Source organism: Aristolochia californica, unplaced genomic scaffold (genome assembly GCF_029961685.1).
Source record: "Aristolochia californica isolate CCGP_79_NKW_82.1479 unplaced genomic scaffold, dmAriCali1.0.hap1 SCAF_12, whole genome shotgun sequence".
Classification (NCBI taxonomy): Eukaryota; Viridiplantae; Streptophyta; class Magnoliopsida; order Piperales; family Aristolochiaceae; genus Aristolochia; species Aristolochia californica.
In genome coordinates this window covers 7,902,819-8,191,176 of record NW_027181793.1, presented here as the reverse complement: position 1 = coordinate 8,191,176, position 288,358 = coordinate 7,902,819, and the positions used below count along the sequence as shown (strand labels likewise).

At 32.5% G+C, this 288,358-nt stretch overlaps 1 protein-coding gene across 1 annotated transcript; it reads right to left on the bottom strand.

The window, feature by feature from the left end:
* Positions 1-192,130: 192,130 nt before the first annotated feature.
* LOC137946379 (small ribosomal subunit protein bS1m-like) lies at positions 192,131-192,975 on the bottom strand. Its single transcript, XM_068792645.1, has one exon. It carries the CDS (start codon positions 192,956-192,958, stop codon positions 192,350-192,352), a length of 609 nt encoding a protein of 202 aa, XP_068648746.1. The 5' UTR covers positions 192,959-192,975; the 3' UTR covers positions 192,131-192,349.
* Between the last annotated feature and the right edge of the window lie 95,383 nt (positions 192,976-288,358).

The window sequence follows — 288,358 nt, the reverse complement described above, 5'->3', positions numbered from 1 at the left end:
CACAAAAGCTTTGTTTTCCAAGTTTTCGAAATTCCACTAGTTCAACCCTAATTGCATGGAATTTTACAAGAAAGAGATTTCTTCTACACGTGTTTTAAAAATGGATATGCATGCTTGAACCATGTTAAAGATGCAAAAGACCTATGGATCCAAAGCTTTTAAAGAGAATAACATACACTCATTAAATTCTCTAGTGAACGTGCGGTGAGATATTTACCCGAGTCAAACAAGCCATTATTTCGCCCGTTTGCAAAAAGCTGATCTAACAATCATTGATGATTGTAAAGTGATTTTTCATTCGTAACGGGCTATATTATTGTAAGAAATGACTTACGGATTGGGAGTCAACACTCAATTAAAAATCCCCCGCCTCCCCCTTTTCCCGACGATTGCAAAACCTGAGATATAAAGACTTAAAAGAGTTTACAATCCTTAAAAATCACAGACACTCTTTGGAATTATATCTCTCTACATTTGTGCATTGTGCATCTCCATTTTAGATGTACTCTTTTTTCTTAAATCAAAACTTTGAGTTTTCGTTCTCCCTTCATGCCTTAAACAAAAAAAGGTAAATAGATCACAACAAAATGAAAATTTTAGAGTTTAAGTATGGAAAAAAATAAAAAAAATAAAAAATGTAAGTAATAAAAATTTATTCACACACCACAAATGAACACAAAATTTAGTTATCCAAGATTGGGAAATTCCATTAGTTCAACCCTAATTGCATGGAATTTTACAAGATAGAGATTTGTTCTACACGTGTTTTAAAAATGGATATGCATGCTTGAAACTTGTTAAAGATGCAAATGACCTATGGATCCAAAGCTTTTAAAGAGAATAAAAAACGCTCATTAAATTCTCAATGAACGTGCAGTGGGATATTTACCAGAATCAAACTAGCCATTATTTTGCCCGTTTACAAAAAGCTTACCTAACAATCATAGATGACTGTAAAGTGATTTATCATCCGTAACGATCTATATTTTTGTAAGAAATGACTTACATATTGGGCGTCAACACTCTGTTAAAACCACCCTGCCTCCCCCTTTTCCGGATAATTGCAAAACCTGAGATATAAAAACTAAAAAGAGCTAAGATTGCCTAAAAATTACAGAGACTCTTTGGAATTATCTCTCTCTACATTTGTGCACTGTGCGTCTCTATTTTAAATGCACACTTTTTTCTTAAATCAAAGCTTTGAGTTTTCTCCCTCCCTTCATCCCGTAAACAAAAAAAGGCAAATAGATCACAACAAAATGAAAGTTTTTGAGTTTATGTATGGAAAAAATTTAAAACAATAACAAATGTAAGTAAAGAAAATTTATTCACACACCAAAAATTAACACAAAACTTTTGTTATCCAAGTTTGGGAAATTCCACTAGTTCAACCCTAATAGCTTGGAATTTTACAAGAAAGAGATATCTTCTACACGTGTTTTAAAAATGGATATGCAAGCTTGGAACATGTTAAAGATGCAAATGACCAATCGATCCAAAGCTTTTAAAGAGAATAACATACCCTCATTAAATTCTCTAGTGAACGTGCGGTGGGATATTTACCCGAGTCAAACAAGCCATTATTTTGCCCGTTTACAAAAAGCTGACCTAACAATCATAGATGATTGTAAAGTGATTTTTCATTCGTAACGGGCTATATTATTGTAACAAATGACTTACGGATTGGGAGTCAACACACAATTAAAAATCCCCCGCCTCCCCCTTTTCCCGACAAATGCAAAACCTGAGATATAAAAATTGAAAAGAGCTTACAATCCTTAAAAATCACAGACACTCTTTTGAATTATATCTCTCTACATTTGTGCATTGTGCATCTCCATTTTAGATGTACACTTTTTTCTTAAATCAAAACTTTGAGTTTTTGTTTTCCCTTCAAGCCGTAAACAAAAAAAAGGTAAATAGATCACAACAAAATGAAAATTTTAGAGTTGATGTTTGGAAAAAAATTAAAACAAAAACAAATGTAAGTAATGAAAATTTATTCACACACCACAAATGAACACAAAATTTAGTTATCATAGATTGGGAAATTCCACTAGCTCAACCCTAATTGCATGAAATTTAACAAGAAAGAAATTTCTTCTACACGTGTTCTAAAAATGGATATGCATGCTTGAAACATGTTACAGATGCAAATGACCTATGGATCCAAAGCTTTTAAAGAGAAAAACAAACGCTCATTAAATTCTCAATGAACGTGCGGTGGGATATTTACCAGAATCAAACAAGCCATTATTTTGCCCGTTTACAAAAAGCTTACCTAAGAATCATAGATGATTGGAAAGTGATTTATCATCCGTCACAGGCTATATTTTTGTAAGAAATGAATTACGGATTGGGAGTCAACACTCAGTTAAAAACACCCCGCCTCCCCCTTTTTCCGACGATTTTAAAACCTGAGATATAAACACTGAAAAGTCCTTACAATCTATAAAATTCACAGACACTCGTTGGAATTATATCTCCCTGCATTTATGCATTGTGCATCTCCATTTCAGATGTACACTTTTTTCTTAAATCAAAACTTTGAGCTTTCATTCTCCCTTCATGTCGTAAACAAAAAAAGGTAAATAGATCACAACAAAATGTAAATTTTAGAGTTTATGTATGGAAAAAAATTAAAACAATAACAAATGTAATTAATGAAAATTTATTTACACACCACAAATGAACACAAAATTTAGTTATCCAAGATTGGGAAATTCCACTAGTTCAACCCTAATAGCTTGGAATTTTACAAAATAGAGAATTCTTCTACACGTGCTTTAAAAATGGATATGCATGCTTGAAACATGTTAAAGATGCAAATGACCTATGGATCCAAAGCTTTTAAAGAGAAAAACAAATGCTCATTAAATTCTCAATGAACGTGTGGTGGGATATTTACCAGAATCAAACAAGCCATTATTTTGCCCGTTTACAAAAAGCTTACCTAACAATCATAGATGACTGTAAAGTGATTTATCATCCGTCACGGGCTATATTTTTGTAAGAAATGACTTACGGATTGGGAGTCAACACTCAATTAAAAATCCCCCGCCTCCCCCTTTTCCAGACGATTGCAAAACCTGAGATATAAAAACTGAAAAGAGCTTACAATCCTTAAAAATCACAGACACTCTTTGGAATTATATCTCTCTACATTTGTGCATTGTGCATCTCCATTTTAGATGTACGCTTTTTTCTTAAATCAAAACTTTGAGTTTTGGTTCTCCCTTCATGCCATAAACAAAAAATGGCAAATAGATCACAACAAAATGAAAATTTTAGAGTTTATGTATGGAAAAAAATTAAAACAATAACAAATGTAAGTAATGAAAATTTACTCATGCACCACAAATGAACACAAAATTTAGTTATCCAAGATTGGGAAATTCCACTATTTCAACCCTAATAGCTTGGAATTTTACAAGAATCAGATTTCTTCTACACGTGTTTTAAAAATGGATATGCATGCTTCAAACATGTTAAAGATGCAAATGACCTATGGATCCAAAGCTTTTAATGAGAATTACAAACACTCATTAAATTCTGAAGTGAACGTGCGGCGGGATATTTTCCCGAGTCAAACAAGCCATTATTTTGCCCGTTTGCAAAAAGTGGACCTAACAATCATAGATGATTGTAAAGTGATTTTTCATTCGTAACGGCCTATAATATTGTAAGAAATGACTTACGGATTGGGGGTCAACACTCAATTAAAAATCCCCCGCCTCCCCCTTTTCCTGACGATTGCCAAACCTGAGAACTAAAAACTGAAAAGTGCTCACAATCCTTAAAAATCACAGACACTCTTTGGAATTATATCTCTCTACATTTGTGCATTGTGCATCTCCATTTTAGATGTACACTTTTTTATTAAATCAAAACTTTGAGATTTCGTTCTCCTTTCATGCCGTAAACAAAAAAAGGTAAATAGATCACAACAATATGTAAATTTTAGAGTTTATGTATGGAAAAAAATTAAAACAATAAAAATTGTAATTAATGAAAATTTATTCACACACCACAAATGAACACAAAATTTAGTTATCCAAGATTGGGAAATTCCACTAGTTCAACCCTAATAGCTTGGAATTTTACAAGATAGAGAATTCTTCAACACGTGTTTTAAAAATGGATATGCATGCTTGAAACATGTTAAAGATGCAAATGACCTATGGATCCAAAGCTTTTAATGAGAATAACAAACACTCATTAAATTTTGAAGTGAACGTGCGGCGGGATATTTACCCGAGGCAAACAACACAATATTTTGCCCGTTTGCAAAAAGCAGACCTAACAATCATAGATGATTGTAATGTGATTTATCATGTGTAACGGTCTATATTTTTGTAAGAAATGACATATGGATTGGGAGTCAACAGTCAGTTAAAAATACCCATCCTCCCCGTTTTCCCGTCGATTGCAAAACCATAGATATAAAAACTAAAAAGTTCTTACAATCCCTAAAAATTACAAACACTCTTATGAATTATCTCTCCCTACATTTGTGCATTTTGCATCTCCATTTTAGATGTACACTTTTTTCTTAAATCAAAACTTTGAGTTTTCGTTCTCCCTTTATCCCATAAACCAAAAAAGGCAAATAGATCACAACAAAATGAAAATTTTAGAGTTTATTTGTGAAAAAAATTAAAACAATAACAAATGTAACTATAGAAAATTTATTCACACACCACAAATGAACACAAAAGCTTTGTTTTCCAAGTTTTCGAAATTCCACTAGTTCAACCCTAATTGCATGGAATTTTACAAGAAAGAGATTTCTTCTACACGTGTTTTAAAAATGGATATGCATGCTTGAAACATGTTAAAGATGCAAATGACCTATGGATCCAAAGCTTTTAAAGAGAATAACATACACTCATTAAATTCTCTAGTGAACGTGCGGTGGGATATTCACCCGAGTCAAACAAGCCATTATTTCGCCCGTTTGCAAAAAGCTGACCTAACAATCATTGATGATTGTTAAGTGATTTTTCATTCGTAACGGGCTATATTATTGTAAGAAATGACTTATGGATTGGGAGTCAACACTCAATTATAAATCCCCCGCCTCCCCCTTTTCCCGACGATTGCAAAACCTGAGATATAAAGACTTAAAAGAGCTTACAATCCTTAAAAATCACAGACACTCTTTGGAATTATATCTCTGTACATTTGTGCATTCTGCATCTCCATTTTAGATGTACTCTTTTTTCTTAAATCAAAACATTGAGTTTTCGTTCTCCCTTCATGCCGTAAACAAAAAAAGGTAAATAGATCACCACAAAATGAAAATTTTAGAGTTTAAGTATGGAAAATATATATATATATATATATATATATATATAAGTAATAAAAATTTATTCACACACCACAAATGAACACAAAATTTAGTTATCCAAGATTGGGAAATTCCACTAGTTCAACCCTAATTGCATGGAATTTTACAAGATAGAGATTTGTTCTACACGTGTTTTAAAAAGGGATATGCATGCTTGAAACTTGTTAAAGATGCAAATGACCTATGGATCCAAAGCTTTTAAAGAGAATAACAAACGCTCATTAAATTCTCAATGAACGTGCAGTGGGATTTTTACCAGAATCCAACTAGCCATTATTTTGCCCATTTGCAAAAAGCTTACCTAGCAATCATAGATGACTGTAAAGTGATTTATCATCCGTAACGATCTATATTTTTGTAAGAAATGACTTACATATTGGGCGTCAACACTCTGTTAAAACCACCCCGCCTCCCCCTTTTCCGGACAATTGCAAAACCTGAGATATAAAAACTAAAAAAAGCTAAGATTGCCTTAAAATTACAGCGACTCTTTGGAATTATCTCTCTCTACATTTGTGCACTATGAGTCTCCATTTTAAATGTACACTTTTTTCTTAAATAAAAGCTTTGAGTTTTCTCTCTCCCTTCCTCCCGTAAACAAAAAAAGGCAAATAGATCACAACAAAATGAAAGTTTTTGAGTTTATGTATGGAAGAAATTTAAAACAATAACAAATGTAAGTAAAGAAAATTTATTCACACACCAAAAATTAACACAAAACTTTTGTTATCCAAGTTTGGGAAATTCCACTAGTTCAACCCTAATAGCTTGGAATTTTACAAGAAAGAGATATCTTCTACACGTGTTTTAAAAATGGATATGAAAGCTTGGAACATGTTAAAGATGCAAATGACCGATCGATCCAAAGCTTTTAAAGAGAATAACATACCCTCATTAAATTCTCTAGTGAACTTGCCGTGGGATATTTACCCGAGTCAAACAAGCCATTATTTTGCCCGTTAGTAAAAAGCTGACCTAACAATCATAGATGATTGTAAAGTAATTTTTCATTCGTAACGGGCTATATTATTGTAACAAATGACTTACGGATTGGGAGTCAACACACAATTAAAAATCCCCCGCCTCCCCCTTTTCCCGACGAATGGAAAACCTGAGATATAAAAATTGAAAAGAGCATACAATCCTTAAAAATCGCAGACACTCTTTTGAATTATATCTCTCTACATTTGTGCATTGTGCATCTCCATTTTAGATGTACACTTTTTTATTAAATCAAAACTTTGAGTTTTTGTTTTCCCTTCATGCCGTAAACAAAAAAAGGTAAATAGATCACAACAAAATGAAAATTTTAGAGTTGATGTTTGGAAAAAAATTAAAACAATAATAAATGTAAGTAATGAAAATTTATTCACACACCACAAATGAACACAAAATTTAGTTATCAAAGATTGGGAAATTCCACTTGTTCAACCCTAATTGCATGAAATTTTACAAGAAAGAGATTTCTTCTACACGTGTTTTAAAAATGGATATGCATGCTTGAAACATGTTAAAGATGCAAATGACCTATGGATCCAAAGCTTTTAAAGAGAATAACAAACGCTCATTAAATTCTCAATGAACGTGCGGTGGGATATTTACCAGAATCAGACAATCCATTATTTTGCCCGTTTACAAAAAGCTGACCTAACAATCAAAGACGATTGTAAAGTGATTATTCATTCATAACGGGCTATATTATTGTAGGAAATGTCTTACGGATTGGGAATCTACACTCAATTATAAATCCCCCGCCTCACCTTTTTCCCGACGATTGCAAAACCTGAGAACTAAAAATAGAAAAAAGCTCACAATCCTTAAAAATCACAGACATTCTTTGGAATTATATCTCTCTACATTTGTGCATTGTGCATCTCCATTTTAGATGTACTCTTTTTTCTTAAATCAATACTTTGAGTTTTCGTTCTCCCTTCATCTCGTAAACCAAAAAAGCCAAATAGATCACAACAAAATGAAAATTTTAGAGTTTATGTGTGATTTGTTTTTAAAATAACAAATATAAGTATAGAAAATTTATTGACACACCACAAATGAACACAAAAGTTTTGTTTTCCAAGATTGGGAAATTCCACTAGTTCAACCCTAATTGCATGGAATTTTACAAGAAAGAGAGTTCTTCTACACGTGTTTTAAAAATGGATATGCATGCTTGAAACATGTTAAAGATGCAAATGACCTATGGATCCAAAGCTTTTAAAGAGAATAACATACACTCATTAAATTCTCTAGTGAACGTGCGGTGGGGTATTTACCCGAGTCAAACAAGCTATTATTTTGCCCTTTTGCAAAAAGCTGACCTAACAATCATTGATGATTGTAAAGTGATTTTTCATTTGTAACGGGCCATATTATTGTAAGAAATGACTTACGGATTGGGAGTCAACACTCAATTAAAAATCCCCCGTCTGGCCCGTTTCCCGACGATTGCAAAACCTGAGATATAAAAACTGAAAAGAGCTTACAATCCTTACAAATCACGGACACTCTTTGGAATTATATCTCTCTACATTTTTGCATTGTGCATCTCCATTTTAGATGTAAACTTTTTTCATAAATCAAAACGTTGAGTTTTCGTTCTCCCTTCATGCCGTAAACAAAAAAAGGTAAATAAATCACTACAAAATGAAAATTTTAGAGTTTATGTATGGAAAAAAATTAAAACAATAAAAAATGTAAGTAATGAAAATTTATTCACACACCACAAATGAACACAAAATTTAGTTATCAAAGATTGGGAAATTCTACTAGTTCAACCCTAATAGCTAGGAATTTTACAAGAAAGAGATTTCTTCTACACGTGTTTTAAAAATGGATATGCAAGCTTGAAACATGTTAAAGATGCAAATGACCTATGGATCCAAAGCTTTTATTGATAATTACAAACACTCATTAAATTCTAAAGTGAACGTTCGGCGAGATATTTACCAGAGTCAAACAAGCCATTATTTTACCCGTTTGCAAAAAGCTGACCTAACAATCATAGATGATTGTAAAGTGATTTTTCATTCGTAACGGGCTATATTATTGTAAGAAATGATTTACGGATTCGGAGTCAACACTTAATTAAAAATCCCCCGCCTCCCCCTTTTCCCGACGATTGCAAAACCTCAGAACTAAAAACTGAAAAGAGCTCACAATCTTTAAAAATCATAGACACTCTTTTAAAATTATATCTCTCTACATTTGTGCATTGTGCATCTCCATTTTAGATGTACACTTTTTTATTAAATCAAAACTTTGAGTTTTTTTTCTCTCTTCATGCCGTAAACAAAAAAAGGCATATAGATCACAACAAAATGAAAATTTTAGAGTTTATGTATGAAAAAAAATTAAAACAATAACAAATGTAATTAATGAAAATTTACTCACACACCACAAATGAACACAAAATTTAGTTATCCAAATTTGAAACATGTTAAAGATGCAAATGACCTATGGATCCAAAGCTTTTAAAGAGAATAACATACACTCATTAAATTCTCTAGTGAACGTGCGGTGGGGTATTTACCCAAGTCAAACAAGCTATTATTTTGCCCGTTTGCAAAAAGCTGACCTAACAATCATTGATGATTGTAAAGTGATTTTTCATTCGTAACGGGCCATATTATTGTAAGAAATGACTTACGGATTGGGAGTCAACACTCAATTAAAAAACCCCCGTCTGCCCCGTTTCCCGACGATTGCAAAACCTGAGATATAAAAACTGAAAAGAGCTTACAATCCTTACAAATCACGGACACTCTTTGGAATTATATCTCTCTACATTTGTGCACTGTGCATCTCCATTTTAGATGTACTCTTTTTTCTTATATCAATACTTTGAGTTTTCGTTCTCCCTTCATCCCGTAAACCAAAAAAGCCAAATAGATCACAACAAAATGAAAATTTTAGAGTTTATGTGTGAATTTTTTTTTTAAAAATAACAAATATAAGTATAGAAAATTTATTGACACACCACAAATGAACACAAAAGTTTTGTTTTCCAAGATTGGGAAATTCCACAAGTTCAGTCCTAATTGCATGGAATTTTACAAGAAAGAGAGTTCTTCTACATGTGTTTTAAAAATGGATATGCATGCTTGAAACATGTTAAAGATGCAAATGACCTATGGATCCAAAGCTTTTAAAGAGAAAAACAAACGCTCATTAAATTCTCAATGAACATGCGGTGGGATATTTACCAGAATCAAACAAGCCATTATTTTGCCCGTTTACAAAAAGCTTACCTAACAATCATAGATGATTGTAAAGTGATTTATCATCCGGCACGGGCTATATTTTTGTAAGAAATGACTTACGGATTAGGAGTCAACACTAAGTTAAAAACATCCCGCCTCCCCCTTTTCCCGACGATTGCAAAACCTGAGATATAAAAACTGAAAAGATCTTACAATCTATAAAATTCACAGACACTCTTTGGAATTATATCTCTTTACATTTATGCATTGTGCATCCCCATTTCAGATGTACACTTTTTTCTTAAATCAAAACTTTGAGTTTTCGTTCTCCCTTCATGTCGTAAACAAAAAAGGTAAATAGATCACAACAAAATGTAAATTTTAGAGTTTATGTATGAAAAAAAAATTCAAACAATAACAAATATAATTAATGAAAATTTATTGACACACCACAAATGAACACAAAAGTTTTGTTTTCCAAGTTTGGGAAAATCCACTAATTCAACCCTAATTGCATAGAATTTTACAAGAAAGAGATTTCTTCTACACGTGTTTTAAAAATGGATATGCATGCTTGAAACATGTTATAGATGCAAATGACCTATGGATCCAAAGCTTTTAAAGAGAATAACATACACTCATTAAATTCTCTAGTGAACGTGCGGTGGGGTATTTACCCGAGTCAAACAAGCTATTATTTTGCCCTTTTGCAAAAAGCTGACCTAACAATCATTGATGATTGTAAAGTGATTTTTCATTTGTAACGGGCCATATTATTGTAAGAAATGACTTACGGATTAGGAGTCAACACTCAATTAAAAATCCCCCGTCTGGCCCGTTTCCCGACGATTGCAAAACCTGAGATATAAAAACTGAAAAGAGCTTACAATCCTTACAAATCACGGACACTCTTTGGAATTATATCTCTCTACATTTTTGCATTGTGCATCTCCATTTTAGATGTAAACTTTTTTCATAAATCAAAACGTTGAGTTTTCGTTCTGCCTTCATGCCGTAAACAAAAAAAGGTAAATAAATCACTACAAAATGAAAATTTTAGAGTTTATGTATGGAAAAAAATTAAAACAATAAAAAATGTAAGTAATGAAAATTTATTCACACACCACAAATGAACACAAAATTTAGTTATCAAAGATTGGGAAATTCCACTAGTTCAACCCTAATAGCTTGGAATTTTACAAGAAAGAGATTTCTTCTACACGTGTTTTAAAAATGGATATGCAAGCTTGAAACATGTTAAAGATGCAAATGACCTATGGATCAAAAGCTTTTATTGATAATTACAAACACTCATTAAATTCTAAAGTGAACGTTCGGCGAGATATTTACCAGAGTCAAACAAGCCATTATTTTACCCGTTTGCAAAAAGCTGACCTAACAATCATAGATGATTGTAAAGTGATTTTTCATTCGTAACGGGCTATATTATTGTAAGAAATGATTTACGGATTCGGAGTCAACACTTAATTAAAAATCCCCCGCCTCCCCCTTTTCCCGACGATTGCAAAACCTCAGAACTAAAAACTGAAAAGAGCTCACAATCTTTAAAAATCATAGACACTCTTTTAAAATTATATCTCTCTACATTTGTGCATTGTGCATCTCCATTTTAGATGTACACTTTTTTATTAAATCAAAACTTTGAGTTTTTGTTCTCTCTTCATGCCGTAAACAAAAAAAGGCATATAGATCACAACAAAATGAAAATTTTAGAGTTTATGTATGGAAAAAAATTAAAACAATAACAAATGTAAGTAATAAAAATTTACTCACACACCACAAATGAACACAAAATTTAGTTATCCAAATTTGAAAAATTCCACTAGTTCAACCCTAATTGCATGGAATTTTACAAGAAAGAGATTTCTTCTACACGTGTTTTAAAAATGGATATGCATGCTTGAAACATGTTAAAGATGCAAATGACCTTTGGATCGAAATCTTTTAAAGAGAATAACAAACGCTCATTAAATTCTCAATGAACGTGCAGTGGGATATTTACCAGAATCAAACTAGCCATTATTTTGCGCCTTTACAAAAAGCTTACCTAACAATCATAGATTATTGTAAAGTGATTTATCATCCGTAATGGGCTATATTTTTGTAAGAAAAGACTTACTGATTGGCAGTCAACACTCAGTTAAAAACACCCCGCCTCCCCCTTTTCCCGATGATTGCAAAACCTGAGATATAAAAACTAAAAAGACCTAAGATTGACTAAAAATTATAGACACACTTTGGAATTATCTCTCTCAACATTTGTGCACTGTGCGTCTCCATTTTAAATGCACATTTTTTTCTTAAATCAAAACTTTGAGTTTTCTCTCTCCCTTCATCTCGAAAACAAAAAAAGGCAAATAGATCACAACAAAATGAAAAATTTTGAGTTTATGTATGGAAAAAATTTAAAACAATAACAAATGTATGTAAAGAAAATTTATTCACACACCAAAAATTAACACAAAACTTTTGTTATCCAAGTTAGGGAAATTCCACTAGTTCAACCCTAATAGCTTGGAATTTTACAAGAAAGAGATATCTTCTACACGAGTTTGAAAAATGGATATGCAATCTTGAAACATGTTAAAGATGCAAATGACCTCTGGATCCAAAGCTTTTAATGAGAATAACAAACGCTCAGAAAATTCTGAAGTGAACGTCTGGCGGGATATTTACCCGACTCAAACAAGCCATTATTTTGCCCGTTTGCAAAAAGGTGACCAAACTATCATAGATGATTGTAATGCAATTTTTTATTCGTAATGAGCTATGTTGTTGTAAGAAATTACTTATGGATTGGGAGTCAACACTCAATTAAAAATCCCCGGCCTCCCCCTTTTCCCGACAATTGCAAAACCTGAGAACTAAAAACTTAAAAGTGCTTACAATCCTTAAAAATCACAGACACTCTTTGGAATTATATCTCTCTACATTTGTGCATTGTGCATCTCCATTTTAGATGTACACTTTTTTCTTAAATCAGAACTTTTAGTTTTCGCTCTCCCTTAATCCCGTAAACAAAAAAGGACAATAGATCACAACAAAATGAAAAATTTTAGAGTTTATTTGTGAAAAAAATTAATACAATAACCAATGTAAGTATATGAAATTTATTCACACAACACAAATGAACACAAAAGTTTTGTTTTCCAAATTTGGGAAATTTCACTAGTTCAACCCTAATTGCACGGAATTTTACAAGAAACAGATTTCTTCTACACTTGTTTTAAAAATGGATATGCATGCTTGAAACATGTTAAAGTTGCAAATGACCTATGGATCTAAAGCTTTTAATGAGAATAACAAACGGTCATTACATTTTTAAGTGAACGTGCGGTGGGATATTTACCTGAGTCAAACAAGCCATTATTTTCCCTTTCGCAAAAAGCTGACCTAACAATCATAGATGAATTGTAAACTGAGTTTTCATTCGTAACGGGCTATATTATTGTAAGAAATGACTTACGGATTGGGAGTCAACACTCAATTAAAAATCCCCCGCCTGCCCCGTTTCCCGACGATTGCCAAACCTGATATATAAAAACTGAAAAGAGGTTACAATCCTTAAAAATCACATACACTCTTTGGAATTATATCTCTCTACATTTGTGGATTGTGCATCTCCATTTTAGATGTACACTTTTTTCTTTAATCGAAACTTTGAGTTTTCGTTCTCCCTTCATGCAGTGAACAAAACAAGGCAAATAGATCACAACAAAATGAAAATTTAAGAGTTTATGTATGGAAAAAAATTAAAACAATAACAAATATAAGTAATGAAAATTTATTCACACACCACAAATGAACACAAAATTTAGTTATCCAAGATTGGGAAATTCCACTTGTTCAACCCTAATAGCATGGAATTTTACAAGAAAGAGATTTCTTCTACACGTGTTTTAAAAATGGATATGCATGCTTGAAACATGTTATAGATGCAAATGACCTATGGATCCAAAGCTTTTAAAGAGAATAACATACACTCATTAAATTCTCTAGTGAACGTGCGGTGGGGTATTTACCCGAGTCAAACAAGCTATTATTTTGCCCTTTTGCAAAAAGCTGACCTAACAATCATTGATGATTGTAAAGTGATTTTTCATTTGTAACGGGCCATATTATTGTAAGAAATGACTTACGGATTGGGAGTCAACACTCAATTAAAAATCCCCCGTCTGGCCCGTTTCCCGACGATTGCAAAACCTGAGATATAAAAACTGAAAAGAGCTTACAATCCTTACAAATCACGGACACTCTTTGGAATTATATCTCTCTACATTTTTGCATTGTGCATCTCCATTTTAGATGTAAACTTTTTTCATAAATCAAAACGTTGAGTTTTCGTTCTCCCTTCATGCCGTAAACAAAAAAAGGTAAATAAATCACTACAAAATGAAAATTTTAGAGTTTATGTATGGAAAAAAATTAAAACAATAAAAAATGTAAGTAATGAAAATTTATTCACACACCACAAATGAACACAAAATTTAGTTATCAAAGATTGGGAAATTCCACTAGTTCAACCCTAATAGCTTGGAATTTTACAAGAAAGAGATTTCTTCTACACGTGTTTTAAAAATGGATATGCAAGCTTGAAACATGTTAAAGATGCAAATGACCTATGGATCAAAAGCTTTTATTGATAATTACAAACACTCATTAAATTCTAAAGTGAACGTTCGGCGAGATATTTACCAGAGTCAAACAAGCCATTATTTTACCCGTTTGCAAAAAGCTGACCTAACAATCATAGATGATTGTAAAGTGATTTTTCATTCGTAACGGGCTATATTATTGTAAGAAATGATTTACGGATTCGGAGTCAACACTTAATTAAAAATCCCCCGCCTCCCCCTTTTCCCGACGATTGCAAAACCTCAGAACTAAAAACTGAAAAGAGCTCACAATCTTTAAAAATCATAGACACTCTTTTAAAATTATATCTCTCTACATTTGTGCATTGTGCATCTCCATTTTAGATGTACACTTTTTTATTAAATCAAAACTTTGAGTTTTTGTTCTCTCTTCATGCCGTAAACAAAAAAAGGCATATAGATCACAACAAAATGAAAATTTTAGAGTTTATGTATGGAAAAAAATTAAAACAATAACAAATGTAAGTAATAAAAATTTACTCACACACCACAAATGAACACAAAATTTAGTTATCCAAATTTGAAAAATTCCACTAGTTCAACCCTAATTGCATGGAATTTTACAAGAAAGAGATTTCTTCTACACGTGTTTTAAAAATGGATATGCATGCTTGAAACATGTTAAAGATGCAAATGACCTTTGGATCGAAATCTTTTAAAGAGAATAACAAACGCTCATTAAATTCTCAATGAACGTGCAGTGGGATATTTACCAGAATCAAACTAGCCATTATTTTGCGCCTTTACAAAAAGCTTACCTAACAATCATAGATTATTGTAAAGTGATTTATCATCCGTAATGGGCTATATTTTTGTAAGAAAAGACTTACTGATTGGCAGTCAACACTCAGTTAAAAACACCCCGCCTCCCCCTTTTCCCGATGATTGCAAAACCTGAGATATAAAAACTAAAAAGACCTAAGATTGACTAAAAATTATAGACACACTTTGGAATTATCTCTCTCAACATTTGTGCACTGTGCGTCTCCATTTTAAATGCACATTTTTTTCTTAAATCAAAACTTTGAGTTTTCTCTCTCCCTTCATCTCGAAAACAAAAAAAGGCAAATAGATCACAACAAAATGAAAAATTTTGAGTTTATGTATGGAAAAAATTTAAAACAATAACAAATGTATGTAAAGAAAATTTATTCACACACCAAAAATTAACACAAAACTTTTGTTATCCAAGTTAGGGAAATTCCACTAGTTCAACCCTAATAGCTTGGAATTTTACAAGAAAGAGATATCTTCTACACGAGTTTGAAAAATGGATATGCAATCTTGAAACATGTTAAAGATGCAAATGACCTCTGGATCCAAAGCTTTTAATGAGAATAACAAACGCTCAGAAAATTCTGAAGTGAACGTCTGGCGGGATATTTACCCGACTCAAACAAGCCATTATTTTGCCCGTTTGCAAAAAGGTGACCAAACTATCATAGATGATTGTAATGCAATTTTTTATTCGTAATGAGCTATGTTGTTGTAAGAAATTACTTATGGATTGGGAGTCAACACTCAATTAAAAATCCCCGGCCTCCCCCTTTTCCCGACAATTGCAAAACCTGAGAACTAAAAACTTAAAAGTGCTTACAATCCTTAAAAATCACAGACACTCTTTGGAATTATATCTCTCTACATTTGTGCATTGTGCATCTCCATTTTAGATGTACACTTTTTTCTTAAATCAGAACTTTTAGTTTTCGCTCTCCCTTAATCCCGTAAACAAAAAAGGACAATAGATCACAACAAAATGAAAAATTTTAGAGTTTATTTGTGAAAAAAATTAATACAATAACCAATGTAAGTATATGAAATTTATTCACACAACACAAATGAACACAAAAGTTTTGTTTTCCAAATTTGGGAAATTTCACTAGTTCAACCCTAATTGCACGGAATTTTACAAGAAACAGATTTCTTCTACACTTGTTTTAAAAATGGATATGCATGCTTGAAACATGTTAAAGTTGCAAATGACCTATGGATCTAAAGCTTTTAATGAGAATAACAAACGGTCATTACATTTTTAAGTGAACGTGCGGTGGGATATTTACCTGAGTCAAACAAGCCATTATTTTCCCTTTCGCAAAAAGCTGACCTAACAATCATAGATGAATTGTAAACTGAGTTTTCATTCGTAACGGGCTATATTATTGTAAGAAATGACTTACGGATTGGGAGTCAACACTCAATTAAAAATCCCCCGCCTGCCCCGTTTCCCGACGATTGCCAAACCTGATATATAAAAACTGAAAAGAGGTTACAATCCTTAAAAATCACATACACTCTTTGGAATTATATCTCTCTACATTTGTGGATTGTGCATCTCCATTTTAGATGTACACTTTTTTCTTTAATCGAAACTTTGAGTTTTCGTTCTCCCTTCATGCAGTGAACAAAACAAGGCAAATAGATCACAACAAAATGAAAATTTAAGAGTTTATGTATGGAAAAAAATTAAAACAATAACAAATATAAGTAATGAAAATTTATTCACACACCACAAATGAACACAAAATTTAGTTATCCAAGATTGGGAAATTCCACTTGTTCAACCCTAATAGCATGGAATTTTACAAGAAAGAGATTTCTTCTACACGTGTTTTAAAAATGGATATGCATGCTTGAAACATGTTATAGATGCAAATGACCTATGGATCCAAAGCTTTTAAAGAGAATAACATACACTCATTAAATTCTCTAGTGAACGTGCGGTGGGGTATTTACCCGAGTCAAACAAGCTATTATTTTGCCCTTTTGCAAAAAGCTGACCTAACAATCATTGATGATTGTAAAGTGATTTTTCATTTGTAACGGGCCATATTATTGTAAGAAATGACTTACGGATTGGGAGTCAACACTCAATTAAAAATCCCCCGTCTGGCCCGTTTCCCGACGATTGCAAAACCTGAGATATAAAAACTGAAAAGAGCTTACAATCCTTACAAATCACGGACACTCTTTGGAATTATATCTCTCTACATTTTTGCATTGTGCATCTCCATTTTAGATGTAAACTTTTTTCATAAATCAAAACGTTGAGTTTTCGTTCTCCCTTCATGCCGTAAACAAAAAAAGGTAAATAAATCACTACAAAATGAAAATTTTAGAGTTTATGTATGGAAAAAAATTAAAACAATAAAAAATGTAAGTAATGAAAATTTATTCACACACCACAAATGAACACAAAATTTAGTTATCAAAGATTGGGAAATTCCACTAGTTCAACCCTAATAGCTTGGAATTTTACAAGAAAGAGATTTCTTCTACACGTGTTTTAAAAATGGATATGCAAGCTTGAAACATGTTAAAGATGCAAATGACCTATGGATCAAAAGCTTTTATTGATAATTACAAACACTCATTAAATTCTAAAGTGAACGTTCGGCGAGATATTTACCAGAGTCAAACAAGCCATTATTTTACCCGTTTGCAAAAAGCTGACCTAACAATCATAGATGATTGTAAAGTGATTTTTCATTCGTAACGGGCTATATTATTGTAAGAAATGATTTACGGATTCGGAGTCAACACTTAATTAAAAATCCCCCGCCTCCCCCTTTTCCCGACGATTGCAAAACCTCAGAACTAAAAACTGAAAAGAGCTCACAATCTTTAAAAATCATAGACACTCTTTTAAAATTATATCTCTCTACATTTGTGCATTGTGCATCTCCATTTTAGATGTACACTTTTTTATTAAATCAAAACTTTGAGTTTTTGTTCTCTCTTCATGCCGTAAACAAAAAAAGGCATATAGATCACAACAAAATGAAAATTTTAGAGTTTATGTATGGAAAAAAATTAAAACAATAACAAATGTAAGTAATAAAAATTTACTCACACACCACAAATGAACACAAAATTTAGTTATCCAAATTTGAAAAATTCCACTAGTTCAACCCTAATTGCATGGAATTTTACAAGAAAGAGATTTCTTCTACACGTGTTTTAAAAATGGATATGCATGCTTGAAACATGTTAAAGATGCAAATGACCTTTGGATCGAAATCTTTTAAAGAGAATAACAAACGCTCATTAAATTCTCAATGAACGTGCAGTGGGATATTTACCAGAATCAAACTAGCCATTATTTTGCGCCTTTACAAAAAGCTTACCTAACAATCATAGATTATTTTAAAGTGATTTATCATCCGTAATGGGCTATATTTTTGTAAGAAAAGACTTACTGATTGGCAGTCAACACTCAGTTAAAAACACCCCGCCTCCCCCTTTTCCCGATGATTGCAAAACCTGAGATATAAAAACTAAAAAGACCTAAGATTGACTAAAAATTATAGACACACTTTGGAATTATCTCTCTCAACATTTGTGCACTGTGCGTCTCCATTTTAAATGCACATTTTTTTCTTAAATCAAAACTTTGAGTTTTCTCTCTCCCTTCATCTCGAAAACAAAAAAAGGCAAATAGATCACAACAAAATGAAAAATTTTGAGTTTATGTATGGAAAAAATTTAAAACAATAACAAATGTATGTAAAGAAAATTTATTCACACACCAAAAATTAACACAAAACTTTTGTTATCCAAGTTAGGGAAATTCCACTAGTTCAACCCTAATAGCTTGGAATTTTACAAGAAAGAGATATCTTCTACACGAGTTTGAAAAATGGATATGCAATCTTGAAACATGTTAAAGATGCAAATGACCTCTGGATCCAAAGCTTTTAATGAGAATAACAAACGCTCAGAAAATTCTGAAGTGAACGTCTGGCGGGATATTTACCCGACTCAAACAAGCCATTATTTTGCCCGTTTGCAAAAAGGTGACCAAACTATCATAGATGATTGTAATGCAATTTTTTATTCGTAATGAGCTATGTTGTTGTAAGAAATTACTTATGGATTGGGAGTCAACACTCAATTAAAAATCCCCGGCCTCCCCCTTTTCCCGACAATTGCAAAACCTGAGAACTAAAAACTTAAAAGTGCTTACAATCCTTAAAAATCACAGACACTCTTTGGAATTATATCTCTCTACATTTGTGCATTGTGCATCTCCATTTTAGATGTACACTTTTTTCTTAAATCAGAACTTTTAGTTTTCGCTCTCCCTTAATCCCGTAAACAAAAAAGGACAATAGATCACAACAAAATGAAAAATTTTAGAGTTTATTTGTGAAAAAAATTAATACAATAACCAATGTAAGTATATGAAATTTATTCACACAACACAAATGAACACAAAAGTTTTGTTTTCCAAATTTGGGAAATTTCACTAGTTCAACCCTAATTGCACGGAATTTTACAAGAAACAGATTTCTTCTACACTTGTTTTAAAAATGGATATGCATGCTTGAAACATGTTAAAGTTGCAAATGACCTATGGATCTAAAGCTTTTAATGAGAATAACAAACGGTCATTACATTTTTAAGTGAACGTGCGGTGGGATATTTACCTGAGTCAAACAAGCCATTATTTTCCCTTTCGCAAAAAGCTGACCTAACAATCATAGATGAATTGTAAACTGAGTTTTCATTCGTAACGGGCTATATTATTGTAAGAAATGACTTACGGATTGGGAGTCAACACTCAATTAAAAATCCCCCGCCTGCCCCGTTTCCCGACGATTGCCAAACCTGATATATAAAAACTGAAAAGAGGTTACAATCCTTAAAAATCACATACACTCTTTGGAATTATATCTCTCTACATTTGTGGATTGTGCATCTCCATTTTAGATGTACACTTTTTTCTTTAATCGAAACTTTGAGTTTTCGTTCTCCCTTCATGCAGTGAACAAAACAAGGCAAATAGATCACAACAAAATGAAAATTTAAGAGTTTATGTATGGAAAAAAATTAAAACAATAACAAATATAAGTAATGAAAATTTATTCACACACCACAAATGAACACAAAATTTAGTTATCCAAGATTGGGAAATTCCACTTGTTCAACCCTAATAGCATGGAATTTTACAAGAAAGAGATTTCTTCTACACGTGTTTTAAAAATGGATATGCATGCTTGAAACATGTTATAGATGCAAATGACCTATGGATCCAAAGCTTTTAAAGAGAATAACATACACTCATTAAATTCTCTAGTGAACGTGCGGTGGGGTATTTACCCGAGTCAAACAAGCTATTATTTTGCCCTTTTGCAAAAAGCTGACCTAACAATCATTGATGATTGTAAAGTGATTTTTCATTTGTAACGGGCCATATTATTGTAAGAAATGACTTACGGATTGGGAGTCAACACTCAATTAAAAATCCCCCGTCTGGCCCGTTTCCCGACGATTGCAAAACCTGAGATATAAAAACTGAAAAGAGCTTACAATCCTTACAAATCACGGACACTCTTTGGAATTATATCTCTCTACATTTTTGCATTGTGCATCTCCATTTTAGATGTAAACTTTTTTCATAAATCAAAACGTTGAGTTTTCGTTCTCCCTTCATGCCGTAAACAAAAAAAGGTAAATAAATCACTACAAAATGAAAATTTTAGAGTTTATGTATGGAAAAAAATTAAAACAATAAAAAATGTAAGTAATGAAAATTTATTCACACACCACAAATGAACACAAAATTTAGTTATCAAAGATTGGGAAATTCTACTAGTTCAACCCTAATAGCTTGGAATTTTACAAGAAAGAGATTTCTTCTACACGTGTTTTAAAAATGGATATGCAAGCTTGAAACATGTTAAAGATGCAAATGACCTATGGATCCAAAGCTTTTATTGATAATTACAAACACTCATTAAATTCTAAAGTGAACGTTCGGCGAGATATTTACCAGAGTCAAACAAGCCATTATTTTACCCGTTTGCAAAAAGCTGACCTAACAATCATAGATGATTGTAAAGTGATTTTTCATTCGTAACGGGCTATATTATTGTAAGAAATGATTTACGGATTCGGAGTCAACACTTAATTAAAAATCCCCCGCCTCCCCCTTTTCCCGACGATTGCAAAACCTCAGAACTAAAAACTGAAAAGAGCTCACAATCTTTAAAAATCATAGACACTCTTTTAAAATTATATCTCTCTACATTTGTGCATTGTGCATCTCCATTTTAGATGTACACTTTTTTATTAAATCAAAACTTTGAGTTTTTGTTCTCTCTTCATGCCGTAAACATAAAAAGGCATATAGATCACAACAAAATGAAAATTTTAGAGTTTATGTATGAAAAAAAATTAAAACAATAACAAATGTAATTAATGAAAATTTACTCACACACCACAAATGAACACAAAATTTAGTTATCCAAATTTGAAACATGTTAAAGATGCAAATGACCTATGGATCCAAAGCTTTTAAAGAGAATAACATACACTCATTAAATTCTCTAGTGAACGTGCGGTGGGGTATTTACCCAAGTCAAACAAGCTATTATTTTGCCCGTTTGCAAAAAGCTGACCTAACAATCATTGATGATTGTAAAGTGATTTTTCATTCGTAACGGGCCATATTATTGTAAGAAATGACTTACGGATTGGGAGTCAACACTCAATTAAAAAACCCCCGTCTGCCCCGTTTCCCGACGATTGCAAAACCTGAGATATAAAAACTGAAAAGAGCTTACAATCCTTACAAATCACGGACACTCTTTGGAATTATATCTCTCTACATTTGTGCACTGTGCATCTCCATTTTAGATGTACTCTTTTTTCTTATATCAATACTTTGAGTTTTCGTTCTCCCTTCATCCCGTAAACCAAAAAAGCCAAATAGATCACAACAAAATGAAAATTTTAGAGTTTATGTGTGAATTTTTTTTTTTAAAATAACAAATATAAGTATAGAAAATTTATTGACACACCACAAATGAACACAAAAGTTTTGTTTTCCAAGATTGGGAAATTCCACTAGTTCAGTCCTAATTGCATGGAATTTTACAAGAAAGAGAGTTCTTCTACATGTGTTTTAAAAATGGATATGCATGCTTGAAACATGTTAAAGATGCAAATGACCTATGGATCCAAAGCTTTTAAAGAGAAAAACAAACGCTCATTAAATTCTCAATGAACATGCGGTGGGATATTTACCAGAATCAAACAAGCCATTATTTTGCCCGTTTACAAAAAGCTTACCTAACAATCATAGATGATTGTAAAGTGATTTATCATCCGTCACGGGCTATATTTTTGTAAGAAATGACTTACGGATTAGGAGTCAACACTAAGTTAAAAACACCCCGCCTCCCCCTTTTCCCGACGATTGCAAAACCTGAGATATAAAAACTGAAAAGACCTTACAATCTATAAAATTCACAGACACTCTTTGGAATTATATCTCTTTACATTTATGCATTGTGCATCCCCATTTCAGATGTACACTTTTTTCTTAAATCAAAACTTTGAGTTTTCGTTCTCCCTTCATGTCGTAAACAAAAAAAGGTAAATAGATCACAACAAAATGTAAATTTTAGAGTTTATGTATGAAAAAAAAATTAAAACAATAACAAATATAATTAATGAAAATTTATTGACACACCACAAATGAACACAAAAGTTTTGTTTTCCAAGTTTGGGAAAATCCACTAATTCAACCCTAATTGCATAGAATTTTACAAGAAAGAGATTTCTTCTACACGTGTTTTAAAAATGGATATGCATGCTTGAAACATGTTATAGATGCAAATGACCTATGGATCCAAAGCTTTTAAAGAGAATAACATATACTCATTAAATTCTCTAGTGAACGTGCGGTGGGGTATTTACCCAAGTCAAACAAGCTATTATTTTGCCCGTTTGCAAAAAGCTGACCTAACAATCATTGATGATTGTAAAGTGATTTTTCATTCGTAACGGGCCATATTATTGTAAGAAATGACTTACGGATTGGGAGTCAACACTCAATTAAAAAACCCCCGTCTGCCCCGTTTCCCGACGATTGCAAAACCTGAGATATAAAAACTGAAAAGAGCTTACAATCCTTACAAATCACGGACACTCTTTGGAATTATATCTCTCTACATTTGTGCACTGTGCATCTCCATTTTAGATGTACTCTTTTTTCTTATATCAATACTTTGAGTTTTCGTTCTCCCTTCATCCCGTAAACCAAAAAAGCCAAATAGATCACAACAAAATGAAAATTTTAGAGTTTATGTGTGAATTTTTTTTTTAAAAATAACAAATATAAGTATAGAAAATTTATTGACACACCACAAATGAACACAAAAGTTTTGTTTTCCAAGATTGGGAAATTCCACTAGTTCAGTCCTAATTGCTTGGAATTTTACAAGAAAGAGATTTCTTCTACACGTGTTTTAAAAATGTATATGCATGCTTGAAACATGTAAAAGAAGCAAATGACCTATGGATCCAAATCTTTTAATGAGAATTACAAACGCTCATTAAATTCTGAAGTAAACGTGCGGCGGGATACTTACTCGAGTCAAACTAGCCACTATTTAGCCCGTTTGCAAAAAGCTGATCTCACAATCATAGATGATTGTAAAGTGATTTTTCATTCGTAACGGGCTATATTATTGTAAGAAATGACTTACGGATTGGGAGTCAACACTCAATTTAAAATCCCCCACCTCCCCCTTTTCCCGACGATTGCAAAACCTGAGAACTAAAAACTTAAAAGAGCTCACAATCCTTAAAAATCACAGACACTCTTTGGAATTATAACTCTCTACATTTGTGCGTTGTGCATCTGCATTTTAGATGTAAACTTTTTTATTAAGTCAAAACTTTGAGTTTTCGTTCTCCCTTCATGCCGTCAACAAAAAAAGGTAAATAGATCACAACAAAATGAAAACTTTAGAGTTTATGTGTGGAAAAAAATTTAAACATTAAAAAATGTAAGTAATGAAAATTTATTCACACACCACAAATGAACACAAAATTTAGTTATCCAAGATTGGGAAATTCCACTAGTTCAACCCAAATAGCTTGGAATTTTACAAGAAAGAGATTTCTTCTACACGTGTTTTAAAAATGGAAATGCATGCTTGAAACATGTTAAAGATGAAAATATCCTATGGATCCAAAGCTTTTAAAGAGAATAAAAAACGCTCATTAAATTCTCAATGAACGTGCAGTGGGATATTTACCATAATCAAACTAGCCATTATTTTGCCCGTTTACAAAAAGCTTACCTAACAATCATAGATGACTGTAAAGTGATTTATCATCCGTAATGATCTATATTTTTGTAAGAAATGACTTACTGATTGGCAGTCAACACTCAGTTAAAAGCACCCCGCCTCCCCCTTTTCCCGACAATTGCAAAACCTGAGATATAAAAACTAAAAAGAGCTAAGATTGTCTACAAATTACAAACACTCTTTGGAATTATCTCTCTCTATATTTGTGCTTTGTGTGTCTCCATTTTAAATGTACACTTTTTTCTTAAATCAAAACTTTGAGTTTTCTCTCTCCCTTCATCCCGTAAACAAAAAAAGGCAAATAGATCACAGCAAAATGAAAATTTTTGAGTTACTGTATGGAAAAAATTTAAAACAATAACAAATGTAATTAAAGCAAATTTATTCACACACCAAATATTAACACAAAACTTTTGTTATCCAAGTTTGGGAAATTCCACTAGCTCAACCCTAATAGCTTGGAATTTTACAAGAAAGAGATATCTTCTACACGTGTTTCAAAAATGGATATGCAAGCTTGAAACATGTTAAAGATGCAAATGACCAATGGATCCAAAGCTTTTAAAGAGAATAACATACCCTCATTAAATTCTTTAGTGAACGTGCGGTGGGATATTTACCCGAGTCAAACAATCCATTAATTTGCCCGTTTGCAAAAAAGCCGACCTAACAATCATAGATGATTGTAAAGTGATTTTTCATTTGTAACGGGCTATATTATTGTAAGAAATGACTTACGGATTGGGAGTCAACACTCAATTAAAAATCCCCCGCCTCCCCCTCTTCCCGACGATTGCAAAACCTGAGATATAAAAACTAAAAAGAGCTTAAATTCCCTAAAAATTATAGACACTCTTTGGAATTATTTTTCTCAACATTTGTGCACTGTGCGTCTCCATTTTAAATGTACACTTTTTTCTTAAATCAAAACTTTGAGTTTTCTCTCTCCCTTCATGCCGTAAACAAAAAAAGGCAAATAGATCACAGCAAAATTAAAATTTTTGAGTTTATGTATGGAAAAAATTTAAAACAACAACAAATGTAAGTAAATCAAATTTATTCACACACCAAAATTTAACACAAAACTTTTGTTATCCAAATTTGGGAAATTCCACTAGTTCAACCCTAATGGCTTGGAATTTTACAAGAAAGAGATTTCTTCTACACGTCTTTTAAAAATGGATGTGCAAGCTTGAACCATGTTAAAGATGCAAATGACCGATGCATCCAAAGCTTTGAAAGAGAATAACATACGCTCATTAAATTTCGAAGTGAACGTGCGGCGGGATATTTACCCGAGTCAAACATGCTATTATTTTTCCCGTTTGCAAAAAGCAATCCTAACAATCATAGATGATTGTAATATGATTTGTCATGAGTAACGGGCTATATTTTTGTAAGAAATGACATACGGATTGGGAGTCAACACTCAGTTAAAAACACCCCGCCACCCCATTTTCCCGACGATTGCAAAACCTGAGATATAAAAACTAAAAAGACCTTACAATCTATAAAATTCACAGACACTCTTTGGAATTATATCCCTCTACATTTATGCATTGTGCATCTCCATTTCAGATGTACACTTTTTTCTTAAATCAAAACTTTGAGTTTTCGTTCTCCCTTCATGTCGTAAACAAAAAAAGGTAAATAGATCACAACAAAAAGTAAATTTTAGAGTTTATGTATGAAAAAAAATTAAAACAATAACAAATGTAATTAATGAAAATTTATCCAAGATTGGGAAATTCCACTAGTTCAACCCTAATAGCTTGGAATTTCACAAAATAGAGAATTCTTCTACACATGTTTTAAAAATGGTTATGCATGCTTGAAACATGTTAAAGATGCAAATGACCTATGGATCCAAAGCTTTTAAAGAGAAAAACAAACGCTCATTAAATTCTCAATGAACGTGTGGTGGGATATTTACCAGAATCAAACAAGCCATTATTTTGCCCGTTTACAAAAAGCTTACCTAACAATCATGGGTGATTGTAAAGTGATTTATGATCCGTCACGGGCTATATTTTTGAAAGAAATGACTTATGGTTTGGGATTCAACACTCAATTAAAAATCCCCCCCCTCCCCCTTTTCCCGACGATTGCAAAACCAGAGATATAAAAACTGAAAAGAGCTTACAATCCTTAAAAATCACAGACACTCTTTGGAATTATATCTCTCTACATTTGTGCATTGTGCATCTCCATTTTAGATGTACACTTTTTTCTTAAATCAAAACTTTGAGTTTTCGTTCTCCCTTCATGCCATAAACAAAAAATGGCAAATACATCACAACAAAATGAAAATTTTAGAGTCTATGTATGGAAAAAAATTAAAACAATAACAAATGTAAGTAAAGAAAATTTACTCACGTACCGCAAATGAACAGAAAATTTAGTTATCCAAGATTGGGAAATTCCACTATTTCAACCCTAATAGCTTGGAATTTTACAAGAATGAGATTTCTTCTACACGTGTTTTAAAAATGGATATGCATGCTTGAAACATGTTAAAGATGCAAATGACCTATGGATCCAAAACTTTTAAAGAGAAAAACAAACGCTCATTAAATTCTCAGTGAACGTGCAGTGGGATATTTACCAGAATCAAACAAGCCATTATTTTGCCCGTTTACAAAAAGCTTACCAAACAATCATGGATGATTGTAAAGTGATTTATCATCCGTCACGGGCTATATTTTTGTAAGAAATGACTTACGGATTGGGAGTCAACACTCAGTTAAAAACACCCCGCCTCCCCCTTTGCCCGACGATTGCAAAACCTGAGATATAAAAACTGAAAAGACCTTACAATCTATAAAATTCACAGACACTCTTTGGAATTATATCTCTGTACATTTATGCATTGTGCATCTCCATTTCAGATGTACACTTTTTTCTTAAATCAAAACTTTGAGTTTTCGTTCTCCCTTCATGTCGAAAACAAAAAAAGGTAAATAGATCACAACAAAATGTAAATTTTAGGGTTTATGTATGAAAAAAAATTAAAACAATAACAAATGTAATTAATGAAAATTTATTGACACACCACAAATGAACACAAAAGTTTTGTTTTCCAAGTTTGGGAAATTCCACTAGTTCAACCCTAATTGCATAGAATTTTACAAGAAAGAAATTTCTTCTACACATGTTTTAAAAATGGATATGCATGCTTGAAACATGTTAAAGATGTAAATGACCTATGGATCCAAAGTTTTTAAAGAGAATAACATACACTCATTAAATTCTCTAGTGAACGTGCGGTGGGGTATTTACCCGAGTCAAACAAGCTATTATTTTGCCCGTTTGCAAAAAGCTGACCTAACAATCATTGATGATTGTAAAGTGATTTTTCATTCGTAACGGGCCATATTATTGTAAGAAATGACTTACGGATTGGGAGTCAACACTCAATTAAAAATCCCCCGTCTGCCCCGTTTCCCGACGATTGCAAAACCTGAGATATAAAAACTGAAAAGAGCTTACAATCCTTACAAATCACGGACACTCTTTGGAATTATATCTCTCTACATTTGTGCATTGTGCATCTCCATTTTAGATGTAAACTTTTTTCATAAATCAAAACGTTGAGTTTTCGTTCTCCCTTCATGCCGTAAACAAAAAAAGTTAAATAAATTACAACAAATTGAAAATTTTAGAGTTTATGTATGGCAAAAAATTAAAACAATAAAAAATGTAAGTAATGAAAATTTATTCACACACCACAAATGAACACAAAATTTAGTTATCAAAGATTGGGAAATTCTACTAGCTCAACCCTAATAGCTTGGAATTTTACAAGAAAGACATTTCTTCTACACGTGTTTTAAAAATGGATATGCAAGCTTGAAACATGTTAAAGATGCAAATGACCTATGGATCCAAATCTTTTAATGAGAATTACAAACACTCATTAAATTCTAAAGTGAACGTTCGGCGAGATATTTACCAGAGTCAAACAAGCCATTATTTTACCCGTTTGCAAAAAGCTGACCTAACAATCATAGATGATTGTAAAGTGATTTTTCATTCGTAACGGGCTATATTATTGTAAGAAATGACTTACAGATTCGGAGTCAACACTTAATTAAAAATCCCCCGCCTCCCCCTTTTCCCGACGATTGCAAAACCTCAGAACTAAAAACTAAAAAGAGCTCACAATCTTTAAAAATCATAGACACTCTTTTAAAATTATATCTCTCTACATTTGTGCATTGTGCATCTCCATTTTAGATGTACACTTTTTTCTTAAATCAAAACTTTTGAGTTTTTGTTCTCTCTTCATGCCGTAAACAAAAAAAGGCATATAGATCACAACAAAATGAAAATTTTAGAGTTTATGTATGGAAAAAAATTAAAACAATAACAAATGTAAGTAATGAAAATTTACTCACACACCACAAATGAACACAAAATTTAGTTATCCAAATTTGGAAAATTCCACTAGTTCAACCCTAATTGCATGGAATTTTACAAGAAAGAGATTTCTTCTACACGTGTTTTAAAAATGGATATGCATGCTTGAAACATGTTAAAGATGCTAATGACCTTTGGATCGAAATCTTTTAAAGAGAATAACAAACGCTCATTAAATTCTCAATGAACGTGCAGTGGGATATTTACCAGAATCAAACTAGCCATTATTTTGCGCCTTTACAAAAAGCTTACCTAACAATCATGGATGATTGTAAAGTGATTTATCATCCAAAATGGGCTATATTTTTGTAAGAAATGACTTACTGATTGGGAGTCAACACTCAGTTAAAAACACCCCGCCTCCCCCTTTTCCTGACGATTGCAAAACCTTAGATATAAAAACTAAAAAGAGCTAAGATTGACTAAAAATTATAGACACACTTTGGAATTATCTCTCTCAACATTTGTGCACTGTGCGTCTCCATTTTAAATGCACATTTTTTTCTTAAATAAAAACTTTGAGTTTTCTCTCTCCCTTCATCCCGAAAACAAAAAAAGGCAAATAGATCACAACAAAATGAAAACTTTTGAGTTTATGTATGAAAAAAATTGAACACAATAACAAATGTCGGTAAAGAAAATTTATTCACACACCAAAAATTAACACAAAACTTTTGTTGCCCAAGTTAGGGAAATTCCACTAGTTCAACCCAAATAGCTTGGAATTTTACAAGAAAGAGATATCTTCTACACGTGTTTTAAAAATGGATATGCAATCTTGAAACATGTTAAAGATGCAAATGACCTATGGATTAAAAGCTTTTAAAGAGAATGACATACGCTCATTAAATTCTCCTGTGAATGTGCGGTGGGATATTTACCCGAGTCAAACAAGCCATTATTTTGCCCGTTTGCCAAAAGCCGACCTAACAATCATAGATGGTTGTAAAGTGATTTTTCATTAGTAACGGGCTATATTACTGTAAGAAATGACTTACGGATTGGGAGTCAACACTCAATTAAAAATCCCCTGCCTGCCCCGTTTCCCGACGATTGCAAAACCTGAGATATAAAAACTGAAAAGAGCTTACAATCCTTAAAAATCCCATACACTCTTTGGAATTATATCTCTCTACATTTGTGCATTGTGCATCTCCATTTTAGATGTACACTTTTTTCTTAAATCGAAACTTTGAGTTTTCGTTCTCCCTTCATGCCGTGAACAAAACAAGGCAAATAGATCACAACAAAATGAAAATTTAAGAGTTTATGTTTGGAAAAAAATTAAAACAATAACAATTGTAAGTAATGAAAATTTATTCACACACCACAAATGAACAAAAAATTTAGTTATCCAAGATTGGGAAATTCCACTTGTTCAACCCTAATAGGTTGGAATTTTACAAGAAAGAGATTTCTTCTACACGTGTTTTAAAAATGGATATGCATGCTTGAAACATGTAAAAGAAGCAAATGACCTATGGATCTAAAGCTTTGAATGAGAATTACAAACGCTCATTAAATTCTGAAGTAAACGTGCGGCGGGATATTTACGCGAGTCAAACTAGCCACTATTTAGCCCGTTTGCAAAAAGCTGACCTCAGAATCATAGATGATTGTAAAGTGATTTTTCATTCGTAACGGGCTATATTATTGTAAGAAATGACTTACGGATTTGGATTCAACACTCAATTAAAAATCCCACACCTCCCCCTTTTCCCGACGATTGCAAAACCTGAGAACTAAAAACTTAAAAGAGCTCACAATGCTTAAAAATCACAGACACTCTTTGGAATTATAACTCTCTACATTTGTGCGTTGTACATCTCCATTTTAGATGTACACTTTTTTATTATGTCAAAACTTTGAGTTTTCGTTCTCCCTTCATGCCGTCAACAAAAAAAGGTAAATAGATCACAACAAAATGAAAATTTTAGAGTTTATGTGTGGAAAAAAATTTAAACATTAAAAAATGTAAGTAATGAAAATTTATTCACACACCACAAATGAACACAAAATTTAGTTATCCAAGATTGGGAAATTCCACTAGTTCAACCCAAATAGCTTGGAATTATACAAGAAAGAGATTTCTTCTACACGTGTTTTAAAAATGGATATGCATGCTTGAAACATGTTAAAGATGAAAATGACCTATGGATCCAAAGCTTTTAAAGAGAATAAAAAACGCTCATTAAATTCTCAATGAACGTGCAGTGGGATATTTACCAGAATCAAACTAGCCATTATTTTGCCCGTTTACAAAAAGCTTACCTAACAATCATAGATGACTGTAAAGTGATTTATCATCCGTAACGATCTATATTTTTGTAAGAAATGACTTACTGATTGGGAGTCAACACTCAGTTAAAAGCACCCCGCCTCCCCCTTTTCCCGACAATTGCAAAACCTGAGATATAAAAACTAAAAAGACCTAAGATTGCCTAAAAATTACAGACACTTTTTGGAATTATCTCTCTCTACATTTGTGCTCTGTGCGTCTCCATTTTAAATGTACACTTTTTTCTTAAATCAAAACTTTGAGTTTTCTCTCTCCCTTCATCCCGTCAACAAAAAAAGGCAAATAGATCACAACAAAATGAAAATTTTTTTAGTTTATGTATGGAAAAAATTTAAAACAATAACAAATGTAAGTAAAGAAAATTTATTGACACACCAAAAATTAACACAAAACTTTTGTTATCCAAGTTTGGGAAATTCCACTAGCTCAACCCTAATAGCTTGGAATTTTACAAGAAAGAGATATCTTCTACACGTGTTTTAAAAATGGATATGCAAGCTTGAAACATGTTAAAGATGCAAATGACCAATGGATCCAAAGCTTTTAAAGAGAATAACATACCCTCATTAAATTCTCTAGTGCACGTGCGGTGGGATATTTACCCGAGTCAAACAATCCATTAATTTGCCTGTTTGCAAAAAGCTGACCTAACAATCATAGATGATTTTAAAGTGATTTTTCATTCGTAACGGGCTATATTATTGAAAGAAATGACTTACGGATTGGGAGTCAACACTCAATTAAAAATCCCCCGCCTCCCCCTTTTCCCGACGATTACAAAACCTGAGATATAAAAACTAAAAAGAGCTTAAATTCCCTAAAAATTACAGACACTCTTTGGAATTATCTCTCTCTACATTTGTGCACTGTGCGTCTCCATTTTAAATGTACACTTTTTTCTTAAATCAAAACTTTGAGTTTTCTCTCTTCCTTCATGCCGTAAACAAAAAAAGGCAAATAGATCACAGCAAAATGAAAATTTTTGAGTTTATGTATGGAAAAAATTTAAAACAACAACAAATGTAAGTAAATCAAATTTATTCACACACCAAAAATTAACACAAAACTTTTGTTATCCAAGTTTGGGAAATTCCACTAGTTCAACCCTTATAGCTTGGAATTTTACAAGAAAGAGATTTCTTCTACACGTCTTTTAAAAATGGATGTGCAAGCTTGAACCATGTTAAAGATGCAAATGACCTATGCATCCAAAGCTTTTAAAGAGAATAACATACGCTCATTAAATTCTGAAGTGAACGTGCGGCGGGATATTTACCCGAGTCAAACATGCCATTATTTTGCCCGTTTGCAAAAAGTTGTCCTAACAATCATAGATGATTGTAATATGATTTGTCATGAGTAACGGGATATATTTTTGTCAGAAATGACATACGGATTGGGAGTCAACACTGAGTTAAAAACACCCCGCCTCCTCCTTTTCCCGACGATTGCAAAACCAGAGATATAAACACTAAAAAGAGCTTAAATTCCCTAAAAGTTACTGACACTCTTTGGAATTATCCCTCTCAACATTTGTGCACTGTGCGTCTCCATTTTAAATGTACACTTTTTTCTTTAATCAAAACTTTGAGTTTTCTCTCTCCCTTCATCCCGTAAACAAAAAAAGGCAAATAGATCACAGCAAAATGAAAATTTTTGAGTCAATGTATGGAAAAAATTTAAAAAAATAACAAATGCAAGTAAAGAAAATTTATTCACACACCAAAAATTAACACAAAACTATTGCTATCCAAGTTTGGGAAATTCCACTAGTTCAACCCTAATAACTTGGAATTTTACAAGAAAGAGATTTCTTCTACACGTGTTTTAAAAATGGATATGCAAGCTTGAAACATGTTAAAGATGCAAATGACCTATGGATCCAAAGCTTTTAAAGAGAATAACATACGCTCATTAAATTCTCTAGGGAACATGCGATGGGATATTTACCCGAGTTAATCAAGCCATTATTTTGCCCGTTTGCAAAAAGCTGACCTAACAATCATAGATGAGTGTAAAGTGATTTTTCATTCGTAATAGGCTATATTATTGTAAGAAATGACTTACGGATTGGGAGTCAACACTCAATTAAAAATCCCCCGCCTCCCCCTTTTCTCGACGATTGCAAAACCTGAGATATAATAACTGAAAAGAGCTTACAATCCTTAAAAATCACAGACACTCTTTGGAATTATATCTCTCTACATTTGTGCATCTCCATTTTAGATGTACACTTTTTTCTTAAATCAAAACTTTGAGTTTTCGTTCTCCCTTTATACCGTAAACAAAAAAAGGCAAATAGATCACAACAAAATGAAAATTTTAGAGTTTATGTATGGAAAAAAATTAAAACAATAACAAATGTAAGTACTGAAAATTTACTCACGCACCACAAATGAACACAAAATTTAGTCATCCAAGATTGGGAAATTCCACTAGTTCAACCCTAATAGCTTGGAATTTTACAAGAATGAGATTTCTTCTTCACGTGTTTTATAAATGGATATGCATGCTTGAAACATGTTAAAGATGCAAATGACCTATGGATCCAAAGCTTTTAATGAGAATTACAAACGCTCATTAAATTCTGAAGTGAACGTGCGGCGGGATATTTACCCGAGTCAAACAAGCCATTATTTTGCCTATTTGCAAAAAGCGGACCTAACAATCATAGATGATTGTAAAGTGATTTTTCATTCGTAAAGGGCTAGAATATTGTAAGAAATGACTTACGGATTGGGGGTCAACACTCAATTAAAAATCCCCCGCCTCCCCCTTTTCACAACAATTGCAAAACCAGAGAACTAAAAATTGAAAAGAGCTCACAATCCTTAAAAATCACAGACACTCTTTGGAATTATATCTCTCTACATTTGTGTATTGTGCATCTCCATTTTAGATGTACACTTTTTTATTAAATAAAAACTTTGAGATTTCGTTCTCCCTTCATGCCGTAAACAAAAAAAGGTAAATAGATCACAACAATATGTAAATTTTAGAGTTTATGTATGGAAAAAAAATTAAAACAATAAAAAATGTAATTAATGAAAATTTATTCACACACCACAAATGAACACAAAATTTAGTTATCCAAGATTGGGAAATTCCACAAGTTCAACCCAAATAGCTTGGAATTTTGCAAGATAGAGAATTCTTCTACACGTGATTTAAAAATGGATATGCATGCTTGAAACATGTTAAGGATGCAAATGACCTATTGATCCAAAGCTTTTAATGAGAATAACATACACTCATTAAATTCTAAAGTGAACGTGCGGCGGGATATTTACCCTAGTCAAACAAGCCAATATTTTTCCCTTTTGCAAAAAGCTGACCTAACAATCATAGATGATTGTAATGTGATTTATCATGAGTAATGGGCTATATTTTTGTAAGAAATGACATACGGATTGGGAGTCAACAGTCAGTTAAAAATACCCCGCCTCCCTGTTTTCCCGATGATTGCAAAACCTGAGATATAAAAACTAAAAAGATCTTACAATCCCTAAAAATTACAAACACTCTTTGGAATTATCTCTCCCTAGATTTGTGCATTGTGCATCTCCATTTTAGATGTACACTTTTTTCTTAAATCAAAACTTTGAGTTTTCGTTCTCCCTTCATCCCGTAAACCAAAAAAGGCAAATAGATCACAACAAAATGAAAATTTTAGGGTTTATGTGTGAAAAAAAATTAAAACAATAACAAATGTATGTATAGAAAATTTATTCACACACCACAAATGAACACAAAATTTTTGTTTTCCAAGTTTGGGAAATTCCACTAGTTCAACCCTAATTGCATAGAATTTACAAGAAAGAGATTTCTTCTACACGTGTTTTAAAAATGGAGATGCATGCTTGAAATATGTTAAAGATGCAAATGACCTATGGATCCAAAGCTTTTAAAGAGAATGACATACGCTCATTAAATTCTCTAGTGAACGTGCGGTGGGATATTTACCCGAGTCAAACGAGCCATCATTTCGCCCGTTTGCAAAAAGCTGACCTAACAATCATTGATGATTGTAAAGTGATTTTTCATTCGTAATGGGCTATACTATTCTAAGAAATGACTTACTGATTGGGAGTCTTAATTAAAAATCCCCCGCTTCCCCCTTTTCCCAACGATTGAAAAACCTGAGATATAAAAACTGAAAAGAGCTTACAATCCTTAAAAATCACAGACACTCTTTGGAATTATATCTCTCTACAATTGTGCATTGTGCATATCCATTTTAGATGTACACTTTTTTCTTAAATCAAAACTTTGAGTTTTCGTTCTCCCTTCATGCCGTAAACAAAAAAAGGTAAATACATCACAACAAAATGAAAGTTTTAGTTTATGTATGGAAAAAAATTAATACAATAAAAAATGTAAGTAATGAAAATTTATTCACAAGCCACAAATGAACACAAAATTTAGTTATCCAAGATTGGGAAATACCACTAGTTCAACCCTAATTGCATGGAATTTTACAAGATAGAGATTTGTTCTACACGTGTTTTAAAAATGGATATGCATGCTTGAAACATGTTAAAGATGCAAATGACCTATGGATCCAAAGCTTTTAAAGAGAATAAAAAACACTCATTAAATTCTCAATGAACGTGCAGTGGGATATTTACTAGAATCAAACTAGCCATTACTTTCACGTTTCCGAAAAGCTTACGTAACAATCATAGATGACTGTAAAGTGATTTATCATCCGTAACGATCTATATTTTTGTAAGAAATGACGTACTGATTTGGAGTCAACACTCAGTTAAAAGCACCCCGCCTCCCCCTTTTCCCGACAATTGCAAAACCTGAGATATAAAAGCTAAAAAGACCTAAGATTGCCTAAAAATTACAGACACTCTTTGGAATTATCTCTCTCTACATTTGTGCTCTGTGCGTCTCCATTTTAAATGTACACTTTTTTCTTAAATCAAAACTTTGAGTTTTCTCTCTTCCTTCATGCCGTAAACAAAAAAAGGCAAATAGATCACAGCAAAATGAAAATTTTTGAGTTTATGTATGGAAAAAATTTAAAACAACAACAAATGTAAGTAAATCAAATTTATTCACACACCAAAAATTAACACAAAACTTTTGTTATCCAAGTTTGGGAAATTCCACTAGTTCAACCCTTATAGCTTGGAATTTTACAAGAAAGAGATTTCTTCTACACGTCTTTTAAAAATGGATGTGCAAGCTTGAACCATGTTAAAGATGCAAATGACCTATGCATCCAAAGCTTTTAAAGAGAATAACATACGCTCATTAAATTCTGAAGTGAACGTGCGGCGGGATATTTACCCGAGTCGAATAAGCCATTTATTTTGCCCGTTTGCAAAAAGTTGACCTAACAATCATAGATGATTGTAAAGTGATTTTTCGTTCGTAGCGGGCAATATTATTGTAATAAATGACTTACGGATTGGGAGTCAACACTCAATTAAAAATTCCCCGCCTCCCCCTTTTCCCGACGATTGTAAAACTTGAGAACTAAAAACTTAAAAGAGCTCACAATCCTTAAAAATCACAGACACTCTTTGGAATTATATCTCTCTACATTTGAGCGTTGTGCATCTCCATTTTAGATGTACACTTTTCTATTAAATCAAAACTTTGAGTTTTCGTTCTCCCTTCATGCCGTAAACAAAAAAAGGTAAATAGATCACAACAAAATGTAAATTTTAGAGTCTATGTATGGAAAAAAATTAAAACAATAACAAATATAAGTAATGAAAATTTATTCACACACCACAAATGAACACAAAATTTAGTTATCCAAGATATGGAAATTCCACTAGTTCAACCGTAATTGCATGGAATTTAACAAGAAAGAGATTTCTTCTACACGTGTTTTAAAATTGGATATACATGCTTGAAACATGTTAAAGATGCAAATGACCTATGGATCCAAAGCTTTTAAAGAGAATAACAAATGCTCATTAAATTCTCATTGAACGTGCGGTGTGATATTAACCAGAATCAAACTAGCCATTATTTTGCCTGTTTACAAAAAAGCTTACCTTACAATCATAGTTGATTGTAAAGTGCTTTATCATCCGTAACGGGCTATATTTTTGTAAGAAATGACTTACGGATTGGGAGTCAACACTCAGTTAAAAACACCCCGCCTCCCCCTTTTTCCGACAATTGTAAAACCTCAGATATAAAAACTAAAAAGAGCTTAAATTCCCTAAAAATTAAAGATACTCTTTGGAATTATCTCTATCTATATTTGTGCACTGTGCGTCTCCATTTTAAATGTACACTTTTTTCTTAAATCAAAACTTTGAGTTTTCTCTTTCCCTTCATCCCGTAAACAAAAAAGGCAAATATATCACAGCAAAATGAAACTTTTTGAGTTTATGTATGGAAAAAATTTAAAACAAAAACAAATGTAAGTAAAGAAAATTTATTCACACACCAAAAATTAACACAAAACTTTTGTTATCCAAGTTTGGGAAATTCTACTAGTTCAACCCTAATAGCTTGGAATTTTACAAGAAAGAGATTTCTTCTACACGTGTTTTAAAAATGGATATGCAAGCTTGAAACATGTTAAAGATGCAAATGACCTACGGATCCAAAGCTTTTAAAGAGAATAACATACGCCCATTAAATTTTTTAGTGAACGTGTGGTGGGGTATTTACCCGAGTCAAAAAAAGCTATTATTTTGCCCGTTTGCAAAAAGCAGACCTAACAATCTTAGATGATTGTAAAGTGATTTTTCATTCGTAACAGGATATATTGTTCTAAGAAACGACTTACGAATTGGGAGTCAACACTCAATTAAAAATCCCCCTCCTCCCACTTCTCCCGACGATTGCAAAACCTGAGAACTAAAAACTGAAAAGAGCTCACAATCCTTAAAAATCACAGACACTCTTTGGAAGTATATCTCTCTACATTTGTGCATTGTGCATCTCCATTTTAGATGTACACTTTTTTCTTAAATCAAAACTTTGAGTTTTTGTTCTCCCTTCATTCCGCAAACAAAAAAGGTAAATAAATCACAACTAAATGAAAATTTTAAAGTTTATGTATGGAAAAAAATTAAAAGAATAACAAATGTAAGTAATGAAAATTTATTCACACACCACAAATGAACTCAAAATTTAGCTATCTAAGATTGGGAAATTCCACTAGTTCAACCCTAATAGCCGTGAATTTTACAAGAAACAGATTTCTTCTAAATGGATATGCATGCTTGAAACATGTTAAAGATGCAAACGACCTATGGGTCAAAAGCTTTTAATGAGAATTACAAACGCTCATTAAATTCTGAAGTGAACGTGCGGCGGGATATTTACCTGAGTCAAACAAGCCATTATTTTGCCCGTTTGCAAAAAGCTGACCTAACAATCAGATATGATTGTAAAGTGATTTTTCATTCGTAACGGGCAATATTATTGTAAGAAATGACTTATGGATTGGGAGTCAACACTCAATTAAAAATCCCCCTCCTCCCCCTTCTCCCGACGATTGCAAAACCTGAGAACTAAAAACTGAAAAGAGCTCACAATCCTTAAAAATCACAGACACTCTTTTGAATTATATCTCTCTACATTTGTGCATTGTGCATCTCCATTTTAGATGTACACTTTTTTATTAAATCAAAACTTTGAGTTTTCGTTCTCCCTTCATGCCGTAAACAAAAAAAGGAAAATAGACCACAACAAAATGTAAATTTTAGAGTTTATGTATGGAAAAAAATTAAAACAATAACAAATGTAAGTAATGAAAATTTATTCACACACCACAAATGAACACAAAATTAAGTTATCCAAGATTGGGGAATTCCACTAGTTCAACCCTAATAGCTTGGAATTTTACAAGAAAGAGAATTCTTCTACACGTGTTTTAAAAATGGAAATGCATGCTAGAAACATGTTAAAGATGCAAATGACCTATGGATCCACTACTTTTAATGAGAATAACAAACACTCATTAAATTCTGAAGTGAACGTGCGGCCGGATATTTACCCGAGTCAAACAAAAAGAGAATAACAAACGCTTTTTAAATTTTCAATGAACGTGCAGTGGGATATTTACCAGAATCAATCAAGCCATTATTTTGCCCGTTTACAAAAAGCTTACCTAACAATCATAGATGATTGTAAAGTGATTTATCATCCGTAATGGGCAATATTTTTGCAAAAAATGATTTACTGATTGGGAGTCAACGCTCAGTTAAAAACACCCCGCCTCCCCCTTTTCCCGACGATTGCAAAACCAGAGATATAAAAAGTAAAAAGAGCCTAAATTCCCTAAAAATTACAGACACTCTTTGGAATTATCACTCTCTACGTTTGTGCACTGTGCGTCTCCATTTTAAATGTACACTTTTTTCTTAAATCAAAACTTTGAGTTTTCTCTCTCCTTTCATCCCAAAAACAAAAAAAAGGTAAATAGATCACAACAAAATGAAAATTTTTGAGTTTATGTATAGAAAAAATCTAAAACAATAACAAATTTAAGTAAAGAAAATTTATTCATACACCAAAAATTAACACAAAACTTTTGTTTTCCAAGTTTAGGAAATTCCACTAGTTCAACCCTAATAGCTTGGAATTTTACAAGAAAGAGAATTCTTCTACACGTGTTTTAAGAATGGATATGCAAGCTTGAAACATGTTAAAGATGCAAATGACCTATGGATCCAACACTTTTAAAGAGAATAACATACGCTCATTAAATTCTCTAGGGAACGTGCGGTGTGATATTTACCCGAGTCAAACAAGCCATTATTTTGCCCGTTTGAAAAAAGCTGACCTAACAATCATAGATGAGTGTAAAGTGATTTTTCATTCGTAACGGGCTATATTATTGTTAGAAATGACTTACGGATTGGGAATCAACACTCAATTAAAAATCCCCCGCCTCCCCCTTTTCCCGACGATTGCAAAACCTGAGATATAAAAACTAAAAAGAGCTTAAAATCCCTAAAAATTACCGACACTCTTTGGAATTATCTCTCTCTACATTTGTGCACTGTGCATCTCCATTTTTAATGTACTCTTTTTTCTAAAATCAAAACTTTGAGTTTTCTCTCTCCCTTCATCCCGTAAACAAAAAAAGGCAAATAGATCACAGCAAAATGAAATTTTTTAAGTTTATGTAAGGAAAATTTTTTAAACAATAACAAATGTAAGTAAAGAAAATTTATTCACACACCAAAAATTAGCACAAAAGTTTTGTTATCCAAGTTTGGGAAATTCCACTAGTTCAACCCTATTTGCTTGGAATTTTACAAGAAAGAGATTTCTTCTACACGTGTTTTAAAAATGGTTATGCAAGCTTGAAACATGTTAAAGATGCAAATGACCTATGGATCCAAAGCTTTTAAAGAGAATAACATATGCTCATTAAATTCTCTAGTGAACGTGCGGTGGGATATTTACCCGAGTCAAACAAGCCATTATTTTGCCCGTTTGCAAAAAGCTGACCTAACAATCATAGATGAGTGTAAAGTGATTTTTCATTCGTAACAGGCTATATTATTGGCTATATTATTGAAAGAAATGACTTACGGATTGGGAGTCAACACTTAATTAAAAATCCCCCGCGTCCCCTTTTCCCGACGATTGCAAAACATGAGCTATAAAAACTGTAAAGAGCTTACAATCCTTAAAAATCACAGACACTCTTTGGAATTACATCTCTCTACATTTGTGCATTGTGCATCTCCATTTTAGATGTACACTTTTTTCTTAAATCAAAACTTTGAGTTTTCATTCTCCCTTCATGACGTTAAAAAAAAAGCTAAATAGATCACAACAAAATGAAAATTTTAGAGTTTATGTATGGAAAAAAATTAAAACAATAACAAATCTAAGTAATGAAAATTTATTCACACACAACAAATGAACACAAAATTTATTTATCCAAGATTGGGAAATTCCACTAGCTCAACCCAAATAGCTTCGAATTTTACAAGAAAGAGATTTCTTCTACACGTGTTTTGGAAATGGATATGCATGCTTGAAACATGTTAAAGATGCAAATGACCTATGGGTCCAAAGCTTTTAATGAGAATTACAAACGCTCAATAAATTCTGAAGTGAACGTACGGCGGGATAATTACCTGAGTCAAACAAGCTATTATTTTGCCCGTTTGCAAAAAGCTGACCTATCAATCATATATGATTGTAAAGTGATTTTTCATTCGTTACGGGCAATATTATTGTAAGAAATGACTTACGGATTGGGAGTCAACACTCAATTAAAAATCCCCCTCCTCCCCCTTTTCCCGACGATTGCAAAACCTGAGAACTAAAAACTGAAAAGAGCTCACAATCCTTAAAAATCACACACACTCTTTGGAATTATATCTCTCTACATTTGTGCATTGTGCATCTCCATTTTAGATGTACACTTTTTTATTAAATCAAAACTTTGAGTTTTCGTTCTCCCTTCATGCCGTAAACAAAAAAAGGTAAATAGACCACAACAAAATGTAAATTTTAGAGTTTATGTATGGAAAAAAATTAAAACAATAACAAATGTAAGTAATGAAAATTTATTCAAACACCACAAATGAACACAAAATTTAGTTATCCAAGATTGGGAAATTCCACTAGTTCAACCCTAATAGCTTGGAATTTTACAAGAAAGAGAATTATTCTGCACGTGTTTTAAAAATGGAAATGCATGCTAGAAACATGTTAAAGATGCAAATGACCTATGGATCCAAAACTTTTAATGAGAATAACAAACACTCATTAAATTCTGAAGTGAACGTGCGGCGGGATATTTACCCGAGTCAAACAAGCCATTATTTTGCCCGTTTGCAAAAAGCAAACCTAACAATCATAGATGATTTTAATGTGATTTTTCATTCGTAACGGGCAATATTAATGTAAGAAATGACTTACGGATTGGGAGTCAACACTCAATTAAAAATTCCCCACCTCCCCCTTTTCCCGACGATTGCAAAACCTGAGAACTAAAAACTGAAAAGAGCTTACAATCCTTAAAAATCACAGACACTCTTTGGAATTATATCTCTCAACATTTGTGCATTGTGCATCTCCATTTTAGATGTACACTTTTTTCTTAAATCAAAACTTTGAGTTTTCGTTCTCCTTCATGCCGTAAACAAAAAAAGGTAAATAGATCACAACAAAATGTAAATTTTAGAGTTTATGTATTGAAAAAAAATTAAAACAATAACTAATATAAGTAATGAAAATTTATTCACACACCACAAATGAACCCAAAATTTAGTTATCCAAGATTGGGAAATTCCACTAGTTCAACCCTAATTGCATGGAATTTTAAAAGAAAAGAGAATTCTTCTACACGTGTTTTAAAAATGGATATGCATGCTTGAAACATGTTAAAGATGCAAATGACCTATGGATCCAAAGCTCTTAATGAGAATAAGAAACACTGATTAAATTCTGAAGTGAACGTGCGGCGGGATATTTACCCGAGTCAAACAAGCCTTTATTTTGCCCGTTTGCAAAAAGCTGGCCTAACAATCATAGATGATTGTAATATGATTTATCTTGAGCAACGGGCTATATTTTTGTAAGAAATGACATACGGATTGGGAGTCAACAGTCAGTTAAAAATACCCCGCCTCCCTGTTTTCTAGACGATTGAAAAACCTGAGATATAAAAACTAAAAAGATCTTACAATCCCTAAAAATTACAAACACTCTTTGGAATTATCTCTCCCTACATTTGTGCATCGTGCATCTCCATTTTAGATGAACACTATTTTTTTAAATCAAAACTTTGAGTTTTCGCTCTCTCTTCATCCCGTAAACCAAAAAAGGCAAATATATCACAACAAAATGAAAATTTTAGAGTTTATGTGCGAAAGAAAATTAAAACAATAACAAATATATGTATAGAAATTTTATTTACACACCACAAATGAACACAAAAGTTTTTTTTCCAAGTTTGGGAAATTTCACTAGTTATACCCTAATTGCATGGAATTTTACAAGAAAGAGATTTCTTCTACAAGTGTTTTAAAATGGAAATGCATGCTTGAAACATGTTAATGATGCAAATGACCTATGGATCCAAAGCTTTTAAAGAGAATAACAAACGCTCATTAAATTCTCAATGAACGTGCGGTGGGATATTTACCAGAATCAAACTAGCCATTATTTTGCCCGTTTACAAAAAGCTTACCTAACAATCATAGATGATTGTAAAGTGATTTATCATCCATAACGTTCTATATTTTTGTAAGAAATGACTTACGGATTGGGTGTCAACACTCAGTTAAAAACACCCCGCCTCCCCCTTTTCCCAACGATTGCAAAACCAGAGATATAAAAACTAAAAAGAGCTTAAATTCCCTAAAAATTACAGACACTCTTTGGAATTATCTCTCTCTACATTTGTGCACTGTGCATCTCCATTTTAAATGTACTCTTTTTTCTAAAATCAAAACTTTGAGTTTTCTCTCTCCCTTCATCCCGTAAACTAAAAAAGGCAAATAGATCACAGCAAAATGAATTTTTTTAAGTTTATGTAAGCAAAATTTTTTAAACAATAACAAATGTAAGTAAAAAAAAATTATTCACACACAAAAAATTAACACAAAAGTTTTGTTATCCAAGTTTGGGAAATTCCACTAGCTCAACCCTAATTGCTTGGAATTTTACAAGAAAGAAATTTCTTCTACACGTGTTTTAAAAATGGTTATGCAAGCTTGAAACATGTTAAAGATGAAAATGAGCTATGGATCCAAAGCTTTTAAAGAGAATAACATATGCTCATTAAATTCTCTAGTGAACGTTCGGTGGGATATTTACCCGAGTCAAACAAGCCATTATTTTGCCCGTTTGCAAAAAGCTGACCTAACAATCATAGATGAGTGTAAAGTGATTTTTCATTCGTAACGGGCTATATTATTTTTAGAAATGACTTACGGATTGGGAGTCAACACTCAATTAAAAATCCCCCGCCTCCCCCTTTTCCCGACGATTGCAAAACCTGAGATATAAAAACTCAAAAGAGCTTACAATCCTTAAAAATCACAGACACTCTTTGGAATTATATCTCTCTACATTTGTGCATCGTGCATGTCCATTTTAGACGTACACTTTTTTCCTAAATCAAAACTTTGAGTTTTCGTTCTCCCTTCATGCCGTAAACAAAAACAGGCAAATAGATCACAACAAAATGAAAATTTTAATGTTTATGTATGGAAAAAAATTAAAACAATAACAAATGTAAGTAATGAAAATTTATTCACAGACCACAAATGAACACAAAATTTAGTTATCCAAGATTGGGAAATTCCACTAGTTCAACCCTAATTGCCTGGAATTATACAAGAAAGAGAATTCTTCTAAACGTGTTTTAAAAATAGATATGCAAGTTTGAAACATGTTAATGATGCAAATGACCTATGGATCCAAAGCTTTTAAAGAGAATTACATACGCTCATTAAATTCTCTAGTGAACGTGCGGTGGGATATTTACACGAGTCAAACAAGCCATTATTTTGCCCGTTTGCAAAAAGCTGACCTAACAATCATAGATGATTGTAAAGTTATTTTTCATTCGTAACGGGCTATATTATTGTACGAAATGACTTACGGATTGGGAGTCAACACTCAATTAAAAATCCCCCGCCTCCCCCTTTTCCCGACGATTGCAAAACCTGAGAACTAAAAACTGAAAATAGCTCACAATCTTTAAAAATCACAGACACTCGTTGGAATTATATCTCTGTATATTTCTGCATTGTGCATCTCCATTTTAGATGTACACTTTTTTATTAAATCAAAACTTTAAGTTTTCGTTCTCACTTCATGCCGTAAACAAAAAAAGGTAAATAGATCACAACAAAATGTAAATTTTACAGTTTATGTATGAAAAAAATTAAAACAATAACAAATGTTAGTAATGAAAATTTATTTACACATCACAAATGAACACAAAATTTAGTTATCCAAGATTGTGAAATTCCTCTAGTTCAACCCTAATAGGTTGAAAGTTTACAATAAAGAGAATTCTTCTATACGTGTTTTAAATATGGTTATGCATGCTTGAAACATGTTAAAGATGCAAATGACCTAAGGATCCAAAGCTTTTAATGAGAATAACAAACACTCATTAAATTTTGAAGTGAACGTGCGGCGGGATATTTACCCGAGTCAAACAAGCCATTATTTTGCCCGCTTGCAAAAAGCTGACCTAACAATCATAGATGATTTTAATGTGATTTATCATGAGTAACGGGCTATATTTTTGTAAGAAATGACATACGGATTGGGAGTCAACAGTCAGTTAAAAATACCCCGCCTCCCCGTTTTCTCGACGATTGCAAAACCTTAGATATAAAAACTAAAAAGATCTTACAATCCCTAAAAATTATAAACACTCTTTGGAATTATCTCTCCCTACATTTGTGCATTGTGCATCTCCATTTTAGATGTACACTTTTTTCTTAAATCAAAACTTTGAGTTTTCGCTCTCCCTTCATCCCGTAAACCAAAAAAGGCAAATAGATCACAGCAAAATGAATATTTTTGAGTTTATGTGTGAAAAAAAATTAAAAAAATAACAAATGTAAGTATAGAAAATTTATTCACACACCACAAATGAACACAAAAGTTTTGTTTTCCAAGTTTCAGAAATTCCACTAGTTCAACCCTAATTGCATGAAATTTTACAAGAAAGAGATTTCTACTACACGTGTTTTAAAAATGGATATGCATGCTTGAAACATGTTAAAGATGCAAATGACCTATGGATCCAAAGCTTTTAAAGAGAATAACAAACGCTTTTTAAATTTTCAATGAACGTGCAGCGGGATATTTACCAGAATCAAACTAGCCATTATTTTGCCCATTTACAAAAAGCTTACCTAACAATCATAGATGATTGTAAAGTGATTTATCATCCGTAACGGGCAATATTTTTGTAAAAAATGACTAACGGATTGGGAGTCAACGCTCAGTTAAAAAAACTTCGCCTCCCCCTTTTCCCGACGATTGCAAAACCAGAGATATAAAAAGTAAAAAGAGCCTAAATTCCCTAAAAATTATAGACACTCTTTGAAATTATCACTCTCTACATTTGTGCACTGTGCGTCTCCATTTTAAATGTACACTTTTTTCTTAAATCAAAACTTTGAGTTTTCTCTCTCCCTTCATCCCGAAAACAAAAAAAGGGTAAATAGATCACAGCAAAATAAAAATTTTTGAGTTTATGTATGGAAAAAATTTAAAACAATAACAAATTTAATTAAAGAAAATTTATTCATACACCAAAAATTAACACAAAACTTTTGTTATCCAAGTTTGGGAAATTCCACTAGTTCAACCCTAATAGCTTGGAATTTTACAAGAAAGAGATTTCTTCTACACGTGTTTTAAGAATGGATATGCAAGCTTGAAACATGTTAAAGATGCAAATGACCTATGGATCCAACGCTTTTAAAGAGAATAACATACGCTCATTAAATTCTCTAGGGAACGTGCGGTGTGATATTTACCCGAGTCAAACAAGCCATTATTTTGCCCGTTAGCAAAAAGCTGACCTAACAATCATAGATGAGTGTAAAGTGATTTTTCATTCGTTAACGGGCTATATTATTGTTAGAAATGACTTACGGATTGGGAGTCAACACTCAATTAAAAATCCCCCGCCTCCCCCTTTTCCCGACGATTGCAAAACCTGAGATATAAAAACTCAAAAGAGCTTACAATCCTTAAAAATCACAGACACTCTTTGGAATTATATCTCTCTACATTTGTGCATTGTGCATGTCCATTTTAGACGTACACTTTTTTCTTAAAGCAAAACTATGAGTTTACGTTCTCCCTTCATGCCGTAAACAAAAACAGGCAAATAGATCACAACAAAATGAAAATTTTAAAGTTTATGTATGGAAAAAAATTAAAACAATAACAAATGTAAGTAATGAAAATTTATTCACACACCACAAATGAACACAAAATTTAGTTATCCAAATTGGGAAATTCCACTAGTTCAACCGTAATAACTTGGAATTATACAAGAAAGAGAATTCTTCTAAACGTGTTATAAAAATGGATATGCAAGCTTGAAACATGTTAATGATGCAAATGACCTATGGATCCAAAGCTTTTAAAGAGAATTACATACGCTCATTAAATTCTCTAGTGAACGTGTGGTGGGATATTTTGCCCGTTTGAAAAAAGCTGACCTAACAATCATAGATGATTGTAAAGTGATTTTTTATTCGTAACGGGCTATATTATTGTACGAAATGACTGACGGATTGGGAGTCAACACTCAATTAAAAATCCCCCGCCTCCCCCTTTTCCCGACGATTGCAAAACCTGAGAACTAAAAACTGAAAATAGCTCACAATCTTTAAAAATCACAGACACTATTTGGAATTATATCTCAGTACATTTCTGCATGGTGCATCTCCATTTTAGATGTACACTTTTTTATTAAATCAAAACTTTGAGTTTTCGTTCTCACTTCATGCCGTAAACAAAAGAAGGTAAATAGATCACAACAAAATGTAAATTTTACAGTTTATGTATGAAAAAAAATTAAAACAATAACAAATGTAAGTAATGAAAATTTCTTCACACATCACAAATGAACACAAAATTTAGTTATCCAAGATTGTGAAATTCCTCTAGTTCAACCCTAATAGCTTGGAAGTTTACAAGAAAGAGAATTCTTCTACACGTGTTTTAAAAATGGTTATGCATGCTTGAAACATGTTAAAGATGCAAATGACCTATGGATCCAAAGCTTTTAATGAGAATAACAAACACTCATTAAATTCTGAAGTGAATGTGCGGCGGGATATTTACCCGAGTCAAACAAGCCATTATTTTGCCCGTTTGCAAAAAGCTAACCTAACAATCATAGATGATTGTAATGTGATTTATCATGAGTAACGGGCTATATTTTTGTAAGAAATGACATGCGGATTGGGAGTCAACAGTCAGTTAAAAATACCCCGCCTCCCCGTTTTCTCGACGATTGCAAAACCTTAGATATAAAAACTAAAAAGATCTTACAATCCCTAAAAATTACAAACACTCTTTGGAATTATCTCTCCCTACATTTGTGCATTGTGCATCTCCATTTTAGATGTACACTTTTTTCTTTAATCAAAAATTTGAGATTTCGCTCTCCCTTCATCCCGTAAACCCAAAAAGGCAAATAGATCACAACAAAATGAAAAATTTAGAGTTTAAATGTGAAAAAAAAATAAAACAATAACAAATTTTAGTATAGAAAATTTATTCACACACCACAAATGAACACAAAAGTTTTTTTTTCCAAGTTTGGGAAATTCCACTAGTTCAACCCTAATTGCATGAATTTTACAAGAAAGAGATTTCTACTACACGTGTTTTAAAAATGGATATGCATGCTTGAAACAAGTTAAAGATGCAAATGACCTATGGATCCAAAGCTTTTAAAGAGAATAAAAAACGCTTTTTAAATTTTCAATGAACGTGCAGTGGGATATTTACCAGAATCAAACTAGCCATTATTTTGCCCGTTTACAAAAAACTTACCTAACAATCATAGATGATTGTAAAGTGATTTATCATCCGTAACGGGCAATATTTTTGTAAAAAATGACTTACGGATTGGGAGTCAACGCTCAGTTAAAAACACCTCGCCTCCCCCTTTTCCTGACGTTTGCAAAACCTGAGATATAAAAAGTAAAAAGCTCCTAAATTCCCTAAAAATTATAGACACACTTTGGAATTATCACTCTCTACATTTGTGCACTGTGCGTTTGCATTTTAAATATACACTTTTTTCTTAAATCAAAACTTTGAGTTTTCTCTCTCCCTTCATCCCGAAAACAAAAAAAAGGTAAATAGATCACAGCAAAATGAAAATTTTTGAGTTTATGTATGGAAAAAATTTAAAACAATAACAAATTTAAGTAAAGAAAATTTATTCATACACCAAAAATTAACACAAAACTTTTGTTATCCAAGTTTGGGAAATTCCACTAGTTCAACCCTAACAGCTTGGAATTTTACAAGAAAGAGATTTCTTCTACACGTGTTTTAAGAATGGATATGCAAGCTTGGAACATGTTAAAGATGCAAATGACCTATGGATCCAACGCTTTTAAAGAGAATAACATACGCTCATTAAATTCTCGAGGGAACGTGCGGTGTGATATTTACCCGAGTCAAACAAGCCATTATTTTGCCCGTTTGCAAAAAGCTGACCTAACAATCATAGATGAGTGTAAAGTGATTTTTCATTCGTAACGGGCTATATTATTGTTAGAAATGACTTACGGATTGGGAGTCAACGCTCAGTTAAAAACAGCCCGCCTCCCCCTTTTCCCGACGATTGCAAAACCAGAGATATAAAAAGTAAAAAGAGCCTAAATTCCCTAAAAATTACAGACACTCTTAGGAATTATCACTCTCTACATTTGTGCACTGTGCGTCTCCATTTTAAATGTACACTTTTTTCTTAAATCAAAACTTTGAGTTTTCTCTCTCCCTTCATCCCGAAAACAAAAAAAAGGTAAATAGATCAAAGCAAAATGAAAATTTTTGAGTTTATGTATGGAAAAAATTTTAAAAAATAACAAATTTCAGTAAAGAAAATTTATTCATACACCAAAAATTAACACAAAACTTTTATTTATCCAAGTTTGGGAAATTCCACTAGTTCAACCCTAACATCTTGGAATTTTACAAGAAAGAGATTTCTTCTACACGTGTTTTAAGAATGGATATGCAAGCTTGAAACATGTTAAAGATGCAAATGACCTATGGATCCAACGCTTTTAAAGAGAATAACATACGCTCATTAAATTCTCTAGGGAACGTGCGATGTGATATTTACCCGAGTCAAACAAGCCATTATTTTGCCCGTTTGCAAAAAGCTGACCTAACAATCATAGATGAGTGTAATGTGATTTTTCATTTGTAACAGGCTATATTATTCTTAGAAATGACTTACGGATTGGGAGTCAACGCTCAGTTAAAAACACCCCGCCTTCCCCTTTTCCCGACGATCGCAAAACCAGAGATTTAAAAAGTAAAAAGAGCCTAAATTCCCTAAAAATTACAGACACTCTTAGGAATTATCACTCTCTACATTTGTGCACTGTGCGTCTCCATTTTAAATGTACACTTTTTTCTTAAATCAAAACTTTGAGTTTTCTCTCTCCCTTCATCCCGAAAACAAAAAAAAGGTAAATAGATCACAGCAAAATGAAAATTTTTGAGTTTCTGTATGGAAAAAATTTAAAACAATAACAAATTTAAGTAAAGAAAATTTATTCATACACCAGAAATGAACACAAAACTTTTATTTATCCAAGTTTGGGAAATTCCCTTAGTTCAACCCTAATAGCTTGGAATTTTACAAGAAAGAGATTTCTTCTACACGTATTTTAAGAATGGATATGCAAGCTTGAAACATGTTAAAGATGCAAATGACCTATGGATCCAACGCTTTTAAAGAGAATAATATACGCTCATTAAATTCTCTAGGGAACGTGCGGTGTGATATTTACCCGTGTCAAACAAGCCATTATTTTGCCCGTTTGCAAAAAGCTGACCTAACAATCATAGATGAGTGTAAAGTGATTTTTCATTTGTAACGGGCTATATTATTGTTAGAAATGACCTACGGATTGGGAGTTAACACTCAATTAAAAATCTCCCACCTCCCCCTTTTCTCGACGATTGCAAAACCTGAGATATAAAAACTCAAAAGAGCTTACAATCTTTAAAAATCACAGACACTCTTTGGAATTATATCTCTCTGCATTTGTGCATTGTGCATGTCCATTTTAGACGTACACTTTTTTCTTAAATCAAAACTTTGAGTTTTCGTTCTCCCTTCATGCCGTAAAAAAAAACAGGCAAATAGATCACAACAAAATGAAAATTTTAAAGTTTATGTATGGAAAAAAATTAAAACAATAACAAATGTAAGTAATGAAAATTTATTCACACACCACAAATGAACACAAAATCTGGTTATCCAAGATTGGGAAATTCCACTAGTTCAACCCTAATAGCTTGGAATTATACAAGAAAGAGAATTCTTCTAAACGTGTTTTAAAAATGGATATGCAAGCTTGAAACATGTTAATGATGCAAATGACCTACGGATCCAAAGCTTTTAAAGCGAATTACATACGCTCATTAAATTCTCTAGTGAACATGCGGTGGGATATTTACCCGAGTCAAACAAGCCATTATTTTGTCCGTTTGCAAAAACCTGACCTAACAATCATAGATGATTGTAAAGTGCTTTTTTATTCGTAACGGGCTATATTATTGTATGAAATGACTTACGGATTGGGAGTCAACACTCAATTAAAAATCCCCCGCCTCCCCCTTTTCCCGACGATTGCAAAACCTGAGAACTAAAAACTCAAAATAGCTTAAATTCCCTAAAAATTACAAACACTCTTTGGAATTATCTCTCTCTACTTTTCTGCACTGTGCGTCTCCATTTTAAATGTACTCTTTTTTATAAAATCAAAACTTTGAGTTTTCTCTCTCCCTTCATCCCGTAAACAAAAAAAGGCAAATAGATCACAGCAAAATGAAATTTTTTAATTTTATGTAAGGAAAATTTTTTAAACAATAACAAATGTAAGTAAAGAAAATTTATTCACACACCAAAAATTAGCACAAAGTTTTTGTTATCCAAGTTTGGGAAATTCCACTAGTTCAACCCTAATTGCTTGGAATTTTACAAGAAAGAGATTTCTTCTACACGTGCTTTAAAAATGGTTATACAAGCTTGAAACATGTTAAAGATGCAAATGACCTATGGATCCAAAGCTTTTAAAGAGAATAACATATGCTCATTAAATTCTCTAGTGAACGTGCGGTGGGATATTTACCCGAGTCAAACAAGCCATTATTTTGCCCGTTTCCAAAAAGCTGACCTAACAATCATAGATGATTGTAAAGTGATTTTTCATTCGTAACGGGCTATATTATTGTAAGAAATGACTTACGGATTGGGAGTCAACACTCAATTAAAAATCCCCCGCCTCCCCCCGATGATTGCAAAACCTGAGATACAAAAACTGTAAAGACCTTACAATCCTTAAAAATCACAGACACTCTTCGGAATTACATCTCTCTACATTTGTGCATTGTGCATCTCCATTTTAGATGTACACTTTTTTCTTAAATCAAAACTTTGAGTTTTCATTCTCCCTTCATGCCGTTAACAAAAAAAGCTAAATTGATCACAACAAAAAGAAAATTTTAGAGTTTATGTATGGAAAAAATTTAAAAAAATAACAAATGTAAGTAATGAAAATTTATTCACACACAACAAATGAACACAAAATTTATTTATCCAAATTGGGAAATTCCACTAGTTCAACCCTAATAGCTTCGAATTCTACAAGAAAGAGATTTCTTCCACACGTGTTTTGGAAATGGATATGCATGCTTGAAACATGTTAAAGATGCAAATGACCTATGGATCCAAATCTTTTAAAGAGAATTACAAACGCTCATTAAAATCTGAAGTGAACGTGCAGTGGGATATTTACCCGAGTCAAACAAGCCATTATTTTACCCGTTTGCAAAAAGCTGACCTAACAATCATAGATGATTGTGAAGTGATTTTTCATTCGTAACGGGCTATATTATTGTACGAAATGACTTACGGATTGGGAGTCAACACTCAATTAGAAATCCCCCGCCTCCCCCTTTTCCCGACGATTGCAAAACCTGAGAACTAAAAACTGAAAATAGCTCACAATCTTTAAAAATCACAGACACACTTTGGAATTATATCTCTGTACATTTCTGCATTGTGCATCTCCATTTTAGATGTACACTTTTTTATTAAATCAAAACTTTGAGTTTTCGTTCTCACTTCATGCCGTAAACAAAAAAAGGTAAATAGATCACAACAAAATGTAAATTTTACAATTTATGTATGAAAAAAAATTAAAATAATAACAAATGTAAGTAATGAAAATTTATTCACGCATCACAAATGAACACAAAATTTAGTTATCCAAGATTGTGAAATTCCTCTAGTTCAACCCTAATAGCTTGGAAGTTTACAAGAAAGAGAATTCTTCTACACGTGTTTTAAAAATGGTTATGCATGCTTGAAACATGTTAAAGATGCAAATGACTTATGGATCCAAAGCTTTTAATGAGAATGACAAACACTCATTAAATTCTGAAGTGAACGTGCGGCGGGATATTTACCCGAGTCAAACAAGCCATTATTTTGCCCGTTTGCAAAAAGCTGACCTAACAATCATAGATGATTGTAATGTGATTTAACATGAGTAACAGGCTATATTTTTGTAAGAAATGACATACGGATTGGGAGTCAACAGTCAGTTAAAAATACCCCGCCTCCCCATTTTCTCGACGATTGCAAAACCTTAGATATAAAAACTAAAAAGATCTTACAATCCCTAAAAATTACAAACACTCTTTGCAATTATCTCTCCCTACATTTGTGCATTGTGCATCTCCATTTTAGATGTTCACTTTTTTCTTAAATCAAAACTTTGAGTTTTCGCTCTCCCTTCATCCCGTAAACCAAAAAAGGCAAATAGATCACAACAAAATGAAAATTTTAGAGTTTATGTGAGAAAAAAAATTAAAACAATAACAAATGTAAGTACAGAAAATTTATTCACACACCACAAATGAACAAAAAAGTTTTGTTTTCCAAGTTTGGGAAATTCCACTAGTTCAACCCTAATTGCATGGAATTTTACAAGAAAGAGATTTCTACTATACGTGTTTTAAAAATGGATATGCATGCTTGAAACATGTTAAAGATGCAAATGACCTATGGATCCAAAGCTTTAAAGAGAATAACAAACGCTTTTTAAATTTTCAATGAACGTGCTGTGGGATATTTACCAGAATCGAACTAGCCATTATTTTGCCCGTTTACAAAAAGCTTACCTAACAATCATAGATGATTGCAAAGTGATTTATCATCCGTAACGGGCAATATTTTTGTAAAAAATGACTTACGGATTCGGAGTCAACGCTCAGTTAAAAACACCCTGCCTCCCCCTTTTACCGACGATTGCAAAACCAGAGATATAAATAGTAAAAAATGCCTAAATTCCCTAAAAATTATAGACACTCTTTGGAATTATCACTCTCTACATTTGTGCACTGTGCGTCTCCATTTTAAATGTACACTTTTTTCTTAAATCAAAACTTTGAGTTTTCTCTCCCTTCATCCCGAAAACAAAAAAAAGGTAAATAGATTACAGCAAAATGAAAATTTTTGAGTTTATGTATGGAAAAAATTTACAACAATAACAAATTTAAGTAAAGAAAATTTATTCATACACCAAAAATTAACACAAAACTTTTGTTATCCAAGTTTGGGAAATTCCACTAGTTCAACCCTAATAGCTAGGAATTTTACAACAAAGAGATTTCTTCTACACGTGTTTTAAGAATGGATATGCAAGCTTGAAACAAGTTAATGATGCAAATGACCTATGGATCCAAAGATTTTAAAGAGAATTACATACGCTCATTAAATTCTCTAGTGAACGTGGGGTGGGATATTTACCCGAGTCAAACAAGCCATTATTTTGCCCGTTTGCAAAAAGCTGACCTAACAATCATAAATGATTGTAAAGTGATTTTTCATTCGTAACGGGCTATATTATTGTACGAAATGACTTACGGATTGGGAGTCAACACTCAATTAAAAATCCCCCTCCTCCCCCTTTTCCCGACGATTGCAAAACCTGAGAACTAAAAACTGAAAATAGCTCACAATCTTTAAAAATCACAGACACTCATTGGAATTATATCTCTGTACATTTCTGCATTGTGCATCTCCATTTTAGATGTACACTTTTTTATTAAATCAAAACTTTGAGTTTTCGTTCTCACTTCATGCCGTAAACAAAAAAAGGTACATAGATCACAACAAAATGTAAATTTTACAGTTTATGTATGAAAAAACATTAAAACAATAACAAATGTAAGTAATGAAAATTTCTTCACACATCACAAATGAACACAAAATTTAGTTATCCAAGATTGTGAAATTCCTCTAGTTCAACCCTAATAGCTTGGAAGTTTACAAGAAAGAGAATTCTTCTACACGTGTTTTAAAAATGGTTATGCATGCTTGAAACATGTTAAAGACGCAAATGACCTGTGGATCCAAAGCTTTTAATGAGAATAACAAACACTCATTAAATTCTGAAGTGAACGTGCGGCGGGATATTTACCCGAGTCAAACAAGCCATTATTTTGCCCGTTTGCAAAAAGCTGACCTAACAATCATAGATGATTGTAATGTGATTTATCATGAGTAACGGGCTATATTTTTGTAAGAAATGACATATGGATTGGGAGTCAACAGTCAATTAAAAATACCCCGCCTCCCCGTTTTCTCGACGATTGCAAAACCTTAGATATAAAAACTAAAAAGATCTTACAATCCCTAAAAATTACAAACACTCTTTGGAATTATCTCTCGCTACATTTGTGCTTTGTGCATCTCCATTTTAGATGTACACATTTTTCTTAAATCAAAACTTTGAGTTTTCGCTCTCCCTTCATCCCGTAAACTAAAAAAGGCAAATAGATCACAACAAAATGAAAATTTTAGAGTTTATGTGTGAAAAAAAATAAAACAATAACAAATGTCAGTATAGAAAATTTATTCACACACCACAAATGAACACAAAAGTTTTGTTTTCCAAGTTTGGGAAATTCCACTAGTTCAACCCTAATTGCATGGAATTTTACAAGAAAGAGATTTCTACTACACGTGTTTTAAAAATGGATATGCATGCTTGAAACATGTTAAAGATGCAAATGACCTATGGATCCAAACCTTTTAAAGAGAATAACAAACACTTTTTAAATTTTCAATGAACGTGCAGTGGGATATTTACCAGAATATAACTAGCGATTATTTTGCCCGTTTACAAAAAGCTTACCTAACAATCACAGATGATTGTAAAGTGATTTATCATCCGTAACAGGCAATATTTTTGTGAAAAATGACTTTCGGTTTGGGAGTCAACGCTCAGTTAAAAACACCCCGCCTCCCCCTTTTCCCGACGATTGCAAAACCAGAGATATAAAAAGTAAAAAGCGCCTAAATTCCCTAAAAATTATTGAAACTCTTTGGAATTATCACTCTCTACATTTGTGCACTGTGCGTCTCCATTTTAAATGTACACTTTTTTCTTAAATCAAAACTTTGAGTTTTCTCTCTCCCTTCATCCCGAAAATAAAAAAAAGGTAAATAGATCACAGCAAAATGAAAATTTTTGAATTTATGTATGGAAAAAATTTAAAACAATAACAAATTTAAGTAAAGAAAATTTATTCATACACCAAAAATTAACACAAAACTTTTGTTATCCAAGTTTGGGAAATTCCACTAGTTCAACCCTAATAGCTTGGAATTTTACAAGAAAGAGATTTCTTCTACACGTGTTTTAAGAATGGATATGCAAGCTTGAAACATGTTAAAGACGCAAATGACCTATGGATCCAACGCTTTTAAAGAGAATAACATACGCTCATTAAATTCTCTAGGGAACGTGCGGTGTGATATTTACCCGAGTCAAACAAGCCATTATTTTGCCCGTTTGAAAAAAGCTAACCTAACAATCATAGATGAGTGTAAAGTGATTTTTCATTCGTAACGGGCTGTATTATTGTTAGAAATGACTTACGGATTGGGAGTCAACACTCAATTAAAAATCCCCCGCCTCCCCCTTTTCCTGACGATTGCAAAACCTGAGATATAAAAACTCAAAAAAGCTTACAATCCTTAAAAATCACAGACACTCTTTGGAATTATATCTCTCTACATTTGTGCATTGTGCATGTCCATTTTAGACGTACACTTTTTTCTTAAATCAAAACTATGAGTTTTCGTTCTCCCTTCATGCCGTAAACAAAAACAGGCAAATAGATCACAACAAAATGAAAATTTTAAAGTTTATGTTTGGAAAAAAATTAAAACAATAACAAATGTAAGTAATGAAAATTTATTCACACACCACAAATGAACACAAAATTTAGTTATCCAAGATTGGGAAATTCCACTAGTTCAACCCTAATGGCTTGGAATTATACAAGAAAGAGAATTCTTCTAAACGTGTTTTAAAAATGGATATGCAAGCTTGAAACATGTTAATGATGCAAATGACCTTTGGATCCGAAGCTTTTAAAGAGAATTACATACGCTCATTAAATTCTCTAGTGAACGTGCGGTGGGATATTTACCCGAGTCAAACATGCCATTATTTTGCCCGTTTGCAAAAAGCTAACCTAACAATCATAGATGATTGTAAAGTGATTTTTCATTCGTAACGGGCTATATTAATGTACGAAATGACTTACGGATTGGGAGTCAACACTCAATTAAAAATCCCCCGCTTCCCCCTTTTCCCGTCGATTGAAAAACCTGAGATATAAAAACTCAAAAGAGCTTACATTCCTTAAAAATCACAGACACTCTTTAGAATTATATCTCTCTACATTTGTGCATTGTGCATCTCCATTTTAGATGTTCACTTTTTTCTTAAATCAAAACTTTGAGTTGTCGTTCTCCCTTAATGTCGTAAACAAAAAAAGGCAAATAGATCACAACAAAAAGTAAATTTTAGAGTTTATGTATGAAAAAAATTAAAACAATAACAAATGTAAGTAATGAAAATTTATTCACACACCACAAATGAAAACAAAATTTAGTTATCCAAGATTGGGAAATTCCACTAGTTCAACCCTAATAGCTTGGAATTTTAGAAGAAAGAGAATTCTTCTACACGTGTTTTAAAAATGGTTATGCATGCTTGAAACATGTTAAAGATGCAAAAGACCTATGGATCCAAAGCTTTTAATGAGAATAACAAACACTCATTAAATTCTGAAGTTAACGTGCGGCGGGATATTTACCCGAGTCAAACAAGCCATTATTTTTCCCGTTTGCAAAAAGCTGACCTAACAATCATAGATGATTGTAATGTGATTTATCATGAGTAACGGGCTATATTTTGTAAGAAATGACATACGGATTGGGAGTCAACAGTCAGTTAAAAATACCCCGCCTCCCCGTTTTCTCGACGATTGCAAAACCTTAGATATAAAAACTAAAAAGATCTTACAATCCCTACAAATTACAAACACTCTTTGGAATTATGTCTCCCTGCATTTGTGTATCGTGCATCTCCATTTTAGATGTACACTTTTTTCTTAAATCAATACTTTGAGTTTTCGCTCTCCCTTCATCCCGTAAACCCAAAAAGGCAAATAGATCACAACAAAATGAAAATTTTAGAGTTTATGTGTGAAAAAAATTAAACAATAAAAAATGTAAGTATAGAAAATTTATTCACACACCACAAATGAACACAAAAGTTTTGTTTTCCCAGTTTGGGAAATTCTACTAGTTCAACCCTGATTGCATGGAATTTTACAAGAAAGAGATTTCTTCTACACATGTTTTAAAAATGGATATGCATGCTTGAAACATATTAAAGATGCAAATGACCTATGGATCCAAAGCTTTTAAAGAGAATCAAACGCTTTTTAAATTTTCAATGAACGTGCAGTGGGGATATTTACCAGAATCAAACTAGCCATTATTTTGCCCGTTTACAAAAAGCTTACCTAACAATCATATATGATTGTAAAGTGATTTATCATCCGCAATGGACTATATTTTTGTAGGAAATGACTTACGGATTGGTAGTCAACACTCAGTTAAAAACACCCCGCCTCCCCCTTTTCCGGACGATTGCAAAACCAAAGATATAAAAAGTAAAAAGAGGTTAAATCCCTAAAAATTACAGACACTCTTTTGAATTATCTCTCTCTATATTTGTGCACTGTGCGTCTCCATTATAAATGTACACTTTTTTTGAAACCAAAACTTTGAGTTTTCTCTCTCCCTTCATCTCGAAAACAAAAAAAGGCAAATAGATCACAGCAAAATGAAAATTTTTGAGTTTATGTATGGAAAAAATTTAAAACAATAACAAATGTAAGTAAAGAATATTTATTCATACACCAAAAATTAACACAAAACTTTTGTTATCCAAGTTTGGGAAATTCCACTAGTTCAACCCTAATAGCTTGGAATTTTACAAGAAAGAGATTTCTTCTACACGTGTTTTAAAAATGGAATTGCAAGCTTGTAACATGTTAAAGATGCAAATGACCTATGGATCAAATGCTTTTAAAGAGAATAACATACGCACATTAAATTCTTAAGGGAACGTGCGGTGTGGGATATTTACCCTAGTCAAACAAGCCATTATTTTGCCCGTTTGCAAAAATCTTACCTAACAATCATAGATGAGTGTAAAGTGATTTTTCATTCGTAACGGGCTATATTATTGTTAGAAATGACTTACGGATTGGGAGTCAACACTCAATTAAAAATCCCCCGCCTCCCCCTTTTCCCGTCGATTGCAAAACCTGAGATATAAAAACTGAAAAGAGCTTACAATCCTTAAAAATCACAGACACTCTTTGGAATTATATCTCTCTACATTTGTGCATTGTGCATATCCATTTTAGATGTACACTTTTTTCTTAAATCAAAACTTTGAGTTGTTGTTCTGCCTTCATGCCGTAAACAAAAAAAGGCAAATAGATCACAACAAAATGAAAATTTTAAAGTTTATGTATGGAAAAAAATTAAAACAATAACAAATGTAAGTAATGAAATTTTATTCACACACCAAAAATGAACACAAAATTTAGTTTTCCAAGATTGGGAAATTCCACTAGTTCAACCCTAATAGCTTGGAATTTTAGAAGAAAGAGAATTCTTCTACACATGTTTTAAAAATGGATATGCAAGCTTGAAACATGTTAAAGATGCAAATGACATATGGATCCAAAGCTTTTAAAGAGAATAACATACGCTCATTAAATTCTCTAGTGAACGTGCGGTGGGATATTTACCCGAGTCAAACAAGCCATTATTTTGCCCGGTTGAAAAAAGCTGACCTAACAATCATAGTTGATTGTAAAGTGATTTTTCATTCGTAACTAGCTATATTATTGTAAGAAATGACTTACAGATTGGGAGTCAGCACTCAATTAAAAATCCCCCGCCTCCCCTTTTTCCCGATGATTGCAAAACCTGAGAACTGAAAACTGAAAAGAGCTGACAATCTTTAAAAATCACAGACACTCTTTGGAATTATATCTCGGTACATTTGTGTATTGTGCATCTCCATTTTAAATTTACACTTTTTTATTAAATCCAAAATTTGAGTTTTCGTTCTCACTTCATGCCCTAAACAAAAAAAGGTAAATAAATCACAACAAAATATAAATTTTAGAGTTTATGTATGGATAAAAATTAAAACAATAACAAATGTAGGTATTGAAAATTTATTCACACACTACAAATGAACACAAAATTTAGTTATCCAAGATTGGGAAATTCCACTAGTTCAACCCTAATGGCATGGAATTTTAAAAGAAATGAGAATTCTTCTACACGTGTTTTAAAAATGGATATGCATGCCAGAAACATGTTAAAGATTCAAATGACCTATGGATCCAAAGCTTTTAACTAGAATAACAAACACTCATAAAATTCTGAAGTGAACGTGCGACGGGATATTTACCCGAGTCAAACAAGCCATTATTTTGCCAGTTTGCCAAGAGCTGACCTAAAAATCATAGATGATTGTAATGTGATTTATCATGAGTAATGGGCTATATTTTTGTAAGAAATGACATACGGATTGGGAGTCAACAGTCAGTTAAAAATACCCCGCCTCCCCGTTTTCCCGACGATTGCAAAACCTGAGATATAAAAGCTAAACAGATCTTGCAATCCCTAAAAATTACAAACACTCTTTTGAATTATCTCTCCCTATATTTGTGCATTGTGCATCTCCATTTTTTATGTACACTTTTTTCTAATATCAAAACTTTGAGTTTTCGCTCTCCCTTCATCTTGTAAACAAAAAAAGGCAAATAGATCACAACAAAATGAAAATTTTAGAGTTTATGTGTGAAAAAAAAATCAAAACAATTACAAATTTAAGTATAGAAAATTTATTCACACACCACAAATGAACACAAAAGTTTTGTTTTCCAAGTTTGGGAAATTCCAATAGTTATACCCTAACTGCATGGAATTTTACAAGAAAGAGATTTCTTCTACACGTGTTTTAAAAATGGATATGCATGCTTGAAACATGTTAAAGATGCAAATGACCTATGGATCCAAATGTTTTAAAGAGAATAACAAACGCTCATTAAAATGAACGTGCGGTGGGATATTCTCCAGAATCAAACTAGCCATTATATTGCCCGTGTACCAAAAGCTTACCTAACAATCATAGATGATTGTAAAATGATTTATCATCCGTAATGGACTATATTTTCTTAAGAAATGACTTACGGATTGGGAGTCAACACTCAGTTAAAAACACCCCGCCTCCCCCTTTTCCCGACGATTGCAAACCCTGAGATATAAAAACTAAAAAGAGCTTAAATTCCCTAAAAATTACAAAAAGTCTTTGGAATTATCTCTCTCTACATTTTTGCACTGTGCATCTCCACTTTAAATGTACACTTTTTTCTTAAATCAAAACTTTGAGTTTTCTCTCTCCCTTCATCCTGTAAACAAAAAAAGGCAAATAGATCACAGCAAAATGAAAATTTTTGAGTGTATGTATGGAAAAAATTTAAAACAATAACAAATGTAAGTAAAGAAAATTTATTCACACTCCAAAAATTAACACAAAACCTTTGTTATCCAAGTTTGGGAAATTCCGCTAGTTCAACCCTAATAGCTTGGAATTTTACAAGAAAGAGATTTCTTCTACACGTGTTTTAAAAATGGATATGCAAGCTTGAAACAAGTTAAAGATGCAAATGACCTATGGAACCAAAGCTTTTAAAGAGAATAACATACGCTCATTAAATTCTCTAGTGAACGTGCGGTGGGATATTTACCCGAGTCAAACAAGCCATTATTTTGCCCGTTTGCAAACAGCTGACCTAACAATCGTAGATGATTGTAAAGTGATTTTTCATTCGTAACAGGCTATATTATTGTAAGAAATGACTTACGGATTGGCAGTCAACACTCATTTAAAAATCCCCCGCCTCCCCCTTTTCCCGACGATTGCAAAACTAGAGATATAAAAATTGAAAAGAGCATACAATCCTTAAAAATCACAAACACTCTTTGGAATTATATCTCTCTACATTTGTGCATTGTGCATCTCCATTTTAGATGTACACTTTTTTATTAAATCAAAACTTTGAGCTTTCGTTCTCCCTTCATGCCGTAAACAAAAAAAGGTAAATAGATCACAACAAAATGAAAATTTTAGAGTTTATGTATGGAAAAATATTTAAACAATAACAAATATAAGTAATGAAAATTTATTCACACACCACAAATGACCACAAAATTTAGTTATCCAAGATTGGGAAATTCCACTAGTTCAACCCTAATAGCTTGGAAATTTACAAGAAAGATATTTCTTCTCCACGTGTTTTAAAAATGGATATGCATTCTTGAAACATGTTAAAGACGCAAATGACCTATGGATCCAAAACTTTTATTGAGAACTACAAACGCTCATTAAATTCAGAAGTGAACGTGCGGCGGGATATTTACCCGAGTCAAACAAAGCCAATATTTTGCCCGTTTGCAAAAAGCCGACCTAACAATCATAGATGATTGTAAAGTGATTTTTCATTCGTAACGGGAAATATTATTGTAAGAAATGACTTACGGATTGGGAGTCAACACTCAATTAAAAATCCCCCGCCTCCCCCTTTTCCCGACGATTGCAAAACCTGAGAACTAAAAACTGAAAAGAGCTCACAATCCTTAAAAATCACAGACACTCTTTGGAATTATATCTCTCTACATTTGTGCGTTGTGCATCTCCATTTTAGATGTACACATTTTTATTAAATCAAAACTTTGAGTTTTCATTCTCCCTTCATGCCGTAAACAAAAAAAGGTTAATAGATCACAACAAAATGAAAATTTTAGAGTTTATGTGTGGAAAAAAATTAAAACAATAACAAATGTAAGTAATGAAAATTTATTCACACACCACAAATGAACACAAAATTTAGTTATCCAAGATTGAGAAATTCCACTAGTTCAACCGTAATTGCATGGAATTTTTCAAGATAGAGATTTCTTCTACAGTGTTTTAAAAATGGATATGCATGCTTGAAACATGTTAAGGATTGAAATGACCTACGGATCCAAAGCTTTTAAAGAGAATAACAAACGCTCATTAAATTCTCAATGAACGTGCGGTGTGATATTTAGCAGAATCAAACTAGCCATTATTTTGCCCGTTTTCAAAAAGTTTACCTAACAATCATAGATGATTGTAAAGTACTTTATCATCCGTAACGGGCTATATTTTTGTAAGAAATGACTTACGGATTGGGAGTCAACACTCAGTTAAAAACACCCCGCCTCCCCCTTTTTTCGACGATTGCAAAACCTGATATATAAAAACTTAAAAGAGCTTAAATTCCCTAAAAATTACAGACACTCTTTGGAATTATCTCTCTCTACATTGGTGCACTATGCGTCTCCATTTTAAATGCACACTTTTTTCTTAAATCAAAACTTTGAGTTTTCTCTCTCCCTTCATCCCGTAAACAAAAAAGGCAAATAGATCATAGCAAAATGAAAATTTTTGAGTTTATGTATGGAAAAATTTTTAAACAATAACAAATGTAAGTAAATAAATTTATTCACACACAAAAAATTAACACAAAACTTCTGTTATCCAAGTTTGGGAAATTCCACTAGTTCAACCCTAATTTTTAGGAATTTTACAAGAAAGTGATTTCTTCTACACGTGTTTTAAAAATGGATATGCAAGATTGAAACATGTTAAAGATCCAAATGACCAATGGATCCAAAGCTTTCAAAGAGAATAACATACACTCATTAAATTCTCTAGTGAACGTACGGTGGGATATTTACCCGAGTCAAACAAGCCATTATTTTGCCCGTTTGCAAAAAAGCTGACCTAACAATCATAGATGATTGTAAAGTGATTTTTCATTCTTAACGGGCAATATTATTGTATGAAATGACTTACGGATTGGGAGTCAACACTCAATTAAAAATCCCCTGCCTCCCCCTTTTCCCGACGATTGCAAAACCTGAGATATAAAAACTGAAAAGAGCTTACAATCCTTAAAAATCATAGATACTCTTTTTAATTATATATCTCTACATTTGTGCATTGTGCATCTCCATTTTAGATGTACACTTTTTTCTTAAATCAAAACATTGAGTTTTCGTTCTCCCTTCATGCCGTAAACAAAAAAAGGTAAATAAATCACAACAAAATGAAAATTTTAGAGTTTATGTATGGAAAAAAATTAAAACAATAACAAATGTAAGTAATGAAAATTTATTCACACACCACAAATGAACACAAAATTTAGTTTTCCATGATTGGGAAATTCAGCTAGTTCAACCCTAATAGCTTGAATTTTAAAAGAAAGAGATTTCTTCTACACGTGCTTTAAAATGGATATGCATGCTTCAAACATGTTAAAGATGCAAATGACCTATGGATCCAAAGCTTTTAATCAGAATTACAAACGCTCATTAACTTCTGAAGTGAACGTGCGGTGGGATATTTACTCGAGTCAAACAAGCCATTATTTTGCCCGTTTGAAAAAAGCTGACCTAACAATCATAAATGATTGTAAAGTGATTTTTCATTCGTAATGGGCAATATTATTGTAAGAAATGACTTACGGATTGGGTGTAACACTCAATTAAAAATCCCCCGCCTCCCCATTTTCCCGACGATTGCAAAACCTAAGAACTAAAAACTGAAAAGAGCTCACAATCCTTAAAAATCACAGACACTCTTTGGAATTATATCTCTCTACATTTGTGCGTTGTGCATCTCCATTTTAGATGTACACATTTTTATTAAATCAAAACTTTGAGTTTTCATTCTCCCTTCATGCCGTAAACAAAAAAAGGTTAATAGATCACAACAAAATGAAAATTTTAGAGTTTATGTGTGGAAAAAAATTAAAACAATAACAAATGTAAGTAATGAAAATTTATTCACACACCACAAATGAAAACAAAATTTAGTTATCCAAGATTGAGAAATTCCACTAGTTCAACCGTAATTGCATGGAATTTTTCAAGATAGAGATTTCTTCTACACGTGTTTTAAAAATGGATATGCATGCTTGAAACATGTTAAGGATTGAAATGACCTACGAATCCAAAGCTTTTAAAGAGAATAACAAACGCTCATTAAATTCTCAATGAACGTGCGGTGTGATATTTACCAGAATCAAACTAGCCATTATTTTGCCCGTTTTCAAAAAGTTTACCTAACAATCATAGATGATTGTAAAGTACTTTATCATCCGTAACGGGCTATATTTTTGTAAGAAATGACTTACGGATTGGGAGTCAACACTCAGTTAAAAACACCCCGCCTCCCCCTTTTTTCGACGATTGCAAAACCTGATATATAAAAACTAAAAAGAGCTTAAATTCCCTAAAAATTACAGACACTCTTTGGAATTATCTCTCTCTACATTGGTGCACTATGCGTCTCCATTTTAAAAGTACACTTTTTTCTTAAATCAAAACTTTGAGTTTTCTCTCTCCCTTCATCCCGTAAACAAAAAAGGCAAATAGATCATAGCAAAATGAAAATTTTTGAGTTTATGTATGGAAAAATTTTTAAACAATAACAAATGTAAGTAAATAAATTTATTCACACACAAAAAATTAACACAAAACTTCTGTTATCCAAGTTTGGGAAATTCCACTAGTTCAACCCTAATTTCTAGGAACTTTACAAGAAAGTGATTTCTTCTACACTTGTTTTAAAAATGGATATGCAAGTTTGAAACATGTTAAAGATCCAAATGACCAATGGATCCAAAGCTTTCAAAGAGAATAACATATGCTCATTAAATTCTCTAGTGAACGTACGGTGGGATATTTACCCGAGTCAAACAAGCCATTATTTTGCCCGTTTGCAAAAAGCTGACCTAACAATCATAGATGATTGTAAAGTGATTTTTCATTCGTAACGGGCAATATTATTGTATGAAATGACTTACGGATTGGGAGTCAACACTCAATTAAAAATCCCCTGCCTCCCCCTTTTCCCGACGATTGCAAAACCTGAGATATAAAAACTGAAAAGAGCTTACAATCCTTAAAAATCACAGATACTCTTTGGAATTATATCTCTCTACATTTGTGCATTGTGCATCTCCGTTTTAGATGTACACTTTTTTCTTAAATCAAAACTTTGAGTTTTCATTCTCCCTTCATGTCGTAAACAAAAAAAAGGTAAATAGATCACAACAAAATGAAAATTTTAGAGTTTATGTATGGAAAAAAATTAAAACAATAACAAATGTAAGTAATGAAAATTTATTCACACACCACAAATGAACACAAAATTTAGTTATCCATGATTGGGAAATTCAGCTAGTACAACCCTAATAGCTTGAATTTTAAAAGAAAGAGATTTCTTCTACACGTGCTTTAAAATGGATATGCATGCTTCAAACATGTTAAAGATGCAAATGACCTATGGATCCAAAGCTTTTAATCAGAATTACAAATGCTCATTAACTTCTGAAGTGAACGTGCGGTGGGATATTTACCCGAGTCAAACAAGCCATTATTTTGCCCGTTTGAAAAAAGCTGACGTAACAATCATAAATGATTGTAAAGTGATTTTTCATTCGTAATGGGCAATATTATTGTAAGAAATGACTTACGGATTGGGTGTAACACTCAATTAAAAATCCCCCGCCTCCCCATTTTCCCGACGATTGCAAAATCTGAGAACTAAAAACTGAAAAGGGCTCACAATCCTTAAAAATCACGTACACTCTTTGGAATTATATCTCTCTACATTTGTGCGTTGTGCATCTCCATTTTAGATGTACACTTTTTTCTTAAATCAAAACTTTGAGTTTTCGTTCTCCCTTCATGCCGTAAACAAAAAAAGGTAAATAGATCACAACAAAATAAAAATTTTAGAGTTTATGTACGGAAAAAAATTAAAACAATAACAAATGTAAGTAATGAAAATTTATTCACACACCACAAATGAACACAAAATTTAGTTATCCAAGATTGGAAAATTCCACTAGTTCAACCCTAATAGCTTGGAATTTTACAAGAAAGAGAATTCTTCTACACATGTTTTAAAAATGGATATGCAAGCTTGAAACATGTTAAAGATGCAAATGACCTATGGATCCAAAGCTTTTAAAGAGAATAACATACGCTTATTAAATTCTCTAGTGAACGTGCGGTGGGATATTTACCCGAGTCAAAAAAGTCATTATTTTACCCGTTTGCAAAAAGCTGACCTAACAATCATCGATGATTGTAATGTGATTGATCATGAGTAATGGGCTATATTTTTGAATGAAATGACATACGGATTGGGAGTCAACACTCAGTTAAAAATACCCCGCCTCCCCCTTTTCGCGACGATTGCAAAACCTGAGATATAAAAACTAAAAAGAGCTCAAATTCCCTAAAAATTACAGACACTCTTTGGAATGATCTCTCTCTCATTTGTGCACTTTGCGTCTCCATTTTAAATGTACACTTTTTTCTTAAATCAAAACTTTGAGTTTTCTCTCTCCCTTCATCCCTTAAACAAAAAAAAGCAAATAGATCACAGCAAAATGAAAATTTTTGAGTTTATGTATGGAAAAAATTTAAAACAATAACAAATGTAAGTAAATAAAATTTATTCACACAGCAAAAATTGACACAAAACTTTTGTTATCCAAGTTTGGGAAATTCCACTAGTTCAACCCTAACAGCTTGGAATTTTAAAAGAAAGAGATTTTTTCTACACGTGTTTTAAAAATGGATATGCAAGCTTGAAACATGTTAAAGATGCAAATGACCTATGGATCCAAAGCTTTTAAAGAGAATAACATATGCTCATTAAATTCTCTATTGAACGTGCGGTAAGATAATTACCCGAGTCAAACAAGCCAATATTTTGCCCGTTTGCAAAAAGCTGACCTAAAAATCATAGATGATTGTAAAGTGATTTTTCATTCGTAACGAGCAATATTATTATAAGAAATGACTTACGGATTGGGAGTCAACACTCAATTAAAAATCCCCCGCCTCCCCCTTTTCCCGACGATTGCAAAACCTGAGATATAAAAACTGAAAAGAGCTTACAATCCTTAAAAATCACAGACACTCTTTGGAATTATATCTCTCTACATTTGTGCATTGTGCATCTCCATTTTAGATGTACAATTTTTTCTTAAATCAAAACTTTGAGTTTTCGTTCTCCCTTCATGTCGTAAACAAAAAAAGGTAAATAGATCACAACAAAATGAAAATTTTAGAGTTTATGTATGGAAAAAAATTAAAAAATAACAAATGTAAGTAATGAAAATTTATTCACACACCACAAATGAACACAAAATTTAGTTATCAGATTGGGAAATTCCACTAGTTCAACCCTAATAGCTTGGAATTTTGCAAGAAAGAGATTTCTTCCACACGTGTTTTGCAAATGGATATGCATGCTTGAAATATGTTAAAGATGCATATGACCTATGGATCCAAAGCTTTTAATGAGAATTACAAACGCTCATTAAAGTCTGAAGTGAACGTGCGGCGGAATATTTACCCGAGTCAAACAAGACATTATTTTGCCCGTTTGTAAAAAGCTGACCTAACAATCATAGATGATTGTAAAGTGATTTTTTATTCGTAACGGGCAATATTATTGTAAGAAATGACTTACGGATTGGGAGTCAACACTCAATTAAAAATCCCCGGCCCCCTCCTTTTCCCGACGATTGCAAAATCTCAGAACAAAAAACTGAAAAGAGCTCACAATCCTTAACAATCACAGACACTCTTTGGAATTATATCTCTCTACATTTGTGCGTTGCGCATCTCCATTTTAGATGTACACTTTTTTATTAAATCAAACCTTTCAGTTTTCGTTCTCCCTTCATGCCATAAACAAAAAAAGGAAAATAGATCACAACAAAATGTAAATTTTAGAGTTTTTGTATTGAAAAAAATTAAAACAATAACAAATGTAAGTAATGAAAATTTATTCACACACCACAAATGAACACAAAATTTAGTTATCCAAGATTGGGAAATTCAACTAGTTCAACCCAAATAGCTTGGAATTTTACAAGAACGAGAATTCTTCAACACGTGTTTTAAAAATGGATATGCATGCTTGAAACATGTTAAAGATGCAAATGACCTATGGATCCAAAGCTTTTAATGAGAATAACAAACGCTCATTAAATTCTCAATGAACGTGCGGTGGGATATTTACCCGAGTCAAACAAGCCATTATTTTGCCCGTTTACAAAAAGCTTAACTAACAATAATAAATGATTGTAAAGTGATTTATCATCCGTAACGGGCTATATTTTTGAAAGAAATGACTTACGGATTGGGAGTCAATAGTCAGTTAAAAATACCCCGCCTCCCCGTTTTCCCGACGATTGTAAAACCTGAGATATAAAAACTAATAAGATCTTACAATCCCTAAAAATTACAACCACTCTTTGGAATAATCTCTCCCTACATTTGTGCATTGTGCATCTCTATTTTTTATGTACACTTTTTTATTAAATCAAAACTTTGAGTTTTCGCTCTCCCTTCATCCCGTAAACCAAAAAAGGCAAATAGATCACAACAAAATGAAAATTTTAGAGTTTATGTGTGAAAAAAAATTAAAACAAGAACAAATGTAAGTATAGAAAATTTATTCACACACCACAAATGAACACAAAAGTTTTGTTTTCCAAGTTTGGGAAATTCCACTAGTTCAACCCTAATTGCATGGAATTTTACAACAAAGAGATTTCTTCTACACGTGTTTTAAAAATGGATATGCATGCTTGAAACCTGTTAAAGATGCAAATAACCTATGGATCCAAAGCTTTTAAAGAGAATAACAAACACTCATTAAATTTTCAATGAAGGTGCGGTGGATATTTACCAGAATCATACGAGCCATTATTTTGCCCGTTTACAAAAAGTTTACCTAACAATCATAGATGATTGTAATGTGATTTATCATCTGTAACGGGCTATATTTTTTGTAAGATATGACTTACGGATTGGGAGTCAACACTCAGTTAAAAACACTCCGCCTCCCCCTTTTTCCCGATGATTCCAAAATCTGAGATATAAAAACTAAAAAGAGCTTAAATCGCCTAAAAATTACAGACACTCTTTGGAATTATCTCTCTCAACATTTGTGCACTGTGCGTCTCCATTTTAAATGTACACTTTTTTCTTAAATCAAAACTTTGAGTTTTCTCTCTCCCTTCATCCCGTAAACAAAAAAAGGCAAATAGATCACAGGAAAATGAAAATTTTTGAGTTTATGTATGGAAAAAATTTAAAACAATAACAAAAGTAAGTAAAAAAAATTTATTTAAACACCAAAAATTAACACAAAACTTTTGTTATCCAAGTTTGGGAAATTCCACTAGTTCAACCCTAATAGCTTGGAATTTTACAAGAAAGAGATTTGTTCCACACGTGTTTTAAAAATGGATATGCAAGCTTGAAACATGTTAAAGATGCAAATGACCTGTGGATCCAAAACATTTGAAGAGAATAACATACGCTCATTAAATTCTCTAGTGAACGTGCGGTGGGATATTTATCCGAGTCAAACAAGCCATTATTTTGCCCGTTTGCAAAAAGCTGACCTAACAATCATAGATGATTGAAAAGTGATTTTTCATTCGTAACGGGCTATATTATTGTAAGAAATGACTTACGGATTGGGAGTCAACACTCAATTAAAAATCCCCCGCCTCCCCCTTTTCCCGACGATTGCAAAACCTGAGATATAAAAACTGAAAAGAGCTTACAATCCTTAAAAATCACAGACACTCTTTGGAATTATATCTCTCTACATTTGTGCATTGTGCATCTCCATTTTAGATGTACACTTTTTTCTTAAATCAAAACATTGAGTTTTCGTTCTCCTTTCATGTCATAAACAAAAAAAGGTAAATAGATGACAACAAAATGAAAATTTTAGAGTTTACGTATGGAAAAAAATTAAAACAATAACAAATGTATGTAATGAAAATTTATTCACACACCACAAATGAACACAAAATTTAGTTATCAGATTGGGAAATTCCACTAGTTCAACCCTAATAGCTTGGAATTTTGCAAGAAAGAGATTTCTTCTACACATGTTTTGGAAATGGATATGCATGCTTGAAATATGTTAAAGATGCAAATGACCTATGGATCCAAAGCTTTTAATGAGAATTACAAACGCTCATTAAATTCTCTAGTGAACGTGCGGCGGAATATTTACCCGAGTCAAACAAGCCATTATTTTGCCCGTTTGTAAAAAGCTGAGCTAACAATCATAGACGATTGTAAAGTGCAATATTATTGTAACGGGCAATATTATTGTAAGAAATGACTTACGGATTGGGGGTCAACGCTCAATTAAAAATCCCACGCCTCCCCCTTTTCCCGATGATTGACAAACCTGAGATATAAAAACTAAAAAGATCTTACAATCCCTAAAAATTACAAACAATCTTTGGAATTATCTCTCCCTAAATTTGTGCATTGTGCATCTCCATTTTAGATGTAAACTCTTTTCTTAAATCAAAACGTTGAGTTTTCGTTCTCCCTTCATCCCGTAAACCAAAAAAGGCAAATAGATCACAACTAAATGAAAATTTTAGAGTTTATGTGTGACAAAAAATTAAAACAATAACAAATGTAAGTAATGAAAATTTATTCACACACCACAAATGAACACAAAATTTAGTTATCCAAGATTGGGAAATTCCACAAGTTCAACCCTAATAGCTTGGAATTTTACAAGAAAGAGATTTCTTCTACACGCGTTTTAAAAATGGATATGCATGCTTGAAACCTGTTAAAGATGCAAATGACCAATGGATCCAAAGATTTAAATGAGAATTACAAACGCTCATTAAATTCTGAAGTGAACGTGCGGCGGGATATTTACCCAAGTCAAACAAGCCATTATTTTGTCCGTTTGCAAAAAGCTGACCTAACAATCATAGATGATTGTAAAGTGATTTTTCATTCATAACGGGCAATATTATTGTAAGAAATGACTTACGGATTGGGAGTCAACACTCTATTAAAAATGCCCGCCTCCCCCTTTTCCCGACGATTGCAAAACGTGAGATATAAAATCTAAAAAGATTTTAAAATCCGTAAAAATTACAAACACACTTTGGAATTATCTCTCCCTACATTTGTGCATTATGCATCTCCATTTTAGATGTACACTTTTTTCTTAAATAAAAACTTTGAGTTTTCGCTCTCCCTTCATCCCGTCAACCAAAAAAGGCAAATAGATCACAACTAAATGAAAATTTTAGAGTTTGTGTGAAAAAAATTATAACAATAACAAATGTAAGTATAGAAAATTTATCCACACACCACAAATGAACACAAAATTTAGTTATTCAAGATTGGGAAATTTCACTAGTTCAACCCTAATAGCTTGGAATTTTACAAGAAAGAGATTTCTTCTACAGGTGTTTTAAAAATGGATGTGCAAGCTTGAAACATGTTAAAGATGCAAATGACCTATGGATCCAAAGCTTTTAAAGAGAATAACATACGCTCATTAAATTCTCTAGTGAACGTGCGGTGGGATATTTACCCGAGTCAAACAAGCCATTATTTTGCCCGTTTGCAAAAAGCTGACCTAACAATCATAGATGATTGTAAAGTAATTTTTCATTCGTGACGGGCTATATTATTGTAAGAAATGACTTACAGATTGGCAGTCAACACTCAATTAAAAATCCCCCGCCTCCCCCTTTTCCCGACGATTGCAAAACCTGAGATATAAAAACTGAAAAGAGCTTACAATCCTTAAAAATCACAGACACTCTTTGGAATTATATCTCTCTACAGTTGTGCGTTGTGCATCTCCATTTTAGATGTACACTTTTTTCTTAAATCAAAACTTTGAGTTTTCGTTCTCCCGTCATGCCGTAAACAAAAGAAGGTAAATAGATCACAACTAAATGTAAATTTTGGAGTTGATGCATGGAAAAAAATTCAAACAATAACAAATTTAAGTAATGAAAATTTATTCACACATCACAAATGAACACAAAATTTAGTTATCCAAGTTTGGGAAATTCCACTAGTTCAACCCTAATAGCTTGGAATTTTACAAGAGCAGGAATTCTTCTACACGTGTTTTAATAATGGATATGCATGTTTGAAACATGTCAAAGATGCAAATGACCTATGGATCCGAAGCTTTTAATGAGAATAACAAACACTCATTAAATTCTGAAGTGAACGTGCGACGGGATATTTACCCGAGTCAAACAAGCCATTAGTTTGCCCGTTTGCAAAAAGCTGACCTAACAATCATAGATGAATATAATGTGATTTATCATGAGTAATGGGCTATATTTTTGAAAGAAATGACATACGGATTGGGAGTCAACAGTCAGTTAAAAATACCCCGCCTCCCCGTTTTCCCGACGATTGCAAAACCTGAGATATAAAAACTAAAAAGATCTTACAATCCCCAAAAATTACAAACACTCTTTGGAATTATCTCTCCCTACATTTGTGCATTGTGCATCTCCATTTTGGATGTACACTTTTTTCTTAACTCAAAACTTTGAGTTTTCGCTCTCCCTTTATCACGTAAACCAAAAAAGGCAAATAGAACACAACAAAATGAAAATTTTAGAGTTTATGTGTGAAAAAAAATTAAAACAATAACAAATGTAAGTATAGAAAATTTATTCACACACCTCAAATGAACACAAAAGTTTTTTTTCCAAGTTTGGGAAATTCCACTAGTTCAACCCTAATTGCATGGAATTTTACAAGAAAGAGATTTCTTCTACACGTGTTTTAAAAATGGATATGCATGCTTGAAACATGTTAAAGATGCAAATGACCTATGGATCCAAAGCTTTTAAAGAGAATAACAAACGGTCATTAAATTCTCAATGAACGTGCGATGGCATATTTACCAGAATCAAACTAGCCATTATTTTGCCCGTTTACAAAAAGCTTACCTAACAACCATAGATGATTTTAAAGTGATTTATCATCTGTAACGGACTATATTTTTGTAATAAATAACTTACGGATTGGGAGTCAACACTCAGTTAAAAACACCCCGCCTCCCCCTTTTCCCGACGTTTGCAAAACCTGAGATATAAAAACTAAAAAGAGCTTAAATTCCCTAAAAATTACAGACACTCTTTGGAATTATCTCTCTCTACATTTGTGTACTGTACGTTTCCATTTTAAATGTACACTATTTTCTTAAATCAAAACTTTGAGTTTTCTCTCTCCCTTCATCCCGTAAACAAAAAAAGGCAAATAGATCATAGCAAAATGAAAATTTTTGAGTTTATGTACGGAAAAAATTTAAAACAATAAAAAATGTAAGTAAAAGAAATTTATTCACACACCAAAAATTAACACAAAACTTTGTTATCCAAGTTTGGGAAATTCCACTAGTTCAACCCTAATCGCTTGGAATTTTACAAGAAGGAGATTTCTTCTACACGTGTTTTAAAAATGGATATGCAAGCTTGAAACATGTTAAAGATGCAAATGACCTATGGATCCAAAGCTTTTAAAGAGAATAACATACGCTCATTAAATTCTCTAGTGAACGTGCGGTGGGATATTTACCCGAGTCAAACAAGCCTTCACTTTGCCCGTTTGCAAAAAACTGACCTAACAATCATAGATGAATTGTAAAGTGATTTATCATGTGTAACGGGCTATATTTTTGTAAGAAATGACTTATGGATAGGGAGTCAACATTCAGTTAAAAATCCCCCGCCTCCCCTTTTTCCCGACAATTGCAAAACCTGAGATATAAAAAATAAAAGAGCTTACAATCCGTAAAAATTACAGACCCTCTTTGGAATTATCTCTTTCTAAATTTGTAAATTGTGCATCTCCATTTTAGATGTACACTTTTTTCTCAAATCAAAATTTTGAGGTTTCGTTCCCCCTTCAAACCGTAAAAAAAAAAATAAGGCAAATTGATAACAACAAAATGAAAATTTTAGAGTTTATGTATGGAAAAAAATTTAAAAAATAAAAAATGTAAGTAAAGAAAATTTATTCACAAACCACAAATGAACGCAAAAGTTTTGTTATCCAAGATTGGGAAATTCAACTAGCTAAACCCTAATAGCTTGGAATTTTACAAGAAAGAGATTTCTTCTACACGTGTTTTAAAAATGGATATGCATGCTTGAAACATGTTAAAGATGCAAATGACCTATGGATCCAAAGCTTTTAATGAGAATAACAAACGCTCATTAAATTCTTAAGTGAACGTGCGGCGGGATATTTACCCGAGTCAAACAAGCCATTATTTTGCCCGTTTGGAAAAGCTGACCTAACAATCATAGATGATTGTAAAGTGATTTTTCATTTGTAACGGCCATTATTATTGTAAGAAATGACTTACGGATTGGGAGCCAACACTCAATTAAAAATCCCCCGCCTCCCCCTTTTCCCGACGATTGCAAAACCTGAGAACTAAAAACAGAAAAGTGCTTACAATCCTTGAAAATCACGGACACTCTTTGGAATTATATCTCTCTACATTTGTACATTGTGCATCTCCACTTTAGATGTACTCTTTTTTCTTAAACCAAAACTTTGAGTTTTCGTTCTCCCTTCATGCCGTAAACAAAAAAAAGGTAAATAGATCACAACAAAATCAAAATTTTAGAGTTTATTTATGGAAAAAATTAAACAATAACAAATTTAAGTAATGAAAATTTATTCACACACCACAAATGAACACAAAACTTTGTTAGCCAAGAATTGGAAATTCCACAAGTTCAACCCTAATAGCTTGGAATTTTACAAGAAAGAAATTTCTTCTACACGTGTTTTAAAAATGGATATGCATGCTTGAAACATGTTAAAGATGCAAATGACCGATGGATCCAAAGCTTTTAATGAGAATAACAAATGCTCATTAAATTCTAAAGTGAACGTGTGGCGGGATATTTACCCGAGTCAAACAGGCCATTATTTTCCCCGTTTGCAAAAAGCTGACCTAACAATCATAGATGATTGTAATGTGATTTATCATGAGTGACGGGCTATATTTTTGTAAGAAATGACATACGGATTGGGAGTCAACAGTCAGTTAAAAATACCCTCCGTCCTCCTTTTCCCGACGATTGCAAAACCTGAGGACTAAAAACTGAAAAGAGCTCACAATCCTTAAAAATCATAGACACTCTTTGGAATTATATCTCTCTACATTTGTGCATTGTGCATCTCCGTTTTAGATGTACACTTTTTTCTTAAATCAAAACTTTGAGTTTTCATTCTCCCTTCATGTCGTAAACAAAAAAAAGGTAAATAGATCACAACAATATGAAAATTTTAGAGTTTATGTATGGAAAAAAATTAAAACAATAACAAATGTAAGTAATGAAAATTTATTCACACACCACAAATGAACACAAATTTTTTGTTATCCAAGTTTGAGAAATTCCACTAGTTCAACCCTAATAGCTTGAAATTTTACAAGTAAGAGAATTATTCTACACGTGTTTTAAAAATAGATATGCATACTTGAAACATGTTAAAGATGCAAATGACCTATGGATCCAAAGCTTTTAATGAGAATAACCAACACTCATTAAATTCTGAAGTGAACGTGCGGCGGGATATTTACCCGAGTCAAAGCCATTATTTTGCCCATTTGCAAAAAGCTGACCTAACAATCATAGATGATTGTAATGTGATTTATCATGAGTAACGGGCTATATTTATGTAACGGGGTATATTTTTGTAAGAAATGACATACAGATTGGGAGTCAACAGTCAGTTAAAAATACCCCGCCTCCCCCTTTTCCCGACGATTGCAAAACCTGAGATATAAAAACTGAAAAGATCTTACAATCCCTAAAAATTACAAACACTCTTTGGAAATATCACTCCCTACATTTGTGCATTGTGCATCACCATTTTAGATGTGCACTTTTTTCTTAAATGAAAACAAAGATCACAACAAAATGAAAATTTAGAGTTTATGTGTAAAAAAACTAAAACAATAACAAATTTAATTATAGAAAATTTATTCACACGCCACAAATGAACAGAAAAGTTTTTTTTTCAAAGTTTGGGAAATTCCACTAGTTCAAGCCTAATTGCATGGAATTTTACAAGAAAGAGATTTCCTCTACACGTGTTTTAAAAATGGATATGCATGTTTGAAACATGTTAAAGATGCAAATGACCTATGGATCCAAAGCTTTTAAAGAGAATTACAAACGCTCATTAAATTCTCAATGAACGTGCGGTGGGATATTTACCCGAGCCAAACAAGCCATTATTTTGCCTGTTTACAAAAACCTTACCTAACAATCATAGATGATTGTAAAGTGATTTATCATCCATAACGGGCTATATTTTTGTAAGACATGACTTATGGATTGGGAGTCAACACTCAGTTAAAAACACCCCGCCTCCCCCTTTTCCCGAGATTGCCAAACCTGAGGTATAAAAACTAAAAAGTGCTTAAATTTCCTAAAAATTACAGACACTCTTGGGAATTATATCTCTCTACATTTGTGTACTGTGCATATCCATTTTAAATGTACACTTTTTTCTCAAATCAAAACTTTGATTTTTCTCTCTCCCTTCATCCCGTAAACAAAAAAAGGCAAATAGATCACAACAAAAGGAAAATATTAGACTTTAAGTATGGAAAAAATTTAAAACAATAACAAATGTAAGTAAATAAAATTTACTCACACACCAAAAATTAACACAAAAGTATTGTTATCCAAGTTTGGGAAATTCCACTAGTTCAACCCTAATAGCTTGGAATTTTACAAGAAAGAGATTTCTTCTACACGTGTTTTAAAAATGGATATGCAAGCTTGAAACATTTTAAAGATGCAAATGACCTATGGATCCAAAGCTTTTAAAGAGAATAATATACGCTCTATAAATTCTCTAGTGAAACAAGCCATTATTTTGCCCGTTTGCAAAAAGCTGACCTAACAATCATAGATGAATTGTAAAGTGATTTATCATGTGTAACGGGCTATATTTTTATAAGAAATGACTTATGGATAGGGAGTCAACAATTAGTTAAAAATCCCCCGCCTCCCCTTTTTCCCGACGATTGCAAAACCTGAGATATAAAAACAAAAAGTGCTTACAATCCCTAAAAATTACAGACACTCTTTGGAATTATCTCTTTCTAAATTTGTGCATTGTCCATCTCCGTTTTAGATGTACACTTTTTTCTCAAATCAAAATTTTGAGTTTTCGCTCCCCATTCAAACCGTAAAAAAAAAAAAAAGGCAAATTGATAACAGCTAAATGAAAATTTTAGAGTTTATTTATGGAAAAAATTTTAAAAATAAAAAAATATAAGTAAAGAAAATTTATTCACAAACCACAAATGAACACAAAAGTTTTGTTATCCAAGATTGGGAAATTCCACTAGTTCAACCCTAATAGCTTGGAATTTTACAAGAAAGAGATTTCTTCTACACGTGTTTTAAAAATGGATATGCATGCTTGAAACATGTTAAAGATGCAAATGAACTATGGATCCAATGATTTTAATGAGAATAAAAAAAGCTCATTAAATTCTTAAGTGAACGTGCGGCGAGATATTTACCCAAGTCAAATAAGTCATTATTTTGCCCGTTTGCAAAAAGCTGACCTAACAATCATAGATGATTGTAAAGTGATTTTTCATTCGTAACGGGCTATATTATTGTAAGAAATACCTTATGGATTGGGAGTCAACACTAAATTAAAAATCCCCCGCCTCCCCCTTTTCCCGACGATTGGAAAACCTTAAAACTAAAAACTGAAAAGAGCTTACAATCCTTAAAAATCACGGACACTCTTTGGAATTATATCTCTCTACATTTGTGCATTGTGCATCTCCATTTTAGATGTTCACTTTTTTCTTAAATCAAAACATTGAGTTTTCGTTCTCCCTTCATGCCATAAACAAAAAAAAGGTAAATAGATCACAACAAAATGAAAATTTTAGAGTTTATGTATGGAAAAAAATTAAAACAATAACAATGTACGTAATGAAAATTTATTCACACACCACAAATGAACACAAATTTTTTGTTATCCAAGTTTGGGAAATTCCACTAGTTCAACCCTAATTGCATGGAATTTTACAAGAAAGAGATTTCTTTTACACGTATTTTAAAAATGGATATGCATGCTTGAAACATGTTAAAGATGCAAACGACCTATGGATCCAAAGATTTTAAAGAGAATAACAAACGCTCATTAAATTCTCAATGAACGCGCGGTGGGATATTTACCCGAGTCAAACAAGCGAGTATTTTGCCCGTTTACAAAAAGCTTACCTAACCATCATAGATGATTGTAAAGTGATTTATCATCCGTAACGGGTTATATTTTTGGAAGAAATGACTTACAGATTTAGTGTCAACACTCAGATAAAAAAACCCCGCCTCCCCTATTTCCCGACGATCGCAAAACCTGAGATATAAAAACTAAAAAGATCTTAAATTCCGTAAAAATTACAGACACTCTTTGGAATTATCTCTCTCTACATTTGTGTACTGTGCGTCTCCATTTTAGATTTACACTTTTTTCTTAAATCAAAACTTTGAGTTTTCTCTATCCCTTCATCCCGTAAACAAAAACAAGCAAATGGATCACAGCAAAATGAAAATTTTAGAATTTAAGTATGGAAAAAATTTAAAACAAAAACAAATGTAAGTAAAGAAATTTTATTCACACACCAAAAATTAACACAAAAGTTTTGTTATCCAAGTTTGGGAAATTCCACTAGTTCAACCCTAATAGCTTGGAATTTTACAAGAAATAGATTTCTTCTACACGTGTTTTAAAAATGGATATGCAAGCTTGAAACTTGTTAAAGATTCAAATGACCTGTGGATCCAAAGCTTTTAAAGAGAATAACATACGCTCATTAAAGTCTTTAGTGAATGTGCAGTGGGATATATATACCCGAGTCAAACAAGCCATTATTTTGCCCGTTTGCAAAAAGCTGACCTAACAATCATAGATGAATTGTAAAGTGATTTATCATGTGTAACGGGCTATATTTTTGGAAGAAATGACTTATGGATAGGGAGTCAACAATCAGTTAAAAATCCCTCGCCTCCCCTTTTTCCCGACGATTGCAAAACCTAAGATATAAAAACTAGAAGAGCTTGCAATCACCAAAAATTACAGACACTCTTTGGAATTATCTCTTTCTAAATTTGTGCATTGTGCATCTCCATTTTAGTTGTACACTTTTTTCTCAAATCAAAATTTTGAGTTTTCGCTCCCCCTTCATACCGTGGAAAAAAAAAAGGTAAATTGATAACAACAAAATGAAAATTTTAGAGTTTAAGAATAGAAAAAATTTAAAAAAAAAATAAATGTAAGTAAAGAAAATTTATTCACAAACCGAAAATGAACACAAAAGTTTTGTTATCCAAGATTGGGAAATTCCACTAGTTCAACCCTAAAAGCTAGAAATTTTACAAGAAAGAGATTTCTTCTCCATGTGTTTTAAAAATGGATATGCATGCTTGAAACCTGTTAAAGATGCAAATGACCTATGGATCCAAGGCTTTTAATGAGAATAAAAAACGCTCATTAAATTCTTAAGTGAATGTGCGGCGGGATATTTACCCGAGTCAAACAAGCTAGTATTTTGCCCGCTTGCAAAAAGCTGACCTAACAATCATACATGATTGTAAAGTGATTTTTCATTCCTAACGGGCTATATTATTGTAAGAAATGACTTACGGATTGGGAGTCAACACTCAATTAAAAATCCCCCGCCTCCCCCTTTTCCTAACGATTGCAAAACCTGATAACTAAAAACTGAAAAGAGCTTACAATCCTTAAAAATCACGGACACTCTTTGGAATTATATCTCTCTTCATTTGTGCATTGTGCATCTCCATTTTAGATGTACACTTTTTTCCTAAATAAAAACTATGAGTTTTCGTTCTCCCTTCATGCCGTAAACAAAAAAAAGGTAAATAGATCACAATAAAATGAAAATTTTAGAGTTTATGTATGCAAAAAAATTAAAACAATAACAAATGTAAGTAATGAGAATTTATTCACACACCACAAATGAACACAAAATTTTGTTATCCAAGATTGGGAAATTCCACAAGTTCAACCCTAATAGCTTGGAATTTTACAAGAAAGAGATTTCTTCTACACGTGTTTTAAAAATGGATATGCATGCTTGAAACCTGTTAAAGATGCAAATGACCAATGGATCCAAAGTTTTTAATGAGAATAACAAATGCTCATTAAATTCTTAAGTGAACGTGCGGCGGGATATTTACCCGAGTCAAACAAGCCATTATTTTGACCGTTTGCAAAAAGCTGACCTAACAATCATAGATGATTGTAATGTGATTTATCAAGAGTAACGGGCTATATTTTTGTAAGAAATGACATACGGATTGGGACTCAAAAGTCAGTTAAAAATACCCCGCCTCCCCCTTTTCTCGACGATTGCAAAACCTGAGATATAAAAACTAAAAAAGATCTTACAATCCCTAAAAATTACAAACACTCTTTGGAAATATCACTCACTACATTTGTGCATTGTGCATCTCCATTTTAGATGTACACTTTTTTTTAAAATCAAAACTTTGAGTTTTTGCTCTCCCTTCAACCCGTAAACAAAAAAAGGACAATAGATCACAACAAAATGAAAATTTTAGAGTTTATGTGTGAAAAAAATTAGAACAATAACAAATTTAAGTATAGAAAATTTATTCACACACCACAAATGAACACAAAAGTTTTGTTTTCCAAGTTTGGGAAATTCCACTAGTTCAACCATAATTGCATGGAATTTTACAAGAAAGAGATTTCTTCTACACGTGTTTTGAAAATGGATACGCATGATTGAAACATGTTAAGATGCAAATGACCTATGGATCCAAATCTTTTAAAGAGAATAACAAACGCTCATTAAATTCTCAATGAACGTGCGGTGGGATATTTACCCGAGTCAAACAAGCTATTAGTTTGCCCGTTTACAAAAAGATGACCTAACAATCATAGATGATTGTAAAGTGATTTATCATCCGTAACGGGCTATATTTTTGTAAGAAATGACTTACGGATTGGTAGTCAACACACAGTTAAAAATACCCCGCCTCCCCCTTTTCCCGACGATTGCAGAACCTGACATATGAAAACTAAAAAGAGCTTAAATTCCCTAAAAATTACAGACACTCTTTGGAATTATCTCTCTCTACATTTGTGCACTGTGCGTCTCCATTTTAAATGTACACTTTTTTCTCAAAGCAAAACCTTGAGTTTTCTCTCGCCCTTCATCTCGTAAACTAAAAAAGGCAAATAGATCATAGCAAAATGAAAATTTAAAAAAAAACAAATGTAAGTAAAGAAAGTTTATTCACACACCAAAAATTTACACAGAAGTTTTGTTATCCAAGTTTGGGAAATTCCACTAGTTCAACCATAATAGCTTGGAATTTTACAAGAAAGAGATTTCTTCTACACGTATTTTAAAAATGGATATGCATGCTTGAAACATGTTAAAGATGCAAATGACCTACGGATCCAAAGCTTTTAAAGAGAACAACATACACTCATTAAATTCTCTTGTGAACGTGCGGTGGGATATTTATCCGAGTCAAACAAGCCATTATTTTGCCCGTTTGCAAAAAGCAGACCTAACAACCATAGATGAATTGTAAAGTGATTTATCATGTGTAACAGGCTATATTTTTGTAAGAAATGACTTATGGATAGGGAGTCAACAATCAATAAAAAATCCTCCACCTCCCCTTTTTCCCGACGATTCCAAAACCATAGATATAAAAACTAAAAGATCTTACATTCCCTAAAAATTAAAGACACTATTTGGAACTATGTCTTTCTAAATTTGTGCATTGTGCATCTCCATTTTAGATGTACACTTTTTTCTCAAATCAAAATTTTGAGTTTTCGCTCCTCCTCCATACTGTAAAAAAAAAAAAAAAAAGTCAAATTGATAACTAGAAAATGAAAATTTTGAGTTTATGGATGGAAAAAATTTTAAAAAGTAAAAAATGTAAGTAAATAAAATTTATTCACAAACCACAAATGAACACAAAAGTTTTGTTATCCAAGATTGGGAAATTCCACTTGTTCAACCCTAATAGCTTGGAATTTTACAAGAAAGAGATTTCTTCTACACGTGTTTTAAAAATGGATATGCATGCTTGAAACATGTTAAAGATGCAAATGACCTATGGATCCAAAGCTTCTAATGAGAATAAAAAACGCTCATTAAATTCTTAAGTGAATGTGCGGCGGGATATTTACCCAAGTCAAACAAACCATTATTTTGCCCGTTTGCAAAAAGCTGACCTAACAATCATAGATGATTGTAAAGTAATTTTTCATTCGTAACGAGCTATATTATTGTAATAAATGACTCATGGATTGGGAGTCAACACTCAATTAAAAATCCCCCGCCTCCCCCTTTTCCCGACGATTGCAAAACCTGAGAACTAAAAACAGAAAAAAGCTTACAATCCTTAAAAATCACGGACTCTCTTTGGAATTATATCTCTCTACATTTGTGCATTGTGCCTCTCCACTTTAGATGTACTCTTTTTTTTAAAACCAAAACTTTGAGTTTTTGTTCTCCCTTCGTGCCGTAAACAAAAAAAAGGTAAAAAGATCACAACAAAATGAAAATTTTAGAGTTTATGTATGGAAAAAATTAAACAATAACAAATTTAAGTAATGAAAATTTATTCACACACCACAAATGAACACAAAATTTTTTTATCCAAGAATTGGAAATTCCACTAGTTCAACCCTAATAGCTTGGAATTTTACAAGAAACAAATTTCTTCTACACGTGTTTTAAAAATGGATATGCATGCTTGAAACATGTTAAAGATGCAAATGACCGATGGATCCGAAACTTTTAATGAGAATAACAGACGCTCATTAAATTCTGAAGTGAACGTGCGGCGGGATATTTACCCGAGTCAAACAAGCCATTATTTAGCCCGTTTGCAAAAAGTTGACCTAACAATCATTGATGATTGTAATGTGATTTATCATGAGTAACGGGCTATATTTTTGTAAGAAATGACATACGGATTGGGAGTCAACAGTCAGTTAAAAATACCATGCCTCCCCCTTTTCCCGACGATTGCAAAACCTGAGATGTAAAAACTAAAAAGATCTTACAATCCCTAAAAATTACAAACACTCTTTGGAAATATCTATCCCTACATTTGTGCATTGTGCATCTCCATTTTAGATGTACGCTTTTTTTTAAAATCAAAACATTGAGTTTTCGCTCTCCCTTCATCTCGTAAACAAAAAAAGGGCAATAGCTCACAACAAAAAGAAAATTTTAGAGTTTCTGTGAAAAAAATTAAAAAAATGACAAATGTAAGTATAGAAAATTTATTCACATACCACAAATGAACACAAAAGTTTTGTTTTCAATGTTTGGGAAATTCCACTAGTTCATCCCTAATTGCATGGAATTTTACAACAAAGAGATTTCTTCTACACGTGTTTTAAAAATGGATATGCATGCTTGAAACATGTTAAAGATGCAAATGGATTCAAAGCTTTTAAAGATTACAAACGCTCATTAAATTCTCAATAAACGTGCGGTGGGATATTTACCCGAGTCAAACATGCAATTATTTTGCCCGTTTACAAAAAGCTTACCTAACAATCATAGATAATTGTAAAGTGATTTATCATCCGTAACGGGCTATATTTTTGTAAAAAATAACTTACGGATTGGGAGTCAACACTCAGTTAAAAACACCCCGCCTCCCCATTTTCCCGACGATTGCAAAACCTGAGATATAAAAACTAAAAAGATCTTAAATTCCCAAAAAATTACAGGCACTCTTTGGAATTATCTCTATCTACATTTGTGCATTGTGCGTCTCCATTTTAAATATACATTTTTTCTTAAATCAAAACTTTGAGTTTTCTCTATCCCTTCATCCCGTAAACACAAAAAGGCAAATAGATCACAAAAAAATGAAAATTTTAGAGTTTAAGTATGGAAAAAATTTAAAACAATGACAAATGTAAGTAAAGAAAATTTATTCACACACAAAAATTAACACAAAAGCTTTGTTATCCAAGTTTGGGAAATTCCACTAGTTCAACCCTAATAGCTTGGAATTTTACAAGAAAGAGATTTCTTCTACAAGTATTTTAAAAATGGATATGCAAGCTTGAAACATGTTAAAGATGCAAATGACCTATGGATCCAAAGCTTTTAAAGAGAATAACATACACTCATTAAATTCTCTAGTGAACGTGGGGTGGGATATTCATCCGAGTAAAAAAAGCCATTATTTTGCCCATTTGCAAAAAGTTGACCTAACAATCATAGATGAATTGTAAAGTGATTTATCATGTGTAACGGGCTATATTTTTGTAAGAAATGACTTATGGATAGGGAGTCAACAATCAATAAAAAATCCTCCACCTCCCCTTTTTCCCGACGATTCCAAAACCATAGATATAAAAACTAAAAGATCTTACATTTCCTAAAAATTACAGACACTGTTTGGAACTATCTCTTTCTAAATTTGTGCATTGTGCATCTCCATTTTAGATGTACACTTTTTCTCAAATCAAAATTTTGAGTTTTCGCTCCCCCTTCATACTGTAAAAAAAAAAAAAAAAAAAAAAGTCAAATTGATAACTCGAAAATGAAAATTTTAGAGTTTATGTATGGAAAAAATTTTAAAAAATAAAAAATGTAAGTAAAGAAAATTTTTTCACAAACCACAAATGAACACAAAAGTTTTGTTATCCAAGATTGGGAAATTCCACTTGTTCAACCCTAATAGCTTGGAATTTTACAAGAAAGAGATTTCTTCTACACGTGTTTTAAAAATGGATATGCATGCTTGAAACATGTTAAAGATGCAAATGACCTATGGATCCAAAGCTTTTAATGGGAATAAAAAGCACTCATTAAATTCTTAAGTGAACGTGCGGCGGGATATTTACCCGAGTCAAATAAGCCATTATTTTGCCCGTTTGCAAAAAGCTGACCTAACAATCATAGATGATTGTCAAGTGATTTTTCATTTGTAACGGGCTACATTATTGTAAGAAAGGACTTACGAATTGGGAGTCAACACTCAATTAAAAATCCCCCGCCTCCCCCTTTTCCCGACGATTGCAAAACCTGAGAACTAAAAACTTAAAAGAGCTGACAATCCTTAAAAATCACGGACACTCTTTGGAATTATATCTCTCTACATTTGTGCATTGTGCAGCTCCATTTTAGATGTACACTTTTTTCTTAAATCAAAATTTTGAGTTTTCGTTCTCCCTTCATGCCGTAAACAAAAAAAAGGTAAATAGATCACAAAAAAATGAATATTTTAGAGTTTATGTATGGAAAAAAAATAAAACTATAACAAATGTAAGTAATGAAAATTTTTTCACACACCACAAATGAACACAATTTTTTTGTTATCCAAGTTTGGAAAAATTCCACTAGTTCAACCCTAATAGCTAGGAATTTTACAAGAAAGAGATTTCTTCTACACGTGTTTTAAAAATGGATATGCATGCTTGAAACAGAATAAAGATGCAAATGACCTATGGATCCAAAGCTTTTAATGAGAATAACAAACGCTCATTAAATTCATAAGTGAACGTGCGGTGGGATATTTACCCGAGTCAAACAAGCCATTATTTTACTCGTTTGGAAAAAGCTGACCTGACAATCATAGATGAATTGTAAAGTGATTTATCATGTGTAACGGGCTATATTTTTGTAAGAAATGACTTATGGATAGGGAGTCAACAATCAATTAAAAATCCCCCGCCTCTCCTTTTTCCCGACGATTGCAAAACCTGAGATATAAAAACTAGAAGAGCTTACAATCCCTAAAAATTACAGACACTCTTTGGAATTATTTCTTTCTAAATTTGTGTATTGTGCCTCACCATTTTAGATGTACACTTTTTTCTCAAATCAAAATTTTGAGTTTTCGCTCCACCTTCATTCCGTGGAAAAAAAAAGGTAAATTGATAACAACAAAATGAAAAATTTAGAGTTTATGTATGGAAAAAATTTTTAAAAATAAAAAATGTAAGTAAAGAAAATTTATTCACAAACCACAAATGAACACAAAAGTTTTGTTATCCAAGATTGGGAAATTCCACTAGTGCAACCCTAATAGCTAAAAATTTTACAAGAAAGAGATTTCTTCTACACGTGTTTTAAAAATGGATATGCATTCTTGAAACTTGTTAAAGATGCAAATGACCTATGGATCCAAAGCTTTTAATGAGAATAACAAACGCTCATTAAATTCTTAAGTGAACGTGCGGCGGGATATTTACCCGAGTCAAACAAGCCATTATTTTGCCCACATGCAAAAAGCTTACCTAACAATCATAGATGATTGTCAAGTGATTTTCATTCCTAACGGGATATATTATTGTAAGAAATGACTTACGGATGGGAATCAACACTCAATTAAGAATCCCCTGCCTCCCCCTTTTCGTAACGATTGCAAAACCTGAGAACTAAAAATTGAAAAGAGCTTACAATCCCTAAAAATCACGGACACTCTTTGGAATTATATCTGTCTACATTTGTGCATTGTGCAACTCCATTTTAGATGTACACTTTTTTCTTAAATAAAAACTATGAGTTTTCGTTCTCCCTTCATGTCGTAAACAAAAAAAAGGTAAATAGATCACAACAAAATGAATATTTTAGAGTTTATGTATGGAAAAAAATTAAAAAAATAAAAAATGTAAGTAATGAGAATTTATTCACGAACCACAAATGAACACAATATTTTGTTATCCAAGATTGGGAAATTCCACTAGTTCAACCCGAATAGCTTGGAATTTTACAAGAAAGAGATTTCTTCTACACGTATTTTAAAAATGGATATGCATGCTTGAAACATGTTAAAGATGCAAATGACCTATGGATCCAGAGCTTTTAATGAGAATAAAAAACGCTCATTAAATTCTGAAGTGAAAGTGCGGCGGGATATTTACCCGAGTCAAACAAGCCATTATTTTGCCCGTTTGCAAAAAAGCTGACCTAACAATCATAGATGATTGTCAAGTGATTTTTCATTCGTAATGGGCTATATTATTGTAAGAAATGACTTACGGATTGGGAGTCAACACTTAATTAAAAATCCCCCGCCTCCCCCTTTTCCCGATGATTGCAAAACCTGAGAACTAAAAACTGAAAAGAGCTCACAATCCTTAAAAATCATAGACACTCTTTGGAATTATATCTCTCTACATTTGTGCATTGTGCATCTCCATTTTAGATGTACACTTTTTTCTTAAATCAAAACTTTGAGTTTTCGTTCTCCCTTCATGTCGTAAACAAAAAAAAGGTAAATAGATCACAACAAAATGAAAATTTTAGAGTTTATGTGTTGAAAAAAAATTAAAACAGTAACAAATTTAAGTAATGGAAATTTATTCACACACCCCAAATGAACACAAATTTTTTGTTATCCAAGTTTCGGAAATTCCACTAGTTCAACACTAATAGCTTGAAATTTTACAAGAAACAGAATTCTTCTACACGTGTTTTAAAAATGGATATGCATGCTCGAAACATGTTAAATATGCAAATGACCTATGGATCCAAAGCTTTTAATGAGAATAACCAACACTCATTAAATTCTGAAGTGAACGTGAGGCGGGATACTTACCCGAGTCAAACAAGCCATTATTTTGCCCATTTACAAAAAGCTAACCTAACAATCATAGATGATTGTAATGTCATTTATCATGAGTAATGGGCTATATTTTTGTTAGAAATGACATATGGATTGGGAGTCAACGGTCAGTTAAAAATACCCCGCCTCCCCCTTTTCCTGACGATTGCAAAACCTGAGATATAAAAACTAAAAAGAGCTTAAATTCCCTAAAAATTACAGACACTCTTTGGAATTATCTCTCTCTACATTTTTGCACTGTGCGTCTCCATTTTAAATGTACACTTTTTTCTCAAATCAAAACTTTGAGTTTTCTCTCTCCCTTGATTCCGTAAACAAAAAAAAGGCAAATAGATCATAGCAATATGAAAATTTTAGAGTTTAAGTATGGAACAAATTTTAAAAAATAACAAATGTAAGTAAAGAAAGTTTATACACACACCAATAATTAACACAAAAGTTTTGTTATCCAAGTTTGGGAAATTCCACTAGTTCAACCCTAATAGCTTGGAATTTTATAAGAAAGAGATTTCTTCTACACGTATTTTAAAAATGGATATGCAAGCTTGAAACATGTTAAAGATGCAAATGACCTATGGATCCAAAGCTTTTAAAGAGAATAACATACGCTCATTAAATTCTCTATTGAACGTGCGGTGGGATATTTATCCGAGTCAAACAAGCCATTATTTTGCCCGTTTGCAAAAAAATGACCTAGCATTCACAGATGAATTGTAAAGTGATTTATCATGTGTCACGGGCTATATTTTTGTAAGAAATGACTTATGGATAGGGAGTTAACAATCAATTAAAAATCCCCTGCCACCCCTTTTTCCCGACGATTGCAAAACCATAGATATAAAAACTAAAGGATCCTACAATCCATAAAAATTACAGACACTCTTCAGAATTATCTCTTTCTAAATTTGTGCATTGTGCATCTCCATTTTAGATGTACACTTTTTTCTCAAATCAAAATTTTGAGTTTTCGCTCCACCCTCATACTGTACAAAAAAAAAAAAAAAAAAAAAAAAAAAAAGCCAAATTGATAACTAGAAAATGAAAATTTTAGAGTTTATGTACGGAAAAAATTTTAAAAAATAAAAAATGTAAGTAAAGAAGATTTATTCACAAACCACAAATGAACACAAAAGTTTTGTTATTCAAGATTGGGAAATTCCAATAGTTCAACCCTAATAGCTTGGAATTTACAAGAAAGAGATTTCTTGTACACGTGTTTTAAAAATGTATATGCATGCTTGAAAAATGTTAAAGCGGCAAATGACCTATGGATCCAAATCTTTTAATGAGAATAACAAACGCTCATGAAATTCCTAAGTGAACATCCGGCGGGATATTTACCCGAGTCAAACAAGCCATTATTTTGCCCGCTTTCAAAAAGCTGACCTAACAATCATAGATGATTGCAAAGTGATTTTTCATTTGTAACGAGCTATATTATTGTAAGAAATGACTTACGGATTGGGAGTCAACACTCAATTAAAAATCACCCGCCTCCCCCTTTTCCCGACGATTGCAAAACTAGAGAACTAAAAACTTAAAAGAGCTTACAATCCCTAAAAATCACGGACACTCTTTGGAATTATATCTCTCTACATTTGTGCATTGTGCAACTCCATTTTAGATGTACACTTTTTTCTTAAATCAAAACTTTGAGTTTCGTTCTCCCTTCATGCCGTAAACAAAAAAAAGGTAAATCGAACACAAAAAAGTGAAAATTTTAGAGTTTATGTATGGAAAAAAATTAAAACAATAAAAAATTTAAGTAATGAAAATTTATTCACACACCACAAATGAACACAAATTTTTTGCTATCCAAGTTTGGAAAAATTCCACTAGTTCAACCCTAATAGCTTGAAATTTTACAAGAAAGAGAATTCTTCTACACGTGTTTTAAAAATGGATATGCATGCTTGAAGCATGTTAAAGATGCAAATGACCTATGGATCCAAAGCTTTTAATGAGAATAACCAACACTCATTAAATTCTGAAGTGAACGTGTGGCGGGATATTTACCCGAGTCAAACAATCCATTATTTTGCCCGTTTGCAAAAAGCTGACCTAACAATCATTGATGATTGTATTGTGATTTATCATGAGTAACGAGCTATATTTTTCTAAGAAATGACATACGGATTGGGAGTCAACAGTCAATAAAAAATACCCCGCCTCCCTTTTTCCCGACGACTGCAAAACCTGAGATATAAAAACTAAAAAGATCTTACAAATCATAAAAATTACAAACACTCTTTGGAAATATCTATCCCTACATTTGTGCATAGTACATCTCCATTTTAGATGTACATTTTTTTCTCAAATCAAAACATTGAGTTTTCGCTCTCCCTTCATCCCGTAAACAAAAAAAGGACAAGAGATCACAACAAAATGAAAATTTTAGATTTTATGTGTGAAAAAAATTAAAAAAATAACAAATGTAAGTATAAAAAATTTATTCCCACACCACAAATGAACACAAAATTTTTGTTTTCCAACTTTGGGAAATTCCACTAGTTCAACCCTAATTGCATGGAATTTTACAAGAAAGAGATTTCTTCTACACGTGTTTTAAAAATGGATATGCATGCTTTAAACATGTTAAAGATGCAAATGACCTATGGATTCAAAGCTTTTAAAGAGAATATAAAACACTCATTAAATTCTCAATGAACATGCGGTGGGATATTTACTCGAGTCAAACAAGCCATTATTTTGCCCGTTTACAAAAAGCTTACCTAACAATCATAGATGATTGTAAATTGACTTACGGAAATGACTTACGGGCTAAATTTACAATCATCCATAACGGGCTATATTTTTGTAGGAAATGACTTACGGATTTCGAGTCAACACTCAGTTAAAAACACCCCACCTCCCCCTTTTTCCGATGATTGCAAAACATGAGATATAAAAACAAAAAAGATCTTAAATTCCCAAAAAATTACATGCACTCTTTGGAATTATCTCTCTCTACATTTGTGCACTGTGCGTCTCCATTTTAAATGTACATTTTTTCTTAAATCAAAACTTTGAGTTTTCTCTATTCCTTCGTCCCGTAAACAAAAAAAGGCAAATAGATCACTGCAAAATGAAAATTTTCGAGTTTAAGTATAGAAAAAAATTAAAACAATAACAAATGTAAGTAAAGAAAATTTATTCACACACCAAAAATTAACACAAAAGCTTTGTTATCCAAGTTTGGGAAATTCCACTAGTTCTACCCTAATAGCTTGGAATTTTACAAGAAAGAGATTTCTTCTACACGTGTTTTAAAAATGGATATGCAAGATTGAAACATGTTAAAGATGAAAATGACCTATGGATCCAGAGCTTTTAAAGAGAATAACATACGCTCAATAAATTCTCTAGTGAACGTGCGGTGGGATATTTACCCGAGTCAAACAAGCCATTATTTTGCCCGTTTGCAAAAAGCTAACCTAACAATCATAGATGAATTGTAAAGTGATTTATCAAGTGTAACGGGCTATTTTTTTAAGAAATGATTTATGGATTGGGAGTCAACAATCAGTTAAAAATCCCCCGCCTCCCCTTTTTCCCGACGATTGCAAAACCTGAGATATAAAAACTAGAAGAGCTTACAATCCCTAAAAATTACAGACACTCTTTGGAATTATCTCTTTCTAAATTTTTGCATTGTGCATATCCATTATAGATGTACACTTTTTTCTCAATTGAAAATTTTGAGTTTTCACTCCCTCTACATACAGTGAAAAAAAAAAAAAAAGGTAAATTGATAACTACAAAATGAAAATTTTAGAGTTTATGTATGGAAAAATTTTAAAAAATAAAAAATGATATTAAAGAAAATTTATTCACAAACCAAAAATGAACACAAAAGTTTTGTTATCCAAGATTGGGAAATTCCACTAGTTCAACCCTAATAGCTAGAAATTTTACAAGAAAAAAGATTTCTTATACACGTGTTTTAAAAAAGGATATGCATGCTTGAAACCTGTTAAAGATGCAAATGACCTATGGATCCAAAGCTTTTAATGAGAATAACAAACGCTCATTAAATTCTTAAGTGAACATGCGACGGGATATTTACCCGAGTCAAACAAGCCATTATTTTGCCCGTTTGCAAAACGTTGACCTAACAATCATAGATGAGTGTAAAGTGATTTTTCATTCGTAACGGGCTATATTATTGTAAGAAATGACTTACGGATTGGGAGTCAACACTCAATTAAAAAGCCCCCGCCTCCCCCTTTTCCTAACGATTGCAAAACCTGATAACTAAAAACTGAAAAAAGCTTACAATCCTTAAAAATCACGGACACTCTTTGGAATTATATCTCTATCTCTCTACATTTATGCATTGTGCATCTCCATTTGAGATGTACACTTGTTTCTTAAATCAAAACTTTTAGTTTTCGTTCTCCCTTCATGCCGTAAACAAAAAAAAGGCAAAATGAAAATTTTAGAGTTTATGTATGGAAAAATATTAAAACAATAAAAAATGTAAGTAATGAGAACTTATTCACACACCACAAATGAACACAAAATTTTGTTATCCAAGATTGGGAAATTCCTCTAGTTCAACCCTAATAGCTTGGAATTTTACAAGAAAGAGATTTCTTCAACAAGTGTTTTAAAAATGCATATGCATGCTTGAAACATGTTAAATATGCAAATGACCTATGGATCCAAAGCTTTTAATGAGAATAACCAACACTCATTAAATTCTAAAGTGAACGTCCGGCGGGATATTTACCCGAGTCAAACAAGCCATTATTTTGCCCATTTGCAAAAAGCTGACCTAACTATCATTGATGATTGTAATGTGATTTATCATGAGTAACGGGCTATATTATTGAAAGAAATGACAAAAGGATTGGGAGTCAACAGTCAGTTAAACATACCCCACCTCCCCCTTTTCCCGACGATTGCAAAACCTAAGAACTAAAAACTAAAAAGATCTTACAATCCTTAAATATCACAGACACTCTTTGGAATTATCTGTCTCTACATTTGTGCAATGTGCATCTCCATTTTAGATCTACACTTTTTTCTTAAATCAAAACTTTGAGTTTTCGCTCTCCCTTCATACCGTAAACAAAAACAAGGTAAATAGATTACAACAAAACTTAAATTTTAGATTTTATGTATGGAAAAAAATTAAAACAATAACAAATGTAAGTAATGAAAATTTATTCACACACCACAAATGAACACAAAATTTTTGTTATCCAAGTTTGGGAAACTCCACTAGTTCAACCTTAATAGCTTGAAATTTTACAAGAAAGAGAATTCTTCTACACGTGTTTTAAAAATGGATATGCATGCTTGAAACATGTTAAAGATGCAAATGACCTATGGATCCAAAGCTTTTAAAGAGAATAACAAACGCTCATTAAATTCTCAATGAACGTGCGATGGGATATTTACCAGAGTCAAACAAGCCATCATTTTGCCCGTTTGCAAAAAGCTGACCTAACAATCATAGATGATTGTAAAGTTATTTTTCATTCGTAACGGGTTATAATATTGTAGGAAATGACTTACGGATTGGGAGTCAACACTCAATTAAAAATCCCCCGACTCCCCCTTTTCCCGACGATTGCAAAACCTGAGAACTAAAAATTGAAAAGAGCTTACAATCCTTAAAAATCACTGACACTCTTTGGAATTATATCTCTCTACATTTGTGCATTGTGCATCTCCATTTTAGATGCACACTTTTTTCTAAAATCAAAACTTTGAGTTTTTGTTCTCCCTTCATGCCATAAACAAAAAAAAGGTAAATAGATCACAACAAAATGAAAATTTTAGAGTTTATGTATGGAAAAAAATTAAAGCAATAACAAATGTAAGTAATGAAAATTTATTCACACACCACAAATGAACACACAATTTTGTTATCCAAGATTGGGAAATTCCACTAGTTCAACCCTAATAGCTTGAAATTTTACAAGAAAGAGATTTCTGCTACACGTGTTTTAAAAATGGATATGCATGCTTGGAACATGTTAAAGATGCAAATGGCCTATGGATCCAAAGCTTTTAATGAGAATAACAAACGCTCATTAAATTCTGAAGTGAACGTGCGACGGGATATTTACCCGAGTCAAACAAGTCATTATTTTCTCCGTTTGCAAAAATCTGACCTAACAATCATAGATGATTGTAAAGCGATTTTTCATTCGTAATGGGCTATATTATTGTAAGAAATGACTTTCGGATTGGGAGTCAACACTCAATTAAAAATCCCCCGCCTCCCCCTTTTCCTGACGATTGCAAAACCTGAGAACTAAAAACTGAAAAGAGCTCACAATCCTTAAAAATCACAGGCACTCTTTGGAATTATATCTCTCTACATATGTGCATTGTGCATCTCCATTTTAGATGTGCACTTTTTTCTTAAATCAAAACTTTGAGTTTTCCTTCTCCCTTCTTGCCGGAAACAAAAAAAGGTAAATAGATCACAATAAAATGTAAATTTTAGAGTTTATGTATTGAAAAAAATTAAAACAATAACAAATGTAAGTAATGAAAATTTATTCACACACCACAAATGAACACAAAATTTTTGTTATCCAAGTTTGGGAAATTCCACTAGTTCAACCCTAATAGCTTGAAATTTTACAAGAAAGGGAATTCTTCTACACGTGTTTTAAAAATGGATATGCATGCTTGAAACATGTTATAGATGCAAATGACCTATGGATCCAAAGCTTTTAATGAGAATAACCAACACTCATTAAATTATGAAGTGAACGTGCGGCAGGATATTTACCCGAGTCAAACAAGCCATTATTTTGCCCGTTTGCAAAAAGTTGACCTAACAAGCATAGACGACTTTAAAGTGATTTTTCATTCATAACGGGCTAAATTACTGTAAGAAATGACTTACGAATTGGGAGTCAACACTCTATTAAAAATCCCCCGCCTCCCCCTTTTCCCGACAATTGCAAAACCTGAGAACTAAAAACTGAAAGACCTTACAATCCTTAAAAATCACGGACACTCTTTGGAATTATATCTCTCTACATTTGTGCATTGTGCATCTTCATTTTATATGTAAACTTTTTTCTTAAATAAAAACTTTGAGTTTTCGTTCTCCCTTCATGCCGTAAACAAAAAAAAGGTAAATAGATCACAACAAAATTGAAATTTTAGAGTTTATGTATGGAAAAAAATTAAAACAATAACAAATGTAAGTAATGAAAATTTATTCACACACCACAAATGAACACAAACTTTTGTTATCAGAGATTGGGAAATTCCACTAGTTCAACCCTAATAGCTTGGAATTTTACAAGAAAGAGATTTCTTCAACACGTGTTTTAAAAATGGATATGCATGCTTGAAACATGTTAAAGATGCAAATAACCTATGGATCCAAAGCTTTTAATCATAATAACAAACGCTCATTAAATTTTGAAGTGAATGTTCAGCGGGATATTTACCCGAGTCAAACAAGCCATTATTTTGTCTGTTTGCAAAAAGCTGACCTAATAATCATAGATGATTGTAAAGCGATTTTTCATTCGTAATGGGCTATATTATTGTAAGAAATTACTTACGGATTGGGAGTCAACACTCAATTAAAAATCCCCCGCCTCCCCCTTTTCTTGACGATTGCAAAACCTGAGAAATAAAAACTGAAAAGAGCTCACAATCCTAAAAAATCACAGGCACTCTTTGGAATTATATCTCTCTAAATTTGTGCATTGTGCATCTCCATTTTAGATGTACATTTTTTTCTTAAATCAAAACTTTGAGTTTTTGTTCTCCCTTCAAGTCGTAAACAAAAAACAGGTAAATAGATCACAACGAAATGTAAATTTTAGAGTTTATGTATGGAAAAAAATTAAAACAATAACAAATGTAAGTATATAAAATTTATTCACACACCACAAATGAACACAAAATTTTGTTATCCAAGATTGGGAAATTCCACTAGTTCAACCCTAATAGCTTGGAATTTTACATGAAAGAGATTTCTTCTACACGTGTTTTAAAAATGGATATGCATGCTTGAAACATGTTAAAGATGCAAATGACCTATGGATTCAAAGCTTTTAATGAGAATAATAAACGCTCATTAAATTCTTAAGTGAACGTGCGGCGGGATATTTACCCGAGTCAAACAAACCATTATTTTGCCCGTTTGCAAAAAGCTAACCTAGCAATCATGATGATTGTAATGTGATTCATCATGAGTAACGGGCTATATTGTTGTAAGAAATGATAAACGGATTGGGAGTCAACAGTCAGTTAAAAATACCCCGCCTCCCCGTTTTCTCGACGATTGCAAAACCTGAGATATAAAAACTAAAAAGATCTTACAATCCTTAAAAATTACAAACACTCTTTGGAATTATCTCTCCCTACATTTGTGCATTGTGCATCTCCATTTTAGATATACACTTTTTTCTTAAATCAAAACTTTGATTTTTCGCTCTCACTTCGTACCGGAAACAAAAAAAGGCAAATAGATCACAACAAATTGAAAATTTGAGAGTTTATGTGTGAAAAAAAATTAAAAGAACAACAAATGTAAGTATAGAAAATTTATTCACACACCACAAATGAACACAAAAGTTTATTTTTCCAAGTTTGGGAAATTTCACTAGTTCAACCCTAATTGCATGGAATTTTACAACAAAGAGATTTCGACTACACATGTTTTAAAAATGGATATGCGTGCTTGAAACATGTTAGAGATGCAAATGACCTCTGGCTCCAAAACTTTTAAAGAGAATAACAAACGCTCATTAAATTCTCAATGAACATGCGGTGGGATATTTACCAGAGTCAAACAAGTCATCATTTTGCCCATCTGCAAAAACCTGACCTAACAATCATAGATGATTGTAAAGTGATTTTTCATTTGTAACGGGTTATATTATTGTAGGAAATGACTTACGGATTGGGAGTCAACACTCAATTAAAAATCCCCCCCCTCCCCTTTTTCTCGACGATTGCAAAACATGAGAACTAAAAACAGAAAAGAGCTCACAATCCCAAAAAATCACAGACACTCTTTTGAATTATATCTCTCTACATTTGTGAATTGTGCATCTCCATTTTAGATGTAAACTTTTTTCTTAAATCAAAACTTTGAGTTTTCGTTCTCCCTTCTTGCCGGAATCAAAAAAGGTAAATAGATCACAACAAAATGTAAATTTTAGAGTTTATGTATGGAAAAAAATTAAAACAATAACAAATGTAAGTAATGAAAATTTATTCACACACCACAAATGAACGCAAAATTTTTGTTATCCAAGTTTGGGAAATTCCACTAGTTCAACCCTAATAGCTTGAAATTTTACAAGAAAGGGAATTCTTCTACACGTGTTTTAAAAATGGATATGCATGCTTGAAACATGTTATAGATGCAAATGACCTATGGATCCAAAGCTTTTAATGAGAATAACCACCACTCATTAAATTCTGAAGTGAACGTGCGGCGGGATATTTACACGAGTCAAACAAGCCATTATTTTGCCCGTTTGCAAAAAGCTGACCTAACAATCATAGATGATTGTAAAGTGATTTTTCATCCGTAACGGGCTATATTATTGTAAGAAATGACTTACGGATTGGGAGTCAACACTCAATTAAAAATCCCCCGCCTCCCCCTTTTCCCGACGATTGAAAAACCTGAGATATAAAAACTGAAAAGAGCATAGAATCCTTAAAAATCACAGACACTCTTTGGAATTATATCTCTCTACATTTGTGCACTGTCCATCTCCATTATAGATGTACACTTTTTTCTTAAAACAAAACTTTGAGTTTTAGTTCTCCCTTCATGCCATAAATAAAAAAAGGTAAATAGATCACAACAAAAATGAAAATTTTAGAGTTTATGTTTGGAAAAAAATTAAAACAATAACAAATGTAAGTAATGAAAATTTATTCACACCCCACAAATGAAGACAAAATTTAGTTATCCAAGATTGGGAAATTCCACTAGTTCAACCCTAATAGCTTGGAATTTTACAAGAAAGAGATTTCTTCTAGACGTGTTTTAAAAATGGATATGCATGCTTGAAACATGTTAAAGAGGCAAATGACCTATGGATCCAAAGCTTTTGATGAGAATTACAAACGCTCATTAAATTTTGAAGTGAATGTGCGGTGGGATATTTACCCGAGTCAAACAAGCTATTATTTTGCCCGTTTGCAAAAAGCTGACCTAACAATCATAGATGATTGTAAAGTGATTTATCATGTGTAACGGGCTATTTTTTGTAAGAAATGACTTATGGATTGGGAGTCAACATTCAGTTAAAAATCCCTCGCCTCCCCTTTTTCCCGACGATTGCAAAACCTGTGATATAACAACTAGAAGAGCTTACAATCCCTAAAAATTACAGACACTCTTTGGAATTATCTCTTTCAAAATTTTTGCATTGTGCTTCTCCATTTTAGATGTACATTTTTTCTCAAATCAAAATTTTGAGTTTTCGCTCCCCTACATACCGTGAAAAAAAAAGGTAAATTGATAACAACAAAATGAAAATTTTAGAGTTTATGTATGGAAAAAATTTTAAAAAAAAAATGTTAGTAAAGAAATTTTTTTCACAAACCACAAATGAACACAAAAGTTTTGTTATCCAAGATTGGGAAATTCCACTAGTTCAACCCTAATAGCTAGAAATTTTACAAGAAAGAGATTTCTTGTACACGTGTTTTAAAAATGGATATGCATGCTTGAAACCTGTTAAAGATGCAAATGACCTATGGATCCAAAGCTTTTAATGAGAATAACAAACGCTCATTAAATTCTTAAGTGAACGTGCGGCGGGATATTTACCAGAGTCAAACAAGCCATTATTTTGCCCGCTTGCAAAAAGCTGACCTAACAATAATAGATGATTGTAAAGTGATTTTTCATTCGTAATGGGCAATATTATTGTAAGAAATGACTTACGGATTGGGAGTCAACACTCAATTAAAAATCCCCCGTCTCCCCCTTTTCCCGACGATTGCAAAACCTGAGAACTAAAAACTGAAAAGAGCTTACAATCCTTAAAAATCATGGACACTCTTTGGAATTATATCTCTCTACATATGTGCATTGTGCATCTCCATTTTAGATGTACACTTTATATTAAATCAAAACTATGAGTTTTCGTTCTCCCTTCATGTCGTAAACAAAAAAAGGTAAATAGATCACAACAAAATGTAAATTTTAGAGTTTATGTATGGAAAAAAATTAAAACAAAAACAAATGTAAGTAATAAAAATTTATTTGCACACCACAAATGAACGCAAAATTTAGTTATCCAAGATTGGAAAATTCGACTAGTTCAACCCTAATAGCTATGAATTTTACAAGAAAGAGAATTCTTGTACACATGTTTTAAAAATGGATATGAATCATTGAAACATGTTAAAGATGCAAATGACCTATAGATCCAAAGCTTTTAATGAGAATAACAAACATTCATTAAATTCTGAAGTGAACGTGAGGCGAGATATTTACCCGAGTCAAACAAGCCATTGTTTTGCCTGTTTGCAAAAAGCTGACCTAACAATCATAGATGATTGTAATGTGATTTATCATGAGTAATGGGCTATATTTTTGAAAGAAATGACATACGGATTGGGAGTCAATAGTTAGTTAAAAATACCCCGCCTCCTCGTTTTCCCGACGATTGCATAACCTGAGATATAAAAACTAAAAAGATCTTACAATCCCCAAAAATTACAGACACTCTTTGGAATTATCTCTTTCAAAATTTTTCCATTGTGCATCTCCATTTTAGATGTACACTTTTTTCTCAAATCAAAATTTTGAGTTTTCACTCCCCCTACATACCGTGGAAAAAAAAAAGGTAAATTGATAACAACAAAATGAAAATTTTAGAGTTTATGTAAGGAAAAAATTTTAAAAAATAAAAAATGTTAGTAAAGAAAATTTATTCACGAACCATAAATGAACACAAATGTTTTGTTATCCAAGATTGGGAAATTCCACTAGTTCAACCCTAAAAGCTAGAAATTTTACAAGAAAGAGATTTCTTCTACACGTGTTTTAAAAATGGATATGCATGCTTGAAACCTGTTGAAGATGCAAATGACCTATGGATCCAAAGCTTTTAATGAGAATAACAAACGCTCATTAAATTCTTAAGTGAACGTGCGGCGGGATATTTACCCGAGTCAAACAAGCCATTATTTTGCCCGCTTGCTAAAAGCTGACCTAACAATAATAGATGATTGTAAAGTGATTTTTCATTCGTAACGGGCAATATTATTGTAAGAAATGACTTATGGATTGGGAGTCAACACTCAATTAAAAATCCCCCACCTCCCTCTCTTCCCGACGATTGCAAAACCTGAGAACTAAAAACTGAAAAGAGCTCATAATACTTAAAAATCACAGACACTCTTTGGAATTATATCTCTCTACATATGTCCATTGTGCATCTCCATTTTAGATGTACACTTTATATTAAATCAAAACTATGAGTTTTCGTTCTCCCTTCATGCTATAACCAAAAAAAGGTAAATAGATCACAACAAAATGTAAATTTTAGAGTTTATGTATGGAAAAAAATTAAAACAATAACAAATGTAAGTAATGAAAATTTATTCACACACCACAAATGAACGCAAAATTTAGTTATCCCAGATTGGGAAATTCCACTAGTTCAACCCCAATAGCTTGGAATTTTACAAGAAAGAGAATTCTTGTACACGTGTTTTAAAAATGGATATGCATGCTTGAAACATGTTAAAGATGCAAATGACCTATGGATACAAAGCTTTTAATGAGAATAACAAACACTCATTAAATTCTGAAGTGAACGTGCGGCGGGATATTTAACCGAGTCAAACAAGCCAATATTTTGCCCGATTGCAAAAAGCTCACCTAACAATCATAGATGATTGTAATGTGATTTATCATGAGTTATGGCTATACTTTTGAAAGAAATGACATACGGAATGGGAGTCAACAGTCAGTTAAAAATACTCCGCCTCCCCGTTTTCCCAACGAGTGCAAAACCTGAGATATAAAAACTAAAAAGATCTTACAATCCCCAAAAATTACAAACACTCTTTGGAATTATCTCTCCCTACATTTGTGCATTGTGCATCTCCATTTTAGATGTACACTTTTTTCTTAAATCAAAACTTTGAGTTTTTCACTCTCCCTTCATCCCGGTAACCAAAAAAGGCAAATAGATCACAACAAAATGAAAATTTTTGAGTTTATGTGTGAAAAAAAATTAAAACAATAACAAATGTAAGTATAGAAAATTTATTCACACACCACAAATGAACACAAAAGTTTTGTTTTCCAAGTTTGGGAAATTCCACTAGTTCAACCCTTATTGCATGGAATTTTACAAGAAAGAGATTTCTTCTACACGTGTTTAAAAAATGGATATGCATGCTTGAAATATGTTAAAGATGCAAATGACCTATGGATCCAAAGCTTTTAAAGAGAATAACAAACGCTCATTAAATTTTCAATGAAAGTGTGGTGGGATATTTACCAGAATCAAACTAGCCATTATTTTGCCCATTTACAAAAAGCTTACCTAACAATCATAGATGATTGTAAAGTGATTTATCATCCGTAACGGGCTATATTTTTGTAACAAAATGACTTACGAATTGGGAGTCAACACTCAGTTAAAAACATCCCGCCTCCCCCTTTTTCCCGATGATTGCAAAACCTGAGATATAAAAACTAAAAAGAGCTTAAATTGCCTAAAAATTACAGACACTCTTTGAAATTATCTCTCTCTACATTTGTGCACTGTACGTCTCCATTTTAAATGTACACTTTTTTCTTAAATCAAAACTTTGAGCTTTCTCTCTCCCTTCATCCCGTAAACAAAAAAAGGCATATAGATCACAGCAAAATGAAAATTTTTGAGTCTATGTATGGAAAAAATTTAAAACAATAAAAAATTTAAGTAAAGAAAATTTATTCACACACCAAAAATTAACACAAAAATTTTGTTATCCAAGTTTGGGAAATTCCACTAGTTCAACCCTAATAGCTTGGAATTTTACAGGAAAGAAATTTCTTCTACACGTGTTTTAAAAATGGATATGCAAGCTTGAAACATGTTAAAGATGCAAATGACCTATGGATCCAAAGCTTTTAAAGAGAATAACTTACGCTCATTAAATTCTCTAGTGAACGTGCGGTGGGATATTTACCCGAGTCAAACAAGCCATTATTTTGCCCGTTGGCAAAAAGCTGACCTAACAATCATAGATGATTGTAAAGTGATTTTTCATCCATAACGGGCTATATTATTGTGAGAAATGACTTACGGATTGGGAGTCAACACTCAAATAAAAATCCCTCCTCGTCTCCCCCTTTTCCCGACGATTGCAAAACCTGAGATATAAAAACTGAAAAGAGCTTCCAATCTTTAAAAATCACAGACACTCGTTGGAATTATATCTCTCTACATTTGTGCATTGTGCATCTCCATTTTAGATGTACATTTTTTTCTTAAATCAAAACTTTGAGTTTTCGTTCTCCCTTCATGCCGTAAACAAAAAAAGGTAAATAGATCACAACAAAATGAAAATTTTAGAGTTTATGTATGGAAAAAAATTAAATCAATAACAAATGTCAGTAATGACAATTTATTCACACACCCCAAATGAACACAAAATTTAGTTATCCAAGATTGGGAAATTCCACTAGTTCAACCCTAATAGCTTGGAATTTTACAAGAAAGAGATTTCTTCTACACGTGTTTTAAAAATGGATATGCATGCTTGAAACATGTTAAAGATGCAAATGACCTTTGGATCCAAAGCTTTTAAAGAGAATAACATGCGCTCATTAAATTCTCAATGAACGTGCGGTGGGATATTTACCAGAGTCAAATAAGCCTTCATTTTGCCTGTTTACAAAAAGCTTACCTAACAATCATAGATGATTGTAAAGTGATTTACCATCCATAATGGGCAATATTTTTTTAAGAAATGACTTACGGATTGGGAGTCAACAGTTAAAAACACGTCGCCTCCCCCTTTTCCCGACTATTGCAAAATCTGATATATAAAAACTAAAAAGAGCATAAATTCCCTAAAAATTACAGACACTCTTTGGAATTATCTCTCTCTACATTTATGCACTGTGCGTCTCTGTTTTAAATGTACACTTTTTTCTTAAATCAAAACTTTCAGTTTTCTCTCTCCCTTCATCCCGTAAACCAAAAAGGCAAATAGATCACAGTAAAATGAAAATTTTAGAGTTTAAGTTTGGAAAAAATTTAAAACGATAACAAATGTAAGTAAAGAATATTTATTCACACACCAAAAATCAACACAAAACTTTTGTTATCCAAGTTTGGGAAATTCCATTAGTTCTACCCTAATAGCTTGGAATTTTACAAGAAAGAGATTTCTTCTACACGTGTTTTAAAAATGGATACGCAATCTTGAAACTTGTTAAAGATGCAAATGACCTATGGATCCAAAGCTTTTAAAGAGAATAACATACGCTCATTAAATTCTCTAGTGAACGTGTGGTGGGATATTTACCCGAGTCAAACAAGCCTTTATTTTGCCCGTTTGCAAAAAGCTGACCTAAATTTCATAGACGAATTGTAAAGTGATTTATCATGTGTAACAGGCTATATTTTTGTAAGAAATGACTTATGGATAGGGAGTCAACATTCAGTTAAAAATCTCCTGCCTCCCCTTTTACCCGACAATTGCAAAACCTCAGATATAGAAAGTAAAAGAGCTTACAATCCCTAAAAATTACAGACCCTCTTTGGAATTATCTCTTTCTAAATTTGTGAATTGTGCATCTCCATTTTAGATGTACACTTTTTTCTCAAATCAAAATTTTGAGTATTCGTTCCCCCTTCATACCGTAAAAAAAAAAAAGGCAAATTGATAACAACAAAATGAAAATTTTAGAGTTTATGTATGGAAAAAGTTTTAAAAAATAAAAATGTAAGTAAAGAAAATTTACTCACAAACCACAAATGAACACAAAATTTTTGTTATCCAAGATTGGGAAATTCAACTAGCTCAACCCTAATAGCTTGGAATTTTACAAGAAAGAGATTTCTTGTACACGTGTTTTAAAAATGGATATGCATGCTTCAAACATGTTAAAGATGCAAATGACCTATGGATCCGAAGCTTTTAATGAGAATAACAAAGGCTCATTAAATTCTTAAGAAAACGTGCGCCGGGATATTTACCTGAGTCAAACAAGCCATTATTTTGCCCATTTGCAAAAAGTTGACCTAACAATCATAGATGATTGTAAAGTGATTTTTCATTCGTGACGGGCTATATTATTGTAAGAAATGACTTACGGATTGGGAGTAAACACTCAATTAAAAATCCCCCACCTCGCCCTTTTCCCGACGATTGCAAAACCTGAGAACTAAAAACAGAAAAGAGCTTACAATCCTTAAAAATCATGGACACTCTTTGGAATTATATCTCTCTACATTTGTGCATTGTGCATCTCCATTTTACATGTACATTTTTTTCTTAAACCAAAACTTTGAGTTTTCGTTCTCCCTTCATGCCGTAAACAAAAAAAGGACAATAGATCAGAACAAAATGAAAATTTTAGAGTTTTGTGTGATTTATCGTGAGTAACGGGGTATATTTTTGTAAGAAATGACATACGGATTGGGTGTCAACAGTCAGTTAAAAATACCCCGCCTCCCCCTTTTCCCGACGATTGTAAAACCTGAGATATAAAAACTAAAAATATCTTACAATCCCTAAAAATTACAAACACTCTTTGGAAATATCACTCCCTAAATTTGTGCATTGTGCATCTCCATTTTAGATCTACACTTTTTTCTTAAATCAAAACTTTGAGTTTTTGCTCTCCCTTCATCCCGTAAACAAAAAAAGGACAATAGATCACAGCAAAATGAAAATTTTAGAGTTTTGTGTGAAAAAATTTAAAACAATAAAAAATTTAAGTATAGAAAATTTATTCACACACTACAAATGAACACAAAAGTTTTGTTTTCAAAGTTTGGGAAATTCCACTAGTTCAAGCCTAATTGCATGGAATGTTTCAAGAAAGAGATTTCTTCTACACGTGTTTTAAAAATGGATATGGCTGTTTGAAACATATTAAAGATGCAAATGACCTATGGATCCAAAGCTTTTAAAGAGAATAGCAAACGCTCATTAAATTGTCAATGAACGTGCGGTGGGATATTTACCCGAATCAAACAAGCCATTATTTTGCCCGTTTACAAAAACCTTACCTAACAATCATAGATGATTGTAAAGTGATTTATCATCCGTAACGGGCTAAATTTTTTTAAGAAATGACTTACGGATTGGGAGTCCACACTCAGTTAAAAACACCCCCGCCTCCCCCTTTTCCCACGATTGCAAAACCTGAGATATAAAAACTAAAAAGAGCTTAAATTCTTTAAAAATTACAGACAATCTTGGGAATTATCTCTCTCTACATTTGTGCACTGTGCGTCTCCATTTTAAATGTACACTTTTTTCTCAAATCAAAACTTTGAGTTTTCTCTCTCCCTTCATCCCGTAAACAAAAAAAGGCAAATAGATCACAACAAAAGGAAAATTTTAGAGTTTAAGTATGGAAAAAATTTAAAACAATAACAAATGTAAGTAAAGAAAAATTATTCACACACCAAAAATTAACACAAAAGTATTGTTATCCAAGTTTTGGAAATTCCACTAGTTCAACCCTAATATCTTGGAATTTTACATGAAAGAGATTTCTTCTACACGTGTTTTAAAAATGGATATGCAAGCTTGAAACATGTTAAAGATGCAAATGACCTATGGATCCAAAGCTTTTACAGAGAATAACATACGCTCATTAAAATCTCTAGTGAACGTGCGGTGGGATATTTACCCGAGTCAAACAAGCCATTATTTTGCCCGTTTGCAAAAAGCTGACCTAATAATCATAGATGAATTGTAAAGTGATTTACCATCTGTAATGGGCTATATTTTTGTAAGAAATGACTTATGGATGGGGAGTCAACAATTAGTTAAAATTCCCCCTCCTCCCCTTTTTCCCGACGATTGTAAAACCTGAGTTATAAAAACTAAAAGTGCTTACAATCCCTAAAAAGAGATATCTGCTACACGTGTTTTAAAAATGGATATGCATGCTTGAAACATGTTAAAGATGCAAATGACCTATGGATCCAAAGCTTTTAATGAGAATAACAAACGCTCATTAAATTCTGAAGTGAATGTGTGACGGGACATTTACCCAAGTCAAACAAGCCATTATTTTGTCCGTTTGCAAAAAGCTGACCTAACAATCATAGATGATTGTAAAACAATTTTGCATTTGTAATGGGCTATATTATTGTAAGGAATGACTTACGGATTGGGAGTCAACACTCAATTAAAAATCCCCCGCCTCCCCCTTTTCCCGAAGATTGCAAAACCTGAGAACTAAAAACTGAAAAGAGCTCGCAATCCTTAAAAATCACAGACACTCTTTGGAATTATATCTCTCTACATTTGTGCATTGTGCATCTCCATTTTAGATGTACACTTTTTTCTTAAATCAAAACTTTGAGTTTACGTTCTCCTTTCATGCCGTAAAAAAAAAAGAGGTAAATAGATCACAACAAAATGTAAATTTTAGAGTTTATGTATGGAAAAAAATTAAAACAATAACAAATGTAAGTATAGAAAATTTATTCACACACCACAAATGAACACAAAATTTTGTTATCCAAGATTGGGAAATTCCACTAGTTCAACCCTAATAGCTTGGAATTTTACAAGAAAGAGATTTCTTCTACACGTGTTTTAAAAATGGATATGCATGCTTGAAACATGTTAAAGATGCAAATGACCTATGGATCCATAGCTTTTAATGAGAATAATAAACGCTCATTAAATTCTTAAGTGAACGTGCGGCGGGATATTTACCCGAGTCAAACAAGCCATTATTTTGCCCGTTTGCAAAAAGCTGACCTAACAAACATAGATGATTGTAAAGCGATTTTTCATTCGTAATGGGCTATATTATGGTAAGAAATGACTTACGGATTGGGAGTCAACACTCAATTAAAAATCCCAGCTTCCCTTTTTTCTCGACGATTGCAAAACCTGAGAACTAAAAACTGAAAAGAGGTCACAATCCTTAAAAATCACAGAAACTCTTTGCAATTATATCTCTCTACATTTGTGCATTGTGCATCTCCATTTTAGATGTACACTTTTTTCTTAAAACAAAACTTTGAGTTTTCGTTCTCCCTTCATGCCGTAAAAAAAAAAAAGGGAAATAGGTCACAACAAAATGTAAATTTTAGAGTTTATGTGTGGAAAAAAATTAAAAAAAATAATAAATGTAAGTAATGAAAATTTATTCACACACCACAAATGAACACAAAAATTTTTATTATCCAAGTTTGGGCAATTCCACTAGTTCAACCCTAATAGCTTGAAATTTTACAAGAAAGAGAATTCTTCTAGACATGTTTTAAAAATGGATATGCATGCTTGACACATGTTAAAGATGCAAATGACCTATGCATCAAAAGGTTTTAAAGAGAATAACTAACGCTCATTAAATTCTCAATGAACGTGCGGTGGGATATTTACCAGAGTCAAACAAGCCATCATTTTCCCCATTTGCAAAATGCTGACCTAACAATCATAGCTAATTGTAAAGTGAATTTTCATTCGTAACGGGTTTATATTATTGTTAGAAATGACTTACGGATTGGGAGTCAACACTCAATTAAAAATCCCCCGCCTCCCCCTTTTCCCGACGTTTGCAAAACCTGAGAACTAAAAACTGAAAAGATGTTACAATCCTTAAAAATCACGGACACTCTTTGGAATTATATCTCTCTACATTTGTGCATTGTGCATCTCCATTTTAGTTGTACACTTTTTTCTTAAATCAAAACTTTGAGTTTTTGTTCTCCATTCATGCCGAAAACAAAACAAAGGTAAATAGATCACAACAAAATGAAAATTTTAGAGTTTATGTATGGAAAAAAATTAAAACAATAACAAATGTAAGTAATGAAAATTTATTCACACACCACAAGTGTACACAAAATTTTGTTACCCAAGATTGGAAAATTCCACTAGTTCAACCCTAATAGCTTGGAATTTTACAAGAAAGAGATTTCTTCTACATGTGTTTTAAAAAGGGATAAACATGCTTGAAACATGTTAAAGATGCAAATGGCCTATGGATCCAAAACTTTTAATGAGAATAACAAAGGCTCATTAAATTCTGAAGTGAACGTGCGGCGGGAGATTTACCTGAGTCAAACAAGCCATTATTTTGCGCGTTTGCAAAAAGTTGACCTAACAATCATAGATGATTGTAAAGCGAATTTTCATTCGTAAGGGGCTATATTATTGTAAGAAATGACTTACGGATTGGGAGTCAACACTCAATTAAAAATCCCCTGCCTCCCTCTTTTCCCGACGATTGCAAAACCTGAGAACTAAAAACTGAAAAGAGCTCACAATCCATAAAAATCGCTGATAGCCTTTGGAATTATATCTCTCTACATTTTTGTATTGTGCATCTCCATTTTAGTTGTACACTTTTTTTTTAAATCAAAACTTTGAGTTTTCATTCTCCCTTCATGCCGTAAAAAAAAAAGGTAAATAGATCCCAACAAAATGTAAATTTTAAAGTTTATGTATGGAAAAAAATTAAAACAATAACAAATGTAAGTATATAAAATTTATTCACACACCACAAATGAACACAAAATTTTGTTATCCAAGATTGGGAAATTCCACTAGTTCAACCCTAATTAGCTTGGAATTTTACAAGAAAGAGATTTCTTCTAGACGTGTTTTAAAAATGGATATGCATGCTTGAAAAATGTTAAAGATGCAAATGACCTATGGATCCAAAGCTTTTAAAGAGAATAATAAACGCTCATTAAATTCTTAAGTGAACGTGCGACGGGATATTTACCAGAGTCAAACAAGCCATTATTTTGCCCATTTGCTAAAAGCTGACCTAACAATCATAGATGATTGTAAAGCGATTTTTCATTTGTAATGGGCTATATTATGGTAAGAAATGACTTACGGATTGGGAGTCAACACTCAATTAAAAATCCCCCGCCACCCCCTTTTACCGACGATTGCGAAACCTGAGAACTAAGAACTGAAAAGAGCTCACAATCCTTAAAAATCACAAACACTCTTTGAAATTATATCTCTCTACATTTGCGCATTGTGCATCTCCATTTTAGATGTACACTTTTTTCTTAAAACAAAACTTTGAGTTTTCGTTCTCCCTTCACGCCGTAAACAAAAAAAAGGTTAATAGATTACAACAAAATGAAAATTTTAGAGTTTATGTAAGGATAAAATTAAAACTGTAACAAATGAAAGTAATGAAAATTTATTCCCATACCACAGATGAACACAAAAATTTTTTATCCAAGAATCGGAAATTCCACTAGTTCAACCCTAATAGCTAGGAATTTTCCAAGAAAGAGATTTCTTCAACATGTGTTTTAAAAACGGATATGCATGCTTGAAACATGTTAAAGATGCAAATGGCCTTTGGATCAAAAACTTTTAATGAGAATAAAAAACGCTCATTAAATTCTGAAGTGAACGTGCGGCGGGAGATTTAGCCGAGTCAAACAAACCATTATTTTGCCCGTTTGCAAAAACCTAACCTAACAATCATAAATGATTGTAAAGCGATTTTCCATTCGTAACGGGCTATATTATTGTAAGAAATGACTTACGAATTTGGAGTCAACACTCAATTAAAAATCCCCCACGTCCCCCTTTTCCCGACGATTGCAAAACCTGAGAACTAAAAACTTAAAAGAGCTTACAATCCTTAAAAATCACGGATAGTCTTTGGAATTATATCTCTCTACATTTGTGCATTGTGCATCACCATTTTTGATGTACACTTCTTTCTTAAAACAAAACTTTGAGTTTTCGTTCTCCCTTCATGCTGTAAGTAATGAAAATTTATTCACACAGCACAAACGAACAAAAAATTTTGTTATCCAAGATTGGGAAATTCCACTAGTTCAACCCTAATAGCTAGGAATTTTACAAGAAAGAGAATTCTTCTACACGTGCTTTAAAAATGGATATGCATGCTTGAAACATGTTAAAGATGCAAATGACCTATGGATCCAAAGCATCTAATGAGAATAACCAACACTCATTAAATTCTGAAGTGAATGTGCGACGGGATATTTACTCGAGTCAAACAAGCCATTATTTTGCCCGTTTGCAAAAAGCTGACCTAAAAATGATAGATGATTGTAATGTGATTTATCGTGAGTAACGGCCTATATTTTTGTAACAAATGACATACGGAATTGGGAGTCAACAGTCAGTTAAAAATACCCCGCCTCCCCCTTTTCTCGACAATTGCAAAACCTGAGATATAAAAACTAAAAAGATCTTACAATCCCTAAAAATTACAGACACTATTTGGAATTATCTCTTTTCTAAATTTGTGCATTGTGCATCTCCATTTTAGATGTACACTTTTTTCTCAAATCAAAATTTTGAGTTTTCGCTCCACCTTCATACCTTAAAAAAAAAAAAAAGGCAAATTGTTAATATCTAAATGAAAATTATAGAGTTTATATATGGAAATAATTTTAAAAAAAATGATAGTGAAGAAAATTTATTCACACACCACAAATGAACACAAAAGTTTTGTTATCCAAGATTGGGAAATTCCACTAGTTCAACCATAATAGCTTGGAATTTTACAAGAAAGAGATTTCTTTTACACGTGTTTTAAAAATGGATATGCATGCTTGAAACATGTTAAAGATGCAAATGACCGATGGATCCAAAAATTTTAATGAGAATAACAAACGCTCATTAAATTCTTAAGTAAACGTGCGGAGGGATATTTACCCGAGTCAAACAAGCCATTATTTTGCCCGTTTGCAAAAAGTTGACCTAACAATCATAGATGATTGTAAAGTGATTTTTCATTCGTAACGGGCTATATTATTGTAAGAAATGACTTACGGATTGGGAGTCAACACTCAATTAAAAATCCCCCGCCTCCCCCTTTTCCCGACGATTGCAATACTTGAGAACTAAAAACTGAAAAGAGCTTACAATCCTTAAAAATCAAGGACACTCTTTGTAATTATATCTCTCTACATTTGTGCATTGTGCATCTCCATTTTAGATGTACACTTTTTTCTTAAATCAAAACTTTGAGTTTTCGTTCTCCCTTCATGCCGTAAACAAAAAAAGGTAAATAGGTCACAACAAAATGTAAATTTTAGAGTTTATGTATGGAAAAAAATAAAAACAATAACAAATGTAAGGAATGAAAAATTATTCACACACCACAAATGAACACAAAGTTTTTGTTATCCATGTTTGGGCAATTCCACTAGTTCAACCCTAATAGCTTGAAATTTTAGAAGAAAGAGAATTCTTCTACACGTTTTTTAAAAATGGATATGCATGCTTGAAACATGTTGAAGATGCAAATGACCTATGGATCCAAAGTTTTTAATGAGAATAACCAACACTCATTAAATTTTGAAGTGAACGTGCTGCGGGATATTTACTCGAATCAAACAAGCCATTCTTTTGCCCGTTTGCAAAAAGCTGACCTAATAATCATAGATGATTGTAATGTGATTTATCATGAGTAACGGGCTATATTTTTGTAAGAAATGACAAACGGATTGGGAGTCAACAGTCAGTTAAAAATACCCTGCCTCCCCCTTTTCCCGACGATTGCAAAACCTGAGATATAAAAACTAAAAAGATCTTACAATCCCTAAAAATTACAGACACTCTTCGGAATTATCTCTTTCTAAATTTGTGCATTGTGCATCTCCATTTTAGATGTACACTTTTTTCTCAAATCAAAATTTTGAGTTTTCACTCCCCCATCATTCCTTAAAAAAAAAAAAAAAAGGCAAATTGATAACATCTAAATGACTTACGCATTGGGAGTAAACACTCAATTAAAAATCCCCCGCCTCCCCCTTTTCCCGACATTTGCAAAACCTGAGAACTAAAACCTGAAAAGAGCTTACAATCCTTAAAAATCACGGACACTCTTTGGAGTTATATCTCTCTACATTTGTGCATTGTGCATCTCCATTATGGATGTATACTTTTTTCTTAAATCAAAACATTGAGTTTTCGTTCTCTCTTCATGCCGTAAACAAAAAAAAGGTTAATATATTACAACAAAATGAAAATTTTAGAGTTTATGTAAGGAAAAAAATTAAAACTATAACAAATGAAAGTAATGAAAAATTATTCACACACCACAAATGAACACAAAATTTTGTTATCCAAGATTGGGAAATTCCACAAGTTCAACCCTAAAAGCTAGGAATTTTACAAGAAAGAGATTTCTTCAACACGTGTTTTAAAAACGGATATGCATGCTTGAAACATGTTAAAGATGCAAATGGCCTATGGATCCAAAACTTTTAATAAGAATAACAAACGCTCATTAAATTTTTAAGTGAAAGCGGCGGGAGATTTAGCCGAGTCAAACAAACCATTATTTTGCCCGTTTGCAAAAAGCTGACATAACATTCATAAATGATTGTAAAGCGATTTTTCATTCGTAACGGGCTATATTATTGTTAGAAATTACGTACGAATTGGGAGTCAACACTCAATTAAAAATCCCCCGCTTCCCCCTTTTCCCGACGATTGCAAAACCTGAGAACTAAAATCTTAAAAGAGCTTACAATCCTTAAAAATCACGGACAGTCTTTGGCATTATATCTCTCTACATTTGTGCATTGTGCATCTCCATTTTAGATGTACACTTTTTTCTTAAATCAAAACTTTGAGTTTTCGTTCTCCCTTCATGCCGTAAACAAAAAAAAGGTAAATAGATCACAACAACATGAAAATTTTAGAGTTTATGTATGGAAAAAAATTAAAACAATAACAAATGTAAGTAATGAAAATTTATTCACACACCACAAAAGAACACAAAATTTTGTTATCCAAGATTGGAAAATTCCACAAGTTCAACCCTAATAGCTTGGTATTTTACAAGAAAGAGATTTTCTTCTACACGTGTTTTAAAAATGGATATGCATGCTTGAAACATGTTAAAGATGAAAATGGCCTATGGATCCAAAGCTTTTAATGAGAATAACAAACGCGCATTAAATTCTGAAGTGAACGTGCGGCGGGATATTTACCCGAGTCAAACAAGCCATTATTTTGCCCGTTTGCAAAAAGCTGACCTAACAATCATAGATGATTGTAAAGTGATTTTTCATACGTAACGTGCTATATTATTGTAAGAAATGACTTACAGATTGGGAGTCAACACCCAATTAAAAATCCTCCGCCTCCCCCTTTTCCCGACGATTGCAATACCTGAGAACCAAAAACTGAAAAGAGGTTACAATCCTTAAAAATCAAGGACACTCTTTGGAATTGTATCTCTCTACATTTGTGCATTGTTCATCTCCATTTTAGATGTACACTTTTTTATTAAATCAAAACTTTGAGTTTCCGCTCTCCCTTCATCCCGTAAACAAAAAATGGCAAATAGATCACAACAAAATGAAAATTTTAGAGTTTATGTGTGAAAAAAAATTAAAAGAATAACAAATGTAAGTATAAAAAATTTATTCACACACCACAAATGAACACAAAAGTTTTATTTTCCAAGTTTGGGAAATTCCACTAGTTCAACCCTAATTGCATGGAACTTTACATGAAAGAGATTTCTTCTACACGTGTTTTAAAAATGGATATACATGCTTGAAACACGTTAATGATGCAAATGACCTATGGATCCAAAGCTTTTAAAGACCATAACAAACGCTCATTAAATTCTCAATAGACGTGCAGTGGGATATTTGCCAGAGTCAAACATGGCATCAGTTTGCCCGTTTGCAAAATGTTGACTTAACAATCATAGATGATTGAAAAGTGATTTTTCATTCATAACGGGTTATATTATTGTAAGAAATGACTTACGGATTGGGAGTCAACACTCAATTAAAAATCCCCCGCCTCCCCCTTTTCCCGACGATTGCAAAACCTGAGAACTAAAAACTGAAAAGAGCTTACAATCCTTAAAAATCATGGACACTCTTTGGAATTATATCTCTCTATATTTGTGCATTGTGCATCTACATTTAAGATGTACACTTTTTTCTTAAATCAAAAATTTGAGTTTTCGTTCTCCCTTCATGCCGTAAACAAAAAAAAGGTAAATAGATTACAACAAAAAGAAAATTTTAGAGTTTATGAAAGGAAAAAAATTAAAAAAATAAAAAATGTAAGTAATGAAAATTTATTCAGACACCACAAATGAACACAAAATTTTGTTATCCAAGATTGGGAAATTCCACTAGTTCAACCCTAATAGCTTGGAATTTTACAAGAAAGAGATTTCTCCTACACGCGTTTTAAAAATGGATATGCATGCTTGAAACATGTTAAAGATGCAAATGGCCTATGGATCGAAAATTTTTAATTAGAATAACAAACGCTCATTAAATTCTGAAGTGAACGTGCAGCGGGATATTCACCTGAGTCAAACGAGCCATTATTTTGCCCGTTTGCAAAAAGCTGACCTAACAATCATAGATGATTGTAATGTGATTTATCATGAGTAACGGGCTATATTTTTGTAAGAAATGACAAACGGATTTGGAGTCAACAGTCAGGTAAAAATACCCCGCCTCCCCCTTTTCCCGACGATTGCAAAACCTGAGATATAAAAACTAAAAAGATCTTACAATCCTTAAAAATTACAAACACTCTTTGGAATTATCTCTCCCTACATTTGTGCATTGTGCATCTCCATTTTAGATCTACACTTTTTTCTTAAATCAAAGCTTTGAGTTTTCGCTCTCCCTTCATACCGTAAACAAAAAATGGCAAATAGATCACAACAAAATGAAAAGTTTAGAGTTTATGTTTGAAAAAAAATAAAAACAATAACAAATGTAAGTATAGAAAATTTATTCACACACCACAAATGAACACAAAAGTTTTGTTTTCCAAGTTTGAGAAATTCCACTAGTTAAACCCTAATTGCGTAGAATTTTACAACAAAGAGATTTCTACTACACGTGTTTTGAAAATGGATATGCATGCTTGAAACCTGTTAAAGATGCAAATGACCTATGGATCCAAAGCTTTTAAAGAGAATAACAAACGCTCATTAAATTTTCAATGAACGTGCGGTGAGATATTTACCAGAGTCAAACAAGCCATCATTTTGCCCGTTTGCAAAAAGCTGACCTAACAATCATAGATGATTGTAATGTGATTTATCATTCGTAACGGGTTATATTATTTTAGGAAATGACTTATGGATTGGGAGTCAACACTGAATTAAAAATCCCCCGCCTCCCCCTTTTCCCGACGATTGCAAAACCTGAGAACTAAAAACTGAAAAGAGCTTACAATCATTAAAAATCACGGACACTCATTGGAATTATATCTCTCTACATTTTTGCATTGTGCATCTCCATTTTAGATGCTCACTTTTTTCTTAAATCAAAACTTTGAGTTTTCGTTCTCCCTTTATGCCATAAACAAAAAAAAAGGTAAATAGATCACAACAAAATGTAAATTTTAGAGTTTATGTATGGAAAAAAATTAAAACAATAACAAATGTAAGTAATGAAAATTTATTCACACACCAAAAATGAACACAAAATTTTGTTATCCAAGATTCAGAAATTCCACTAGTTCAACCCTAATAGCATGGAATTTTACAAGAAAGAGATTTCTTCAACACGTGTTTTAAAAATGGATATGCATGCTTGAAACATGTTAAAGGTGCAAATGACCTATGGATCCAAAGCTTTTAATGAGAATAACAAATGCTCATTAAATTCTGAAGTGAACGTGCGGCGGGATATTTACCAGAGTCAAACAAGCCATTATTTTGCCCGTTTGCAAAAAGCTGACCTAACAATCATAGATTATTGTAAAGAGATTTTTCATTCGTAATGGGCTATATTATAGTAAGAAATGACTTATGGATTGGGAGTTAACACTCAATTAAAAATCCCCCGCCTCCCCCTTTTCGTGATGATTGCAAAACCTGAGAACAAAAAACTGAAAAGAGCTCACAATCCCTAAAAATCACAGACACTCTTTGGAATTATATCTCTGTACATTTATGCATTTTGCATCTCCATTTTATATGTACACTTTTTTCTAAAATCAAAACTTTGAGTTTTCGTTCTCCCTTCACGCCGTAAAAAAAAAAAGGTAAATAGGTCACAACAAAATGTAAATTTTAGAGTTTATGTATGGAAAAAAATTAAAACAATAACAAATTTAAGTATAGAAAATTTATTCACACACCACAAATGAACACAAAATTTTATTATCCAAGATTGGGAAATTCCACTAGTTCAACCCTAATAGCTTGGAATTTTACAAGAAAGAGATTTCTTCTACACGTGTTTTAAAAATGGATATGCATGCTTGAAAAATGTTAAAGATGCAAATGACCTATGGATCCAAAGCTTTTAATGAGAATAATAAACGCTCATTAAATTCTTAAGTGAACGTGCGGCGGGATATTTACCCGAGTCAAACAAGCCATTATTTTGCCCGTTTGCAAAAAGCTGACCTAACAATCATAGATGATTGTAAAGCGATTTTTCATTCGTGATGGGCTATATTATGGTAAGAAATGACTTACGGATTGGGAGTCAACACTCAATTAAAAATCCCCCGCCTCCCCCTTTTACCGACAATTGCAAAACCTGAGAACTAAAAACTGAAAAGAGCTCACAATCCGTAAAAATCACAGACAATCTATGGAATTATATCTCTCTATATTTGTGCGTTGTGCATCTCCATTTTAGATGTACACTTTTTTTCTTAAATCAAAACTTTGAGTTTTCGTTCTCCCTTCATGCCGTAAACAAAAAAAGGTAAATAGGTCACAATAAAATGTAAATTTTAGAGTTTATGAATGGAAAAAAATTAAAACAATAACAAATTCAAGTAATGAAAATTTATTCACACACCACAAATGAACACAAAAATTTTGTTATCCAAGTTTGGGCAATTCCACTAGTTCAACCCAATAGCTTGAAATTTTACAAGAAAGAGAATTCTTCTACACGTGTTTTAAAAATGGATATGCATGCTTGAAACATGTTAAAGATGCAAATGACCTGTGGATCCAAATCTTTTAATGAGAATAAGAAACGCTAATTAAATTCTTAAGTGAACGTGCGGCGGGATATTTACCCGAGTAAACCAAGCCATTATTTTTCCCGTTTGCAAAAAGCTGACCAAAAAATCATAGAAGATTGTAAAGTGATTTTTCATTCGTAACGTGCTATATTATTGTAAGAAATGACTTACGGATTGAGAGACAACACTCAATTAAAAATCCTCCGCCTCCCCCTTTTCCCGACGATTGCAATACCTGAGAACTAAACACTGAAAAGAGCTTACAATCCTTAAAAATCAAGGACACACTCTTTGGAATTATATCTCTCTACATTTGTGCATTGTTCATCTCCATTTTAGATGTACACTTTTTTCTTAAATCAAAACTTTGAGTTTTCGCTCTCCCTTCATCCCGTAATCAAAAAAAGGCAAATAGATCACAACAAAATGAAAACTTTTAGAGTTTATGTGTGAAAAAAAATTAAAACAATAACAAATGTAAGTATAAAAAATTTATTCACACACCACAAATGAACACAAAAGTTTTGTTTTCCAAGTTTGGGAAATACCACTAGTTCAAACCTAATTGCATGGAATTTTACAAGAAAGAGATTTCTTCTACATGTGTTTTAAAAATGGATATGCACGCTTGAAACATGTTAAAGATGCTAATGACCTATGGATCCGAAGCTTTTAAAGAGAATAACAAACTCTCATTAAATTCTCAATGAACGTGCGGTGGGATATTTACCAGAGTCAAACAAGCCATCAATTTGCCCGTTTGCCAAATGCTGACCTAACAATCATAGATGATTGTAAAGTGATTTTTCAATCGTAACGGGTTATATTATTGTAAGAAATGACTTACGGATTGGGAGTCAACACTCAGTTAAAAATCCCCCACCTCCCCCTTTTCCCGACGATTGCAAAACCTGAGAACTAAAAACATAAAAGAGCTTACAATCCTTAAAAATCATGGACACCCTTTGGAATTATATCTCTCTACAATTGTGCATTGTGCATTCCATTTTAGATGTACACTTTTTTCTTAAATCAAAACTTTGAGTTTTCGTTCTCCCTTCATGCCGTAAACAAAAAAAAGGTAAATAGATCACAACAAAATGAAAATTTTAGAGTTTATGTAAGGAAAAAAATTAAAACAATAACAAATGTAAATAATGAAAATTTATTCACACACCACAAATGAACTCAAAATTTTGTTATCCAAGATTGGGAAATTCAACTAGTTCAACCCTAATAGCTTGGAATTTTACAATAAAGAGATTTCTTCTACAGGTGTTTTAAAAATGGATATGCATGCTTGAAACATGTTAAAGATGCAAATGGCCTATGGATCCAAAGCTTTTAATGAGAATAACAAACGCTCTTTAAATTCTGAAGTGAATGTGCGGTGGGATATTTACCCGAGTCAAACAAGCCATTATTTTGCCCGTTTGCAAAAAGCTGACCTAACAATCATAGATGATTGTAAAGTGATTTTTCATTCGTAACGGGTTATATTATTGTAAGAAATCACTTACGGAATGGGAGTCAACACTCAATTAAAAATCCCCCGCCTCCCCCTTTTCCCGACGATTGCAAAACCTAAGAACTAAAAACTGAAAAGGGCTTACAATCCTTAAAAATCACGGACACTCTTTGGAATTATATCTCTCTACATTTGTGCATTGTGCTTCTCCATTTTAGATGTACACTCTTTTCTTAAATCAAAACTTTGAGTTTTCGTTCTCCCTTCATGCCGTAAACAAAAAAAGGGAAATAGATCACAACAAAATGTAAATTTTTGAGTTTATGTATGGAATAAAATTAAAACAATAAAAAATGTAAGTAATGAAAATTTATTCACACACCACAAATGAACACAAAATTTTGTTATCCAAGATTGGGAAATTCCACAAGTTCAACCCTAATAGCTTGGAATTTTACAAGAAAGAAATTTTCTTCTACATTTGTTTTAAAAATGCATATGCATGCTTGAAACATGTTAAAGATGCAAATGGCCTATGGATCCAAAGCTTTTAATGAGAATAACAAACGCTCATTAAATTCTGAAGTGAACGTGCGGCGGGATATTTACCCGAGTCAAACAAGCCATTATTTTACCCGTTTGCAAAAAGCTGACCTAACAATCATAGATGATTGTAAATCGATTTTTCATTCGTCATGGGCTATATTATGGTAAGAAATGACTTACGGATTGGGAGTCAACACTCAATTAAAAATCCCCCGCCTCCCCCTTTTCCAGACGATTGCAAAACCTGAGAACTAAAAACTGAAAAGAGCTCACAATCCTTAAAAATAGCAGACACTCTTTGGAATTATATCTCTCTACATTTGTGCATTGTGCATCTCCATTCTAGATGTACACTTTTTTCTTAAATCAAAACTTTCAGTTTTCATTCTCCCTTCATGCTGTAAACAAAAAAAGGTAAATAGGTCACAACAAAATGTAAATTTTAGAGTTTATGTATGGAAAAATTTAAAACAATAACAAATTTAAGTAATGAAAATTTATTCACACACCGCAAATGAACACAAAATTTTTGTTATCCAAGTTTGGGCAATTCCACTAGTTAAACCCAAATAGCTTGAAATTTTACAAGAAAGAGAATTCTTCTACACGTCTTTTAAAAATGGATATGCATGCTTGAAACATGTTAAAGATGCAAATGACCTATGGATCCAAAGCTTTTAAAGAGAATAACAAACGCTCATTAAATTCTCAATGAACGTGCGGTGGGATATTTACTCGAGTCAAACAAGCCTTTATTTTGCCTGTTACAAAAAGCTAACCTTACAATCATAGATGATTATAGAGTGATATATCATCCGTAACGGGCTATATTTTTGTAAGAAATGACTTACGGATTGGGAGTCAACACTCTGTTAAAAACACCCCGCCTCCCCCTTTTCCCGACGATTGCAAAACCTGAGATATAAAAACTAAAAAGAGCTTAAATTCCCTAAAAATTACAGACACTCTTTGAAATTATCTCTCTCTACATTTGTGCACTGTGCGTCTCCATTTTAAATGTACACTTTTTTCTTAAATCAAAACTTTGAGTTTTCTATCTCCCTTCATCCCGTAAACAAAAAAAGGCAAATAGACCACAGCAAAATGAAAATTTTACAGTTTAAGTATGGAAAAATTTTAAAACAATAACAAATTTAAGTAAGTAAAATTTATTCACACACCAAAAATTAACACAAAACTTTTGTTATCCAAGTTTCGGAAATTCCACTAGTTCAACCCTAATAGCTTGGAATTTTACAAGAAAAAGATTTCTTCTACACGTGTTTTAAAAATAGATATGCAAGCTTGAAACATGTTAAAGATGCAAATGACCTATGAATCCAAAACTTTTAAAGAGAATAACATACGCTCATTAGATTCAATAGTGCACGTGCGGTGGGATATTTACTCGAGTCAAACAAGCCATTATTTTGCCCGTTTGGAAAAAACTGACCTAACAATCATAGATGAATTGTAAAGTGATTTATCATGTGTAACGGGCTATATTTTTGTAAGAAATGACTTATGGATAGGGAGTCAAAAATTAGAAAAAAATTCCACGCCTCCCTTTTTTCCCGACGATCGCAAAACCTGAGATTTAAAAACTAAAAGAGCTTACAATCCCTAAAAATTACAGACACTCTTTGGAATTATCTCTTTCTAAATTTGTGCATTGTGCATCTCCATTTTAGATTTACACTTTTTTCCCAATTCAAAATTTTAAGTTTTCGCTCCCCTTTCAAACCAGAAAAAAAAAAAGCAAATTGATATCAAAAAAATGAAAATTTTAGAGTTTATGTATGCAAAAAATTTTAAAAATAAAAAATGCAAGTAAATAAAATTTATTCACAAACCACAAATGAACAAAAAAGTTTTGTTATCCAAGATTAGGAAATTCCACTAGTTCAACCCTAATAGCATGGAATTTTACAAGAAAGAGATTTCGTCTACATGTGTTTTAAAAATTGATATGCATGCTTGAAACATGTTAAAGATGCAAATGACCTATGAATCCAAAGCTTTTAATGAGAATAACAAACGCTCATTAAATTTTTAAATGAACGTGCGGCGGGATATTTACCCGAGTAAAACAAGCCATTATTTTGCCCATTTGCAAAAAGCTGACCTAACAATCATAGATGATTGTAAAGTGATTTTTCATTCGTAACGGGCTATATTGTTGTAAGAAATGACTTACGGATTGGGTGTCAACACAATTAAAAATCCCCCGCCTCCCCCTTTTCCCGAGATTGTAAAACCTGAGAACTAAAAACTGAAAAGAGCCTACAATCCTTAAAAATCACGGACACTCTTTGGAATTATATCTCTCTACATTTGTGCATTGTGCATCTCCATTTTAGATGTACATTTTTTTCTTAAATCAAAACTTTGAGTTTTTGTTCTCCCTTCATGCCGTAAACAAAAAAAAGGTAAATAGATCACAACAAAATGAAAATTTTAGAGTTTATGTATGGAAAAAAATTAAAACAATAACAAATGTAAGTAATGAAAATTTATTCACACACCACAAATGAACACAAAATTTTATTATCCAAAATTGGGAAATTCCACTAGTTCAACCCTAATAGCTTGGAATTTTACAAGAAAGAGATTTCTTCTACACGTGTTTTAAAATGGATATGCATGCTTGAAACATGTTAAAGATGCAAATGACCTCTGGATCCAAAGCTTTTAATGAGAATAACAAACGCTCAGTAAATTCTGAAGTGAACGTGTGGTGGGATATTTACCCGAGTCAAACGAGCCATTATTTTGCCCGTTTGTAAAAAGATGACCTAACAATCATAGATGATTGTAAAGCGATTTTTCATTCATAATGGGCTATATTGTTGTAAGAAATTACTTATGGATTGGGAGTCAAGACTCAATTAAAAATCCCCGGCCTCCCCCTTTTCCCGACAATTGCAAAACCTGAGAACTAAAAACTGAAAAGTGCTTAGAATCCTTAAAAATCACAGACACCCTTTGGAATTATATCTCTCTACATTTGTGCATTGTGCATCTCCATTTTAGATGTACACTTTTTTCTTAAATCAGAACTTTTAGTTTTCGCTCTCCCTTAATCCCGTAAACAAAAAAGGACAATAGATCACAACAAAATGAAAATTTTAGAGTTTATTTGTGAAAAACATTAATACAATAACCAATGTAAGTATAGAAAATTTATTCACACACCACAAATGAACACAAAAGTTTTGTTTTCCAAATTTTGGAAATTTCACTAGTTCAACCCTAATTGCACGGAATTTTACAAGAAACAGATTTCTTCTACACGTGTTTTAAAAATGGATATGCATGCTTGAAACATGTTAAAGTTGCAAATGACCTATGGATCTAAAGCTTTTAATGAGAATAACAAACGGTCATTAAATTTTTAAGTGAACGTGTGGTGGGATATTTACCTGAGTCAAACAAGCCATTATTTTGCCCTTTCGCAAAGAGCAGACCTAACAATCATAGATGAATTGTAAACTGATTTATCATGTGTAACGGGCTATATTATTGTAAGAAATGACTTACGGATTGGGAGTCAGCACTCAATTAAAAATCCCCCGCCTCCCCCTTTTCCTGACGATTGCAAAACGTGAGAACTAAAAACTGAAAAGAGCTCACAATCCTTAAAAATCACAAACACTCTTTGGAATTAGATCTCTCTACATTTGTGCATTGTGCATCTCCATTTTAAATGTACACTTTTTTCTTAAATCAAAACTTTGAGTTTTCGCTCTCCCTTCATCCCGTAAACAAAAAAAGGCAAATAGATCACAACAAAATAAAAATTTTAGAGTTTGTGTGAAAAAAAAATTAAAACAATAACAAATGTAAGTATATAAAATTTATTCACACACCACAAATGAACACAAAAGTTTTGTTTTCCAAGTTTGAGAAATTCCACTAGTTCAACCCTAATTGCAAGGAATTTTACTAGAAATAGATTTCTTCTACACGAGTTTTAAAAATGGATATGCATGCTTGAAACATATTAAAGATGCAAATGACCTATAGAACCAAAGCTTTTAAAGAGAATCACAAACACTCATTAAATTCTCAATGAATGTGCGGTGGGATATTTACCAGAGTCAAACAAGCCTTTATTTTGCCCATTTACAAAAAGCCTACCTAACAATCATAGATGATTGTAAAGTGATTTATCATCCGTAAAGGGCTATATTTTTGTAAGAAATGACTTACGGATTGGGAGTCAACATTCAGTTAAAAATACCACGCCTCCCCGTTTTACCTGACAATTGCAAAACCTGAGATATAAAAACTAAAAAGAGTTTAAATTCCCTAAAAATTACAGACATTCTTTGGAATTATCGCTCTACATTTGTGCACTGTGCGTCTCCATTTTAAATGTACACTTTTTTCTTAAATCAAAACTTTGAGTTTTTTCTCTCCCTTCATCCCGTAAAAACAAATTGAAAATTTTAGAGTTTATGTATGGAAAAAATTTAAAACAATAACAAATGTAAGTAAAGAAAATTTATTCCACACAGAAAATTAACACAAAACTTTTGTTATCCAAATTTGGGAAATTCCACTAGTTCAACCCTAATAGCTTGGAATTTTACAAGAAAGAGATTTCTTCTACACGTGTTTTAAAAATGGATATGCAAACTTGAAACTTGTTAAAGATGCAAATGACCTATGAATCCAAAGCTTTTAAAGAGAATAAAATACGCTCATTAAATTCTCTAGTGAACGTGCGGTGGGATATTTACCCGAGTCAAACAAGCCATTATTTTGCCCGTTTGCAAAAAGCTGACCTAACAATCATAGATGAATTGTAAAGTGATTTATCATGTGTAACGGGCTATATTTTTGTAAGAAATGACTTATGGATAGGGAGTCAACACTGAGTTAAAAATCTCCCGCCTCCCCCTTTTCCCGATGATTGCAAAACCTGAGATATAAAAACTAAAAAGAGCTTACAATCCCTAAAAATTACAGACACTCTTTGGAATTATCTGTTTCTAAATTCGTGCATTGTGTATCTCCATTTTAGATGTACACTTTTTTCTTAAATCAAAATTTTGAGTTTTTGCTCGACCTTCATTCCATAAAAAAAAATAAAAAATAAAAGGCAAATTGATAACAACAAAATGAAAATTTTAGAGTTAATGTATCAAAAAAATAAAAAAAATAAAAAATAAGTAAAGAAAATTTATTCACAAACCACAAATGAACACAAAAGTTTTGTTATCCAAGATTGGGAAATTCCACTAGTTCAACCCTAATAGCTTGGAATTTTACAAGAAAGAGATTTCTTGTACACGTATTTTAAAAATGGATATGCATGCTTGAAACATGTTAAAGATGCAAATGACCTATGGATCCAAAACTTTTAATGAGAATAACAAACGCTCAATATATTCTGAAGTGAACGTGCGGCGGGATATTTACACGAGCCAAACAAGCCATTATTTTGCCTGTTTACAAAAAGCTGACCTAACAAACATAGATGATTTTAAAGTGATTTTTCATTCGTAACGGGTAATATTATTGTAAGAAATGACTTACTGATTGGGAGTCAACACTAAATTAAAAATCCCCCGCCTCCCCCTTTTCCCGACTATTGCAAAACCTGAGAACTAAAAACTGAAAAGAGCTGACAATCCTTAAAAATCACAGACACTCTTTGGAATTATATCTCTCTACATTTGTGCATTATGCATCTCCATTTTAGATGTACACTTTTTTCTTAAATCAAAACTTTGAGTTTTCGTTCTCCCTTCATGCCGTAAACAAATAAAGGTAAATAGATCACAACAAAATGTAAATTTTAGAGTTTATGTATGGAAAAAAATTAAAACAATAACAAATGTAACTAATGACAATTTATTCACACACCACAAATGAACACAAAATTTTTGTTATGCAAATTTGGGAAATTCCACTAGTTTAACCCTAATAGCTTGAAATTTTACAAGAAAGAGAATTCTTCTACACGTGTTTTAAAAATGGATATGCATGCTTGAAACATGTTAAAGATGAAAATGACCTATGGATCCAAAGATTTTAATGAAAATGACCTATGGATCCAAAGCTTATAATCCCTAGAAATTACAGACACTCTTTGGAATTATCACTTTCTAAATTCGTGCATTGTGCATCTCCATTTTAGATGTACACTTTTTTCTTAAATCAAAATTTTGAGTTTTCGCTCCGCCTACTTACTGTAAAAAAAATAAAAAAAAGGGCAAATTGATAACAACAAATTGAAAATTTTAGAGGTTATGTATGGAAAAAATAAAAAAAATAAAAAATGTAAGTAAATAAAATTTATTCACAAACCACAAATGAACACAAAAGTTTTGTTACCCAAGATTGGAAAATTCCACTAGTTCAACCCTAATAGCTTGGAATTTTACAAGAAAGAGATTTCTTCTACACGTGTTTTAAAAATGGATATGCATGCTCGAAACAATTATAATGTTGGAAATTACCTAATGATCCAAAGCTTTTAATGAGAATAACAAACGCTCATTAAATTCTGAAAAAAAAATAAAACAATAACAAATGTAAGTATAGAAAATTTATTCACACACCACAAATGAACACAAAAGTTTTGTTTTCCATTTTGGGAAATTCCACTAGTTCAACCCTAATTGCATGGAATTTTACAAGAAAGAGAATTCTTCTACACGTGTTTTAAAAATGGATATGCACGCTTGAATCATGTTAAAGATGAAAATGACCTATGGGTCCAAAGCTTTTAAACAAAATAAAAAACGCTCATTAAATTCTCAATGAACGTGCGGTGGGATATTTACCAGAGTAAAAAAAGCCATTATTTTGCCCGTTTACAAAAAGCTTACCTAACAATCATAGATGATTGTAAAGTGATTTATCATCCGTAACGGGCTATATTTTTGTAAGAAATGACTTACGGATTGGGAGTCAACACTCAATTAAAAACACCCGGCCTCCCCCTTTACCCGACGATTGCAAAACCTGAGATATAAAAACTAAAAAGAGCTTAAATTCCCTAAAAATTACAGACACACTTTGGAATTATATCTCCCTACATTTGTACATTATGCATCTCCATTTTAGATGTACACTTTTTTCTTAAATAAAAACTTTGACTTTTCGTTCTCCCTTAATGCCGTAAACAAAAAAAGGTAAATAGATGACAACAAAATATAAATATCAGAGTTTATGTATGGAAAAAATTTAAAACGATAAGAAATAAATATCAGAGTTTATGTATAGAAAATTTATTCACACACCACAAATGAACACAAAATTTTTGTTTTCCATTTTGGGAAATTCCACTAGTCCAACCCTAATAGCTTGAAATTTTACAAGAAAGAGAATTCTTCTACACGTGTTTTAAAAATGGATATGCATGCATGAAACATGTTAAAGATGCAAATGACCTATGGATCCAAAGCTTTTAATGAGAATAACAAACGCTCATTAAATTCTGAAGTGAACTTGCAGTGGGATATTAACCGAGTTAAACAAGCCATTATATTGCCCGTTTGCAAAAAGCTGACCTAACAATCATAGATGATTTTAAAGTGATTTATCATGAGTAACGGGCAATATTATTGTAAGAAATGACATACGGATTGGGAGTCAAAATTCAGTTAAAAATACCCTGCCTCCCCCTTTTCCCAACGATTGCAAAACCTGATATATAAAACCTAAAAAGATCTTACAATCCCTAAAAATTACAAACACTCTTTGGAATTATCTCTCCCTACATTTGTCCATTGTGCATCTCCATTTTAGATGTACACTTTTTTCTTCAATCAAAACTTTGAGTTTTCGCTCTCCCTTCATCCCGTAAAAAAAAAAAGGCAAATAGATCACAACAAAATGAAAATTTTAGAGTTAATGCATGAAAAAAAATTAAAACAGCAACAATTGTAAGAATAGAAAATTTATTCACACACCTCAAATGAACACAAAAGTTTTGTTTTCCAAGTTTGGGAAATTCCACTATTTCAACCATAATTCCATGGAATTTTACAAGAAAGAGATTTCTTCTACACGTGTTTTAAAAATGGATATGTATGCTTGAAACATGTAGAAGATGCAAATGACCTAAGGGTCAAAAGCTTTTAAAGAGAATAACAAGCGCTCATTAAATTCTCAATGAACGTGCGGTGGGATATCTACCAGAGTCAAACAAGCCATTATTTTGCCCGTTTACAAAAAAAGCTTACCTAACAATCATAGATGATTGTAAAGTGATTTATCATCCGTAACGGGCTATATTTTTGTAACAAATGACTTACGGATTGGGAGTCAACACTCAGTTAAAAACACCCCGCCTCCCCCTTTACCCGACGAATGCAAAACCTGAGATATAAAAACTAAAAGAGCTTAAATTCCCTAAAAATTATAAAGACTCTTTGGAATTATCTCTCTCTACATTTGTGCATTGTGCGTCTCCATTTTAAATGTACATTTTTTCCTTAAATCAAAACTTTGAGTTTTCTTTCTCCCTTCATCCCGTAAAAAAAAAAGGCAAATAGATCATAGCAAATTGAAAAGTTTAGAGTTTATGTATGGAAAAAATTTAAAACAATAACAAATGTAAGTAAAGAAAATTTATTCACACACTAGAAATTAACACAAAACTTTTGTTATCCAAGTTTGGGAAATTCCACTAGTTCAACCATAATAGTTTGGAATTATACAAGAAAGAGATTTCTTCTACACGTGTTTTAAAAATGGATATGCAAGCTTGAAACATGTTAAAGATGCAAATGACCTATGGATCCAAAGCTTTTACAGAGAATAACATACGCACATTAAATTCTCTAGTAAAAGTGCAGGGGGAAATTTACCCGAGTCAAACAAGCCATTATTTTGCCCGTTTGCAAAAAACTGACCGAACAATCATAGATGAATTGTAAAGTGATTTATCATGTGTAACGGACTATATTTTTGTAAGAAATGACTTATGGATAGGGAGTCAACACTCAATTAAAAATCCCCCGCCTCCCCCTTTTCCTGAGGATTGCAAAACCTGAGATATAAAAACTAAAAAGATCTTACAATTCCTAAAAATTACAAACACTCTTTGGAATTATCTCTCCCTACATTTGTGCATTGTGCATATCCATTTTAGATGTAAACTTTTTTCTTAAATCAAAACTTTGAGTTTTCACAATCCCTTCATCCCGTAAAAAAAAAAAAAAGACAAATCGATAACAACAAAATGAAAATTTTAAAGTTTATGTAAGGAAAAAATTAAAAACAAAAATTTAAGTAAAGAAAATTTATTCACAAACCACAAATGAACACAAAAAGAGTTTTGTTATCCAAGATTGGGAAATTCCACTAGTTCAACCCTAATAGCTTGGAATTTTACAAGAAAGAGATTTCTACTACACGTGTTTTAAAAATGGATATGCATGCTTGAAACATGTTAAAGATGAAAAAGACCTTTGGATCCAAAGCTTTTAATGAGAATAACAAACGCTCATTAAATTCTGAAGTGAACGTGCGGCGAGATATTTACCCGAGCCAAACAAGCCATTAAAAAAGCAGACCTAACAATCATAGATGATTATAAAGTGATTTTTCCTTCGTAACGGGCAATATTATTGTAAAAAATGACTTACGGATTGGGAGTCAACACTCAATTAAAAATCCCCCGCCTCCCCCTTTTGCCGACGATTGCAAAACCTAAGAACTAAAAACTGAAAAGAGCTCACAATCCTTAAAAATCACAGACACTCTTTGGAATTATATCTCTCTAAATTTTTGCATTATGCATCTCTATTTTAGATGTACACTTTTTTCTTAAATCAAAACTTTGAGTTTTCGTTCTCCCTTCATGCCGTAAACAAAAAAAGGTAAATAGATCACAACAAAATGTAAATTTTAGAGTTTATGTATGGAAAAAAATTAAAACAATTAAAAATGTATGTAATGAAAATTTATTCACACACCACAAATGAACGCAAAATTTTTGTTATCCAAGTTTGGGAAATTCTACTAGTTCAACCCAAATAGCTTGAAATTTTAAAAGAAAGAGAATTCTTCTACACGTGTTTTAAAAATGGATATGCATGCTTGAAACATCTTAAAGATGAAAATGACCTATGGATCCAAAGCTTTTAATGAGAATAACAAACACTCATAAAATTCTGAAGTGAACGTGCGGTGAGATATTTACCCGAGTCAAACAAGCCATTATTTTGCCCGTTTGCAAAAAGCTGACCTAACAATCATAGATGACTGTAATGTGATTTATCATGAGTAACGGGCTATATTTTTGTAAGAAATCACATACGGATTGGGAGTCAACAGTCAGTTAAAAATACCCCACCTCCCCCTTTTCCCGACGATTGCAAACCCTGAGATATAAAAACTAAAAAGATCTTACAATCCATCAAAATTACAAACACTCTTTGGAATTATCTCTCCTTACATTTGTGCATTGTGCATCTCCATTTTAGATGTACACTTTTTTCTTAACTCAAAACTTTGAGTTTTCGCTCTCCCTTCATCCCGTAAACAAAAAAAGGCAAATAGATTACCACAAAATGAAAATTTTAGAGTTTATGTGTGAAAAAAATTAAAACAATAACAAATGTAAGTATATAAAATTTATTCACACACCACAAATGAACACAAAAGTTTTGTTTTCCAAGTTTTGGAAATTCCACTAATTCAACCCTAATTGCATGGAATTTTACAAGAAAGAGATTTCTTCTACCCGTGTATTAAAAATGGATATGCTTGCTTGAAACATGTTAAAGATGCAAATGACCTATGGATCCGAAGCTTTTAAAGAGAATAACAAACGCTCATTAAATTCTCAATGAACGTGCGGTGGGATATTTACTAGAGTCAAACAAGCCATTATTTTGCCCATTTACAAAAATCTTACCTAACAATCATGGATGATTGTAAAGTGATTTATCATCCACAACGGGCTATATTTTTGTAAGAAATGACTTACGGATTGGGAGCCAACACTTAGTTAAAAACACCCCGCCTCCCCCTTTACCCGACGATTGCAAAACCTGAGATATAAAAACTAAAAACAGCTTACAATCTCTATAAATTACAGACACACTTAGGAATTATCTCTTTCTCAATTCGTGCATTGTGCGTCTCCATTTTAGATGTACACTTTTGTCTTAAATAGAAATTTTGAGTTTTCGTTCCACCTTCATACCGTTAAAAAAAGAATGCAAATTGAAAACAACAAAATGAAAATTTTAGAGTTTAAGTATGGAAAAAATTAAAAAAAATTAAAAATGTAAGTAAAGAAAATTTATTCACAAACCACAAATGTACACAAAAGTTTTGTTATCCAAGATTGGGAAATTCCACTAGTTCAACCCTAATAGCTTGGAATTTTACAAGAAAGAGATTTCTTCTACACGTGTTTTAAAAATGGATATGCATGCTTGAAACATGTTAAAGATGGAAATGACCTATGGATCCAAAGCTTTTAATGAGAATAACAAACGCTCATTAAATTATGAAGTGAACGTGCGGCGGGATATTTACCTGAGCCAAACAAGCCATTATTTTGCCCGTTTGCAAAAAGCTGACCTAACAAACATAGATGATTGTAAAGTGAATTTTCATTCGTAACCGGAAATATTATTGTAAGAAATGACTTACTAATTGGGAGTCATCACTCAATTAAAAATCCCCCGCCTCCCCCTTTTCTCGACGATTGCAAAACCTGAGAACTAAAAACTGAAAAAAGCTCACAATCCTTAAAAATCACAAACACTCTTTAGAATTATATCTCTCTACATTTGTGCTTTATGCATCTCCATTTTATATTTACACTTTTTTCTTAAAACAAAACTTTGAGTTTTTGTTCTCCCTTCATGCGGTAAACAAAAAAAGGTAAATAGATCACAATAAAATGTAAATTTTACAGTTTATGGATGGAAAAAAATTAAAACAATAACAAATGTAAGTAATGAAAATTTATTTACACACCACAAATGAACACAAAATTTTTGTTATCCAAGTTTGTGAAATTCCACTAGTTCAACCCAATTGCTTGAAATTTTACAAGAAAGAGAATTCTTCTACACGTGTTTTAAAAATGGATATGCATGCTTGAAACATGTTAAAGATGAAAATGACCTATGGATCCAAAGCTTTAAATGAGAATAACCAACACTCATTAAATTCTGAAGTGAACGTGTGCCGGGATATTTACTTGAGTCAAACAAGCCATTATTTTGCCCGTTTGCAAAAAGTTGACCTAACAATCATAGATGATTGTAATGTGATTTATCTTGAGCAACGGGCTATATTTTTGTAAGAAATGACATACGGATTGGGAGTCAACTGTCAGTTAAAAATACCCCGCCTCCCCCTTTTCCCGACGATTGCAAAACCTGAGATATAAAAACTAAAAAGACCTTACAATCCCTAAAAATTACAAACACTCTTTGGAATTATCTCTCCCTACATTTGTGCATTGTGCATCTCCATTTTAGATGTACACTTTTTTCTTTAATCAAAACTTTGAGTTTTCGCTCTCCCTTCAAGCCGTAAACAAAAAAAAGGCAAATTGATCACAACAAAATGAAAATTTTAGAGTTTATGTGTGAAAAAAAATTAAAACAATAACAAATGTAAGTATAGAAAATTTATTCACACACCACAAATGAACACAAAAGTTTTGTTTTCCAAGTTTGGGAAATTCCACAAGTTCAACCCTATTTGCATGGAATTTTACAAGAAAGAGATTTCTTCTACACGTGTTTTAAAAATAGATATGTATGCTTGAAACATGTTAATGATGCAAATGACCTATGGATCCAAAGCTTTTAAAGCGAATAACAAACGCTCATTAAATTCTCAATGAACGTGCGGTGGGATATTAACTAGAGTCAAACAAGCCATTATTTTGCCCGTTTACAAAAAGCTTACCTAACAATCATAGATGATTGTAAAGTGATTTATCATCCGTAATAGGCTATATTTTTTTAAGAAAAGACTTACGGATTGGGAGTCAACACTCAGTTAAAAACACCCCGCCTCCCCCTTTTTTAAATCAAAACTTTGAGTTTTCTCTCTCCCATCATCCCGTAAACAAAAAAAGGCAAATAGATCACAGCAAAATGAAAATTGTAGAGTTTAAGTATGGAAAAATTTTAAAACAATAACAAATTTAAGTAAAGAAATTTTATTCACACACCAAAAATTAACACAAAAGTTTTGTTATTCGAGTTTGTGAAATTTCACTACTTCAACCCTAATAGCTTGGAATTTTTCAAGAAAGAGACTTCCTCTACACGTGTTTTAAAAATGGAAATGCAAGCTTGAAACATGTTAAAGATTCAAATGACCTATTGATCCAAAACTTTTAAAGAGTATACGCTCATTAAATTCTCTAGTGAACGTGCGGTGGGATATTTACCCGAGTCAAACAAGCCATTATTTTGCCCGTTTGCAAAAAGCTGACCGAACAATCATAGATGAATTGTAAAGTGATTTATCATGTGTAACGGGCTATATTTTTGTAAGAAATGACTTATGGATAGGGAGTCAACACTCAATTAAAAATCCCCCGCCTCCCCTTTTCCTGACGATTGCAAAACCTGAGATATAAAAACTAAAAAGATCTTGCAATTCCTAAAAATTACAAACACTCTTTGGAATTATCTCTCCCTACATTTGTGCATTGTGCATCTCCATTTAAGATGTAAACTTTTTTCTTAGATCAAAACTTTGAGTTTTCACACTCCCTTCATCCCTTAAAAAAAAAAAAAAAAAAAGGCAAATCGATAACAACAAAATGAAAATTTTAAAGTTTATGTAAGGAAAAAATTAAAAAAAAATTTAAGTAAAGAAAATTTATTCACAAACCACAAATGAACACAAAAAAAAGTTTTGTTATCCAAGATTGGGAAATTCCACTAGTTCAACCCTAATAGCTTGGAATTTTACAAGAAAGAGATTTCTACTACACGTGTTTTAAAAATGGATATGCATGCTTGAAACATCTTAAAGATGAAAAAGACCTTTGGATCCAAAGCTTTTAATGAGAATAACAAACGCTCATTAAATTCTGAAGTGAACGTGCGGCGAGATATTTACCCGAGCCAAACAAGCCATTAAAAAAGCAGACCTAACAATCATAGATGATTGTAAAGTGATTTTTCCTTTGTAACGGGCAATATTATTGTAAAAAATGACTTACGGATTGGGAGTCAACACTCAATTAAAAATCCCCCGCCTCCCCCTTTTACCAACGATTGCAAAACCTAAGAACTAAAAACTCAAAAGAGCTCACAATCCTTAAAAATCCCAGACACACTTTGGAATTATATCTCTCTAAATTTTTGCATTATGCATCTCTATTTTAGATGTACACTTTTTTCTTTAATCAAAACTTTGAGTTTCCGTTCTCCCTTCATGCCGTAAACAAAAAAAGGTAAATAGATCACAACAAAATGTAAATTTTAGAGTTTATGTATGGAAAAAAATTAAAAAAATTACAAATGTATGTAATGAAAATTTATCCACACACCACAAATGAACACAAAATTTTTGTTATCCAAGTTTGGGAAATTCTACTAGTTCAACCCTAATAGCTTGAAATTTTAAAAGAAAGAGAATTCTTCTACACGTGTTTTAAAAATGGATATGCATGCTTGAAACATGTTAAAGATGAAAATGACCTATGGATCCAAAGCTTTTAATGAGAATAACAAACACTCATAAAATTTTGAAGTGAACGTGCGGTGAGATATTTACCCGAGTCAAACAAGCCATTATTTTGCCCGTTTGCAAAAAGCAGATCTAACAATCATAGATATTTGTAATGTGATTTATCATGAGTAACGGGCTATATTTTTGTAAGAAATCACTTACGAATTGGGAGTCAACAGTCAGTTAAAAATACCCCACCTCCCCCTTTACCCGACGATTCAAAACCTGAGATATAAAAACTAAAAAGAGCTTACAATCCCTATAAATTACAGACACACTTAGGAATTATCTCTTTCTCAATTCGTGCATTGTGCGTCTCAATTATAGATGTACACTTTTGTCTTAAATAGAAATTTTGAGTTTTCGTTCCACCTTCATACCGTTAAAAAAAATGCAAATTGAAAACAACAAAATGAAAATTTTAGAGTTTACGTATGGAAAAAAATTAAAAAAATTAAAAATGTAAGTAAATAAAATTTATTCACAAACTACAAATGAACACAAAAGTTTTGTTATCCAAGATTGGGAAATTCCACTAGTTCAACCCTAATAGCTTGGAATTTTACAAGAAAAAGATTTCTTCTACACGTGTTTTAAAAATGGATATGCATGCTTGAAACATGTTAAAGATTCAAATGACCTATAGATCCAAAGCTTTTAGTGAGAATAACAAACGCTCATTAAATTATGAAGTGAACGTGCGGCAGGATATTTACCCGAGCCAAACAAGCCATTATTTTGCTCGTTTGCAAAAAGCTGACCTAACAAACATAGATGATTGTAAAGTGATTTTTCATTTGTAACCGGAAATATTATTGTAAGAAATGACTTACGGATTGGGAGTCATCACTCAATTAAAAATCCCTCGCCTCCCCCTTTTCTCGACGATTGCAAAACCTGAGAACTAAAAACTGAAAAAAGCTCACAATCCTTAAAAATCACAAACACTCTTTAGAATTATATCTCTCTACATTTGTGCTTTATGAATCTCCATTTTAGATGTACACTTTTTTCTTAAATCAAAACTTTGAGTTTTTGTTCTCCCTTCATGCGGTAAACAAAAAAAGGTAAATCGATCACAACAAAATGTAAATTTTTGAGTTTATGTATGGAAAAAAATTAAAACAATAACAAATATAAGTAGTGAAAATTTATTTACACACAACAAATGAACAAAAAATTTTTGTTATCCAAGTTTGTGAAATTCCACTAGTTCAACCCAATTGCTTGAAATTTTACAAGAAAGAGAATTCTTCTACACGTGTTTTAAAAATGGATATGCATGCTTGAAACATGTTAAAGATGAAAATGACCGATGGATCCAAAGCTTTAAATGAGAATAACCAACACTCATTAAATTCTGAAGTGAACGTGTGCCGGGATATTTACTCGAGTCAAACAAGCCATTATTTTGCCCGTTTGCAAAAAGTTGACCTAACATTCATAGATGATTGTAATGTGATTTATCATGAGCAACGGGCTATATTTTTGTAAGAAATGACATAAGGATTGGGAATCAACTGTCAGTTAAAAATACCCCGCCTCCCCCTTTTCCCGACGATTGCAAACCCTAAGATATAAAAACTAAAAAGACATTACAATCCCTAAAAATTACAAACACTCTTTGGAATTATCTCTCCCTACATTTGCGCATTGTGCATCTCCATTTTAGATGTACACTTTTTTCTTTAATCAAAACTTTGAGTTTTCGCTCTCCCTTCAAGCCGTAAACAAAAAAAGGCAAATTGATCACAACAAAATGAAAATTTTAGAGTTTATGTGTGAAAAAAAATTAAAACAATAACAAATGTAAGTATAGAAAATTTATTCACACACCACAAATGAACACAAAAGTTTTGTTTTCCAAGTTTGGGAGATTCCACAAGTTCAACCCTAATTGCATGGAATTTTACAAGAAAGAGATTTCTTCTACACGTGTTTTAAAAATAGATATGTGTGCTTGAAACATGTTAATGATGCAAATGACCTATGGATCCAAAACTTTTAAAGCGAATAAAAAACGCTCATTAAATTCTCAATGAACGTTCGGTGGGATATTAACTAGAGTCAAACAAGCCATTATTTTGTCCGTTTACAAAAAGCTTACCTAACAATAATAGATGATTATAAAGTGATTTATCATCCGTAACGGGCTATATTTTTTTAAGAAATGACTTACGGATTGGGAGTCAACACTCAGTTAAAAGCACCCCGCCTCCCCCTTTTCCCGACGATTGCAAAACCTGAGATATAAAAACTAAAAAGAGCTCAAATTCCCTAAAAATTACAGACACTCTTTGGAATTATCTCTCTCTACATTTGTGCGTTGTGCGTCTGCATTTTAAATGTAAACTTTTTTTTAAATCATAACTTTGAGTTTTCTCTTTCCCTTCATCCCGTAAACAAAAAATGGCAGATAGATCACAGCAAAATGAAAATTGTAGAGTTTAAGTATGGAAAAAATTTAAAAGAATAACAAATGTAAGTAAAGAAATTTTATTCACACACCAAAAATTAACACAAAAGTTTTGTTATTCGAGTTTGTGAAATTTCACTACTTCAACCCTAATAGCTTGGAATATTTCAAGAAAGAGACTTCCTCTACACGTGTTTTAAAAATGGAAATGCAAGCTTGAAACATGTTAAAGATTCAAATGACCTATGGATCCAAAGCTTTTAAAGAGTATACGCTCATTAAATTCTCTAGTGAACGTGCGGTGGGATATTTACCCGAGTCAAACAAAGCCATTATTTTGCCCGTTTGCAAAAACCTGACCTAACAATCATAGATAAATTGTAAAGTGATTTATCATGATTAAAGGGCTATATTTTAATAAGAAATGACTTATGGATAGGGAGTCAACAATCAGTTAAAAATCCCCCGCCTCCCCTTTTTCCCAACGATTGCAAAACCTGAGATATGAAAACTAAAAGACCTTAATATCCCTAAAAATTACAGACACTCTTTGGAATTACCTCTTTCTAAATTTGTGCATTGTGCAACTCCATTTTAGATGTTACACTTTTTTCTAGAATCAAAATTTTGAGTTTTCGCGCCAGCTTTTCACCGTAAAAAAAAAAAAAACAGGCAAATTGATAACAACAAAACGAAAATTTTAGAGTTTATGTATGGAAAAAAAATTTAAAAATAAAAAATTTAAGTAAAGAATTTTTTTTCACAAACCACAAATGAACACAAAAGTTTTGTTATCCAAGATTGGGAAATTCCACTAGTACAACCCTAATAGCTTGGAATTTTACAAGAAAGAGATTTCTTCTACACGTGTTTTAAAAATGGATATGCATGCTTGAAACATGTTAAAGATACAAATGACCTATGGATCCAAAGATTTTAATGAGAATAACAAACGCTCATTAAATTCTTAAGTGAACGTGTGGCGGGATAGTTACCCGAGCAAACAATCCATTATTTTGCCCGTTTGCAAAAAGCTGACCTAACAATCATAGATAATTGTAAAGTGATTTTTCACACGTAATGGGCTATATTATTGTAAGAAATGACTTACAGATTGGGAGTCAACACTCAATTAAAAATCCCCCACCTCCCCCTTTTCCCGACGATTGCAAAACCTGTGAACTAAAAACTGAAAAGAGCTTACAATCCTTAAAAATCATGGACACTCTTTGGAATTATATTTATCTACATTTGTGCGTTGTGAATCTCCATTTTAGATGTACACTTTTTTCTTAAATCAAAACTTTGAGTTTTCGTTCTCCCTTCATGCCGTAAACAAAAAAAAAGGTAAATAGATCACAACAAAATGAAAATTTTAGAGTTTATGTAAGGAAAAAAATTAAAACAATAAAAAATGTTAGTAATGAAAATTTATTCACACACCACAAATGAACACAAAATTTTGTTATCCAAGATTGGGAAATTCCACTAGTTTAACCCTAATAGCTTGGAATTTTACAAGAAAGAGATTTCTTGTACACGTGTTTTAAAAATAGATATGCATGCTTGAAACATGTTAAAGATGCAAATGACCTATGTATCCAAAGCTTTTAATGAGAATAAAAAACTCTCATTAAATTTTGAAGGGAACGGCGGCGTGATATTTACCCGAGTGAAACATCCCATTATTTTGCCCGTTTGCAAAAAGCTGACCTAACAATCATAGATGATTGTAATGTGATTTATCATGAGTAACAAGCTATATTTTTTTAAGAAATGACATACGGATTGGGAGTCAACAGTCAGTTAAAAATACCCCACCTCCACCTTTTCCCGTCGATTGCAAGACCTGAGATATAAAATCTAAAAAGATCTTACAATCCCTAAAAATTACAAGCACTCTTTGAAAATATCTCTCCCTACATTTGTGCATTGTGCATCTCCATTTTAGATGTACACTTTTTTCTTAAATCAAAACTTTGAGTTTTCGCTCTCCCTTCATCCCGTAAACAAAAAAAGGACTGTAGATCACAACAAAATGAAAATTTTAGAGTTTATGTGTGAAAAAAATTAAAACAACAAAAAATGTAAGTATAGAAAATTTATTCACACTCCACAAATGAACACAAAAGTTTTGTTTTCCATGTTTGGGAAATTCCACTAATTCAACCCTAATTGCATGGAATTTTACAAGAAAGAGATTTCTTCTACACGTGATTTAAAAATGGATATGCATGCTTGAAACATGTTAAAGATGCAAATGACCTATGGATCCAAAGCTTTTAAAGAAAATAAAAAACGCTCATTAAATTCTCAATGAACGTGCGGTGGGATATTTACCCGAGTCAAACAAGCCATTATTTTGCCCGTTTACAAAAAGCTTACCTAACAATCATAAATGATTGTAAAGTGATTTATCATCAGTAACGGGCTATATTTTTGTAAGAAATGACTTACGGATTGGGAGTCAACACTCAGTTAAAAACACCCCGCCTCCCCCTTTTCCCGACGATTGCAAAACCTGAGATATAAAAACTAAAAAGAGCTTAAATTCCCTAAAAATTACAGACACTCTTTGGAATTATCTCTCTCTACATTTTTGAATTGTGTGTCTCCGTTTTAAATGTACACTTTTTTCTTAAATCAAAACTTTGAGTTTTCTCTCTCCCTTCATCCCGTAAACAAAAAAAGGCAAAAAGATCAGAGCAAAATGAAAATTTTAGAGTTTCAATATGGACAAATTTTAAAACAATAACAAATGAAAATAAATAAAATTTATTCACACACCAAAAATTAACACAAAAGTTTTGTTATCCAAGTTTGGGAAATTCCACTAGTTCAACCCTAATAGCTTGGAATTTTACAAGAAAGGGATTTCTTCTACACGTGTTTTAAAAAAAGATAATGCATGCTTGAAACATGTTAAAGATGCAAATGGCCTATGGATCCAAAGATTTTAAAGAGAATAACAAACGCTCATTAAATTCTTAAGTGAACGGGCGGCTGGATTTTTACCCGAGTCAAACAAGCCATTATTTTGCCCGTTTGCAAAAATCTGACCTAACAATCATAGCTGATTGTAAAGTGATATTTTATTCGTAAGGGGAAATATTATTGTAAGAAATGACTTACGGATTGGGAGTCTACACTCAATTAAAAACCCCCGCCTCCCCCTTTTCCCGACGATTGCAAAACCTGAGAACTAAAAACTGAAAAGAGCTTACAATCCTTAAAAATTATGGACACTCTTTGGAATTATATCTCTCGACATTTGTGCATTGTGCATCTCCATTTTAGATGTACACTTTTTTCTTAAATCAAAACTTTGAGTTTTCGTTCTCCCATCATGCGGTAAACAAAAAAATGGTAAATAGATCACAACAAAATGAAAATTTTAGTGTCTACGTATGAAAAAAATTAAAACAATAACAAATGTAAGTAATGAAAATTTATTCACACACCACAAATGAACACAAAATTTTGGTATCCAAGATTGGGAAATTCCACTAGTTCAACCCTAATAGCTTGGAATTTTACAAGAAAGAGATTTCTTCGACATGTGTTTTAAAAATGGATATGCATGCTTGAAACATGTTAAAGATGCAAATGACCTATGGATACAAAGCTTTTAATGAGAATAACCAACACTCATTAAATTCTGAAGTGAACGTGCGGCGGGATATTTACCCGAGTCAGATTGGCCATTATTTTGCCCGTTTTTAAAAAGCTGACCTAACAATAATAGATGATTGTTGATTTATCATGAGCAATGGGCTATATATTTTTAAGAAATGACATATGGATTGGGAGACAACAAACAGTTAAAAATACCCCGCCTCCCCCTTTTCCAGACGATTGCAAAACCTGAGATATAAAAACTAAAAAGATCTTACAATCCCTAAAAATTACAAACACTCTTTGCAATTATCTCTCCCTACATTTATGCATTGGGCATCTCCATTTTAGATGTACACTTTTTTCTTAAATCAAAACTTTGAGTTTTCGCTCTCCCTTAATCCCGTAAACAAAAAAAGGCAAATAGATCACAACAAAATGAAAATTTTAGAGTTTATGAGTGAAAAAAAATTAAAACAATAACAAATGTAAGTATAGAAAATTTATTCACACACCACAAATGAACACAAAAGTTTTGTTTTCCATGTTTGGGAAATTCCACTAGTTCAACTCGAATTGCTTGGAATTTTACAAGAAAGAGATTTCTTCTACACGTGTTTTAAAAATGGATATGCATGCTTGAAACATGTTAAAGATGCAAATGACCTATGGATCCAAAGCTTTTAAAGAGAATAACAAACGCTGATTAAATTCTCAATGAACGTGCGGTGGGGTATTTTCCAGAGTCAAACAAGCCATCATTTTGCCTGTTTACAAAAAGCTTACCTAACAATCATAGATGATTGTAAAGTGATTTATCATCCGTAATTGGCAATATTTTTTTAAGAAATGACGTACGGATTGGGAGTCAACACTCAGTTAAAAACACCCCGCCTCCCCCTTTTCGCAACGATTGAAAAACCTGAGATATAAAAACTAAAAGAGCTCAAATTCCCTAAAAATTATAGACACTCTTTGGAATTATCTCTCTCTACATTTGTGCAATATGCGTCTAAATTTTAAATGTAAACTTTTTTATTAAATCAAAACTTTGAGTTTTCTCTTTCCCTTCATCCCGTAAACAAAAAAAGTCAAATAGATCACAGCAAAATGAAAATTTTTGAGTTTATGTGTGGAAAAAATTTAAAACAATAACAAATGTAAGTATAGAAACTTTATTCACACACCAAAAATTAACACAAAACTTTTGTTATCCAAGTTTGGGAAATTCCACTAGTTTAACCCTAATAGCTTGGAATTTTACAAGAAAGAGATTTCTTCTACACGTGTTTTAAAAATGGATATGCAAGCTTGAAACATGTTAAAGATGCAAATGACCTATGGATCCAAAGCTTTTAAAGAGAATAACATACTCTCATTAAATTCTCTAGTGAACGTGCGGTGGGATATTTACCTAGTCAAACAAGCCGTTATTTTGCCCGTTTGCAAAAAGTTGACCTAACAATCATAGATAAATTGTAAAGTTATTTATCTTGTGTAACATGCTATATTTTTTTAAGAAATGACTTATGGAGAGGGAGTCAACACTCAGTTAAAAATCCCCCGCCTCCCCCTTTTCTCGACGATTGCAAAACCTGAGATATAAAAACTAAAAAGAGCTTACAATCCCTAAAAATTAAAGACACTCTTTGGAATTATCTCTTTCTAAATTTGTGCATTGTGAATCTCCATTTTACATGTACACTTTTTTCTTCTATCAAAATTTTGAGTTTTCGCTCCCCCTTCATAACGTAAAAAAAAAAAGGCAAATTGATAACAACAAAAGTTTTGTTATCCAAGATTGGGAAATTCCACTAGTTCAACCCTAATAGCTTGGAATTTTACAAGAAAGAGATTTCTTCTACACGTGTTTTAAAAATGGATATGCATGCTTGAAACATGTAAAAGATGCAAATGACCTATGGATCCAAAGCTTTTAATGAGAATAACAAATGCTCATTAAATTTTCAACTGAACGTGCGGCGAGATATTTACCCGAATCAAAGAAGCCATTATTTTGTCCGTTTGCAAAAAGCTGACGTAATAATCATAGATGATTGTAAAGTTATTTTTCATTTGTAACGGGCTATATTATTGTAAGAAATGACTTACGGATTGGGAGTCAACACACAATTAAAAATCCCCCGCCTCCCCCTTTTCCCGACGATTGCAAAACCTGAGAACTAAAAACTTAAAAGAGCTGACAATCCTTAAAAATTATGGACACTCTTTGGAATTATATCTCTCTAGATTTGTACATTGTGCATCTCCATTTTAGATGTACACTTTTTTCTTAAATCAAAACTTTGAGTTTTTGTTCTCCCTTCATGTCGTAAAAAAAAAAAGGTATATAGATCACAACAAAATGTAAATTTTAGTGTTTATGTATGGAAAATATTAAAACTATAACTAATGTAAATAATGAAAATTTTTCGCACACCTCAAATGAACACAAAGTTTTAGTAATCCAAGTTTGGGAAATTCGACTAGTTCAAACCTAATAGCTTGAAATTTTACAAGAAAGAGAATTCTTCTACACGTGTTTTAAAAATAGATATGCATGCTTGAAACATGTTAAAGATGCAAATGACCTATGGATCCAAATCTTTTAAAGAGAATAACAAACACTCATTAAATTCTTAAGTAAACGTGCGGCGGGATATTTACCCGAGTCAAACAAGCCATTATTTTGCCCGTTTGCAAAAAAGTGACCTAACAATCATAGATGATTGTAAAGTGATATTTCATTCGTAACGGGCAATATTATTGTAAGAAATGACTTACGGATTGGGAGTCTACACTCAATTAAAAATCCCCCGCCTCCCCCTTTTCCCGACGATTGCAAAACCTGAGAACTAAAAACTGAAAAGAGCTTACAATCCTTAAAAATCACGAACACTCATTGGAATTATATCTCTCTACATTTGTGCATTGTGCATCTCCATTTTAGATGTACACTTTTTTCTTAAATCAAAACTTTTTTTTTTCGTTCTCCCTTCATGCGGTAAACAAAAAAATGGTAAACAGATCACAACAAAATGAAAATTTTAGTGTCTATGTTTGAAAAAAATTAAAACAATAACAAATGTAAGTAATGAAAATTTATTCACACACCAAAAATGAACACAAAATTTTGGTATCCAAGATTGGGAAATTCCACTAGTTCAACCCTAATAGCTTGGAATTTTACAAGAAAGAGATTTCTTCTACATGTGTTTTAAAAATGGATATGCATGCTTGAAACATGTTAAAGATGCAAATGACCTATGGATCCAAAGATTTTAATGAGAATAACCAACACTCATTAAATTCTGAAGTGAACGTGCGGCGGGATATTTACCCGAGTCAAATAGGCCATTATTTTGCCCGTTTGCACAAAGCTGACCTAACAATCATAGATGATTGTTGATTTATCATGAGCAATGGGCTATATTTTTTTAAGAAATGATATACGGATTGGGAGTCAACAAACAGTTAAAAATACCCCGCCTCCCCCTTTTCCAGACGATTGCAAAACCTGAGATATAAAAACTAAAAAGATCTTACAATCCCTAAAAATTACAAACACTCTTTGCAATTATCTCTCCCTACATTTGTGCATTGTGAATCTCCATTTTAGATGTACACTTTTTTCTTAAATCAAAACTTTGAGTTTTCGCTCTCCCTTAATCTCGTAAACAAAAAAAGGCAAATAGATCACAATAAAATGAAAATTTTAGAGTTTATGTGTGAAAAAAATTAAAACAATAACAAATATAAGTATAGAAAATTTATTCACACACCACAAATGAACACAAAAGTTTTGCTTTCCATGTTTGGGAAATTCCACTAGTTCAACCCTAATTGCATGGAATTTTACAAGAAAGAGATTTCTTCTACACGTGTTTTAAAAATGGATATGCATGCTTGAAACATGTTAAAGATGTAAAGGACCTATGGATCCAAAGCTTTTAAAGAGAATAACAAACGCTGATTAAATTCTCAATGAACGTGCGATGGGATATTTTCCGGAGTCAAACAAGCCATCATTTTGCCTGTTTACAAAAAGCTTACCTAACAATAAGAGATTATTGTAAAGTGATTTATCATCCGTAACGGACTATATTTTTTTAAGAAATGACTTACGGATTGGGAGTCAACACTCAGTTAAAAACACCCCGCCTCCCCCTTTTCGCGACGATTGCAAAACCTGAGATATAAAAACTAAAAGAGCTCAAATTCCCTAAAAATTACAGACACTCTTTGGAATTGTCTCTCTCTACATTTGTGCACTATTCGTCTCCATTTTAAATGTACACTTTTTTCTTAAATCAAAACTTTGAGTTTTCTCTTTCCCTTCATCCCGTAAACAAAAAAAGGCAAATAGATCACAATAAAATGAAAATTTTAGAGTTTAAGTTTGGAAAAAATTTAAAACAATAAAAAATGTAAGTAAAGAATATTTATTCACTCACCAAAAATCAACACAAAACTTTTGTTATCCAAGTTTGGGAAATTCCACTAGTTCAACCCTAATAGCTTGGAATTTTACAAGAAAGAGATTTCTTCTACACGTGTTTTAAAAATGGATATTCAAGCTTGAAACATGTTAAAGATGCAAATGACCTAAGGATCCAATGCTTTTAAAGAGAATAACATACGCTCATTAAATTCTCTAGTGAACGTGTGGTGGGATATTTACCCGAGTCAAACAAGCCATTATTTTGCCCGTTTGCAAAAAGCTGACCTAACAATCATAGATAAATTGTAAAGTTATTTATCTTGTGTAACATGCTATATTTTTGTATGAAATGACTTATGGAGAGGGAGTCAACACTCAGTTAAAAATCCCCCGCCTCCCCCTTTTCTCGACGATTGCAAAACCTGAGATATAAAAACTAAAAAGAGCTTACAATCCCTAAAAATTAAAGACACTCTTTGGAATTATCTCTTTCTAAATTTGTGCATTGTGAATCTCCATTTTACATGTACACTTTTTTCTTCTATCAAAATTTGAGTTTTCGCTCCCCCTTCATACCGTAAAAAAAAAAAAAGGCAAATTGATAACAACAAAATGAAAATTTTAGAGTTTATGTATGGAAAAAATTTTAAAAAATAAAAATGTAAGTAAAGAAAATTTATTCACAAACCACAAATGAACACAAAAGTTTTGTTATCCAAGATTGGGAAATTCAACTAGCTCAACCCTAATAGCTTGGAATTTTACAAGAAAGAGATTTCTTGTACACGTGTTTTAAAAATGGATATGCATTCTTGAAACATGTTAAAGATGCAAATGACCTATGGATCCAAAGCTTTTAATGAGAATAATAAACGCTCATTAAATTCTGTAGTGAATGTGTGGCGGGACATTTACCCAAGTCAAAGAAGCCATTATTTTGTCCGTTTGCAAAAAGCTGACCTAACAATCATAGATGATTGTAAAACAATTTTGCATTCGTAATGGGCTATATTATTGTAAGAAATGACTTACGGATTGGGAGTCAACACTCAATTAAAAATCCCCCGCCTCCCCCTTTTCCAGACGATTGCAAAACCTGAGAACTAAAAACTTAAAAGAGCTCGCAATCCTTAAAAATCACAGGCACTCTTTGGAATTATATCTCTCTACATTTGTGCATTGTGCATTGTGCATCTCCATTTTAGATGTACACTTTTTTCTTAAATGAAAACTTTGAGTTTTTGTTCTCCTTTCATGCCGTAAAAAAAAAAAAGAGGTAAATAGATCACAACAAAATGTAAATTTTAGAGTTTATGTATGGAAAAAAATTAAAACAATAACAAATGTAAGTATAGAAAATTTATTCACACACCACAAATGAACACAAAATTTTGTTATCCAAGATTGGGAAATTCCACTAGTTCAACCCTAATAGCTTGGAATTTTACAAGAAAGAGATTTCTTCTACACGTGTTTTAAAAATGGATATGCATGCTTGAAACATGATAATGATGCAAATGACCTATGGATCCAAATCTTTTAATGAGAATAATAAACGCTCATTAAATTCTTAAGTGAACGTGCGGCGGGATATTTACCCGAGTCAAACAAGCCATTATTTTGCCCGTTTGCAAAAAGCTGACCTAACAATCATAGATGATTGTAAAGCGATTTTTCATTCGTAATGGGCTATATTGTGGTAAGAAATGACTTACGGATTGGGAGTCAACACTCAATTAAAAATCCCAGCCTCCCTTTTTTCTCGACGATTGCAAAACCTGAGAACTAAAAACTGAAAAGAGGTCACAATCCTTAAAAATCACAAAAACTCTTTGCAATTATATCTCTCTACATTTTTGCATTGTGCATCTCCATTTTAGATGTACACTTTTTTCTTAAAACAAAACTTTGAGTTTTCGTTCTCCCTTCATGCCGTAAAAAAAAAAAGGGAAATAGGTCACAACAAAATGTAAATTTTAGGGTTTATGCGTGGGAAAAAATTAAAAAAATAACAAATGTAAGTAATGAAAATTTATTCACACACCACAAATGAACACAAAATTTTTATTATCCAAGTTTGGGCAATTCCACTAGTTCAACCCTAATAGCTTGAAATTTTACAAGAGAGACAATTCTTCTACACGTGTTTTAAAAATGGGTATGCATGCTTGAAACATGTTAAAGATGCAAATGACCTATGCATCAAAAGGTTTTAAAGAGAATAACTAACGCTCATTAAATTCTCAATGAACGTGCGGTGGGATATTTACCAGAGTCAAACAAGCCATCATTTTCCCCGTTTGCAAAATGCTGACCTAACAATCATAGCTAATTGTAAAGTGAATTTTCATTCGTATTGGGTTTATATTATTGTTAGAAATGACTTACGGATTGGGAGGCAACACTCAATTAAAAATCCCCCGCCACCCCCTTTTCCCGACGTTTGCAAAACCTGAGAACTAAAAACTGAAAAGATGTTACAATCCTTAAAACTCACGGACACTCTTTGGAATTATATCTCTCTACATTTGTGTATTGTGCATCTCCATTTTAGATGTACATTTTTTTCTTAAATTAAAACTTTGAGTTTTCGTTCTCCCTTCATGCCGAAAACAAAACAAAGGTAAATAGATCACAACAAAATGAAAATTTTAGAGTTTATGTATGGAAAAAAATTAAAAAAATAACAAATGTAAGTAATGAAAATTTATTCACACACCACAAATGAACACAAAATTTTGTTATCCAAGATTGGGAAATTCCACTAGTTCAACCCTAATAGCTTGGAATTTTACAAGAAAGAGATTTCTTCTACACGTGATTTAAAAACGGATATGCATGCTTGAAACATGTTAAAGATGCAAATGGCCTATGCATCCAAAACTTTTAATGAGAATAAAAAACGCTCATTAAATTCTCAAGTGAACGTGCGGCGGGAGATTTAGCCGAGTCAAACAAACCATTATTTTGCCCGTTTGCAAAAAGCTGACATAACAATCATAAATGATTGTAAAGCGAATTTTCATTCGTAAGGGGCTATATTATGGTAAGAAATGACTTACGAATTGGGAGTCAACACTCAATTAAAAATCCCCCGCTTCCCCCTTTTCCCGACGATTGCAAAACCTGAGAACTAAAAATTTAAAAGAGCTTACAATCCTTAAAAATCACGGACAGTCTTTGGAATTATATCTCTCTACATTTTTGCATTGTGCATCTCCATTTTAGATGTACACTTTTTTCTTAAATCAAAACTTTGAGTTTTCGTTCTCCCTTCATGCCGTAAACAAAAAAAAGGTAAATAGATCACAACAACATGAAAATTTTAGAGTTTATGTATGGAAAAAAATTAAAACAATAACAAATGTAAGTAATGAAAATTTATTCACACACCACAAAAGAACACAAAATTTTGTTATCCAAGATTGGAAAATTCCACTAGTTCAACCCTAATAGCTTGGTATTTTACAAGAAAGAGATTTTCTTCTACACTTGTTTTAAAAATGGATATGCATGCTTGAAACATGTTAAAGATGCAAATGGCCTATGGATCCAAAGCTTTTAATGAGAATAACAAACGCTCATTAAATTCTGAAGTGAACGTGCAGCGGGATATTTACCCGAGTAAAACAAGCCATTATTTTGCCCGTTTGTAAAAAGCTGACCTAACAATCATAGATGATTGTAAAGTGATTTTTCATACGTAACGTGCTATATTATTGTAAGAAATGACTTACAGATTATGAGTCAACACTCAATTAAAAATCCTCCGCCTCCCCCTTTTCCCGACGATTGCAATACCTGAGAACCAAAAACTGAAAAGAGGTTACAATCCTTAAAAATCAAGGACACTCTTTGGAATTATATCTCTCTAAATTTGTGCATTGTTCGTCTCCATTTTAGATGTACACTTTTTTCTTAAATCAAAACTTTGAGTTTTCGCTCTCCCTTCATCCCGTAAACAAAAAAAGGCAAATAGATCACAACAAAATGATAATTTTAGAGTTTATGTGTGAAAAAAATTAAAACAATAACAAATGTAAGTATAAAAAATTTATTCACACACCACAAATGAACACAAAAATTTTATTTTCCAAGTTTGGGAAATTCCACTAGTTCAACCCTAATAGCTTGGTATTTTACAAGAAAGAGATTTTCTTCTACACTTGTTTTAAAAATGGATATGCATGCTTGAAACATGTTAAAGATGCAAATGGCTTATGGATCCAAAGCTTTTAATGAGAATAACAAATGCTCATTAAATTCTGAAGTGAACGTGCAGCGGGATATTTACCCGAGTAAAACAAGCCATTATTTTGCCCGTTTGTAAAAAGCTGACCTAACAATCATAGATGATTGTAAAGTGATTTTTCATACGTAACGTGCTATATTATTGTAAGAAATGACTTACAGATTATGAGTCAACACTCAATTAAAAATCCTCCGCCTCCCCCTTTTCCCGACGATTGCAATACCTGAGAACCAAAAACTGAAAAGAGGTTACAATCCTTAAAAATCAAGGACACTCTTTGGAATTATATCTCTCTAAATTTGTGCATTGTTCATCTCCATTTTAGATGTACATTTTTTTCTTAAATCAAAACTTTGAGTTTTTGCTCTCCCTTCATCCCGTAAACAAAAAAAGGCAAATAGATCACAACAAAATGATAATTTTAGAGTTTATGTGTGAAAAAAATTAAAACAATAAAAAATGGAAGTATAAAAAATTCACAAATGAACACAAAAATTTTATTTTCCAAGTTTGGGAAATTCCACTAGTTCAACCCTAATAGCTTGGTATTTTACAAGAAAGAGATTTTCTTCTACACTTATTTTAAAAATAGATATGCATGCTTGAAACATGTTAAAGATGCAAATGGCCTATGGATCCAAAGCTTTTAATGAGAATAACAAATGCTCATTAAATTCTGAAGTGAACGTGCAGCGGGATATTTACCCGAGTAAAACAAGCCATTATTTTGCCCGTTTGTAAAAAGCTGACCTAACAATCATAGATGATTGTAAAGTGATTTTTCATACGTAACGTGCTATATTATTGTAAGAAATGACTTACAGATTATGAGTCAACACTCAATTAAAAATCCTCCGCCTCCCCCTTTTCCCGACGATTGCAATACCTGAGAACCAAAAACTGAAAAGAGGTTACAATCCTAAAAAATCAAGGACACTCTTTGGAATTATATCTCTCTAAATTTGTGCATTGTTCGTCTCCATTTTAGATGTACACTTTTTTCTTAAATCAAAACTTTGAGTGTTCGCTCTCCCTTCATCCCGTAAACAAAAAAAGGCAAATAGATCACAACAAAATGATAATTTTAGAGTTATGTGTGAAAAAAATTAAAACAATAACAAATGTAAGTATAAAAAATTTATTCACACACCACAAATGAACACAAAAATTTTATTTTCCAAGTTTGGGAAATTCCACTAGTTCAACCCTAATTGCATGGAATTTTACAAGAAAGAGATTTCTTCTACACGTGTTTTAAAAATGGATATACATGCTTGAAACATGTTAATGATGCAAATGACCTATGGATCCAAAGCTTTTAAAGAGCATAACAAACGCTCATTAAATTCTCAATAGACGTGCGGTGGGATATTTGTTAGAGTCAAACAAGGCATCAATTTGCCCGTTTGCAAAATGCTGACTTAACAATCATAGATGATTGAAAAGTGATTTTTCATTCATAACGGGTTATATTATTGTAAGAAATGACTTACGTATTGGGAGTCAACACTCAATTAAAAATCCCCCGCCTCCCCCTTTTCCCGACGATTGCAATACCTGAGAACTAAAAACTGAAAAGAGCTTACAATCCTTAAAAATCATGGACACTCTTTGGAATTATATCTCTCTATATTTGTGCATTGTGCATCTCCATTTAAGATGTACACTTTTTTCTTAAATCAAAACTTTGAGTTTTCGTTCTCCCTTCATGTCGTAAACAAAAAAAAGGTAAATAGATCACAACAAAAAGAAAATTTTAGAGTTTATGAATGGAAAAAAATTAAAACAATAACAAATGTAAGTAATGAAAATTTATTCAGACACCACAAATGAACACAAAATTTTGTTATCCAGGATTGGGAAATTCCACTAGTTCAACCCTAATAGCTTGGAATTTTACAAGAAAGAGATTTCTTCTACACGCGTTTTAAAAATGGATATGCATGCTTGAAACATGATAAAGATGCAATTGGCCTATGGATCGAAAACTTTTAATTAGAATAACAAACCCTCATTAAATTCTGAAGTGAACGTGCGGCGGGATATTCACCCGAGTCAAACGAGCCATTATTTTGCCCGTTTGCAAAAAGCTGACCTAACAATCATAGATGATTGTAATGTGATTTATCATGAGTAACGGGCTATATTTTTGTAAGAAATGACAAACGGATTTGGAGTCAACAGTCAGGTAAAAATACCCCGCCTCCCCCTTTTCTCGACGATTGCAAAACCTGAGATATAAAAACTAAAAAGATCTTACAATCCTTAAAAATTACAAACACTCTTTGGAATTGTCTCTCCCTACATTTGTGCATTGTGCATCTCCATTTTAGATCTACACTTTTTTCATAAATCAAAGCTTTGAGTTTTCGCTCTCCCTTCATACCGTAAACAAAAAATGGCAAATAGATCACAACAAAATGAAAATTTTAGAGTTTATGTTTGAAAAAAAATTAAAACAATAACAAATGTAAGTATAGAAAATTTATTCACACACCACAAATGAACACAAAAGTTTTGTTTTCCAAGTTTGAGAAATTCCACTAGTTCAACCCTAATTGCATGGAATTTTACAACAAAGAGATTTCTACTACACGTGTTTTAAAAATGGATATGCATGCTTGAAACCTGTTAAAGATGCAAATGACCTATGGATCCAAAGCTTTTAAAGAGAATAACAAACGCACATTAAATTCTCAATGAACGTGCGGTGAGAAATTTACCAGAGTCGAACAAGCCAACATTTTGCCCGTTTGCAAAAAGTTGACCTAACAATCATAGATGATTGTAATGTGATTTATCGTGCGTAACGGGTTATATTATTTTAGGAAATGACTTACGGATTGGGAGTCAACACTCAATTAAAAATCCCCTGCCTCCCCCTTTTCCCGACGATTGCAAAACATGAGAACTAAAAACTGAAAAGAGCATACAATCATTAAAAATCACGGACACTCAATGGAATTATATCTCTCTACATTTTTGCATTGTGCATCTCCATTTTAGATCCACACTTTTTTCTTAAATCAAAACTTTGAGTTTTCGTTCTCCCTTTATGCCATAAACAAAAAAAAAGGTAAATAGATCACAACAAAATGTAAATTTTAGAGTTTATGTATGGAAAAAAATTAAAGCAATAACAAATGTAAGTAATGAAAATTTATTCACACACCACAAATGAACACAAAATTTTGTTATCCAAGATTCGGAAATTCCACTAGTTCAACCCTAATAGCTTGGAATTTTACATGAAAGAGATTTCTTCAACACGTGTTTTAAAAATGGATATGCATGCTTGAAACATGTTAAAGATGCAAATGACCTATGGATCCAAAGCTTTTAATGAGAATAACAAACGCTCATTAAATTTCGAAGTGAACGTGCGGCGGGATATTTACCCGAGTCAAACAAGCCATTATTTTGCCCGTTTGCAAAAAGCTGACCTAACAATCATAGATTATTGTAAAGAGATTTTTCATTCGTAATGGGCTATATTATATTAAGAAATGACTTACGGATTGGGAGTCAACACTCAATTAAAAATCCCCCGCCTCCCCCTTTTCCAGACGATTGCAAAACCTGAGAACTAAAAACTGAAAAGAGCTCACAATCCCTAAAAATCACAGACACTCTTTGGAATTATATCTCTCTACATTTATGCATTTTGCATCTCCATTTTATATGTACACTTTTTTCTTAAATCAAAACTTTGAGTTTTCGTTCTCCCTTCACGCCGTAAAAAAATAAGGTAAATAGATCACAACAAAATGTAAATTTTAGAGTTTATGTATGGAAAAAAATTAAAACAATAACAAATTTAAGTATAGAAAATTTATTCACACACCACAAATGAACACAAAATTTTGTTATCCAAGATTCAGAAATTCCACTAGATCAACCCTAATAGCTTGGAATTTTACAAGAAAGAGATTTCTTCTACACGTGTTTTAAAAATGGATATGCATGCTTGAAAAATGTTAAAGATGCAAATGACCTATGGATCCAAATCTTTTAATGAGAATAATAAACGCTCATTAAATTCTTAAGTGAACGTGCGGCGGGATATTTACCCGAGTCAAACAAGCCATTATTTTGCCCATTTGCAAAAAGCTGACCTAACAATCATAGATGATTGTAAAGCGATTTTTCATTCGTGATGGGCTATATTATGGTAAGAAATGACTTACGGATTGGGAGTCAACACTCAATTAAAAATCTCCCGCCTCCCCCTTTTCCCGACGATTGCAAAACCTGAGAACTAAAAACTGAAAAGAGCTTACAATCCTTAAAAATCACGGACACTCTTTGGAATTATATCTCTCTACATTTGTGCATTGTGCTTCTCCGTTTTAGATGTACACTTTTTTCTTAAATCAAAACTTTGAGTTTTCGTTCTCCCTTCATGCCGTAAACAAAAAAAAGGTAAATAGATCACAACAAAATGTAAATTTTGGAGTTTATGTATGGAATAAAATTAAAACAATAACAAATGTAAGTAATGAAAATTTATTCACACACCACAAATGAACACAAAATTTTGTTATCCAAGATTTGGAAATTCCACTAGTTCAACCCTAATAGCTTGGAATTTCACAAGACAAAGATTTTCTTCTACACTTGTTTTAAAAATGGATATGCATGCTTGAAACATGTTAAAGATGCAAATGGCCTATGGATCCAAAGCTTTTAATGAGAATAGCAAACGCTCATTAAATTCTGAAGTGAACGTGCAGCGGGATATTTACCCGAGTCAAACAAGCCATTATTTTGCCCGTTTGTAAAAAGCTGACCTAACAATCATAGATGATTGTAAAGTGATTTTTCATACGTAACGTGCTATATTATTGTAAGAAATGACTTACAGATTATGAGTCAACACTCAATTAAAAATCCTCCGCCTCCCCCTTTTCCCGACGATTGCAATACCTGAGAACCAAAAACTGAAAAGAGGTTACAATCCTTAAAAATCAAGGACACTCTTTGGAATTATATCTCTCTAAATTTGTGCATTGTTCGTCTCCATTTTAGTTGTACACTTTTTTCTTAAATCAAAACTTTGAGTTTTCGCTCTCCCTTCATCCCGTAAACAAAAAAAGGCAAATAGATCACAACAAAATGATAATTTTAGAGTTTATGTGTGAAAAAAATTAAAACAATAACAAATGTAAGTATAAAAAATTTATTCACACACCACAAATGAACACAAAAATTTTATTTTCCAAGTTTGGGAAATTCCACTAGTTCAACCCTAATAGCTTGGTATTTTACAAGAAAGAGATTTTCTTCTACACTTGTTTTAAAAATGGATATGCATGCTTGAAACATGTTAAAGATGCAAATGGCCTATGGATCCAAAGCTTTTAATGAGAATAACAAATGCTCATTAAATTCTGAAGTGAACGTGCAGCGGGATATTTACTCGAGTCAAACAAGCCATTATTTTGCCCGTTTGTAAAAAGCTGACCTAACAATCATAGATGATTGTAAAGTGATTTTTCATACGTAACGTGCTATATTATTGTAAGAAATGACTTACAGATTATGAGTCAACACTCAATTAAAAATCCTCCGCCTCCCCCTTTTCCCGACGATTGCAATACCTGAGAACCAAAAACTGAAAAGAGGTTACAATCCTTAAAAATCAAGGAAACTCTTTGGAATTATATCTCTCTAAATTTGTGCATTGTTCGTCTCCATTTTACATGTACACTTTTTTCTTAAATCAAAACTTTGAGTTTTCGCTCTCCCTTCATCCCGTAAACAAAAAAAGGCAAATAGATCACAACAAAATGATAATTTTAGAGTTTATGTGTGAAAAAAATTAAAACAATAACAAATGGAAGTATAAAAAATTTATTCACACAGCACAAATGAACACAAAAATTTTATTTTCCAAGTTTGGGAAATTCCACTAGTTCAACCCTAATAGCTTGGTATTTTACAAGAAAGAGATTTTCTTCTACACTTGTTTTAAAAATGGATATGCATGCTTGAAACATGTTAAAGATGCAAATGGCCTATGCATCCAAAGCTTTTAATGAGAATAACAAATGCTCATTAAATTCTGAAGTGAACGTGCAGCGGGATATTTACCTGAGTAAAACAAGCCATTATTTTGCTCGTTTGTAAAAAGCAGACCTAACAATCATAGATGATTGTAAAGTGATTTTTCATACGTAACGTGCTATATTATTGTAAGAAATGACTTACAGATTATGAGTCAACACTCAATTAAAAATCATCCGCCTCCCCCTTTTCCCGATGATTGCAATACCTGAGAACCAAAAACTGAAAAGAGGTTACAATCCTTAAAAATCAAGGACACTCTTTGGAATTATATCTCTCTAAATTTGTGCATTGTTCGTCTCCATTTTAGATGTACACTTTTTTCTTAAATCAAAACTTTGAGTGTTCGCTCTCCCTTCATCCCGTAAACAAAAAAAGGCAAATAGATCACAACAAAATGATAATTTTAGAGTTTATGTGTGAAAAAAATTAAAACAATAACAAATGTAAGTATAAAAAATTTATTCACACACCACAAATGAACACAAAAATTTTATTTTCCAAGTTTGGGAAATTCCACTAGTTCAACCCTAATTGCATGGAATTTTACAAGAAAGAGATTTCTTCTACACGTGTTTTAAAAATGGATATACATGCTTGAAACATGTTAATGATGCAAATGACCTATGGATCCAAAGCTTTTAAAGAGCATAACAAACGCTCATTAAATTCTCAATAGACGTGCGGTGGGATATTTGCTAGAGTCAAACAAGGCATCAATTTGCCCGTTTGCAAAATGCTGACTTAACAATCATAGATGATTGAAAAGTGATTTTTCATTCATAACGGGTTATATTATTGTAAGAAATGACTTACGTATTGGGAGTCAACACTCAATTAAAAATCCCCCGCCTCCCCCTTTTCCCGACGATTGCAATACCTGAGAACTAAAAACTGAAAAGAGCTTACAATCCTTAAAAATCATGGACACTCATTGGAATTATATCTCTCTATATTTGTGCATTGTGCATCTCCATTTAAGATGTCCACTTTTTTCTTAAATCAAAACTTTGAGTTTTCGTCCTCCCTTCATGCCGTAAACAAAAAAAAGGTAAATAGATCACAACAAAAAGAAAATTTTAGAGTTTATGAATGGAAAAAAATTAAAACAATAACAAATGTAAGTAATGAAAATTTATTCAGACACCACAAATGAACACAAAATTTTGTTATCCAGGATTGGGAAATTCCACTAGTTCAACCCTAATAGCTTGGAATTTTACAAGAAAGAGATTTCTTCTACACGTGTTTTAAAAATGGATATGCATGCTTGAAACATGATAAAGATGCAAATGGCCTATGGACGAAAACTTTTAATTAGAACAACAAACCCTCATTAAATTCTGAAGTGAACGTGCGGCGGGATATTCACCCGAGTCAAACGAGCCATTATTTTGCCCGTTTGCAAAAAGCTGACCTAACAATCATAAATGATTGTAATGTGATTTATCATGAGTAACGGGCTATATTTTTGTAAGAAATGACAAACGGATTTGGAGTCAACAGTCAGGTAAAAATACCCCGCCTCCCCCTTTTCTCGACGATTGCAAAACCTGAGATATAAAAACTAAAAAGATCTTACAATCCTTAAAAATTACAAACACTCTTTGGAATTATCTCTCCCTAAATTTGTGCATTGTGCATCTCCATTTTAGATCTACACTTTTTTCATAAATCAAAGCTTTGAGTTTTCGCTCTCCCTTCATACCGTAAACAAAAAATGGCAAATAGATCACAACAAAATGAAAATTTTAGAGTTTATGTTTGAAAAAAAATTAAAACAATAACAAATGTAAGTATAGAAAATTTATTCACACACCACAAATGAACACAAAAGTTTTGTTTTCCAAGTTTGAGAAATTCCACTAGTTCAACCCTAATTGCATGGAATTTTACAACAAAGAGATTTCTACTACACGTGTTTTAAAAATGGATATGCATGCTTGAAACCTGTTAAAGATGCAAATGACCTATGGATCCAAAGCTTTTAAAGAGAATAACAAACGCACATTAAATTCTCAATGAACGTGCGGTGAGAAATTTACCAGAGTCGAACAAGCCAACATTTTGCCCGTTTGTAAAAAGTTGACCTAACAATCATAGATGATTGTAATGTGATTTATCGTGCGTAACGGGTTATATTATTTTAGGAAATGACTTACGGATTGGGAGTCAACACTCAATTAAAAATCCCCCGCCTCCCCTTTTCCCGACGATTGCAAAACCTGAGAACTAAAAACTGAAAAGAGCATACAATCATTAAAAATCACGGACACTCAATGGAATTATATCTCTCTACATTTTTGCATTGTGCATCTCCATTTTAGATCCACACTTTTTTCTTAAATCAAAACTTTGAGTTTTCGTTCTCCCTTTATGCCATAAACAAAAAAAAAGGTAAATAGATCACAACAAAATGTAAATTTTAGAGTTTATGTATGGAAAAAAATTAAAACAATAACAAATGTAAGTAATGAAAATTTATTCACACACCAAAAATGAACACAAAATTTTGTTATCCAAGATTCGGAAATTCCACTAGTTCAACCCTAATAGCTTGGAATTTTACAAGAAAGAGATTTCTTCAACACGTGTTTTAAAAATGGATATGCATGCTTGAAACATGTTAAAGATGCAAATGACCTATGGATCCAAAGCTTTTAATGAGAATAACAAACGCTCATTAAATTTTGAAGTGAACGTGCGGCGGGATATTTACCCGAGTCAAACAAGCCATTATTTTGCCTATTTGCAAAAACCTGACCTAACAATCATAGATTATTGTAAAGAGATTTTTCATTCGTAATGGGCTATATTATATTAAGAAATGACTTACGGATTGGGAGTCAACACTCAATTAAAAATCCCCCGCCTCCCCCTTTTCCCGACGATTGCAAAACCTGAGAACTAAAAACTGAAAAGAGCTCACAATCCCTAAAAAGCACAGACACTCTTTGGAATTATATCTCTCTACATTTATGCATTTTGCATCTCCATTTTATATGTACACTTTTTTCTTAAATCAAAACTTTGAGTTTTCGTTCTCCCTTCACGCCGTAAAAAAATAAGGTAAATAGATCACAACAAAATGTAAATTTTGGAGTTTATGTATGGAAAAAAATTAAAACAATAACAAATTTAAGTATAGAAAATTTATTCACACACCACAAATGAACACAAAATTTTGTTATCCAAGATTCGGAAATTCCACTAGTTCAACCCTAATAGCTTGGAATTTTACAAGAAAGAGATTTCTTCTACACGTGTTTTAAAAATGGATATGCATGCTTGAAATATGTTAAAGATGCAAATGACCTATGGATCCAAATCTTTTAATGAGAATAATAAACGCTCATTAAATTCTTAAGTGAACGTGCGGCGGGATATTTACCCGAGTCAAACAAGCCATTATTTTGCCCGTTTGCAAAAAGCTGACCTAACAATCATAGATGATTGTAAAGCAATTTTTCATTCGTGATGGGCTATATTATGGTAAGAAATGACTTACGGATTGGGAGTCAACACTCAATTAAAAATCTCCCGCCTCCCCCTTTTCCCGACGATTGCAAAACCTGAGAACTAAAAACTGAAAAGAGCTTACAATCCTTAAAAATCATGGACACTCTTTGGAATTATATCTCTCTACATTTCTGCATTGTGCTTCTCCATTTTAGATGTACACTTTTTTCTTAAATCAAAACTTTGAGTTTTCGTTCTCCCTTCATGCCGTAAACAAAAAAAAGGTAAATAGATCACAACAAAATGTAAATTTTGGAGTTTATGTATGGAATAAAATTAAAACAATAACAAATGTAAGTAATGAAAATTTATTCACACACCACAAATGAACACAAAATTTTGTTATCCAAGATTTGGAAATTCCACTAGTTCAACCCTAATAGCTTGGAATTTCACAAGAAAGCGATTTTCGTCTACACGTGTTTTAAAAATGCATATGCATGCTTGAAACATGTTAAAGATGCAAAATGGCCTATGGATCCAAAGCTTTTAATGAGAATAACAAACGCTTATTAAATTCTGAAGTGAACGTGCGGCAGGATATTTACCCGAGTCAAACAAGCCATTATTTTACCCGTTTACAAAAAGCTAACCTAACAATCATAGATGATTGTAAAGCGATTTTTCATTCGTCATGGGCTATATTATGGTAAGAAATGACTTACGGATTGGGAGTCAACACTCAATTAAAAATCCCCCGCCTCCCCCTTTTCCAGATGATTGCAAAACCTGAGAACTAAAAACTGAAAAGAGCTCACAATCCTTAAAAATAGCAGACACTCTTTGGAATTATATCTCTCTACATTTGTGCATTGTGCATCTCCATTCTAGATGTACACTTTTTGCTTAAATCAAAACTTTGAATTTTCGTTCTCCCTTCATGCTGTAAACAAATAAGGTAAATAGGTCACAACAAAATGTAAATTTTAGAGTTTATATGGAAAAAAATTAAAACAATAACAAATTTAAGTAATGAAAATTTATTCACACACCACAAATGAACACAAAATTTTTGTTATCCAAGTTTGGGCAATTCCACTAGTTAAACCCAAATAGCTTGAAATTTTACAAGAAAGAGAATTCTTCTACACGTCTTTTAAAAATGGATATGCATGCTTGAAACATGTTAAAGATGCAAATGACCTATGGATCAAAACCTTTTAATGAGAACAACCAACACTCTTTAAATTCTGAAGTGAACGTGCGGTCGGATATTTACTCGAGTCAAACAAGCCATTATTTTGCCCGTTTGCAAAAAGCTGACCTAACAATCATAAATGATTGTAATGTGATTTATCATGAGTAATGGGCTATATTTTTGTAAGAAATGACAAACGGATTGGGAGTCAACAGTCAGTTGAAAATCCCCCACCTTCCCCTTTTCCCGACGATTGCAAAACCTGAGATATAAAAACTAAAAAGATCTGACAATCCTTAAAAATTACAAACACTCTTTGGAATTATCTCTCCCTACATTTGCGCATTGTGCATCTCCATTTTAGATGTACACTTTTTTCTTAAATCAAAACTTTGAGTTTTCGCTCTCCCTTCATCCCGTAACAAAAAAAGGCAAATAGATCACAACAAAATAAAAATTTTAGAGTTTATGTGTGAAAAAAAATTAAAACAATAACAAATGCAAGTATAGAAATTTTATTCACACACCACAAATGAACACAAAAGTTTTGTTTTACAAGTTTGGGAAATTCCACTAGTTCAACCCTAATTGCATGGAATTTTACAAGAAAGAGATTTCTTCTACAAGTGTTTTAAAAATGGATATTCTTGCATGAAACATGTCAAAGATGCAAATGACCTATGGATCCAAAGCTTTTAAAGAGAATAACAAACGCTCATTAAATTCTCAATGAACGTGTGGTGGGATATTTACCCGAGTCAAACAAACCTTTATTTTGCCTGTTACAAAAAGCTAACCTTACAATCATAGATGATTGTAGAGTGATATATCATCCGTAACGGGCTATATTTTTGTAAGAAATGACGTACGGATTGGGAGTCAACACTCTGTTAAAAACACCCCGCCTCCCCCTTTTCCCGACGATTGCAAAACCTGAGATATAAAAACTAAACAGAGCTTAAATTCCCTAAAAATTACAGACACTCTTTGAAATTATCTCTCTCTACATTTGTGCACTGTGCGTCTCCATTTTAAATGTACACTTTTTTCTTAAATCAAAACTTTGAGTTTTCTATCTCCCTTCATCCCGTAAACAAAAAAAGGCAAATAGATCACAGCAAAATGAAAATTTTAGAGTTTAAGTATGGAAAAATTTTAAAACAATAACAAATGTAAGTAAGTAAAATTTATTCACACACCAAAAATTAACACAAAACTTTTGTTATCCAAGTTTGGGAAATTCCACTAGTTCAACCCTAATAGCTTGGAATTTTACAAGAAAAAGATTTCTTCTACACGTGTTTTAAAAATAGATATGCAAGCTTGAAACATGTTAAAGATGCAAATGACCTATGGATCCAAATCTTTTAAAGATAATAACATACGCTCATTAAATTCAATAGTGCACGTGCAGTGGGATATTTACCCGAGTCAAACAAGCCATTATTTTGCCCGTTTGGAAAAAACTGACCTAACAATCATAGATGAATTGTGAAATGATTTATCATGTGTAACGGGCTATATTTTTGTAAGAAATGACTTATGGATAGGGAGTCAAAAATTAGAAAAAAATCCCACACCTCCCCTTTTTCCCGACGATTGCAAAACCTGAGATATAAAAACTAAAACAGCTTACAATCCCTAAAAATTACAGACACTCTTTGGAATTATCTCTTTCTAAATTTGTGCATTGTGCATCTCCATTTTAGATGTACACTTTTTTCCCAAATACAAATTTTGAGTTTTCGCTCCCCTTTAATACCAGAAAAAAAAAGGCAAATTGATAACAAAAAAATGAAAATTTAGGAGTTTATGTATGCAAAAAATTTTAAAAATAAAAAATTAAATTAAATAAAATTTATTCACAAACCACAAATGAACACAAAAGTTTTATTATCCAAGATTAGGAAATTCCACTAGTTCAACCCAAACAGCATGGAATTTTACAAGAAAGAGATTTCGTCTACACGTGTTTTAAAAATGGATATGCATGCTTGAAACATGTTAAAGATGCAAATGACCTATGGATCCAAAGCTTTTAATGAGAATAACAAACGCTCATTAAATTTTTAAGTGAACGTGCGGCGGGAAATTTACCCGAGTAAAACAACCCATTATTTTGCCCGTTTGCAAAAAGTTGACCTAACAATCATAGATGATTGTAAAGTGATTTTTCATTCGTAACGGGCTATATTATTGTAAGAAATGACTTATGGATTGGGTGTCAACACAATTAAAAATCCCCCGCCTCCCCCTTTTCTCGACGATTGTAAAACCTGAGAACTAAAAACTGAAAAGAGCCTACAATCCTTAAAAATCACGGACACTCTTTGGAATTATATCTCTCTACATTTGTGCATTGTGCATCTCCATTTTAGATGTATACTTTTTTCTTAAATCAAAACTTTGAGTTTTCGTTCTCCCTTCATGCCGTAAACAAAAAAAAGGTAAATAGATCACAACAAAATGAAAATTTTAGAGTTTATGTATGGAAAAAAATTAAAAAAATAACAAATGTAAGTAATGAAAATTTATTCACACACCACAAATGAACACAAATTTTTGTTATCCAAGATTGGGAAATTCCACTAGTTCAACCCTAATAGCTTGGAATTTTACAAGAAAGAGATTTCTTCTACACGTGTTTTAAAATGGATATGCATGCTTGAAACATGTTAAAGATGCAAATGACCTCTGGATCCAAAGCTTTTAATGAGAATAACAAACGCTCAGTAAATTCTGAAGTGAACGCGTGGCAGGATTTTTACCCGAGTCAAACAAGCCACTATTTTGCCCGTTTGCAAAAAGGTGACCTAACAGTCATAGATGATTGTAAAGGGATTTTTCATTTGTAATGGGCTATATTGTTGTAAGAAATTACTTATGGATTGGGAGTCAACACTCAATTAAAAATCCCCGGCCTCCCCCTTTTCCCGACAATTGCAAAACCTGAGAACTAAAAACTGAAAAGTGCATAGAATCCTTAAAAATCACAGACACTCTTTGGAATTATATATCTCTACATTTGTGCATTGTTCATCTCCATTTTAGATGTACACTTTTTTCTTAAATCAGAACTTTTAGTTTTCGCTCTCCCTTAATCCCGTAAACAAAAAAGGACAATAGATCACAAAAAAATGAAAATTTTAGAGTTTATTTGTGAAAAAAATTAATACAATAACCAATGTAAATATAGAAAATTTATTCGCACACCACAAATGAACACAAAAGTTTTGTTTTCCAAATTTGGGAAATTTCACTAGTTCAACCCTAATTGCACGGAATTTTACAAGAAACAGATTTCTTCTACACGTGTTTTAAAAATGGATATGCATGCTTGAAACATGTTAAAGTTGCAAATGACCTATGGATCTAAAGCTTTTAATGAGAATAACAAACGGTCATTAAATTTTTAAGTGAACGTGTGGTGGGATATTTACCTGAGTCAAACAACCCACTATTTTGCCCTTTCGCAAAAAGCTGACCAAACAATCATAGATGAATTGTAAAGTGATTTATCATGTGTAACGGGCTATAGTTTTGTAAGAAATGACTTATGGATAGGGAATCAACTCTCAGTTAAAAATCCCCCACCTCCCCATTTTCCCGACGATTGCAAAACCTGAGAACTAAAAACTGAAAAGAGCTCACAATCCTTAAAAATCACAGACACACTTTGGAATTAGATCTCTCTACATTTTTGCATTGTGCATCACCATTTTAGATGTACACTTTTTTCTTAAATCAAAACTTTGAGTTTTCGCTCTCCCTTCATCCCATAAACAAAAAAAGGCAAATAGATCACAACAAAATAAAAAATTTAGAGTTTGTGTGAAAAAAAATTAAAACAATAACAAATATAAGTATAGAAAATTTATTCACACACCACAAATGAACACAAAAGTTTTATTTTCCAAGTTTGGGAAATTCCACTAGTTCAACCCTAATTGCAAGAAATTTTACTAGAAATAGATTTCTTCTACACGAGTTTTAAAAATGGATATGCACGCTTGAAACATATTAAAGATGCAAATGACCTATAGAACCAAAGCATTTAAAGAGAATCACAAACACTCATTAAATTCTCAATGAATGTGCGGTGGGATATTTACCAGAGTCAAACAAGCCTTTATTTTGCCCGTTTACAAAAAGCTTACCTAACAATCATAGATGATTGTAAAGTGATTTATCATCCGTAAAGGGCTATATTTTTGTAAGAAATGACTTACGGATTGGGAGTCAACACTCAGTTAAAAATACCACGCCTCCCCGTTTTACCTGACGATTGCAAAACCTGAGATATAAAAACAAAAAAGTGCTTAAATTCCCTAAAAATTACAGACATTCTTTGGAATTATCTCTCTACATTTGTGCACTGTGCGTCTCCATTTTAAATGTACACTTTTTTCTTAAATCAAAACTTTGAGTTTTTTCTCTCCCTTCATCCCGTAAACAAAAAAAGGCCAATAGATCACAACAAATTGAAAATTTTAGAGTTTATGTATGGAAAAAATTTAAAACAATAACAAATGTAAGTAAAGAAAATTTATTCCACACCGAAAATTAACACAAAACTTTTGTTATCCAAGTTTGGGAAATTCCACTAGTTCAACCCTAATAGCTTGGAATTTTACAAGAAAGAGATTTCTTCAACACGTGTTTTAAAAATGGATATGCATGCTTGAAACATGTTAAAGATGCAAATGACCTATAGAACCAAAGCTTTTAAAGAGAATCACAAACGCTCATTAAATTCTCAATGAATGTGCGGTGGGATATTTACCAGAGTCAAACAAGCCTTTATTTTGCCCGTTTACAAAAAGCTTACCTAACAATCATAGATGATTGTAAAGTGATTTATCATCCGTAAAGGGCTATATTTTTGTAAGAAATGACTTACAGATTGGGAGTCAACACTCAGTTAAAAATACCACGCCTCCCCGTTTTACCTGACGATTGCAAAACCTAAGATATAAAAACAAAAAAGAGCTTAAATTCCCTAAAAATTACAGACATTCTTTGGAATTATCTCTCTACATTTGTGCACTGTGCGTCTCCATTTTAAATGTACACTTTTTTCTTAAATCAAAACTTTGAGTTTTTTCTCTCCCTTCATCCCGTAAACAAAAAAAGGCCAATAGATCACAACAAATTGAAAATTTTAGAGTTTATGTATAGAAAAAATTTAAAACAATAACAAATGTAAGTAAAGAAAATTTATTCCACACCGAAAATTAACACAAAACTTTTGTTATCCAAGTTTGGGAAATTCCACTAGTTCAACCCTAATAGCTTGGAATTTTACAAGAAAGAGATTTCTTCTACACGTGTTTTAAAAATGGATATGCAAGCTTGAAACTTGTTAAAGATGCAAATGACCTATGAATCCAAAGCTTTTAAAGAGAATAAAATACGCTCATTAAATTCTCTAGTGAATGTGCGGTGGGATATTTACCCGAGTCAAACAAGCCATTATTTATCCTGTTTGCAAAAAGCTGACCTAACAATCATAGATGATTGTAATGTGATTTATCATTCGTAACGGGCTATATTTTTGTAAGAAATGACATACGGAGAGGGAGTCAACAGTCAGTTAAAAATACCCCGCCTCCCCCTTTTCCCGACGATTGCAAAACGTGAGATATAAAAAATAAAAACATCTTACAATCCCTAAAATTTACAAACACTCTTTAGAATTATCTCTCCCTACATTTGTGCATTGTGCGTCTCCATTTTAAATGTACACTTTTTTTTTAAATCAAAACTTTGAGTTTTATCTCTCCCTTAATCCCGTAAACAAAAAAAGTCAAATAGATCACAACAAATTGAAAATTTTAGAGTCTATGTATGGAAAAAATTTAAAACAATAACAAATGTAAGTAAAGAAAATTTATTCACACACCAAAAACTAACACAAAACTTTTGGTATCCAAGTTTGGGAAATTCCTCAAGTTCAACCCCAATTGCTTGGAATTATACAAGAAAGAGATTTCTTCTACACGTGTTTTAAAAATGGATATGCAAGATTGAAACATGTTAAGATGCAAATGACCTATGAATCCAAAGCTTTTAAAGAGAATCAAATACGCTCATTAAATTCTCTAGTGAACGTGCGGTGGGATATTTACCCGAGTCAAACAAACCATTATTTTGCCCGTTTGCAAAAAGCTGACCGAACAATCATAGATGAATTGTAAAGTGATTTATCATGTGTAACGGGCTATATTTTTGTAAGAAATGACTAATGGATAGGGAGTCAACACTGAGTTAAAAATCCCCCGCCTCCCCCTTTTCCCGACGATTGCAAAACCTTAGATATAAAAACTAAAAGGAGCTTACAATCCCTAAAAATTACAGACACTCTTCGGAATTATCTCCTTCTAAATTCGTGCATTGTGCATCTCCATTTTAGATGTACACTTTTTTCTTAAATCAAAATTTTGAGTTTTCGCTCCCCCTAAGTACCGTAAAAAAAATAAAGGCAAATTGATGACAACAAAATGAAAATTTTAGAGTTTAAGTATGGAAAAAATTAAAAAAACCACAAATGAACACAAAAGTTTTGTTATCCAAGATTGGGAAATTCCACTAGTTCAACCCCAATAGCTTGGAATTTTACAAGAAAGAGATTTCTTCTACACGTGTTTTAAAAATAGATATGCATGCTCGAAACATGTTAAAGATGCAAATGACCTTTGGATCCAAAGCTTTTAATGAGAATAACAAACGCTCATTAAATTCTTCAGTGAACGTGCGGCGGGATATTTACCCAAGCCAAACAAGCCATTATTTTGCCAGTTTGCAAAAAGTTGACCTAACAATCAAAGATGATTGTAAAGTGATTTTTCATTCGCAACGGGCAATATTATTCAAACAAATGACTTACGGATTAGGAGTCAACACTCAATTAAAAATCCCCCGCCTCCCCCTTTTCCTGACGTTTGCAAAACCTGAGAACTAAAAACTGAAAAGAGCTCACATTCCTTAAAAATCACAGACACTCTTTTGAATTATATCTCCCTACATTTGTACATTATGCATCTCCATTTCAGATGTACACTTTTTTCTTAAATAAAAACTTTGACTTTTCGTTCTTCCATAATGCCGTAAACAAAAAAAGGTAAATAGATGACAACAAAATATAAATATCAGAGTTTATGTGTGGAAAAAAATTAAAACTATAACAAATGTAAGTAATGAAAATTTTTTCACACACCACAAATGAACACAAATTTTGGTTATCCAAGTTTGAGAAAATTCCACTAGTTCAACCCTAATAGCTTGAAATTTTACAAGAAAGAGAATTCTTCTACACGTGTTTTAAAAATGGATATGCATGCTTGAAACATGTTAAAGATACAAATGACCTATGGATCCAAAGCTTTTAATGAGAATAACAAACACTCATTAAATTCGAAAGTGAACGTGCGGCGGGATATTTACCCAAATCAAACAAGCCATTATTTTGCCTGTTAGCAAAAAGCTGACCTAACAATCATAGATGATTGTAATGTTATTTATCATGAGTAACGGGCTATATTTTTGTAAGAAATGACGTACGGCTTTGGAGTCAACAGTCAGTTAAAAATACCCTGCCTCCCCCTTTTCCCGACGATTGCAAAACCTGAGATATAAAAACTAAAAAGATCTTACAATCCCTAAAAATTATAAACACTCTTTGGAATTATCTCTCCCTACATTTGTGCATTGTGCATCTCCATTTTAGATGTACACTTTTTTCTTAAATCAAAATTTTGAGTTTTCGCTCTCCCTTCTTCCCGTAAACGAAAAATGCAAATAGATCACAACAAAATGAAAATTTTAGAGTTTAAGTGTGAAAAAAATAAAACAATAACAAATGTAAGTATAGAAAATTTATTCACACACCACAAATGAACACAAAAGTTTTGTTTTCCATTTTGGGAAATTCCACAAGTTCAACCCTAATTGCATGGAATTTTACAAGAAAGAGAATTCTTCTACACGTGTTTTAAAAATGGATATGCATGCTTGAAACATGTTAAAGATGAAAATGACCTATGGGTCCAAAGCTTTTAAACAAAATAAAAAACGCTCATTAAATTCTCAATGAACGTGCGGTGGGATATTTACCAGAGTAAAAAAAGCCATTATTTTGCCCGTTTACAAAAAGCTTACCTAACAATCATAGATGATTGTAAAGTGATTTATCATCCGTAACGGGCTATATTTTTGTAAGAAATGACTTACGGATTGGGAGTCAACACTCAATTAAAAACACCCCGCCTCCCACTTTACCCGACGATTGCAAAACCTGAGATATAAAAACTAAAAAGAGCTTAAATTCCCTAAAAATTACAGACACAGTTTGGAATTATCTCTCTCTACATTTGTGCACTGTGCGACTCCATGTTAAATGTACATTTTTTCTTAAATCAAAACTTTGAGTTTTCTCTCTCCCTTCATCCCGTAAACAAAAAAAGTCAAATAGATCATAGCAAATTGAAAATTTTAGAGTTTATGAATGGAAAAAATTTAAAACGATAAAAAATGTAAGTAAAGAAAATTTATTCACACACCAAAAATTAACACAAAACTTTTTTTAACCAAGTTTGGGAAATTCCACTAGTTCAACCCTAATAGCTTGGAATTTTACACGAAAGAGATTTCTTCTACACGTGTTTTAAAAATGGATAAGCATGCTTGAAACATGTTAAAGATTCAAATGACCTATGGATCCAAAGCTTTTAAAGAGAATAACATACGCACATTAAATTCTCTAGTGAAAGTGCGGTGGGAAATTTACCCGAGTCAAAGAAGCCATTGTTTTGCCCGTTTGCAAAAAGCTGACCTAACAATCACAGATGAATTGTAAAGTGATTTATCTTGTCTAACGGGCTATATTTTTGTAAGAAATGACGTATGGATAAGGAATCAACATTCAATTAAAAATCCCCCGCCTCCCTCTTTTCCCGACGATTGCAAAACCTGAGATATAAAAACTAAAAAGATCTTACAATCCCTAAAAATTACAAACACTCTTTGGAATTATCTCACCCTACATTTTTGCATTGTGCATCTCCATTTTAGATGTACACTTTTTTCTTAAATCAAAACTTTGAGTTTTCGCTCTCCCTTCATCCCGTAAACAAAAAAAGGCAAATAGATCACAACAAAATGAAAATTTTATAGTTTATGTGTGAAAAAAAATTAAAACAATAAAAAATTTAAGTAAAGAAAATTTATTCACACACCACAAATGAACACAAAATTTTTGTTATCCAAGTTTGGGAAATTCCACTAGTTCAACCCTAATAGCTTGAAATTTTACAAGAAAGAGAATTCTTCTACACGTGTTTTAAAAATGGATATGCATGCATGAAACATGTTAAAGATGCAAATGACCTATGGATCCAAAGCTTTTAATGAGAATAACAAACGCTCATTAAATTCTGAAGTGAACGTGCAATGGGATATTTACCCGAGTTAAACAAGCCATTATATTGCCCGTTTGCAAAAAGCTAACCTAACAATCATAGATGATTTTAAAGTGATTTATCATGAGTAACGGGCAATATTATTGTAAGAAATGACATACGGATTGGGAGTCAAAAGTCAGTTAAAAATACCCCGCCTCCCCTTTTTCCCAACGATTGCAAAACCTGATATATAAAACCTATAAAGATCTTACAATCCCTAAAAATTTCAAACACTCTTTGGAATTATCTCTCCCTACATTTGTGCATTGTGCATCTCCATTTTAGATGTACACTTTTTTCTTCAATCAAAACTTTGAGTTTTCGCTCTCCCTTCATCCCGTAAAAAAAAAGGCAAATAGATCACAACAAAATGAAAATTTTAGAGTTAATGCGTGAAAAAAAATTAAAACAATAACAAATGTAAGAATAGAAAATTTATTCACACACCTCAAATGAACACAAAAGTTTTGTTTTCCAAGTTTGGGAAATTCCACTATTTCATCCATAATTCCATGGAATTTTACAAGAAAGAGATTTCTTCTACACGTGTTTTAAAAATGGATATGCATGCTTGAAACATGTGAAAGATGCAAATGACCTAAGGGTCAAAAGCTTTTAAAGAGAATAACAAGCGCTCATTAAATTCTCAATGAACGTGCGGTGGGATATTTACCAGAGTCAAACAAGCCATTATTTTGCCCGTTTACAAAAAAAGCTTACCTAACAATCATAGATGATTGTAAAGTGATTTATCATCCGTAACGGGCTATATTTTTGTAACAAATGACTTACGGATTGGGAGTCAACACTCAGTTAAAAACACCCCCCTTTACCCAATGATTGCAAAACCTGAGATATAAAAACTAAAAAGAGCTTAAATTCCCTAAAAATTATAGACACTCTTTGGAATTATCTCTCTCTACATTTGTGCACTGTACGTCTCCATTTTAAATGTAGATTTTTTCCTTAAATCACAACTTTGAGTTTTCTCTCTCCCTTCATCCCGTAAAAAAAAAAAAGGCAAATAGATCATAGCAAATTGAAAATTTTAGAGTTTATGTATGGAAAAAATTTAAAACAATAACAAATGTAAGTAAAGAAAATTTATTCACACACCAGAAATTAACACAAAACTTTTGTTATCCAAGTTTGGGAAATTCCACTAGTTCAACCATAATAGTTTGGAATTATACAAGAAAGAGATTTCTTCTACACGTGTTTTAAAAATGGATATGCAAGCTTGAAACATGTTAAAGATGCAAATGACCTATGGATCCAAAGCTTTTACAGAGAATAACATACGCACGTTAAATTCTCTAGTAAAAGTGCGGTGGAAAATTTACCCGAGTCAAACAAGACATTATTTTGCCCGTTTGCAAAAAGCTGATCGAACAATCATAGATGAATTGTAAAGTAATTTATCATGTGTAACGGGCTATATTTTTGTAAGAAATGACTTATGGATAGGGAGTCAACACTCAATTGAAAATCCCCCGCCTCCCCCTTTTCCTGGCGATTGCAAAACCTGAGATATATAAACTAAAAAGATCTTACAATTCCTAAAAATTACAAACACTCTTTGGAATTATCTCTCCCTACATTTGTGCACTGTGCATCTCCATTTTAGATGTAAACTTTTTTCTTAAATCAAAACTTTGAGTTTTCACACTCCCATGATCCCGTAAAAAAAAAAAAAAAAAAAAGGCAAATCGATTACAACAAAATGAAAATTTTAAAGTTTATGTAAGGAAAAAATTAAAAAAAAAATGTAAGTAAAGAAAATTTATTCACAAACCACAAATGAACACAAAAAAAAGTCTTGGTATCCAAGATTGGGAAATTCCACTAGTTCAACCCTAATAGCTTGGAATTTTACAGGAAAGAGATTTCTTCTACACGTGTTTTAAAAATGGATATGCATGCTTGAAACATGTTAAAGATGCAAATGACCTATGGATCCAAAGCTTTTACTGAGAATAACAAACGCTCATTAAATTATGAAGTGAACGTGCGGCGGGATATTTACCCGAGCCAAACAAGCCATTATTTTGCCCGTTTGCAAAAAGCTGACGTAACAAACATAGATGATTGTAAAGTGATTTTTCATTCGGAACCGGAAATATTATTGTGAGAAATGACTTACGGATTGGGAGTCATCAATCAATTAAAAATCCCCCGCCTCCCCCTTTTCTCGACGATTGCAAAACCTGAGAACTAAAAACTGAAAAAAGCTCACAATCCTTAAAAATCACAAACACTCTTTAGAATTATATCTCTCTAAATTTGTGCTTTATGCATCTCCATTTTAGTTGTACACTTTTTTCTTAAATCAAAACTTTGAATTTTTGTTCTCCCTTCATGCAGTAAACAAAAAAAGGTAAATATATCACAACAAAATGTAAATTTTAGAGTTTATGTATGGAAAAAAATTAAAACAATAACAAATGTAAGTAATGAAAATTTATTTACACACCACAAATGAACACAAAATTTTTGTTATCCAAGTTTGTGTAATTCCACTAGTTCAACCCAATAGCTTGAAATTTTACAAGAAAGAGAATTCTTCTACACGTGTTTTAAAAATGGATATGCATGCCTGAAACATGTTAAAGATGCAAATGACCTATGGATCCAAAGCTTTTAATGAGAATAACCAACACTCATTAAATTCTGAAGTGAACGTGTGCCGGGATATTTACTCGAGTCAAACAAGCCATTATTTTGCCCGTTTGCAAAAAGTTGACCTAACAATCATAGATGATTGTAATGTGATTTATCATGAGCAACGGGCTATATTTTTGTAAGAAATGACATACGGATTGGGAGTCAACTGTCAGTTAAAAATACCCCGCCTCCCCCTTTTCCCGACGATTGCAAACCCTGAGATATAAAAACTAAAACGACCTTACAATCCCTAAAAATTACAAATACTCATTGGAATTATCTCTCCCTACATTTGTGCATTGTGCATCTCCATTTTAGATGTACACTTTTTTCTTTAATCAAAACTTTGAGTTTTCGCTCTCCCTTCAAGCCGTAAACAAAAAAAAGGCAAATTGATCACAACAAAATGAAAATTTTAGAGTTTATGTGTGAAAAAAAATTAAAACAATAAAAAATGTAAGTATAGAAAATTTATTCACACACCACAAATGAACACAAAAGTTTTGTTTTCCAAGTTTGGGAAATTCCACAAGTTCAACCCTAATTGCATGGAATTTTACAAGAAAGAGATTTCTTCTACACGTGTTTTAAAAATAGATATGTATGCTTGAAACATGTTAATGATGCAAATGACCTATGGATCCAAAGCTTTTAAAGCGAACAAAAAACGCTCATTAAATTCTCAATGAACGTGCGATGGGATATTAACTAGAGTCAAACAAGCCATTATTTTGCCCGTTTACAAAAAGCTTACCTAACAATCATAGATGATTGTAAAGTGATTTATCATCCGTAACGGGCTATATTTTTTTAAGAAATGACTTACGGATTGGAAGTCAACACTCACTTAAAAACACCCTGCCTCCCCCTTTTCCCGACGATTGCAAAACCTGAGATATAAAAACTAAAAAGAGCTCAAATTCCCTAAAAATTACAGACACTCTTTGGAATTATCTCTCTCTACATTTGTGCATTGTGCGTCTGCATTTTAAATGTAAACTTTTTTTTTAAATCAAAACTTTGAGTTTTCTCTCTCCCTTCATCCCGTAAACAAAAAAAGGCAAATAGATCACAGCAAAATGAAAATTGTAGAGTTTAAGTTTGGAAAAAATTTAAAACAATAACAAATGTAAGCAAAGAAATTTTATTCACACACCAAAAATTAACACAAAAGTTTTGTTATTCGAGTTTGGGAAATTTCACTAGTTCAACCCTAATAGCTTGGAATTTTTCAAGAAAGAGACTTCCTCTACACGTGTTTTAAAAATTGAAATGCAAGCTTGAAACATGTTAAAGATTCAAATGACCTATGGATCCAAAGCTTTTAAAGAGTATACGCTCATTAAATTCTCTAGTGAACGTGCGGTGGGATATTTACCCGAGTCAAACAAGCCATTATTTTGCCCATTTGCAAAAAGCTGACCTAACAATCATAGATAAATTGTAAAGTGATTTATCATGATTAACGGGCTATATTTTAATAAGAAATGACTTATGGATAGGGAGTCAACAATCAGTTAAAAATCCCCCGCCTCCCCTTTTTCCCAACGATTGCAAAACCTGAGATATGAAAACTAAAAGAGCTTAATATCCCTAAAAATTACAGACACTCATTGGAATTACCTCTTTCTAAATTTGTGCATTGTGCAACTCCATTTTAGATGTTACACTTTTTTCTAGAATCAAAATTTTGAGTTTTCGCGCCGGCTTTTTACCGTAAAAAAAAAAAACAGGCAAATTGATAACAACAAAACGAAAATTTTAGAGTTTATGTATGGAAAAAAATTTTAAAAATAAAAAAAGTAAGTAAAGAAATTTTTTTCACAAACCACAAATGAACACAAAAGTTTTGTTATCCAAGATTGGGAAATTCCACTAGTACAACCCTAATAGCTTGGAATTTTACAAGAAAGAGATTTCTTCTACTCGTGTTTGAAAATGGATATGCATGCTTGAAACATATTAAAGATACAAATGACCTATGGATCCAAAGCTTTTAATGAGAATTACAAACGCTCATTAAATTCTTAAGTGAATGTGCGGCGGGATAGTTACCCGAGTCAAACAATCCATTATTTTGCCCGTTTGCAAAAAGCTGACCCAACAATCATAGATGATTGTAAATTGATTTTTCACTCATAACGGGCTATATTATTGTAAGAAATGACTTACAGATTGGGAGTCAACACTCAATTAAAAATCCCCCACCTCCCCCTTTTCCCGATGATTGCAAAACCTGAGAACTAAAAACTGAAAAGAGCTTACAATCCTTAAAAATCATGGACACTCTTTGGAATTATATTTATCTACATTTGTGCGTTGTGAATCTCCTTTTTAGATGTACACTTTTTTCTTAAATCAAAACTTTGAGTTTTCGTTCTCCCTTCACGCCGTAAACAAAAAAAAGGTAAATAGATCACAACAAAATGAAAATTTTAGACTTTATGTATGGAAAAAAATTAAAACAATAAAAAATGTTAGTAATGAAAATTTATTCACACACCACAAATGAACACAAAATTTTGTTATCCAAGATTGGGAAATTCCACCAGTTCAACCCTAATAGCTTGGAATTTTACAAGAAAGAGATTTCTTCTACACGTGTTTTAAAAATGGATATGCATGCTTGAAACATGTTAAAGATGCAAATGACCTATGTATCCAAAGCATTTAATGAGAATAAAAAACGCTCATTAAATTTTGAAGGGAACGGCGGCGTGATATTTACTCGAGTCAAACAAGCCATTATTTTGCCCGTTTGCAAAAAGCTGACCTAACAATCATAGATGATTGTAATGTGATTTATCATGAGTAACAAGCTATATTTTTTTAAGAAATGACATACGGATTGGGAGTAAACAGTCAGTTAAAAATACCCCACCTCCACCTTTTCCCGTCGATTGCAAAACCTGAGATATAAAATCTAAAAAGATCTTACAATCCCTAAAAATTACAAGCACTCTTTGGAAATATCTCTCCCTACATTTGTGCATTGTGCATCTCCATTTTAGATGTACACTTTTTTCTTAAATCAAAACTTTGAGTTTTCGCTCTCCCTTCATCCTATAAACAAAAAAGGACTATAGATCACAACAAAATGAAAATTTTAGAGTTTATGTGTGAAAAAAATTAAAACAATAACAAATGTAAGTATAGAAAATTTATTCACACACCACAAATGAACACAAAAGTTTTGTTTTCCAAGTTTGGGAAATTCCACTAGTTCAACCCTAATTGCATGGAATTTTACAAGAAAGAGATTTCTTCTACACGTGTTTTAAAAATGGATATGCATGCTTGAAACATGTTAAAGATGCAAATGACCTATGGATCCAAAGCTTTTAAAGAAAATAACAAACGCTCATTAAATTCTCAATGAACGTTCGGTGGGATATTTACCCGAGTCAAACAAGCCATTATTTTGCCCGTTTACAAAAAGCTTACCTAACAATCATAAATGATTGTAAAGTGATTTATCATCCGTAATGGGCTATATTTTTGTAAGAAATGACTTACGGATTGGGAGTCAACACTCAGTTAAAAACACCCCGCCTCCCCCTTTTCCCGACGATTCCAAAACCTGAGATATAAAAACTAAAAAGAGATTAAATTCCCTAAAAATTACAGACACTCTTTGGAATTATATCTCTCTACATTTGTGCACTGTGCGTCTCCATTTTAAATGTACACTTTTTTCTTAAATCAAAACTTTGAGTTTTCTCTCTCCCTTCATCCCGTAAACAAAAAAAGGCAAAAAGATAAGAGCAAAATGAAAATTTTAGAGTTTAAGTATGGACAAATTTTAAAACAATAACAAATGAAAATAAATAAAATTTATTCACACACCAAAAATTAACACAAAGGTTTTGTTATCCAAGTTTGGGAAATTCCACTAGTTCAACCCTAATAGCTTGGAATTTTACAAGAAAGGGATTTCTTCTACACGTGTTTTAAAAATGGATATGCAAGCTTGAAACATGTTAAAGATGCTAAAGACCTATGGATCCAAAGCTTTTAAAGAGAATAACATACGTTCATTAAATTCAATAGTGCACATGCGGTGGGATATTTACCCAAGTCAAACAAGCCATTATTTTGCCCATTTGCAAAAAGCGGACCTAACAATCATAGATGAATTGTAAAGTGATTTACCATGTGTAACGGGCTATATTTTTGTAAGAAATGACTTATGGATAGGGAGTCAACAATCAGAAAAAAATCCCACGCCTCCCCTTTTTCCCGACGATTGCAAAACCTAAGATATAAAAACTAAAAGAGCTTACAATCCCTACAAATTACAGACACTCTTTGGAAATATCTCTTTCAAAATTTGTGCATTGTGCATCTCCATTTTAGATGTACACTTTTTTCTCAAATCAAAATTTTGAGTTTTCGCTCCCCCTTCATACCATAAAAAAAAAAAGGCAAATTGATAACAACAAAATGAAAATTTTAGAGTTTATGTATGGAAAAAATTAAAACAATAAAAAATGTAAGTAATTCAAATTTATTCACACACCACAAATGAACACAAAATTTTTTTATCCAAGATTGGGAAATTCCACTAGTTCAACCCAAATAGCTTGGAATTTTACAAGAAAGAGATTTCTTCTATACGTGTTTTAAAAATGGATATGCATGCTTGAAACATGTTAAAGATGCAAATGACCTCTGGATCCAAAGCTTGTAATGAGAATAACAAACGCTCATTAAATTCTGAAGTGAACGTGTGGCGGGATATTTACCCGAGTCAAACAAGCCATTATTTTGCCCGTTTGGGAAAAGCTGACCTAACAATCATGGATGATTGTAAAGCGATTTTTCATTCGTAATGGGCTATATTATTGTAAGAAATTACTTATGGATTGGGAGTCAACACTCAATTAAAAATCCCCCACCTCCCCCTTTTCCCGACGATTGTAAAACCTGAGAACTAAAAACTGAAAAGAGCTCACAATCCTTAAAAATCACAGACACTCTTTGGAATTATATCTCTCTACATTTGTGCATTATGCATCTCCATTTTAGATGTACACTTTTTTCTTAAATCAAAACTTTGAGTTTTCGTTCTCCCTTCATGTCGTAAACAAAAAAAAGGGTAAATAGATCACAACAAAATGTAAATTTTAGTGTTTATGTGTGGAAAAAAATTAAAACAATAACAAATATAATTAATTAAAATTTATTCACACACCACAAATGAACACAAATTTTTTGTTATCCAAGTATGGGAAATTCCACTTGTTCAACCCTAATAACTTGAATTTTACAAGAAAGAGAATTCTTCTACATGTGTTTTAAAAATGGATATGCATGCTTGAAACATGTTAAAGATTGCAAATGACCTATGCATCCAAAGGTTTTAAAGAGAATAACAAACACGCATTAAATTCTCAATGAACGTGCGGTGGGATATTTACCCAAGTCATACAAGCCAATATTTCACACGTTTACAAAAAGCTTACCTAACAATCATAGATGATTGTAAAGTGATTTATCATCCGTAACGGGCTATATTTTTGTAAGAAATGACATACGGATTGGGAGTCAACACTCAGTTAAAAACACCCCGCCTCCCCCTTTTCCTGACGATAGCAAAACCTGAGATATAAAAACTACAAAGAGCTTAAATTCTCTAAAAATTACAGACACTCTTTGGAATTATCTCTCTCTACATTTGTGCATTGTGCGTCTCCATTTTAAATGTACATTTTTTTCTTAAATCAAAACTTTGAGTTTTCTCTCTCCCTTCATCCCGTAAACCAAAAAAGGCAAATAGATCACAGCAAAATGAAAATTTCAGAGTTTAAGTAAGGAAAAAATTTAAAACAATAACAAATGTAAGTAAAGAAAAGTTATTCACACACCAAAAATTAACACAAAAGTTTTGTTATCCAAGTTTGGGAAATTCCACTAGTTCAACCCTAATAGCTTGGAATTTTACAAGAAAGTGATTTATTCTACACGTGTTTTAAAAATGGATATGCAAGCTTGAAACATGTTAAAGATGCAAATGACATAGATCCAAAGCTTTTAAAGAGAATAACATACGCTCATTAAATTCTCTAGTGAACGTGCGGTGGGATATTTACCTGAGTCAAACAAGCCATTATTTAGCCCGTTTGCAAAAAGCTCACCTATCAATCATAGATAAATTGTAAAGTGATTTATCATATGTAACGGGCTATATTTTTGTAAGAAATGACTTATGGATAGGGAGTCAACAATTAGTTAAAAATCCCCTACCTCCCCTTTTTCCCGACGATTGCAAAACCTGAGATATAAAAACTAAAAGAGCTTACAATCCCCAAAAATTACAGACACTCTTTGGAATTATCTCTTTCTAAATTTGTGCATTGTGCATCTCCATTTTAGATGTACACTTTTTTCTCAAATCAAAATTTTTGAGTTTTCGTTCCACCTTCATACAATAAAAAAAAAGGCAAATTGATAACAACAAAATGAAAATTTTAATGTTTATGTATGGAAAAAATGTTAAAAATAAAAAAATTTAGTAAAGAAAATTTATTCACAAACCACAAATGAACACAAAAGTTTTGTTATCCAAGATTTGGAAATTCCACTAGCTCAACCCTAATAGCTTGGAATTTTACAAGAAAGAGATTTCTTCTACACGTGTTTTGAAAATGGATATGCATGCTTGAAACATGTTAAAGATGCAAATGACCTATGGATCCAAAGCTTTTAATGAGAATAATAAACGCTCATTAAATTCTAAAGTGAACGTGCGGCGGGATATTTACCTTAGTCAAACAAGCCATTATTTTGCCCGTTTGCAAAAAGATGACCTAACAATCATAGATGCTTGTAAAGTGATTTTTCATTCATAACGGGCTATATTATTGTAAGAAATGACTTACGGATTCGGAGTCAACACTCAATTAAAAATCCCCCGCCTCCCCCTTTTCCCGACGGTTGCAAAACCTGAGAAATAAAAACTGAAAAGAGCTTACAATCCTTAAAAATCACGGACACTCTTTGGAATTATATCTCTCTACATTTTTGCATTGTGCATCTCCATTTTAGATGTTCACTTTTTTCTTAAATCAAAACTTTGAGTTTTCGTTCTCCCTTCATGTCGTAAACAAAAAAAAAGGTAAATAGATCCCAACAAAAAGGAAATTTTAGAGATTAAGTATGGAAAAAAATTAAAACAATAAAAAATGTAAGTAATGAAAATTTATTTACACCCCACTAATGAACACGAAATTTTGTTATCCAAGATTGGGAAATTCCACTAGTTCAACCCTAATAGCTTGGAATTTTACAAGAAAGAGATTTCTTCTACACGTGGTTTAAAAATGAATATGCATGCTTGAAACATGTTAAAGATGCAAATGACCTATGGATCCAAAGCTTTTAATGAGAATAACAAACGCTCATTAAATTCTGAAGTGAACGTGCGGCGGGATATTTACCTGAGTCAAACAACCCATTATTTTGCCCGTTTGTAAAAAGCTGACGTAATAATCATAGATGATTGTAAAGTGATTTTTCATTCGTAACGGGCTATATTATTGTAAGAAATGACTTACGGATTGGGAGTCAACACTCAATTAAAAATCCCCCGCCTCCCCCTTTTCCCGACGATTGCCAAACCTGAGAACTAAAAACTTAAAAGATCTGACAATCCTTAAATATCATGGACACTCTTTGGAGGTATATCTCTTTAGATTTGTGCATTGTGCATCTCCATTTTAGATGTACACTTTTTTCTTAAATCAAAACTTTGAGTTTTTGTTCTCCCTTCATGCCGTAAACAAAAAACGGTATATAGATCACAACAAAATGTAAATTTTAGAGTTTATGTTTGGAAAAAAATTAAAACAATAACAAATGTAAGTAATGAAAATTTATTCACACACTTCAAATGAACACAAAATTTTTTTTATCCAAGTTTGGGAAATTCCACTAGTTCAACCCTAATAGCTTGAAATTTTACAAGAAAGAGAATTCTTCTACACGTGTTTTAAAAATAGATAAGCATGCTTGAAACATATTAAAGATGCAAATGACCTATGGATCCAAAGCTTTTAATGAGAATAACCAACGCTCATTAAATTCTGAAGTGAACGTGCGACTGGATATTTACCCGAGTCAAACAAGCCATTATTTTGCCCGTTATCAAAAAGCTGACCTAACAATCATAGATTATTATAATGTGATTTATCATTAGTAATGGGCAATATTTTTGTAAGAAACGACAAACGGATTGGGAGTCAACAGTCAGTTAAAAATACCCTGCCTCCCCCTTTTCCCGACGATTGCAAAACCTGAGATATAAAAACTAAAAAGATCTGACAATCCAGAAAAAATTACAAACACTCTTTGGAATTATCTCTCCCTAAATTTTTTCATTGTGCATCTCCATTTTAGATCTACACTTTTTTCTTAAATCAAAACTTTGAGTTTTCGTTCTCCCTTCATCCCGTAAACAAAAAAGGCAAATAGATCACAATAAAATGAAAATTTTAGAGTTTATGTGTGAAAAAATATTAAAACAATAACAAATGTAAGTATGGAAAATTTATTCACACACCACAAATGAACACAAAAGTTTTGTTTTCCATGTTTGGGAAATTCCACTAGTTCAACCCTAATTGCATGGAATTTTACAAGAAAGAGATTTCTTCTACACGTGTTTTAAAAATGGATATGCATGCTTGAAACATGTTAAAGATGCCAATGACCTATGGATCCAAATCTTTTAAAAAGAATAACAAACGCTCATTAAATTCTCAACGAACGTACGATGGGATATTTACCAGAGTCAAAAAGCCATCATTTTGCATGTTTACAAAAAGCTTACCTAACAATCATAGATCATTGTAAAGTGATTTATCATCCGTAACGGGCTATATTTTTGTAAGAAATGACTTACGGATTGGGAGTCAACACTCAGTTAAAAACACCCCGCCTCCCCCTTTTCGCGAAGATTGCAAAACTTGAGATATAAAAACTAAAAAGAGCTCAAATTCCCTAAAAATTACAGACACTCTTTGGAATTATATCTCTCTACATTTGTGCACTATGCGTCTCCATTTTAAATGTACACTTTTTTCTTAAATCATAACTTTGAGTTTTCTCTTTCCCTTAATCCCGTAAACTAAAAAAGGCAAATAGATCACAGCAACATGAAAATTTTAGAGTTTATGCACTGAAAAAATTTAAAACAATAACAAATGTAAGTAAAGAAACTTTATTCACACACCAAAAATTAACACAAAACTTTTGTTATCCAAGTTTGGGAAATTCCACTAGTTCAACCCTAATAGCTTGGAATTTTACAAGAAAGAGATTTCTTCTACACGTGTTTTAAAAAAAGATAATGCATGCTTGAAACATGTTAAAGATGCAAATGGCCTATGGATCCAAAGCTTTTAAAGAGAATAACAAACGCTCATTAAATTCTTAAATGAACGTGCGGCGGGATTTTTACCCGAGTCAAACAAGCCATTATTTTGCCCGTTTCCAAAAATCTGACCTAACAATCATAAATGATTGTAAAGTGATATTTCATTCGTACGGGGCAATATTATTGTAAGAAATGACTTACGGATTGGGAGTCTACACTCAATTAAAAACCCCCGCCTCCCCCTTTTCCCGACGATTGCAAAACCTGAGAACTAAAAACTGAAAAGAGCTTACAATCCTTAAAAATCACAGACACTCTTTGGAATTATATCTCTCTACATTTGTGCATTGTGCATCTCCATTTTAGATGTACACTTTTTTCTTAAATCAAAACTTTGAGTTTTCGTTCTCCCATCATGCGGTAAACAAAAAAATGGTAAATAGATCACAACAAAATGAAAATTTTAGTGTCTACGTATGAAAAAAATTAAAACAATAACAAATGTAAGTAATGAAAATTTACTCACACACCACAAATGAACACAAAATTTTGGTATCCAAGATTGGGAAATTCCACTAGTTCAACCCTAATAGCTTGGAATTTTACAAGAAAGAGATTTCTTCGACATGTGTTTTAAAAATGGATATGCATGCTTGAAACATGTTAAAGATGCAAATGACCTATGGATCCAAAGCTTTTAAAGAGAATAACAAACGTTGATTAAATTCTCAATGAACGTGCGGTGGGATATTTTCCAGAGTCAAACAAGCCATCATTTTCCCTGTTTACAAAAAGCTTTCCTAACAATCATAGATGATTGTAAAGTGATTTATCATCCGTAACGGGCTATATTTTTTTTAGAAATGACTTACGGATTGGGAGTCAACACTCAGTTAAAAACACCCCGCCTCCCCCTTTTCGCGACGATTGCAAAACCTGAGATATAAAAACTAAAAGAGCTCAAATTCCCTAAAAATTACAAACACTCTTTGGAATTATCTCTCTCTACATTTGTGCACTATGCGTGTAAATTTTAAATGTAAACTTTTTTATTAAATCAAAACTTTGAGTTTTCTCTTTCCTTTCATCCCGTAAACAAAAAAAGGCAAATAGATCACAGCAAAATGAAAATTTTTGAGTTTATGTATGGAAAAAATTTAAAACAATAACAAATGTAAGTAAAGAAACTTTATTCACACACCAAAAATTAACACAAAACTTTTGTTATCCAAGTTTGGAAAATTCCACTAGTTCAACCCATTAATAGCTTCGAATTTTACAAGAAAGAGATTTCTTCTACACGTGTTTTAAAAAAAGATAATGCATGCTTGAAACATGTTAAAGATTCAAATGGCCTATGGATCCAAAGCTTTTAAAGAGAATAACAAATGCTCATTAAATTCTTAAGTGAACGTGCGACGGGATTTTTACCCGAGTCAAACAAGCCATTATTTTACCCGTTTGCAAAAATCTGACCTAACAATCATCGATGATTGTAAAGTGATATTTCATTCGTAAGGGGCAATATTATTGTAAGAAATGACTTACGGATTGGGAGTCTACACTCAATTAAAAACCCCGCCTCCCCCTTTTCCCGACAAACCTGAGAACTAAAAACTGAAAAGAGCTAACAATCCTTAAAAATCACGGACACTCTTTGGAATTATATCTCTCTACATTTGTGCATTGTGCATCTCCATTTTAGATGTACACTTTTTTCTTAAATCAAAACTTTGAGTTTTCGTTCTCCCATCATGCGGTAAACAAAAAAATGGTAAATAGATCACAACAAAATGAAAATTTTAGTGTCTACGTATGAAAAAAATTAAAACAATAACAAATGTAAGTAATGAAAATTTATTCACACACCAAAAATGAACACAAAATTTTGGTATCCAAGATTGGGAAATTCCACTAGTTCAACCCTAATAGCTTGGAATTTTACAAAAAAGAGATTTCTTCGACATGTGTTTTAAAAATGGATATGAATACTTGAAACATGTTAAAGATGCAAATGACCTATGGATCCAAAGCTTTTAATGAGAATAACCAACACTCATTAAATTCTGAAGTGAACGTGCCGCGGGATATTTACCCGAGTCAAATAGGCCATTATTTTGCCCGTTTGTAAAAAGCTGACCTAACAATCGTAGATGATTGTTGATTTATCATGAGCAACGGGCTATATATTTTTAAGAAATGACATACGGATTGGGAGTCAACAAGCCGTTTAAAATACCCCGCCTCCCCCTTTTCCAGACGATTGCAAAACCTGAGATATAAAAAATAAAAAGATCTTACAATCCCTAAAAATTACAAACACTCTTTGCAATTATCTCTCCCTACATTTGTGCATTGTGCATCTCCATTTTAGATGTACACTTTTTTCTTAAATCAAAACTTTGAGTTTTCGCTCTCCCTTAATCCCCGTAAACAAAAAAAGGCAAATAGATCACAACAAAATGAAAATTTTAGAGTTTATGTGTGAAAAAAAAATTAAAACAATAACAAATGTAAGTATAGAAAATTTATTCACACACCACAAATGAACACAAAAGTTTTGTTTTCCATGTTTGGGAAATTCCACCAGTTCAACCCTAATTGCTTGGAATTTTACAAGAAAGAGATTTCTTCTACACGTGTTTTAAAAATGGATATGCATGCTTGAAACATGTTAAAGATGCAAATGACCTATGGATCCAAAGCTTTCAAAGAGAATAACAAACGCTGATTAAATTCTCAATGAACGTGCGGTGGGATATTTTCCAGAGTCAAACAAGCCATCATTTTGCCTGTTTACAAAAAGCTTACCTAACAATAAGAGATGATTGTAAAGTGATTTATCATCCGTAACGGTCTATATTTTTTTAAGAAATGACTTACGGATTGGGAGTCAACACTCAGTTAAAAACACCCCGCCTCCCCCTTTTCGCGACGATTGCAAAACCTGAGATATAAAAACTAAAATAGCTCAAATTCCCTAAAAATTACAAACACTCTTTGGAATTAACTCTCTCTACATTTGTGCACTATGCGTCTAAATTTTAAATGTAAACTTTTTTATTAAATCAAAACTTTGAGCTTTCTCTTTCCCTTCATCCCGTAAACAAAAAAAGGCAAATAGATCACAGCAAAATGAAAATTTTTGAGTTTATGTATGGAAAAAATTTAAAACAATAGCAAATGTAAGTATAGAAACTTTATTCACACACCAAAAATTAACACAAAACTTTTGTTATCCAAGTTTGGGAAATTCCACTAGTTCAACCCTAATAGCTTGGAATTTTACAAGAAAGAGATTTCTTCTACACGTGTTTTAAAAATGGATATGCAAGCTTGAAACATGTTAAAGATGCAAATGACCTATGGATCCAAAGCTTTTAAAGAGAATAACATACGCTCATTAAATTCTCTAGTGAACGTGCGGTGGGATATTTACTGAGTCAAACAAGCCATTATTTTGCCCGTTTGCAAAAAGCTGACCTAACAATCATAGATAAATTGTAAAGTTATTTATCATGTGTAACATGCTATATTTTTGTAAGAAATGACTTAAGGAGAGGGAATCAACACTCAGTTAAAAATCCCCCGCCTCCCCCTTTTCTTGACGATTGCAAAACCTGTGATATAAAAACTAAACAGAGCTTACAATCCCTAAAAATTAAAGACACTCTTTGGAAGTATCTCTTTCTAAATTTGTGAATTGTGCATCTCCATTTTACATGTACTCTTTTTTCTTCTATCAAAATTTTGAGTTTTTGCTCCCCCTTCATACCGTTAAAAAAAAAAAAGGCAAATTGATAACAACAAAAGTTTTGTTATCCAAGATTGGGAAATTCCACTAGTTCAACCCTAATAGCTTGGAATTTTACAAGAAAGAGATTTCTTCTACACGTGTTTTAAAAATGGATATGCATGCTTGAAACATGTTAAAGATGCAAATGACCTATGGATCCAAAGCTTTTAAAGAGAATAACATACGCTCATTAAATTCTCTAGTGAACGTGCGGTGGGATATTTACCGAGTCAAACAAGCCATTATTTTGCCCGTTTGCAAAAAGCTGACCTAACAATCATAGATAAATTGTAAAGTTATTTATCATGTGTAACATGCTATATTTTTGTAAGAAATGACTTAAGGAGAGGGAGTCAACACTCAGTTAAAAATCCCCCGCCTCCCCTTTTCTCGACGATTGCAAAACCTGAGATATAAAAACTAAACAGAGCTTACAATCCCTAAAAATTAAAGACACTCTTTGGAAGTATCTCTTTCTAAATTTGTGAATTGTGCATCTCCATTTTACATGTACTCTTTTTTCTTCTATCAAAATTTTGTGTTTTTGCTCCCCCTTCTTACCGTTAAAAAAAAAAAAGGCAAATTGATAACAACAAAAGTTTTGTTTTCCAAGATTGAGAAATTCCACTAGTTCAACCCTAATAGCTTGGAATTTTACAAGAAAGAGATTTCTTCTACACGTGTGTTAAAAATGGATATGCATGCTTGAAACATGTAAAAGATGCAAATGACCTATGGATCCAAAGCTTTTAATGAGAATAACAAACGCTCATTAAATTTTGAAGTGAACGTGCGGCGAGATATTTACCCGAATCAAAGAATCCATTATTTTGCCCATTTGCAAAAGGCTGACGTAATAATCATAGATGATTGTAAAGTTATTTTTCATTCGTAACGGGCTATATTATTGTAAGAAATGACTTACGGATTGGGAGTCAACACGCAATTAAAAATCCCCCGCCTCCCCCTTTTCCAGACGATTGCAAAACCTGAGAACTAAAAACTTAAAAGAGCTGACAATCCTTAAAAATCATGGACACTTTTCGGAATTATATCTCTCTAGATTTGTGCATTGTGCATCTCCATTTTAGATGTACACTTTTTTCTTAAATCAAAACTTTGAGTTTTTGTTCTCCCTTCATGCCATAAACAAAAAAAGGTATATAGATCACAACAAAATGTAAATTTTAGTGTTTATGTATGGAAAAAATTAAAACTATAACAAATGTAAATAATGAAAATTTTTCACACACCTCAAATGAACACAAAATTTTTTTTATCCAAGTTTGGGAAATTCGACTAGTTCAAACCTAATAGCTTGAAATTTTACAAGAAAGAGAATTCTTCTACACGTGTTTTAAAAATAGATATGCATGCTTTAAACATGTTAAAGATGCAAATGACCTATGGATCCAAAGCTTTTAAAGAGAATAACAAACACTCATTAAATTCTTAAGTGAACGTGCGGCGGGATATTTACCCGAGTCAAACAAGCCATTATTTTGCCCGTTTGCAAAAAGGTGACCTAACAATCATAGACGATTGTAAAGTGATATTTCATTCGTAACGGGCAATATTATTGTAAGAAATGACTTACGGATTGGAAGTCTACACTCAATTAAAAATCCCCCGCCTCGCCCTTTTCCCGACGATTGCAAAACCTGAGAACTAAAAACTGAAAAGAGCTTACAATCCTTAAAAATCACGGACACTCTTTGGAATTATATCTCTCTACATTTGTGCATTGTGCATCTCCATTTTAGATGTACACTTTTTTCTTAAATCAAAACTTTGAGTTTTCGTTCTCCCTTCATGCGGTAAACAAAAAAATGGTAAATAGATCACAACAAAATGAAAATTTTAGTGTCTATGTATGAAAAAAATTAAAACAATAACAAATGTAAGTAATGAAAATTTATTCACACACCACAAATGAACACAAAATTTTGGTATCCAAGATTGGGAAATTCCACTAGTTCAACCCTAATAGCTTGGAATTTTACAAGAAAGAGATTTCTTCTACATGTGTTTTAAAAATGGATATGCATGATTGAAACATGTTAAAGATGCGAATGACCTATGGATCTAAAGCTTTTAATGAGAATAACCAACACTCATTAAATTCTGTAGTGAAAGTGCGGCGGTATATTTACCCGAGTCAAATAGGCCATTATTTTGCCCGTTTGCACAAAGCTGACCTAACAATCATAGATGATTGTTGATTTATCATGAGCAACGGGCTATATTTTTTTAAGAAATGACATACGGATTGGGAGTCAACAAACAGTTAAAAATACCCCGCCTCCCCCTTTTCCAGACGATTGCAAAACCTGAGATATAAAAACTAAAAAGATCTTACAATCCCTAAAAATTACAAACACTCTTTGCAATTATCTCTCCCTACATTTGTGCATTGTGCATCTCCATTTTAGATGTACACTTTTTTCTTAAATCAAAACTTTGAGTTTTCGCTCTCCCTTAATCTCGTAAACAAAAAAAGGCAAATAGATCACAACAAAATGAAAATTTTAGAGTTTATGTGTGAAAAAAAAATAAAACAATAACAAATATAAGTATAGAAAATTTATTCACACACCACAAATGAACACAAAAGTTTTGCTTTCCATGTTTGGGAAATTCCACTAGTTCAACCCTAATTGCATGGAATTTTACAAGAAAGAGATTTCTTCTACACGTGTTTTAAAAATGGATATGCATGCTTGAAACATGTTAAAGATGCAAATGACCTATGGATCCAAAGCTTTTAAAGAGAATAACAAACGCTGATTAAATTCTCAATGAACGTGCGGTGGGATATTTTCCAGAGTCAAACAAGCCATCATTTTGCCTGTTTACAAAAAGCTTACCTAACAATAAGAGATTATTGTAAAGTGATTTATCATCCGTAACGGACTATATTTTTTTAATAAATGACTTACGGATTGGGAGTCAACACTCAGTTAAAAACACCCCGCCTCCCCCTTTTCGCGACGATTGCAAAACCTGAGATATAAAAACTAAAAGAGCTCAAATTCCCTAAAAATTACTGACACTCTTTGGAATTATCTCTCTCTACATTTGTGCACTATGCGTCTCCATTTTAAATGTTCACTTTTTTCTTAAATCAAAACTTTGAGTTTTCTCTTTCCCTTCATCCCGTAAACAAAAAAAGGCAAATAGATCACAGTAAAATGAAAATTTTAGAGTTTATGTATGGAAAAAATTTAAAACAATAACAAATGTAAGGAAAGAAACTTTATTCACACACCAAAAATTAACACAAAACTTTTGTTATCCAAGTTTGGGAAATTCCACTAGTTCAACCCTAACAGCTTGGAATTTTACAAGAAAGAGATTTCTTCTACACGTGTTTTAAAAATGGATATGCAAGCTTGAAACATGTTAAAGATGCAAATGACCTATGGATCCAAAGCTTTCAAAGAGAATAACATACGCTCATTAAATTCTCTAGTGAACATGCGGTGGGATATTTACCCGAGTCAAACAAGCCATTATTTTGCCCGTTTGCAAAAAGCTGACCTAACAATCATAGATAAATTGTAAAGTTATTTATCATGTGTAACATGCTATATTTTTGTAAGAAATGACTTATGGAGAGGGAGTCAACACTCAGTTAAAAATCCCCCGCCTCCCCCTTTTCTCGACGATTGCAAAACCTGATATATAAAAACTAAAAAGAGCTTACAATCCCTAAAAATTAAAGACACTCTTTGGAATTATCTCTTTCTAAATTTGTGCATTGTGAATCTCCATTTTACATGTACACTTTTTTCTTCTATCAAAATTTTGAGTTTTCGCTCCCCCTTCATACCGTAAAAAAAAAAAAAAAGGCAAATTGATAACATCTAAAGTTTTGTTATCCAAGATTGGGAAATTCCACTAGTTCAACCCTAATTCTTCTACACGTGTTTTAAAAATGGATATGCATGCTTGAAACATGTTAAAGATGCAAATGACCTATGGATCCAAAACTTTTATTGTGAATAACAAATGCTCATTAAATTTTTAAGTGAACGTGCGACAAGATATTTACCCGAGTCAAACAAGCCATTATTTTGCCCGTTTGCAAAAAGCTGACCTAACAATCATAGATGAATTGTAAAGTGATTTATCATGTGTAACGGGCTATATTTTTGTAAGAAATGACTTATGGATAGGGAATCAACACTAAATTAAAAATCCCCGGCCTCGCCCTTTTCCCAACGATTGCAAAACATGTGAACTAAAAACTGAAAAGAGCTCACAATCCTTAAAAATCACAGACACTCTTAGGAATTATATCTCTCTACATTTGTGCATTATGCATCTCCATTTTAGATGTACACTTTTTTCTTAAATCAAAACTTTGAGTTTTCATTCTCCCTTCATGTCGTAAACAAAAAAAGGTAAATAGATCACAACAAAATGTAAATTTTAGAGTTTATGTATGGAAAAAAATTAAAACAATAACAAATGTAAGTAATGAAAATTTATTCACACACCATAAATGAACACAAAATTTTTGTTATCCAAGTTTGGGAAATTCCACTAGTTCAACCCTAATAGCTTGAAATTTTACAAGAAAGAGAATTCTTCTACACGTTTTTTAAAAATGGATATGCAAGCTTGAAACATGTTAAAGATGCAAATTACATATGGATCTAAAGCTTTTAAAGAGAATAACATACGCTCATTAAATTCTCTAGTGAACGTGCGGTGGGATATTTACCCGAGTCAAACAAGCCATTATTTTGCCCGTTTGCAAAAAGCTGACCTAACAATCATAGATGAATTGTAAAGTTATTTATCATGTGTAAGGGGCTATATTTTTGTAAGAAATGACTTATGGATAGGGAGTCAACAGTCAGTTAAAAATACCCCGCCTCTCCCTTTTCCCGACGATTGCATAACCTGAGATATAAAAACTAAAAAGATATTTTACAATCCCTAAAAATTACAAACACACTTTGGAATTATCTCTCTCTAAATTTGTGCATTGTGCATCTACTGTTCACCCTGGAGCAGCACCAAAGAACTTCATCCCGACGCATCAACTGATCCTTGAATGACTAATCCCTGGCTAGGGAAGACGGGGGATGGCCGTTTGGCCAACTAGAACAAATGCACCCTCCCTGCTCATCAACCTCGCGCCGTCGGGCGCTTTGAGACCCGCGTGAGCGTTTATTGCCTTACTCAATAGGGGGGCGACCTTTGCTTTATAAAGATTTTTGGCCTATTCTTGCTGGGCAGAATTGCAGGAAATCGTTCGAGAACACTTCAAACTCGTTTTCTTTTCAATGATATCCGACGATCAAGACAATTCCCGTGAAACTCTTTCATTTCATAGAAGTTCATTCTTATGATTACGAAGAAAATAGCATTTCCTATTGATTTGTCCCCTGGACTGGACCTATTCTGATTCTGAATTTATCTATCGCTACGCTGTTCCCAAGGACTTGCAGAATCGAAATAGCGAAATTCTTGGGTCATCTCAATGGGTTCAGAAACCACACGTTTCTCTGGATCATCATAGCGTACTTCCACATATCCACTCAGAGGAAGGTCTTTTCGTAATGGATGACCCTCGAAACCATGATCTGTTGATATACGGCGTAGATCCGGATGATTGATGGAAGAAACACCAGACATATCCCATACTTCTCGCTCCCACCAGCCGGCTGATGGAAATAGACGGACTACCGGAGATATTCCATGTTACTTCGTTTGCACTGGTTTGTACACGAATGCGTGAGTTATACCGAGTACTCAGTAAATTATGGACCACTTCAAATCTTCGTTTTCGAGAGGGATGATCAAATCTGCAAATATCGATCGAAACTTAAACCCGTGTATAGGTATGAAATTTAAGAAAGCACAACAATTGAAATAGGTAGTCCGTATTGGTATCAGATCTATTCCCATGTTCCGATCTTTCCATTTTATGTACCCATTTCTTGGGGAAAGTCTCATAACTATATTGGAAAATGGATTGGATATCCATAAATATAAAGAAAGCTTTCTTTTTGTTTCGCTTCTTGCTCTCCAAATGATGAAAGACTTGTCGGAAATCACCGGTTGGGTTAGTCCGACCAAGAAAGGCATGGGAGTTCCGGTTTTGAAGTGAAAGACTGGCTACCAGCATGAGCTTGGGCCCCTATGGAGTCAGGCAAGTCAAGCCGCGCTCAAGCCCTGTTGCAATAGGGCCGCTAGCGCACAAGCCCTAAGGCACTTGCTGCCCGCGGGCGTGTGGGCTAGTGCCCCCTATGGCCCAATTGCGTACAGGGGCTTGATACCTGATAGCAAGAGTGCCGTGAGGCGATTACCTCAAGCGAGGGTTGGTGTGGCCATGCGGTGGGCGAGAAGCGCCTCTTGCTACTTTGTGCGTAGCCCTGTAGCAATAGAGCTTGACGCGCGACAGGGGCATGTGCTCATGGCAGCAAGTGGGCTTGTGTGCGCAGGAAGTGTGCGTATGGCTTTGAGCGAGCGCATCCGCGCTCCGCTCACTGGCTGCTATAAGTAGCGCGCTACTCCTCTTCTGTCCATCCAAATCCGCCACTCGTTGGTTGGTGTTCAAATCAAAGTTTGACTCTGCCTTCGATTCCATTCTTCGTCTCCCTAGTTGCAGTCTGATTGCTGGCCCCAACCCAACATGCATTTGAGAGTGCCGGGGCGATAGGCGCGCCGCAGTCACGCATTCGAGCAAGAGCCTTTCTTCGCTATGTAAATAGAGGGCAAGAAATCAAACGGCTGCGCTAACGCGAGGTCTTACAGAGCCTTTCGCGCTAGGCGAGGGTTGCACCACACCAACCCGGAGTTGCTTGTTCCCTCAACAAAAGAATGGATTAAGGTGATAGAGTGTTCTCAGGATCAGGAGAAGAAGGCGCTTAAGAAAAGCAAAATTCTCTCTCTTTTTTCTTTTTCGTACGCGGATTTCGCTCATCAAGTTCTTGTTTGATCTGCCGCTGTTAGAACACCACAATATTCGTCCTTTTGGGGTTAATGCTCTCAATGGTGAATCGATCATTCGCTATCCTTTGAGTGTTGTTGAGAGGACGGGATGGAAGAGAAGTAATGAAACCTGCGATTGCTATTGAATAACCTCCTTTGACTTTTTCCATAAAAATGCCTTTGACCTTTGTATTCGTTCGCCAAATCTTGTTCAGTTCCATCCAAGCTCGGTTTTGTCTGAATCTTCGTGGAAGAAGAAGCGGTTCACCAGCCACTACATCTGTGGATCCCACCAAATCATTAAACCTGGCGGCTGCTCGCTCTTTGATCAGTGATTCACCGGCCACTAGATCGATGAAGAATCTCTCCAAAATCTGCTCTTTGATCAGTGATTCACCAGCCACTACATCCAGGAATCCAACCTTATTCTCAAACCTGGTGGCTCGGTTGATTGGCACTCCTGTAGGCTCATCTTGCATACAAATTCTGGGGGTCCCAGGTCCTGCATCCACCAAGAACATGTCTTCCCTTAAGCGTAAAACTTGAGATTGTGAGGCATTTCCATTACATAAGAAAAAACTGGAATTAGATCTTGGAAATGATCGACTCAAATAGATGCTCATCATCAGGTTTTTTTTTTCCTCCTCTTCCTATTGATCAGAAGCATCCAGCAGCGCCACGCCAGTAGAGTAGAAAGAGTTAAGCTACTAAGCAAAGCTGCAGTTGGGGAACTCGGTAGAAGCGATGTGCCGCTTCCGCCTCTCTAGGCTTCACAATAGCTCCCCCAAAATATAGAATGAGAAATTCGCCTTCTCCCCTCCCGCCCCCTCCACTAAAAGAAATCCGAAAGGAATTGAACCTATGAATTTGCCAATTATGAGTTGAGCGCTTTAACCATTCAGCCATGGATGCTTAACAGAGAACATCGTCATCGTACATCGTGAATAACCAAATTCCAATTGAAATGAAATCTTTAGGAGGAATCAATGAAAGGACATCAATTCAAATCCTGGATCTTCGAATTGAGAGAGATATTGAGAGAGATCAAGAATTCCCACTATTTCTTAGATTCATGGACCCAATTCAATTCAGCGGGATCTTTCACTCACATTTTTTTCCACCAAGAACGGAAACTCTTTGACCCCCGAATTTGGAGTATCCTACTTTCACTTTCGCGTGATTCACAGGGTTCAACAAGCAATCGATATTTCACGATCAAAGGTGTAGTACTGCTTGTAGTAGCGGTCCTTATATATTGTATTAACAATCGAAATATGGTCGAAAGAAGAAATCTCTATTTGATGGGGCTTCTTCCTATACCTATGAATTCCATTGGACCCAGAAATGATACGTTGGAAGAAGATTTTTGGTCTTCCAATATCAATAGGTTGATTGTTTCGCTCCTGTATCTTCCAAAAGGGAAAAAGATCCCTTAGAGTTGTTTCATGGATTCGAAAGAGAGTACTTGGGTTCTCCCAATAACTAAAAAGTGTATCATGCCTGACTGGGGTTCGCGGTGGTGGAGGAACCGGATCGGAAAAAAGAGGGATTCTAGTTGTAAGATAGCTAATGAAACCATAGCTGGAATTGAGATCTCATTCAAAGAGAAAGATATCAAATATCTGGAGTTTATTTTTGTATCCTATACGGATGATCTGATCCACAAGGACCATGATTGGGAATTCTTTGATCGTCTTTCTCCGAGGAAGAAGCGAAACATAATCAACTTGAATTTGGGACAGCTCTTCGAAATCTTAGTGAAACACTTGATTTGTTATCTCATGTCTGCTTTTCGTGAAAAAAGACCAATTGAAGTGGAGGGTTTCTTTAAACAACAAGGAGCTGAGGCAACTATTCAATCAAAATGATATTGAGCATCTTTCCTATCTCTTCTTGAGAAATAAAGGGGGTATTTCTTTGCAAAATTGTGCTCAGTATCATATGTGATAATTCCGCCAAAATCTCTTCGTAAGTTGGGGGAAGAATCAGCACGAATCGGATTTTTTGCTATAAAGTTCCCCTCTTGCTACTTTGGGCTTGTGCGCTAGCAGGCTTCAAGCCTACGCTTTTAGCCCTGTACCTGTAGTTCTTGCTGGCTTTTCATTCTATTTTATAGAGACCCGAGGAAATTAGTCTAATAATTAATGTAGAAAGGTGAGGCACTTTCCCCGGCATTTTCGGGGAGGGGGAGGCTCTCGAAACCAAACGAGACTAGAAGGAAAATTAGAATTAGCACCATTCCTATGAGTGCCTTTGTCTCGAAGAGCCAACTTTGGGGCAGGGTTGGTGTGGCCTCTCTCTCTATCTCGGTCTCGGTTTAGCATCATATATCGAAATAGAGAAAATATGTATTGGTTGTCGTGCGGATTAAGGAGCTGCTCCTCCATGCTGTGGCTGTGGAGGTGGGGGCTGCCACCTCCCTTGGTGAAGTTTGTGAAGGCCCGCCGAATCCTGAAAAATGGGTTCTTGGGGAAGCGTGGTAGGGGAGGGTAAGGGGCTGTCGCCGCCTGATAGAGGCAGAAGCCGGAGCCACCAGAGCTATCTGCGTCGAGTGTGTCGATTGAAAGAGGAGGGGAGACTTATCAAATGCCAGCGCAGAAATAGAAAGAGTCGTGCCGTTCACAGTGGAATTCTTCTAAGATCCATTGCTCGATTTTGCATGCTCTGCTCCCAAAATGCGGAGAGACTTTTCTTAGATGTACGTTTTTTTTTTTTAAATCAAAACTTTAAGTTTTCGTTCTCCCTTCACCCTGTAAACAAAAAAAGGCAAATAGATCACAACAAAATAAAAATTTTAGAGTTTATGTGTGAAAAAAAATTAAAACAATAAAAAATATAAGTATCGAAAATTTATTCACTCACCACAAATAAACACAAAAGTTTTGTTTTCCAAGTTTGGGAAATTCCACAAGTTCAACCCTAATTGCATGGAATTTTACAAGAAACAGATTTCTTCTACACGTGTTTTAAAAATGGATATGCACGCTTGAAACATGTTAAAGATACAAATGACCTATGGATCCAAAGCTTTTAATGAGAATAACGAACGCTCATTAAATTCATAAGAGAACGTGCGGCGAGATATTTACTAGAGCCAAATAAGCCATTATTTTGCCCGTTTGCAAAAAATGCTGACCTAACAATCATAGATGATTTTTCATTCGTAACGGGCAATATTATTGAAAGAAATGACTTACGGATTGGGAGTCAACACTCAATTAAAAATCCCCCGCCTCCCCCTTTTCCCGACGATTGCAAAACCTGAGAACTAAAAACTTAAAAGAGCTCACAATCCTTAAAAATCACAGACACTCTTTGGAATTAGATGTCTCTACATTTGGGCATTGTGCATCTCCATTTTAGATGTACACTTTTTTCTTAAATCAAAACTTTGAGTTTTCGCTCTCCCTTCATCCCGTAAACAAAAAAAGGCAAATAGATCACAACAAAATAAAAATTTTAGAGTTTGTGTGAAAAAAAATTAAAACAATAACAAATGCAAGTATAGAAAATTTATTCACACACCACAAATGAAGACAAAAGTTTTGTTTTCCAAGTTTGGGAAATTCCACTAGTTCAACCCTAATTGCAAGGAATTTTACTAGAAATAGATTTCTTCTACACGAGTTTTAAAAATGGATATGCATGCTTGAAACATGTTAAAGATGAAAATGACCCATGGATCCAAAACTTTTAAAAAGAATAACAAACGCTGATTAAATTCTCAATGAACGTGCGGTGGGATATTTTCCAGAGTCAAACAAGCCATCATTTTGCCTGTTTACAAAAAGCTTACCTAAAAATCATAGATGATTGTAAAGTGATTTATCATCCGTAACGGGCTATATTTTTTTAAGAAATGACTTACGGATTGGGAGTCAACACTCAGTTAAAAACACCCCACCTCCCCCTTTTCCCGACGATTGCAAAACCTGAGATATAAAATCTAAAAAGAGCTCAGATTCCCTAAAAATTACAGACACTCTTTGGAATTATCTCTCTCTACATATATACACTATGCGTCTCCATTTTAAATGTACACTTTTTTCTTAAATCAAAACTTTGAGTTTTCTCTTTCCCTTCATCCCGTAAACAAAAAAAGGCAAATAGATCACAACAAAATGAAAATTTTAGAGTTTATATATGGAAAAAATTTAAAACAATAACAAATGTAAGTAAAGAAACTTTATTCACACACCAAAAATTAACACAAAACTTTTGTTATCCAAGTTTGGGAAATTCCACTAGTTCAACCCTAATAGCTTGGAATTTTACAAGAAAGAGATTTCTTCTACACGTGTTTAAAAAATGGATATGCATGCTTGAAAAATGTTAAAAATGCAAATGACCTATGGATCCAAAGCTTTTAAAGAAACGCTCAATAAATTCTGAAGTGAACGTGCGGCGGGATATTTACACGAGCCAAACAAGCCATTATTTTGCCCGTTTGCAAAAAGCTGACCTAACAAACATAGATGATTGTAAAGTGATTTTTCAATTGTAATGGGTAATATTATTGTAAGAAATAACTTACTGATTGGGAGTCAACACTCAATTAAAAATCCCCCGCCTCCCCCTTTTCCCGACGATTGCAAAACCAGAGAACTAAAAACAGAAAAGAACTGACAATCCTTAAAAATCACAGACACTCTTTGGAATTATATCTCTCTACATTTGTGCATTATGCATCTCCATTTTAGATGTACACTTTTTTCTTAAATCAAAACTTTGAGTTTTCGTTCTCCCTTCATGTCGTAAACAAATAAAGGTAAATAGATCACAACAAAATGTAAATTTTAGAGTTTATGTATAGAAAAAAATTAAAACAATAACAAATGTAAGTAATGAAAATTTATTCACACACCACAAATGAACACAAAATTTTTGTTATCCAAGTTTGGGAAATTCCACTAGTTCAACCCTAATAGCTTGAAATTTTACAAGAAAGACAATTCTTCTACACGTGTTTTAAAAATGGATATGCATGCTTGAAACATGTCAATGATGAAAATGACCTATGGATCCAAAGCTTTTAATCAGAATAACAAACACTCATTAAATTATGAAGTGAACGTGTGGTGGGATATTTACCCGAGCCAAACAAGCCATTATTTTGCCCGTTTGCAAAAAGCTGACCTAACAATCATAGATCATTGTAATGTGATTTATCATGAGTAACGGGTTATATTTTTGTAAGAAATGACATACGGATAGGGAGTCAATAGTCAGTTAAAAATACCCCGCCTCCCCCTTTTCCCGATGATTGCAAAACCTGAGATATAAAAACTAAAAAGATCTTACAATCCCTAAAAATTACAAACACTCTTTGGAATTATCTCTCCCAACATTTGTGCATTGTGCATCTCCATTTTAGATGTACACTTTTTTCTTAAATCAAAACTTTGAGTTTTCGCTCTCCCTTCATCCCGTAAACAAAAAAAGGCAAATAGATCACAACAAAATGAAAATTTTAGAGTTTATGTATGAAAAAAAATTAAAACAATAACAAATGTAAGTATAGAAAATTTATTCACACACCACAAATGAACACAAAAGTTTTGTTTTCCATGTTTGGGAAATTCCACTAGTTCAACCCTAATTGCATGGAATTTTACAAGAAAGAGATTTCTTCTAAACTGTTTTAAAAATGGATATGCATGCTTGAAACATGTTAAAGATGCAAATGACCTATGGATCCAAAGCTTTTAAAGAGAATAACAAACGCTCATTTAATTCTCAATGAACGTGCGGTGGGATATTTACCAGAGTCAAACAAGCCATTATTTTCCCCGTTTATAAAAAGCTTACCTAACAATCATAGATGATTGTAAAGTGATTTATCATCCGTAACGGGCTAAATTTTTGTAAGAAATGACTTACGGATTGGGAGTCAACAATCAGTTAAAAACACCCCGCCTCCCCCTTTACCCGACGATTGCAAAACCTGAGATATAAAAACTAAAAAGAGCTTAAATTCCCTAAAAATTACAGACACTCTTTGGAATTATCTCTCTCTACATTGGTGCACCGTGCGTCTCCATTTTAAATGTACACTTTGTTTTTAAATCAAAACTTTGAGTTTTCTCTCTCCCTTCATCCCGTAAACAAAAAAAGGAAAATAGATCACATCAAATTGAAAATTTTAGAGTTTATGTATGAAAAAAATTTAAAACAATAACAAATGTAAGTAATGAAAATTTATTCACACACCAAAAATTAACACAAAACTTTTGTTATCCACGTTCGGGAAATTCCACTAGTTCAACCCTAATATCGTTTTAAAAATGGATAAGCAAGCTTGAAACATGTTAAAGATGCAAATGACCTATGGATCCAAAGAATTTAAAGAGAATAACATACGCTCATTAAATTCTCTAGTGAACGTGTGGTGGGATATTTACCCGAGTCAAACAAACCATTATTTGGCCCGTTTGCAAAAAGCTGACCTAACAATCATAGATGAACTGTAAAGTGATTTATCATGTGTAACGGGCTATATTTTTGTAAGAAATGACTTATGGATAGGGAGTCAACACTGAGTTAAAAATCCTCCGCCTCCCCCTTTTCCTGACGATTGCAAAACCTGAGATATAAAAACTAAAAAGAGCTTACAATCCCAAAAAATTACAGACACTCTTTGGAATTATCTCTTTCTAAATTCGTACATTATGCATCTCCATTTTAGATGTACACTTTTTTCTTAAATCTAGATTTTGAGTTTTCGCTCCGCCTACATACCGTAAAAAGAAAAAAAAAAGGCAAATTGTTAACAACAAATTGAAAATTTTAGAGGTTTTGTATGGAAAAAAAAAATGTAAGTAAAGAAAATTTATTCACAAACCACAAATGAACACAAAAGTTTGGTTATCCAAGATTGGGAAATTCCACTAGTTCAACCCTAATAGCTTGGAATTTTACAAGAAAGAGATTTCTTCTACACGTGTTTGAAAAATGGATATGCATGCTTGAAACATGTTAAAGATGCAAATGACCTATGGATCCAAAGCTTTTACTGGGAATAACAAACACTCATTAAATTCTAAAGTGAACGTGCGGCGGGATATTTACCAGAGTCAAACAAGCCATTATTTTGCCCGTTTACATAAAGCTGACCTAACAATCATAGATGATTGTAAAGTGATTTTTCATCCGTAACGGGCTATATTTTTGTAAGAAATGACTTACGGATTGGGAGTCAACACATAGTTAAAAACACCCTGCCTCCCCCTTTACCCGACGATTACAAAACCTGAGATATAAAAACTAGAAAGAGCTTAAATTCCCTAAAAATTACAGACACTCTTTGGAATTATCTCTCTCTACAATTGTGCACCGTGCGTCTCCATTTTAATTGTACACTTTTTTCTTAAATCAAAACATTGAGTTTTCCCTCTCCCTTCATCCCGTAAACAAAAAAAGGCAAATAGATCATAGCAAATTGAAAATTTTAGAGTTTATGTATGGAAAAAATTTAAAACAATAACAGATGTAAGTAAAGAAAATTTATTCACACACCAAAAATTAACACAAAACTTTTTTATCCAAGTTTGGGAAATTCCACTTGTTCAACCCTAATTGTATGGAATTTTACAAGAAAGAGATTTCTTCTAAACGTGTTTTAAAAATGGATATGCATGCTTGAAACATGTTAAAGATGCAAATGACCTACGGATCCAAAGCTTTTAAAGAGAATAACAAACGCTCATTTAATTCTCAATGAACGTGCGGTGGGATATTTACCAGAGTCAAACAAGCCATTATTTTCCCCGTTTATAAAAAGCTTACCTAACAATCATAGATGATTGTAAAGTGATTTATCATCTGTAACGGGCTAAATTTTTGTAAGAAATGACTTACGGATTGGGAGTGAACAATCAGTTAAAAACACCCCGCCTCCCCCTTTACCCGACGATTGCAAAACCTGAGATATAAAAACTAAAAAGAGCTTAAATTCCCTAAAAATTACAGACACTCTTTGGAATTATCTCTCTCTACATTGGTGCACCGTGCGTCTCCATTTTAAATGTACACTTTTTTTTTAAATCAAAACTTTGAGTTTTCTCTCTCCCTTCTTCCCGTAAACAAAAAAAGGAAAATAGATCACAGCAAATTGAAAATTTTAGAGTTTATGTATGAAAAAAATTTAAAACAATAACAAATGTAAGTAATGAAAATTTATTCACACACCAAAAATTAACACAAAACTTTTGTTATCCACGTTTGGAAAATTCCACTAGTTCAACCCTAATATCGTTTTAAAAATGGATAAGCAAGCTTGAAACATGTTAAAGATGCAAATGACCTATGGATCCAAAGCATTTAAAGAGAATAACATACGCTCATTAAATTCTCTAGTGAACGTGCGGTGGGATATTTACCCGAGTCAAACAAACCATTGTTTTGCCCGTTTGCAAAAAGCTGACCTAACAATCATAGATGAATTGTAAAGTGATTTATCATGTGTAACGGGCTATATTTTTGTAAGAAATGACTTATGGATAGGGAGTCAACACCGAGTTAAAAATCCTTCGCCTCCCCCTTTTCCCGACGATTGCAAAACCTGAGATATAAAAACTAAAAAGAGCTTACAATCGCAAAAAATTACAGACACTCTTTGGAATTATCTCTTTCTAAATTCGTACATTATGCATCTCCATTTTAGATGTACACTTTTTTCTTAAATCTAGATTTTGAGTTTTCGCTCCGCCTACATACCGTAAAAAGAAAAAAAAAAGGCAAATTGTTAACAACAAATTGAAAATTTTAGAGGTTTTGTATGGAAAAAAAAAATGTAAGTAAAGAAAATTTATTCACAAACCACAAATGAACACAAAAGTTTGGTTATCCAAGATTGGGAAATTCCACTAGTTCAACCCTAATAGCTTGGAATTTTACAAGAAAGAGATTTCTTCTACACGTGTTTGAAAAATGGATATGCATGCTTGAAACATGTTAAAGTTGCAAATGACCTATGGATCCAAAGCATTTAATGAGAATAACGAACGCTCATTTAATTCATAAGTGAACGTGCGGCGAGATATTTACTAGAGCCAAACAAGCCATTATTTTGCCCGTTTGCAAAAAATGCTGACCTAACAATCATAGAGGATTGCAAAAAGTGATTTTTCATTCGTAACAGGAAATATTATTGAAAGAAATGACTTACGGATTGGGAGTCAACACTCAATTAAAAATCCCCCGCCTCCCCCTTTTCCCGACGATTGCAAAACCTGAGAACTAAAAACTGAAAAGGGCTCAGAATCCTTAAAAATCACAGACACTCTTTGGAAATATATCTCTCTACATTTGTGCATTATGCATCTCCATTTTAGATGTACACTTTTTTCTTAAATCAAAACTTTGAGTTTTCCTTCTCCCTTCATGCTGTAAACAAAAAAAGGTAAATAGATGACAACAAAATGTAAATTTAATAGTTTATGTATGGAAAAAAATTAAAACAATAACAAATGTAAGTAATGAAATTTTTTTCACACACACAAATGAAGAAATTTTTTTTGTTATCCAAGTTTGGGAAATTCCACTAGTTCAACCCTAATAGCTTGAAATTTTACAAGAAAGAGAATTCTTCTACACGTGTTTTAAAAATGGATATGCATACTTGAAACATGTTAAAGATGCAAATGACCTATGGATCCAAAGCTTTTACTGAGAATAACAAACACTCATTAAATTCTAAAGTGAGCGTACGGCGGGATATTTACCAGAGTCAAACAAGCCATTATTTTGCCCGTTTACAAAAAGCTGACCTAACAATCATAAATAATTGTAAAGTGATTTTTCATCCGTAACGGACTATATTTTTGTAAGAAATGACTTATGGATTGGGAGTCAACAGTTAGTTAAAAATACCCCGCCTCCCCCTTTTACCGACGATTGCAAAACCTGATAACTAAAAACTGAAAAGAGCTCACAATCCTTAAAAATCACAGACACTCTTTGGAATTATATCTCTCTACATTTTTGCATTATGCATCTCTATTTTAGATGTACACTTTTTTCTTAAATCAAAACTTTGAGTTTTCGTTCTCGCTTCATGCCGTAAACAAAAAAAGGTAAATAGATCACAACAAAATACAAATTTTAGAGTTATGTATGGACAAAAATTAAAAAAATTACAAATGTAAGTAATGAAAATTTATTCACACACCACAAATGAACACAAATTTTTTGTTATCCAAGTTTGGGAAATTCCACTAGTTCAACCCTAATAGCTTGAAATTTTACAAGAAAGAGAATTCTTCTACACGTGTTTTAAAAATGGATATGCATGCTTGAAGCATGTTAAAGATGAAAATGACCTATGGATCCAAAGCTTTTAATGAGAATAACAAATACTTATAAAATTCTGAAGTGAACTTGCGGTGGGATATTTACCCGAGTCAAACAAGCCATTATTTTGCCCGTTTGCAAAAAGCTGACCTAACAATCATAGATGATTATAATGTGATTTATCATGTGTAACGGGCTATATTTTTGTAAGAAATGACATACGGATTGGGAGTCAACAGTTAGTTAAAAATACCCCGCCTCCCCCTTTTCCCAACGATTGCAAAACCTGAGATATAAAAACTAAAAAGATCTTACAATCCCTAAAAATTACAAACACTCTTTGGAATTATCTCTCCCTACATTTGTGCATTGTGCATCTCAATTTTAGATGTACACTTTTTTCTTAAAGCAAAATTTTGAGTTTTCGCTCTCCCTTCATCCCGTAAACAAAAAAAGGCAAATAGATCACAACAAAATGAAAATTTTAGAGTTTATGTGTGAAAAAAACTAACACAATAGCAAATGTAAGTATAGAAAATTTATTCACACACCACAAATGAACACAAAAGTTTTGTTTTCCAAGTTTGGGAAATTCCACTAGTTCAACCCTAATTGCATGGAATTTTACAAGAAAGAGATTTCTTCTACATGTGTTTTAAAAATGCATATGCATGCTTGAAATATGTTAAAGATGCAAATGACCTATGGATCCAAAGCTTTCAAAGAGAATAACAAACGCTCATTAAATTCTCAATGAACGTGCGGTGGGATATTTACCAGAGTCAAACAAGCCATTATTTTGCCCGTTTACAAAAAGCTTACCTAACAATCATAGATAATTGTAAAGTGATTTATCATCTGTAACGGGCTATATTTTTGTAAGAAATGACTGACGGATTGGGAGCCAACACTCAGTTAAAAACACCCCGCCTCCCCCTTTACCCGACGATTGCGAAACCTGAGATATAAAAACTAAAAAGAGCTTACAATCCCTAAAAATTACAGACACTCTTTGGAATTATCTCTTTCTAAATTCGTGCATTGTGCGTCTCCATTTTAGATGTACACTTTTGTCTTAAATCAAAATTTTGAGTTTTCGCTCCCCCTTCATACGGTTAAAAAAAAAAAGGCAAATTGATAACAACAAAATGAAAATTTTAGAGTTTATGTATGGAAAAAATTAAAAAAAATTAAAAATGTAAGTAAATAAAATTTATTCACAAACCACAAATGAACACAAAAGTTTTGTTATCCAAGATTGGGAAATTCCACTAGTTCAACCCTAATAGCTTGGAATTTTACAAGAAAGAGATTTCTTCTACACGTGTTTTAAAAATGGATATGCATGTTTGAAACATGTTAAAGATGCAAATGACCTATGGATTCAAAGCCTTTAATGAGAATAACAAACGCTCATTAAATTCTGAAGTGAATGTGCGGCGGGATATTTACTCGAGCCAAACAAGCCATTATTTTGCCCGTTTGTAAAAAGCTGACCTAACAATCATAGATGATTGTAAAGTAATTTTTCATTCGTAACGGGCAATATTAATGTAAGAAATGACTTACGGATTGGGAGTCAACACTCAATTAAAAAACCCCCGCCACCCCCTTTTCCAGACGATTGCAAAACCTGAGAACTAAAAAATGAAAAGAGCTCACAATCCTTAAAAATCACAGACACTCTTTAGAATTATATCTCTCTTCATTTGTGCATTATGCATCTCCATTTTAGATGTACACTTTTTTCTTAAATGAAAACTTTGAGTTTACGTTCTCCCTTGATGCCGTAAACAAAAAAAGGTAAATAGATCACAACAAAATGTAAATTTTAGAGTTTATGTATGGAAAAAAATTAAAACAATAACAAATGTAAGAAAAGAAAATTTATTCACACACCACAAATGAACACAAAATTTTAGTTATCCAAATTTGGGAAATTCCACTAGTTCAACCCTAATAGCTTCAAATTTTAGAAGAAAGAGAATTCTTCTACACGTGTTTTAAAAATGGATAAGCATGCTTGAAACATGTTAAAGATGGAAATGACCAATGGAACCAAAGCTTTTAATGAGAATAAGAAACACTCATTAAATTCTGATGTGAACGTGCGGTGGGATATTTACCCGAGTCAAACAAGCCATTATTTTGCCCGTTTGCAAAAAGCTGACCTAACAGTCATAGATGAGTGTAAAGTGATTTATCATAAGTAACAGGCTATATTTTTGTAAGAAATGACATACGGATTCGGAGTCCACAGTCAGTTAAAAATACCTCGCCTCCCCCTTTTCCCGACGATTGCAAAACTTTAGATATAAAAACTAAAAAGATCTTACAATCCCTAAAAAGTACAAACACTATTTGGAATTATCTCTCCCTACATTTGTGCATTGTGCATCTCCATTTTAGATGTACACTATTTTCTTAATTCAAAACATTGAGTTTTCGCTCTCCCTTCATCCCGTAAACAAAAAAAGGCAAATAGATCACAACAAAATGAAAATTATAGAGTTTGTGTGTGAAAAAAAATTAAATAAATAACAAATGTAAGTATTGAAAATTTATTCACACACCACATAAGAACATAAAAGTTTTGTTTTCCAAGTTTGGGAAATTCCACTAGTTCAACCCTAATTGCATGGAATCTTACAAGAAAGAGATTTCTTCTACACGTGTTTTAAAAATGAATATGCATGCTTGAAACATGTTAAAGATACAAATGACCTATAGATCCAAATCGTTTAAAGAGAATAACAAACGCTCATTAAATTCTCAATGAACGTGTTATGGGATATCTACTAGAGTCAAACAAGCCATTATTTTGCCCGTTTAAAAAAAGCATACCTAACAGTCATAGATGATTGTAATGTGATTTATCATCCGTAACGGGCTATATTTTTGTAAGAAATGACTTATAGATTTGGAGTCAACACTCAGTTAAAAACACCCATGCGTCCCCCTTTACCCGATGATTGCAAAACCTGTGATATAAAAACTAAAAAGAGCTTAAATTCCCCAAAAATTACAGACACTCTTTGGAATTATCTCTCTCTACATTTGTGCACTTTGCGTCTCCATTTTAAATGTACACCTTTTTCTTAAATCAAAACTTTGAGTTTTCTCTCTCCCTTCATCTCGTAAACAAAAAAAGGCAAATAGATCACAACAAATTGAAAATTTTAGAGTTTATGTATGGAAAAAATTTAAAACAATAACAAATGTGAGTAAAGAAAATTTATTCACACAACAAAAATTAACACCAAACTTTTGTTATCCAGGTTTGGGAAATTCCACTAGTTCACCCCTAATTGCTTGGAATTTTACAAGAAAGATATTTGTTCTACACGTGTTTTTAAAATGGATATGCAAGCTTGAAACATGTTAAAGATTCAAATGACCTATGGATCCAAAGCTTTTAAAGAGAATAACATACGCACATTAAATTCTCTAGTGAAAGTGCGGTGGGATATTCACCCGAGTCAAACAAGCCATTATTTTGCCCGTTTGCAAAAAGCTGACGTAACAATCATAGATGAATTGTAAAGTGATTTATCATGTGTAACGGGCCATATTTTTGTAAGAAATGACTTATGGATAGGGAGTCAACACTCTGTTAAAAATCCCCCGCCTCCCCACTCTTTGGAATTATCCCTTTCTAAATTTGTTCATTGTGCATTTCCATTTTAGATGTACACTTTTTTCTTAAATCAAAATTTTGAGATTTCGCTCCATCTTCATACCGTAAAAAAAAAAAAAGGCAAATTGATAACAACAAAATGAAAATTTTAGAGGTTATGTACGGAAAAAAAAATGTAAGTAAAGAAAATTTATTCACAAACCACAAATGAACACAAAAGTTTTGTTATCCATGATTGGGAAATTCCACTAATTCAACCCTAATAGCTTGGAATTTTACAAGCAAAAGATTTCTTGTACATGTGTTTTAAAAATGGATATGCATGCTTGAAACATGTTAAAGATCCAAATGACCTATAGATCCAAAGCTTTTAATGAGAATAACAAACGCTCATTAAATTCTTAAGTGAACGTGCGGCGGGATATTTACTCGAGCTAAACAAGCCATTATTTTGCCCGTTTGCAAGAAAAGCTGACCTAACAATCATAGATGATTGTAAAGTGATTTTTCATTCGTCACAGGCAATATTATTGTTAGAAATGACTTACGGATTAAGAGTCAACACTCAATTAAAAATCCCCCGCCTCCCCCTTTTCCCGACGATTGCATAACCTGAGAACTAAAAACTGAAAAGAGCTCACAATCCTTAAAAATCACAGACACTCTTTGGAATTATATCTCTCTACATTTGTGCATTATGCATCTCCATTTTAGATGTACACTTTTTTCTTAAATCAAAACTTTGAGTTTTCGTTCTCCCTTCATGCAGTAAACAAAAAAAGATAAATAGATGACAACAAAAATGTAAATTTTTGAGTTTATGTATGGAAAAAAATTAAAGCAATAACAAATGTAAGCAATGAAAATTTATTCACACACCACAAATGAACACTAAATTTTTGTTATCCAAGTTTGGGAAATTCCACTAGTTCAACCCTAATAGCTTGAAATTTTACAAGAAAGAGGATTCTTCTACACGTGTTTTAAAAATGAATATGCATGCTTGAAACATGTTAAAGATGCAAATGACCTATGGTTCCAAAGCTTTTACTGAGAATAACAAACACTCATTAAATTCTAAAGTGAACGTTCGGCGAGATATTTTCCCGAATCAAACAAGCCATTATTTTGCCCATTTGCAAAAAGCTGACCTAACAATCATAGATGATTGTAATGTGATTTATCATGAGTAACGGGCTAGATTTTTGTAAGAAATGACATATGGCTTTGGAGTCAACAGTCAGTTAAACATACCCCGCCTCCCCCTTTTCCCGACGATTGCAAAACCTGAGATATAAAAACTAAAAAGATCTTGCAATCCCTACAAATTACAAACACTTTTGGAATTATCTGTCCCTACATTTGTGCATTGTGAATCTCCATTTTAGATGTACCCTTTTTTCTTAAATCAAAACTTTGAGTTTTCGCTCTCCCTTCATCCCGTAAACAAAAAAAGGCAAATAGATCACAACAAAATGAAAATTTTAGAGTTTATGTGTGAAAAAAAATAAAACAATAACCAATGTAAGTATAGAAAATTTATTCACACACCACAAATGAACAAAAAAGTTTTTTTTCCAAGTTTGGGAAATTCCACTAGTTCAACCCTAATTGCATGGAATTTTACAAGAAAGTTATTTCTTCTACATGTGTTTTAAAAATGGATATGCATGCTTGAAACATGTTAAAGATGCAAATGGCCTATGGATCCAAAGCTTTTAAAGAGAATAAAAAACGCTCATTAAATTCTCAATGAACTTGCGGTGGGATATTTAGCAGAGTCAAACAAGCCATTATTTTGCCCGTTTACGAAAAGCTTACCAAACAATCATAGCTGATTTTAAAGTGATTTATCATCCGTAACGAGCTATATTTTTGTACAAAATGACTTACAGAGTGGGAGTCAACAATCAGTTAAAAACACCCCCCCTCCCCCTTTACCCGACGATTGCAAAACCTGAGATATAAAAACTAAAAAGTGCTTAAATTCCCTCAAAATTACAGACACTCTTTGGAATTATCTCTCTCTACATTTGTGCACTGTGCGTCTCCATTTTAAATGTACACTTTTTTCTTAAATCAAAACTTTGAGTTTTCTCTCTCCCTTCATCCCGTAAACAAAAAAAGGCAAATAAATCACAACAAATTAAAAAATTTAGAGTATATGTATGGAAAAAATTTAAAACAATAACAAATGTGAGTAAAGAAAATTTATTCACACAACAAAAATTAACACAAAACTTTTGTTATCTAAGTTTGGGAAATTCCACTAGTTCATCCCTAATAGCTTGGAATTTTACAAGAAAGAGGATTCTTCTACACGTGTTTTAAAAATGGATATGCAAACTTGAAACATGTTAAAGATGCAAATGACCTATGGATCCAAAGCTTTTAAAGAGAATAACATACGCTCATTAAATTGTCTAGTGAACGTGCGGTGGGATATTTACTCGAGTCAAACAAGCCATTATTTTGCCCATTTGCAAAAAGCTGACCTAACAATCATTGATGAATTGTAAAGTGATTTATCATATCTAACGGGCTATATTTTTGTAAGAAATGACTTATGGATAGGAAGTCAACACTCAGTTAAAAATCCCCCGCCTCCCCCTTTTCCCGACGATGGCAAAACCTGAGATATAAAAACTAAAAAGAGCTTACAATCCCTAAAAATGACACACACTCTTTGGAATTATGTCATTCTAAAATCGTGCATTGTGCATCACCATTTTAGATGTACACTTTTTTCTTAAATCAAAATTTTGAGTTTTCGCTCCCCCTTCATTCCGTAAAAAAAAAAAAAAGGCAAATTGATAACAACAAAATGAAAATTTTAGAGGTTATGTACGGAAAAAAAAAAAAAAAAATGTAAGTTAAGAAAATTTACTCACAAACCACATATGAACACAAAAGTTTTATTAACCAAGATATGGAAATTCCACTAGTTCAACCCTAATAGCTTGGAATTTTACAAGAAAGAGATTTCTTCTACACGTGTTTTAAAAATGGATATGCATGCTTGAAACATGTTAAAGAGGCAAATGACCTATGGATCCAAAGCTTTTAATGAGAATAACAAACGCTCATTAAATTCTTAAGTGAACGTGTGGCGGGATATTTACCCGAGCCAAACAAGCCATTATTTTGCCCGTTTGCAAAAAAAGTTGACCTAAACGTCATAGATGATTGTAAAGTGATGTTTCATTCGTAACGGGCAATATTATTGTAAGAAACGACTTACGGATTGGGAGTCAACACTCAATTAAAAATCCCCCGCCTCCCCCTTTTCCCGACGATTGCAAAACCTGATAACTAAAAACCTAAAAGAGCTCACAATCCTGAAAAATCACAGACACTCTTTGGAATTATATCTCTCTACATTTGTGCATTATGCATCTCCATTTTAGATGTACACTTTTTTCTTAAATCAAAACTTTGAGTTTTCGTTCTCCCTTCATGCCGTAAACAAAAAAAGGTAAATTGATCACAACAAAATGTAAATTTTAGAGTTTATGTATGGAAAAAAGTTAAAACAATAACAAACGTAAGTAATGAAAATTTATTCACACACCACAAATGAACACAAAATTTTTGTTATCCAAGTTTGGGAAATTTCACTAGTGCAACCCTAATAGCTTGAAATTTTATAAGAAAGAGAATTGTTTTACACGTGTTTTAAAAATGGATATGCATGCTTGAACCATGTTAAAGATGCAAATGACCTATGGATCCAAAGCTTTTAATGGGAATAAAAAATACTCATTAAATTCTCAAGTGAACGTGCGGCGGAATATTTACCCGAATCAAACAAGCCATTATTTTGCCCGTTTGCAAAAAGCTAACCTAACAATCATAGATGATTGTAATGTGATTTATCATGAGTAACGGGCTATTTTTTTTGTAAGAAAAGACATACGGATTTGGAGTCAACAGTCAGTTAAAAAAACCCTACCTCCCCCTTTTCCTGACGAATGCAAAACCTAAGATATACAAACTGAAAAGATCTTACAATCCCTAAAAACTACAAACACTCTTTGAAATTTTGTCTCCCTACATTTTTGCAGTGTGCATCTCCATTTTAGATGTACACTTTTTTCTTAAATCAAAACTTTGAGTTTTCGCTCTCCCTTTATCCCATAAAGAAAAAAAGGCAAATTGATCACAACAAAGTGAAAATTTTAGAGTTTATGTGTGAAAAAAATTTTTTAAAAATAACAAATGTAAGTATAAAAAATTTATTCACACACCACAAATGAACACAAAAGTTTTGTTTTCATAGTTTAGGAAATTCCACTAGTTCAACCCTAATTGCATGGAATTTACAAGAAAGAGATTTCTTCTAGTGTTTTAAAAATGGATATGCATGCTTGAAACATGTTAAAGATGCAAATGACCTATGGATCCAAAGCTTTTAAAAGAATAAAAACGCTCATTAAATTCTCAATGAATGTGCAGTGGGATATTTACCCGAATCAAACAAGCCATTATTTTGCCCGTTTGCAAAACGCTGACCTAACAATCATAGATGATTGTAATGTTTTTTATCATTAGTAACGGGCTATATTTTTGTAAGAAATGACATAGGGATTGGGGGTCAACAGTCAGTTAAAAATACCTCGCCTCCCCCTTTTCCCGACGATTGCAAAACCTGAAATATAAAAACTAAAAAGAGCTTAAATTCTCTAAAAATTACAGACACTCTTTGGAATTATCTCTCTCTACATTTGGGCACTGTGCGTCTCCATTTTAAATGAACACTTTTTTCTTAAATCAAAACTTTGAGTTTTCTCTCTCCCTTCATCCCGTCAACTAAAAAAGGCAAATGGATCACAACAAATTGAAAATTTTAGAGTTTATGTATGGAAAAAATTTAAAACAACAACAAATGTAAGTAAAGAAAATTTATTCACACACCAAAATTTAACACAAAACTTTTGTTAACCAAGTTTGGGAAATTCCACTAGTTCAACCCTAATAGCTTGGAATTTTACAAGAATGATATTTCTTCTACACGTGTTTTAAAAATGGATATGCAAGCTTGAAACATGTTAAAGATGCAAATGACCTATGGATCCAAAGCTTTTAAAGAGAATAACATACGCTCATTAAATTCTCTAGTTAACGTGCGGTGGGATATTTGCCCGAGTCAAACTAGCCATTATTTTGCCCGTTTGCAAAAAGCTGACCTAACAATCATAGATGAATTTTAAAGTGATTTATCATGTGTAACGGGCTATATTTTTATAAGAAATGACTTATGGATAGGGAGTCAACACTCAGTTAAAAATCCCTCGCCACCCCCTTTTCCCGACGATAGCAAAACCAGAGATATAAAAACTAAAAAGAGCTTACAATCCCTAAAAATTACAGACACTCTTTGGAATTATCTCTTTCTAAATTCGTGCAATGTGCAACTCCATCTTAGATGTACACTTGTTTCTTAAATCAAAATTTTGACTTTTCGCTCCCCCATCATACCGTTAAGGAAAAAAAAAAGGCCAATTGATAACAACAAATTGAAAATTTTAGAGTTTAAGAACGAAAAAGTAAAAAAAAAAACAAAAAATGTAAGTAAATAAAATTTATTCACAAACCACAAATGAACACAAAAGTTTTGTTATCATACATTGGGAAATTCCACTAGTTCAACCCTAATAGGTTGGAATTTTGCAAGAAAGAGATTTCTTCTACACGTGTTTTAAAAATGGATATGCATGCTTGAAACATGTTAAAGATGCAAATGACCTATGGATCCAAAGCTTTTAATGAGAATAACAAACGCTCATTAAATTCTGAAGGGAACGGCGGCGGGATATTTACCCGAGTCAAACAAGCCATTAATTTGCCCGTTTGCAAAAAAAGCTGACCTAACAATCATAGATGATTGTAAAGTGATTTTTCATTCGTAACGGGCAATATTATTGTAAGAAATGACTTACGGATTGGGAGTCAACACTCAATTAAAAATCCCTCGCCTCCCCCTTTTCCCGACGATTGCAAAACCAGAGAACTAAACACCGAAAAGAGCTCACAATCCTTAAAAATCATAGACAGTCTTTGGAATTATATCTCTCTACATTTGTGCATTATGCATCTCCATTTTAGATGTACACTTTTTTCTTAAATCAAAACTTTGAGTTTTTGTTCTCCCTTCATGCCGTCAACAAAAAAAGGTAAATAGATCACAACAAAATGTAAATTTTAGAGTTCATGTATGGAAAAAAATTAAAAAAATAACAAATGTAAGTAATGAAAATTAATTCACACACCACAAATGAACAGAAAATTTTTGTTATCTAAGTTTGGGAAATTGCACTAGTTCAACCCAAATAGCTTGAAATTTTACACGAAAGTGAATTCTTCTAGACGTGTTTTAAAAATGGATATGCATGCTTGAAACATGTTAAAGATGCAAATGACGTATGGATCCAAAACTTTTATTGAGAATAATAAACACTAATTAAATTCTCTAGTGAACGTGCGGCGGGATATTTACCTGAATCCAACAAGCCATTATTTTGCCCGTTTGCAAAAAGTTGACCTAACAATCATAGATGATTGTAATGTAATTTATCATGAGTAACGGGCTATATTTTTGTAAGAAATGACATACGGATTGGGAGTCAACTGTCAGTTAAAAATACCCCGCCTCCCCCTTTTCCCGACGATTGAAACCCTGAGATATAAAAACTAAAAAGACCTTACAATCCGTAAAAATTACAAACACTCTTTGGAATTATCGCTCCCTACATTTGTGCATTGTGGATCTCCATTTTAGATGTACACTTTTTTCTTTAATCAAAACTTTGAGTTTTCGCTCTCCCTTCAAGCCGTAAACAAAAAAAGGCAAATTGATCACAACAAAATGAAAATTTTAGAGTTTATGTGTGAAAAAAAATTAAAACAATAACAAATGTAAGTATAGAAAATTTATTCACACACCACCAATGAACACAAAATTTTTGTTTTCAAAGTTTGGAAAATTCCACAAGTTCAACCCTAATTGCATGGAATTTTACAAGAAAGAGATTTCTTCTACACGTGTTTTAAAAATAGATATGTATGCTTGAAACATGTTAATGATGCAAATGACCTATGGATCCAAAGCTTTTAAAGCGAATAAAAAACGCTCATTAAATTCTCAATGAACGTGCGGTGGGATATTAACTAGAGTCAAACAAGCCATTATTTTGCCCGTTTACAAAAAGCTTACCTAACAATCATAGATGATTGTAAAGTGATTTATCATCCGTAACGGGCTATATTTTTGTAAGAAATGACTTACGGATTTGGAGTCAACACTTAGTTAAAAATACCCCGCCTCCCCCTTTACCCGTCGATTGCAAAACCTGAGATATAAAAACCAAAAAGAGCTTAAATTCCCTAAAAATTACAGACATTCTTTGGAATTATCTCTCTCTACATTTGTGCACTGTGCGTCTCTATTTTAAATGTACACTTTTTTCTTAAATCAAAACTTTGAGTTTTCTCTCTCCCTTTATCCTATAAACAAAAAAAGGCAAATAGATCACAACAAATTGAAAATTTTAGGGTTTATGTTCGGAAAAAAATTAAAACAATAACAAATGTTAGTAAATAAAATTTATTCACACACTGAAAATTAACACAAAACTTTTGTTATCCAAGTTTGGGAAATTCCACTAGTTCAACCCTAATAGCTTGGAATTTTACAAGAAAGATATTTCTTCTACACGTGTTTTAAAAATGGATATGCAAGCTTGAAACATGTTAAAGATGCAAATGACCTAAAGATCCAAAGCTTTTAAAGAGAATAAAAAACGCTCCTTAATTTCTCAATGAACGTGCGGTGGGATATTTACCAGAGTCAAACAAGCCATTATTTTGCCTATTTACAAAAAGCTTACCTAACAATCATAGATGATTGTAAAGTGATTTATCATCCGTAACGGGCTATATTTTTGTGAGAAATGACTTACGGATTGGGAGTCAACTCTCAGTTAAAAACACCCCGCCTCCCCCTTTACCCGACGATTGCAAAACCTGAGATATAAAAACTCAAAAGAGCTTAAATTCCCTTAAAATTAAAGACTCTCTTCGGAATTATCTCTCTCTACATTTGGGCACTGTGCGTCTCCTTTTTAAATTTACACTTTTTTCTTAAATCAAAACTTTGAGTTTTCTCTCTCCCTTCATCCCGTAAACAAAAAAAGGCAAATAGATCACAACAAATAGAAAATTTTAGAGTTTATGTATGGAAAAAATTTAAAACAATAACAAATGTAAGTAAATAAAATTTATTCACACACCAAAAATTAACACAAAACTTTTGTTAACCAAGTTTGGGAAATTCCACTAATTAAACCCTAATAGCTTGGAATTTTACAAGAAAGAGATTTCTTTTACACGTGTTTTAAAAATGGATATGCAAGCTTGAAACATGTTCAAGATGCAAATGACCTATGGATCCTAAGCTTTTAATGTGAATAACATACGCTCATTAAATTCTCTAGTGAACGTGCGGTGGGATATTTACCCGAGTCTAACAAGCCATTATTTTGCCCGTTTGCAAAAAGCTGACCAAACAATCATAGATGAATTGTAAAGTGATTTTTCATGTGTAACGGGCTATATTTTTGTAAGAAATGACTTATGCATAGAGAGTCAACACTTAGTTAAAAATCCCCCGCCTCTCCCTTTTCCCGGCGATTGCAAAACCAGAGATGTAAAAACTAAAAAGAGCTTACAATCCCTAAAAATTATCGACACTCTTTGGAATTATCTCTTTCTAAATTCGTGCGTTGTGCATCTCCATTTTAGATGTACACTTTTTTCTTAAATCAAAATTTTGAGTTTTCGCTCCCCCTGCATACCTTGAAAAAAAAAAAAGGCAAATTCATAACAACAAAATGAAAATTTTAGAGTTTATGTATGGAAAATATAAAAAAAATAAAAAAGTAAGAAAAGAAAATTTATTCACAAACCACAAATGAACATAAAAGTTTTGTTAGCCAAGATTGGGAAATTCCACTAGTTCAACCCTAATAGCTTGAAATTTTTACAAGAAAGAGAATTCTTCTACACGTGTTTTAAAAATGGATATGCATGCTTGAAACATGTTAAAGATGCAAATGACCTATGGATCCAAAGCTTTTCATGAGATTAACAAACACTCATTTAATTCTCTAGTGAACGTGCGGCGGGATATTTACCCGAATAAAACAAGCCATTATTTTGCCCGTTTGTAAAAAGCTGACCTAACAATCATAAATGATTGTAATGTGATTTATCATGTGTAATGGGCTATATTTTTTTAAGAAATGACATATGGATTGGGAGTCAACAATCAATTAAAAACACCTCCCTCCCCCTTTTCCCGACGATTGCAAAACCTGAGATATAAAAACTAAAAAGATCTTGCAATCCCTAAAAATTACAAACACTCTTTGGAATTATCTCTCCCTAAATTTGTGCATTGTGCATTTCCATTTTAGATGTACACTTTTTTCTTTAATCAAAACTTTGAGTTTTGGCTCTCCCTTCATCCATTAAACAAAAAAAAGGCAAATTGATCACAACAAAATGAAAATTTTAGAGTTTATGTGTGAAAAAAAATTAAAACAATAACAAATGTAATTATAGAAAATTTATTCACACACCACAAATGAACACAAAAGTTTTGTTTTCCAAGTTTGGGAAATTCCACTAGTTCAACCCTAGTTGCATGGAATTTTACAAGAAAGAGATTTCTTCTACACGTGTTTTAAAAATGGATATGCATGCTTGAAACATGTTAAAGATACAAATGACCTATGGATCCAAAGCTTTTAAAGAGAATAAAAAACGCTCATTATATTCTCAATGAACGTGCGGTGGGATATTTACCAGAGTCAAACAAGCCATTATTTTGCCCGTTTACAAAAAGCTTACCTAAAAGCATAGATGATTGTAAAGTGATTTATCATCCGTAACAGGCTATATTTTTGTGAGAAATGACTTACGGATTGGGAGTCAACACTCAGTTAAAAACACCCCTCCTCCCCCTTTACCCAACGATTGCAAAACCTGAGATATAAAAACTAAAAAGAGCTTAAATTCCCTAAAAATTACAGACACTCTTTGGAATTATCTCTCTCTACATTTGTGCACTGTGCATCTCCATCTTAAATGAACACTTTTTTCTTAAATCAAAACTTTGAGTTTTCTCTCTCCCTTCATCCTGTAAACAAAAAAAGGCAAATAGATCACAGCAAATTGAAAATTTTAGAGTTTATGTATGGAAAAAATTTAAAACAATAACAAATGTAAGTAAAGAAAATTTATTCACACACCAAAAATTAACAATAAACTTTTGTTATCCAAGTTTGGGAAATTCCACTACTTCAATCTTAATAGCTTGGAATTTTACAAGAAAGATATTTCTTGTACACATGTTTTAAAAATGGATATGCAAGCTCGAAACATATTAGAGATGCAAATGACCTATGGATCCAAAGCTTTTAAAGAGAATAACATACGCTCATTAAATTCTCTAGTGAACGTGCCGTGGGATATTTACCCGATTCAAACAAGCCATTATTTTACCCGTTTGCAAAATGCTGACCTAACAATCATTGATGAATTGTAAAGTCATTTATCATGTGTAACGGGCTATATTTTTGTAAGAAATGACTTATAGATAGGGTGTCAACACTTAGTTAAAAATCCCCCGCCTCCCCCTTTTCTCGATGATTGCAAAACACGAGATATAAAAACTAAGAAGAGCTTACAATCCCTAAAAATTACAGACACTCTTTGGAATTAACTCTTTCTAAATTCGTGCATTGTGCATCTCCATTTTAGATGTACACTTTTTTCTTAAATTAAAATTTTGAGTTTTCGCTCCTCCTTCATACCGTAAAAAAAAAAAAGGCAAATTGATAACAACAAAATGAAAATTTTAGAATTTATGGATGGAAAAAATAAAAAAAATAAAAAAATGTAAGTAAACAAAATTTATTCACAAACCACAAATGAACACAAAAGTTTTGTTATCCAGGATTGGGAAATTCCACAAGTTCAATCCTTATAGCTTGGAATTTTACAAGAAAGAGATTTCGTCTACACGTGTTTTAAAAATGGATATGCATGCTTGAAACATGTTAAAGATGCAAATGACCTATGGATCCAAAGCTTTTAATGAGAATAAAAAACGCTCATTAAATTTTTAAGTGAACGTGTGGCGGGATATTTACCTGAGCCAAACAAGCCATTATTTTGCCCGTTTCCCAAAAAAAAACTGACCTAACAATCATAGATGATTGTAAAGTGATTTTTCATTCGTAATGGGCAATATTATTGTAAGAAATGACTTACGGATTGGGAGTCAACACTCAATTAAAAATTCCTCGCCTCCCCCTTTTCCCGACGATTGCAAAACCTGAGAACTAAAAACTGAAAAGAGCTCACAATCCTTAAAAATCACAGACACTCTTTGGAATTATATCTCTCTACATTTGTGCATTATTCATCTCCAGTTTAGATGTACACATTTTTCTTAAATCAAAAATTTGAGTTTTCGTTCTCCCTGCATGCCGTAAACAAAAAAAGGTAAATAGATCACTACAAAATGTAAATTTTAGAGTTTATGTATGGAAAAAAATTAAAACAATAAAAATTGTAAGTAATGAAAATTTATTCACACACCACAAATGAACACAAAATTTTTGTTATCCAAGTTTGGGAAATTCCACAAGTTCAACCCTAATAGCATGAAATTTTAAGAGAAAGAGAATTCTTCTACACGTGCTTTAAAAAGGGATATGCATGCTTGAAACATGTTAAAGATGCAAATGACCTATAGATCCAAAGCTTTTAATGAGAATAACAAACACTCATTAAATTCTCTAGTGAACGTGCGACGGGATATTTACTCCAGTTTAACAAGCCATTATTTTGCCCGTTTGCAAAAAGCTGACCTAACAATCATAGATGATTGTAAGGTGATTTATCATGAGTAACAGGCTATATTTTTGTAAGAAATGACATAAGGATTGGGAGTCAACAGTCAGTTAAAAATACCCCGCCTCCCCCTTTTCCCAACGATTGGAAAACCTGAGATATAAAAACTAAAAAGATCTTACAATCCCTAAAAAATACAAACAGTCTTTGGAATTATCTATCCCTACATTTGTGCATTGAGCATCTCCATTTTAGATGTACACTTTTTTCTTAAATCAAAACATTGAGTTTTCGCTCTCCCTTCATCCTGTAAACAAAAAAAGGCAAATTGATCACAACAAAATGAAAATTTAAGAGTTTATGTGTGAAAAAAAAATTAAAAAAATAACAAATGTAAGAATAGAAAATTTATTCACACACCACAAATGAACACAAAAGTTTTGTTTTCCAAGTTTGGGAAATTCCACTAGTTCAACCCTAATTGCATGGAATTTTTCAAGAAAGAGATTTCTTCTACACGTGTTTTAAAAATGGATATGCATGCTTGAAACATGTTAAAGATGCAAATGACCCATGGATCCAAAGCTTTTAAAGCGAATAACAAACGCTCATTAAATTCTCAATGAACGTGCGGTGGGATATTTACCAGAGTCAAACAAGCCATTATTTTGCCCATTTACAAAAAACTTACCTAACAATCATAGATGATCGTAAAGTGATTTATCAACTGTAACGGGCTAAATTTTTGAAAGAAATGACTTACGGATTGGGAGTCAACACTCAGTTAAAAACACCCCGCCTCCCCATTTACCCGACGATTGCAAAACCTGAGATATAAAAACTAAAAAGAGCATAAATTCCCTAAAAATTACAGACACTCTTCGGAATTATCTCTCTCTACATTTGGGCACTGTGCGTCTCCATTTTAAATTTACACTTTTTTCTTAAATCAAAACTTTGAGTTTTCTCTCTCCCTTCATCCCGTAAACAAAAAAAGGCAAATAGATCACAACAAATAGAAAATTTTAGAGTTTATGTGTGGAAAAAATTTAAAACAATAACAAATGTAAGTAAAGAAAATTTATTCACACACCAAAAATTAACACAAAACTTTTGTTAACCAAGTTTGGGAAACTCCACTAATTAAACCCTAATAGCATGGAATTTTACAAGAAAGAGATTTCTTTTACACGTGTTTTAAAAATGGATATGCAAGCTTGAAACATGTTAAAGATGCAAATGACCTATGGATCCTAAGCTTTTAATGTGAATAACATACGCTCATTAAATTCTCTAGTGACCGTGCGGTGGGATATTTACCCGAGTCAAACAAGCCATTATTTTGCCCGTTTGCAAAAGCTGACCAAACAATCATAGATGAATTGTAAAGTGATTTTTCATGAGTAACGGACTATATTTTTGTAAGAAATGACTTATGCATAGGGAGTCAACACTTAGTTAAAAATCCCCCGCCTCCCCCTTTTCCCGACGATTGCAAAACCTGAGATGTAAAAACTAAAAAGAGCTTAAAATCCCTAAAAATTATAGACACTCTTTGGAATTATCTCTTTCCAAATTCGTGCGTTGTGCATCTCCATTTTAGATGTACACTTTTTTCTTAAATCAAAATTTTGAGTTTTCGCTCCCCCTGCATACCTTGAAAAAAAAAAAAGGCAAACTCATAACAACAAAATGAAAATTTTAGAGTTTATGTATGGAAAATATAAAAACAATAAAAAAAGTAAGAAAAGAAAATTTATTGACAAACCACAAATGAACACAAAAGTTTTGTTAGCCAAGATTGGGAAATTCCACTAGTTCAACCCAAATAGCTTGGAATTTTTCATGAAAGAGATTTCTTCTACAAGTGTTTTAAAAATGGATATGCATGCTTGAAACATGTTTAAGATGCAAATGACCTATGGATCCCAAGCTTTTAATGAGAATAACAAACGCTCTTTAAATTCTTAAGTGAACGTGCAGCGGGATATTTTCCCGAGCTAAACAAGCCATTATTTTGCCCATTTGCAAAAAGCTGACCTAACAATCATAGATGATTGTAAATTGATTTTTCATTCGTAACAGGAAGTATTATTGTAAGAAATGAGTTACGGATTGGGAGTCAACACTCAATTTAAAATCCCCCGCCTCCCCCTTTTCCCGACGATTGCTAAACTTGAGAACTAAAAACTGAACAGAGCTCACAACCCTTAAAAATCACAAACACTCTTTGGAATTATATCTCTCTACATTTGAGCATTATGCATCTCCATTTTAGATGCACACTTTTTTCTTAAATCAAAACTTTGAGTTTTCGTTCTCCCTTCATGCCGTAAAAAAAAAAGGTAAATAGGTCACAACAAAATGTGAATTTTTGAGTTTATGTAAGGATAAAAATTAAAACAATAACAAATATAAGTAATGAAAATTTATTCACACACCACAAATGAACACAAAATTTTTGTTATCCAAGTTTGGGAAATTCCACTAGTTCAACCCCAATAGCTTGAAATTTTACAAGAAAGAGAATTCTTCTACACGTGTTTTAAAAATGGATATGCATGCTTGAAACATGTTAAAGATGCAAATGACCTATGGACCCAAAGCTTTTAATGGGAATAACAAATACTCATTAAATTCTCAAGTGAACGTGCGGCGGGATATTTACCCGAGTCAAACAAGCCATTATTTTTCCCGTTTGCAAAAAGCTGACCTAACAATCATAGATGATTGTAATGTGATTTATCATGAGTAACGGGCTATATTTTTGTAAGAAATGACATACGGATTGGGAGTCAACAACCAGTTAAAAATACCCCGCCCCCCCCTTTTCCCAACGATTGCAAAACCTGAGAAATAAAAACTAAAAAGATCTTACAATCCATAAAAATTACAAAAACTCTTTGGAATTATCTTTCCCTACATTTGTGCATTGTGCATCTCCATTTTAGTTGTATACATTTTTTTTAAATCAAAACTTTGACTTTTCACTCTCCCTTCATCTCGTAAACAAAAAATAGCAAATTGATCACAACAAAATGAAAATTTTAGAGTTTATGTATGGAAAAAAAATTAAAACAATAACAAAAGTAAGTAATGAAAATTTATTCACACACCACAAATGAACACAAAATTTTTGTTATCCAAGTTTGGGAAATTCCACTAGTTCAACCATAATAGTTTGAAATTTTACAAGAAAGAGAATTCTTCTACACGTGTTTTAAAAAAAGATATGCATGCTTGAAACATGTTAAAGATGCAAATGACCTATGTATCCAAAGCTTTTAATAAAAATAACAAACACTCATTAAATTCTCTAGTGAACGTGCGGCGGGATATTTACCCGAGTGAAACAAGCCATTATTTTGTCCGCTAGCAAAAAGCTGACCTAACAATCATAGATGATTGTAATGTGATTTATCATGAGTAACGGGCTATATTTTTGTAAGAAATGACATATGGATTGGGAGTCAACAGTCAGTTAAAAACACGCCGCCTCCCCTTTTTCCCGACGATTGCAAAACCTGAGATATAAAAACTAAAAAGATCTTACAATCCCTAAAAAATACAAACACTCTTTGGAATTATCTATCCCTATATTTGTGCATTGTGCATCTAAATTTTAGATGCACACTTTTTTCTTAAATCAAAACTTTGAGTTTTCGCTCTCCCTTCATCCCGTAAACCAAAAAAGGCAAATAGATCACGAAAAAATGAAAATTTTAGAGTTTATGTGTGAAACAAAGTTAAAACAACAAAAAATGTAAGTATAGAAAATTTATTCACACACCACAAATGAAGACAAAAGTTTTGTTTTCCAAGTTTGGGAAATTCCACTAGTTCAACCCTAATTGCATGGAATTTTACAAGAAAAAGATTTCTTCTACACGTGTTTTAAAAATGGATTTGCATGCTTCAAACATGTTAAAGATGCAAATGACATTTGGATCCAAAACTTTTAAAGAGAATAACAAACGCTCATTAAATTCTCAATGAACGTGCGGTGGGATATTTACCAGAGTCAAACAAGCCATTATTTTGCCCGTTTACAAAAAGCTTACCTAACAATCATAGATGATTGTAAAGTGATTTATCATCCGTAACGGGCTATATTTTTGTAAGAAATGACTTACGGATTGGGAGTCAATAGTCAGTTAAAAACACCCCGCCTCCACCTTTACCCGACGATTGCAAAACCTGAGATATAAAAACTAAAAAGAGCTTAAATTCCCTAAAAATTACAGACACTCTTTGGAATTATCTCTCTCTACATTTGTGCCCTGTGCGTCTCCATTTTAAATGTTCACATTTTTCTTAAATCAAAACTTTGAGTTTTCTCTCTCCCTTTATCCCGTAAACAAAAGAAGGGAAATAGATCACAGCAAATTGAAAATTTTAGAGTTTATGTATGGAAAACATTTAAAACAATAACAAATGTAAGTAAATAAAATTTATTCACACACAAAAAATTAACACAAAACTTTTGTTATCCAAGTTTGGGAAATTCCACTAGTTCAACCCTAATAGCTTGGAATTTTAAGAGAAAGAGATTTCTTCTACACGTGTTTTAAAAATGGATATGCAAGCTTGAAACATGTTAAAGATGCAAATGACCTATGGATCCAAAGCTTTTAAAGAGAATAACATACGCTCATTAAATTCTCTACTGAACGTGCAGTGTGATATTTACCCGAGTCAAACAAGCCATTATTTTGCCCGTTTGCAAAAAGCTGACCAAACAATCATAGATGAATTGTAAAGTGATATCTCATGTGTAACGGGCTATATTTTTTTAAGAAATGACTTATGGATAGGGAGTCAACACTCAGTTAAAAATCCCCCGCCTCCCCCTTTTCCCGACGATTGCAAAACCTGAGATATCAAAACTAAAAAGAGCTTACAATCCCAAAAAATTATAGACACTCTTTGGAATTATCTCTTTCTAAATTTGTGGATTGTGCATCTCCATTTTACACGTACACTTTTTTCTAAAATCAAAATTTTGAGTTTTCGCTCCCTCTTCATACCGTAAAAAAAAAAAAAAAGGCAAATTGATAACAACAAAATGAAAATTTTAGAGTTTATGTATGGAAAAAATTAAAAAAAAAATATAAGGAAAGAAAATTTATTCACAAACCACAAATTAAAAGAAAAGTTTTGTTATCCAAGATTGGGAAATTCCACTAGTTCAACCCTAATAGCTTAGAATTTTACCAGCGAGAGATTTCTTCTACACGTGTTTTAAAAAAAGGATATGCATGCTTGAAACATGTTAAAGATGCAAATGTCCTATGGATCCAAAGCTTTTAATGAGAATAACAAACGCTCATTTAATTCTTAAGTGAACGAGCGGCAGGATATTTACCCGATCCAAACAAGTCATTATTTTGCCTGTTTGCAAAAAGCTGACCTAACAATCATAGATGACTGTAAAGTGATTTTTCATTCATAACGGGCAATATTATTGTAAGAAATGACTTATGGATTGGGAGTCAACACTCAATTAAAAATCCCCTGCCTCCCCCTTTTCCCGATGATTGCAAAACTTGAGAACTAAAAACTGAAAAGAGCTCACAATCCTTAAAAATCACAGTCACTCTTTGGAATTATATCTCTCTACATTTGTGCATTATGCATCTCCATTTTAGATGTACACTTTTTTCTTAAATCAAAACTTTGGGTTTTTGTCCTCCCTTCATGTCGTAAACAAAAAAAGGTAAATAGATCACAACAAAATGTAAAATTTAGAGTTTATGTAGGGGAAAAAATTAAAAAAATAACAAATGTAAGTAATGAAAATTTATTCACACACCACAAATGAACACAAAATTTTGGTTATCCAAGTTTGGGAAATTCCACTAGTTCAACCCTAATAGCTTGAAATTTTACAAGAAAGAGAATTCTGCTACACGTGTTTTAAAAATGGATATGCATGCTTGAAACATGTTAAAGATGCAAATGACCTATGGATCCAAAGCTTTTAATGAGAATAAAAAACACTCATTAAATTCTCTAGTGCACGTGCGGCTGGATATTTACTCGAGTCAAACAAGCCATTATTTTGCCCGTTTGCAAAAAGCTGACCTAACAATCATAGATGATTGTAATGTGATTTATCATGAGTAACGGGCTATATTTTTGTAAGAAATGACATACGGATTTGGAGTCAACAGTTAGTAAAAAATACCCCGCCTCCCCCTTTTCCCGACGATTGGAAAACCTGAGATATAAAAACTAAAAAGATCTTACAATCCCTAAAAATTACAAACACTCTTTGGAATTATCTCTCCCTACATTTGTTCATTGTGCATCTCCATTTTAGTTGTACACTTTTTTCTTAAATCAAAACTTTGAGTTTTCGCTCTCCCTTCATCCCGTAAACAAAAAAAAGGCAAATTGATCACAACAAAATGAAAATTTTAGAGTTTATGTGTGAAAAAAAATTAAAACAATAACAAATGTAATTATAGAAAATTTATTCACACACCACAAATGAACACAAAAGTTTTGTTTTCCAAGTTTGGGAAATTCCACTAGTTCAACCCTAGTTGCATGGAATTTTACAAGAAAGAGATTTCTTCTACACGTGTTTTAAAAATGGATATGCATGCTTGAAACATGTAAAAGATACAAATGACCTATGGATCCAAAGCTTTTAAAGAGAATAAAAAACGCTCATTATATTCTCAATGAACGTGCGGTGGGATATTTACCAGAGTCAAACAAGCCATTATTTTGCCCGTTTACAAAAAGCTTACCTAAAAATCATAGATGATTGTAATGTGATTTATCATCCGTAACGGGCTATATTTTTGTAAGAAATGACTTACGGATTTGGAGTCAACACTTAGTTAAAAACACCCAACCTCCCCCATTACCCGACGATTGCAAAACCTGAGATATAAAAACTAAAAAGAGCATAAATTCCCTAAAAATTACAGACACTTTTTGGAATTATCACTCTCTACATTTGTGCACTGTGCGTCTCCATTTTAAAAGTACACTTTTTTCTTAAATCAAAACTTTGAGTTTTCTCTCTCCCTTCATCCCATAAATAGAAAAAGGCAAATAGATCACAGCAAATTGAAAATTTTAGAGTTTATGTATGGAAAAAATTTAAAACAATAACAAATGTATGTAAAGAAAATTTATTCACACACCAAAAATTAACACAAAACTTTTGTTATCCAAGTTTGGGAAATTCCACTAGTTCAACCCTCGTAGCTTGAAATTTTACAAGAAAGATATTTCTTCTACACGTGCTTTAAAAATGGATATGCAAGTTTGAAACATGATAAAGATGCAAATGACCTATGGATCCAAAGCTTTTAATGAGAATAACAAACACTCATTAAATTCTCTAGTGAACGTGCGGCAGTATTATTACCCGAGTCAAACAAGCCATTATTTTGCCTGTTTGCAAAAAGCTGACATAATGTGATTTATCATGAGTAACGGGCTACATTTTTGTAAGAAATGACATACGGATTGGGAGTCAATAGTCAGTTAAAAATACTCTGCCTCCTTCTTTTCCCAACGATTGCAAAACCTGAGATATAAAAACTAAAAAGATCTTACAATCCCTTCAAATTATAAACACTCTTTGGAATTATCTCTCCCTACATTTGTGCATTATGCATCTCCATTTTAGATGTACACTTTTTTCTTAAATCAAATCTTTGAGTTTTCGCTCCCCTTTCGTACCGTAAACAAAAAAAGGCAAATTGATCACAACAAAATGAAAAATTTAGAGTTTATGTGTGAAAAAAAATTAAAACAATAACAAATGTAAGTAATGAAAGTTTATTCACCAACCACAAATGAACACAAAAGTTTTGTTTTCCAAGTTTGGGAAATTCCCCTAGTTCAACCCTAATTGCATGGAATTTTAGAAGAAAAAGATTTCTTCTACATGTGTTTTAAAAATGGATATGCATGCTTGAAACATGAAGATGAAAATGACCTATGGATCCAAAGCTTTTAATGAGAATAACAAACGCTCATTAAATTCTTAAGTGAACGTGCGGCGGGATATTTACCCGAGCAAACAATCTATTATTTTGCACGTTTACAAAAAGCTTACCTAACAATCGTAGATGATTGTAAAGTGATTTATCTTCCTTAACGGGCTATATTTTTGTAAGAAATGACTTACGGATTGGGAGTCAACACTCAGTTAAAAATACCCCGCCTCCCCCTTTACCCGACGATTGCAAAACCTGAGATATAAAAACTGAAAAGATCTTTCAATCCCTAAAAAGTACAGACACTCTTTGGAATTATCTCTTTCTAAATTCGTGCATTGTGCATCTCCATTTTAGATGTACACTTTTTTCTTAAATCAAAATTTTGAGTTTTCGCTTCCCCGTCATACCGTAAAAAAAAAAAAAATATTTAAATTCATAACAACAAAATGAAAATTTTAGAGTTTATGTATGAAAAAAATTAAAAAAAAATGTAAGAAAATAAAATTTAATCACAAACCACAAATGAACACAAAAGTTTTGTTATCCAAAATTTGGGAAATTCCACTAGTTGAACCGTAATGGATATGCATGCTTGTAACATGTAAAAGATGCAAATGACCTATGGATCCAAAGCTTTTAATGAGAATAACAAACGCTCATTAAATTCTTAAGTGAACGTGCAGCGGGATATTTACCCGAGCCAAACAAGCCATTATTTTGCATGTTTGCAAAAAGCTGACGTAACGATCATAGATGATTGTAAAGTGATTTTTCATTCGTAACCGGCAATATTATTGGAAGAAATGACTTAGGGATTGGGAGTCAACACTCAATTAAAAATGCCCCGCCTCCCCCTTTCCCCAACGATTGCAAAACCTGAGAATTAAAAACTGAAAAGCGCTTACAAACCTTAAAAATCACAGACACTCTTTGGAATTATATCTCTCTACATTTGTGCATTATGCATCTCCATTTTAGATGTACACTTTTTTCTTAAATCAAAACTTTTTAGTTTTCGTTCTCCCTTCATGCCGTAAACAAAAAAAAGGTAAATAGATCACAACAAAATGTAAATTTTAGAGTTTATGTAAGGAAAAAAAATAAAAAAATAACAAATGTAAGTAATGAAAATTTATTCACACACCACAAATGAACACAAAATTTTTGTTATTGGGAAATTCCACAAGATCAATCCTAATAGGTTGAAATTTTACAAGAAAGAGAATTCTTCTACACGTGTTTTAAAAATGGATATGCATGCTTGAAACATGTTAAAGATGCAAATGACCTATGGATCCAAAGCTTTTAATGAGAATAACAAACACTCATTAAATTCTCTAGTGACGTGCGGCGGGATATTTACCCGACTCAAACAAGCCATTATTTTGCCCGTTTGCAAAAAGCTGTCCTAACAATCATAGATGATTGTAATGTGATTTATCATGAGTAACGGGCTATATTTTTGTAAGAAATGACATACGGATTGGGAGTCAACAGTCAGTTAAAAATACCCCGCCTATCCCTTTTCCCGTCGATTGTAAAACCTGAGTTATAAAAACTAAAAAGATCTTACAATCCCTAAAAAATGCAAACACTCTTTGAAAATATCTCTCCTTACATTTGTGCATTGTGCATCTCCGTTTTAGATGTACACTTTTTTCTTAAATCTAAACTTTGAGTTTTCGCTCTCCCTTCATCCCGTAAACCAAAAAAAGGCAAATTCATCACAACAAAATGAACATTTTAGAGTTTATGTGTGAAAAAAAATTTAAACAATAACAAATGTAAGTGTAGAAAATTTATTCAGACACCACAAATGAACACAAAAGTTTTGTTTTCCAAGTTTGGGAAATTCCACTAGTTCAACCCTAATTGCATGGAATTTTACAAGAAAGAGATTTCTTCCACGCGTGTTTTAAAACTGGATATGCATGCTTGAAACATGTTAAAGATGCAAATGACCCATGGATCCATTGCTTTTGAAGAGAATAACAAACGCTCATTAAATTCTCAATGAACGTGCGGTGGGATATTTACCAGAGTCAAACAAGCCATTATTTTTCCCGTTTACAAAAAGCTTACCTAACAATCATAGATGATTTTAAAGTGATTTATCATCCATAACGGGCTATATTTTTTTACGAAATGACTTACAGATTGCGAGTCAACACTCAGTTAAAACACCCCGCCTCCCCCTTTACCCGACGATTGCAAAACCTGAGATATAAAAACTAAAAAGAGCTTAAATTCCCTAAACATTACAGACACTCTTTGGAATTATCGCTCTCGACATTTGTGCACTGTGCGTCTCCATTTTAAGTGTACACGTTTTTCTTAAATTAAAACTTTGAGTTTTCTCTCTCCCTCCATCCCGTAAACAAAAAAAAGGCAAATAGATCACAACAAAATAAAAATTTTAGAGTTTATGTGTGAAAAAAAATTAAAACAATAACAAATGTAAGTATAGAAAATTTATTCACACACCACAAATGAATACAAAAGTTTTGTTTTCCAAGTTTGGGAAATTCCACTAGTTCAACCCTAATTGCATGGAATTTTACAAGAAAGTGATTTCTTCTACACATGTTTTAAAAATGGATATGCATGCTTGAAACATGTTAAAGATGCAAATGACCTATGGATCCAAAGCTTTTAATGAGAATTAAATTCTCTAGTGAACGTGCGGCGGGATACCCGAGTCAAACAAGCCATAATTTTGCCCGTTTACAAAAAGCTTACCTAACAATCATAGATGATTGTAAAGTGATTTATCATCCGTAACGGGCTATATTTTTGTAAGAAATGACTTACGAATTGGGTGTCAACACTCAATTAAAAACACCCCGCCTCCCCCTTTTCCCGCCTATTGCAAAACTTGAGATATAAAAACTAAAAACAGCCTAAATTCCCTAAAAATTACAGACACTCTTTGGAATTATCTCTCTCTACATTTGTGCACTGTGCGTCTCCATTTTAAATGTACACTTTTTTCTTAAATCAAAACTTTGAGTTTTCTCTCTCCCTTCATCCCGTAAACAAAAAAAAGGCAAATAGATCACAACAAATTGAAAATTTTAGACTTTACGTATGGAAAAAATTTAAAACAGTAACAAATGTAAGTAAAGAAAATTTATTCACACACCAAAAATTAACACAAAACTTTTGTTGTCCAAGTTTTGGAAATTCCACTAGTTCAACCCATTTTACAAGAAAGAGATTTCTTTTACACGTGTTTTAAAAATGGATATGAGAGCTTGAAACATGTTAAAGATGCAAATGACCTATGGATCAAAAGCTTTTAAAGAGAATAACATACTCTCATTAAATTCTCTAGTGAACGTGCGGTGGGATATTTACACGAGTCAAACAAGCCATTATTTTGCCCGTTTGCAAAAAGCTGACCTAAAAATCATAGATGAATTGTAAAGTGATTTATCATGTGTAACAGGCTATTATTTTGTATGAAATGACTTATGGATAGGGAGTTAACACTCAGTTAAAAAACTCCCGCCTCCCCCTTTTCCCGATGATTGCAAAACCTGAGATATAAAAACTAAAAAGAGCTTACAATCCCTAAAAATTACAGACACTCTTTGGAATTATCTCCTTCCAAATTCGTGCATTGTGCATCTCCATTTTAGATGTACACATTTTTCTTAAATCAAAATTTTGAGTTTTCGCTCCCTCATCATACCGTAAAAAAAAAAAAAAAGGCAAATTGATAACAACATAATGAAAATTTTAGAGTTTATGTATGGAAAAAATTAAAAAAAATAAAAATGTAAGGAAAGAAAATTTATTCACTAACCACAAATGAACACAAAAGTTTTATTATCCAAGATTGGGAAATTTCACTAGTTCAACCCTAATAGCTTGGAATTTTACAAGAAATAGATTTCTTCTACACGTGTTTTAAAAATGGATATGCATGCTTGAAACATGTTAAAGATGCAAATGACCTATGGATCCGAAGCTTTTAATGAGAATAACAAACGCTCATTAAATTCTTAAATGAACGTGCAACAGGATATTTACCCTTGCCAAACAAGCCATTATTTTGACTGTTTGGAAAAAGCTGACCTAACAATCATAGATGAGTGTACAGTGATTTTTCATTCGTAACGGGCAATATTATTGTAAGAAATGACTTACGGATTGGGAGTCAACACTCAATTAAAAATCCCCTGCCTCCCCCTTTTCCCGACGATTGCAAAACCTGAGAACTAAAAATTGAAAGGAGCTCACAATCCTTAAAAATCACAGACACTCATTGGAATTATATCTCTCTACATTTGTGCATTATGTATCTCCATTTTAGTTGTACACTTTTTTCTTAAATCAAAACTTTGAGTTTTCATTGTCCCTGCATGTACGGAAAAAAATTAAAACAACGGTTTGGGAGTCAACACTCAGTTAAAAACTTCCCGCCTCCCCCCTTTCCCGACAATTGCAAAACCTGAGATACAAAAACTAAAAAGAGCTTAAATTCCCTAAAAATTACAGACACTCTTTGGAATTATCTCTCTCTACATTTGTGCACTGTGTGTCTCCATTTTAAATGTACACTTTTTTCTTAAATCAAAACTTTGAGTTTTCTCACTCCCTTCATCCCATAAACAAAAAAAGGCAAATAGATCACAACCAAATGAAAATTTTAGAGTTTATGCATGGAGAAAATTTAAAACAATAACAAATGTAAGTAAAGAAAATTTATTCACACACCAAAAATGAACACAAAACTTTTGTTATCCAAGTTTTTGAAATTCCACTAGTTCAACCCTAATAGCTTGGAATTTTACAAGAACGAGATTTCTTCTAAACGTGTTTTAAAAATGGATATGCAAGCTTGAAACATGTTAAAGATTCAAATGACCTATGGATCCAAAGCTTTTAAAGAGAATAACATACGCTCATTAAATTCTCTAGTGAACGTGCGGTGGGATATTTACCCGAGTCAAACAAGCCTTTATTTTGCCCGTTTGCGAAAAGCTGACCTAACAATCATAGATGAATTGTAAAGTGATTTATCATGTGTAATGGGCTATATTTTTTCAAGAAATGACTTATGGATAGGGACTCAACACTTAGTTGATAATACTCTGCCTCCGCCACTTCCCGGCGATTGCAAAACCTGAGATATAAAAACTAAAAAGAGCTTACAATCGTTAAAAATTAAAGACACTCTTTGAAATTATCTCTTTTTAAATTTTTGCATTGTGCATCTCCATTTTAGATGTACATTTTTTTCTTAAATCAAAATTTTGAGTTTTCGCTCCCCGCACAAACTGCAAAAAAAAAAAAAAAAAAAGGCAAATTGATTGCAACCAAATGAAAATTTTAGAGTTTATGTATGGAAAAAATCTAAAAAAATAAAAAATGTAAGTCAAAAACATTTATTCACAAACCACAAATGAACACAAACGTTTTGTTATCAGAGATTGGGAAATTCCACTAGTTCAACCCTAATAGCTTGGAATTTTACAGGAAAGAGATTTCTTCTACACGTGTTTTAAAAATTGATATGCATGTTTGAAACATGTTAAAGATGCAAATGACCTATGGATCCAAAGCTTTTAATGAGAATAACAAACGCTCATTAAATTCTTAAGTGAACGTGCGGCGGGATATTTACCCGAATTAAACAATCCATTATTTTGTCCATTTGCAAAAAGCTTCCCTAATAATCATAGATGATTGTAAAGTGATTTTTCATTCTTAACGGGCTATATTATTGTAAGAAATGACTTACGGATTGGGAGTCAACACTCAGTTAAAAAAACCCCCGCCTCCCCCTTTTCCCGACGATTGCAAAACCTGAGATATAAAAAATAAAAAGAGCTTACAATCCTTAAAAATCACAGACACTCCTTTGAATTATATCTCTCTACATTTGAGCATTGTGTATCTCCATTTTAGATGTACACTTTTTTCTTAAATCAAAACTATGAGTTTTCGTTCTCCCTTCATCCAGTAAACAAAAAAAGGCAAATAGATGACAGCAAAATGAAAATTTTAGAGTTTAAGTATGGAAAAAATTTAAAACAATAACAAATATAAGTAAAGAAAATTTATTCACACACCAAAAATTAACACAAAATTTTTGTTATCCAAGTTTGGGAAATTCCACTAGTTCAACCCTAATAGCTTGGAATTTTACAAGAAAGAGATTTCTTCTACACGTGTTTTAAAAATGAATATGCAAGCTTGAAACATGTAAAGATGCAAATGACCTATGGATCCAAAGCTTTTAAAGAGAATAACATACGATCATTAAATTCTCTAGTGAACGTGCGGTGGGATATTTACCCGAGTCAAACAAGCCATTATTTTGCCAGTTTGCAAAACGCTAACCTAACAGTCATAGATGATTGTAAAGCGACTTTTCATTCGCAATGGGCTATATTATTGTAAGAAATGACTTACAGATTGGGAGTCAACACTCAATTAAAAATCCCCCGCCTCCCCCTTTTCCTGACGATTGCAAAACCTAAGAACTAAAAACTAAAAAGAGCAAATGACCTATGGATCCAAAGCTTTTAAAGAGAATAACATACGCTCATTAAATTATCTAGTGAACGTGCGGTGGGATATTTACCCGAGTCAAACAAGCCATTATTTTGCCCGTTTGCAAAAAGCGGACCTAACAATCATAGATGAATTGTAAAGTGATTTATCATGTGTAACGGGCAATATTTTTTTAGAAATGTCTTATGGATAGGGAGTCAACAATCAGTTAAAAATCCCCCGCCTCCCCTTTTTTCCGACGATTGCAAAACTTGAGATATAAAACTAAAAGAGCTTACAATCCCTAAAAATTACAGGCACTCTTTGCAATTATCACTTTCTAAATTTGTGCATTGTGCATCTCCATTTTAGATGTACACATTATTCTCAAATCAAAATTTTGAGTTTTCGCTCCCCCTTCATACCTTAAAAAAAAAAAAATGGCAAATTGATAACAACAAAATGAAAATTTTAGAGTTTATGTATGGAAAAAATTTTAAAAAATAAAAAATGTAAGTAAAGAAAATTTATTCACAAACCCCAAATGAACACAAAAGTTTTGTTATCCAAGATTGGGAAATTCCACTAGTTCAACCCTAATAACTTGGAATTTTACAAGAAAGAGATTTCTTCTACACATGTTTTAAAAATGGATATGCATGCTTGAAACATGTTAAAGATGAAAATGACCTATGTATCCAATACTTTTAATGAGAATAACAAACGCTTATTAAATTCTTAAGTGAACGTGCGGCGGGATATTTACCCGAGTCAAACAAGCCATTATTTTGCCCGTTTGCAAAATGCTGACCTAACAATCATAGATGATTGTAAAGTGATTTTTCATTCGTAACGGGCTATATTATTTTAAGAAATGACTTACGGATTGGGAGTCAACACTCAATTAAAAATCCCCCGCTTCCCCCTTTTCCCGACAATTGCGTAACCTGAGAACTAAAAACTAAAAAGAGCTTACAATCCTTAAAAATCACGGACTCTGTTTGGAATTATATCTCTCTAAATTTGTGCATTGTGCGTCTCCATTTTAGATGTACACTTTTTTCTTAAATAAAAACTTTGAGTTTTCGTTCTCCCTTCATGCCGTAAACAAAAAAAAGGTAAATAGATCACAACAAAATGAAATATTTAGAGTTTATGTATGGAAAAAAATTAAAACAATAACAAATGTTAGTAATGAAAACTTATTCACACACCACAAATGAACACAAAATTTTGTTATCCAAGATTAGGAAATTCCACTTGTTCAACCCTAATAGCTTGGAATTTTACAAGAAAGAGATTTCTTCTACACGTGTTTTAAAAATGGATATGCAAGCTTGAAACATGTTAAAGATGCAAATGACCTATGGATCCAAAGCTTTTAAGGAGAATAACATACGCTCATTAAATTCTCTAGTGAACGAGCGGTGGGATATTTACCCGAGTAGAACAAGCCATTATTTTGCCCGTTTGCAAAAAGTTGACCTAACAATCATAGATGAATTGTAAAGTGATTTATCATGTGTAACGGGTTATATTTTTGTAAGAAATGACTTATGGAAAGGGATTCAACAATCAGTTAAAAATCCCCGCCTCCCCTTTTTCCTGACGATTGTAAAACCTGAGATATAAAAACTGAAAGAGCTTACAATCCCTAAAAATTACTACACTCATTGGAATTATCTCTTTCTAAATTTGTGCATTGTGCATCTCCATTTTAGATGTACAATTTTTTCTCAAATCAAAATTATGAGTTTTCGCTCCCCCATCATACCGTAAAAATAAAAAAAGGCAAATCGATAACAACAAAATGAAAAATTTTGAGTTTATGTATAGAAAAAATTTTAAAAAATAAAAAATGTAAGATAAGAAATTTTTTTCACAAACCACAAATGAACACAAAAGTTTTGTTATCCAAGGTTGGGAAATTCCACTGGTTCAACCCAAATAGCTTGGAATTTTACAAGAAAGAGATTTTTTCTACACGTGTTTTAAAAATGGATATCCATGCTTGAAACATGTTAAAGATGCAAATGACCTATGGATCCAAAGCTTTTAATGAGAATAACAAACGCTCATTAAATTCTTAAGTGAACGTGCGACGGGATATTTACCCGAGTCAAACAAGCCATTATTTTGCCCGTTTGCAAAATGCTGACCTAAAAATCATAGATGATTGTAAAGTGATTTTTCATTCGTAACGGGTTATATTATTTTAAGAAAGGACATAAGGATTGGGAGTCAACACTCAATTACAAATCCCCCACCTTCCCCTTTTCCTGACGATTGCAAAACCGGAGAACTAAAAACTGAAAAGAGCTCACAATCCTTAAAAATCACAGACACTCTTTGGAATTATATCTCTCTTCATTTGTGCATTGTGCATCTCCATTTTAGATGTACACTTTTTTCTTAATTCAAAACTTTGAGTTTTCGTTCTCCCTTCATGCCGTAAACAAAAAAAGGTAAATAGATCACAACAAAATGTTAGTTTTAGAGTTTATGTATGGAAAAAAATTAAAACAATAACAAATGTAAGTAATGAAAATTTATTCACACACCACAAATGAACACAAATTTTTTGTTATCCAAGTTTGCGAAATTCCACTTGTTCAACCCTAATAGCTTGAAATTTTACAAGAAAGAATTCTTCTACACGTGTTTTAAAAATGGATATGCATGTTTGAAAGATGTTAAAGATGCAAATGACCTGTGGATCCAAAGCTTTTAATGAGAATAACAAACGCTCATTAAATTCTTAAGTGAACGTGCGGTGGGATATTTACCCGAGTCTAACAAGCCATTATTTTGCCCGTTTGCAAGAAGCTGACCTAACAATCATAGATGATTGTAAAGTGATTTTTCATTCGTAACGGGCTATATTATTGTAAGAAATGACTTACGGATTGGGAGTCTAACACTCAATTAAAAATCCTCCGCTTCCCCCATTTCCTGACGATTGCGTAACCTGAGAACTAAAAACTGAAAAGAGCTTACAATCCTTAAAAATCACGGACTCTCTTTGGAATTATATCTCTATACATTTGTGCATTGTACATCTCCATTTTAGATGTACACTTTTTTCTTAAATAAAAACTTTTAGTTTTCGTTCTCCCTTCATGTCGTAAACAAAAAAAAGGTAAATAGATCACAACAAAATGAAAACTTTAGAGTTTATGTATGGAAAAAAAATAAAACATTAACAAATGTAAGTAATGAAAATTTATTCACACACCACAAATGAACACAAAATTTTGTTATCCAAGATTAGGAAATTCCACAAGTTCAACCCTAATAGCTTGGAATTTTACAAGAAAGAGATTTCTTCTACACGTGTTTTAAAAATAGATATGCATACTTGAAACATGTTAAAGATGCAAATGACCTGTGGATCCAAAGCTTTTAATGAGAATAACAAACGCTCATTAAATTCTTAAGTGAATGTAAGGCGGGATATTTACCCGAGTCAAACCAGCCATTATTTTGCTTGTTTGCAAAAAGCTGACCTAATAATCATAGATCATTGTAAATTGATTTTTAATTCGTAATGGGCTTTATTATTGTAAGAAATGACTTACGGATCGGGAGTCAACACTCAATTAAAAATCCCCCGCCTCCCCCTTTTCCCGACGATTGCAAAACCTGAGAACTAAAAACTGAAAAGAGCTCACAATCCTTTAAAATCACAGACACTCTTTGGAATTATATCTCTCTACATTTGTGCATTGTGCATCTCCATTTTAGACGTTCACTTTTTTCTTAAATAAAAACTTTTAGTTTTCGTTCTCCCTTCATGTCGTAAACAAAAAAAGGTAAATAGATCACAACAAAATGTAAATTTTAGAGTTTATGTATGGAAAAAAATTAAAACAATAACAAATGTAAGTAATGAAAATTTATTCACACACCACAAATGAACACAAATTTATTGTTATCCAAGTTTGTGAAATTCCACTAGTTCAACCCTAATAGCTTGAAATTTTACAAGAAAGAGAATTCTTCTACACGTGTTTTAAAAATGGATATGCATGCTTGAAACATGTTAAAGATGCAAATGACCTATGGATCCAAAGCTTTTAATGAGAATAACCAACACTCATTAAATTCTAAAGTGAACGTGAGGCGGGATATTTACCCGAGTCAAACAAGCCATTATTTTGCCCGTTTGCAAAAAGCTGACCTAACAATCATAGATGATTGTAATGTGATTTATTGTGAGTAATGAGCTATATTTTAGTAGGAAATGACATACAGATTGGGAGTCAACAGTCAGTTAAAAATACCCCGCCTCCCCCTTTTCCCGACGATTGCAAAACTTGAAATATAAAAACTAAAAAGATCTTACAATCCCTAAAAATTACAAATACTCTTTGGAAATATCTCTCCTTAAATTTGTCCATTGTGCATCTCCATTTTAGATGTACACTTTTTTCTTAAATCAAAACTTTGAGTTTTCGCTCTCCCTTCATGCCGTAAACAAAAAAAGGTCAATAGATCACAACAAAATGAAATTTTAGAGTTTATGTGTGAAAAAAATTAAAACAATAACAAATGTAAGTGTTGAAAATTTATTAACACACCACAAATGAACACAAAAGTTTTGTTTTCCAAGTTTGGGAAATTCCACTAGTGCAACCCTAATTGCATGGAATTTTACAAGAAAGAGATTTCTTCTACATGTGTTTTAAAATTGGATATGCATGCTTGAAGCATGTTAAAGATGCAAATGACCTATGGATCCAAAGCTTTTAAAGAGAATAACAAACGCTCATTAAATTCTAAATGAACGTGCGGTGGGATATTTACCAGAGTCGAACAAGCCATTATTTTGCCCGTTTACAAAAAGCTTACCTAACAATCATAGATGATTGTAAAGTGATTTACCATTCGTAACGTGCTATATTTTTGTAAGAAATGACTTACGGATTGGGAGTCAACACTCAGTTAAAAACACCCCGCCTCCCCCTTTTCCCGACGATTGCAAAATCTGAGATATAAAAACTAAAAAGAGCTTAAAATCCCTAAAAATTACAGACACTCTTTGAAATTATCTCTCTCTACATTTGTGCACTGTGTGTCTCCATTTTAAATGTACACTTTTTTCTTAAATCAAAACTTTGAGTTTTCTCTCTCCCTTCATACCGTAAACAAGAAAAGGAAAATAGATCACAGCAAAATAAAATTTTTAGAGTTTAAGTATGGAAAAAATTTAAATAGTAACAAATGTATGTAAAGAAAATTTATTCACACAATAGAAATTAACACAAAACTTTTGTTATCCAAATTTGGAAATTCCAATAGTTCAACCCTAATAGCTCGAAACTTTACAAGAAAGAGATTTCTTCTACACGTGTTTTAAAAATGGATATGCAAGCTTAAAATAAGTTAAAGATGCAAATGTCCTATGGATCCAAAGCTTTTAAAGAGAATAACATACGCTCATTAAATTTTCTAGTGAACGTGCTGTGGGATATTTACTCTAGTCAAACAAGCCATTATTGTGCCTGTTTGCAAAAAGCTGACCTAACAATCATAGATGAATTGTAAAGTGATTTATCATGTGTAACGGGCTATATTTTTGTAAGAAATAACTTATGGATAGGGAGTCCACAATCAATTAAAAATCCCCCGCCTCCCATTTTTCCCGATGATTGCAAAACCTGAGATATAAAAACTAAAAGAGCTTACAATCCTTAAAAATTACAGACAATCTTTGGAAATATCTCTTTGTAAATTTGTGCATTGTGCATCTCCATTTTAGATGAACACTTTTTTCTCAAATCAAAATTTTGAGTTTTCGCTCCCCCTTCATTCTGAAAAAAAAAAGAAGGCAAATTGATAGCAACAAAATGAAAATTTTAGAGTTTATGTATGGAAAAAATTTAAAAAAATAAAAAATGTAAGTAAAGAAAATTTATTCACAAACCACTAATGAACACAAAAGTTTTGTTAACCAAGATTGGGAAATTCCACTAGTTAAACCCTAATAGCTTGGAATTTTACAAGAAAGACATTTCTTCTACATGTGTTTTAAAAATGGATATGCATGCTTGAAACATGTTAAAGATGCAAATGACCTATGGATCCAAAGCTTTTAATGAGAATAACAAACGCTCATTAAATTTTTAAGTGAACGTACGGCGGGATATTTACCCAAGTCAAACAAGCCATTATTTTGCTCGTTTGCAAAAAGCTGACCTAACAATCATAGATGATTGTAACGTGATTTTTCATTTGTAACGGGCTATATTATTGTAAGAAATGACTTACTAATTGGGAGTCAACACTCAATAAAAATTCCCCGCCTCCCCCTTTTCCCGACGATTGCGAAACCTGAGAACTAAAAACTAAAAAGAGCTTACAATCCTTAAAAATCACAGACACTCTTTGGAATTATATCTCTCTACATTTTTGCATTGTGCATTTCAATTTTAGATGTACACTTCTTTCTTAAATCAAAACTTTGAGTTTTCGTTCTCCCTTCATGCCGTAAACCAAAAAAAGGTAAATAGATCACAACAAAATGAAATATTTAGAGTTTATGTATGGAAAAAAAATTAAAACAATAACAAATGTAAGTAATGAAAATTTATTCACACACCACAGATGAACACAAAATTTTGTTATCCATTTTGGGAAATTCCACTAGTTCAACCCTAATACCTTGGAATTTTTCAAGAAAGAGATTTCTTCTACACGTGTTTTAAAATCTAATATGCATGCTTGAAACATGTTAAAGATGCAAATGACCTATGGATCCAAAGCTTTTAATGAGAATAACAAACACTCATTAAATTCTGAACTGAACGTGCGGCGGGATATTTACCCGAGTCAAACAAGCCATTATTTTGCCCGTTTGTAAAAAGCTGACCTAACAATCATAGATGATTGTAAAGCGATTTTTCATTCGTAATGGGCTATATTATTGTAAGAATTGAGTTATGGATTGGGAGTCAACACTTAATTAAAAATCCCCCGCCTCCCCCTTTTCCCGACGAATGCAAAACCTGAGAACTAAAAACTGAAAAGAGCTCACAATCCTTAAAAATCACAGACACTCTTTGAAATTATACCTCTCTACATTTGTGCATTATTCATCTCCATTTTAGATGTACACTTTTTTCTTAAATCAAAACTTTGAGTTTTAGTTCTCCCTTCATGCCGTAAACAAAAAAAGGTAAATAGATCACAACAAAATGTAAATTTTAGAGTTTATGTATGGAAAAAAAGTAAAACAATAACAAATGTAAGTAATGAAAATTTATTCACACACCACAAATGAACACAAATTTTTTGTTATCCAAGTTTGGGAAATTCCCCTAGTTCAACCCTTATAGCTTGAAATTTTACAAGAAAGAGAAGTCTTCTACACGTGTTTTAAAAATGGATATGCATGCTTGAAACATGTTAAAGATGCAAATGACCTTTGGATCCAAAGCTTTTACTGAGAATAACCAACACTCATTAAATTCTGAAGTGAACATGTGGCGGGTTATTTACCCGAGTCAAACAAGTTATTATTTTGCCCGTTTACAAAAAGCTTACCTAACAATCATAGATGATTGAAAAGTGATTGATCATCCGTAACGGGCTATATTTTTGTAAGAAATGACTTACGGATTGGGAGTCAACACTCAGTTCAAAACACCCCGCCTCCCCCTTTTCCCGACGATTGCAAAACCTGAGATATAAAAACTAAAAAGAGCTTAAATTCCCTAAAAATTACTGATCCTCATTGGAATTATATCTCTCTATATTTGTGCACTGTGCGTCTCCATTTTAAATGTACACTTTTTTCTTAAATCAAAACTTTGAGTTTTCTCTCTCCCTTCATCCCGTAAACAAAAAAAGGAAATAGATCACAACAAAATGAAAATTATAGAGTTTAAGTATGGAAAAAATTTAAAACAATAACAAATGTAAGTAAAGGAAATTTATTCACACACCAAAAATTAATACAAAACTTTTGTTATCCAAGTTTTGGAAATTCCACTAGTTCAACCCTAATAGCTTTGAATTTTACAAGAAAGAGATTTCTTCTACACGTGTTTTAAAAACGGATATGCAAGCTTGAAACATGTTAAAGATGCAAATGACCTATGGATCCAAAGCTTTTAAAGAGAATCACATACGCTCATTAAATTCTTTAGTGAACGTGCGGTGGGATATTTACCCGAGTCAAACAAGCCATTATTTTGCCCGTTTGCAAAAAGTTGACCTAACAATCATAGATGAATTGTAAAGTGATTTATCATGTGTAACGGGCAATATTTTTGTAAGAAATGACTTATGGATAGGGAGTCAACAATCAGTTAAAAATCCCCCGCCTCCCCCTTTTCCCGACGATCTCTAATCCTAATAACTACAAAATGAAAATTTGATAGTTAATGTATGGAAAAAATTTTAAAAAATAAAAAAATTAAAGTAAAGAAAATTTATTCACAAACCACAAATGAACACAAAAGTTTTGTTATCCAAGATTGGGAAATTCCACTAGTCAACCCTAATAGCTTGGAATTTTACAAGAAAGAGATTTCTTCTACACGTGTTTTAAAAATGGATATGCATGCTTGAAACATGTTAAAGATGAAAATGACCTATGGATCCAAAGCTTTTAATGAGAATAACAAACGCTCATTAAATTCTCTAGTGAATGTGCGGCGGGATAATTACCCGAGTCAAACAAGCCATTATTTTGCCTGTTTGCAAAAAACTTACCTAACAATCATAGATGAATGTAAAGTGATTTTTCATTCGTAACGGGCTATATTATTGTAAGAAATGACTTACGGATTGGGAGTCAACACTCAATTAAAAATCCCCCGCCTCCCCCTTTTCCCGACGATTGCAAAACTTGAGAACTAAAAACTGAAAAGAGCTTACAATCCTTAAAAATCACGGACACTCTTTGGAATTATATCTCTCTACATTTGTGCATTGTGCATCTCCATTTTAGATGTACACTTTTTTCTTAAATCAAAACTTTGAGTTTTTGTTCTCCCTTCATGCCGTAAACAAAAAAAGGTAAATAGATCACAACAAAATGTAAATTTTAGAGTTTATGTGTGGAAAAAAATTAAAACGATAACAAGTGTAAGTAATGAAAATTTATTCACACACCACAAATGAACACAAAATTTTTGTTATCCAAGTTTGGAAAATTCCACTAGTTCAACCCTAATAGCTTGAAATTTTACAAGAAAGAGAATTCTTCTACAAGAGTTTTAAAAATGGATATGCATGCTCGAAACATGTTAAAGATGCAAATGACCTATGGATCCAAAGCTTTTAATGAGAATAACCAACACTCATTAAATTCTGAAGTGAACGTGCGGCGGGATATTTACCCGGGTCAAACAAGCCATTATTTTGCCCGTTTGCAAAAAGCTGACCTAACAATCATACATGATTGTAATGTGATTTATCATGAGTAACGGGCCATATTTTTGTTAGAAATGACATACGGATTGGGAGTCAACAGTCAGTTAAAAATACCCCGCCTCCCCCTTTTCCCGACACTTGCAAAACCTGAGATATAAAAACTAAAAAGATCATACAATCCCTAAAAATTACAAAAACTCTTTGGAATTATCTCTCCCTACATTTGTCCATTGTGCATCTCATTTTTAGCTGTACACTTTTTTCTTAAATCAAAACTTTGATTTTTCGCTCTCCCTTCATCCCGTAAACAAAAAAAGGCAAATAGATCACAACAAAATGAAAATTTTAGAGTTTATGTGTGAAAAAAAATTAAAACAATAACAAATGTAAGTATAGAAAGTTTATTCACACACCACAAATGAACAAAAAAGTTTTGTTTTCCAAGTTTGGGAAATTCCACTAGTTCAACCCTAATAGCTTGGAATTTTACAAGAAAGAGATTTCTTCTACACGTGTTTTGGAAATGGATATGCATGCTTGAAACATGTTAAAGATGCAAATGACCTATGGATCCAAAGCTTTTAAAGAGAATAACAAACGCTCATTAAATTCTCAATGAACGTGCGGTGGGATATTTACCAGAATCGAACTAGCCATTATTTTGCCCGTTTACAAAAAACTTACCTAACAATCATAGATGATTGTAAAGTGATTTATCATCCGTAACGGGCTATATTTTTGTAAGAAATGACTTACGGATTGGGAGTCAACACTCAGTTAAAAACACCCCGCCTCCCCCTTTTCCCGACGATTGCAAAACCAGAGATATAAAAACTAAAAAGAGCCTATATTCCCTAAAAATTACAGACACTCTTTGGAATTATCTCTCTCTACATTTGTGCACTATGCGTCTCCATTTTAAATGTACACTTTTTTCTTAAATCAAAACTTTGAGTTTTCTCTTTATCTTTATTCCGTAAACAAAAAAAATGCAGATAGATCACAGCAAAATGAAAATTTTAGAGTTTATGTATGGAAAAAATTTTAAACAATAACAAATGTAAGTAAAGAAAATTTATTCACACACTAAAAATTAACACAAAACTTTTGTTATCCAAGTTTGGGAAATTCCACTAGTTCAACCCTAATAGCTTGGAATTTTACAAGAAAGAGATTTCTTCTACACGTGTTTTAAAAATGGATATGCAAGCTTGAAACATGTTAAAATTGCAAATGACCTATGGATCCAAAGCTTTTAAAGAGAATAACATACACTCATTAAATTCTCTAGTGAACGTGTGGTGGGATATTAACCCGAGTCGAACAAGCCAATATTTTGCCCGTTTGCAAAAAGTTGAATTGTAAAAGGATTTATCATGTCTAACGGGCTATATTTCTGTAAGAAATGACTTATGGATAGGGAGTCAACAATTATTTAAAAATCCCCCGCCTCCCCCTTTTCCCGACGATTGCAAAAGCTGAGATATAAAAACCAAAAAGAGCTTACAATCCCTAAAAATTACAGATACTCTTTGGAATTATCTCTTTCTAAATTTGTGCAATGTGCATCTGCATTTTAGATGTACACTTTGTTCTCAAATCAAAATTTTGAGTTTACCCTCCCCCTACATACCGTTAAAAAAAAAATGCAAATTGATAACAAGGAAATGAAAACTTTAGAGTTTATGTATGGAAAAAAATTTCAAAAAAAAAAAATGTAAGTAAAGAATTTTTTTTCACAAACCACAAATGAACACAAAAGTTTTGTTATCCAAGATTGGGAAATTCCACTAGTTCAACCCTAATAGCTTGGAATTTTACAAGAAAGAGATTTCTTCTACACGTGTTTTAAAAATGGATATGCATGATTGAAACATATTAAAGATGCAAATGACCTATGGATCCAAAGCTTTTAATGAGAATAACAAACGCTCATTAAATTCTTAAGTGAACGAGCGGCGGGATATTTACCCGAGTCAAACAAGCCATTCTTTTGCCCGTTTGCAAAAAGCTAACCTAACAATCATAGATGATTGTAAAGCGATTTTTCATTCGTAATGGGCTATATTATTGTAAGAAATGACTTACGGATTTGGAGTCAACACTCAATTAAAAATCCCCCGCCTCCCCCTTTTCCCGACGATTGCAAAACCTGAGAACTAAAAACTGAAAAGAGCTCACAATCCTTAAAAATCAAAGACACTCTTTGGAATTATATCTCTCTACATTTGTGCATTGTGCATCTCAATTTTAGATGTACACTTTTTTCTTAAATCAAAACTTTGATTTTTCGTTCTCCCTTCATGTCGTAAACAAAAAAAGGTAAATAGATCACAACAAAATGAAAATTTTAGAGTTTATGTATGGAAAAAAATTAAAACAATTACAAATGTAAGTAATGAAAATTTATTCACACACCACAAATGAACAGAAAATTTAGTTATCCAAGATTGGGAAATTCCACTAGTTCAACCCCAATTGTTTGGAATTTTACAAGAAAGAGATTTCTTTTGCACGTGTTTTAAAAATAGATATGCATGCTTGAAACATGTTAAAGATGCAAATGACCTATGGATCCAAAGCTTTTAATGAGAATAACAAATGCTAATTAAATTCTGAAGTGAACGTGCGGCGGGATATTTACTCGAGTCAAACAAGCCATTATTTTGCCCGTTTTTAAAAAGCTGACCTAAAAATCATAGATGATTGTAAAGCGATTTTTCATTCATAATGGGCTATATTATTGTAAGAAATGACTTACGGATTGGGAGTCAATACTCAATTAAAAATCCCCCGCCTCCCCCTTTTCCTGACGATTGCAAAACCTGAGAATTAAAAACATAAAAGAGCTCACAATCCTTAAAAAGCACAGACACTCTTTGGAATTATATCTCTCTACATTTGTGCATTGTGCATCTCCATTTTAGATGTACACTTTTTTCTTGAATCAGAATTTTAAGTTTTCGTTCTCCCTTCATGCTGTAAACAAAAAAAGGTAAATAGGTCACAACAAAATGTAAATTTTAGAGTTTATGTATGGAAAAAAATTAAAAAAATAACAAATGTAAGTAATGAAAATTTATTCACACACCACAAATGAACACAAAATTTTTGTTATCCAAGTTTGGGAAATTTCACTAGTTCAACCCTAATAGCTTGAAATTTTACAAGAAAGTGAATTCTTCTACACGTGTTTTAAAAATGGATATGCATGCTTGAAACATGTTAAAGATGTAAATGTCCTATGGATCCAAAGCTTTTAATGAGAATAACCAACACTCATTAAATTTTGAAGTGAACGTGTGGCAGGATATTTACCCCAGTCAAACAAGCCATTAATTTGCCGTTTGCAAAAACCTAACCTAACAATTATAGATGATTGTAATGTGATTTATAATGAGTAACGGGCTATATTTTTGTAAGAAATGACGTACGGATTCGGAGTCAACAGTCAGTTAAAAATACCCGCCACCCCCTTTTCCCGATGATTGCAAAATCTGAGATATAAAAACTAAAAAGATCATACAATCCCTAAAAATTACAAATACTCTTTTGAATTATCTCTCCCTACATTTGTGCATTGTGCATCTCCATTTTAGATGTACACTTTTTTCTTAAATCAAAACTTTTAGTTTTCGCTCTCCATTCATCCTGTAAACAAAAAAAGGCAAATAGATCACAACAAAATGAAAATTTTAGAGTTTATGTGTGAAAAAAAAATTAAAACAATAACAAATGTAAGTATAGAAAATGTATTCACACACCACAAATGAACACAAAAGTTTTGTTTTCCAAGTTTGTGAAATTTCACTAGTTCCACCCAAATTGCATGGAATTTTACAAGATAGAGATTTCTTCTACACGTGTTTTAAAAATGGATGTGCATGCTTGAAACATGTTAAAGATGCAAATGACATATGGATCCAAAGCTTTTAAAGAGAATAACAAACGCTCATTAAATTCTCAATGAACGTGCGGTGGGATATTTACCTGAGTCAAATAAGCCATCATTTTGCCAGTTTACAAAAAGCTTACCTAACAATCATAGATGATTGTAAAGTGATTGATCATCCATAACGAGCTATATTTTTGTAAGAAATGACCTACAGATTGGGAGTCAACACTCAATTAAAAACACGCTGCCTCCCCCTTTTCCCGACGATTGCAAAACCTGAGAAATAAAAACTAAAAAGGGCTCAAAATCCCTAAAAATTACAGACACTCTTTGGAATTATCTCTCTCCACATTTGTGCACTGTGCGTCCCCATTTTAAATGTACACTTTTTTCTTAAATCAAAACTTTGAGTTTTCTCTTTCCCTTCATCCCGTAAAAAAAAAAAGGTAAATAGATCATAGAAAAATGAAAATTTTAGAGTTTATGTATGGAAAAAATTTAAAACAATAACAAATGTAAGTAAAGAAACTTTATTCACACTCCAAAAATTAACACAAAACTTTTGTTGTACAAGTTTGGGAAGTTACACTAGTTCAACCCTAATAGCTTGGAATTTTTGAAGAAAGAGATTTCTTCAACACGTGATTTAAAAATGGATATGCAAGCTTGAAACATGTTAAAGATGCAAATGACCTATGGATCCAAAGCTTTTAAAGAGAATAACATATGCTCATTAAATTCTCTAGTGAACGTGCGATGGGATATTTGCTAGAGTCAAACAAGCCATTATTTTGCTCGTTTGCAAAAAGCTGACCTAAAAATCGTAGTTGATTGTAAATCGATTTTTCATTCGTAATGGGCTCTATTATTGTAAGAAATGACTTATGGATTGGGAGTCAACACTCAATTAAAAATCCCCCGCCTCCCCCTTTTCCCGACGATTGCAAAACCTGAGAACTAAAAACTGAAAAGAGCTCACAATCCTTAAAAGTCAAAGACACTCTTTGGAAGTATATCTCTCTACATTTGTGCATTGTGCATATCAATTTTAGATGTACACTTTTTTCTTAAATCAAAACTTTGAGTTTTCGTTCTCCCTTCATGTCGTAAACAAAAAAAGGTAAATAGATCACAACAAAATGTCAATTTTAGAGTTTATGTATGGAAAAAATTAAAACAATAACAAATGTAAATAATGAAAATTTATTCACACACCAAAAATGAACACAAAATATTTTGTTATCCAAGTTTGGGAAATTTCACTAGTTCAACCCTAGTAGCTTGAAATGTTACAAGAAAGAGAATTCTTCTACACGTGTTTTAAAAATGGATATGCATGCTTGAAACATGTTAAAGATGCAAATGACCTATGGATCCAAAGCTTTTAATGAGAATAACCAACACTCATAAAATTCTGAAGTGAACGTGCGACAGGATATTTACCCGAGTCAAACAAGCCATTATTTTGCCCTTTTGCAAAAAGCTAACCCAACGATCATCGATGATTGTTGATTTATCATGAGTAACGGGCTATATTTTTTTAAGAAATGACATACGGATTGGGAGTCAACAGTCAGTTAAAAATACCCCGCCACCCCTTTTTCCCGACGATTGCAAAACCTGAGATATAAAAACTAAAAAGATCTGACAATCCCTAAAAATTACAAACACTCTTTGGAATTATCTCTCCCTATATTTGTGCATTGTGCATCTCCATTTTAGATGTACACTTTTTTCTTAAATTAAAACTTTGAGTTTTCGCTCTTCCATCTTACCGTAATCAAAAAAAGGCAAATAGATGACAACAAAATGAAAATTTTAGAGTTTATGTGTGAAAAAAAATTAAAACAATAACAAATGTAAGTATAGAAAATTTATTCACACACCACAAATGAACACAAAAGTTTTGTTTTCCAGGTTTGGGAAATTCCACTAGTTCAACCCTAATTGCTTGGAATTTTACAAGAAAGAGATTTGTTCTATACGTGTTTTAAAAATGAATATGCAAGCTTGAAACATGTTGAAGATGCAAATGGCCTACGGATCCAAAGATTTTAAAGAGAATAACAAATACTCATTAAATTCTCAATGAACGTGGGGTGGGATATTTACCAGAGTCAAACAAGCCATCATTTTGCCTGTTTACAAAAAGCTTACCTAACAATCTTAGATGATTGTAAAGTGATTTATCATCCGTAACGGGCTACATTTTTTTAAGAAATGACTTACGGATTGGTAGTCAACACTCAGTTAAAAACACCCCGCCTCCCTCTTTTCCCAACGATTGCAAAACCTGAGATATATAAACTAAAAAGAGCTTGAATTCCCTAAAAATTACAGACACTCTTTGGAATTATCTCTCTCTACATTTGTGCACTGTGCGACTCCATTTTAAATGTACACTTTTTTGTTAAATCAAAACTTTGAGTTTTCTCTTTCCCTTCATCCCGTAAACAAAAAAAGGCAAATAGATCACAACAAAATGAAAATTTTAGAGTTTATGTATGGAAAAAATTTAAAATAATAACAAATTTAAGTAAAGAAACTTTATTCACACACCAAAAATTAACAAAAAGCTTTTGTTATCCAAGTTTGGGAAATTCCACTAGTTCAACCCTAATAGCTTGGAATTTTAGAAGAAAGAGATTTCTTCTACACGTGTTTTAAAAATGGATATGCATGCTTGAAACATGTTAAAAAATACAAATCACCTATGGATCCAAAGCTTTTAAAGATAATAACAAACGCTCAATAAATTCTCAAGTGAACGTGCGGTGGGATTTTTACCCGAGTCAAACAAGCCATTATTTTGCCCGTTTTCAAAAAGCTGACCTAACAATCATAGATGATTGTAATGTCATTTATCATGAGTAACGGGCTATATTTTTGTAAGAAATGACATATGGATTGGGAGTCAACAGTCAGTAAAAAAACCCCGCCTCCCTATTTTCCCCACGATTGAAAAACCTGAGATATAAAAACTAAAAAGATCTTACAATCCCTAAAAATTACAAACACTCTTTGGAATTATCTCTCCCTACATTTGTGCATTGTGCATCTCCATTTTAGATGTTCACTTTTTTCTTAAATCAAAACTTTGAGTTTTCGCTCTCCCTTCATCCCGTAAACAGAAAATGGCAAACAGCTTACAACAAAATGAAAATTTTAGAGTTTATGTGTAAAAAAAAATTAAAACAATAACAAACGTAAGTATGAAAAATTTATTCATACACCACAAATGAAAACAAAAGTTTTGTTTTCCAAGTTTGGGAAATTCCACTAGTTCAACTCTAATTGCATGGAATTTTACATGAAAGAGATTTCTTCTACACGTTTTTTAAAAATGGATATGCATGCTTGAAACATGTTAAAGATACAAATGACCAATGGATCCGAAGCTTTTAAAGAGAATAACAAGCGCTCATTAAATTCTCAATGAACGTGCGGTGGGATATTTACCCGAGACAAACTAGCCATTAATTTTTCCATTTACAAAAGTTTTACCTCACAATCAAAAGATAATTGTAAAGTGATTTATCATCCGTAACGGGCTATATTTTTTTAAGAAATGACATACGGATTGGGAGTCAACAGTCAGTTAAAAATACGCCGCCTCCCCTTTTTCCCGACGATTGTAAAACCTGAGATATAAAAACTAAAAAGATCTGACAATCCCTAAAAATTACAAACACTCTTTGGAATTATCTCTCCCTACATTTGTGCACTATGCGTCTCCATTTTAAATGTACACTTTTTTCTTAAATCAAAACTTTGAGTTTTCTCTCTCCCTTCACCACGTAAACAAAAAAAGGAAAATTGATCACAGAAAAATGAAAATTTTAGAGTTTATGTATGGAAAAAATTTAAAACAATAGCAAATGTAAGTAAAGAAAATTTATTCACACACCAAAAATTAATACAAAACTTTTGTTATTCTAGTTTGGGAAATTCCACTAGTTCAACCCTAATAGGTTGGAATTTTACAAGAAAGAGATTTCTTCTACACGTGTTTTAAAAATGGATATTCAAGCTTGGAACATGTTAAAGATGCAAATGACCTATGGATCCAAAGCTTTTAAAGAGAATAACGTACGCTCATTAAATTCTCTAGTGAACGTACGTTGGGATATTGACCCGAGTCAAACAAACCTTTATTTTGCCCGTTTGCAAAAAGCTGACCTAATAATCGTAGATGAATTTTAAAGTGATTTATCATGTGTAACGGGCTATATATTTGTAATAAATGACTTATGGATAGGGAGTCAACACTCAGTTAAAAATCCCCCGCCTCCCCCTTTTCCCGACGATTACAAAACCAGAGATAAAAAAACTAAAAAGAGCGTACAATCCCTAAAAATTACAGACACTCTTTGGAATTATCTCTTTCTAAATTTGTGCATTGTTCTTCTCCATTTTAGATGTACACTTTTTTCTTAAATCAAAATTTTGATTTTTCGCTCCCCTTTCGTACTGAAAAAAAAAAAAAAGACAAATTGATAACAACAAAATGAAAATTTTAGAGTTTATGTATAGAAAAAATTCAAAAAAATAAAAAATTTAGGAAAAGAAAATTTATTCACAAACCACAATTGAACTCAAAAGTCTTGTTATCCAAGATTGGGAAATTCCACTAGTTCAACCCTTATAGCTTAGAATTTTAAAAGAAAGAGATTTCTTCTACACGTGTTTTAAAAATGGATATGCATGCTTGAAACATGTTAAAGATGCAAATGACCTATGGATCCAAAACTTTTAATGAGAATAACAAACGCTCATTAAATTCTTAAATGAACGTGCGACGGGATATTTACCCGAGTCAAACAAACCATTATTTTGCCCGTTTGCAAAAAGCTGACCTAACAATCATAGATGATTGTAAAGTGATTTTTCATTCGTAACGGGCTATATTATTGTAAGAAATGACTTACGGATTGGGAGTAAACACTCAATTAAAAATCCCCCGCTTCCCCTTTTTCCCAACGATTGCAAAACCTGAGAACTAAAAACTGGAAAGAGCTTACAATCCTTAAAAATCACGGACACTCTTTGGAATTATATCTCTCTACATTTGTGCATGGTGCATGTCCATTCTAGATGTACACTTTTTTCTTAAATCAAAAATTTAAGTTTTCGTTCTCCCTTCATGCCGTAAACAAAAAAAGGTTAATAGATCACAACAAAATGAAAATTTTAGAGTTTATGTATGGAAAAAAATTAAAACAATAGCAAATGTAAGTAATGAAAATTTATTCACATACCACAAATGAACACAAAATTTAGTTACCCAAGATTGGGAAATTCGACTAGTTTAACCCTAATAGCTTGGAATTTTAAAAGAAAGAGATTTCTTGTACATGTGTTTTAAAAAAGGATATGCATGCTTTAAACATGTGAAAGATGCAAATGACCTATGGATCCAAAGCATTTAATGAGAATAACAAACGCTCATTAAATTCTGAAGTGAACGTGCTGTGGGATATTTACCTGAGTCAAACAAGCCTTTAATTTGCCCGTTTGCAAAAAGCTGACCTAACAATCATAGATGATTGTAAAGTGAGTTTTCAATCGTAACGGGTTAGATAATTGTAAGAAATGACTTACGGATTGGGATTCAACACTCAATTAAAAAGCCCCCGCCTCGCCCTTTTCCCGACGATTGCAAAACCTGAGAACTAAAAACTGAAAAGCGCTCACAATCCTTAAAAATCACAGACACTCTTTGGAATTATATCTCTCTGCATTTGTGTATTGTGCATCTCCATTTTAGATGTACACTTGTTCCTTAAATCAAAACTTTGAATTTTCGTTCTCCCTTCATGCCGTAAACAAAAAAGAGGTAAATAGATCACAACAAAAAGTAAATTTTAGAGTTTATGTATGGAAAAAAATTAGAACCATAACAAATGTAAGTAATGAAAATTTATTCACACACCACAAATGAACACAATTTTTGTTATCCAAGATTGGAAATTCCACTAGTTCAACCCTAATAGCTTGGAATTTTAAAAGAAAGAGATTTCTTCTACACGTGTTTTAAAAATGGATATGCATCCTTGAAACATGTTAAAGATGCGAATGACCTATGGATCCAAAGCTTTTAATGAGAATAACAAACGCTCATTAAATTCTGAAGTGAATGTGCGGTGGGATATTTACCCGAGTTAAACAAGCCATTATTTTGCCCATTTGTAAAAAGCTGAACTAACAATCATAGATGATTGTAAAGTGATTTTTCATTCGTAACGGGCAATATTATTGTAAGAAATGACATACGGATTGGGAGTCAACACTCAATTAAAAATCCCCCGCCTCCCCCTTTTCCCGACCATTGCAAAACCTTAGAACTAAAAACTAAAAAGAGCTCACAATACTTAAAAATAATAGACACTCTCTGGAATAACATCTCTCTGCATTTGTGCATTATGCATCTCCATTTTAGATGTACACTTTTTTCTTAAATCAAAATTTTTAGTTTTCGTTCTCCCTTCATGTCGAAAAAAAAAAAGGCAAATAGCTCACAACAAAATGTAAATTTTAGAGTTTATGTATGGAAAAAAATTAAAACAATAACAAATGAAAGTAATGAAAATTTATTAACACACCACAAATGAACACAAAAGTTTTGTTTTCCATGTTTGGGAAATTCCACTAGTTCAACCCTAATTGCATGGAATTTTGCAAAAAAGAGATTTCTTCTACACGTGTTTTAAAAATGGATATGCATGCTTGAAACAGGTTAAAGATGCAAATGACCTATGGATCGAAAGCTTTTAAAGAGAATAACAAACGCTCATTAAATTCTCAATGAACGTGCGGTGAGATATTTACCAGAGTTAAACAAGCCATTATTTTGCCCGTTTACAAAAAGCTTACCTAACAATCATAGATGATTGTAAAGTGATTTATCATCCTTCACGGGCTATATTTTTGTAAGAAATGTCTTACGGATTGGGAGTCAACACTCAGTTAAAAACACCCCGCCTCCCCCTTTACCCGACGATTGCAAAACCTGAGATATAAAAACTAAAAAGAGCTTAAATTCCCTAAAAATTACAGACACTTTTTGGAATTATCTCTCTCTACATTTGTGCACTGTGCGTCTCCATTTTAAATGTACACTTTTTTATTAAATCAAAACCTTGAGTTTTCTCTCTCCCTTCATCCCGTAAAAAAAAAAGGCAAATAGATCACAGCAAATTGAAAATTTTAGAGTTTATGTATGGAAAAAATTTAAAACATTAACAAATGGAAGTAAAGAAAATTTATTCACACACCAAAAATTAACACAAAACTTTTGTTATCCAAGTTTGGGAAATTCCACTAGTTCAACCCTAATAGCTTGGAATTTTACAAGAAAGAGATTTCATCTACACGTGTTTTAAAAATGGATATGCAAGCTTGAAACATGTTAAAGATGCAAATGACATATGGATCCAAAGCTTTTAAAGAGAATAACATACGCTCATTAAATTCTCTAGTGAACGTGCGGCGGGATATTTACCCGAGTCAAACAAGCCATTATTTTGCCCGTTTACAAAAAGCTTACCTAACAATCATAGATGATTGTAAAGTGATTTATCATCCGTAACGGGCTATATTTTTGTAAGAAATGACTTACGGATTGGGAGTCAACACTCAGTTAAAAACACCCTGCCTCCCCCTTTACCCGACGATTGCAAAATCTGAGATATAAAAACTAAAAAGAGCTCACAATCCTTAAAAATAACAGACACTCTTTGGAATTATCTCTCTCTACATTTGTGCACTGTGCGTCTCCATTTTAAATGTACACTTTTTTATTAGATCAAAACTTTGAGTTTTCTCTCTACCTTCATCCCGTAAAAAAAAAAGGCAAATAGATGACAGCAAATTGAAAATTTTAGAGTTTATGTATGGAAAAAATTTAAAACAGTAAAAAATGGAAGTAAAGAAAATTTCTTCACACACCAAAAATTAACACAAAACTTTTGTTATCCAAGTTTGGGAAATTCCACTAGTTCAACCCTAATGGCTTGGAATTTTACAAGAAAGAGATTTCTTCTACACGTGTTTTAAAAATGGATATGCAAACTTGAAACATGTTAAAGATGCAAATGACCTATGGATCCAAAGCTTTTAACGAGAATAACATACGCTCATTAAATTCTCTAGTTAACGTGCGGTGGGATATTTACCGGAGTCAAACAAGTCATTATTTTGCCCATTTACAAAAAGCTTACCTAACAATCATAGATGATTGTAAAGTGTTTTATCATCCGTAACGGGCTATATTTTTGTAAGAAATGACTTACGGATTGGGAGTCAACACTCAGTTAAAAACACCCCGCCTCCCCCTTTACCCGACGATTACAAAACTTGAGATATAGAAACTAAAAAGAGCTTAAATTCCCTAAAAATTACAGACACTCTTTGGACTTATTTCTCTCTACATTTGTGCACTGTGCATTTCCATTTTAAATGTACACTTTTTTCTTAAATCAAAATTTTGAGTTTTCGCTCGCCCTTCGTACCGTAAAATAAAAAAAGGCAAATTGATAACAACAAAATGAAAATTTTAGAGTTTATGTATGGAAAAAATTTAAAAAAATAAAAATTTAAGTAAAGAAAATTTATTCACAAACCACAAATGAACACAAAAGTTTTGTTATCCAATATTGTGAAATTCCACTAGTTCAACACTAATAGCTTGGAATTTTACAAGAAAGAGATTTCTTCTACACGTGTTTTAAAAATGGATATGCATGCTTTAAACATGTTAAAGATGCAAATGACCTATGGATCCAAAGCTTTTAATGAGAATAACAAACGCTCATTAAATTTTCAACTGAACGTGCGACGGCATATTTACCCGAGCCAAACAAGCCATTACTTTGCCCGTTTGCAAAAAGCTGACATAACAATCATAGATGATTGTAAAGTGATTTTTCATTCGTAAGGGGCTATATTATTGTAAGAAATGACTAACGGATTGGGAGTCAACACTCAATTAAAAATTCCCCGCCTCCCCCTTTTCTCGACGATTGCAAAACCTGAGAACTAAAAACTGAAATGAGCTCACAATCCTTAAAAAATCACAGACACTCTTTGGAATTATATCTCTCTACATTTGTGCATTATGCATCTCTATTTTATATGTACACTTTTTTCTTAAATCAAAACTTTGAGTTTTCGTTCTCCCTTCATGCCGTCAACAAAAAAAGGTAAATAGATCACAACAAAATGTAAAATTTAAAGTTTATGTATGGAAAAAAATTAAAAAAATAACAAATGTAAGTATAGTAAATTGATTCACACACCACAAATGAACACAAATATTTTGTTTTCCATGTTTGGGAAATTCCACTAGTTCAACCCTAATTGCATGGAATTTTACAAGAAAGAGATTTCTTGTACACGTGTTTTAAAAATGGCTATGCATGCTTGAAACATGTTAAAGATGCAAATGACCTATGGATCCAAATCTTTTAAAGAGAATAATAAACGCTCATTAAATTCTCAACGAACGTGCGGTGGGATATTTACTAGAGTCAAACAAGCAATTATTTTGCCTGTTTACAAAAAGCTTCACTAATAATCATAGATGATTGTAAAGTGATTTATCATCCGTAACGGGCTATATTTTTGTTAGAAATGACTGACGGATTGGGAGTCAACACTCAGTTAAAAGCACCCCGCCTCCCCCTTTTCCAGACGATTCCAAAACCTGAGATAGAAAAACTAAAAAGAGTTTAAATTCCCTAAAAATTACAGACACTCTTTGGAATTACCTCTCTCTACATTTGTGCACTGTAAATCTCCATTTTAAATGTACACTTTTTTCTTAAATCAAAACTTTGAGTTTTCTCTCTCCCTTCATCCTATAAACAAAAAAAAGGCAAATAGATCACAGCAAATTGAAAATTTTAGAGTTTATGAATGGAAAAAATTTAAAACAATAACAAATGTAAGTAATGAAAATTTATTCACACACCAAAAATTAACACAAAACTTTTGTTATCCAAGTTTGGGAAATTCCACTAGTTCAACCCTAATAGCTTGGAATTATACAAGAAAGAGATTTCTTCTACACGTGTTTTAAAAATGGATACGCAAGCTTGAAACATGTTAAAGACGCAAATGACCTATGGATCCAAAGCTTTTAAAGAGAATAACATACACTCATTAAATTCTCTAGTGAACGTGCGGTGGGATATTTACTCGAGTCAAACAAGCCATTATTTTGCCCGTTTGCAAAAAGCTAACCAAACAATCATAGATGAATTGTAAAGTGATTTATCATGTGTAACGGGCTATATTTTTGTAAGAAATGACTTATGGATAGGGAGTCAACACTCATTTAAAAATCCCCCGCCTCCCCCTTTTCCCGACGATTGCAAAACCTGAAATATAAAAACTAAAAAGCGCTTGCAATCCCTAAAAATTACTGACACTCTTTGGAATTATCTCTTTCTCAATTCGTGCATTGTGCATCTCCATTTTAGATGTACACTATTTTCTTAAATCAAAATTTTGAGTTTTCGCACCCCATCATACCGTAAAAAAAAAAAAAAAAAAAGACAAATTGATAACTACAAAATGAAAATTTAAGAGTTTATGTATGGAAAAAATTAAAAAAAATAAAAAATTTAATTAAAGAAAATTTATTCACAAACAACAAATGAACACAAAAGTTTTGTTATCCAAGATTGGGAAATTCCACTAGCTCAACCCTAATAGCTAGAAATTTTACAAGAAAGAGATTTCTTCTACACGTGTTTTAAAAATGGATATGCATGCTTGAAACATGTTAAAGATGCAAATGACCAATGGATCGAAAGTATTTAAAGAGAATAACAAACGCTCATTAAATTCTCAATGAACGTGCGGTGAGATATTTACCAGAGTTAAACAAGCCATTATTTTGCCCATTTACAAAAAGCTTACCTAACAATCATAGATGATTGTAAAGTGATTTATGATCCGTAACGGGCTATATTTTTGTAAGAAATGACTTACGGATTGGGAGTCAACACTAATTTAAAAACACCCCGCCTCCCCCTTTACCCGACGATTGCAAAACCTGAGATATAAAAACTAAAAAGAGCTTAAATTCCCTAAAAATTACAGTCACTCTTTGGAATTATCTCTCTCTACATTTGTGCACTGTGCGTCTCCATTTTAAATGTACACTTTTTTCTTAAATCAATACTTTGAGTTTTCTCTCTCCCTTCATCCCGTAAAAAAAATGGCAAATATATCACAGCAAATTGAAAATTTTAGGGTTTATGTATGGAAAAAATTTAAAACAGTAACAAATGGAAGTAAAGAAAATTTACTCACACACCAAAAATTAACACAAAACTTTTGTTATCCAAGTTTGGGAAATTCCACTAGTTCAACCCTAATAGCTTGGAATTTTACAAGAAAGAGATTTCTTCTACTCGTGTTTTAAAAATGGATATGCAAGCTTGAAACATGTTAACGATGCAAATGACCTATGGATCCAAAGCTTTTAAAGAGAATAACATACGCTCATTAAATTCTCTAGTGAACGTGCCATTATTTTGCCCGTTTGCAAAAAGCTGACCTAACAATCATATATGAATTTTAAAGTGATTTATCATTCGTAACGGGCAATATTATTGTAAGAAATGACTTGCGGATTGGGAGTCAACACTCAATTAAAAATCCCCCGCCTCCCCCTTTTCCCGACGATTGCAAAACCTGGGAACTAAAAACTGAAAAGAACTCACAATCCTTAAAAATCACAAACACTCTTTGGAATTATATCTCTATAAATTCGTGCATTGTGCATCTCCATTTTAGATGTACACTTTTTTCTTAAATCAAAATTTTGAGATTTCGCTCGCCCTTCGTACCGTAAAAAAAAAAGGCCAATTGATAACATCAAAATGAAAATTTTAGAGTTTATGTATGGAAAAAATTTAAAAAAAAAATGTAAGTAAAGAAAATTTATTCACAAACCACAAATGAACACAAAAGTTTTGTTAACCAAGATTGGGAAATTCCACTAGTTCAACGCTAATAGCTTGGAATTTTACAAGAAAGAGATTTCTTCTACACATGTTTTAAGAATGGATATGCATGCTTTAAACATGTTAAAGATGCAAATGACCTATGGATCCAAAGCTTTTAAAGAGAATAACAAACGCTCATTAAATTTTGAAGTGAACGTGCGGCGGGATATTTACTCGAGCCAAACAAGCCATTATTTTGCCCGTTTGCAAAAAGCTGACCTAACAATCATAGATGATTGTAAAGTGATTTTTCATTCGTAAGGGGCTATATTATTGTAAGAAATGACTAACGGATTGGGAGTCAACACTCAATTAAAAATTCCCTGCCTCCCCCTTTTCTCGACGATTGCAAAACCTGAGAACTAAAAACTGAAAAGAGCTCACAATCCTTAAAAAATCACAGACACTCTTTGGAATTATATCTCTCTATATTTGTGCATTATGCATCTCTATTTTAGATGGACACTTTTTTCTTAAATCAAAACTTTGAGTTTTCGTTCTCCCTTCATGACGTAAACAAACAAAAGGTAAATAGATCACAACAAAATATAAAATTTAGAGTTAATGTATGGAAAAAAATTTAAAAAATAACAAATGTAAGTATAGAAAATTTATTCACACACCACAAATGAACACAAATGTTTTGTTTTCCAGGTTCGGGAAATTCCACTAGTTCTACCCTAATTGCATGGAATTTTACAAGAAAGACATTTCTTGTACACGTGTTTTAAAAATGGATATGCATTCTTGGAACATGTTAAAGATGCAAATGACCTATGGATCCAAAGCTTGTAAAGAGAATAACAAACGCTCATTAAATTCTCAACGAATGTGTGGTGGGATATTTGCTAGAGTCAAACAAGCAATTATTTTGCCCGTTTACAAAAAGCTTCACTAACAATCATAGATGATTGTAAAGTGATTTATCATCCGTAACGGGCTATATTTTTGTTAGAAATGACTGACGGATTGGGAGTCAACCATCAGTTAAAAGCACCCCGCCTCCCCCTTTACCAGATGATTGCGAAACCTGAGATAGAAAAACAAAAAAGAGCTTAAATTCCCTAAAAATTACAGACACTTTTATGAATTACCTCTCTCTACATTTGTGCATTGTGCATCTCCTTTTTAAATGTACACTTTTTTCTTAAATCAAAACTTTGAGTTTTCTCTCTCCCTTCATCCCGTAAACAAAAAAAGGCAAATAGATCACAACAAATTGAAAATTTTAGAGTTTATGTATAGAAAAAATTTAAAAAATTAACAAATGTAAGTAAAGAAAATTTATTCACACACCAAAAATTAACACAAAACTTTTGTTATCCAAGTTTGGGAAATCCCACTAGTTCAACCCTAATAGCTTGGAATTATACAAGAAAGAGATTTCTTCCACACGTGTTTTAAAAATGGATACGCAAGCTTGAAACATGTTAAAGATGCAAATGACCTATGGATCCAAAGCTTTTAAAGAGAATAACATACGCTCATTAAATTCTCTAGTGAACGTGCGGTGGGATATTTACGTGAGTCAAACAAGCCATTATTTTGCCCGTTTGCAAAAAGCTGACCTAACAATCATATATGAATTTTAAAGTGATTTATCATTCGTAACGGGCAATATTATTGTAAGAAATGACTTGCGGATAGGTAGTCAACACTCAATTAAAAATCCCCCGCCTCCCCCTTTTCCCGACGATTGCAAAACCTGATAACTAAAAACTGAAAAGAACTCACAATCCTTAAAAATCACAAACACTCTTTGGAATTATATCTTTATAAATTCGTGCATTGTGGATCTCCATTTTAGATGTACACTTTTTTCTTAAATCAAAATTTTGAGATTTTGCTCGCCCTTCGTACCTTAAAAAAAAAAAAGGCCAATTGATAACATCAAAATGAAAATTTCAGAGTTTATGTATGGAAAAAATTTAAAAAAAAAATGTAAGTAAAGAAAATTTATTCACAAACCACAAATGAACACAAAAGTTTTGTTATCCAAGATTGGGAAATTCCACTAGTTCAACGCTAATAGCTTGGAATTTTACAAGAAAGAGATTTCTTCTACACGTGTTTTAAGAATGGATATGCATGCTTTAAACATGTTAAAGATGCAAATGACCTATGGATCCAAAGCTTTTAATGAGAATAACAAACGCTCATTAAATTTTGAAGTGAACGTGCGGCGGGATATTTACTCGAGCCAAACAAGCTATTATTTTGCCCGTTTGCAAAAAGCTGACCTAACAATCATAGATGATTGTAAAGTGATTTTTCATTCGTAAGGGGCTATATTATTGTAAGAAATGACTAACGGATTGGGAGTCAACACTCAATTAAAAATTCCCCGCCTCCCCCTTTTCTCGACGATTGCAAAACCTGAGAACTAAAAACTGAAAAGAGCTCACAATCCTTAAAAAATCACAGACACTCTTTGGAATTATATCTCTCTACATTTGTGCATTATGCATCTCTATTTTAGATGGACACTTTTTTCTTAAATCAAAACTTTGAGTTTTCGTTCTCCCTTCATGTCGTAAACAAACAAAAGGTAAATAGATCACAACAAAATGTAAAATTTAGAGTTAATGTATGGAAGAAAATTAAAAAAATAACAAATGTAAGTATAGAAAATTTTTTCACACACCACAAATGAACACAAATGTTTTGTTTTCCAGGTTCGGGAAATTCCACTAGTTCTACCCTAATTGCATGGAATTTTACAAGAAAGAGATTTCTTGTACACATGTTTTAAAAATGGATATGCATGCTTGGAACATGTTAAAGACGCAAATGACCTATGGATCCAATGCTTGTAAAGAGAATAACAAACGCTCATTAAATTCTCAACGAACGTGCGGTGGGATATTTACTAGAGTCAAACAAGCAATTATTTTGCCTGTTTTCAAAAAGCTTCACTAACAATCATAGATGATTGTAAAGTGATTTATCATCCGTAACGGGCTATATTTTTGTTAGAAATGACTGACGGATTGGGAGTCAACCCTCAGTTAAAAGCACCCCGCCTCCCCCTTTACTAGATGATTGCGAAACCTGAGATAGAAAAACAAAAAAGAGCTTAAATTCCCTAAAAATTACAGACACTCTTATGAATTATCTCTCTCTACATTTGTGCACTGTGCATCTCCTTTTTAAATGTACACTTTTTTCTTAAATCAAAACTTTGAGTTTTCTCTCTCCCTTCATCCCGTAAACAAAAAAAGGCAAATAGATCACAACAAATTGAAAATTTTAGAGCTTATGTATAGAAAACATTTAAAAAAATAAAAAATGTAAGTAAAGAAAATTTATTCACACACCAAAAATTAACACAAAACTTTTGTTATCCAAGTTTGGGAAATGCCACTAGTTCAACCCTAATAGCTTGGAATTATACAAGAAAGAGATTTCTTCCACACGTGTTTTAAAAATGGATACGCAAGCTTGAAACATGTTAAAGATGCGAATGACCTATGGATCCAAAGCTTTTAAAGAGAATAACATACGCTCATTAAATTCTCTGGTGAACATGCGGTGGGATATTTACCCGAGTCAAACAAGCCATTATTTTGCCCGTTTACAAAAAGCTGACCTAACAATCACAGATGATTGTAAAGTGATTTTTCATTTGTAACGGGCAATATTATTGTAAGAAATGACTTACAGATTGGGAGACAACACTCAATTAAAAATCCCCCGCCTCCCCTTTTTCCTGACGATTGCTAAACCTGAGAACTAAAAACTGAAAAGAGCTAACAATCCTTAAAAATCATAGACACTCTTTGGAATTATATCTCTCTAAATTTTTTCATTATTCATATCCATTTTAGATATACACTTTTTTCTTAAATAAAAACTTTGAGTTTTCGTTCTCCCTTCATGCCGTAACAAAAAAAGGTAAATAGATCACAACAAAATGTAAATTTTAGAGTTTATGTATGGAAAAAAATTAAAAAAATAACAAATGTAAGTAAAGAAAATTTATTCACACACCACAAATGAACACAAAATTTTTCTTATCCAAGATTGGGAAATTCCTCTAGTTCAACCCTAATAGCTTGCAATTTTACAAGAAAGAGATTTCTTCTACACGTGTTTTAAAAATGGATATGCATGCTTGAAACATGTTAAAGATGCAAATGACCTATGGATCGAAAGCTTTTAAAGAGAATAACAAACGCTCATTAAATTCACAATGAACGTGAGGTGGGATATTTACCAGAGTTAAACAAGCCATTATTTTGCCTGTTTACAAAAAGCTTACCTAACAATCATAGATGATTGTAAAGTGATTTATCATCCGTAACATGCTGTATTTTTGTAAGAAATGACTAACGGATAGGCAGTCAACACTCATTTAAAAACACCCCGCCTCCCCCTTTACCCAACTATTGCAAAACCTGAGATATAAAAACTAAAAAGAGCTTAAATTCCATAAAATTTATAGACACTCTTTGGAATTATCTCTCTCTACATTTGTGCACTGTGCGTCTCCATTTTAAATGTACACTTTTTTCTTAAATTAAAACTTTGAGTTTTCTCTCTCCCTTCATACCGTAAACAAAAAAAGGTAAATAAATCACAAAAAAATATAAATTTTAGAGTTTATGTATGAAAAAAAATTAAAACAATAACAAATGTAAGTAATGAAACATTATTCACACACCACAAATAAACACAAAAGTTTTGTTTTCAATGTTTGGGAAATTCCACTAGTTCAACCCTAATTGCATGGAATTTTACAAGAAAGAGATTTCTTCTACACGTGTTTTAAAAATGGATATGCATGCTTGAAACATGTTAAAGATGCAAATAGCCTATGGATCGAAAGCTTTTAAAGAGAATAACAAACGCTCATTAAATTCTCAATGAACGTGCAGTGGGATATTTAGCAGAGTTAAACAAGCCATTATTTTGCCCGTTTACAAAAAGCTTACCTAACAATCATAGATGATTGTAAAGTGATTAATCATCCGTAACGGGCTATATTTTTGTATGAAATGACTTACAGATTGGCAGTCAACACTCAGTTAAAAACACCCTGCCTCCCCCTTTACCCGACGATTGCAAAACTTGAGATAGAAAAACTAAAAAGAGCTTAAATTCCCTAAAATTTACAGACACTCTTTGGAATTATCTCTCTCTATATTTGTGGACTGTGCGTCTCCATTTTAAATGTACACTTTTTTCTTAAATCAAAACTTTGAGTTTTCTCTCTCCCTTCATCCCATAAAAAAAAAAGGCAAATAGATCAGAACAACTTGAAAATTTTAGAGTTTATGGGTGGAAAAAATATAAAACAGTAACAAATGGATGTAAAGAAAATTTATTCACACACCAAAAATTAACACAAAACTTTTGTTATCCAAGTTTGAGAAATTCCACTAGTTCAACGCTAATAGCTTGGAATTTTACAAGAAAGAGATTTCTTCTACACGTGTTTTAAAAATGGATATGCATACTTTAAACATGTTAAAGATGCAAATGACCTATGGATCCAAAGCTTTTAATGAGAATAACAAACGCTCATTAAATTTTGAAGTGAACGTGCGGTGGGATATTTACCAGAGCCAAACAAGCCATTATTTTGCACGTTTACAAAAAGCTTACCTAACAATCATAGATGATTGTAAAGTGATTAATCATCCGTAACGGGCTATATTTTTGTAAGAAATGACTTACGGATTGGGAGTCAACACTCAGTTAAAAACACCCCGCCTCCCCCTTTACCCGACGATTGCAAAACCCGAGATATAAAAACTACAAAGAGCTTAAATTTCCTAAAAACTACAGACACTCTTTGGAATTATCACCCTCTACATTTGTGGACTGTGCGTCTCCATTTTAAATGTACACTTTTTTCTTAAATCGGCACTTTGAGTTTTCGTTCTCCCTTCTTGTCGTAAACAAAAAAAGGTAAATAAAAATAACAAAATATAAATTTTAGAGTTTATGTATGGAAAAAAATTAAAACAATAACAAATGTAAGTAGTGAAAATTTATTCACACACCACAAATGAACACAAAATTTTTGTTATCACTAGTTCAACCCTAATAGCTTGAAATTTTACAAGAAAGAGAATTCTTCTACACGTGTTTTAGAAATGGATATGCATGCTCGAAACATGTTAAAGATGAAAATGACCTATGGATCCAAAGCTTTTAATGAGAATAACAAACACTCATTAAATTCTGAAGTGAACATGCGGTGGGATATTTACCTGAGTCAAACAAGCCATTATTTTGCCCGTTTGCAGAAAGCTGACCTAACAATCATAGATGATTGTAATGTGATTTATCATGTGTAATGGGCTATATTTTTGTAAAAAATGACATACAGATTGGAAGTCAACAGTCAGTTAAAAATACACCGCCGCCCCATTTTCCCGACGATTGCAAAACCTGAGATATAAAAACTAAAAAGATCTAACAATCCCTAAAAATTACGAACACTCTTTGAAATTATCTCTCCCTACATTTGTGCATTGTGGATCTCCAATTTAGATGCACACTTTTTTCTTAATTCAAAATTTTGAGTTTTCGCTGCATCTTCATGCGGTAAAAAAAAAAAAAAAAGCAAATTGTTAACTACAAAATTAAAATTTTAGAGTTTATGTATGGAAAAAATTAAAAAAAATAAAAATTTAATTAATGAAAATTTATTCACAAACAACAAATGAACACAAAAGTTTTGTTATCCAAGATTGGGAAATTCCACTAGTTCAACCCTAATAGCTAGGAATTTTACAAGAATGAGATTTCTTCTACACGTGTTTTAAAAATGGATACGCATGCTTGAAACATGTTAAAGATGAAAAAGACCTATGGATCCAAAGCTTTTAATGAGAATAACAAGCACTCATTAAATTCTGAAGTGAACGTGCGGCGGGATATTTACCCGAGTCAAACAAGCCATTATTTTGCCTGTTTGCAAAAAGCAGGCCTAACCATCATAGATGAATGTAATGCGATTTATCATAAGTAATGGGCTATATTTTTGTAAGAAATGACATACGGATATGGAGTCAACAGTCAGTTAAAAATACCCCGCCTGCCCCTTTTCCCGCCAATTGGAAAACCTGAGATATAAAAACTAAAAAGATCTTACAATCCCTAAAAATTACAAACACTCTTTGGAATTATCTCTCCCTACATTTGTGCATTGTGCATCTCCATTTTTGATGTACATTTTTTTCTTAAATCAAAACTTTGAGTTTTCGCCCTCCCTTCATCCCGTGAACAAAAAAAGGCAAATAGATCACAAAAAAATGAAAATTTTAGAGTTTATGTGTTAAAAAAATTAAAAAAATTAGAAATGTAAGTATAGAAAATTTATTCACACACCACAAATGAACACAAAAGTTTTGTTTTCCAAGTTTGGGAAATTTCACTAGTTCAACCCTAACTGCATGAAATTTTACAAGAAAGAGATTTCTTCTACACGTGTTTTAAAAATGGATATGCAAGCTTGAAACATGTTAAAGATGCAAATGACCTATGGATCCAAAGCTTTTAAAGAGAATAACAAACGCTCATTAAATTCTCAATGAACGTGCGGTGGGATATTTACCAGAGTCAAACAAGCCATTATTTTGCCTGTTTAGAAAAAGCTTACCTAACAATCATAGATGATTGTGTAGTGATTTCTCATGTGTAACGGGCTATATTTTTGTAGGAAATGACATACGGATTGGGAGTCAAAAGTCAGTTGAAAATACCCCGCCTCCCCCTTTTCCCGACGATTGCAAAACCTGAGATATAAAAACTAAAAAGATCTTACAATCCCTAAAAATTACACACACTCTTTGGAACTATCTCTCCCTAAATTTGTACATTGTGCATCTCCATTTTAGATGTACATTTTTTTCTTAAATCAAAACTTTGAGTTTTTGCTCTCCCTTCATCCCGTAAGCAAAAAAAATGCAAATTGATCACAAAAAAAAGAAAATTTTAGAGTTTATGTGTGAAAAAAAATTAAAAAAATAACAAATGTAAGTATAGAAAATTTATTCACACACCACAAATGAACACAAAAGTTTTGTTTTCCAAGTTTGGGAAATTCCACTAGTTCAACCCTAATTGCATGGAATTTTACAAGAAAGAGATTTCTTCTACACGTGTTTTACAAATGAATATGCATGCGTGAAACATGTTAAAGATGCAAATGACCTATGGATACAAAGCTTTTAAAGAGAATAACAAACGCTTATTAAATTCTCAATGAACGTGCGGGGGGATATTTACCAGAGTCAAACAAGCCATTATTTTGCCCGTTTATAAAAAGCTTACCTAACAATCAGAGATGATTGTAAAGTAATTTATCATCAGTAACGGGCTATATATTTGAAAGAAATGACTTACGGATTCGGAGTCAACACTCAGTTAAAAACACCCCGCCTCCCCCTTTACCCGACGATTGCAAAACCTAAGATATAAAAACTAAAAAGAGCTTAAATTCTCTAAAAATTACAGACACTCATTGGAATTATCTCTCTCTACAGTTGTGCACTGTACGTCTCCATTTTATATGTAAATTTTTTTTTAAATCAAAACTTTGAGTTTTCTCTCTCCCTTCATCCCGTAAACAAAAAAAGGCAAATAGATCACAACAAATTGAACATTTTAGAGTTTATGTATGGAAAAAAATTAAAAAAATAACAAATGTAAGTAAATAAAATTTATTCACACACCAAAAATTAACACAACTTTTGTTATCCAAGTTTGGGAAATTCCACTTGTTCAACCCTAATAGCTTGGAATTATACAAGAAAGTGATTTCTTCTACACGTGTTTTAAAAATGGGTATGCAAGCTTGAAACATGTTAAAGATGCAAATGACCTATAGATCCAAAGCTTTTAAAGAGAATAACATACTCTCATTAAATTCTCTGGTGAACGTGTGGTGGGATATTTACCCGAGTCAAACAAGCCATTATTTTGCCCGTTTGCAAAAAGCTGACCTAACAATCATAGATGAATTGTAAAGTGATTTATCATGTGTAACGGGCTATATTTTTGTAAGAAATGACTTATGGATAGGGAGTCAACACTCAGTTCAAAATCCCTCGCCTCCCCCTTTTCCCGACGATTGCAAAACCTGAGATATAAAAACAAAAAAGAGCTTACAATCCCTAAAAAATATAGACACTCTTTGGAATTATCTCTTTCTAAATTCGTGCATTGGGCATCTCCATTTTAGATGTATACTTTTTTATTAAATCAAAATTTTCAGTTCTCGCTCCCCTTCGTACCGAAAAAAAGAAAGGCAAATTGATAACAACAAAATGAAAATTTTAGAGTTTAAGTATGGAAAAAATTTTAAAAAATGAAAAATTTAAGTAAACAAAATTTATTCACAAATCACAAATGAACACAAAACTTTTGTTATCCAAGATTCGGAAATTCCACTAGTTCAACCCTAATAGCTTGGAAATTTACAAGAGAGAGATTTCTTCTACACGTGTTTTAAAAATGGATTTACATGCTTCAAACATGTTAAAGATGAAAATGACCTATGGATCCAAAGCTTTTAATGAGAATAACAAACGCTCATTAAATTCTTAAGTGAACGTGCGGCGGGATATTTACCCGAGCCAAACAAGCCATTATTTTGCCCGTTGGCAAAAAAAGTTGACCAAACAATCATAGATGATTATAAAGTGATTTTTCATTCGTGACGGGCAATATTATTGTAAAAAAAGACTTACGGATTCGGAGTCAACACTCAATTAAAAATTCCCCGCCTCCACCTTTACACGACAATTGCAAAACCTGAGATATAAAAACTAAAAAGATCTTACATTCCCTAAAAATTACAAACACTCTTTGGAATTATCTCTCCCTACATTTGTGGATTGTGCATATCGATTTTAGATGTACACTTTTTTCTTAAATCAAAACTTTGAGTTTTCGCTCTCGCTTCATCCCGTAAACAAAAAAAGGCAAATTGATCACAACAAAATGAAAATTTTAGGGTTTATGTGTGAAAAAAATAAAAATAATAAAAAATTTAAGTATAGAAAATTTATTCACACACCACAAATGAACAAAAAAGTTTTGTTTTCCAAGTTTGTGAAATTCCACTAGTTCAACCCTAATTGCATGGAATTTTAAAAGAAAGAGATTTCTTCTACACGTGTTTTAAAAATGGATATGCATGCTTGAAACATGTTAAAGATGCATATGACCTATGGATCCAAAGCTTTTAAAGAGAATAACAAACTCTAATTAATTTCTCTATGAACGTGCGGTGAGATATTACCAGAGTCAAACAAGCTATTATTTTGCCCGTTTAAAAAAAGCTTACCTAACAATCATAGATGATTGTAAAGTGATTTATCATCCGTAATGGGCTATATTTTTGTAAGAAATGACTTACGGATTGGGAGTCAACACTCAGTTAAAAATACCCCGCCTCCCCCTTTTCCTGATGATTGTAAAACCTAAGATATAAAAACTAAAAAGATCTTACAATCCCTAAAAACTACAAACACTCTTTGGAATTATCTCTCCCTAAATTTGTGCAATGTGCACCTCCTTTTTAGATGTACACTTTTTTCTTAAATCAAAACTTTGAGTTTTTGCTCTCCTTTCATCCCTTAAACAAAAAAAGGCAAATCGATCACAACAAAATGAAAATTTCAGAGTTTATGTGTGAAAAAAAATTAAAACAATAACAAATGTAAGCATAAAAAATTTATTCACACACCACAAATGAACACAAAAGTTTTGTTTTCCAAGTTTGGGAAATTCCACTAGTTCAACCCTAATTGCATGGAATTTTACAAGAAAGAGATTTCTTCTACATGTGTTTTAAAAATTGATATGCATGTTTGAAATATTTTAAAGATGCAAATGACCTATGGATCCCAAGCTTTTAAACAGAATAAAAAACGCTCATTAAATTCTCAATGAACGTACGGTGGGATATTTACCAAAGTCAAACAAGCCATTATTTTGCCCGTTTACAAAAATCTTACCTAACAATAATAGATGATTGTAAAGTGATTTATCATCCGTAACGAGCTGTATTTTTGTAAGAAATGACTTACGGATTGGGAGTCAACACTCAGATAAAAACAACCCGCCTCCCCCTTTACCCGACGATTGCAAAACCTGAGATATAAAAACTAAAAAGAGCTTAAATTCCCTAAATATTATAGGCACTCTTCGAAATTATCCCTCTCTAAGTTTGTGCACTGTGCGTCTCCATTTTAAATGTACCCTTTCTTCTTAAATCAAAACTTTGAGTTTTCTCTCTCCCTTCATCCCGTAAACAAAAAAAGGCAAATAGATCATAGCAAATAGAAAATTTTAGAGTTTATGTATGGAAAAAATTTAAAACAATAAAAAATGTAAGTAAAGAAAATTTATTCACACACCAAAAATTAACACAAAATTTTTGTTATCCAAGTTTGGGAAATTTCACTAGTTCAACCCTAATAGCTTGGAATTTTACAAGAAAGATATTTCTTCTACACGTGTTTTAAAAATGGATATGCAAGCTTGAAACATGTTAAAGATGCAAATGACCTATGGATCCAAAGCTTTTAAAGAGAATCACAAACGCTCATTAAATTCTCAATGAACGTGCGGTGGGATATTTACCCGAGTCAAACAAGCCATTATTTTGCCCGTTTGCAAAAAGCTGACCTAACAATCATAGATGAATTGTAAAGTGATTTATCATGTGTAACGGGCTATATTTTTTTAAGAAATGACTTATTGATAGGGTGTCAACACTCAGTTAAAAATCCCCCGCCTCCCCCTTTTCCCGACGATTGCAAAACCTGAGATATAAATACTAAAAAGAGCTAACAATCCCTAAAAATTAAAAACACTCTTTGGAATTATCTCTTTATAAATTCGTGCATTGTGCATCTCCATTTTAGATGTACACTTTTTTATTAAATCAAAATTTTGAGTTTTCGCTCCCACTTCATACGGTAAAAAAAAAAAAAAAAAAAAAGGCAAGTTGATAACTACAAAATGAAAATTTGGGAGGTTATGTAAGCAAAAAATTTAAAAAAAAAAATAAGTAAAGAACATTTATTCACAAACCACAAATGAACACAAAAGTTTTGTTATCCAAGATTGGGTAATTCCACTCGTTCAACCCTAATAGCTTGGAATTTTACAAGAAAGAGATTTCTTCTACACGTGTTTGAAAAATGGGTATGCATGCTTGAAACATGTTAAAGATGCAAATGACCTATGGATCCAAAGCTTTTAATGAGAATAACAAACGCTCATTAAATTCTTAAGTGAACGTGCGGCGGGATATTTACCCGAGCCAAACAAGCCATTATTTTGTCCATTGGCAAAAAAAGTTGACCAAACAATCATAGATGATTGTAAAGTGATTTTTCATTCGTAACGGGCAATATTATTGTAAAAAAAGACTTACGAATTTGGAGTCAACACTCAATTAAAAATACCCCGCCTCCACCTTTACACGACAATTGCAAAACCTGAGATATAAAAACTAAAAAGATCTTACAATCCCTAAAAATTACAAACACTCTTTGGAATTATCTCTCCCTACATTTGTGTATTGTGCATCTCCATTTTAGATGTACACTTTTTTCTTAAATCAAAACTTTGAGTTTTCGCTCTCGCTTCATCCTGTAAACAAAAAAAGGCAAATTGATCACAACAAAATGAAAATTTTAGAGTTTGTGTCTGAAAAAAATAAAAATAATAACAAATTTAAGTATAGAAAATTTATTCACACACCACAAATGAACACAAAAGTTTTGTTTTCAAAGTTTGCGAAATTCCACTAGTTCAACCCTAATTGCATGGAATTTTACAAGGAAGAGATTTCTTCTACACGTGTTTTAAAAATGGATATGCATGCTTGAAACATGTTAAAGATGCAAATGACCTATGGATCCAAAGCTTTTAAAGAGAATAACAAACGCTCATTAAATTCTCTATGAACGTGCGGTGAGATATTACCAGAGTCAAACAAGCTATTATTTTGCTCGTTTAGAAAAAGCTTACCTAACAATCATAGATGATTGTAAAGTGCTTTATAATCCGTAACGGGCTATATTTTTGTAAGAAATGACTTACGGATTGGGAGTCAACACTCAGTTAAAAATAACCCGCCTCCCCCTTTTCCCGACGATTGTAAAACCTGAGATATAAAAACTAAAAAGATCTTACAATCCCTAAAAACTACAAACACTCTTTGGAATTATCTCTCCCTATATTTTTGCAATGTGCATCTCCATTTTAAATGTACACTTTTTTCTTAAATCAAAACTTCTAGTTTTTGCTCTCCCTTCATCCCGTAAACAAAAAAAGGCAAATCGATCACAACAAAACGAAAATTTCAGAGTTTATGTGTGAAAAAAAATTAAAACAATAACAAATGTAAGTATAGAAAATTTATTCACACACAACAAATGAACACAAAAGTTTGGTTTTCCTAGTTTGGGAAATTCCACTAGTTCAACCCTAATTGAGTGGAATTTTACAAGAAAGAGATTTCTTCTACGCGTGTTTTAAAAATGGATATGCATGCTTGAAATATGTTAAAGATGCAAATGACCTATGGCTCCCAAGCTTTTAAACAGAATAAAAAACGCTCATTAAATTCTCAATGAACGTGCAGTGGGATATTTACCAAAGTCAAACAAGCCATTATTTTGCCCGTTTACAAAAAACTTACCTAACAATCATAGATGATTGTAAAGTGATTTATCATCCGTAACGAGCTATATTTTTGTAAGAAATGACTTACGGATTGGGAGTCAACACTCAGTCAAAAACAACCCGCCTCCCCCTTTACCTGACGATTGCAAAACCTGAGATATAAAAACTAAAAAGAGCTTAAATTCCCTAAATATTATAGGCACTCTTCGGAATTATCCCTCTCTACATTTGTGCACTGTGCGTCTCCATTTTAAATGTACACTTTCTTCTTAAATCAAAACTTTGAGTTTTCTCTCTCCCTTCATCCCCTAAACAAAAAAAGGCAAATAGATCACAGCAAATTGAAAATTTTAGAGTTTATGTATGGGAAAAATTTAAAACAATAAAAAATGTAAGTAAAGAAAATTTATTCACACACCAAAAATTAACACAAAATTTTTGTTATCCAAGTTTGGGAAATTTCACTAGTTCAACCCTAATAGCTTCGAATTTTACAAGAAAGATATTTCTTCTACACGTGTTTTAAAAATGGATATGCAAGCTTGAAACATGTTAAAGATGCAAATGACCTATGTATCGAAAGCTTTTAAAGAAAATAACAAACGCTCATTAAATTCTCAATGAACGTGCGGTGGGATATTTACCCAAGTCAAACCAGCCATTATTTTGCCCGTTTGCAAAAAGCTGACCTAACAATCATAGATGAATTGTAAAGTGATTTATCATGTGTAACGGGCTATATTTTTTTAAGAAATGACTTATGGATAGGGAGTCAACACTCAGTTAAAAATCCCCCGCCTCCCCCTTTTCCCGACGATTGCAAAACCTGAGATATAAAAACTAAAAAGAGCTTACAATCCCTAAAAATTACAAACACTCTTTGGAATTATCTCTTTCTAAATTCGTGCATTGTGCATCTCCATTTTAGATGTACACTTTTTTATTAAATCAAAATTTTGAGTTTTTGCTCCCACTTCATAGGGTAAAAAAAAAAAAAAAAGAAAAGGCAAATTGATAACTACAAAATGAAACTTTTAGAGGATATGTAAGGAAAAAATTCAAAAAAAAAAAATAAGTAAAGAAAATTTTTTCACAAACCACAAATGAACACAAAAGTTTTGTTATCCAAGATTGGGTAATTCCACTAGTTCAACCCTAATAGCTTGGAATTTTACAAAAAAGAGATTTCTTCTACACGTGTTTGAAAAATGGGTATGCATGCTTGAAACATGTTAAAGATGCAAATGACCTATGGATCCAAAGCTTTTAATGAGAATAACAAACACTCATTAAATTCTTAAGTGAACGTGCGGCGGGATATTTACCCGAGCCAAACAAGCCATTATTTTGTCCATTGGCAAAAAAAGTTGACCAAACAATCATAGATGATTGTAAAGTGATTTTTCATTCGTAACGGGCAATATTATTGTAAAAAAAGACTTACGGATTTGGAGTCAACACTCAACTAAAAATCCCCTGCCTCGCCTTTTCCCAACGATTGCAAAACCTGAGAACTAAAAACTGAAAAGAGCTTACAATCCTTAAAAATCGCAGACACTCTTTGGAATTATATCCCTCTACATTTGTGCATTATGCATCTCCATTTTAGATGTACACTTTTTTCTTAAATCAAAACTTTGAGTTTTCGTTCTCCTTTCATGCCGTAAACAAAAAAAGGTAAATAAATGACAACAAAATGTAAATTTTAGAGTTTATGTATGGAAAAAAATTAAAACAATAACAAATGTAAGTAATGAAAATTTATTCACACACCACAAATGAACACAAAATTTTTGTTATCCAAGTTTGGGAAATTCCACTAGTTCAAACCTAATAGCTTGAAATTTTACAAGAAAGAGAATTCTTCTACACGTGTTTTAAAAATGGAGATGCAAGCTTGAAACATGTTAAAGATGCAAATGACCTATGGATCCAAAGCTTTTATTGAGAATCACAAACACTCATTAAATTCTATAGTGAACGTGCGGCGGGATATTTCCCCAAGTCAAACAAGCCATTATTTTGCCCGTTTGCAAAAAGGTGAGCAAACAATCATAGATGATTGTAATGTGATTTATCATGAGTAACGGGTTATATTTTTATAAGAAATGACATACGAATTGGGAGTCAACCGACAGTTAAAAATACCCCGCCTCCCCCTTTTCCTAATGATTGCAAAACCTGAGATATAAAAACTAAAAAGATCTTACAATCCCTAAAAATTACAAACATTCTTTGGAATTATCTATCCCTACATTTGTGCATTGTGCATCTCCATTTTAGATGTACACTTTTTCTTAAATCAAAACTTTGAGTTTTTGCTCTCCCTTCATCCCGTAAACAAATAAAGGCAAATTGATCGCAACAAAATCAAAATTTTAGAAGTTATGTGTAAAAAAAAATTAAAACAATAACAAATGTAAGTATAGAAAATTTATTCACACACCTAAAATAAACACAAAATTTTTGTTTTCCAAGTTTGTGAAATTCCACTAGTTCAACCCTATGGATCAAAAGCTTTAAAGAGAATAACATACGCTCATTAAATTCTCTAGTGAACGTGCGGTGGGATATTTACCCGAGTCAAACAAACCATTATTTTGCCCGTTTGCAAAAAGCTGACCTAACAAACATTGATGAATTGTAAAGTGATTTATCATGTGTAACGGGCTATATTTTTGTAAGAAATGAGTTATGGATAGGGAGTCAACACTCAGTTAAAAATCCCCGGCCTCCCCCTTTTCCCGACGATTGCAAAACCTGAGATATAAAAACTAAAAAGACCTTACAATCCCTAAAAATTACCGACACTCTTTGGAATTATCTCTTTCTAAATTCGTCCATTGTGCATCTCCATTTTAGATGTACACTTTTTTCTTAAATCAAAATTTTTGAGTTTTCGCTCCCCTTGTTTACAGTAAAAAAAAAAAAAAAAAAAAAGTCAAATTGATAACAACAAAATGAAAATTTTAGGGTTTATGAATGGAAAAAATTAAAAAAATTTAAAATGTAAGTAAATAAAATATATTCACAAACCACAAATGAATACAAAAGTTTTGTTATCCAAGATTGGGAAATTCCACTAGTTCAACGCTAATAGCTTGGAATATTTCAAGAAAGAGATTTCTTCTACACGTGTTTTAAAAATGGATATGCATGCTTGAAACATGTTAAAGATGCAAATGACCTATGGATCCAAAGCTTTTAATGAGAATAACAAACGCTCATTAAATTCTTAAGTGAACGTGCGGTGGGATATTTACCCGAGCCAAACAAGCCAATATTTTGCCCGTTTGAAAAAAAAGCTGAGCTAACAATCATAGATAATTGTAAAGTGATTTTTCTTTCGTAACGAGCAATATTATTGTAACAAATGACTTATGGATTGGGAGTCAACAGTCAGTTAAAAATCCCCTGCCTCCCCTTTTTCCCGACGATTGCAAAACCTGAGATATAAAAAATAAAAAGATCTTACAATCCATAAAAATTACAAATGCTCATTGGAATTATCTCTTCCTACATTTGTGCATTGTGAATCTCCATTTTAGATGAACACTGTTTCTTAAATCAAAACTTTGAGATTTTGCTCTCCCTTCATCCCGTAAACAAAAAAATGAAAATTTTAGCGTTTATGTGTGAAAAAAAATTAAAACAATAAAAAAAGTAAGTATAGAAAATTTATTCACACACCACAAATGAACACAAAATTTTTGTTTTCCAAGTTTGGGAAATTCCACTAGTTCAAACCTAATTGCATCGAATTTTACAAGAAAGAGATTTCTTCTACACGTGTTTTAAAAATGGATATCCATGTTTGAAACATGTTAAAGATGCAAATGACCTATGGATCCAAAGCTTTTAAAGAGAATAACAAACGCTCATTAAATTCTCAATGAACGTGCGGTGGGATATTTACCAGAGTCAAACAAGCCATTATTTTGCCCGTTTACAAAAAACTTACCTAACAATCATAGATGATTGTAAAGTGATTTATAATCCGTAACGGGCTATATTTTTGTAAGAAATGACTTACGGATTGGGAGTCAACACTCAGTTAAAAACACCCCGCCTCCCCCTTTACCCGACGATTGCAAAACCTGAGATATAAAAACTAAAAAGAGCTTAAATTCCCTAAAAATTACAGACACTCTTTGGAATTATCTCTCCCTACATTTGTGCACTGTGCGTCTCCATTTTAAATGTACACTTTTTTCTTAAATCAAAACTTTGAGTTTTCTCTCTCCCTTCATCCCGTAAAAAAAAAAAAAAGGCAAATAGATCACAACAAATTGAAAATTTTAGAGTTTATGTATGGAAAAAACTTAAAACAAAAAAAAATTTAAGTAAAGAAAATTTATTCAAACACCAAAAATTAACACAAAACTTTTGTTATCCAAGTTTGGGAAATTCCACTAGTTCAACCCTAATAGCTTGGAATTTTACAAGAAAGAGATTTCTTCCACACGTGTTTTAAAAATGGATATGCAAGCTTGAAACATGTTAAAGATGCAAATGACCTATGGATCCAAAGCTTTTAGAAGAGAATAACATACGCTCATTAAATTCTCTAGTGAACGTGCGGTGGGATATTTACCCGAGTCAAGCAACCCATTATTTTGCCCGTTTTCAAAAAGTTGACCTAACAATCATAGATGGTTTTAAAGTGATTTTTTATTCGTAAAGGGCAATATTATTGTAAGAAATGACTTACGGATTGGGAGTCAACACTCAATTAGAAATCCCCCGCCTCCCCCTTTTCCCGACGATTGCAAAACCGGAGAACTAAAAACTGAAAAGAGCTTACAATCCTTAAAAATCACAGACACTCTTTGGAATTATATCTCTCTACATTTGTGCATTATGCATCTCCATTTTAGATGTACACTTTTTTCTTAAATCAAAACTTTGAGTTTTCGTTCTCCCTTCATGCCGTAAACAAAAAAAGGTAAATAGATCACAACAAAATGTAAATTTTAGAGTTTATGTATGGAAAAAAATTTAAACAATAACAAATGTAAGTAATGAAAATTTATTCACACACCACAAATGAACACAAAATTTTTGTTATCCAAGTTTGGGAAATTCCACTAGTTCAACCCTAAAAGCTTGAAATTTTACAAGAAAGAGAATTCTTCTACACGTGTTTTAAAAATGGATATGCAAGCTTGAAACATGTTAAAGATGCAAATGACCTCTGGGTACAAAGCTTTTAATGAGAATAACAAACACTCATTAAATTCTCTAGTGAACGTGCGGCGGGATATTTACCCGAGTCAAACAAGCCATTATTTTGCCCGTTTGCAAAAAGCTGAGCTAACAATCATAGATGATTGTAATGTGATTTATCATGAGTAACGAGTTATATTTTTGTAAGAAATGACATACAGATTGGGAGTCAACCGACAGTTAAAAATACCCCGCCTCCCCCTTTTCCTAACGATTGCAAAACCTGAGATATAAAAACTAAAAAGATCTTACAATCCCTAAAAATTACAAACACTCTTTGGAATTATCTCTCCCTACATTTGTGCATTGTGCATCTCCATTTTAGATGTACACTTTTTTCTTAAATCGAAACTTTCAGTTTTCCCTCACCCTTCATCCCGTAAACAAATAAAGGCAAATTGATCACAACAAAATCAAAATTTTAGAGGTTATGTGTGAAAAAAAATTAAAACATAGAAAATTTATTCACACACCACAAATGAACAAAAAAGTTTTGTTTTCCAAGTTTGGCAAAATTCCACTAGTTCAACCCTAATTGCATGGAATTTTACAAGAAAAAGATTTCTTCTACACGTGTTTTAAAAATGGATATGCATGCTTGAAACATGTTAAAGATGCAAATGACCTATGGATCCAAAGCTTTTAAAGACAATAACAAACGCTCATTAAATTCTCAATGAAAGTGCGGTGGGATATTTACTAGAGTCAAACAAGACATTATTTTTCCCGTTTACAAAAAGCTTACCTAACAATCATAGATGATTGTAAAGTGATTTCTCATCCGTAACGGGCTATATTTTTGTAAGAAATGACTTACGGATTGGGAGTCAACACTCAGTTAAAAACAACCCGCCTCCTCCTTTACCCGACGATTGCAAAACCTGAGATATAAAAACTAGAAAGAGCTTAAAATCCCTAAATATTACAGGCACTCTTCGGAATTATCCCTCTCTACATTTGTGCACTGTGCGTCTCCATTTAAATTGTACACTTTCTTCCTAAATCAAAACATTGATTTTTCTCTCTCCCTTCATCCCGTAAACAGAAAAAGGCAAATAGATCACAGCAAATTGAAAATTTTAGAGTTTACGTTTGGAAAAAATTTAAAAAAATAACAAAAGTAAGTAAAGAAAATTTATTCACACACCAAAAATTAACACAAAACTTATGTTATCCAAGTTTGGGAAATTTCTGTAGTTCAACCCTAATAGCTTGGAATTTTACAAGAAAGATATTTCTTTTACACGTGTTTTAAAAATGGATATGTAAGCTTTAAACATGTTAAAGATGCAAATGACCTATGGATCCAAAGCTTTTAAAGAGAATAACATACGCTCATTAAATTCTCTAGTGAACGTGCGGTGGGATATTTACCCGAGTCAAAAAAGCCATTATTTTGCCCGTTTGCAAAAAACTGAGCTAACAATCATTGATGAATTGTCAAGTGATTTATCATGTGTAACGGGCTATATTTTTGTAAGAAATGACTTATGGATAGGGAGTCAACACTCAGTTAAAAATCCCCCGGCTCCCCCTTTTCCCGACGATTGCAAAACCTGATATATAAAAACTAAAAAGAGCTTACAATCCCTAAAAATTACAAACACTCTTTGGAATTATATCTTTCTTAATTCGTGCATTGTGCATCTCCATTTTAGATCTACACTTTTTTCTTAAATCAAAATTTTGATTTTTCTCTCCTACTGCATTCGGAAAAAAAAAAAAAAAAGGCAAATTGATAACTACAAAATGAAAATTGTGGAGGTTATGTAAGGAAAAAATTTTTAAAAAAAAATAAGTAAAGAAAATTTATTCACAAACCACAAATGAACACAAAATTTTTGTTATCCAAGATTGGGTAATTCCACTCGTTCAACCCTAATAGCTTGGAATTTTACAAGAAAGAGATTTCTTCTACACGTGTTTGAAAAATGGGTATGCATGCTTGGAACATGTTAAAGATGCAAATGACCTATGTATCCAAAGCTTTTAATGAGAATAACAAACGCTCATTAAATTCTTAAGAGAACGTGAGGCGGGATATTTACCTGAGCCAAACAAGCCAATATTTTGCCCGTTTGCAAAAAAAACTCACCTAATAATCGTAGATGATTTAAAGTGATTTTTCATTCGTAAAGGGCAATATTATTGTAAGAAATGACTTACGGATTGGCAGTCAACTCTCAATTAAAAATCCCCCGCCTCCCCCTTTTCCCAACGATTGCAAAACCTGAGAACTAAAAACTGAAAAGAGCTTACAATCCTAAAAAATCACAGACACTTTTTGGAATTATATCTCTCTACATTTGTGCATTATGCATCTCCATTTTAGATTTTCACTTTTTTCTTAAATCAAAACTTTGAGTTTTCGTTCTCCTTTCATGCCGTAAACAAAAAAAGGTATATAAATGACAACAAAATGTAAATTTTAGAGTTTATGTATGGAAAAAAATTTAAACAATAACAAATGTAAGTAATGAAAATTTATTCACACACCACAAATGAACACAAAAATTTTGTTATCCACGTTTGGGAAATTCCACTAGTTCAACCCTAAAAGCTTGAAATTTTACAAGAAAGAGAATTCTTCTACACGTGTTTTAAAAATGGATATGCAAGCTTGAAACAAGTTAAAGATGCAAATGACCTATGGATCCAAAGCTTTTAATGAGAATAACAAACACTCATTAAATTCTCTAGAGAACGTGCGGCGGGATATTTCCCCGAGTCAAACAAGCCATTATTTTGCCCGTTTGCAAAAAGCTGACCTAACAATCATAGATGATTGTAATGTGATTTATCATGAGTAATGGGTTATATTTTTATAAGAAATTACATACGGATTGGGAGTCAACCGACAGTTAAAAATACCCCGCCTCCCCCTTTTCCTAACGATTGCAAAACCTGAGATATAAAAACTAAAAAGATCTTACAATCCCTAAAAATTACAAACACTCTTTGGAATTATCTCTCCCTACATTTGTGCATTGTGCATCTCCATTTTAGATGTACACTTTTTTCTTAAATCAAAACTTTGAGTTTTTGCTCTCCCTTCATCCCGTAAACAAATAAAGGCAAATTGATCACAACAAAATCAAAATATTAGAGGTTATGTGTAAAAAAAAATTAAAACAATAACAAATGTAAGTATAGAAAATTTATTCACACACCACAAATGAACACAAAAGTTTTGTTTTCCAAGTTTGTGAAATTCCACTAGTTCAACCCTATGGATCAAAAGCTTTTAAAGCGAATAACATACGCTCATTAAATTCTCTAGTGAACGTGCGGTGGGATATTTACCCGAGTCAAACAAGATATTATTTTGCCCGTTTGCAAAAAGCTGACCTAACAATCATTGATGAATTGTAAAGTGATTTATCATGTGTAATGGGTTATATTTTTGTAAGAAATGACTTATGGATATTGAGTCAATACTCAGTTAAAAATCCCCCGCCTCCCCCTTTTCCTGACGATTGCAAAACCTGAGATATAAAAACTAAAAAGAGCTTACAATCCCTAAAAATTACCGACACTCTTATGAATTATCTCTTTCTAAATTCGTCCATTGTGCATCTCCATTTTAGATGTACACTTTTTTCTTAAATCAAAATTTTGAGTTTTCGCTCCCCTTGCTTACCGTAAAAAAAAAAAAAAAAAAGAAGTCAAATTGATAACAACAAAATGAAAATTTTAGAGTTTATGTATGGAAAAAATAAAAAAAATAAAAAATGTAAGAAAAGAAAATATATTCCCAAACCACAAATGAACACAAAAGTTTTGTTATTTAAGATTGGGAAATTCCACTAGTTCAACCCTATAGCTTGGAATTTTACAAGAAAGAGATTTCTTCTACACGTGTTTTAAAAATGGATATGCATGCATCAAACATGTTTAAGATGCAAATAACCTATGGATCCATAACAAATGCTCATTAAATTCTTAAGAAAACGTGCGGCGGGATATTTACCCGAGCAAAACAAGCCATTATTTTGCCCCTTTGGAAAAAAAGCTGAGCTCACAATCATAGATGATTGTAAAGTTATTTTTCTTTCGTAACGAGCATTATTATTGTAAGAAATGACTTACGGATTGGGAGTCAACAGTCAGTTAAAAATCCCCCGCCTCCCCTTTTTCCCAACGATTGCAAAACCTGAGAAATAAAAAATAAAAAGATCTTACAATCCCTAAAAATTACAAACGCTCTTTGGAATTATCTCTCCCTACATTTGTGCATTGTGCATCTCCATTTTAAATGAACACTTTTTTCTTAAACCAAAACATTGAGATTTCTCTCTCCCATCATCCCGAAAATAAAAAAGGCAAATTGATCACAAAAAAATGAAAATTTTAGAGTTTATGTGTGAAAAAAAATTAAAACAATAAAAAAAGTAAGAATAGAAAATTTATTCACACACCACAAATGAACACAAAAATTTTGTTTTCCAAGTTAGGGGAATTCCACTAGTTCAAACCTAATTGCATCAAATTTTACAAGAAAGAGATTTCTTCTACACGTGTTTTAAAAATGGATATGCATGTTTGAAACATGTAAAAGATCCAAATGACCTATGGATCCAAAGCTTTTAAAGATAATAACAAACGCTCATTAAATTCTCAATGAACGTGCGGTGGGATATTTACCAGAGTCAAACAAGCCATTATTTTGCCCGTTTACAAAAAGCTTACCTAACAATCATAGATGATTGTAAAGTGATTTATAATCCGTAACGGGCTATATTTTTGTAAGAAATGACTTACGGATTGGGAGTCAACACTCAATTAAAAACACCCCGCTTCCCCCTTTACCCGACGATTGCAAAACCTGAGATATAAAAACTAAAAAGAGCTTAAATTCCCTAAAAATTACAGACACTCTTTGGAATTATCTCTCTCTACATTTGTGCACTGTGCGTCTCCATTTTAAATGTACACTTTTTTCTTAAATCAAAACTTTGAGTTTTCTCTCTCCCTTCATCCCGTAAAAAAAAAAAAGGCAAATAGATCACAGCAAATTGAAAATTTTAGAGTTTATGTATGAAAAAAATTTAAAACAATAAAAAATTTAAGAAAAGAAAACTTATTCAAACACCAAAAATTAACACAAAACTTTTGTTATCCAAGTTTGGGAAATTCCACTAGTTCAACCCTAATAGCCTGGAATTTTACAAGAAAGAGATTTCTTCCACACGTGTTTTAAAAATGGATATGCAAGCTTGAAACATGTTAAAGATGCATATGACCTATGGATCCAAAGCTTTTAGAAGAGAATAACATACGCTCATTAAATTCTCTAGTGAACGTGCGGTGGGATATAAACCCGAGTCAAACAAGCCATTATTTTGCCCGTTTGCAAAAAGCTGACCTAACAATCATTGATGAATTGTAAAGTGATTTATCAAGTGTAACGGGCTATAGTTTTGTAAGAAATGACTTATGGATAGGGAGTCAACACTCAGTTAAAAATCCCCCGCCTCCCCCTTTCTCCCGACGATTGCAAAACCTGAGATATAAAAACTAAAAAGAGCTTACAATCCCTAAAAATTACAAACACTCTTTGGAATTATCTCTTTGTAAATTCGTGTATTGTGCATCTCCATTTTAGATGTACACTTTTTTCTTAAATCAAAATTTTGAGTTTTCGCTCCTACTTCTTACGGTAAAAAAAAAAAAAAAGGCAATTTGATAACTACAAAATGAAAATTTTAGAGGTTAAGTATGGAAAAAATTAAAAAATAAAAAATATAATTAAATAAAATTTATTCAAAAACCACAAATGAACACAAAAGTTTTGTTATCCAAGATTGGGTAATTCCACTAGTTCAACCCTAATAGCTTGGAATTTTACAAGAAATAGATTTCTTCTACACGTGTTTGAAAAATGGATATGCATGCTTGAAACATGTTAAAGATGCAAATGACCTATGGATCCAAAGCTTTTAATGAAAATAACAAACGCTCATTAAATTCTTAAGTGAACGTGCGGCGGGATATTTACCCGAGCCAAACAAGCCATTATTTTGCCCGTTTGCAAAAAAAGCTCACCAAACAATCATAGATGGTTTTAAAGTGATTTTTCATTCGTAAAGGGCAATATTATTGTAAGAAATGACTTACGGATTGGGAGTCAACACTCAATTAAAAATCCCTCGCCTCCCCCTTTTCCCGACGATTGCAAAACCTGAGAACTAAAAACTGAAAAGAGCTTACAATCCATAAAAATCACAGACACTCTTTAGAATTATAACTCTCTACATTTGCGCATTATGCATCTCCATTTTAGATGTACACTTTTTTCTTAAATCAAAACTTTGAGTTTTCGTTCTCCCTTCATGCCGTAAACAAAAAAAGGGAAATAGATCACAATAAAATGTAAATTTTAGAGTTTATGTATGGAAAAAAATTTAAACAATAACAAATGTAAGTAATGAAAATTTATTCACACACCACAAATGAACACAAAATTTTTGTTATCCAAGTTTGGGAAATTCCACTCGTTCAACCCTAATAGCTTGAAATTTTACAAGAAAGAGAATTCTTCTACACGTGTTTTAAAAATTGATATGCAAGCTTGAAACATGTTAAAGATGCAAATGACCTATGGATACAAAGTTTTTAATGAGAATAACAAAAACTCATTAAATTCTCTGGTGAACGTGCGGCGGGATATTTACCCGAGTCAAACAAGCCATTATTTTGCCCGTTTGCAAAAAGCTGACCTAACAATCATAGATGATTGTAATGTGATTTATCATGAGTAACGGGTTATATTTTTATAAGAAATGACATACGGATTGGGAGTCAACCGACAGTTAAAAATACCCCACCTCCCCCTTTTCCTAACAATTGCAAAACCTGAGATATAAAAACTAAAAAGATCTTACAATCCCTAAAAATTACAAACCCTCTTTGGAATTATCTCTCCCTACATTTGTGCATTGTGCATCTCCATTTTAGATGTACACTTGTTTCTTAAATCAAAACTTTCAGTTTTCGCTCTCCCTTCATGCCGTAAACAAATAAAGTCAAATTGATCACAACAAATTCAAAATTTTAGAGGTTATGTGTGAAAAAAATTAAAACAATAACAAATGTAAGTATAGAAAATTTATTCACACACCACAAATGAACAAAAAAGTTTTGTTTTCCAAGTTTGCAAAATTCCACTAGTTCAACCCTAATTGCATGGAATTTTACAAGAAAGAGATTTCTTCTACACATGTTTTAAAAATGGATATGCATGCTTGAAAGATGTTAAAGATGCGAATGACTTATGGATCCAAAGCTTTTAAAGACAATAACAAACGCTCATTAAATTCTCAATGAAAGTGCGGTGGGATATTTACCAGAGTCAAACAAGTCATTATTTTGCCCTTTTACAAAAAGCTTACCTAACAATCATAGATGATTGTAAAGTGATTTCTCATCTGTAATGGGCTATATTTTTGTAAGAATTGACTTATGGATTGGAAGTCAACACTCAGTTAAAAACAACCCGCCTCCCCCTTTACCCGACGATTGCAAAAACTGAGATATAAAAACTAAAACGAACTTAAATTCCCTAAATATTATAGGCACTCTTAGAAATTATCCCTCTCTACATTTGTGCATTGTGCGTCTCCATTTAAATTGTACACTTTCTTCTTAAATTAAAACATTGAGTTTTCTCTCTCCATTCATCCCGTAAACAAAAAAAGGCAAATAGATCACAGCAAATTGAAAATTTTAGAGTTTACGTTTGGAAAAAATTTAAAACAATAACAAATGTAAGTAAAGAAAATTTATTCACACACCAAAAATTAACACAAAACTTTTGTTATCCAAGTTTGGCAAATTTCACTAGTTCAACCCTAATAGCTTGGAATTTTACAAGAAAGATATTTCTTCTACACGTGTTTTAAAAATGGATATGCAAGCTTGAAACATGTTAAAGATGCAAACGACCTATGGATCCAAAGCTTTTAAAGCGAATAACATACGCTCATTAAATTCTCTAGTGAACGTGCGGTGGGATATTTACCCGAGTCAAACAAGCCATTATTTTGCCCGTTTGCAAAAAGCTGACCTAACAATCATTGATGAATTGTAAAGTGATTTATCATGTGTAACTGGCTATATTTTTGTAAGAAATGACTTATGGATAGGGAGTCAACACTCAGTTAAAAATCCCCCGCCTCCCCCTTTTCCCGACGATTGCAAAACCTGAGATATAAAAACTAAAAAGAGCTTACAATCCATAAAAATTACAAACACTCTTTGGAATTATCTCTTTCTAAATTCGTGCAATGTGCATCTCCTTTTTAGATGTACACTTTTTTCATAAATCAAAATTTTGAGTTTTCGCTCCAACTTCATACGGTAAACAAAAAAAAAAAAAGGCAAATTGATAACTACAAAATGAAAATTTTAAAGGTTATGTAAGGAAAAAATTTAAAAAAAAAATATGTAAAGAAAATTTATTCACAAACCCCAAATGAACACAAAAGTTTTGTTATCTAAGATTGAGTAATTCCACTAGTTCAACCCCAATAGCTTGGAATTTTACAAGAAATAGATTTCTTCTACACGTGTTTTAAAAATGGGTATGCATGCTTGAAACATGTTAAAGATGCAAATGACTTATGGATCCAAAGCTTTTAAAGAGAAAAACAAACGCTCATTAAATTCTTAAGTGAACGTGCGGCGGGATATTTACCCGAGCAAAACAAGCCATTATTTTGCCCGTTTGCAAAAAAAGCTCACCTAACAATCATAGATGATTTTAAAATGATTTTTCATTTGTAAAGGGCAATATTATTGTAAGAAATGACTGACGGATTGGAAGTCAACACTCAATTAAAAATCCCCCGCCTCCCCCTTTTCCCAACGATTGCAAAACCTGAGAACAAAAAACTGAAAAGAGCTTACAATCCTTAAAAATCACAGACACTCTATGGAATTATATCTCTGTACATTTGTGCATTATGCATCTCCATTTTAGATGTACACATTTTTCTTAAATCAAAACTTTGAGTTTTCGTTCTCCTTTCATGCCGTAAATAAAAAAAGGTAAATAAATGACAACAAAATGTAAATTTTAGAGTTTATGTATGGAAAAAAATTTAAACAATAACAAATGTAAGTAATGAAAATTTATTCACACACCACAAATGAACACAAAATTTTTGTTATCCAAGTTTGGGAAATTCCACTAGTTCAACCCTAATAGCTTGAAATTTTACAAGAAAGAGAATTCTTCTACACGTGTTTTAAAAATGGATACGCAAGCTTGAAACATGTTAAAAGTGCAAATGACCTATGGATCCAAAGCTTTTAATGAGAATAACAACCACTCATTAAATTCTCTAGTGAACGTGCGGCGGGATATTTACCTGAGTCAAACAAGCCATTATTTTACCCGTTTGCAAAAAGGTGAGCAAATAATCATAGATGATTGTAATGTGATTTATCATGAGTAACGGGTTATATTTTTATAAGAAATGACATACGGATTGGGAGTCAACCGACAGTTAAAAATACCCTGCCTCCGCCTTTTCCTAACGATTGCAAAACCTGAGATATAAAAACTAAAAAGATCTTACAATCCCTAAAAATTACAAACACTCTTTGGAATTATCTCTCCCTACATTTGTGCATTGTGCATCTCCATTTTAGATGTACACTTTTTTCTTAAATCAAAACTTTGAGTTTTTGCTCTCCCTTCATCCAGTAAACAAATAAAGGCAAATTGATCACAACAAAATCAAAATTTTAGAGGTTATGTTGAAAAAAAAATTAAAACAATAACAAATGTAAGTATAGAAAATTTATTCACACACCACAAATGAACACAAAAGTTTTGCTTTCCAAGTTTGCGAAATTCCACTAGTTCAACCCTATGGATCCAAAGCTTTTAAAGAGAATAACATACGCTCATTAAATTTTCTAATGAACGTGCGGTGGGATATTTACCCGAGTCAAACAAGCCATTATTTTGCCCGTTTGCAAAAGGCTGACCTAACAATCATTGATGAATTGTAAAGTGATTTATCATGTGTAACGGGCTATATTTTCGTAAGAAATGACTTAAGGATAGGGAGTCAACACTCAGTTAAAAATCCTCCGCCTCCCCCTTTTCCCGACGATTGCGAAACCTAAGATATAAAAACTAAAAAGAGCGTACAATCCCTAAAAATTACCGACACTCTTTGGAATTATCTCTTTCTAAATTCGTCCATTGTGCAACCCCATTTTAGATGTACACTTTTTTCTTAAATCAAAATTTTGAGTTTTCGTTCCCCCTGCTTACTGTAAAAAAAAAAAAAAAAGTCAAATAGATAACAACAAAATGAAAATTTTAGAGTTTATGTGTGGAAAAAATAAAAAAAAAATAAAAAATGTAAGTAAATAAAATATATTCACAACCCACAAATGAACACAAAAGTTTTGTTATCCAAGATTGGGAAATTCCACTAGTTCAACCCTAATAGCTTGGAATTTTACAGGAAAGAGATTTCTTCTACACGTGTTTTAAAAATGGATATGCATGCTTCAAACATGTTAAAGATGCAAATGACCTATGGATCCAAGCTGTTAATGAGAATAACAAACGCTCATTAACTTCTTAAGTGAACGTGAGGCGGGATATTTACCCGAGCCAAACAAGCCATTATTTTGCCCGTTTGCAAAAAAAGTTGAGCTAACAATCATAGATGATTGTAAAGTGATTTTTCTTTCGTAACGAGCAATATTATTGTAAGAAATGACTTACGGATTGGGATTCAACAGTCAGTTAAAAATCTCCCGCCTCCCATTTTTCCCGACGATTGCAAAACCTGAGATATAAAAAATAAAAAGATCTTACAATCCCTAAAAATTACAAACGCTCTTTGGAATTATCTCTCCCTACATTTGTGCATTGTGCATCTCCATTTTAGATGAACGCTTTTTTCTTAAATCAAAACTTTGAGATTTCGCTCTCCCTTCATCCTGTAAACAAAAAAAGGCAAATTGATCACAAAAAAATGAAAATTTTAGAGTTTATGTGTGAAAAAAAAATTAAAACAATAAAAAAAGTAAGTATAGAAAATTTATTCACACACCACAAATGAACACAAAAGTTTTGTTTTCCAAGTTTGGGTAATTCCACTAGTTCAAACCTAATTGCATCGAATTTTACAAGAAAAAGATTTCATCTACACGTGTTTTAAAAATGGATATGCATGTCTGAAACATGTAAAAGATGCAAATGACCTATGGATCCAAAGCTTTTAAAGAGAATAACAAACGCTCATTAAATTTTCAATGAACGTGAGGTGGGATATTTACCAGAGTCAAACAAGCCATTATTTTGCCCGTTTACGAAAAGCTTACCTAACAATCATAGATGATTGTAAAGTGATTTATAATCCGTAACGGGCTATATTTTTGTAAGACTTACGGATTGGGAGTCAACACTCAGTTAAAAACACCCCACCTCCCCCTTTACCCGACGATTGCAAAACCTGAGATATAAAAACTAAAAAGAGCTTAAATTCCCTAAAAATTACAGA

Coding starts and splice junctions, on each gene's coding strand:
- LOC137946379 (XM_068792645.1), bottom strand. CDS start 192,958: ATGATGAGCATCTATTTGAGTCGATCATTTCCAAGATCTAATTCCAGT.